General features: G+C 33.1%; 5 protein-coding genes and 2 long non-coding RNA genes across 18 annotated transcripts; 1 reads left to right on the forward strand and 6 right to left on the reverse strand.

Annotated features, from left to right (window-relative positions):
• Positions 1–3,260: 3,260 nt before the first annotated feature.
• On the reverse strand, positions 3,261–37,905 carry LOC143244930 (uncharacterized). Of its 4 annotated transcripts, none has more exons than XR_013025385.1 (3): positions 37,705–37,905; positions 30,108–30,193; positions 3,261–3,596 (listed from the first exon to the last, which is right to left on the reverse strand). It is a non-coding gene; the product is annotated as an uncharacterized LOC143244930 (long non-coding RNA). The 4 variants fall into 4 exon arrangements; XR_013025387.1 differs by lacking the exon at positions 37,705–37,905 and adding an exon at positions 30,364–30,660; XR_013025386.1 differs by lacking the exons at positions 3,261–3,596; positions 30,108–30,193 and adding an exon at positions 33,355–33,593.
• A 2,566-nt stretch (positions 37,906–40,471) lies between these two features.
• Positions 40,472–87,207, reverse strand: Cox10 (Cytochrome c oxidase assembly factor 10). 3 transcript variants are annotated; one of them, XR_013025389.1, is made up of 8 exons: positions 87,082–87,207; positions 77,773–77,896; positions 75,844–76,495; positions 74,301–74,425; positions 67,249–67,319; positions 53,251–53,483; positions 43,413–45,152; positions 40,472–43,380 (listed from the first exon to the last, which is right to left on the reverse strand). XR_013025389.1 is itself a non-coding variant. In XM_076490501.1 (7 exons), the coding sequence occupies exons 2-7, from the start codon at positions 77,872–77,874 to the stop codon at positions 44,734–44,736; spliced, it is 1,602 nt and encodes a 533-aa protein (XP_076346616.1). In that variant the 5' UTR covers positions 77,875–77,896; positions 87,082–87,207; the 3' UTR covers positions 40,472–44,733. The 3 variants fall into 3 exon arrangements, 2 of the variants coding, with proteins under 2 accessions (XP_076346616.1, XP_076346618.1); XM_076490501.1 differs by having other exon boundaries at positions 40,472–45,152; XM_076490503.1 differs by having other exon boundaries at positions 40,472–45,152; positions 77,773–77,936; positions 87,082–87,171.
• A 10,377-nt stretch (positions 87,208–97,584) lies between these two features.
• On the reverse strand, positions 97,585–191,108 carry E(bx) (nucleosome-remodeling factor subunit NURF301 E(bx)). Of its 5 annotated transcripts, XM_076490505.1 has the most exons (26): positions 191,044–191,108; positions 189,455–189,522; positions 186,869–188,396; positions 163,709–163,830; positions 162,838–163,043; positions 159,410–159,528; positions 158,581–158,788; positions 157,900–158,109; positions 155,007–155,600; positions 152,877–153,016; positions 142,036–144,595; positions 140,332–140,470; positions 135,836–136,130; positions 135,251–135,392; positions 134,665–134,852; positions 134,378–134,504; positions 133,609–133,913; positions 130,237–130,399; positions 126,984–127,217; positions 125,452–125,653; positions 121,375–121,600; positions 120,066–120,352; positions 117,393–117,557; positions 115,361–115,556; positions 104,439–104,523; positions 97,585–101,376 (listed from the first exon to the last, which is right to left on the reverse strand). In XM_076490505.1, the coding sequence occupies exons 3-26, from the start codon at positions 187,961–187,963 to the stop codon at positions 101,183–101,185; spliced, it is 8,202 nt and encodes a 2,733-aa protein (XP_076346620.1). In that variant the 5' UTR covers positions 187,964–188,396; positions 189,455–189,522; positions 191,044–191,108; the 3' UTR covers positions 97,585–101,182. The 5 variants fall into 5 exon arrangements, 4 of the variants coding, with proteins under 4 accessions (XP_076346620.1, XP_076346621.1, XP_076346619.1 ...); XM_076490506.1 differs by lacking the exons at positions 189,455–189,522; positions 191,044–191,108 and having other exon boundaries at positions 121,375–121,549; positions 186,869–188,590; XM_076490504.1 differs by lacking the exons at positions 189,455–189,522; positions 191,044–191,108 and having other exon boundaries at positions 186,869–188,590.
• Positions 191,109–196,984: 5,876 nt separating this feature from the next.
• LOC143244933 (glutathione S-transferase kappa 1-like) lies at positions 196,985–204,093 on the forward strand. Of its 3 annotated transcripts, XM_076490508.1 has the most exons (8): positions 196,992–197,174; positions 197,827–197,908; positions 198,554–198,654; positions 199,255–199,383; positions 201,246–201,281; positions 201,406–201,522; positions 203,398–203,491; positions 203,817–204,093. In XM_076490508.1, exons 1-8 carry the CDS (start codon positions 197,106–197,108, stop codon positions 203,864–203,866), a joined length of 678 nt encoding a protein of 225 aa, XP_076346623.1. In that variant the 5' UTR covers positions 196,992–197,105; the 3' UTR covers positions 203,867–204,093. The 3 variants fall into 3 exon arrangements, with proteins under 3 accessions (XP_076346624.1, XP_076346625.1, XP_076346623.1); XM_076490509.1 differs by lacking the exon at positions 201,246–201,281 and having other exon boundaries at positions 196,985–197,174; XM_076490510.1 differs by lacking the exon at positions 203,398–203,491 and having other exon boundaries at positions 196,986–197,174.
• Positions 204,094–204,309: 216 nt separating this feature from the next.
• LOC143245588 (uncharacterized) lies at positions 204,310–207,895 on the reverse strand. The gene is made up of 7 exons (XM_076491945.1): positions 207,883–207,895; positions 207,452–207,682; positions 207,099–207,268; positions 206,133–206,220; positions 205,393–205,451; positions 204,818–205,028; positions 204,310–204,730 (listed from the first exon to the last, which is right to left on the reverse strand). The coding sequence occupies exons 1-7, from the start codon at positions 207,893–207,895 to the stop codon at positions 204,354–204,356; spliced, it is 1,149 nt and encodes a 382-aa protein (XP_076348060.1). The 3' UTR covers positions 204,310–204,353.
• Positions 207,896–211,236: 3,341 nt separating this feature from the next.
• On the reverse strand, positions 211,237–211,862 carry LOC143244934 (uncharacterized). The gene is made up of 2 exons (XR_013025391.1): positions 211,602–211,862; positions 211,237–211,362 (listed from the first exon to the last, which is right to left on the reverse strand). It is a non-coding gene; the product is annotated as an uncharacterized LOC143244934 (long non-coding RNA).
• A 3,115-nt stretch (positions 211,863–214,977) lies between these two features.
• Positions 214,978–215,949, reverse strand: LOC143236456 (uncharacterized). The gene is made up of 2 exons (XM_076474738.1): positions 215,599–215,949; positions 214,978–215,424 (listed from the first exon to the last, which is right to left on the reverse strand). Exons 1-2 carry the CDS (start codon positions 215,828–215,830, stop codon positions 215,171–215,173), a joined length of 486 nt encoding a protein of 161 aa, XP_076330853.1. The 5' UTR covers positions 215,831–215,949; the 3' UTR covers positions 214,978–215,170.
• Positions 215,950–288,358: the final 72,409 nt, after the last annotated feature.

Here is a 288,358-nt window from a genome sequence, read left to right on the forward strand (position 1 = left end):
ATTTTCTATCATCCAGAAAGTTGGATAATCAACGAATAATATCGCGTAGTGGTTTTAATTTTGACATTCTGAACCTAAAATCATTATGCCATACAGCGTCGGATGATTTATCGATAACAAGAGAGCATGCGACAGTGCATTCTTCTTTGTTTGGGCTGTCTTGTATGGATTCAGTTAAACTAACGAGGTAATCTGTTGTTTGTATGAATTTCTAATCCGTTCTGGATTTCCAGTAATTTTATTGTGACTTGTAATTATTTAGTGTATTAGCTGGTCAGGACGATCGGACGGTAACTATTTGGTTCATCAGCTGCCTTTCCCTCTTTGAGGAACATTAATACATTTGCTTGCTTTCAAAAAAACTCGAATGTATCTAGAATTTAATGATAAGTTAGAAAGAGCCGTTTGGTGGTCAAACAATCTCTTTATCAAACAATAAAATTTACGCATCGTTTTTTAGATCTTGAAGATATCAGAGGGTCAGGCACTAGTTATGCCTCTTCCTCTGTCTCATACTGGTGTTGTTAGATGTTTTATTCTTGGATTCAGTAAGCTGGGTTGGATGAATGTCGATTAACTTCAAACTGGAATATTACTTTTCGTGTGCAGGGTCTTTAATGCTACCTGGTAATGTCTGTTTATGAGATTATATTTACTGTGTGGATATGTTTTATGGTGTTGGTCAGATAACGATTGTGTTATCTGAGGCAGAAAAGATGTAAGGCGTTGACTGGCTATCTTCATTATTAGTGTAATGCTCTTTTGTTTATTTCTGAGGTTTCTGTGTTACGATAAAAATTTTGTTTTGGCTTGTTTTGAATTTCGCGCAAAGCTACACGAGGGCTCTCTGCGCTAGCCGTCCATAATTTAGCAGTGTAAGACTAGAGGGAAGACAGCTAATCATCACCACTCACCGATGACATTTGAGCTACTTTTACCAACGAATAGTGGAATTGATCGTCACATTATAACGCCACTATAGCTAAAAGGGAGTGCATGTTTGGTGTGACGGGGATTCGAACTCGGAAGCCTCGGATAACGAGTCAGGCGCCTTAACCATCTGACCATGCCGGACCGTTAGAAATTTAAATAAAATATTTTTGCTGCCTCTGTTATTTTAGTGATGCTTTCATTTTGTTGTGAGTCTGAGTTTGTGTTGTGTGTTCTTTTTGTTTAGGTTTACCGTGAATTTGAGTGAGAATTTTTGTTGCTTCTGATATGTATGTGCTATTAGTCGTTAATTTGATGGCTAGATAAAATGCTGAACATCCAACGCAACTCAAAATTTGTTTTATAGTCAAGTGAGAATAGAGAAGTGGTAGTAAATGCTGAGTTACAAGCTTACACAGAACTCTAGTCATCAGGAAAGCGTATAACTGTATATTGTTTGTTTGTTTTTAATTCTGAGCCACCTTCCCTGTGGTTATTTTTCGCTTAATTAAACATTTGAATGCAATGAGTGCGCTACATAACAGCATAGTGTCGTTGTCATCTGGTGATGTCTGGCTTCATTTCAACTTTAGTGGGTTTTTTTGTTTGCAGAGTATTTCGCATAAACAACACTTATCCGCGTGTAATTTCCTGAAAAACAGGCATTACACTAAATATAATTACTATAGGCTTTCTCGACTTATTTAGATCTAACACACGCATGTGCAGTTCGTTAAAAACTAAATGCTTATAATTTTATGAACATGAATTCAAACGTTTCTGTACATCAGCTAAGCTTACCCTTATTACAACTTTACTGTACAATAATTTAACTTTGGATCGTTTCGTAGACTGCTGCTATAAATGCCTTTTAGCTGCTCTTTTTTTTATTACCTGGTTTTCTTCATTTATATAAGTTTCTTTGTTTCAACTCGTAAAAACTGTCATACACTGAAAGCTCATAACTTTTTATACTCTATGTTATTATAAATACCATTACTTTATTATATATTTTTGTTCTTGGTCGCAAGGTAACGCAGACATGATTAACATATTATTACATATTCTTATTTTTTCACTCATAAAGTTTTACAGTAGCATCTGAGCTGTCCATTGCTCTCGACATACGATATTGTCTAAGATGAGAAGTGGTTTCTGTTTAACCACGCTGTTCCTCCAAGTTATGGTCGTATTTTACGCATGTAATAGTTTCTGCTTTTAGAACTGCTAAAATTATTCATTAAAACTTACAGTTGGTAATAATTAACCATGATTATGGATAAAGAGCAAACCAAAAAATAACTTATGACCATTATACCTTACGTCATCATTTGCATATCTTCACTGTCAAAGGTGTTTTCGCCCTTTATGTTCCCGACAAATTTAGGCCTGCTTAGCAAATTTCAAAGCGGAATTTTCACATGCAAAGGCTGCAGGTACCATGCCTATCACATCTAGCCAAAGCAATTAATATCACTTAAAAAATTATGTATTAAATAAATAACTAAAATAGACATTGAAACAATTAGATTAAATGCTCTAAATTACTTTATTTACATGTTGTCATGGAGATGGTAGATTTGTTTTCTTAGGATGTGTGTTTGTTTATTCATAGGCAATATTAGAATATTAGATCGTTAAAATGAACAAAATATTGTGTTTGTAAATGCTGAGCTAGAAAAGAACAGATAGTAATAAAGCTTGTTCTCATTTAATAATGTAGCTTGTAAAGCCCAATGTCGGATGTTCCTGGTTGTTTGTTTTTTCAAAGAAACTAAGAACGAATTTGAAAAACCAAGCCCCTACCCACATGGATACGAACCTATTATATACATGTAGTTTTACATCATGAAATTGTAACATGCTGAAACTAGATTAGCTAAAAAAAAACGGGGATTAAATAAATTAGTAATTAAACACATGTAATTTGCTAAATAAAGTTCCTTGACAAAAGTCACAAGTTAGTATGGCATGGTGGTTAGGACATACGCGACACTTAGTATGAGGGTCGTAGGTTCGACTACTCACGTAAAAGTTGCTATAATACGAAATTATATTTAGCTATTTTGAGATTCTATATGTTAGGGTTAGTTGATATGACAAAGACTTTACCCCAAGTAATTATCTCGTAGTTTGATGATGACCACAGAAAACGGCAAATACATAAAATTCGGAAAGTTATTCTGTTAAATGTTAAAAGTATTAGGAGAAATAAAAAAATTCTGAAATTACGATAAAAATTATGGTTATTCTAGAAAATACAAATGTACGGATAATTTCCACTTACTCAACATGCTTCATGTACTGATAATTTCCACTTACTTAACATGCTTCCTGCGAAGCGCAGCTGCTAGTGAGCAATACACTGCATTTAGCCCGGTATGGCCAGGTGGTTAAGGTGCTGGACTCGTATACTGAGGGTCGCGGGTTCGAATCCCTGTCGCACCAAACATGCTCGTCCTTTCAGCCGTTGGGGCATTATAATATAACGGTCAATTCCACTATTCGTTGGTAAAAAAGTTGCCCAAGAGTTGGTGGTAGGTGGTGATGACTAGCTGCCTTCCCTCTAGTCTTACACTGCTAAATTAGGGACTGGTAGCACAGATAGCCCTCATGTAGCTTTGCGCGAAATTCGAAACAAACCAGTCTACTGATGGCAGGTAAACCTGGTGGAACGTTGTGAACAAAGTATGTAAAAGTTTTACTGTGTGCAACCAATAAAAAAATTGTGTGAATTTCAAAACCTAAACTAAATCTAAAGTGTATTCCTACGGAAAAGCAAAATCTACAATTATGAACTAGTGTTTAACATGCTATTATTGGAAGAATATTATTTAACAAATATAAATATACTTTTAGAAAGTATACGAACGATAAAGATAGCGAACACCGTGAAGACCGTAACTGTTTCAGAGAAGAACGCAAGAATTCAATCATTACATTGGCAGGAAGTCTCGAGCACCGTTGGAAACAAAATACTTCCGAAACAGGAAGACAAACTTAGACCACAAAGTTAGAGTTACATCTATATTGTCGAGTGTATGATGCTCGTTATTTCTTACTCCCAGTCTTGTGGGCTGTATGACGTTCAGATATTTCTTATTTTAACTCTTATCGACAGTATGACGTTCAGGTATTTCTTATTTTAACTCTTATCGACAGTATGACGTTCAGATATTTCTCATTTTAACTCTTATCGACAGTATGACGTTCAGACATTTCTTATTTTAACTCTTATCAACAGTATGACGTTCAGGTATTTCTTATTTTAACTCTTATCAACAGTATGACGTTCAGGTATTTCTTATTTAAACTCTTATCGACACTATGACGTTCAGGTATTTCTTATTTTAACTCTTATCGACAGTATGACGTTCAGATATTTCTCATTTTAACTCTTATCGACAGTATGACGTTCAGACATTTCTTATTTTAACTCTTATCGACAGTATGACGTTCAGGTATTTCTTATTTTAACTCTTATCGACAGTATGACGTTCAGATATTTCTCATTTTAACTCTTATCGACAGTATGACGTTCAGACATTTCTTATTTTAACTCTTATCAACAGTATGACGTTCAGGTATTTCTTATTTTAACTCTTATCGACACTATAACGTTCAGGTATTTCTTATTTTAACTCTTATCGACAGTATGACGTTCAGATATTTCTTATTTTAAGTCTTATCGACAGTATGACGTTCAGATATTTCTTATTTTAACTCTTATCGACAGTATGACATTTAGATATTTCTTATTTTAACTCTTGTCGGCAAACGTTCAATTATTTCTTATTTTAACTCTTATCGACAATATGACGTTTAGATATTTCTTACTTTCAATAGTATATGAGACTATATTAGCTCTCTGTTATCGAATACGTTCATTGATTGTAATTTATTACTATTGAGCTCAGTAACTGAGTATTGACAGTGTTACCTGTCTTTGTCAGGATAAGCAATAAATAAATATTTAACAGAAAAGCTTACGTTAAGTATCATGGAGAATGAGGTATATCATGATACGTTTTGAGACAACTCATTATTTCGGAGTGCTGAAAGTGCTTATTTGGTCATCAGCTTGTACCAGTAAGTTCTATAAACATAGCGCTGTTTACTTTCCTGCTAAACTATTTTAAGCTTCTAATTGAATAGCAAATAAACCTTTACTGATAAATGAAAGAATGTGCAATGGATGTGGAAATCAAGGAGTAAGAACACCTGCATGCAAACATGTTTACATTCAAGCAAGTTTACCCAGGCAAGGAATATCTATTAATCCTTACAGTGTGTTAACACTGAAGGAATGGAACTCTTGGATGTGTAGTGGTTGTGATATTACACTAAGTTATAACGAAGCACATTTACTTGAAATAAAAACAAAATCTATTTCCTCTTTCAGAATTCCAATATTGATCCAAAAGCGAGTTTACCTATTATATAGATATCAACTATTTGAGTAACTATTTAAGTAGAGTACGGTGTTATAAATTAATCTTGTCAAACTAAAAGGTCATAAAAGTTGTTTAACATACGAAATTATCGTTGCGAGATAGTTGAAGACGTAAAGTGTTTATTTCTAAATGCTCTTGGAAAAAGAACAAAGATAAGTGACTTAAGACTAACAATTTACGAATTTTTTTACAAATCATCTGGTTATCTGTAAGTACTATGGGTTACAAAAGTAAACCACACCGAAACTCAAAAAATGAGCCATCTAGAAAAGTGTCTACAAGGAAGAACCAGGTGACTATCGTTTTAAAACACATCACAAATTCCCTCTTTCCTGTAGTAAGCTTGTTTCTTCATGAAACGGTTTATTATGTTTAATAAATTGTAAAATTTGAAAGAAACAAGAAAGAAAGACATGAAAAATCGCTCAATGCCATATATTTTGATACGCTTTCATATTTAAAGAAGAAATTATGTAAACCAGCCATTGAGTACTCATAGCATCTTTTCATCACTCATTCTCTCTCACACACATACTCACTCACACAAATTATTACAGTTCAGAGTTTTTAGGCACTTTGTGGTTTTCCATTTGGAACATTTCTGATCTAATCCATTATTCATTGTTCCTATAAATAACAACACTTCAATGATTTGTAAGCCGTGCAAGTGCCTTTTTTTATGTTTTTTGCTTTGTGACTATATTTAAATAACATTCTTTACGCTCCTCTGTGATATGCAGGTATTTTAAGTGTTTTGTATCTTCTCATATTCATGTAGTTACGTTTTGTTTTTTTTCTGTTTATTCTCATTTTCTGCAGGTTTCCTTATACTGATCAAGTTCTAATGGAACTTTCATTTTAGGGGTGTAAGGGTTGATCACGAATCTTACTTTGTGGACTGTCTGCGCTCCGTCCATTCCAAAAAATCGAGCCCCTGATTTTAGGGTCGTAAGTTCAAAGACTCACAGCTGACCCACTGCATTCAAAGAAGTGTAAATAATTTCACTTCCACGACATAGTATTAATTCTATTCGTGTTTCATAACTCATTACAATCATAATTATTTACCAAGAAGAAACGCTTTTGTTATCAAACACTTTAATTAACAAGACCGACTGATAATTATGTATCTACACTAGAATACTGTATTATAATTCTCGTCATATATAAGACCAGAGTTAAACATACTCCAGCGAAACAATATTTCTTATTATAAGTAATTCATTATAGGAATAACGTGACGATGATTTCCGTTAAACATTATTCTCATATGATTTATTAAATTTAATATTTTACTTGCACTAATTACACTCACAGTTAATTTCTCATCAGTTTTCAAAGGAAACTTCAAAGCCTAAGTTTCCGTAATTTTTTTTTCTTTTGCTACTAACCCTAATGAATCTATTAGGTGAAAGATAATTTCAGATTAATCTTGTAAAGTGCAATGGCTCGGCAACACGTCTGAAGGCTCACACCGTTAAATAACAGGTTTTGATATGCGTGGTGGTGATAGATACCCCATTTTTTAGTTTTGCGCTTAACAATAGTCAATCAAAACTAACCTTTTACAGCTTGCCTCTGAAAAAGAAAGGTCCACTTTTCGAAAGCGCTCGAGTTACAGAGATTTTGTTTCATATTAGACATTCAATAACGTTCATATAATATATATTTTGTTTGTATAGCACAAAACTACACAATGAGCTATGTGTGTTCCGCTCACCACGGATATCGAAACCCGATTTCTAGCGTTGGGTGTCCCGAAAGAGGTTGCTATTGCCTTCTAATATTGCGTATTTGTTTCTAATTGTTAAATTTATATCCAACTACTTCTATGGACTCTGTAAAAAAGAATATTAAAGCCCTCTAACTGATCAAAAAGTATTGATTGTGCTTAAAACAGACATTACAGTGGAAATAAACCTAATGTATCACTTGTGAAGCAAAATGTAGTGTAGATATACAAATATCCCATCATTATTACACAGATCAATATCACAGTGTACGTCGATTACTCAAATCAACAAACACGTGATCAATATTTAGTTCACTATACATAATATTTAGTTTAACCTTATTTAGTTATTTTTTTCTAATTTGTATTCAAATTCAAGGGTTTTATACCGATTCGAAAACCACATTTTCATCTACTCGACTGTTTACAGTTTATGTTAAAGTATAAATAAATTTTAATAAAATACTTTATAATACCATTTAAATTAATTAACGCTACCTGAACAGATAAGCATTTCTCGATAAACTATTAGAACACATAAGTTTTAAATTAGTGTTTAAGAAATAGATAATGCAAATCAAGGAAATGCAAACAATTTGAGACAAAAATAACTGGCGTTTTACAGTATACGTTGTGTTTAATAAAGCTGTACGTTTGTCAACCTTAATTGTGAATGTCGGCTTGTTATATTTCGCGTGAGTTATACATATAGAAACAATGTATTGTCATTTGTTGCAGGTGGTCATTACAATTTAACATCTGGAGCTGCTTTGTCTGTAGCATAAATCCACTAAAGCCTACACACAAAAACTGGCATAAAACGCTTTTTATATTTAAAACAAAAAGTGCCTTAAACTCAACGAAATGCCGAACGTAGATATATCTATTCACTGAGTGTTATTATTTCTAAAAGATAGCTTTGTACGAAACAGAGTTACCTTCAGCTTCCTATGAAATCGGAGAAATGCACAGCTAAAAATTGATACATTAAGCTTTACTTGCTACTGTATATAACCAGTATCTTAGTTTGGTTTGTTTTGAGTTACGCGCAAAGCTACTCGAGGGCTGTCTGCGCTAACCGTCTCTAATTTAGCAGTGTAAGACTAAAGGGAAGGCAGCTAGCTAATCATCATCACCCAACTCCAACTTTTAGGATACTTATTTACCAACGAATAGTGAGATTGATCGTAACATTATAACGCCCTCACGGCTGAAAACGCAAGCATGTTTGGTGTGACAGGAATTCAAACCCGCGACCCTCAGATTACAGGTCGAGTACCTTACTCACCTGGCCATGTCGAGCCAATGAGTATTTAACTAGAAATTTAAATGCGTTTTCATGTGTTAAGTTAGACTTATGTTTAAAGAACCAGTCTTCCATTTTCAAAAGTAAGTTGATAAATGCTTCCCCGGAAACTAGAGTACGATTGGAACAAATATACCGCATTTAAAGTACTTGGCAGTAGTACTGCATGGCTAAATGTGTTGGACTGAAATATGTCTCGAGAGCTAACCTGCTGTTTTCAAAACAATGTACTATACAATTTACTGTACTATACAATTATACATGAGCAGTCCCGTCACAAAAAAAAAAACGTGTTTAATTATAGAAGTAATTGTCTTATGAATATTTCTTCAAGTTTTGTGTGTGAGAGAGAGAGAGAAGAGAAAGAAACAGCTAAATGACACTACAACTTCTGACTGTTTTAATTACTGAGAGTTCAAACTGATCAAAAACTTTGAAGGCTGTCTAAGAGAAATAAACTACCACAAAAAGTAAATCTTAAAAAGAGCGAATGAACATTTTAAAACTTACATATAAAACTTTCCATCATCACAGTTTTAAAACGAAAAGTTCAGTTTTTCTTTTAGTATCACCTTAATTGTTTCAGTATCCCAACAATTTATCGGAAATGAGTGTAATATTTTGAGTTTTATAACAATTCAGTTAAACATTAAGAATTCATTAAAAGTCTTGAATGCATTTTGCTGGATGTTTTTAACCATTGGTCGTTTGACTTGTTAACCCATATTCTAATTTTATTAATTCCGCGATTTCTCTTCAAAAATGTTGCAACTATAAATGTTCACGTCTCTAATTTTACTATAATTTTTCTCCACATGTATAGCAACGTAATTTGTTTTGTTTCTATAGAACTGCTATAGATGCCTTCTAATTGTGTATTAACCTCATGAATTTACCGAATTTACCAACTGTCTAATTGTCCAATTTCTCGTGGCTGCTGCCCAAATATGTAATAGTCTCATAACGTTTTGAGTGATATCTAGAATTAATATAGTTATTTCACAAGTACTCAGTAACTTCATTATTTTTGAGAATCTAACATTCCACAAATTACTCACCCAAAGTATTATAAGTTCATATTTTTGATGGTTCTTCGTAACTCTAAGTAAATCATTCTACATGAGCAATATTTCAGATCTGGTGCAACTTTTAAAATCACCATTTCGACCATATTCAATCTGGATTTATTGTACGCTTATTTTAGTTTCCAGGATAACTTTCAAATCAGCCAATACCATTGCAAATGCCAGTGGGGGGGGGGGGGAGTTTGTAAACTTTCATCAGCTTCAAATCCTTGTTTGTTATATTGTTAACAATGCCAGAAGACACGCCTACATCCAGTGCAATGATTATTAAAACATTAACTAACCAAGACCTTCACTTTCAAAGAAAAAACTTGAAAACTTGACTTTCTTATTCGACGAAATGTTGCATCTTTTGGTTCTCTGTCATTCTTATTATATGAATAACCTCCCTCGGAGAGACTTTGAAATGTTCTCCCAGCCAAAAAATGTCATAGTAGCATTGCACTTTTAAATAGTCTGAATTTCCCAATAAATCAGATATATGTATGTGTGTGTGCACGCGCGCTAGTGAATGCGGGTTAAACATGCCCTCTATAGCACCATAGCTTGCACCTCGGGTTATGTGAAAGTTCATCAACATGTACGTATCGCTCACATAAAGTGTGATTAACTTTCTATACTGCTATGCTTGCTCTTCAAATATGTTTTCAATAATTTTTAGTACGAGATATCAATGTTGGTATAACTATGGACTACTGTTTCAGTTGGTATAACTGTGGACTATTGTTTCAGTTGGTATAACTGTGGACTACTGTTTCAGTTGGTATAACTGTGGACTACTGTTTCAGTTGGTATAACTGTGGACTATTGTTTCAGTTGGTATAACTGTGGACTATTGTTTCAGTTGGTATAACTATGGACTACTGTTTCAGTTGGTATAACTATGGACTACTGTTTCAGTTGGTATAACTATGGACTACTGTTTCAGTTGGTATAACTGTGGACTACTGTTTCAGTTGGTATAGCTGTGGACTATTGTTTCAGTTGGTATAACTGTGGACTACTGTTTCAGTTGGTATAACTATGGACTACTGTTTCAGTTGGTATAACTATGGACTACTGTTTCAGTTGGTATAACTGTGGACTACTGTTTCAGTTGGTATAACTGTGGACTACTGTTTCAGTTGGTAAAACTGTGGACTACTGTTTCAGTTGGTATAACTGTGGACTACTGTTTCAGTTCTTCTTTAAACATTTACTGATTCCATTATTTCTAGAGTGCCTACATTTTTTCTTGATTTTTATATACAAATGGTTTTATCTCTTTTTAACTATTACTACTTTGCTCCACAAACATGTAATTGCTGGATCAATCTTATTCATCCAGTGCAAGTAAGCTTACATCAGCTTCACTGAGAGAAATAAAAGAAGAGTGAATTTTCTTCTGTCCGAGTTACACCGCTGAGAATAATTCCAGTTTATTAATTTTATATGAAAACAACGAGATAAACCTTATTAGAAGAATGTGGTATTATGAAAGTTAAATTAGGTTGCTCTATCCTAAATTTTGTAGTCATTACATAAGATATATAAGAAACGTACTTTTTCTCCATTTAGTATTTTGGTGATTGCAGCTTAAGGATTACTGAAGATGCCATTTAACGACTTAACAAAAGTTTACAAGACTACCCCTGCTGACACAGCAGCAAGCTCCAGGTATTGTGACGTTTCTGGGTGCGATCCGTACTGTGAGCACAGTTTGAATAATTCGCTGTGTAGCTTCACATTTAACCGATGAACAATCAAATGACCGGGAAATAAGTACCTGGATATTTTCTGGAATGATAATTGTTTTCTTAATTCTGCAAGTTATGACTTTTTATTTTCCAACTTTTCCAGAAGTAGATGGCGCTGCATTACTTGCACCATTATCTAACATCTTAATTTTGTTTTCGTAGCAGCTTTCATTGATCTCGAGTTCTTCCTCCATTTTAAATCACGTTTTTCTTGATGTTTTGAAGATGCTACTATTAGAGCCCTAACATTAAATAAATGCACATACATTAAACTTGTCTGACAGTATAAGTTTGTAAAGAATTGCTTTAGTTAAATTAGTTGCCACGTGACTGATTGCAGTGAATTCCGTTTTTCTACTGACTAAGCGCACTTGACAGAAACGGAACCATTACACAACAAAAGAATCAAAAAAAAAATTGAATCTTGGACAGCAAGCAACTGCGTATTTTGTGTTTAGTATATCGACGAGACATTAATAACACATTGAACAGAATGTGCTCACGAAGGAAGAAAAGAATGGTGGTCAGTTCATTAATTCTTAATTACATTTCTTTATCCCTTGTGATAATACTTGCAGAATTTTGCACATAATACTTGACCAGAACATTTCTGTTTATCGGGTTTATATTCCAGTTTGTTTATTTTTTTCTGAAAGAAGTTAGTGATTTGACTCTAACTTAAAGAAACGTGTAAAGATGTTTTTCTGTAACTGCGGGGAAAACATTGTTAAAAATTTATATCTCGCTTTTCTTCGATGCAAACGTGTTTTTACGATACATTAACTTTAACATTGAATTTTCTAACCCATGAATGAGCATGTATACAAAAACATACTAGTAAAACACCATCTTTATTTAATTACAGTGATCTGAGCAGATACCGTAAGTAAAGAGTGAGAAGAAACTGTATTATATATCCAATTTATTTATGTAATCCTATCCACCCTCTTCTCTATTACGAAATGTAATCAAAGATAATGCTCTTTTACCCTGAAGCCAACATGTACTGTGTAATTCTGCTGACCCTGTAAAAGTAAAAGAGGTAACATAAGTCTAACTGTTTTACGTAATTCCTCTGCTGATTCAAAGTGAATAAACAAGATTTAGGTTGGGGTTATTTTCTGACCACAACAGTTTAGCGTTCATTAAGTGTTACATACCAATTTGTCTGGTGAGGCTCGGGCATTTCTTCTTCCGTTGCAAATGAATTCTCTAAAATTCCCTAGGATCCGGCACCTGTGATTTGTCTAAGATTCCCAGGTATTCTTTAGTGGTCAAATTGTCTTTGATAAAAATCGTTACCGAGTTCACACCCGTATATCCAAATCATTGTCAAACTGTCTTTTTTTTTTTACCATTCCTCTGGAAGCCAACAAACCCATACATATCACATTACTGAAATAATAACAAGATCCAGGATTAGATACTGTATTGGACTGATTTTCACGTGTCTAAGGCATTGGATATTCGTTTCTTACATCAAACTTACCTCTAGTCTAGGTTGGTTGACATATCCATGGAAATCCAGACTGTCTACTTTCCTATGTATTGTGTTTGTTCACACCAAAACACATCCTATCAGACAAAACTCTTGAGACATTGTTGAAATTTTATGTGTATACTGCTTATGACCAGCCTTTATTACCTTTTCCGCGTAGACATATTTGGGGAAGATTACTACCACCGTGAACTGCCAGCGTGCAGTCACATCGTAAACAGTACACCACTTTAGGAACGTTGTAATTGCATATATATCTGTTTACCAGAGTTCCCGCTAAATGATACGCGCTCACCTTTCTTCTTTTGAGCTAACTCATCTCTCGTTGTATTGACATTGTTCTATGAAATTAAGTCCCTACATGTTTAAAATTTCTCTTATGTCTTATCTCAATTTAAAATACATTTTTTAATGTTGTAGATATTGCCACATTCCCTTTTCTTCGTTTACATGAGTGAACACTTATATTTGTCTACGCAAGGTTTACTATAATACACAAAGTAAACTCTTTTGACAGAATTAACTAAACCTAACCTATGCAGCTGACACTGCAAGAAAACTGGTTATTAAGAATACAGAAATACATGAATGCCAAAGAAGTCGTGATTAAATACAATCAGGAAAAGACGAGATCACGCTTCTGAAGTTGTGGAAAATTGATTTATAACTTGTAACTTAGTCACCACGATCTATTTATCTATACAATATAATCGTAATTTGGTAGCATAGCATTTAAGAAAAACATTAAAGTTAGCACATGATGATGTCAAAGAGAGAGAGAATTTCAGTTTATTAGTATTGTGAACTAGTTCCTGAAATCGTTTTTACAACTATTTTACAGTGACTATACTGTATCCATTACAGCCATGTATTCATAAAACATTATCTGAGAGGTGTCTTCGTACTGTGAAAAGATAGAAAGTTGAATTACAGAAACAATATTTTATTTCCATGAATGTTTAGCATCATTTTGTACAGTAATCTGAACGAGTAGGTAAAAACCTATGTAGTGATGGGCATCAGTACATCCACGTTTAAAGTAATGACTAAACATTGGTCTAAAGAATCGGATAGGCAATTCCATCGTCATTGTGTTTTGCACTAACTGTAGGCAATAATGAGGACAGACAGCATTCTGTAGACTGGCTATGGGACGTATTTGTGAAGTGTCTGTACCTTTTAACTCCCATGAATATTAAGAAATCATAAATGAACACATTACAACGGCCAATATACTTACCAGAAGGATGCTGATTTCTATGTTAAAGCACATGCAATACATGTCTAGTTTTACAATGACAGGATAAACTCACAAAATCGCACATCTTTAATCCTATAGTACATTTTTAAAACATCTGGGTGATTAATACGAAAGGTTAGGTCACAATTTTCCACTTGTCATTAATCGTTTAAACGTTTGAACAACATAATAGAGCCAACAAATACCTGTAAGATGAAAGTTGAAAGCATACTACACAGAATAGCAGCAGTAATGAAAGTGCAGTTTATCTGTATAAATATAATAGTACTGTTTGTTGTCTCTCCCTGTAACTACTTCTCAGGATGTGGAAAAATCTTTACCAAAATTGGTATGGAGGTTTATTAGGTCCATATTGGGGCAAATACAAATTTTCAGTTTTGCATTCTGCAGTTTGTATTAACATTTATACGTTTTATACTGCTACTTCGTTCCCTCTTGATGGATCTTCACCTAATTTGGCAAGAATGTTTGTTGGGTCCATGCGGAGAAATAGGTAAACATGCGGTGTCATATTTTGTGCTTTGCAGTTTTTATGAGTGTTTTTGCGTCTTTTTTTGCAATTACATATAAGAAAAGCAACTTTTCACGTCCTAAAATAATTCTTCCTTAATTATGAATTTACATAACTTTCATCCAAGTGACAGGTACTCTAGTTAGTTTACAATAAAACAGCTAAGGTTCTTGTCTGTTTAACATTATAAAAAAAATATATGACCCACCTTTACAACCTAAACTACAATACAATCATAATAATAAATTTACTACCTATACAAGTAACGTCAAGATAATAATCATAGCGAAATTTCTGTTTGGTATAAATGTATTGGTATCAAAATTGTAGAAAAATTCGTTACTTCAGTAAATTGTATAATATTAACAATAAAGAAATATTTGTAATGTATTTTCAATGTAAATGACAATTCGGCTCATTTGGCAAATTAAACAATAATGAACTCCCAATAATGAGATGACTGTCTATCTGTACAACAAACCCTCATATAATTCCAATAATAAAATAACCCCTATCTTATCCAAAGAGTACATAAAGCTTTCAATATATTGTCTTGGTAATACAACTTGAGTTGTATAGAAACTGTATAAACTGTATAAAAAGTTGTATAAACTGCTTTCCTCAAGTTGTTTTACAATGATGACATAAAAATATCTGCCTCCATAATCATAATGCAAGCTGTATTACAATAACATGTCTGCCTTCGTCGTTCAGACTGTGCTATAGTTACATTAATGTCTGCCTTCACTTTTCAAGCTGTACTATAGTGACAATAATAATATGTCTACTTTTATAGGTTTACTCGACAATAATAAAATGTCTGCCTCCATAATTCAACCTGTGCTGTAGTGACAGTAATGTCTGGCTTCTCAGTGGAAGTTGTACCATAACGACAATAATAATATGTCTGCCCTCCTAATACAAACTGCACTGAAGTGACAAAAACGTGTGTACAACTGAAGCCGTACTAAAATCCAAAACTTATTGGTCTGCTTGTATAAACACAAATATGTTAACACTTAATTAAAGGAATGTCTGTCTGTACTTTATTATAGTGGTACTAATAAAATATGTATGCGTAAAACGCAAACTGTGTCATGACCTAAATAAAACGTTTTTTAAGACTGATTAACTCTTCGTGTACATGTCAGATCCTGTTTGTTTTTATGAGAGAAGTTCGTTAAAAGTAACACATCTATTTCAAGTACTTTCAGATAATATAAATTACTGTAATTAAACAATTTAATGGATATGAACGAAGAAAAATGGCCGGCATGGCCAGGTGGCTAGAGCACTCGACTCGTAACATTAGAGTCACGGGTTCGAATCCCCTCATACCAAACATACTCACCCCTTCAGCCGAGAGGGCGTTATAATGTGACGGTCAACCCAACTATCCATTGGTAAAAAGTAACCCAAGAGTTTGATGGCTAACTGCGTTCCCTCTAGTCTTACACTGCTAAATGCAGAACTGCTAGAGCAGATAGCTCTCGTGTAGCTTTCTGTGACATTCAGAAACATACATTGAAGAAAATTATTTTATGATTAGTTATGTATAAATATCTTCAAAGTATCATAACTGTTTAGAAAAAAAAATTGTTTTGTTTTTGAAGTGTGAGTGACCGTCTTTTCACCCATTCCTACTTCATGTGCTTTTTGTAACTTGATAGTTATTAAGTTAAATTAAATGTGCATATAGTTAAATTTCTCTATTTAAATTTCTTTCAGCAATCAAATACAGATACACGTATGTAATGAAATTATGTGGCCCTGACGAAATGTACGACATCATATGGTGATGTTTAATGCCGGAAGTGAGACATCAAGCTGCAGTAATCGTACTTTGCTTATGAGAAACGTTACAGATATTTGATAAGGGCAGAGCCAAAAAATAGTATCAAAACTGATTATTTTTGAAATTATTAAATTGGCCGAGTATTTGGAAAGAATTATCTACTGATAAAAGTAAAATTAAGTCTGCAAAATAAAACACGGAGCAGGAATGTGCGGAACGATGGCCACACTCACTTTGAGGTTGCACCTTGTCAAAAACAAACTAAGTGATCCTGTCTATTCCTAGCTTATTTCCTTATTTCTTGATGCTCCAATTGTACTACTTTAAAATTTGTTTACACTTGTCTCGCCGACAATTTATATGTACTAAGTCTCAAGAGTCATAGGAGTTATCTCTCGATATTTCCTGTATTTTACTAGTTAGTTAGTTATAACTTTAGATTCCATCTAAGAACATAGGGCCGCAATCGCTTGCGGATTCTTCAACAAGTATTTAAGTGAGTAGGTTGTTAGCCCACTGCGCCGAGCCGTCCCTAATTTAGCAGTGTAAGACTAGAGGGAAGACAGCTAGTCATCACCACCCACCGCCAACTCTTGGGCTACTCTTTTACCAACGAATAGTGGGATTGAACGCAACATTATAACGCCCCCACGGCTGGGAGGGCGAGCATGTTTGGCGCGACGCGGGCGTGAACCCGTGACCCTCTGGTTACAAGTCGCACGCCTTACGCGCTAGACCATGCCAGGCCCGTATTTTATTGACATATTTGTTATAGTTTTTCTTCCATCTAGCCAAGGAGGCAGCCTTTTCTTTGGCTGGATTAATGGCCAAGGCTTGTTTCATCATTAATATTCTGATCTTATTTATATTTCTGCAGTAATGCTTTATTTACTAGGACAAATATTTTTCAGGGTTAACAGAAAAATCGCACTGTTTCAAGTATAAATCTTGGATTTCAATAGACCACATTAAGTTTGAAAACAATGTAATGGTAAATTACACAACTTATTGTTCTTGTTTTCAGCCCAGAGCACTCAAGAAAAGTATTGTTAGTTACTTTGGCAGTGGTACCGTTCGTCCTTACGTCTTAGACCCTGACTGCTATAATAGAATTGCTTTGTCCAACATGTTGAATCAGAGGTATTGAACTGAAAACTTTGCTATCAAAGGTTAAATCACAGTTGAAAGCTAAATCTAGAGGATCTGCCTAGTCAATATTCTCTTTTTAATTTAATGATACAATTGTAGGCTGATCATGTAACGCGTGCGCCAAAGCAAACGTGCACTGGCACATGATATGAGAGTGGGTTGTTATTTGGCAACTCGCAGACCGTACTCGTAATCGTAAGATAAGGATAGTGGTGTATTATTAGCTCGTTATTAGTGTTGCATAAAATAAAACTAAAATAAATTACTTTAGCCAAGGTAGCGTAATCCAGTCATGTGTTTTTAGGCTTTTATAAGGTGAAGGCCGGAAAGAACTTTTTCTCTCCGAAAACGATAGTCAGTCAGTCAGATAGTAATGTTGATAAATCCTGTAGTTTTGTAAAAGTTTTACTCTACTGATTTTTTCAAATGCTTCTGTGGCTTGTTACTTTGTAGTTGCTTTGCTTACTATTCAACAGTGTGTTTAAAGTGCTTATGTAGTTTTCTTTGTATGCTGTTTTCAGTGTATTTGAGATTTTAATTTCTGTTGCACATCTGGTCCATTCTTACTGTAAGTACTACCGTACTTATAAATAAACGCTTTCGCATTATCAGTAGTACGTATCTATGGATAAAAAGTTCAAAAAATGTTCAAAATTAAAAAAAAAACAACAGAAAATCCACCTACCTGTTATGCCGAGAGTTACTTTACAAAATAAATGCTATATCAGTTAATTGCGTCGGCAACAAATATTTTACCTAGATACTTCATTCAAGACAATCATCCTTTATTATTTCAAGTTTTAAACTCACAGCACAAGATGAAATGATAAAAAAGTATGTCGTGATCAACATTTAAATAAAAGTGTGAACAAAACTAGTAAAGCCAGCTTTGAAATGCCCTCTGTACTGACGAACCAAAAGTCGCACAAAACTGACTTGTCCAGTGTCTCTGGAATCATATATAACAATACTGAAGCTAATTCTGAGATTCTACTTAGAAACTAGTAATACAGCTATGACTACTACTCATTTATTTCAATTCATCTTTTCGTCGACAGGATGATAACCAAGATGATGTCTTCCAAAATTTCACAAGTCGAATATACGTCTGTTAGTCAGAAAATTAACACCTGAATAACAGATCCTGTTTCACATATTACAAACAATGTTTATGTTATTGGCGCCCATGCTACCTTGTTACGTCTCTTTCTTATCCGAGTTTCTTTCCTTTTGTTGTACTCATTAATGACAGTAGATTCTGACGGCACTTGTTCTGTCTTGAATCTGAAGCTTCAGATCCTGTTGTAGCATACCATTGAATCTGAGTTTCTGACTGCCATGGCTAAGTGTCCCGCTCTTTAATTGGTTATACTGAGTTCCTAGTTTCTTTCCTTTTCTTACGTTCGTTAATGTCAGTAGGTCTGATGTTGAAAGGTCTAATGGCAAGTCAAAAAGTGCCAACTTGATTCTGAAAACTTCAGATTCTGTTATAGCGTATTTGTGAATCTGAGTTTCTGGCCGCCATGATTCTAGTTGTATTGAGTATACATTAAAACATGAATAGTAGTGAAAGATTTCAACTTATTGAAGGTATTTTAACACTTGCCGAATGCGAGCAAAATGATAAAGATCCGACTTCAGCAGTAATAAGAAGGGTGTTATGTTTTTGTCAATAATGATAAGTATAATTATGTTTACAAGGCGCAATAGTAAGTCACCAACATACACATAAAGTTCAATTTGTACCAAAAGTGGCATATATAATTACTCATTTTAACGTAAAGACTTGTCAACTTGTTATCAAGTAAGTGCTAAAGATTGTGCCAACAGTCACAATGACTGAAATACGTTTTCAGGCTTACAGATTGTAAGAAAAAAACAAAATTATTTTTGACATACGTGGCACGAGACACAATTAACTCATCTATTCCTATATCTTCGCATTCTGGATGGGTGAAACAAAGTCCAAGTGGATTAAAATATTTAGCAAATTAGCCTTAAGTTGGCGATATTGTGTTGCAATTATTTGTTACATGAAAAGAGAAATGAAACCTAATGTACTGTACGAATTTAACCTGTATAAATAAGCTTACTATTATAGGTGCACTGCAATCAACACATTTGAATTATATCCGATCAGATATAAGAAATCAAAAATCGTATGTTTCATTTATCAGCCAACTTTAAACTTATATGCTATTACTTTCGTTTTATATTAGTTTTGTAAAACAGAATGCGTAAACTTGTGTTTTCTGTTTGTTTATTTCATATTTATAAGTAAATGATCATGATGAAACGGTAAATTACAAGAAGGCCAAGCGAGAAATGTTTTAATTCCAATGAATGCTTTTAAAAAGGTGACAATCCTAAAAGACAACCAAATCAGATTACAGAGCAACACATACAGGTACAGATGGATAGACGGACAATACATATATATATAGAGAAAGTGTGAAAAAAAGAGTATACGGATAAGCATAACCAGAAAAATAAAAAATGAAATTCAGTTATAAATATAAAATAAGCAAACGTGTAAACAACCAGGCGTGTATAGAGACTAAATATTATTTACACAAACGTTTGGAATACTCATTATTAAGTTACAATATATCAGTTTGTAAAATATACATTGCTGGTCAAAATCTTAAGACCAATGAACATAAAGAAAAAATTATGCATTTTGCGTTGTTAGACTCAACCACGTATTTGAGTATAGCTTCGAAAAAAGAAAATAAGAAAAGGGAAAATAAAAAAAACTTTTAGCATTTAATAGGGAAAATGTGAACGCTATGAAATTAGCCTAAATACTAGCTGGTCAAAAATTTAAGACCATACCAAAAGAAGTCCTAAACAGGGTAGAAAATGCCCAACAAGAAGTCTCAGTAGTGAGTTGCAAGGCTGTCATTGCGAATAACTATAAACATTCGCTTTGGCATGGTCGATATAAGCGTTTGCAGAAGGCTGGCTGGAATGTTATTCCAAGTGGTGAAGATCACGAAGATCATGCACTGTTTGGAATTGATGTCCATTTCTATAGACTTCCCTTGCCATCTCCCCAAAACATTTTCAATGGGGTTCAGTTCGGGCGAACACGCTGGATGGTCCAAAAGAATCACGTTATTCGCCATGAAAAAGTTCTTTGTCCTGCGGGCATTGTGGATTGCAGCTTTATCCTGCTAAAAGATCTAGTCATTTCCACACAAGAGAGGGCCTTTAGTCAATGAGGATGCTCTCTCCAACATGCCAGTGTAGCCAGCTGCTGTTTGACGCCCCTATATAACCTAAAGCTCCATTGTTCCATGGAAGGAAAAAGCACCCCAGATTATGATGGAACCTCCTCCACTGTGTCGTGTAGAAAATGTTTCCGGTAAGATATCCTTATCGTGCCAGTAATGCTGGAAGCCATCTGGGCCATCCAGGTTAAATTTCTTCTCATCAGAGAATAAAATCTTCGTCCACTTTTCTACATCCCATGTTTGGTGCTTCTCAGCAAAGTTTAACCGAGCTATTCGTGGTGTAGAAGGAGGCGTGGCCTTTGAATAAGTTTACAGTTTTAAAGCCTTTCTCTCGTAGATGCCGTCTTATTATTCTTGAGCTTTATTCTGTGTCCGCAAGGGCCTTAATCTGGTTCGACTATCGGCTGGTGTCTTGCCCGACAACCCGTCGAATTCTCCTGCTTAACGCCGGCGAAATTTTCTTGGACCGACCACTTGAAATTCTCGTTCCGTATCCCTCAGGGTCTTTTAAGAAATTTGTAACAGCAGTTTCACTACGCCCAGTCTCACCAGCGATGGCACGTTGAGAGAAACCTTGCTTTTGCAGCTCGACAATTTTGCACGTTCAAACTCTGTCAATACTTTAGCCTTTGATATGTTTTTACCCAATGTAATACAGGAGATGTCACTGGGAGATGTTGACAATGCTAATGCTTGAACACAAATTACTAAATTTCGTTACGTGTTTATCAATTATTGCTTCGTTTCAGTGTGGTCTTAAACTTTTGACCAGCTAGTATTTAGGCTAATTTCATAGTGTTCACATTTTCCCTATTAAATGCTAAAAAGGTTTTTATTTTTATTTTCCCTTTTCTTATTTCCATCTTTCGAAACTCTACTCAAATAAGTGGTTGAGTCTAACAACGCAAAATGCTTATTTTTCTTTATGTTCATTGGCCAGCAGTGTATATAGAAAGAAAATATTAAAAGCTATGCTCACATTTCATCTAGCCCAACCTATCATTCGATTTTCCAAAGATTTCCAGTAGTAAAAGACAACTGAAACCACCATGCACTGAATAACTTGGAATAAATCTAGTTCAAGCAAAATAGATATAGAAGTAAAATCCTGTGTTGTATTTGGTATTTACTTAAATTTTAATTTTATTATTTATTTTTAGGGCTAAAGATTATAAGCAACGTAACAAACTAATGAAAGTTTAATGATACGTGTAGAGAAAAATATTATTGCACAGAATAAATTATTTTTAGGTTTAAAGGTATTCGATTAAAATGAAACATACACTAAAATGTATTATACGTGAATTTTATGTATTGTTTTCAGTCTTATGTATTTTGTTAAGAATCAAACATATGATATGGAATTGTTTCTCTCAAAACTGAATATCGTAGTGACACACTTAGACAATATAAATAATATTAGAAATAATCTGTATTTAAATGTCTAATATTGCACACATTGCTTGAGAAAATATCAGAAAACACTTTGAAAGAAAACATTTACCGAAATATTAAACTTTATAGTATTGTTTTATTTCTCGGATTTCATTGTTATGTTAAATTTCGCACAAAGTCCCTCAAGATCTAATTGCACTAACCGTTTGTAATTTGGAAGTGGTAGACTAAAGAAAACGCAGACTATCCTTTACCAATAAATAGTAACCTTGGCCCTCACATTACAGCACCCCCACGGTTGAAACTGCAAACGTGTTCGGTTATGGGATTCGATCCCGTGAATCTAATGCCTTAATCATAAAGCCATGATAGTACTACTGGTTATTACGTACAAGGATATAAAGGTAATAAGCGATGAAAAGAGAGAAAAAAAACGAGACAGAAAATAAAGAATACCAAGCCTAATCCGACACAATAAAGAAATAATTACAGTTCAAGATCTTTAAATTCACACACAGAAATGTATATGTATGTATATATATATATATAAGATGTAGATAAGCATATTTAGTTACGTGACATAAACACAAAAACAGGCAAATCTATAGAAAAAGAAAAACAAACATGTACATAAATTATAGAAGACAAAGGTACCTAAATAAACACATACATTTACTTATATAAATAAATGTTCAGAAAAATAAATAAACAGACATGTGCTTAAACAAAAGGATGGATATTTAATTAAACGAAAAGAATTTGGGTTATTCATATAAACAGGGGCATAGAAACGTTCACAGGTTAACAGGTTCGCATATAGTTTAGCAGCCACATATATAGATAAGTAAACATGTGTACACAGTCAGCAAAAAGGACCTGTATCTCACAAAGATAATCTTATTATATACATAACAGAAGTAAAGAAATAAAAAGCACACAGCCATCACTTGCTTGTAATTAATGTACTATAGATTTCTGAATAGCTGTTTATCTGTCTCTACCTATCTTTATGTATTGTCCAATATAAGTATAAAAAAAAGATGTCAAGTTTCGAGTAGTGCTCTTTCAACACAAGTGTCATTTGATATGTAATACCCTCTAACGATTGTCCTCCAAATTTCAGTAGAACAGTACGCGGTACATCGATTACCATTTTTCTTATGTGTGTTTTGTTTTGTTTTTGCGCGTGGAAGAAAAAGCTCAATTTTCCAAGAGAAGTGATGTACGAGACAAAATTTTCGATTTACTATATAGACAAACTCTTTTTTTCACAGCTCAGTGCTTTGGAAACCGTTAATATTTAACAAAAACATGAAGTGGATTACACCATATGGGTTCAGTCTTCTCTCATATTTGTACTTCTTATATTAATATTCTATTACTTTTTATATTTATCTTTTTTTTCTAAGTATTGTTAGTTCACTTTTTTCTTCATTTCTATTATATTATTTCCTTTCCTTAAATGTACTACTATTCTATTAAATTACATTTTTCTTCCTTTACATCTAATAATATTTTGACGTATGTAATGTTGGCTCGACATGGCCAAGCGTCTTAAGGCGTTCGACTCGTCATCCGAAGGGCGCGGGTTCGAATCCCGCTCGCAACAAACATGCTTGCCCTTTCAGCCGTGCGAGCGATATAATGTTACAGTCCATCCCCCTATTCGTGGCTAAAAGAGCAGCCCAAGAGTTGGCGGTGGGTAGCGATGACTACCTACCTTCTCTCTAGTCTTACACTGCTAAATTAGGGACGGCTAGCGCAGATAGCCCTCGAGTAGCTTTACGCGAAATTCAAAACAGAACAAGCCTATGTGATGTCCTTTATGTTTCTTTATCTACAGGTTTTCTCTACTTTTCTCTTTATTTTTCTGTATTTTTTTCTCTGATTAATTTCCTACGGTTAATTAACCTTCGGATATTTCGTTCTCATTACTTTTCTTTTTTGATCTTTAACCTCTTTTTGTCTTGTCAGTCCAGTTATTTTTTATCTTTCTTCGTCTCGTGACCTGCTTTTGAAAGTAAATTTATTTTTCTTCTTTTTACCCATACATAACTCTCATACCATGCATGGCTACCTACTCTTTTCATGTTTTTTAATGAGCTATATCTCTGTATGTATATATAATTTACAATTTACTTATTTATTTATCTTTTCGTCTTGCGATTCTATTTTTCGATATTTTTCTTATTTATTACTACCAGTTATAAAACGCCTAGTCTTCATTTCTCTCCGGTTATTTCTCTTTTGAATATTTGCTTTCTCATTCTCCGATTACCGTTCTGTTTCTTTACTAGTCGAGTACACATTTACGTTTTATCGCCTTCCCCTACACACAACCCCTATGGAGAAAGTTCTTGGAATTACATTGCCCGCCCATCCTTCAGTACACCTTTACTTCCCACATTATAACTACAATTTTAGCAAGCAAATTTGAATCCAGTTTCACAGACCATTTTTATTGGGGCTGAGAAAGAACCTTGTTGGTTTTAAGATTAAAAGATCAACGATAAAGGTCAAAATTCCAAGAATTAGAAATTAGGTTTCAGTGCAATAAAAAAAAACAATATATCAACTCACCTCATAAGTAATGTCCGAAAATTTAATACAGAAAGTGTGTCATCATTTCTTTCTTTGTAGAAGGCTTTAATGACTAAAATATGTAGTAGAACATGTATAAAAATATTCAGACAAATAAACGAAACTAACCCAACTCCACTTTCTCAGATCATTAATCAAATAAACTTTCATGAAGATAAATGTGTCTGATGAGCACATTAGACATATAATGCTTTATGAGTTCAAAAAACACAGTAGTGCAGCAAAAACTACAAGAAACATTCAAGGAGTTTATGGTGCTGAGTCTCTCAATGAAAGGAAATGTCGAACGTTGTTTCAGAAGTTCAGATCAGGTGACTACAGCTTGAGCGATGTACCACGTTCAGGTCGTCTTATTGAGTTTAATGATGACTTGCTGCTGGTTGCACTTGATAAAAATTGTGCTGTAACAGTTGAAAAACTAGCAAAGAAGCTGAATTCAACCCATTCAACAGTTCACCGTCACCTGTAACAGCTTGGAAAGGTGTCAAAACTAAGAAAATGTGTCCCCTAAGAATAAGTGTGAACATTTGCACTTCTCTGCACTCTCGTGAATATAACTCACCTTTTATGTACAGGTTAGTGACTGGAGATGAAAAATGAATATATTATAAAAATGTCAAGCGCCGCATACAATGGCTTAGTGCAGATAAACCGGCTGAAGCACAGCCCAAAATGAACCTCCACTCTAGGAAAGTCTTGTTAAGCGTTTGGTGGGATATTGTTGGTGTGATCCACTTTGAGTTACTGCCGCTCAATGTAACGATTACATCAGACTTCTGTTGTCAACAGTTAGAGCACTTGAATGTTGGACTGAAAGAAAAGAGGCCTACTTTGATCAATCGTAAATAAAGGTGGTGTTTCACACCAAGATAATGCACAGTCCAATACAGCAAGGATCACATCTGCAAAGATTGAAGAACTATACTGGGAAAAACCCCACATCCTCCTTATTCTCCAGACCTTGTCCCATCAACTATGTTGATGGAAAAGAGCTTAGATCACATAAAGGTGTCAAAACTACCCTCTCTACATTCTTTTCCTCCAAACCACAAGAACTGTATAGAAGTGGCATTCAGAAGCTTGTGAATCGTTGGCAGGAAGTAATTAATAATAATGGAACCTACATTATTGATTAAATAACATTAAAAACATTTTAAATCCTTTCTCTTTTTCTGAGCCTAAAATCGGACATTACTTATGCCATGACCTGATATATATACAGGTAACTGGTGTAGTGTAAAATTTTATAGAGCCACAGCTCTACCAAAATATATCATATATGTGACGTTACCATCAGAATAAAAATCTTATTCAAAAACCTAATTTCCATGAGTTCATTTTAAATAAGAAAAATATATGCAGCATTAATTATTTCAGGCTAATTCCTCTACTACTAAATTGAATATGCATATATTACCCACAGAAAACGCGCAAACTCACTTCCTTTAAATTAAATAGCAAGGAATAAAAACAAAACAAAAAACTGGATACGAAGTACAAAACATTAACATCAAAAGAAAATTTAAAAACACACATCTTATTATGTTACTTATTTTAACAGATAGCTTTGCCATTTATAATGCTTTGCGCACATCTTGTCCTGCTAACACAAATAACTAAAAAATCCAACTTCGTTGCATATTATGTAAGTAATAAGCTTCTTGAAAATGTGTATGTTTCAAACACACTGCATAATAATAAAATGTAAAATTAAGTATTTTAGTTCCATATTCTTGTGTATAATAACCATACGTTATATAAAAAAGAACATTTTGCCATTTTAATGTTCTGACACCTACTCTTGGATTGAATTGGTCGTGTAGGGTCTGATGCCTAGTCCTGAAGGAGAGTGACAGTCTGTGTGCTGGCTGGTGTGAAAGAACTCTATCAGAATACATAAGGAATTACACACACACATAGTTTGTTAAAGATAACTAATTTTCAATGGATACTAAACAACATGTATATGTATATTACATTTGTTTCTGAAGTTATGGGACTCAACTCCAATTTTAGCTGTCGTAGCAATGTTCCAGGATGATGTTACACGGTTGGCTTTCCTAGTTCTCTTTAAATACTTATTTCTTTCTCATTACATCTCTGCTTTTGTTCTTGTCTGAGATCACATTTGTTTCCTTTTGTGTTTTCTCAGTAAATATATTTTATAATTTCAGGAATATTTTATTTTGATCTTTCTTTCTTTCTTCAGTCAGTTTTATATTTCTATTCACTTTTTCTGATTATCACACTTGTGTTCTTATTAAGCCCTAATTACCTTTATTTTTCTTTTAATTTGATACATTTGTTTATTTGTTTTGAATTTAGCGCAAAGCTACAAGAGGGCTGTATGTGCTAGTCGTCCCCAATTTAGCAGTGTAAGACTAGAGGGAGGGCAACTAGTCATCATCACCCACCGCTTGGGCTACTCTACCAACGAATAGTGGGATTGACTGTAGCTTATAACGCCCCAACAGCTGAAAGAGCGAGCATATTTGATGCGCCGAGAAATCGACCCCTCGATCGTCAGATTACGAGTTGAGTGCCTTAATCACCTGGCCATGCCGGGCCCACTTTGATAAAATTGTTTTACTTATTTTCTGCTACTTTCCACTTACTATTTCACTACTGTTTTCACTGTACATCTTTTTCCACCTCTCTCATTCATTATGGCCCGTCATGGCCACGTGGGTTAAGGCGTTCGGCTTGTAATCTGAGGGTCGTGGCTCCGAATCCCCGTAGCACCTAACATGTTTGCTCTTTTAGCCGTGGGGGCGTCATAATGTTACGGTCAATCCCACTATTCTTTGGTAAAAGAGTAGCCCAAGAGTTGGTGGTGGGTGTTGATGACTAGCTGTCTTCCCTCTAGTCTTACACTGCTAAATTAGGGACGACTAGCACAGATAGCCCTCATGTAGCTTTCATAGCGCCACCTCCATGCTAATATTAGACCTACGTTAAAAGCAGTTTGGTTTGGTTTTTGAATTTCGCGTAAAGCTAACATAAGGGCTACCTGTGCCATCAGTAACACAATGTACAAAACGTAGTAGTGAACACCACCTATCGCCAACTCTTGAGTAATTTATTTTTCAAAGAATAGTGCGATCGACCATCACATTTCAACGTTCCCATGGCTGAAAGAGTGAACATACTCAATACCAGGAATTCGAGCTTTCGACTCGCAGATTGCTAGTCAGGTGCGTTAACCACCAGACTAGGTCAGTCCTACTGAAAACATGTCTAAAGGTTTCACTGTTATATTCTATCTGTCCCACATTAAACCCCCAACCTGATACCAGAGGTGATAATGAATGGTATTAGAATTACATTTTTATGTTTTTTAATGTTCGTGCACTCATAGTATAAAAATGTGTTAGGACATGAGATTTATGATTTCCAATACTAGGATATCCCTCGTACTTCACGTAGTTGGTAAACAAAAGAATATAGATCAGCTTGGGATACCAGTATTGCCCAAAGAGAAGCCTACAAGTTATACCCTAGGCACGGTAACCAAAGCGCAGCGTCCCGCAACGAATACGAATCCACTTTATTTGGAAAGCGATGCAATTCATGTGTGCGCAAGTTTCTTCCAAAACATAGCATTTCAAATGTCTCATACATCAAGCAGCTGGGGAATAAAGCTATTCATGTTATTCCACACAAACTGCTGATGCAGCGATTACAGATTTCTGTTTGATCGATATATTGTAACGGGGATGTGGAAGCCGTTGTCCTCGTATGATACATGGATTATTGCAAGCATATAGGGAGGAGTGATGTGATTTATATTCTTGCAACGAAGCATTTTACAGTGAGAACGAAGTTGCAAAACTATTATCAGATAAAGGGATGAGGCCAAGTGGTCTGTAACGACAATGTAAGGTTCTAAATGTTATACGAGGTCTGTTAAAAAATACGCGAACTGTTTGAATTGCGCGACTCCAGTTGGTTCCAGGGGAATTCGCTTGGTGTCGCTAGGTATGCACAGATCAGCTGATTACGACGCCATTTCCCGATTGCAGATATCTTCATTTGTGTATTAGCTACGCGGTTTTAAGTGAATTGCGTTTTTTTCGTTTGGCGGATTTCAGAATGAATGACCTGAAGGAGCAACGACTTGCTGTGAAATTTTGTGCTAAACTTGGAAAATCTACGACTGAAACTTTTGCTATGCTTAACACCGCTTATGGTGATGTTGCTATGAAGCATACGGCATGTTTCAAGTGGCATGAACGTTTTAAGGATGGTCGACAGTCCATTGAAGATGATGAGCGTCCTGGACGTCCTTCCACGTCAACTGACGACCCACACGTCGACAAAATCAACACCCTGGTGCGGGCAAATTGACGTCTGACTGTCAGGGAGCTTGCTGAAGAGTGTGGGATATCAGTTGGATCTTGTTACGAGATTTTGACCGAAAAATTGAAGATGCACTGCGTTGCTGCGAAATTTGTGCCTCAGAACTCGTGAGTTTTTGGCCAAACACTCGATCACTGTTCTTTCCCCCCCCTACTCACCTGACCTTGCTTCTTGCGATTTTTTCTTGTTCCCCAAACTCAAAAGACCCTTGAAAGGAAGAAGATTTGAGATGATTCCCGAGATTAAGGCAAATGCGACGAAGGAGCTGGAGAACATTACAAAAGAAGCGTACCAGGACTGTTTCAACAAGTGGAAAAACCGTTGGGATAAGTGTGTGCGTTGGGGAGGAGAGTACTTTGATGGGGTCCCAGACCTGTAACTTCTAAATAAAGTACATTTTGTTTTATGACGTCAGTCCGCGTATTTTTTGAACAGCCATCGTAAATAACGCTCTCCACTTCCATATTACAGTCCTGATCATTTGTATTCCATATCAGTAGCGATTCGGTTTAAGAGATTTAAAGATTATAAAATAAATAGCAATTTATTTTCAGTGTATTTTACTGCTACTGAATGATCAATCTCAGTGTATAAATAAGTTAACTATTTGCGACAATATTGTGGTACATTTTCTATATATACACAACAAATATGAGAATTTAACAAAAATCTTTGTACTTTATCAATGTATGAGTCATGTGAAAAGTGAGATATTTAGCGTGGTTAACTTCGACTAAAACAAAAACCCACACAGTTCCTAAAATAGGTCATCCAGCTTCTCACCACTACACTAATTGAGAGCGAACTTTCAAAGCATTTTGGTGCTCAGTACATAAATACTTGAGCCAATTACACTAACAGTAGTATAGGGAGAGTTTTCCCGTGCACCGAGTTATTTTTATCTAACCCGATTCTCTTACCCTGTAGTCATACACTCCACGATAGTATACAAAATGTTCACTTGAAGGAGTTCCGTTAGAGCGAAACCTTAGCTATAAAATTGATTTACTGTATTTTAGTCTGAACAGTTTGGTAATCTACGAAATAATTCACACTCACCTGTGGCATGAATGGAAGACCAAATATCTCGAGGTTCTGGCGACCAACAAGTCTGGCAGGAAGCATGATGATTGTTTGTTTATTCGCTGATCAATTAAAATATCAGATAATAAGTATAACAACTCTGAAGCTAAACCTAAAAACCAGAGCGTGTTCTTTTAACAGTAAATAATGCTAGAGTTCTAAATTATGGACTTTACGCACACGAACTTAATTTAGTCAATTTATAAATTATCGTTCAATAAGAAGATCAAACCTGTGTCGCGGAATCTCACGTGTTGAATCTTTGGTAAAATACCGTCAAACCAATTTCGGTAAACCACCTAAACCAGAAGTTAACACAGAAATTTCAACCAGGATGAGGGAGAAACAAACAGTATAATAATCACTTTGAGCTGCTGTTTCTAACTTTATGCTTAAAAGATAACCTAAGAACCTTTCTTTATGCTTTCATAATTTTCAATCATGTTCGTCAAAACATATTTAATTTACACTCTGAAAACTGTGGTTAACAGTTATGAAGAAGATGTTTTATAAAAGTCAGCACTCGGCAAAAACGAGGATGGATCTTAAGCCATGGAAAATAACACAACACAGCTGACGAAAATAGATTCGCTGGTTGTTCCAACCAATCCGAACCTCGTGTAAACATTACAGCCTTGCTAAGGTAGGTACATGTTCCTGCACTGTATATAAAAAAATCATATTCAGTTTCAGTTAAGGCTCCGACGTTTCTCCACTAAATTTTCTTTTCAAGTATTCTGTACAAAATTCAGTCAAACGTACACACAAACAGTCATGTTGTTGACCACGTTACAATCAGTTGGAACAACACAGTCAGTTATGTTGTTGATCAAGCTACAGTCCTGCACAGTAGAAACAACACAATCAGTCCTGTTGTTCAATAAGCAACGAACGAGAAACGCCTAGTACGTTTACGTTTATTTCTTTGTCTTCGTTCGATTTTTAAAGTCTATTATTTATAAAGAAGAATCATCAGACTGGCCAAAAATAATTAATTTACGACATACAACACTGTGCAAACGTCGTTTAATTACTTAAGTCTTTATCAATTGTCCATTGTTATTTAGAAGTTTATCTTGAAATCAGTCATCGTTGCCTGTTTTCCAATACAACAGTATTGACCAACAATACGAATAAACAATTAAGTACTTGAAATCAAGTTAAAATAATACGTACTAATGTAAAGGAGACGTTAACATATCTTTTAAAGTTATCAAACATTTTAATTGATTATTATACATTATATGTTTGTACAGGATATGTTTATAACGAAAAAATGTTTGTCTATTTGTGAATTTTGCGCAAAGCTACACGAGTGCTATCTGCGCTAGCAGTCCCTAATTTAGCAGTGTAAGACTTGAGGGAATTCAGCTAGTCATCACCACTCACCGCCAACTCTTGGGCTACGCTTTTATCAACGAATAGTGGAATTGATCGTCATATTATAACGCCCCCATGGCTAAAAGGGCGAGCATGTTTGGTGCAACGGGGATTCGAACCCGCGACTTTCAGATTACGAGTCGAACACCTTAACCCACCTGGCCTATGTAATAGATAATACATTCCCTTCAAAAGTTTCAACTTTCTTTAATTTTCCTCATGTGCACTAAGACATGCCATCAAGCTCCAGCACCAATTATTGAACGGTATAGAAAGGTTCTTGACCAATATCTGGTGAAAGAAGGGGTGTTAAAACGATTGATTGTCCACTTGAATTCCTTTGTTTGTTTGTTTTAAATTTCGCGAAAAGTTACACAAGGACTTCTCTAGCCTTCCCTAATTTAGTAGTATAAGACTGGAGTGAAGGAAGCTAGTTATCATCACCCACCGCCAACTTTTAGACTACTCTTTTACCAACGAATAATTGGATTTACCGTTACATTATAACGCTCCCACGGCTGATAAGAGCGAGCATGTTCGGTGTGACGAGGATTCGAACCCGCGACCCTCAGATTACAAGTCAGGCACTCAAACCACCTAGCCATGTCAGGTCATCTTTCTTTGTTGCAAAGTAGTTTATGATGATAGTCTCTTATTCTAATATATAGATATATATAATTAAATTAATAATGTAGAAAAAAGGATCATAATGGACTCAATGCAAATAATCTGAAGAGTAGCAACTTACTTTTAATGGCACAGGAAGTCCGTAAATTTCAAGGGGCATAAAAGAAGGAAAGCCGAACAACTACCCCAATGTTTTAAAAATTCTACAACATCCAATTTTTTAACACATACTGGATTTTCATAAACGCTTTGTGTTAAAAAAAGTGCACATCATTTGGGAGAAAAATACTTACACGTGTAGTTCTGGCTACGCTCCTTACTATTGTATTTCACATGGAATGTAATCTAATTTATCGTGTTGGAACTTCCTTACCAATATTTTCTTTCTAAAGCCAACATAATTATAAGAATATCGATCAAGTTGTGTTTGTTCTTGTAGAATCGATTTTGTAGGGTTACGCGTGTCATCGCACACTGTTATTACAAATCATGTTATAAGAGCAGTCAGAGACGTGTCTAATACTATACTGTTTTCTGATACAAATATAAAGTTACTTATGAATCATCTGCGTTTGCCATCTCTAATTTTGAACTGAGATACTAGAAGGAATGCAACTAGTCAACTGTTCCCAGTAACCCACCAACAACTCTTAGGTTAAGTTACCCTTGTCTGACCCAGTAGTGGAAGTTAATCGTCATTCATATAATGTACCCAAAGTACGAACGTGATTTTGTGTGTGAGGGTGTGGTAATGTGTGTGTTTTCTTATACCACAGCCACATCGGTCTATCTGCTAAGTCCACCGAGGGGAATTGAACCCCTGATTTTAGCGTTGCAACACCGTAGACTTACCGCTGTACCAGCGTGGGGCATGTGTGGTGATGAAATGTGAACACTGGTCCCGCAGATTGTTAACCAATGATACTGAATATTTTACCTATGATACTGAATTTGAAAGAAAAGTTATTTTATGCATCGAACAGATTGGGAATTGTAGAGCCAGTAAAGAGAAAACAGTGAGTGAGATAAACTTACATCATGAGCGTGATATGAAAACCAAATTGCTTTCCTGCAAGAAAAGTACATAGTAATTTTCTAGTCCAAGAAAAGAAAGACATCTTAAAATTGATGCCATCGTTTTAACGTATTCAAGAGAGTTTTGAAATAAAGGAATGTCTGTAACGAAGGAAGTCTTAATGTTAACAGCGAAAGAATGTTCATGAAATATTGGCATTTATTTCAAGGATAGTTGTGGCTGGTGTGAGAAATTTATGAAAAGAAAAGATTTATCATTACGGCGAAGGATAACAATTAGTCAAAAACTTCCATCAGATTTTGAAGATGCCAAAGATGGAACGCAAGATGACATTCTTTGGGACAATAGTGAATCAAGCGATGAAGATGCTTCAGCTTCAGAATATAACAGTGAGTCAGAAGAAACATCAGAGTAACATTCTGATTAAATAAAGAAATCAGGAAGAAACATTACTGTGATGAAATGTTTAAATTTCTTGTATATTTTATTATATTTCATTTTAAACACATTATTAACATTTATGATTCATTAATAAACTCTTTTAAAACGTATTTATTCTTTTCTAAAAATCATCAATTTTTTTCCTGAAAATCACTTTTTGAAAGTGGTATACGTCTTAAATTCGAAGTAATAGAGTAGTAATAAAATAAACTCTTAAGAAATAATTAGTTTGGTATTTAATTGTTTTGGAATTTCGCACAAAGCTACTCAAGGGCTATCTGTGCTAGCCGTCCCTAATTTAGCAGTGTAAGACTAGAGGGAAGGCAGCTAGTCATCACCACCCACCGCCAACTCTTGGGCTACTCTTTTACCAACGAACAGTGGGATTGACCGTCACGTTATAACGCCCCCACGGCTGGGAGGGCGAACATGTTTTGGCGCGACTCGGGCGCGAACCCGCGACCCTCAGATTACGAAGTGCACGCCTGAACGCGCTAGGCCATGCCAGGTCCCTTTTTAAGAGGTCAAAGACTTGCCACATTTTTTTTGAGTCCTTGAATGGTGGACAAGTACCAATCTAACTAACTAGTAAATGCATCTAACTAGTAAAAAGAAAAGTTTATTTTACGATTCCTGCCTTCACGAAACTGCCACAGAGAGCATCTATTTCATTATTTATCCCCCCTCCAGTGGCACAGCGATATGTCTGGGCACTTAAACCGCTAGAAACCAGGTTTCGATACCCGTGATAACCACAGCACAGCTAGCCCTTTGTGCTTAGTACCAAACAACAACAACATTATTTATTGTATAACTCATTATTTATATTATTCTAAGAACCACGTGTCTGTAAACTTTACAAGTCTCCTGGAGTCGTAACTATCATAATTGGGTTATCACTTTTATGCTATAATGTTCTTATAAATGTTTGGTCATTATTTCTTGGCAACTAGTTTTCCAAAGATAGCTTGTTTTAGCAATAGACTAGAAATTAATTTTCTCTCGAGCATGATTAACGATAACTTAATCAACAATGTTATAAAAGTACATTTTTAGACTTAAAATAGTGCATGTTAAAATAGCTGACGTCGTTGAAGGCAACAATTCAAACTTCAAAATAAATTTGATTGAATAGTCGGAATGTTTTCTACATGGAAAAAATCTCCTTCCAGTTGATATCTGACAGGAAGGACTTACGTTGACTTGGAAAGTGGCAGCGTTCTTATGTGAATTGTGTGACAGAATACTCATTCAAGATCAAGAACAGACTTGGAAAATGTGAAGAAATACAGAAATAGAATGAAAATCACGAAAAGAAGAAGCAACAAAGTTTTTGTCAGTGAACTAAAGTATATAAAATAAAATGTGTCTGGCGGTTTGTTTACAGGTAATTGTGTGACAGCTGTGAAAAACTTGAATCAGTCGAACATTCTTCCTGCAAAGAGTTCTGTCCTCGATCCTATCGAACACATTTGAGATGAATTGGAACGCCAATATCACTAATGCTCTTGTGGCTGAATAGGAGCGAATTCCTGAAGCTATGCTCCAAAATCTAATGAAAGCCTTCCCAGAAGAGTGGAAGCTGTTATAGCAGCAATGGGGACCAACTCCATATTAATGCGCATTATTTTGGAATAAGATATTCAACAAGCACATATGGGTGTGATGGTCGGGTATCCACATACTTTTGGCCATGTAGTATAGCACCCTACCTAGATACTGCACTTTCTGGTGTAGCCGCTGCAACTATTGTTTTTTCCAACAACTTGGTCAAAGTTATTATCCTTATACCTCATTACCATGGATACGGCTTTAGTTATAGAAACATAATGTCCCTAACGTCTAAACAGTATCACGAAGAATGGCTGAGGACTGACTCCATAATACGTTCAATCAGTATATCTTCTCAATTGGCTGCTACCATGCTGGAGATATGCTTTACAATGTAAAAGTCGCAGCTCAGTCAGCTTATGTACCAAAATTTTCAAAGTCCATATATTTACAAACTTTAGATTTTGTCTGCTAGGTTACTCGATTTTCTATCAGATCGAATCAATTCTATGACGACGGCTTCCCAGCTGCATAGTTAGGCAGACTTCAAATATTCTGTGACATCTGATGTCTCATATTCAAATTACAGCATCAGATTTTGTTTCAATTGTTCTAGGGTTCTGTGATGTAAATTTTTTCTGTACTGGACCTCTGGAGGATGATGATGGCATAATTTATTTCAGCTTACTAGTTCTCGATGGTTGTAGCATAAAGAGTCTATAATCACACATGTCATTGTGTAAAAATTATAACATAGGCAAGATCAACAGTGTCTCTGTGAAAAGGCTTAAGTTTTCATATTGTACCACACGTTTAATTCCCAATCTTATTTGCTTGAGGACCTTGAACATTAAGTGATGGTAAGGTACACTAACTTATCATAATTAGTACGCTTTTGACTTGTCCAGCGTTCATCATCAACTAACCATGACAGAGACTACACTGTTAGGAAGCGGATAGATTCATGTCAGCGAAAATTATCCGCCTACCACAGTTTGTTTGTGGATACATCTGAAAAAAACTACCTAAAATAGACGTTTCCATCATTGTTCTTCAGTTCGGTTAATCTTAAGATCAACTAACATTATAAGTAGTACTCCACTCGATAGATCACATTGGGGTTCAATGTTATGAGAAAAAGAGTAAAGTTCCGGAATGCCTGGTGAAGTGCGAGAAAGCACTCAGCATGTAAAAGCACAGGTTTCTCTGAGTTTCATGATGACGAGAAAATCACTTGAAGTAAAAATTTATTCTCAGGTTAACAAACAAGGTCGAAATGTTATGTAATTTATTTTAATTAAAGTTTTAAAACCCACACCAGCCGTCTTGAGAATACTTCTTTAAGTTTGTTTTCACCCCATATCACTGACTCTTCTCTTTGCGAAAGTTCTTTGCAGCACTTAGAAACGTCTCCTGGATATTTTCTTGTTAAAAAAGCAAACGAGAGAAAGAGCAACTTAGGGAAGTTTAGGACGCAAAACAGCTATAATTTCTATAAGTTATGATATAAACGGCAATACAGTTTATTCAATCGAAAAAGACTTTGTTACCTCAGTATAAGACCAAACACAAAGCTGCTTGATTTTCGCAGCAACTATAGATTTCAAGACCTAGTGAATGAAAGAACGTATGTAGTGATTTGTAATGGCAGAATGAAAAAGACAAAAAATTGTAATTAAGTCATAATAAAACACCTTATTTGATGAAGAAAAGAAACTGAAGGGTAAAGATGATTGTCAAAGTGGTAATATTATTGCCAATGAGAAGTTAAAATATGATTGCACGATTAGCAAAAGCAAAAGTTTAAAGACACGAAAGAGATTTCTTCAATTAGCTTTAGTTTTGTCAGACTTTCCCCAAGGATTGCAAAAAGAATGTCTATGAATGCCAAAACTCCATTCACAAAGCGCTTTCTCTCAGTAACCGACTAAATTAGAGTCTTGAAGTATATTCTTCATGTGACAGTCATAAACAAATCTTCTGTATACAATGTATAAATTGGGATACAAGATAACTATTTCATGTTAACAGCAGACACGTTCTTTGACATACATGTTACAATAAGTAACACTTCCGGTTAAATTTGGCACATGACCTCAACCAGATTTAGTATGTGAAAAAGGGTTAAAAGGAAGAAAAGGGAAAAAAAAACGGACTAATGTTTCACAATTCAAGGATAGACAGAAAGTTTTCTTTTTGTTTCGATGACTATCCCGGGATTGTGAAAGCAAGATTAATATATTCTTCTTCTAGTTATCATTAAAATTATAGGGTGATAACTGGATATCAATAAATATTTGCGTCTCCCGCTGATAAATGAACTGATAAATGATAGTAAAGAAATGTTCAGAATTTTCTTCATATGTTCATTTACTGTAAAAATGTCAGAATTGTCATTCATAATTACCAAATGCTAACAATTTATTATGAACCAGCATTACTCTGAGTATTAGCCATGAAAACAAACCCTACCGGTAAGATAAAAACATCAAAAGTTCCTTTTACAAAACTTGTAGCAAAAAATAATGAAAATATTACCTGTAAAGAAGGGAATGACGAATATAAAAGACCACCTCGATCTAACAGCACACACACACGATTCATTACACAAGTAGCCACTAATTAAAAGACCACTTAGAATTGTATTAGTTCCACAAGCTGTTGCTTGGCCAGTAGCTGACTGAATGAATACTTAGCATGGTTATATAGAACGTCACACGTTACTTTTCCTACTTTATCGCAGACGTTCTTCACTGGCTTTCGCTGTTGAACATGATTGATGAAATACATCAAACAGCGCCATCTACTAGTATTTAAATAAGTTGAGTTAGACAAAAATTGCTAAGGGTGAAATTATATACACCATTCTGAAAACCATAAAATTAGTTTAAAAGCCATGAAAAAGCTGTTTCCATAAATTCTTAATAATGATTCTTTGCAAAGACTATTCAAACGCTAAATAAGTGGGTCGAATCAAGTTGAACATAGATAATGAGTGCCAATAGTTCGGTTTGAATTTCGCGCAAAGTTACACGAGGGCTATCTGCGTAAGCCGTCCCTAACGGAGCAGAGTAAGACTCCAGAGAAGGAGTCATCACCATCCACCAGTAACCCTGGGGCTACTTTTTTTACTAACGAATAGTACGATTGACCGTCACATTATAACGCCCCAACGGCTGAAAGGGCGAACACGTTTGGTATTCCAGGGATTCGAACCCGCGATCCTGGGATGACGAGATCCTTAACCATCTGACCATGCCCCGGCCACTCGTGTAGTTATTTAAATGATTTATAACTCTTGATGTTAAAGCTAAAAAGTGTCTTTTTAAAATAAACATCTTTAAAAATTGTATATCAGTTTAAAACTTGCTAAAAATGTAATAAAGGGTTCATCATCAATATGAACGAAACAAAATATATACGTAATAATAAAGCACCAATTTAACACGAAAACGTAAAGCTTCAAACACATTTATGAAAGCAACTAAACATAAGTAGACTAATTTCACAATGCTCGTTTTTGTTTGAAGTTATACACAAAGCTACACAATAGTCTATCTATGCTCCGCACACCATGAATATCGAAACTGGTTTATAGCCTTGCAAGTTCGCAGACATTCCGCTGTGTCACTGAGGGAGGGCCATCTCACAGTTCAATGTCAGAATGAAAAATAAAACGCAATAAGCAAACAAATATTTAGTTAGGAAAATTTGCTACTTTGTAAGTATAGTAACAATTTTCTCTCTAAATGTCATTGCAAATACCCTTTTTTAAAGACAGGTGACTTTAACAAACAGAAGTAAACCAATGTTGATTATCAATTATTGGTTTTTTTGTGTCTGTAATCTGATGACTTTCGTTTTCACAATTTAGTTTGTTGGCATATCATCACTTACACAAGTGTCAGTAGCACTTCACTGTAGCTTTATACGATGTTAATTCATATTTAATCTCACTTGAGTTATAAGGAATGTTTCTCACCCTTATTCCCACTCTGAGTGACTGAATCGTCCATTAGTTTTGATTTACTCACTGAATTGTTCCAGCCTTGTCCTTCTTTATTGACTACTGGATTTTCTTGACAACTGAATTTTTCTCTTGTTTCTCCGGTAGTGGCTACAGTACTGCTTTATAGTCTTTTCTGTCCTGTCGCCATTGCTATCTTCTTTTTTTCTTTATTATTGACTACTCAAATATTTCGTTTTTTTTATCCATTACTGTCTACTCTGTTTCTTTAAGCCCCTTTCCTCTCCCAGTATTTTTGTTTCGGATTACTGTGTTATTGGCTCTTCTCTTTTCTTTTCTCCATTCTTGTTGTAGACTATTATTTTTTTCTCTAACTTGCAGTTCCATTTGAATGTTTTTCATTTATTCATTTTTTTTAATATTCCTATTTCTTTGGTGAATACTCTTGCTGTTCATGCTCCCTTACTAATAAATGAATTTTTGTATTTCTTCTCCACTCTTAATCTTAATTTTACTGTTAATCCCTTTATTCTCTTTCAATTAGTAATTCTTAATTAATCCAAAACTCTTCTACTATCTTATTTTTCTTCTTGATCGATAGACTGTCTTGTAGTTCTTTTGCTATTTCTTTCCATTCTAGTCTAGATGATTAATTTTTTTCTCTCCATTCAAGCTACAGTATATGCAATCATGTAAACTGGTAAAAACATCTCTTACAATCCAACACTAAAACTACAGACAAGAAGGTAGAGAGAAATAATGTATGTTTTGTATCTAATATATAATGTAACTTCAACTGGAGCCCCCATGAAGTAACCCTTTCATTTCCTCTCATATCCATTGTTCTTCCTCTCCAAATACCACTTCAAGAAAAACTGTCATCTGTCATAACTTAATGTACTATTTTACTTTACATGTATATTGGAGTAATAGAAAAATTTGTAGTTAAACAGGTGGATTAGTTCACAGTGTTTTGTAAATGAAAAAGCAGAGAAAGGGTACAATTCATGTACTTGCCCTGGGCACAAAAATGATTGGCTACAGTTCTGAATATACCATGTTGTCATCCAACACATCAGGCATTAGAAGAAAAGAACAAGATCACATGATGTCATAACATTGTTTTGGAAAAGTCTATTACTTGAAATTAGATGTTACAACTATGAAATATGCTACATTGCTAAGAATAGTTGTGAATAGTCTAATGTATTTACAGTAAATATTTGGTGTTTGGAAAATGTTTCACTAGCTTGGAAGTGTGTAAAAGCTTCCATCATAAGATAAAACAGGAATGTTATCACCATATTTAGAAATTACAATCATTCATTGCATTGCTAATCACAGCTAGAGAAATATTTATTGTCATAATTAAGTACAAGAACAAATTAATATTTTTCAGCTTTCATGGTTTCAAAATGTTTTTTTTTTCATTACTGTTTTCAAAGATTTAGAAATCTTTTAATTTGTTACAGGAAACTGTATAATAAAATAATACCTACAAAAATATACTGAATGTTTCATTGAATAGTAAATTTCAGACAGATGATAAAAATAAGTATTTACAACAAATTAAATAAGCAAGTGTCCAAAAGATAAACACATTAAGAAGTTTGGGATCTAGCCATACTAAGATATATTTTACATGTAACTGAGCAAACTCAAAGTTTTCTGTACATATCCTCTAGTAGGTATAGTAAATAAAATAGCTGTCTAAACAATTTACGATTTTTAAACAAAAACTAACATTTTCTACATTACAGTTCCAAATAAATATATGCAATACACTGAATACTCATACTACTTATGAGGACAATGTGAAAGTTTGAAGAAAAATGTTGAAAACCTTATTATGTTATTCATCCATCAGTCTATATAAGCCCAGTATTCAAACTTTTAGGAACAAATTATTGAAGTAGTCCTAATTTCATGAACATTTTAGCTATAAATCTGCAAGAATCCAAAATCTGTTCTTGTGATTTAGATTACATAAATTTGCTGTAGTTGTGCCATAAGAACCCTTTCCTTTTTGTTTTAAAATATGGATTTATGTGAACAGTAAAACCAGTTCCATCACATATACACGTACTTATTTTAAGTTATCAATGACAAACCCAATAACCACCACATTTGACTTGAACAAATAGTGTACTTCACCTACACAAATATTTAGGTTTAATTCATTTTTCCTCTACTATCATAAGATAAATAAAAAAAAAAAAATAATGGATTAGAAACAAGGACAGGAAGTGCTTAGAGTTATACATCATCTGGTTTCTTTCACCATGTCGTGGCAGCATATGTTATGCTTTCATATTTCATACATACTTCTAAAGTATACATACAAGCTCTTTGTCATAATGAATTTGCATGTGCTTTAATACATGATCTAAATACATAGATTACATATCTTCTGTTAAAAGATATCTATTTAAAATTACACTAAATAATTATGAGGTATAACAAACAAACTGAGCCATAAATCAAGTTAAGAATATATCATGTTAGAAAGTGAGGTCAGGATTCTAGTTAACCTGAACTGCCAGGTACAGTGCACAAGAATTTGTCAGAACACTAGACATGATCCCTCAGATACCAATCAGGACAGCAAAATATCCCATATGCAAGACAAGCACAAGTTCTTTGCTTCATAACAAACTAAACAGCATACAGACTGCATACATCTGTCCATAATCAACTTCTAACAGGCTTCACCAACGACAGTTGCAATAAAATAAACCCATATAATTAATCCTTTCACCTCAGGTAGGTCAAAGTACATGTCACAACCTTTCACAGAGTTATATTCAAAATTTAATTAAGCTACTTTATTATCAATGTATATGAATATATTCAACATCAAAATATACATAATAAGTTTGGTATTAAGTTCTTAAGAACTTTTTTTAATTCTCAATTTCCTCTCATTTGAGAACTGTGATGTTTATTATCTAAATCTTCCTTCTTTTAATTACCACCCTTTAAAGAAGTAAAAATCTAAAGTAAATTACTCATTATAACAATTCCATCAGTTCTCTCTCACATTTAGAATAATATTTATAACTACTAGTGTGTTTTTGTGTGTATGTTTTTCTTATAGCAAAGCCATGAGGCTATCTGCTGAGTTCACCAAGGGGAATTGAACCCCTGATTTTATAACCAATAGAAAATTATGTATTATATCATACTGCTGTCTTTACAGAGAACTATTTTCCATCCAGTTCTAACTTTATTCACACAGGAAACACATGGACAACCTTAGCTGAATTTTATCTGTTTCTGTAACACAGAAAGTTAAGACCATTTTGACAAATATTGAACATTCTTATTTGTATGTTCCTGTTTTATGTTCTTTGGTGCATTATTCAATGCAGTATTACAATTATTATAAAAAAGAAAGGTTATGTTTGAAAGTAGAAAGCAAAACAAAGAAGACTCAGGTAAGCACTAAATTTCTTGTTTCTAATATGTATTCTTTATCTATTATTATAAAAGTAAGTAAAATGAACACAATAAAGACCAAACACTACTTTTAACAATGCAGATACAGTTCAGTCAGTGCAAAACATTATGATACTCTCATTGTAAACTCTATGGTTAAAAGTAATTCTGATAATTTTTTCCTAATCATAGTTCTTTGTCCAACAAACTACATACAAGGTTACATTAGTTCAGCTTCTTAACATATTTATAAACACTATTGGGTGTATACATCTATACTGATTACAGGCACTTTGAGTTAAAACACCATAAGTCCACAAGTATTGTTTGTTTGTTTTTGAATTTCGCACAAAGCTACTCGAAGGCTATCTGTGCTAGCCGTCCCTAATTTAACAGTGTAAGACTAGAGGGAAGGCAGCTAGTCATCACCACCCACCACCAACTCTTGGGCTACTCTTTTACCAACGAATAGTGGGATTGATTGTCACATTATAACGCCCCCACAGCTGGGAGGGCGAGCATGTTTTGAAGCGACAGAGATGCAGACCCACGACCCTCAGATTACGAGTCGCATGCCTTAACACGCTTGGCCATTCCGAGCCTAAGTCCACAAGTAATGGACACATGATAACCAAATAGTTTTGACAGTAAGAATATTTTTTGTCCATAAGCAAGACCAGTACCATCTTTGTATAATTTAGTCACAAACTTTAAAACCTACAATACTTTAACTATTTAACTTTTCTTTTAGTTACTACTATATATATTTATCCTTTTAGAATTAAAAATCATCCTGTTGTTTTGATTACCTATCATGTTCACCATTGTTGTTTTTAGTTACCTATCATGTTCACCATTGTTGTTTTTAGCTATCTGTCAGGTTTCCCATTTGGTTGTTCTTAGTTAACTATCACATTCATTACCCACACTGTTACTCTAAGTTATTTATGATGTTTGCCACTGTTGTTCTTAGTTATTTACCATGTTCACAGCTCTGTTGTTCTCAGTTACTTACCATGTTCACAGCTCTGTCCTTCTTAGTTACTTACCATGTTCACAACTCTGTCGTTCTTAGTTATTTATCATGTTCACAGCTCTGTTGTTCTTAATTATTTACCATGTTCACAGCTCTGTTGTTCTTAATTATTTACCATGTTCACAGCTCTGTTGTTCTTAATTATTTACCATGTTCACAGCTCTGTTGTTCTTAATTATTTACCATGTTCACAGCTCTGTTGTTCTTAATTATTTACCATGTTCACAGCTCTGTTCTCCTTAGTTATTTACAATGTTCACAACTCTGTCCTTCTTAGTAATTTACCGTGTTCACAATTCTGTCGTTCTTAGTTATTTACCATGTTCACAGCTCTGTTGTTCTTAGTTATTTACCATGTTCACAGCTCTGTCTTTCTTAGTTACTTACCATGTTCACAACTCTGTCCTTCTTAGTTATTTGCCATGTTCACAATTCTGTCATTCTTAGTTATTTACCATGTTCACAGCTCTGTTGTTCTTAGTCATTTACCATGTTCACCAATCTGCCATTCTTAGTTTCGTATCATTATTACCTACTATAACCACTTCTCACACTATCTGATTAGCATCAATAGACAGATGAAAGAGTAGTTAAATAAGAATGTTCTTCAGTATTTGTTTCATGATACTGCATAAATGTATTTGCATACACTGTCTTTGTAATGAGGTAATATCTTTGAGACAAAATACAATACAAAAATGGCCATATTTTATCCAAGTAGAAAATGAATTTCCACAAAGAAACTATATAATATAACATTATTACTAACTATACTATTTCTGAGATAAAACAAAACTTCCTATTCTGAATCATTTCTGTCTCAAACTATTGACTAGAATAATTACAATAAATGTCACAAGTTTGTGGCATGCCATAAATAACACAAAAAATATCTTCCCCACAACCTAGCACTTGCTGTGCAACAAATATTCTATATTTAAAAACAACTTAGACATTTCTTTTCATTTTATATTCAAAGTTTTGTTAAAACAAAAAAATTCTATTCTTCAATGTACACAAACTGTATTTAAAGCCATCATGTAACTGTTCATGACATAAATTCCTACTTTTCAAGGAACTAGAATTAATTTAAAATAATTCTGATCTAGTAATTTATTGCATTTTACTATATATCTGTAAGTGAACTTCCTTCTTTATGAAGAGTTCTATCTGATGTATGTTTCTTGCTAATTAGCATCAACATCATTAACAAAGGTAAATGAACAAGGCTGAGACGGAAGAGTTTTCGTGATGAGGCACTGTCTGATTCTGTATAAAACTTCCAAGCACAATACACTACATAGATATTCAGAGGTAAAGAATCCACCACAAAAGTCCATGTGGTTAGATCAAATAGAGGGGCTGTGCTGCAGAGGAAAACAATACCTATGCTGTATCTCAAAGCAGTTCGTTGACAGAGTCCAGGATTGGTTACTGACATCATACAATACCCTGCACGGGAATAATCAGATCGCAGGTTCCAAGAGAGTGCATTGAAGTGAGGAAATTGCCAGGAGTAAAGTATAGCACCCAGCAACCAAGCTCCTGTAATAAAAAGAAAGAAAGAGAATGTTAGTAAATGAAAAATGTACACTTGTTATTTACACATTTTTACTTTGATAATGTCAACAAAAAAAATGTTCATACTGATCATTAATTCCAATTAGAAAAAGCAAGAAACATGATAGGTTTACTATTAGAAAATGTTTATGATTATATCAACAAATTTTTAATTATCACTAATTTTTTGCAGCCAAGCAATCATCTCCTGTATCTGTAGAGTGCAACATGTAGATAAAAAATCAAGGCATTCTTTAGGTGTGTAATACAGTGTAACAGAAATAGTAAAAAATGAGTGTCTACTAACATTATAAAATATACAGCCTGAAAAAATGCTTTCATAATATTAAGTTCTGACAGAAATAAAAACTTTTTTAAAATAGATACAGTACTTTCTCATCATAACACTGCTTATAATGTTTTCTAGAATATAATGTTGTAGTCCCTCAGCAACTCCCAAGTGATAAGTATCATCTGTTGCTTAGTTTTTTGCCACATAACTTTAGAAGATAGTCATTTTACTATGTCATAAGGATGGTTAGTTGGTTGGTTTGGCATTTTATGGAGCAAGGCAGCCAAATCTGTGCCAAACATTGGGTAAAAAGTTAAAATTAAAGTAAAATTATTAAAATGTGTAAAAAGTAATCAAGGTAAAACAAAATAAACTTTAATTTTTGGATTAAAAACAAACAGAGTTAAGCCCAATTTTTATATCTAGTTTACAGCAGTAAGAGGAAAATTACAGTAACACAAGTTGTAACGGACTTTCTGTAGCATAATTTTAATTATTATAACTCACCAGGATGACTAACAGATAAGTTCAAACATCAGTGTTAGACACCTAAAGTTGACCTTTCTAGTCTTGGTTTCAAATTATTTGATGCTATGAACATTTCTAACTTAAAATCAAACTCATTGTACTTTAATTCTTAAAAAGGAATCATATTAAAAAAAGGTTTAATTTATAAACTAAAAACTTAAATAGCCTTTAAAAAACTAAAAACATTTGTAAGGTGAACAGTGTCACCATCGCCAATGACACTAGAGTATCAGCAAAGATCCAGCTCATCAGTTACTTCTGTCATTTCTGTACAAAGAAAACCGCCAAAAGGTGACTCTATCAACATGTTTCAGAAATGTTTCCTCTAAGAAACGACATACAGGATGGAAGGCAGCAATCAGTGCTTTGATGTCATCAAGCTTAGAACATAAACCTCGACAGTTCCATTATATCAAAGTGTCCATTTTTATTTATGTGTAAGCGAATTGGATGGAGAGCCCTTCTATTTTCAACCACATCTTTTTTTCTTTATTGTCTTTGTTCGAGGGAGGTCTGTTAACTTCCATGGATTGATTGATTTAGTGTTTTATGGCACAAAGCAGCTAGGCTATCTGCACCAAACATCCAGTAAAAAGGTAAAAATAAATTAAATGTAGCAAAATACATAAAAGGAAATGAAGGTAAAACAAAACATCATTGAAAAACAGAAAAAGTATAAAGTCAATGTTGACACCTAGTCTACAATGTTAAGAGAGAAAACAGAGTAAGAGAAGTAATAAAGGACTTTCTATACTATAATGGTAATTATCATAACCCGCCAGGAAGACTAACAGGTAAGTACAAGAACCACTGTCAGTCACCTGAAGTTGGCCTTTCCAGTTCTGGTTCTGGGTTATGTCATCATAACAGCCATTATCAAAATGTAAAATAAGAAAAGTGTTAAAAGACATATAGCAAAATCGTAATAAAAATTAGCTAAATGTCCTGTAAAAAGGTAAAAGTAAAGTAAATGTTGTAAAATTCATAAAAGGAAACAAAGGTATAAACAAAACAGCAATTCAAACAGAAAATGGCATAAAACCGATGTTGACATCCAGTCTACAAAGTTGTAAAGGACTTCCTGTAGCAAAATGGTAATGATCATAACCCGCCAGGAAGACTAACAGGTAAGTACAAGAATCACTGTCAGTCACCTGAAGCTGGTCTTTCCAGTCATGGTTCTGGATTATGTGTCATTATGGCCAGTACTAAAAGGTAAAGCAATAAAAGTGTAAAATAACATGCAGGAAAAATGCAATAACAACTCGCCAGGACGACTAACAGGTAAGTACAAGAATCACTGTCAGTCACCTGAAGCTGGTCTTTCCAGTCCTGGTTCTGGATTATGTGTCATTATGGCCAGTACTAAAAGGTAAAGCAATAAAAGTGTAAAATAACATGCAGGAAAAATGCAATAACAACTCGCCAGGACGACTAACAGGTAGTTCAAACAGCAGCATTAGTCACCTGAAGTTGGCCTTTCCAGTCCTGGTGTCGAGTTATTTAATGTTCTGGCCATTTTACAATGTCAAATTGAACTAGAGAGATTGAGATTCTGAAAAGGGAACCACAATTAAAAATGTGTAATGAATAAATATCAAACACTTAAATGGCATTAAAAAGATTAATAGATTTAAAAAAACTAAAAACATTACCAAGGTGGACAGTGTCACCATCACTAATAACACTGTCCAATGTTACAGACAAACCCTGGGACAGAACATGTTTAAAATAGTACCATCGTTAAGAGTCGTAACGACAGCAGGAAAGTAAAATATGGCTTACAGTGATTTGAGTGTTACACAAACTACACACTGATGCATCAGTTCCAGATAAAAGAAAACGATGAGTTAAAAAACTGTGACCAATGCATAGTCTAGTTAGAACAACTTCCTCCTTCCGAACCTTACGGAAGCTAGATGGCCAAAGCCCAATATAGGGTTTTATTTGAAAAAGCTTGTTGTCATGTTGCTCACTCCAAGTGGACTGCCAGCTGGCACGGAACCGAGCCCTGAATACAGGACCATAGGCACAGTGGTGATAGTGCCAGAGCAGATAGATTTAGCTGCCATGTCTGCAAGCGCATTCCTGCAAATACCAACGTGGCCTGGCATCCAGAAAAAATGGATAAAAGTAGATGTTATTGAGAAATTGGCCAATCGGTTTTGAATATCAGCAAGAATACGATGTGAGCCAACGTGAAGTGAGTCCAAGGCCAGCAGAGAACTAAGGAAGTCAGTATAAATAGTGTAGTCAGAGTACTGCTCAGCTTCAATATGATCCAGAGCAAGAGATATGGTGTACAGTTCAGCAGTCAACACAGAAGCTGTAGAGGGGATTCTGCGCACAACCACCGAACCGCAACAAACCATGGCAGAACCCACAGAGTCACCTGATTTTGAACCATCCGTAGAAATTGGGATAGAAAGGTTGTTCGAAAGATGTTCCGTAAATAAAAGACAGTACTTCCAATCGAGAGTATCTGCCTTTTTCAGATGACTTAAAGAAAGGTCACATTTGGGGGCTGTAATAAGCCATGGGGGGATGGGCTGACAAGTGGATTCTGCAATGTTTTCCAAGGACAGACCCAATTCATCCGATTGCGCCTGGATGCAAAGGCCAAAAGGAGCAATGGCAGATCGTCTGTTTTGAAAAATTAAGGCCCACTGAGGAAGGAAAGCACTTCCCCAAGTGCAAAGGAGCAAAGTTTCGAAGAATACAGTAAAGACAGTTGCAAATGGCTAAGGTGCAGAGAAGGTTCGTGAGATTCCACATATAAGTTCTGAACTAGGGAGGTGCAGAAAGCCTCAGTGCAAAGTCGAAGTCCTTGATGATGAATGGGGTCCAGCATCTTTAAGGCCAAGGGTCTGGCAGAGCCATAGTCGAGTTTTGATCGAATAAGAGCACAACATATCTTTAACATAGAACATCGATCTGCTCCCCAACTGGCAGTAGAAAGGACATGGAGGATGTTCACTGCTCTTGCGCATTTGACCCGTAGTTGCTTTAAGTGTTGTATAAAGGTCAGCTTATGGTCAAAGATAAGCCCCAAAAACTTGGTCTCAGGGACCACTGACAGCGAAACTTCACCAATACGGAGTTCAGAATCAGGGTGGATGCCCCATTGGCGCCAAAAGTGCATGCAAACAGTTTTGGAGAGAGAGAAATTAAAGCCGTTCGCCAGAGTCCACTTCCGTACACAATTGAGGGCGGTTTGTAGTTGCCGCTCAATATATCTCATGTTCAACGACTGACAGGAGATGTGAAAGTCGTCAACATACAGCCCGTTTGCAAGAGTAAAAGGGAGTTGTTCAGTGATGGCATTTATCTTTATACTGAAAAGTGTGACACTCAAAACACAGCCCTGAGGGACTCCAACTTCCTGTACGGGAAAGTGTCGAACCCACACAAACTTAGAACCTCCTGTCCATTAAAAAATTTTTAATAAACATGGGTAAATGGTCACATAACCCATATATATGGACGTCTCACAAAATGCCATACCTCCATGTTGTGTCATAAGCTATCTCAATCTCAAAGAATATTGAAACAAGATGTTGGCATTTGAGAAAGGCTTCTCTGATTGATGTTTCAAGTCAAAACCCACACTACATGGGCAAGAGGAGGATGTTTGATTCGAGGAACCAAACAAGATGAGCATTAACCATTCTCTCTAAGGCCTTACAGAGACAGCTCGTCAAAGCAATTGGACGGTAGTGTGAAGGAATCTTGGGATCTTTCCCAGGTTTAGAGAAAGGTAAGATAATAGCCTTGTGCCAGGCATCAGGAAAAATATTCTCCTGCCAGATCCCATTAAAAAACAATTAGAAGAATATCAAAAGAAGCAGGAGAGAGATAGCGCAGCATGTCATCATGTGCATCATCAGGTCTAACAGATGTACTGCCAGACCAATGAAGGACCATTTTCAGTTCCACCTGTGTAAAGGAAGATAATAGTCACAGAAACAATCAGCTCAAAAGGAAAGAGGTGATTGCTCTGCCAAAGTCTTGATGGCTAAAAAGATGGAGGAAGATGAAGAAGTCCTAGATACCTGGCAAAAGGTTTCACCTCGAGTATTGGCAATGCTCCGGCTATCAGCTACTTCCTCCCCATCAGAAAGCAAGATCGAGAGGGGGATAAAGCTATATTGCCCACTGACCTTTCAAATCTTGTCCCATATTACATTGGAACAGGTGGTAGAAGATATGCTGGTTGTGAACTTAATCCAAGTTTCATTTTGGCTTTGATGTCTTACCCACCAAGCATTTACATGGGCCTGCTGGAAAGTGATGTGCTACAAGAGTGTGGAATACCTACATAAAGTATCCAAGGCCCGTTTTTGAGCCTTCCGTGCCAAGTGGCAAGCAGGATTCCACCACAGACGAGGATATCATGGAAAATGTGTAGAGGTTTTAGGAATACACTGAGCAGCTGCTTGTATAATACAGTCAGTTTCCACTGCCACACAGTCGTCTATTGATGGCTGATTCATGATGGCAGGATCACGTTCTGCAAGAGCAGTGAAAATAGACCAGTCTGCCTGATCCAGCTTCCACCGGGGCACGCATACAGGAATCCACACCGAGGGGACCTCCATGGATCCTGCCCTGGATCAGTTAGACAGGTTTCTGTCATTGGAGGAGAATTCCAGTGACTGAGGTTTGAACAAATGATTGTTTTGCATCTTGGAGTGGGAGAAGAAGATGTGCCCAAGGAAATGCCCATACCTGGGATCTTGGGACTTGCTGGAATGAATATTAGGGACAGAGATGGGTGATGATGTTGAGTCATCAATCTTTTTAACCATGGAGGTCAAAACACTTTTCATATGGTTTGAGAGTGATTCTTTTGGAAGCACAGAGAGATCCATCTGCACTCCCACTGTAGTAGTGGAACAAGGTGCAGCAACAAATGTCCAAGATGAAGTGGTGGACAGTAACTTTCAAGCCTCAGGATAAGTAATGTTTTGAATCATCTACAAATGCTGCACCTCATTTTCTTCCAACCACTTAGGGCAAGAATGGGTGACAGCCATTGCAATTAATACATTGAGGGTCTGTTTTACACTCATAGGCATTGTGATCCTTGCCACTGCATGAGCACATGTCAAGGAACCACAACATGATGTCTTTAAGTGACTGAACCGCTGACACTGGAAACATCTGAGAGGGTTTGGAACATATGGCCACACCTTGCAATTAAGATAACCTGCCTTGATAGTGGCAGGTGAATGTAGTGATGTAAATGTTAGAATGATGACACTGGTCAGCATCATAATTCCATCTTTGTGAGTGGAGATACACCTCACTGCAGAAATTCCTTGGGTGGAGAAAACAGCAAGAATCTCCAGCTCAGCAATGTTCTCCAAATCCCTCTCAACAATAACTCCTTGTGATGAATTCAAAGTAGCATGGAGCATAACCTCAATGGGTATATCCCCAATCACCTTGTAATGTAAGAGGAGTTCACTGTGTTTAGATGTGGATGTTTCCACCAATATGTCTCCAGAGCAAAGCTTTTTAACTGACTTTGGAGACCAAGCAAGTCCTCTAATCCCTTCTGAATAAAAAAGGGAGACATCTGCCCAAAAGGTTTGTCTGAAAGAAAATTTAATATAAGAAAATGAGGTACAGGTGTTACAGATGTTAAAGATTGCTGCTCAGAACCTTCAAGATGTGTTCATTTAACTATGGACTGTTTTTCACTATTTTACTTAAATTTTTCTTTGGGGAATCCATGATAAAAAAAAAAAGAATGCTTTGGAGCCCACTGACCCCACCCACCGTGGAGCCCTACGAGAGGATGCACTACAATACCAAACAAGTGCACTGCAGGATTTTGTGAGCACTATACCCAAACACCAGCACCCCAAGGCCAACAATCTACAGGAATTCAAGGCCAAAGTGGTGTGTTAAGGTTGGACCCCTCAACCACCAGGATCCTCCACTCCCCTTCCCTGGTCACCACACACGATAAACGTGGGTGATGTTTAGGTGATCCCAGAAGAGGTAAGCTGAAAAAACAGAGCCTTCCCTGGGAGGTCCCCTTACCACATACAGGAATCCACACAGAGAAGCTCTGTCATAAGTTAAAAGAAAAAAACAGCATGAAGTACTTAATGGGAAGCCCAGGGATAATATCAAGTTCAGGTGCAAACTGAATACTGAGATACTGGGAAACAAGGTAAGAAATGAATTTCGAAATGTGGATTAATTGTCAAAATAGCAAGAAGTTTCACTGACATAGTATTTGTAAAGAACAGTTTCAAATCCATATGGGTAGTTTCCTACCCATTTGCATTCATGGTAGCATAGAAAACTATTAGTTACAATTGAGCCCAGCAGGAATTCCATCTATCTAGTTATAAATGATATCATTATAGAAAAAAGGGTTTAACTTTGTAGAGAGGACAAGAAGTTCCAAGAATTGTTTACAGGTGAAACCAAGATACTGCTCGATGTCAGAATATAATAGAGAACTCATTTTCACTTAAATAATTGTGACAGGTTTAGAATAGCCTTAAGCATGCTCACATTTGGTGTGATTTTTAATTATCCAATGAAAATGACAATTGTTTTTAAATAACCTTAAAGAAAGTTTATACAAGTTACAGCAACAACTAACAGCTATTCCAGAAATTGTGATGCATAAGTGAAGTGTTCTACACTATATTCTGAAAGATGATCAAAATCAAATGAAGCAGACTAAAGTATCAGACATTTTTAGTAAATAACTGAACCCAAGTGTGCTTTGTTTCTGAAATATCAGAAGGTTTGTATTCATATTTTATCTTATTTTACCTTCTCAATGTTCTATTTAATATCTATTTTCCCTATGTAAATAACAGTTATTTAACAGATTAGTTTAGTAGTCTGTTGAACACGTACTTATTCGGCGTGAGTGCCTTCTTGGCTAGTTGGTTATAACACTCCCCCAACTATATTGCTCAGAGGTAGCAATATAATAAGTTAGCACTGTATATCTAAATATCATACTGATATGTTCTCTTGCTTTTTATAGAAATCTAAAAGAAGAAACTACTTGATATTATTAATATATTTTGTAACTAAATATTAGTTTGTGAAATAGTACAGTAAAACTAGCACATTTTACTTAAATAACTACTTAAATAGCTGATTATTAGAAGTGAAATTTAAAGTTTTTTAATCTTGATAACCTTGTAATAACAAACTTAATGAATTATAGCAGATTACATGTAAAAATGCTGTATAAATCTAGTGATTACAGCTATAGATATGTACCTGGATCTAAAGCACCAGAACATGCAGCCCAACCCATCATGGGAGGTATAGCACCAACCACTGATCCAACCCATGTGTTTGCAATACTGAACCGTTTCATTGGTGTATATATTGATGTGTAGAGCACTAAGTTGACTGCACCAAGTCCTGCTGTAAGGCTATTGACTCCAATGAACAGAAGAGACAATCCTGCCGTGGCACTTACTATAGCAAAACCTACAGCATGTAGGGGGCTACAAAAAATATAGCACCATCAACAAGAATCATTTTATATAGTTCTTAATTGTAAACAATTTTTACAACATAGAATTTTCTACAATTACATGTCAAAAGGTTTTGAAAACTTAATATATAATTAATCCCAACAGTTTACACACAAGGAATGAGAAATTTCCATCAATATGTATCTATATAATACAAATAAATGTGATTAATCACACTGATTTTATAAATAACATAAATTCAACTTCTTATTTCATTATATTTCAGTATCTCTTATTAACTAAAGCATGAACTGAACCAATAAGATCAAACAGGTACTATTAAAAGTGACTACTAAATGTATCAAAGAAATCTCAAGGTCCATATACCAGTATCTTCAATAAATCAAACCACACAGCCACATTATCTCATTGAATATGTTTCATATATATTAACACAAAATTTACAGTTTTAGATCACTAAAAAACTCATTTTCATGTTTTCTTACATTTATGTTATATTGCAATTTTATTGTGCTAAATGTAGCTAAAACAATAACTCAAGAACAAAACAGAAATAAGAAATTTACAGATATCATTTTTAAATTGGAAAGAATACAAAATATGATGTAAAGTAACGTGAAAATTCTTTGTATACACTGTAATCTGTTACCAATACCCCAACCTTGTATTATATGAAAACATGAAATACTAAAAATAGCATTATATGCATAGAAATTTCAATATCGACATACACTCTTTATATCTCAAAACAATGTGAATAGATAATTCTTATTACGCTGCATAAGTTTTTTGTCTACTACCTTATGCAAAACAATTATAATCTGAGGAATAAGATAAAAGGAATTCTTAAAATATTATTAACTTCAATCACTGTATACACGAAGTACAAAAGCAAATTATACTTGAATTATCTGCTTTATGCAGAAGTGTCAAATTCAAAGTAGTTAAACAATAAAAGCTAAATGTCTTTACAGAATTTCTGAATAATTTCCCCAAATACACTCATTAATTCAACAGTGAGTTTTCTTTTAGGAAACCATGGGATCTTATCCTTTATATATAAAGTCAATAAAGGGTTCACAAAGCAGAGAATTAATATTTTTATTGCTACTATTAATGATTCCTAAAGAAAGAATAGAGAAATTGTTTTATTCTTAGGATTAGCAAGAACTTTAAAGAGGTACTTACCTCTCAAGCACTAAGTCTTTCCTTGCCAAGCTGCTTTCATGTTGTCTATAACCATGTGACTGAATATTTTTCATATAATGTAGAAGATTACATATCAATTTACACATAATTCTCCCCTCTCCCACCTTCCACGTAACTTATTGCTCTACTTTCTCATCCTAATTCAGACTTCCAAGATGCTGTTCTGATGGAAAACTACATATCATTTAGTTATGGAAAGATGGATAGGAATGCATTTCAGGAATAAATTACATAGTTGAAATTCATTTTAATCCCAAAAATTTAAAATTTAAGTAAGTTACACTTACTTTTGAAATACTAAAGCCCAGAATACCCACACTGAAAAGACAGTATGAATCAGTAAAAGTCAAAATTATGCTATAGATATAGGTTACAAGATGAAAAAGTAAAAATATAGACCACACCAAAAATATACTCAGAAAATAATCAAAAACCAGAAGCATTTGAAAAACTGGATTCAATGAAGAATGAGCATAATGCACAAACCTTACATAAAACCTGGGCATAAGTACAAATAAAAGAAAGCAATCTTCTCAGATGGATACATCTTTGCTCTGCATGCCTTTTATGTGTGAAAGATGGACATATGAGACTGCCATAAAAATGTTTACAAAGACATAGAGGAATAAGATCCCCTTGAAATAGACAATGTAGTAGTAGAAACCATAGTTGAACTTCCCAGTGTGAAGCAATAAGTAGAACTCAACCATTAAACCAATATCTGAGAAAGAAGAAAAAATGACATATAGAAAAAAATTCTCCTAAGACTGTCAAAAAACATACATCACCAGAGTAGCTGGATTTGGACTGGTTGATTGGTTTGGTGTTTCATGGCATAATGCAGCTAGACTATCTGTGCTAAACATCTGGTTAAAATTAAAGTAAATTTAGTAAAATTCATAAAAGGCAATTAAAGTGAAACAAAGTTAAAAAACAAACAAACATAGCATTAAAACCAATGTTTACATCTAGTCTACAGCAGTAAGAAAATACAGTAATGCAAGTTGTAAGGGCTTTCTGTATCATAATGGTAATTGTCATATCTCCCCAAAAAGACTAACAGGTAAATTCAAAAACCACCTTCAGTCACATGTTAAAAAACAGTTAAAAAACAAACAAACATAGCATTAAAACCAATGTTTACATCTAGTCTACAGCAGTAAGAAAATACAGTAATGCAAGTTGTAAGGGCTTTCTGTATCATAATGGTAATTGTCATATCTCCCCAAAAAGACTAACAGGTAAATTCAAAAACCACCTTCAGTCACATGAACTTGGCCTTTCCAGTCCTGGTTCCAAGTTATTTGACATTATGACCATTTTCAAAAAGTAATAAAAGTTTTGAATGACTTCTAGCAAAAATGTAATAATAGCTCACCAGGATGACTAACAGGTAGTTCAAACAGCAGTGTTAGTCACCTGAAGTTGGCCTTTTCAGTCCTGGTTTCAAGTTATTTGACATTACACCCATTGTGTAATTTCAAATCAAACTAGATGGACTGTGATTCTTAAAAGGAAATCACATAATAAAAGGTCTAATATATAAATTAAAAAACTTAAATAGCATTAAAAACATTAATGGCCTTTAAAAAACTAAAAACATTCCAAGGTGGACAGTGTCACCATCACCAATAACACTGTCTAATGTTATAGATAAACCTTGGGACAGAACATGTTTAAAATGGTGCTGTTGTTGAGAGTCATAACGAGAGCAAGAAAGTAAAATGTAGCTTATTGTGACCTGAGTGTTACACAAACAACACATTGGTGCGTCAGTCTCAGATAAAAGAAAATGATGAGTTAAAAATCTGTGACCAATGCGTAGTCTAGTTAGAACAACTTCCTCTTTCCAATCCTTATGGAAGGCAAGATGACCAAAGTCCAATATAGGGTTTTATTTGGAAAAGCTTGTTTTCAGGTGCTCACTCCAAGTTCATTGCCAACTGGCATGGAGCCAAGCCTTGAATACAAGACCGTATTCCATGTATGGAACATGCACAGCAGTGATAGTACCAGAGCAGATAGATTTAGCCACGGTGTCGGCAAGCTTGTTCCCACGAATACCAATGTGGCCCGGTATCCAAAAAACTGGATAGAAGTAGATGTTAAACAGAAATGGCCCAGTCGGTTTTGAATAGCGAGAACAGATGTGAACTAATGTGAAGCGATTCTAGGGCCAGTAGAGAACTGAGTCAGTATAAATAATGTAGTTTGAGTACTGCTTAGCTTCTATGTGATCCAGAACAAGTGAAATGGCATACAGTTCAGCAGTGAACACAGAAGCTGTAGAGGGGATTCAGAGCACAACCACTGAACTACAACAAACCATAGCAGAGCCAACACAGTCACATGATTTCAAACAATCTGTATAAACAGGAAGGGAAGGATGGTTCAAAAGATGTTCAGCAAATAACAAACAGTACTTCCAATGAGGAGTGTCTGCTTTTCTCAGATGACTTAAAGATAGGTCACACTTAGAGACTATAAGAAGCCATGGTGGAATGGGCTGACTAGTGAATACAGCAATGTTATCCAAGGACAGACCCAATTCATCCAACTGCAACTGGATATGAAGGCCAAAAGGGGCAATGGCAGATAGTCTGTTCTGAAAAAGTATGGCCCACTGAGGAAGGAAAACACAACCCCAAATGGGATGCTTTGGTAAGGAACGAAGTTTTGAAACATACAGTAAAGACAGTTGCAAATGGCAGAGATGCAAAGAAGGTTTGTGAGATTCTATGGATAAGCTCTGAACTGAAGAAGTGCAGAAAGCCCCAGTGAAGAGTCAAAGTCCTTGATGATGAATGGGGTCCAGCATTTTTAAGGCCGAGGTTCTGGCAGAGCCATACACCAGTAATCCATAGTTGAGTTTTGATTGGATAAGAGCACGATATATCTTTAGCACAGAACAACGCTCCGCTCCCCCAAGTGCTGGAATACAGGACACAAAGGATGTTCAGTGCTCACATACAATTGACCCATAGCTGCTTTTTGTGTAGTATCAGGGTCAACTTACAGTCAAAGATAAGCCCCAAGAACTTTGTCTCAGGTACCACAGGCAGTACAAATTCACCGATACAGAGTTTAGGTTCAGGGTGAATAACCTGTTGGCAGCAAAAGTGCATGCAAACAGTTTTAGGGAGAGAGAAGTTAAAGCCATTTCTTATGGTCCACTTTAGTAAACAATTGAGGAAAGCTCGAAGCTGTTGCTCAATATACCTCATGTTTGACAACTGATACAACTGTGAAAGTTGTCGACATAGAGCCCGTTTGCAACCGTAAGAGAGAGTTGTTCAGTGATGTCATTAATTTTTACACTGAAAAGTGTGATACTCAAAACACAGCCCTGAGGGGCTCCAACTTCCTGTAGAAAAGAATGGGAAAGTGTTGACCCCACACAAACTTGGAATCTCCTGTCCATTAAAAATTTTTTAATAAATATGGGCAAATGGCCATGTAACCCATATATATGGAGGTCTCACAAAATGCCATACCTCCATGTTCTATCATAAGCCTTCTCAACGTCAAAGAATATTCATACAAGATGTTGCCATTTGAGAAAGGCTTCTCTGATTGACGTTTCAAGTCAAATCAGGTGGATCATGGTGAAACACTGTTGTCAGAACTCACAATGGGTGGCCAAGAGGAGGTTCTTTGATTCGAGGAACCAAACAAGACGAGCATTAACTATCCTCTCTAAAATCTTACAGAGACAGTTCATCAAAGCAATTGGATGGTAGTTTAAAGGAATCTTGGGATCCATCCCAGGCTAAGAGAAAGGTAGGACAATAGCCTGGCACCAAGGCATCAGGAAAAACATTCTCCTGCCAAATCCTGTTGAAACAATCAGAAGAATAGCAAGAGAAGCAGAAGATAGATGGTGCAGCATTTCAGAGTGTACATCATCAAGTCCGATTAATGTACTGCCAGACCGATGAAGGGCCAGTTTGAGATCCACCAGTGTAAAGGAAGATAATAATCATAGAGACAATCAGCTCAAAAGGAAAGAGGTGATTGCTCTGCCCAAGTCTTGATGGCTAAGAAGATGGAGGAATATGAAGAAGTCCTAGATACCTGGCAAAAGGTTTCACCTCGAGTATTGGCAATGCTCCGGGTATCAGCTACTTCCTTCCCATCAGAAAGCAAGATCGAGAGGGGGATAAAGCTATATTGCCCACTGACCTTTCAAACCTTGTCCCATATGACTTTGAAACAGGTGGTAGAAGATATGCTGGTTGTGAACTTAATCCAAGTTTCATTTTGGCTTTGATGTCTTACCCACAAAGCATCTGCATGGGCCTGCTGGAAAGTGATGTGCTGCAAGAGTGTGGAATACCTACAAAAAGTATCCCAAGCCCATTTTTGAGCCTTCTGTTCCACATGGCAAGCAGGATTCCACCAATGATGAGGATATCATGGAAAACATGTAGAGGTTTTAGGAATACATTGATCAGCTGCTTGTATAATACAGTCAGTTACTGCTGCCACAGAGTCGTCTGTTGATAGCTTACAGATGATGGCAGGATCAAGTTCTGCAAGAGCAGTGAAAGAGGACCAGTTTGCTTGATCCAGGTTCTACCGGGGTATGTGGGTCAGGTGGCATCAACCACAGCCAGTCTCTCAAAATTACAGGAAAATGATCACTGCCCTGTAGGTCACTGTCACCAATCCAAGACAAATGAGAGATAGGTGAAGAGGAGCACATGGAGAGACTGATAGCTGTAAAAAATTGACTAGGTGCATGAAAATAGTTATAAGAACCAGTATTGAAGAGAGAAAGATGGTGATCTGAGAGCATGCACTCTATGGAACAACCTCTCCCATCAATATTAGCACCACCCAAGAGAAGAATTATGTCCATTAAAATCACCCATGATTAAAAAGGGAAAATACAATTGTTCAATGAGAGCATTAAGGTCTGATTGATCATAGGTCTCTCCAGGCAACAGTTAGAGAGAACAAACAGTGATGGTACAACCCAAGAACACACAGATGGCTACAGCCTCCAAAGGTGTGTCCAGTGGCAAAGACAGGGTGGGCACATTCTGATCAACCAACAGTGCCACCCTTCCATGCACACTCATCCATCATACAGCCTCTCATTTCCATACAAAGAAAACTGCCAAAAGTTGACTTGGCAGGTTTCAGAAATGTTTCCTGTAAGGAAAAGCATACAGGATGATAGGAAGCAATCAGTGTTTTGATGTCATCTACATTAGAATGCAAACCTTGACCGTTCCATTGTATCAAGGTGGCCATTTTTATTTATGTGAAGGGGAAGTTGGCAGAGAACCCTTCTGTTTATGGCCACCTCTTTTTTCTTTACTATCTACATTCGATGGAAGTCTATCAACCTCCATGGATTCTGTCCTGGGTCGATTGGGCATGTATTACTATTGGAAGAGGATTCCAGTGATTGAGAACATAAACAAATGATCATTTTGCATCTTGAAGTGAGAGATGTAGCAGAGGAAATGCTCATACCCAGAACCAAAGGAAGTAAATCTTAGGGTCAGAGATGGGCATTGAAGTTGATTCATCAACTTTTTTAACCATGGAGGTCATTTGGTTTGAGAACAATTCTTTTTGAGACACAGAGAGATCTGTCTGCACTCACACTGTAGTAGTGGAAAGAAGTGCAGTAGCATACATCTGAGATGAAGTGGTGGGCAGCAACTTTTGAGCCTCAGGGTAAGTAATGTTTTGAATCATCTTCAAATACTGCACCTCTTTTTCTTCTAACCATTTAAGGCAAAAACGAAAGTAGGATGGGCGAGAGCCATTGCAATTAATGCAATGAGGGTCTGTTTCACACTCATAGGCATAATTGTCCTTGCCACCGCAACAAGCACACATCAAGGAACCACATCTTCGAGTGACCAAACCGCTGACACTGGAAACATCTGAGAGGGTTTGAAATGTATGGCCATACCATGCAATTAAGATAGCATGCCTTGATGGTGGAAGGTGGATGTGATGATGTAAATGTTAGAATGAGGATATTGGTCAGCATCATAATTCCATCTTTGCGAGTGGAGATACGTCTCACTACAGAAACTCCTTGAATGGAGAGAAACCAGCAAGAATCTCTAAATCGAGGATGTTCCTCAAATCTCTCTCAACAATAACTCTTCATGATGAATTCAAAGTAGTATGAGGTGTAACCTCAATAGGTATATCCCCAATTGCCTTTGAATATAAGAGGAGTTCACTGTGTTGAGATGTGGATGTTTCCACCAATATGTCACCAGATCGCATGCTCTTTACTGACTTTGGAGTGCCAGCAAATCCCTCTCATCCCTTTTGAATGAAAAAGGGTGACATTTGCCCTAAAGATTTGTTTGAAAGAGAATGTAGTGTAAGAAAATGAGGTGCAACAGGTGTGGCAGATGTTGAAGATTACTGCTCAAAATCTTCAAGACATGGTAGTTTACCTATGGACTATTCTTTCACTATTTTATTTAAGATTTTATTTGGAGGATCCATAATAAAAAGAAACGAATATTTCGGTGCCCACTGACCCCACCCCACCATGGAGCTCTACGAGGGGATGCACTACAATACCAAACAAGGACACTGCACTATATTATAACTTGCCAGGTTGACTAACAGGTAAGTTCAAACATCAGCGTTAGTCACCTGAAGTTGGCCTTTCCAGTCCTGGTTTTGAGTTAATTGATGCTATAGCCATTCTCTGAAATTCAAATCGAATTAGTTGTACTTTAATTCTTAAAAATGAATCATATTGAAAAAAAGATATAATTTATAAATTAAAAACTTTAATAGTGTTAAAAAGGTCAATAGCCTTTAAAACACTAAAAACATTTGTAAGGTGGACAGTGTCACAATCACCAATGACACTGTCCAACATTATGAGTAAGCCTTGGGACAAAACATGTCTAAAATGGTGTTATCACCGAGAGTCATAAAACAATGGCAAGACAGTAAAATGTGGCTTATTGTGACCTGAGTGTCACACAGACAATACTTTGGTTCATCAATCCTAGATAAAAGAAAATGAGTTAAAAAACTGTGACCAATTTGTAATCTAATGAAAACAACTTCCTCTTTCCGATTCTTATAGAAACAAGACACCCAAAGTCCAATAAAGGGTTTTATTTTGAAGAGCTCATTTTCAGGTTGCTCACTCTAAGTCAGCTGCCAACTGGCATGGAGCTGAGCCTTTAATACAGAACCATAGTCCATGTATGGAACAGACACAGCAGTGATAGGGCCAGAGCAGACAGACTTAGCTGCAGTGTGGGCTAGCTCATTCCTACAAATACCAACGTGGCCTGGTATCCAGAAGAACTGGATAGAAGTAGATGTTAAAAAAACTGGGCCAATTGGTTTTGAAAATCAGTGAGAACAGGGTGAGAACTGATGTAAAGCGATTCTAGAGCTAAGAGAAAGCTAAGTGAATCACTATAAATAGTACAGTTCTTGTATTGCATAGCTTCTATGTGATCCAGAGCAAGAGAAATGGCACACAATTCAGCAGTGAACACAAAAACTGGAGAGGATTCTGTGTGCAACAACCGAATCACGGTGAATAAAGGTCAGCTTACGGTCAAATATAAGCCCCAAGATCTTTGCCTCAAGGACCACGGGAAGCACAGCTTCACCAATATGGAGTTCAGGATCATTGACGGCAAATGTGCATGCAAAAAGATTTTGAAAAAGAAAGGCTGAAACTGTTTGCTGTGGCCCACATCAGTAAATGATTGAGTGCAGTCTGTAGCTGCCGCTCAGCATACCTCATATTTGACGAATGACACAAAATGTGGAAGTCACCGACAAAAAGGCTGTTTGCAACTGTAGGGAATAGTTGTCCAATGATGCCATTAATTTTTATAACAAAAAGTGTGACACTCAAGACACAGCCCTGAGGGGCTCAAAGTTCCTGTGGGAAAGAACTTTCCCACACAGACCTGGAATTACTGATTCATTAAAAAATGTTTAATAAAAATGGGTAAATTGCCTGCCACTCAGTCCATATGAATGGAGGTCTTGCAAGATACTATACCTCCACATTCTTTCATAAACTTTCTCAAGATAAAAATACAGGAACAAGATGTCATTTGAGAAAGGATTTCCTAGTTAATGTTTCAAATCGAATCAGATAGTCCATGGTAGAGCGCTATCTTCGGAACCCACACTGAGTGGGTTAGAGGAGGTTATTTGATTCGAGGAACCAAACAAGACATGCATTAACCACCTTCTCCAAGATCTTACAGAGACAGCTTGTCAAAGCAATTGCATGGTAGTTCAAAGAAATCTTGGGATCCTTCCCAGAGTTAGGAAAAGGGAGTACAATAGCATGGTGCCAAGCATTGCGAAAAACATTCTCCTGCCAGATCCGGTTAAAAACAATCAGAAGAAAAGCAAGACAGGCAGGAGAGAGATGGCTTACCATCTCATAATGAATACCATCACATTCGACTGATGTACTGCCAGACCGATAAAGAGCAAGTTTAAATTCCAGCAGAGAAAATCAGCCTGAAATGAAATAAATTATTGTTCCGCCCATGTTTTGATGGCTAAGAAGATGAGAGATGAAGCAGAAGTTCTAGATGTATGACAAAAGCTTTTGCCAAGAGTACTAGCACTGCTCTGGGTATCAGCAACTTCCTGGCCAACAGAGAACAAGATTGAAAGGGGGCAGAAGGATACTGGCCACTAACCTTTCAAATTTTGTCCCATATGGCTTTGGAACTGGTGGTAGAAGAAATGCTAGAGGTGTATTTAATCCAAGATTCCTTCTGGCTTTAATGTCTGACCTGCTGAGCATGTGCACAGGCCTGTTGAAATGCTATGCAATTTAGAAGTGTGGAATATCTACAAAAGGTATCCCAAGCCTTTTTTTGAGCTTTTCTTGTCATGTGGCAGACAGGATTCCACCAAGGATGAGGATATTGTGGGAAACATACTAAGGTTTTAGAACTACACTGAATAGCTGCCTGGACAATACACTCAGTTACTGCTGCTACACAGTCATTTATTGCTGGCTTACATATGATGACAGGATCAAGTTCTGAGAGAGTGGTGAAAGAAGGCCAGTTAGCCTGGTCCAACTTCCATCGAGGGACATGGGTCGAATGGTATCGACCACAGCCTGTCTCTCTCAAAATGAAAGGAAAAATATCACAGCCCTGTGGATTATCATCAACTCTCCAAGTGAAAAGTGAAGGGGAAGAGATAGAAAGATTTATAGCAGTAAACGACAGTTGTGCTCCAAGAGCACATGCTCTATAGCACAACCCCTCCTATCAATACCAGCACCAACCCAAAAGGGATTACATCCATTAAAATACCCCAGTAGTAAAAAGAGGGATGGTAACTGCTCAGTGAGGGCTTCAAGGTCTGACTGATTCTTCAGGAGGCCAGTAGAGAAAACAAACAGTGATGGTAGGACCCAAGGAAACACGGATGGCTGCAGCCTCCAAGGGTGTATCAAGTGACAAGAAAGGGTATAAGCACACACTGATCAACCAGGAATACCACCCCTCCATGCACTCATTCATCACATGACCTGTTGTTTCTATACAAGGAAAATTGCTGAAGGGTGACTGTATCAGCAGATTACAGAAATGTCTCCTGTAAGGAGGCACAAGGATGGTAAGAATCAATCAAATCCTTCATGACATCTAAATTTGATTGAAAACCTCAACAGTTCCACTGGATCAGAGTGCCCATTGTTATTTATGTGGAAGATAATCTGGTGGTGAGATCGTCTGTTTGTGACCACATTTCTCTTTATTTATTGGACAAAGACCTATCAACCCTCATGGATCCTGCCTTGAATCAGGTAGAAAGATCTCTGTCTGTGGGCAAAGATTCCAATGACTGAGGGCATAAATGAATGGTTGATTTACTTTTGGGGCCTGCAGAAAAAAATGGACCTGAAGGAAGTGAAAACAAGCAGTCACTGGAAGGAGTGGTAGGGACAGAGATGGAAGTAGACATAGATGCAAATTTTTTTTAATTATGGAGGGCACAAGATTCTTAAGATGTTTTGCAAATGACTGTTGGAGGCACAGAAAGACCTGTCTGCATTCTCACTGTGGTAGTGGAACAGAGTGCAGCAGCACATGTCCAAGAAGAGTTGGGGACAATAAATTCTGAGACTCTGAGTAGGTGATGTTATTAACAGTCTTTATGCATTGCACCTCTTTCTCTTCTACCAATTTAGGGCAAGAAATAGAGTAAGAGGGGTGTGGGCCACTACAGTTAACACAATATGGTTTCAGGTTGCACTTGCAAGCTTCATGGCCTTTACCACCATTATGAACACATACCAAAGAAACATGATACAATGTTTTTGAGTGACCAAACCACTGACACTGGAAACATCTGAGAAGGTTAGAAATGTAAGACTGTACCTTGCAGTTCAGGTAACCTGCACTGATTGTGGCAAGAAAACAAGCTGATGTAAACATTAGTATCAAAACATTAGTAGGGTCCATAATTCCATCTTTACAAGTGAACATTCGGCATACCGTAGTAACTACTTGGCTGGAGAAACCAATGAGGATTTCTGACTCGAGAATGTTCTTTAAATTTCTCTCAACTGTAACTCCTCTGGAAAAATTCAAAGTTGTATGGGGAACAACCTCAATGAGTATATTGCCAATGGATTTTGATTTCAAGAAGAGTTTGGTATGCTGTGGTCTCCAGAGTGCAACTTATTTACTGACTTTGCAGATCCGGCAAGTCCCACTAATCCCTTCTAATTGAAAAATGGAGACATCTGCCTCAAGGATTTCTCAGATGAGAAATGGAGAATCTGGTTCTAATGTTGACTGTACAACAGAGTCGTCCATGCATGGTCATTTTCCAATGATTTGTTTTTTTAAGTTATTTCATTTTTATTTGTTTTGTTAGAAAGAAGGGTTTCCATAACAAAGAAGCTACATTTCGGTGCACACTGTCCCCACCCACCACAAAGCCACTCTAAGGCCACCCATCTACAGGAATTCAAGCCAAAGTGATGTGTTAGGGTTGGACCCTCAACCACCAGGATCCTCTCCTCTCATTCACAGGTCACAACACACAGCAAACACATGGTTGGATGTTTAGATCTCAGAGGAGGTAAAACTGAAAGAATAGAACCTTCTCTGAGGGTCCCCTCACAATGTACAGGAATCCACATAGAGGGAGGCCACAGAATGACCAATCCAATGATACTATCACTGACAAACTGAAGGTTGTAGGTTTCACTCTAGGCAGAGAACACACAGTAGGTTCAAAAATCTTTGGCTTCTATACTGAAACATTATTCAGTATACTTTTATTGATAAGGAGAGAACAACGTTTCAACCTTCCTAGGTTACCTTCAGGTTAAGATAACCTAGGAAAGTAAAAATGTTGTTCTCTCCTTATCAATAAAAGTGTTAGTGCTCATACCAGCCATTCTCAGATACAACTCTGACTTACAACCTCAACCTAATCAAGATTTCAAAATTTGTAGAAATACCAAAAAAACAAAATATTGCAAAAAAAGACACTTTTAAGGTAAGCAAAAATATCTGGAAAGGAAAGCAAATTCTGACAACTGAGAATTAGTAGTGAGAGCTATGGAAAGAAAAAATGTAAAGCAGCCACTTGCTCCTGGGAAACAGAACCAAGAAAGTGAGAGCAGCTAATATGTTGCTGATGAAGAAAGTCTTATAATAAGCATAATTATAAAGCATAGATAAAAATACTAATGAAAAAACAGAGTGAAAGGACCACATGGAAGATCCAATAACCCAAAAAGCCCAATGCCTTAACCCACCTAGCCATAATGGGCCCCCATAAATAGACCAAATATGATGGTCAGCAAAGAGTGACAAAGCAACAATGAGAATATCCTGCATACCAAATGGATACTGTGAGAATAAAGCAGCAAAGGAGAAGGATTTTTATCACTTATAGAAACATGAGAAAAACCATTAACTGATGTATTAACCTTAGGATTGACATAAACATCAGGATTTAAAACCAGAAAGAAAGCATGGAATGCTAACAGGATGAATGCCAACAAGAAAATCTGAATAATGATAGTAAATACCTCCTGATACATATGCAATAAGCCATATGGAAGTTAGGAAACTGGAGAAAAATAAGTCAGATGACATATGCTCTGCTTTGTGAAAAGGACATTCAGAACTTTGAATCACTTCGTTTTCGATAGTAAGAAAGTAACTCCACAAGGAAAAGCTTTCAATATTTCACAAGTTTATTTACATTGAAACTTTGTAGAATGGACGGCAACTTGAAGAGGAAAGGCGGAAGACTTTTGAAACATTGCCCTCTACACTTGTCTCTCCACAACAGGCAGTTGCCATCCATTCTACAAAGTTTCATCATGAATACTCTGCCTAAACAATCTATTAAAGAATGCACTTACATTAGCTAAAGTTTCAGATGTCATATAAAAAATATATATAAAAAATTATTGTAAGTTTGGAACAAACTGCATATTTTCAAAATGTGTAAAAATTTATTGAATATATAAAACAATGTACAAAATGCTATTTAAATTACACTCTGTAATTATTTCAAAAACTGTAGAATGTCTTACGTGAGAATCCCCTTTACCAAGACACGATTCTTTGTTCGGATCATTTGAGAATCATAGGGCACTTCTAGAAACTAGAGAAGCATCTAACCATAAATATACATATATATCTATATAACTACAACTACAGAATAACTTAAAACCAGCAAGAGTACATGAATCAAACAATTAGTTTAACACATCTCATGTGTCTACATGTATATATTTTGCATTCATGAGAGTTATTTTGCATTACTAATTTAGTATATGGGTTTAGAACTAATTCAAGTACCTAAGCATGCCATCGTTTGTGAGACTTTGAAAGGTGTATTCTGACATTTTTTATTAATTATTTTCTTTCTATTTCATATACTCTTTAACTGAACTGTCTCTTCAATTTGTATTTTCTGCCAGCTCACACCCTGTTATATTTAATTGTAATGATACTCTAACAATGATCCAAAATGACTGAAAAAGAGAGCATTGAGGTCTTTGTCACAGTAACTCTGGTCATATGTTAACCAGCATGTTAAGCAAATTTTTTTTTAATATTAAATTTAAGTATTTTTGTCAGGTAGAAATTCAAGAACTAAAGACTGAGAAGCCAGATGCTTAAGATTGTGGAGTTTGAGACTAAATATTGCTTCAAGATGTTACTAGTTACAACTAATGAGGGTGTGAAAGTGTTATAATATCAAGTAGATTTTGCAATAATTTATGATCTTAGGATTCTTTTTTTTCTCTCTTTATAAATTCATCTCTTGTACCAAGATTATGTTAAATTAGCAGTCTGAGGTTGCTGAAGCACGAGTTTAAAGAGTACAAAGAACTATTTTTGAAAAATATATAATTTCTGAAATGATAACAGTGGTAAGTTTTATAAATATGATATACTATGATAAATCTATTTACATGAAAATTAATTAATAAATAAGGGATAGATATTTTACTGCAAAATTACTTTCAACACAGTGAACAAAAGCACACTTCATTAACTCTGACTGTTTGTCAAGTTGTTAGAATGAAATAGATATAAAAAAATAACATGGCTGTGCAAAAAAATTGTCAAAATTATTAATACAAACTTCTATTTATAGGACAATTATTGCAAAATATCACAGTTTAAAACTATGTCATTTGGCGATTCTTGTTTATTATAATTTTTTTTTATTTATTCTTGGGTTCACTAACATTCAATGATTATTATGCTCGAGATGTTTATGTGACTTTTGCAAATTACTAATTTTTCTAAACACAAAACTGCAATATACAGCCTCTGGCCTGGGAAGTATTAAATATAAAACTATGATGATTTATGTACAAAATACAAATTGAACACAAAGTACAAAACCAAAGAAAACTTGTATGTATTACATTTTTTGTTTGAAATAAAACTTAGTGTGTCAATGAATTACCTATGAGTGAGCAGCAGTTGCATCAATTCTTGTCAAATAAAATAATTTATTAATTAAAATTATGATTATATTACTTAATTCTATGAATAGTGCTGGGCAATTAATGGCAATTGCTAATCGTTACGTATTATAATTTATCTCAGACGAGTCTCAATTTACTATGTTATTTATGTTAACGTATTATGATTTCAAATAGTCAGAAATCTTAATTTTAATTTAGAAGTTAATTCAATGTTGATATGTATCACATTTATGATATTTGCCAACAAGTTTGATAATATTTTCTTTCTTAACAGATATATTTTAATATATAAACAATACAATTTAAAATAACTGTTATTACAAAAAATGGTTCATATAAAAGAATTTTATAAACTATACTGATTCTTCTATCTGATCTAGAACCAAATATTTTATCGATGGTCCATGTCCACAATGAGCAAAATAATCCTGAGTTGATATTGTTGCACCTTGCTTAAGATTAAGTCTTTTATTGGCTTGCCTCACACCACTTACAAGCTGTTTATCACAGAATATATTTAATATCCTTGTAAAAATACTAACATCCAAAGCTAATTCACAGAAATTGAACAATTCATAATATACAAAATCTATAAACATTTCTAATTAAATTTTGTATATCTTCTGATTAATTACAAATATAGCTAGCTTCCAAGACTTACAGTATACTGACTGTAACTGACCAACAATATTCTAATACTGCCTCTTTTGGTGTCTTGTGATGTTTTACTTTTATATACTCATCAGATAAGATTCTTGAAAGTTCAACAATGTGAAGTAATACACTAATGTTTTCATAAAACCTATATTGTTGATTCTTACTCTCAAAAATCTTCTACAAATTCAGAGTGGGACTTATGCATCCAACAATATACATGACATGCATCAACTGAAATAACTGCACATATTAAAATAAATGTATTACAGTAAATTCATTACATAATCAATTAACAGCCCCTTTAAGTGACTAAACCTGACAAATTGATCAACATAATTCATGTAGCTTTCAATAATGCATTTGAAAACAAAATAATTTAGACAGCATAACAGATTCCTCCAAAACTTCCATAATTTATCTGGCTTTCTAACAAGAGCACACAATTTTTTATTACTTGACAGAGCACTGACTTCAGTCTAAACAAATCTGCTTGCAAAATAGTGACTGTGGTCACTAAATAAACATAATCGTATAGCTAACAAAATGGCCTTTCTACTGATTATAAACATGTATTATTGGCAAGTAAGAATGAATAAATAAGTAATTACAAAAGCATGAAAAATTGTGAGGAGTTCCTGTGGTTGATAAAATAACTTTATTGATATCTCAAAAATAAGAATAATACATTTAGAACTATAAATATCTACAATTGCTGTATCTAATTCATGGATATTCTGAAACCCATATAAAAGAAGAAAGTAAAACTAAAATAAAAACATTCACAGTAAAGAGGCATAATATAAGACAGAAGAGTAAATATTACAAACTTATTTCATTTTTCTTCATTAAGAAATTAAAATTTGAATTATAAGCTAGATTTTGATATCAAGTGTTTTGACTTTAGTTAATAATAAAGTTGTTTAATTAAAATTTTAAAGTAATTATGTAGTAGTTTGTGACTTTGATCCCTAACTGCTGGAATAATTTTTAAAAAAATATTAATTTCAGTTTAAACATTTAACCATAAGATTGATTAATACCATACATGATGTTAATTGACACAACCACTTCTCACACAATTGATTATATTAATTAAATTGTCAGCTCTAGATATGAAAATAATCAAACAATTAAAATTAGGATTAAATCAACTGCCATGAAAACAACAAACTAAACAAAATTAGCTACTCTGTTTTCAATCATTCCAACTATCCCATATTTGAAATATTACCATAATGATTTTTCATTATTATTTTTATTTAATTCAAGTTTGCTGTAAGAAATGGCTATCATAAAAGTGTTCTAACCACTATTGTCTTAGTTGTGTCTCAACTAGCCTGAAGAGGTTTGAATTGAGGGAAACAGTGTGGTTGAAATACTATTATTATATACTCTTCTAATTACTGACACTTTCTAAGGGAATAGATTAAAAAATCAGTATTAAAAAAATATAACAAGTCTAATACTATCTCATGAAAATAAATAATTAATTATAGTTATGCTTCACCAGCAGAAAAAAAGATGTTCACAGAATAACAATTATTGTTATAGCAGATGGCTTGTATAACATATCAATAATTATGGGGTCAGTTGTGCTCCAATCAGCCTGATGAAAGCTGTGACGTTAGAATACTATTATTATACACTCTTATAATTCTCGAAAATCCCTAAAGAATGTGATAAAGAATGTACCTTTAAAAAAATAACAGGTCTAATACTAACAAATTTTTAAACAACTAGTAGAATCACTACTAGCTGTTATATTAAGTATCTTTTACAATTTATAATTCAGTATTTTGGGTCAAAATTTATATTTATTTCTGCATGTTTTGAAAAATGCAATTATTGCAACTATCTGTTCTCTAAATATTTTATTTGAGAGGTATTTTTATGGTAATAAAATTTATTAGCTTAATATATAAACTTGTTTGAAAATGTCTCAAATATGTTTACTTTTATCATTAAAATTTCCATAATCTTAGTGCAGTAGTCTTGTGGAAATGTGTAAAGAGAAACACACAATGCTATTAACTATAATATTTTCAGCTTGTTACAAATTTTGTAACAATTTGCACACATGGTAGATTTTTCATTTATAACAATTTAGGACTAACAAAATTCCTAAGGATTTCCACTATCGTTTCATATTTTTAGTGAATATACACTAATTATTAATGCATACTATTTCAACTGTTTAACTCCAAAATGTTTTTAAACTGATATTTTCTCATTTTAACATCTATTTAGTACAATCCATAAAATTAATTTTTGAAATGTTTAGATTTTAATTTCTCAACAACTCTAAGGAGTTTTACTTCAAAACAAAGCATTTAAGAATTTTCAAAATTTTTCAGCACATCCAAAATAAACTACTTTTGCAAAGAACCTTGAGATTATATTATCCATTTCTTAATTCTTAAATACTTCCATTGTCTTCTTCTGCTTAACCCTTTTATGATATCTCATAAAGTGGTTTGATTATTTTTATTAACAAAACATACATCTGAAAACAGAAATAAAGAATGTTCAAATATTATTATATAAAGCAAGAATTTGATTATCTCATAAATGGTTTCAATTATGAATTAGGAGTGTTTGTTTATTATATATCAGGATATCCCTTAAGTAATGTCCGAAAATTTAATACAGAAAGTGCATCATCTTTTCTGTCTTTGTAGAAGGCTTTAATGACTAAAATATGTTGTAGGACATGTATAAAAATGCTCAGACAAATAAAAGAAACTGACCTAACTAGACTTTTTCAGATCATTAATCAAATAAACCCTCATGACGATGGATGTGTCTGAGGAGTACATTAGTCATATAATGCTTTATGTGTTTAAAAAAGGCAATAGTGCAGCAGAAACTACATGAAACATTCAAGGAATTTATGGTGCTGAGACTCTCAATGAAAGGAGATGTCAAAAGTTGTTTCAGAAGTTCAGATCAGGTGACTACAGCTTAAGCAATGCGCCACATTCAAGTCGTCCTATTGAGTTTAATGATGACTTGCTGCTGGCTGCACTTGATGAAGATTGTGTTGTAACAGTTGAAGAACTAGCACAGAAGCTTAATACAACCCATTCAACAGTTCACCGTCATCTACAACAGCTTACAAAAGTTGACAAAACTTAGTAAATGTATCCACCATGATTTGACAGTAGCTAACCTAAGAGCAACAGTGGACATTTGCACTTCTATGCACTCTCGTGAACATAACTCACCTTTTTTGGACAGGATAGTACTAGAGATGAAAAATGGATATCTTATAAAAATGTTAAGCACTGCAGACAATGGTTCAGTGCAGGTAAACTGGCTAAAGCACAAGCCAAAATAAGCCTCCACTCTAGGAAAGTCTTGTTAAGCATTTGGTGGGATATTGTTGGAGTGATCCACTTTGAGTTGCTGCCGCTCAGTGTAACGATTACATCAGTCTTCTATTATCAACAGTTAGAGTGCTTGAATGTTGCACTGAAAGAAAAGAGGTCTACTTTGATTAATCGTAAAGGTGGTGTTTTACACCAGGATAATGCACAGTCCAATACAGCAAGGATCACATCTGCAAAGACTGAAGAACTATAGTGAGAAAAAATCCACATCCTCCTTATTCTTCAGACCTTGCTCCATCTGATTATCATCTATTTCAAAGTTTGCAGAACTATCTTGATGGAAAAGAGCTTGGATCACATGAATATGTCAAACTACCCTCTCTACATTCTTTACCTCCAAACCCCATGAATTTTATAGAAGTGGCATTCAGAAGATTGTGAATTGTTGGCAGGAAGTAATTAATAATAATGGAACACACATTATTGATTAAGTAACATTAAAAGCATATGAAATCGTTTCTCTTTTTATGAACCTAAAAATGGACATTACTTAAGGAATGATCTCATATATACATACACGTATGAGAGCTAAAGAAATATTCTTCAAAAGGGAAAATATTATATAACTTAAGATGAAGTAAGCTTACAATTTTAGACAAGTTGAAAGAACATAAGAAAACTTCATTATAAGTTTAATTCAGTAACAAATTTGCAATGTTTTGTTAACTACAAGTAGTTCACCTACACAATATATAGATACATATATACATATACAGAATAAAACAAAGAAGTCACACGACTAAAGACTGCCTAATGCTTTAGTTAAGGGTATCTTGTCACCTCAGAGTGATGGTTTCTTTTAAATTACTATGGTTTTAAACAAGAGGGTTTATTTTTATTAAATTTTAACAAATCATCATTAAACCAGATAAGCTTGGTGAGTACAATAAGTTTTAATTAAAGTTTTAACACCAATAACAGCCATCTATAGAATACATTTTTACTTCAAGTGGATTTCTTGTCATTGTGGACTGAGATCCTTATAACTATTTTCATCTTTCACTTATTCAGTCATACATAAGCAAACTGATTAATTATCACTAATTCCAATTATTATACGTTTCATATAAAAACATTATCACCATTATCAATGATAATAAACATGTTTCATTAATTTGATATACACATAATTAAAGAGGAATTTCTGTATATCTTAAAAACAAAAAAATGGTGATTATGTAATCATTTCATCCCTAGACAACATTGTTAATTGATCATAAAGGAAATATCCACATTATCTCTCTAAAATATCATGCCAAGTGTTTTAAACAATGTAATTTCTTTATTCCAAATATGTTTTTTCCAAAATGTGTAAATATCAACTACGAGAAGATATCCAACATATTAAATGATAGGTTATTAAAAAAACCTAAAACTATTGGAAAATAGGAATATTAATATAATATTAGTATAGCAAACTCCTGAAGTTGGTATAATTTTTTTTAACTATTACCTCCTCATAAGAACATTGTTATTATAGATTAATTGTATGTTACTATTTTATGTGCCCATTAATTACTCCATTAACAAATACCATAAATTGCCCAGCTCCACCTTGAGAGAAAAATGTTGTACATGAAAGGTTTGAAATACCTGATTGATGGCATGTGCAGCACATGATGTCAGCCCTGTTCCCAAAGTTGCAAACACAAAGGCTGTCGGGTCAAAAGGAGCAGGGGCCATGGCATATCCAACCATAGTTGTCACTACGACTAGAGCTGTTTATTGGTTTGTCACACATGTAGAATAGGATAAAAGAGACTTAAAATACACTCGCCATTCACAAAAGTAGTTTATAATTTTACAATCCTTTCAGTTTTCAAGAAAAACAGAAAATGTTAGTGCAAATACCTAATTCATGGGTGCAATAAAATAATTTACAATAAAAGAATTTTTCCAAGTAATTTTCTTTAGTTACAGGATTTATAACTTGATTTTTATACATTTTTGACAAGCAAAGCAGATTTGTTAAGATTATAAAATTAATATTCTGAAATAATAATAAATTTACTGGTGATCCTAGAATAAAAAAACAAACAAATTAATATGATACCTTGTAAGCTAAGTTAGCATAAGAACATGTGAATATTTGTTTATTGAAAAATAACACACATTTTATTTACTTCACAATTACACTTTATATGTTCCTATTTTTTTTAAATCCAATATTGTAATTTAAGGGATGTATTTTATGTATGATTATTTCAGTATTACTGTACATCTAAGCAGAACATAGCAATAACCTCCCAAAAAAGCAAGATGAAGACACTGTGTAGTGTAACAATGTTAGATTTTCATTTATGCATACTAAAAACTCCCATCCTTTATCCATTTAAAAAAAGAAATTTCTTCTCATGAAAATACATTTCTGTAGTAATATAAAATTTTGAATTTCTTTCTTGCTAATTTATTATCTAATTATCTAGCATTACTAGATTAATTTTTTAATTGTTTAAATAACTTTTATTTTCTTCTCTAAAATAGATATATGTAGTCTGTTTTCAATGAACATTTTAAAGAATCTTTCACATAAATAAATTAAATCTCAGCTTAAAAAAAAACTAAAAAGATGCTAGAAGGACATAGGTTGCTTTTTTATATAATAAGACAATTATCATATTGAATTTTAATGCTATTTGATTATTAGATTTGGACTTACAAATTCTTTAATGATCATGAACTAATAAACAAATATTTTAGCCACAACACAATGGCTCACAGAACAGCTCTAACCCTTTTTTTTTTTCTCAAGTACAAACGTTTAGCTCATAATTCCATCAGCTCTTGATCAATATGAGATCGAATTACAGTTTTGGATTAAGGAGGTCAAACCCTCTGACTGGTGTATTTGACCATACCCAAAAGTCTCAAATTAATTAACTCTATTCCTGCCTAAAAGAATTCCAAGTTGAGGGTAAGCAAGAAAAATCCTGATGAGTAATAAAACTAAATCAGGTATATGCACACACCATGCTTGGTATTGCTAGTGCATAAAAATATAGCTAATAATAATGAAAAAAAAAGTTTTCAAAAATAAATTTAATCCCATGCAAAGGAATTTCAAATGCCATGGCCCTTGAGGATTCCCTCTTGTTTGCCAATATAAACCAGTTCAAATACAATTACTTCTACTTACCAGTTAAGCGAATTTTGCTCAACATCATGTAATGTCTTGGTAGGAGACAAACTTGAAGAACTTGTTCATGCCACTGAAGTTGGGTAGGACTCACAGCATTGACCAAATGAATGTCATTTTCTCCTTCTGTTTTAGTTTTTGATGATTCAATCTCTTCATCATTTTTTGGTAATAAACCATCTATAACTCCATGTTTTTGTTGTGGTTTACCATTAAATTCTTCAGGAGTATTTTTATTTGCAACACTAATTAGTGTTTCACAATGTTTTAAGTGCAAGTAGTAGTAATGGCTCTTTTGCTTGTATATCTCATTTTGTAAGTCAATTATTTTTTTGGCATAAGGCACAAAAAGTACAGGAGCCTCAATCACGTCAACAGATTTTTCATATGAAGATATTTCATTGTGCTCAATATCATAATCTGTACTGCAGTCACCTGGCAAAAGCTTTTCTTCATCAGAAGTTTCTAGTGTAAAAATTGATGGATTGTGAATCTCCAGTTGAGACTTTCTTGATAGTGATGATTTGTGTATCTGCCTTGGAACCAAGCTTTTATCTCTTAGATTCACTGAACGATGATGGCTAGCAGCAGTAACAGAAATTCCCAATATTTTGGGGCCATTCACCTCATTGAAAGGAAATTTTATTGCATGCTGTAAACAAATCACCTTAGTAACATAACAGCATACAACTTTTATATACAGCTCTACAATTACGACAGGAAAAAATAATCACAATAGATTTCACTAAAAATTGCTTTTACACCAATAGTTATATGTTATACTGAATTCCTGCAAATAGCTACTACTAATATGTATACTGTTTCAATAAGCAATTTCTTTTCTGTAATTCAATTTAATTTAATAAGAACAATTTTTCTTATTGTTCCTTAGAAGAGAATATAAAGAAAAACTTTAAATCTTTCAGAATGAAAGTAGAATAAGAAAGTTCCATATTTCCCAGCATCGAGAATGCACCCCCATTTTGATTACCTAATTTTGAAAAAAAAAAAGATAAACATAAAAATGAGGTTGCAGCACTTCCTCCATTATTACCAAGATCTTTTGTGGATTATTTAGTGACTTACAGTAAATAACTCCTCTTGGCCATCTCTCTCTCTCTCTTTTTTTTTTTTTCCATCTACATGATTATCATATCTACCATTGAAAGTGTGAACCTTATATTACCACTGGAATATCTGTATTATTATCAGTAATTATATTATTCTAAGCCAAAGGAGTTAAAAAGAATGCTTGTTTATTTGTTATTTAATACTAAGTAACATATGTACTTCATTCTGTTTCATACTGAAGGTACTTGGAATACTATCTGGTATCAAAACGCTTTCTCCAGATTTAGGTTTAGGCCTATGAGCAATGTAACCTGCGGACTGGAAGACAAAGGGTATATTTTTAAGACTTATTCTGGGGAAAAAATAGCATCTTCAATGCTGGGAAATACAATAGATATCCTGATTCTATAAGAACATCACCTAAAGTAGATATTGTTTAAGTTATTAGTACAGTACTTGATTTTCACATACATAAATCACTAGATGATGGTTTTTACCCATTCTGATAGACATAGTAAAACATTTGAAATCATAAACACTTTAAACAATAAGATAGTTATGTACAAAACATATCCTGAGGTTTAAAATTACCCTGAACTTAAATGCAAACATCAAGCAGCAATATCAATTGATAATTCTTGTAAAATACAGATTTTAGTTGTCTAATGAAACTGCAGATATACACAACATTTCCCCTTTTTCTTTTTTGCTTAAATCTAATAAAACACACTTTGGAAACATGGTTTCGTTTATCAATCATTAAAAGTTCAGGAATGCAAATTACATCTACTTTCATTGAAAATCAAAAGTTTAAAATGTTCTTACTTGACAAAATACAATGCATTTATGAACCCATACCTGCTTAAACCCTGCAACTCTAATAAACTTGTAATATTGTACACATCCACGAGTTTTGACAATGTATGGTCGGATACGAGCGGTTGTCATGAAATGTATCATCTTCTTCTCAACTTCCTACTGACTGAAATAAAATAGTTTCATTCTACTGCTCTCAACATGCTCTGAATATAAATAAAAAGAAAATTCCATTATAGTGAATGGTCATAGAGTTTATGGTGGTAAGTCCTAATCTGTTTGTTTTTTTTTCTAACATTAATAAATCTTCAAATTCATTCACATATTTATTTGTTTCTCAATAAAAAAGGAAAAGCTTCACTGGCAAAATAATGGGAGAAGCAAAAATGTTTTTCTTTCATTATGGCACATCTGTTGAGTACAAATTTCCTACATTTCAGTTAAGTATGTAATAATGTTATTTTTCTTTTTTCTTGACAGATATTCTCACTCAAAATATTTTCAATATCAAAATAACCAGATGAGTAAAGTTGTTGCTTAACCTCCTTGCATTGTTTTTCTCATGGAAATTTTATAATGATTGCACTGAATATAAAAAGCATAACAGTCAATGTTGCTTGAGCACCAGGTGAACTGATGTTTCATAGCAGGGTTACTGATATCAGACTAGGCCTAGGAAAAGTGGATTTCACAAGTTTATATGGAAAAAGAAGTCACACTATCCTTATACACACAAACAGTGTTCCATAGTTTATTAAAGTCTAGCATGTTTATGCTGTATAACATTGTTACAAAGCCCACACAAGAAATAGCCATCTATCCAAAGAAGCAGTTATCAGTTTGACAGGATGCATAGGAAAAGGCCCATTGATTTAATTTGTTAAACCTGGCATCAGGATTCTGACAATTCAAACTTATTGATGATAGCAGATCTAAGGCTACTTTTAGCAAAAGTTTGTTGTGACATTCAGCCCGTGTAACATGTTTGTTCTTATGAAAGACTAACAGAGAATACACTAAAGAGGATACAACTGGTAAGTGCTTCATCTATATTGATGATGTTTTAGTATTCAGTCACACATTTGAATCTCCAACTAAATAACCTGTAAATGGTATTCCAGTGGATAAAAGTTTTCAAACTTAAGCCAAGACTACTTGCATTCATGCACACAAAGTGGAATGTGTCAGTCATAGTGTGGGTAAAGATGAAATGTCCATGGATTCTGCTAAAACAGCTACACTGTAAGATTGGTCACAACCTGTGACAAAGAACAAAGCCCACAATTTTCTAAGTTTACCACTATACTATCAATAGTGGATGGCCATCTTCTCTAAGACTGCCACAACATTATTGGTTCTCACTGAAGTTGAGATGCACTTCAGTTGGAGTGAAAAATGTAAGTACTGCTTATACAACAATCAGGCAACAGATATTGAATGGTTCTAGGCAGAGAAGGTCACTGAAGAGTGGATAATAACATGCACCATTTAGATTAGTACACTTTTCTAAATATTTCCTCAACACATTTTAAGTGCAAAATGCATGAAAATTTAGTCTCCAAACACATTGGAGCTAACATGTATGTAGTGAAACTTTGAAAATTGCAACTAGATAATACTAAATTCATATCTGGAAAAAAGTCTCAATGCAAAAACAATGGTAGATTCTATTGATCAGAAGTATAGACCAGTATCTGTTAACTTCAGTAAGCCCAGGAATGTAGCAATCAATCTTACAATCTCAACATCCTTCCATAATGGAACCAGTATTGCTTGAATAACAACCAGACAACAGCATATGTAATGGTTCTTGGTAGAGGAGGAATATAAAGAGTGGATAATGGCAGGCAACATTTAGATTATACAGTGTGTTACAGCTCTATTATCTGGCATGGCCAGACCTAGAAAGACCAGTCAATATATCAGACTTTAGCTGACCAAACATTCTAATGTCTTACCAAATTAGCTGAAAGAATATATTCTTTCCAAAATATTGCATTCAAATATAGAACTTTTTCAAAAATTAAACTGTTAATAAATAAAAAAATCATGCTTTAAAAAAAAAGATTACTGCTGAAGCTTTCATAACTAACATTTAAAGAAGTCAGTAAACTGTTGCTTATAGTTTAGAACTTTAATAGGAGACAAGAGTTTAAATGCTAAGAAACATTTTGTTTACTAGTGGATGAAGCTCATAATTCTAATTAATTTTATCTTGAAACTTTAAAGTGAGAAGAAAAAAAACAGGAGCTTCCATCAATATCTTTTGAAAGTTACTAAATAAAAACAATGGAAAAAGTCAACCCCATTTTTAAAAGAAAAGTCAAAATAATATTTGGAAAATAACTATTTTTTAGAAGTTGTTTTAAAGCTATCAAGAAACTTTTAATAAGGTAAATCACAGAACTCTATTTTTAAAGTTAAACTCTATTGACATGTAGCATAATAACAGTTAAAAATGAATATGAAATCAGCCTTATGGTGAAAACAAAAGCAAAATATGCCTTGAAAGTTTGTCTGAATATGCATATAACATTGTTTGGTGAAGGTGAAAAAAAACTTCAGAATGTTTCACTGATTCATAAAAACTTATAGAATCTTATTGGCTTGGCAAGAAAATCAGCATCAAAATTGAGAAGTAGTGATGCAATTTTGTAAATTTTCAAATAACTTTTCTGTAAGAAACTTTGTTGTTGTTGATACCATCACTGATAATGGTTCAAAATATTAAATGTATAGATGTTTTAAATTTAAAAGAACTTAGTTCTTGCCTTTTTTTTATTAAAACATAAATTCAAAATAAACATTCATATATTTTATTTAGTTATCAACATTTATCCAAAATACTGACTTCAAGAAAACCTCTGCATATAGCATGTTTTTGAGTTTCTGCATATGCCATGTTCTTGAGTTTCGAGTGAAGAAATGTATCTGAGTACCATGTTATATAATTTTCTATCTACTTCAACAGAATCAGTTACTAGTACTTTTCCAAATGAAAAGAACTATCAATGTGTTTATCTAATACAAATAAAAGCCACTTGTGTTTTGATAATGCTCCATTTACCTGTGCCACTTGACAACAAACCTATGACTTGGCTTGAATTACAAAACTAACGTGGCAGGGGGTTTAGTTTAGAGAGAGAGAAATCGTAAGAATTCTCTCTCCAACTGGGGTGTTCAGGAACGTTGTGGTTCCTCTTCGTCCCCTTTCGTGAAAGGTTATTAGGTTTAGTTTTATTTATTAATTTATTAAATAATTTTTTACTCTTTTTTTGGGTGAAGGAGGTCATTCTTAATGTTATCCTAGACCGAGGCAAAGGCAGCACCGGAGAGAACGGCCAGGTCCTGTCCCGAAAGGCAGAAGTCAAAGTAAATAAGAACATGAACTCAAACGACCCGACTCAGGGTCTGGCAATAAAGTTGCCTGTGCTGGGATCTAAAAATCCAATGCCTAAGTTTTTGCTGTGGGGGGAAACGGGAGTGCCCCGAGAAAACCCACTTTCACAGGACAGGTGCCGAAAGTTTAGCCTGTCCTGTGCCCGATATCTGAAAAAGAGAATACATATTATTAACATGAGTTTAATTCTTTAGATACTTTGTTGTGTAATTTGCGATTCTTGAAATATGTTGGCTTGAATTCCTCTTTTATAAACCTTTTATATGTCACTTTTCCAAAAAACTTAGCTTGATACAGACATTTCAAAGTTACTCATCAATTTTTAAAAACATATAAGTTAGAAGTCAGTGACCATAATTCATATTTTTTTATTGGGTTCCTGTGAAGTGTTTCAGATGTATTACCTTTTTAGATAAATGTCTTTTTTCTTCCTCCTAAATATAATACCATTTGTTTTATCTAAAGATATCACTTGAAAATAATTTACAGGTTTCAATTTTATGATAGAATTTTTATCATAAATCTTAGGTCTACTGAATTTGGCTATTTCATCTTTTAAGCATTTAACCAATAATTTTTTAGGCTATATGATGTAATTAGCAAAATACATTTTGGTAGCTGTCAAATCTTTCACTTACCAAAGAGCCACTTCAAAAGAAGAATTTCATGAACTAGATAAATTGGGTATACTTCAGCTATTTCTAATGGGACATTATGGCTAAGGTTTGGTTGATACAATAGGATAGTGAGATTCTGAACTCTTACTCTCTAGAACAGTTTATAAATTTCCCAGATTACTAGGGCTACCTGTAGCCTAGGAATAAGAATATAATTTAAACATATAAATTAAAATATATATATATATATATATATACAGTACTGTGCAAAAATATTGGAACAAGGTCAAAAATGAGATTTCAGGTTACTTTCAAAAACACAATGGAAAGCAAATCACATGTGAAACATCAAATTTTACTAATATTTATATTTAGTACAATACAAACTCAGTGGAAGTGTTTGGGTTCAGCAAACAATTAATATTTTGTGTATCCCTTTTGTTTTAATAATTACAGACTGACTATATTTTGATTAAAAATCTCTAGTTATGAAGAATGATGTCATTAAAATACTTGGGGTGTCAAACAAGGCAATGCACAATTAGTGTCACATTCATTGTAGCTTTGGAATTTTTCTAAATATTAATTATTGATTTTTTATGAAGGAAAAGTTTAGTAAACAAAACTTACTATAGGAAGAGAGGTTACTGTTTTTTTTATAAAACTCCAACCCACCATATTTTGATGAGAGTCAGACAGAGCTAACATATTATATATCTTATGTTAGTCTCAAACATTTTAACACCAACATGCATCCATGAAAACATAATTTAAATTTGCAATAACTGGCAATTAGTTAGTACTGACAAGGATACCAACCACTTTTTTTATATATGTTAACATTCAAAAACAATTATAAATATATAAAATAATAAGATGTTTATATTATTATTATTACAAACTTTAAAATCAAAGAAATTCATCTGGTGTATCAGTTAAGATTTAAATTTCTAACCAAGTCATTCAAAGGCATTTGTGTATGTGTATATAGAGTTGTAAAATCAAATACATACATCATTATTTTAGTTGACTAAACCAGTATATTGTAAAACTATTTAATTATTATTATTAACAAACCTCTTGAAGTTGTTTAATATTGTCTTTAATTTTTTAAAAACAAATACAAATTTTGACTTACAATCATTTATGAAGCAATTTTTTTTATATTTGTAATTTTTTCTGATTAAAAACATCACACAGAAAGAATTGAGCTAAGTATAACATGACTAGTAAGATATCCTGTCAACTGTCGAAGCTAATACAACATTAAAACTAGCATAATGTTAGTCTGCCAGTCACTCTTCAGATATCTATACTAATTGGCCATATAGTTTAACTACATGATGGTAAAGAAGTTTTGATACGACTACACAAAACAACTAAAATGAAATCCTATCAACTAAGCAGAATATTTAATACACAATATTCAAAACTGCCACAATTCTGTCTACCCATCACTCTTCTGACATCAATACTGATGAGGAAAACAGTTTAACCAATTACATGGCACTTTTTATGATTTGGATGACCAGTCATAATAAAAATAAGACAACTGAAGTGCTATAAACAGAAGAAGATGCAATAGTGTTTAATACAGCAATTATGCTGAACAAAACAAAAAACAGTATTTTAAACTATATTTAACAAACTTTTAATAAAATAAGCCTAGAAAACTGGTTTCACACAGACAATTTTTCAAAGTTGAAAATAAAGAAATAGTTCACTGTATTTCATCATTTACTAGCAATCATTCAATAGAATTAAAAAGATTAAATCCATTTTGAATAACATTTACCTTCAAAATACATTTGGAACTGCAATTAAACAGTTGCTTCATTTAAGTAATTATTTTAAATACAGGATCCCAATTATGCATCACTTTCACATCATATATAAATTTACATGTCCAAAAAGTAACTTTAGCTATCCAGGTTCTGTAACGTTTTTTGAGCTTACATATTAAAGAGCACGCACAGAATACTGTATATAATCAGTCATCCATTCTTCACCACTACTAACATGACTGACATAAATGTAATTTCTAAACACTTCAAAATCTTAGGGAGTGCATGCAAAAAGGCAAGTTTGTGAACTCACAAGATACATCCCGAGTTATATGTTAATAAAATATCTTCACCTTTGACCTGATTATTACTCAAGGATGTTTTCCTACCAAAAGTGAAAGCTAAAATATACACTATCAAGAATTAATTTTAATACTATGAAATAATGAATAAACAGATTTTCTTTCCACCCTAAAATCTGTGGAATGTACCTATTTTTTTGTTTTAGTCTTCACATTCAGTGTCTATATAAATATGAAACTCAAGGTATGATTTTAACACTACATGGTAACATCTAAAAATATTACACAATAAACTTTCACCTTTAAATAATTATACAAATTTTACAAACATTTGGTGATAATTATGTGGCATTGTGTTTACTGCTTCTCTGCAAAAGTTTATTATAAATCTTTTCCTAAATAATAAAAAAATGTAACCATTATAATAAACAGACAGATATCCAGGCATTTAAATACTTACACTTTTTAACTTTCATAACAGTACAAGTATTAACCCTAATCTTTAACAGCAGATAATACATAATAATGAACTGGATAATATTTTTGTTACTAGTGTAAACTTACTAACAGCACTAATATTCTGCTGATATATTTTAAATAACTTTATGTCATATACACTGTTCATTTTATTACCATTTTCTAAACACAATGTTTTCAAACATCATTCTGATTTTCTCTCATCTATTGCTGCAACAAATTATGTTTGCACATCGTTTTCAAAACTTTGTCAATGAAGTTTTTAAAAAAATATTTCACATAACGTGACCACCTGATTGTGTAACATGTTGAATAAATCATCTACAATAACCTTAGTTTGCATTAAAAATGTACAGCAACTTATTGGGAACTGTTTATTAACACAAACACAAGTTATAAAGGACAATTCATGAAAACTAAACAAATGGCATTCATATTATGAGCAGCTAACACAACCAAGTTACTTGGCACATATGTGCTACCTATGTTTAATCATGAAACTTGGGGACTGGTAGCCTGAAACCTACATGACAATGCTTACACACAAACAACCAAAAATATTAACTAAAGTTCATTACTTAATTCAAATGTATTTGCATACTACAGCTCAGCACATGTGGACATCACATTCACAGTAACTTACATAACTCTATGTCACAAACCAATCAACTATAAACACACACATTCAATGCCTCATGAGAGTTACATCACAGTTTAGGCTCAGACAAAATGATTGCACAAATGTAAGTGGTAAGCATGTAAGTTATTATTACACAAGTTATTTAGGTGTAATGTAATGTGTTTTTAATGAAATAAGGTATGTCATGTAATGACTGTTTCCCAAAAGTATCTGACATCTAAAGGAAGAAATAATTGTAACTTAATTCCTCAAAATAACAAAAATGTTTTTCTCTTCATTTTAACTCTTGTTTCCATATTAGTAGCATGCTTTGCTTTCCATCATAAGTTACTTTATACCTTCTTCCAATTTATTTCCTTTCAATTCTTACACTGCTGAACATTCAGTGATAAGCTGACAATATTTTGTACACTATTGTATGATCCATCACTCATTTTTTTATTCTACTGATAATCCAGATCTTGTTTCATGACTTCATGACTAAACAAATGCTGTATGCAAATTACAGACTGCTCAGTAAATGTTAAACAACCCCTTAATTATGAAATGAAATAAACACAAGTTATGGAAAACCATGTCTAGGCTGGTTATAACACACAATGTTTTTCCTGTTAAAGCAATTAATTTGTGAAATGGTTTGTCAAAAGATGAGCTGTGTTTGAATTTCTTTATATTTCTGCTCAACAAATCTATAGATGTGAGGGGTTATATATAATTAACTTAGGTTTTTTTCTATGTCAGATGATGATAGTGAGCCAAATGGCCTAAATATCATTCTTTTTTTTATTTTATTTTTATATTCTTCAGCTATTTTACATGGATCAGACAAAGATGGAGTATCAATTAAAAATCCTAGATTTTTTTCTATACAAACTCTCACTTTAGGGTACTCTCAAGTTTTCACATGCACTGCTTCCACCTTCCTTACTAACACACTGCATAATCATTTTTATAAAAGATGTCTTCAAAGGTACCTCTCACTCTCATGGTAGTTAGATACGTTTCAAAACTGTTTTAACTTTTAGACAACTTTACCTCAATCATGTGCACCATCATCAACTATTGTTTGTTTTAAATTTTACGCAAAGCTGCACAAGAGCTCTTTGTGCTAGCCGTCCCTAATTTAGCAGTGTAAAACTAGAGGGAAGGTAGCTTGTCATCACCACCTACCACCAATTCTTGAGCTACTCTTTTATCAACAAATAGTGGGATTGTCACATTATAATGCCTACATGGCTGAAAGTGCAAACATGTTTGGTGTGATGGTGATTCAAACCCATGACCCTCAGATTATGAGTCGAGTGCCTTAACCACCTGGCCATCAACTATAATTAATGACTCTCAGTCACAATGATTGTAATTAGATAGGTCTCAAAAACGTTTTGACTTTTAGACAACTTTACCTCCATCATGCACACCATCATCAACTATTATTAATGGCTCTCAGCCCTGCCTCTGCTCTGGTTTAAGAGTATCTTAAACAAGTTAATTTAAGTAAAAATATAAATTGTACCAACCACACATCACTTGATCAAATAACTGTTGGACCATCAATACTCCTAACAAACAAATTATTTACTTCACAAATACTTTCTAAGAAAAGCCATTGATCTAACTTAGCTGTTAACTTGAACTTTAAGGAAAATTACCATTATAAACTAAACGATTAAATTAACTTAGCTGACACAATGTAAACTCATATCTGAAAATATTGGTTTTCAAGTACTTTTTCTCCACCATAACGATCTTAATTGATTAATCCAAACTGGTTTGGGGTCGGCCAGTAAGTTTGTAAACCAAGAAATTTTTCTACACAGGTAGCCGACCCAAATGGTAGCCTATAGAACAAACATGTTCGGCAACAGAGATTCGAACTCCTGATTCTCACACTGCTAGTCGTACGCCCAAACCGCCAGCCTCGAGTTACCACTACCCTAAGACATATTATAGTACAATGCAACTTCTTAGTGTAACGGCAAGACACATCTCGAGGTTTCACGTTATTTGTGATATATTATAAACATATTATATACCTAGTACAATTAATTCTAGCGACATACGTACAACAGCAATTGTTCCTTCTAAAAAAAAAAAAAATCATGTTCAAAATGCAAACCAAACATTAACTTACCTATTTTCTTTCCTCATGGCATTGACTAACATTTTCTTAACCACCTTCTTTCCGATTAAAGATGCGCACGTACTGCGCCCTCTATTCGAGCCACACACACACATACTTTTAATTTCTATCCAAACTACAAAAAATTATATCAGTCTAAGCTGATTGTCTCCTACGCCCCCAAAACAAAAACGGAAGGAGGTATTTTGTATTTCCAACTTAAACCATAATCGAACTTGGGCTTGTTTTGAATTTCGAGCAAAGCTACACGAGGGCTATCTGCGCTAGCCATCCCTAAGTTAGCAGTGAAAGACTAGAGGGAAGGCAGCTAGTCATCACCGCCCACCGCTAACTCTAGGGCTATTGTTTTACCAAGGAATAGTAAGATTGATCGTCACATTATAACTCCACCACAGCATGTTTGGTGTGACGGGGATTCGAGCCCGCGACCCTCAAATTACAAGTCGAACGCCTTAACCCACCCAGCCATGCCCAACCTACAGATATGAATTAATAATAGTCAATTTGGTGTTGCACGTATCCATAGAATAAGAGCATTGTTATTTTGTACATATAATGATTTATTTTCCCATTCTTAAACATACTTCCAGAAATATGAAGAGAGATCTCCCTCTAACAGAGGTGCCATCTTTCGTATGTACTCTCGTCTAATTGTTTTTGTGAGCTGAATACACTTTGTTTTTCATTTTGTTGTACATTTTTCATTTCTTCAAGCTCAGTTAAATGTCACAGAATTCATTTTGGCTCTGCAATACATTTTCTATTGGACTTCCTATTACTCTCCAAAACTATCCTGATCACTCTCAGAAGTTAATGCAGCAGACTACACTACTTAATTGGAACATAAGTAAACGCATCAGAATGACGTTGTAGTTCATAACGCATGGGAAAGTACTACTAATGTATTGCGCTAAAATCAGGGGTTCGATTCCCATCGGTGGGCTGAGCAGATAGCCTTTGTGGCTTTGCTAAAAGAAAAACAAACAAACTAATGTATTGATTGCTTTTAACTTTCATAAGTCAAAAGACAGTTCTTTTTATTATTATCACTACGAAACCACTAGAATACTAGATCTGTAACAGATAGACTTCCAAATTATCAGTAGCCTGATGGTTATAGTGTTCAACTTGTAACTTCACGTTCATGGGTTCAAATCCTTTTCACTAAATGTGCTTGCTCTTTCAGCCATAGGTGCGTTAAAATGTGAGGATCAATTCCATTACTTTTTTCATAAAAGATTAGCCCTCTAATCTAATACTGCTAAATTAGGGACACCTAACAGAGGTAGCTCTCGTGTAACTTTGTGCAAAATTCAAAACAACCAAACTCAAAGTATCAGCTAGATCAACATTGTTTGTAAAGACTAATGTGTATGAAGGTGTGTGTTTTTATAGCAAAGCCACGTCAAGCTATCTATTGTGTCCATCGAAGGGAATCGAACCCCTCATTTTAACATTGTGAATCCGAAGACTTACTGCTGTCTCACGATTGGGGTTGAAAAGGCTAATGATAAAAATGTTCCATGATTTTTTAGGACCAAACTGTAAAGTTAAACAAGACAACTGCATAAATTCTGACCTTGTTGAAATAAAATTGGAAAGGTTAAGGAATTATAACACTCCTAGACGGCCCGGCATGGCCAAGCATGTTAAGGCGTGCGATTCGTAATCCGAGGGTCACGGGTTCGCATCCCCGTCGCGCCAAACATGCTCGCCCTTTCAGCCGTGGGGGCGTTATAATGTTACGGTCAATCCCACTATTCGTTGGTAAAAGAGTAGCCCAAGAATTGGCGGTGGGTGGTGATGACTAGCTGCCTTCCCTCTAGTCTTACACTGCTAAATTAGGAACGGCTAGCACAGATAGCCCTCGAGTAGCCTTGTGCGAAATTCAAAAAACAAACACTCATAGGCCAGATAATATTTTCTTGAGGGTTTTAAGAGGTTTGGTTTTTGGAATTTCACACAAAGCTACTCTAGGGCTATCTGTGCTAGCCGTCCCTAATTTAGCAGTGTAAGACTAGAGGGAAGGCAGCTAGTCATCACCACCCACCGCCAACTCTTGGGCTACTCTTTTACCAACGAATAGTGGGATTGACCGTCACATTATAACGACCCCACGGCTGGGAGGGTGAGCATGTTTGGCGCGACTCGGGCGCGAACCCGCGACCCTCAGATTACGAAGCGCACGCCTTAACGCGCTAGGCCATGCCAGGTCCCTTTTTAAGAGGTCAAAGACTTGCCACATTTTTTTTGAGTCCTTGAATGGTGGACAAGTACCAATAGATTAGAAATTAGCTATTGTTACTCCTGTCTTCAAGGGAGGTAAAAGAAGTTGCCTTAGTAATTTTAGGACTTTTAGTCTTACATCAGTTGTGAGAAACGTTTGGAAAGTCATTTAATAAAATCTAGAATTTTATTGAATGATCAACATAGTTTCACTAAGAAAAAACTTCGCCTTACAAATACTTTGAAATAATTTTAAAACGTTACTGCATGTGTAGACAATCATAAAGACGTAGATTTGATGTAGCTGGATTTTCAGAAACCGTTTAACATGCCACATAAAAGATTTGTGAAGAAACTTGTCGGTGTAGGTGTGGGAGATAAGTTAAATAATTGGATAGAAGAAAGCAGGGAGTCGTTATAAATGAAATTCACTAAATCCTGGATTAATGTTGCAAGTAGCATACTTCGGGGCTCAGTCTTAGAACCATTGTTTGTTTGTTTTTTGTTTACATTAATCACATAGGTGAACGAATGATCAATAAATTACTTAAATTTGAGGATGATATTAAGATCTTCGGTGCTGCTGGCTGTGAAGAAGATGCCGCTGCTTTACAAAACAGATTTAGATCATTTATTGAGTTTGGGCGCATAAATAGCAGATTGGATTTAGTTATGATAAATGCAAGATATTGCATGTGGGTTATCATAATTTGGATTGGAATAACCTTAAGAGTGTCATGAAAGAAAAGGATCCAAGCCATCCAAGTAGTGTGCTGTTGCTAGTAGTAGGACAAATAGAATTTTAGTTTGTGTATACAAAAATATTGATTACAAATCTAAAGAGGTTATAGTTTCATTCTGTAGATCAGGGTTAGACCACATTTGGAGTACCGTCTTCAGTCTTTGGCCCCTTACCTTAGGAAAAACATCGAATTATTGAAAAGGGTTCAGAGGAGGGTTACAAAAATGGTACTTGGGATAGAGGGGTTATCATATGACGAAATATTAGGGTTCTTAAAATAGTTTTATATTGAAAAAATAAACGTTAGAGGGGATCTTATATGAGTGTTTAAGACTGGAATAGGAATTCATAATGTTGATGCACCTACTTCGCATCCAAGTCGCGCTAAACATGCTCGCCATCCCAGCCGTGGGGGCGTTATTATGTGACGGTCAATCCCACTTTTCGGTAGTAAAAGAGTAGCCTAAGAGTTGGCGGTGGGTGGTGATGACTAGCTGCCTTCCCTCTAGTCTTACACTACTAAATTAGGGACGGCTAGCACAGATAGCCCTCGAGTAGCTTTGTGCGAAAATTTAAAACAAACAAACAAACAAACGATGCACCTACATTTTTCATACTTAACAGGGATTATTATAAAACTACACAATTAATGATTTAGGCAAGGCATAGACCGTTTTCATCTAAGACAATTCCATTTCTTAAATAGGATAGTTAGCCTATGAAATGGACTGCCTTCAGATGGTGTGAAGGCAGTAAATCTGAGTACATTTAAAGGAAAGCTTGATAAGTATATGAATGATAAAGGCTGGCTTTAAATTCTTTTTTAATAGTTTTAGTTTGGCTTAGAGGATAGTAGAGCTAAAATGGACCAGCATCTTCCTTCTTGTCTCTAAACATTATGTTATGTTATTTTTAAGGACTTATTTAATTATTTTAACATCACTTGAATTCACTAAATTAAACCAACTGATGTTTCAGTATATAGTATTAAAATTGTAGTAACATGAGTTTGAAATGCACTAGCCATCGAAAACAAGCACTTACTTAAGCAAAATATAAGAAACAACAAAAACACTGTGTAACATAGTGTTGAAGGAAATTTAATTCACCGACGTATCTGAACAAGGCATGAACAAATGTTTCGTCATTTATAGTCCCCTGTACTTAAACTTTTCCAATTTGAGTTCAATAAGTAAACTCATACTCAATGATAGTAAAAACGGTAGGGCGTTTTGAAGAAATCATATCCGAGATTTAATGTTTTCATGGAAATATAATTCAAAGAATGATCATACTTAACTTAAATATATTTATACAATAGATCTCACCATATGTTGACATCATATTTACAATAACTTAAATAAATCTATGTCACAAACCAATCAACTATAAACACCTTATGCATTCAATATCATATGGCACAATCGTAGTACATTATCTGGGAATACTCACTTTTCTCGCACTTCTTGTGAAACTTGTGTCGATCTGCTAAGACAACGAGCCAGAATAAGTATTTATATTTGTCTAGATGGAAACGAGGTCTGATTCAAAACTAACTTGCAATGTAAAGTAGCAAAATACCTGAGATGTTACAAGTCTAACAGATGTAGATGCCATTATTATGGCACACCAATTGTTAAAAATTAAACTTAAAAGAGATAAGAGAACCTTTTGTGCAGAAGATATTGTCAAATGCTAAAAGAGAAGTGTACCTGCAAATAGGATCTGTAAACTTTCGGATGTGTTCAACCAAATACATTCAAATGGGGATAAGCACAAAGATGATATGATGAGGATCTCAGCGGCGCAAAGGAGAATGATTCAAGAATAGAGAATGCATATACTTTGTTTGGAGAAAAGTGCTAAAATATTATATGGATAAAAGAAGATAGAATACTAAAATAATGGTGAAATAGCAAGATCTGTTTGGTAGAGTAGGAACACAGTAATGGTTAGTCGGATCAAAGCAAATAACATGGAAAAATAATCTTTAGATCATGCTCTACAAGCCATGTATCTTATTTTTACGCCTCTAGATCTGATGGAATACCCCACAATCTACCAAAATAATCGTATTTTCAGATGTTGAGTTAGATATTGTTTTGTTAACAATAAATGATAAAGCATAGTGTCTTTCTCTTGAATACCGTGCTTTAAAATCAATCTCTCAATATGAACAGCATAACTAAAACCAAAGTATGTTTTAGTGGCGACGTCGAGGGAACTGGGGGGCCTTGAGCCCCTCAAATGAGCCAAGCCCCCCAATATTGTTACCTACATATATTCATAAAATATGGAAAACACAATCGTCGTTGTTGCTTAACAATTAACAAAGAGACATAGATCTGTAGAACTCAACGTTTTCATTAAGACGAAAGTATGTGTCATGCGTCCCATAGCAACGTACTGAATACACTAAAACTCATGCACTGTATTGCCGCTCCCTGTGTAATGCCATTCTATCTTTAGCTTTGATAAAGGTTAGACAACCACGTTGATTTCAAGTTACAACAGAACAGGCGCATTGTTTTGAAGTAATATTTACTATAAACACAACATGATGAAAAATAGTTAGCCTGATAGTGACCTTACTTTTCCTCAGAGTGTATTAACTTCACATGGGATAATTCGTTTCTGCTATGTAAACTATGTCTTTATGTTATATTTTTTTTTATTTGTAGCTTTACTCTTAATGGCATTTTAAATATTCAATCTAAGCTAATATTGATTTTCTGTATTATTATGTATTACCTTGGGTGGAATTTAAGTGAGCTTCCTCTTTTACATATACGCATATTTTCATAAATAGATTATTTTTAATTTGTAATAATAAATTATTAACCAGAGTATGAGTTTCCAATGAAAACTGCATCGAAAACGTAGTTCAAAATAGCACACTTTTCTGAAATGTACCTTGGTATTTACATTATTATAATTTACCATCTATACTTCATATTGATGGCATTTTGGGAAGCCCCTCCACAGTTTACCTAAGCTCCCCCCAACAAAAATATCCTGGCGCCGCCATTGGTATGTTTATATAAGATACTGTCTCAACCTGGCAGCATTAAAAAGTCACCTTGAACAGGATTGGATGCTGAGCCTGAATCCCATGTAGCCACGAGGATACCAAGGCCATATTATGTTTGTCTTGAGGGCTTTCTTGATTCTCTCTCTCTTGCACACATATATAACTGAAAATTATAATTTGAAACTCATGTTTTACCTTGGTAAAACATTAGCTTCGATTTCAGTAATGTGCCGAACACGTCATCATGCCAACAAGCTAATAAATCAAACTTATACTGTTACTAAGAACACTCTCAATTCTAGTTACAAAGAAATGTAAACCTTATGGGTCAATAAAACTTATTTCATAATATTTCTATATTTCAATGCGGTGTTTAACAGACAAGTTTTATTGTATGATTGTACATGGTATTTTTCAGCATCATGGTGGATTAGCCAGAAGGTTCTTTTAATACCATGTTGTGGAGTATGTGTTCCTTACTTTCAGAACTCTTACTGAATTCGTCAACAAGAAACAGTCCACGGGCAAAATGCACAAAAGCAGAATCTTTAACGACAGAAGGAGAATTAAATTACAAACATAATAAAACAAAACATGATAAATATTTGTAATAAATACGTGTTAATGGGAAAATAGTAAGAATGTGAAATATTTATTGGTTTTCTCCAAAAACCTCAATGTGGTCCCGCCTGTAAGCCACTTAAAGAAGAGTTAAAGTCTAAATTAAAATGTAAATGTAAAGCAAGTGAGGTTTGCAAAGTTTCATAAGTCTTACAAAAGCAAAAATCAAGTTGTAGGTCTGCAAAGTCCACATCGAAATCTATCTAACATGGTAGAGTTTGGTTTTTAAATACCAAAGTAAAACAATATAAGTAAAATCAGGCTGCTCATGACACGCACCTCTCACGTCTAACTTGAAACCACACAGGATCTAGCATTAGGACACATTAAATACTTCGCCAACAGAAAAGGTAGCTATTTCAGGACTTCACAAGTGAAGTCACAGCTAAATTTTCAAGTAAAAAAAACACACCAAATGACCAGCTAATGAGCTGGTCATATGTGCAGTGATGAGGTTAGGAGATGTCGTTAACCTGAATACAAAGGAAAAACTTACAAGAAATAAATTAATAACGTACACCAAAGTGTTGTATTTACAGTCTTTATTGTCACCAAAATATTTAAAAGTGAGACCAAAAACACCACTGAAAATATCCCAGCTTAGGATGACTGTAAAACAATATCTACATTTTTACACTCAATTACACAACCGCCTTCAAACATGTGGTCAGCTATCAATCAATATATAATAAAAGTAAATAAAAGGTGACACTATTTCAGCAAAATTTTAAGGGAGGGGATAAATTTAACCTAATATTTTTACGGAAATGCATGAATCGTTGATGACTTAACGTTTTCCATAGCTCATACATCAATTGTAATAACTAAGATACAGGAGGATGTTGAGGAACAAAAAAAGAACTCAACTTTGTACATATTAATGAATTTCCATAAACGAGGCCGTTTACAAAACATTTCTCAAAAGAAAAAGTGCTTGGGTAAGACGATTGCCATCCACCAACTGGCGCCACACTGAGTTGTCTTAATGGCAAATATTTGACTATTTCATACACAGCCTTTGTGTTTATCATAAGCATCCTATTATATTTTTATTGTTTGGATTAGCACCTCTTTTAGTTTTCAGTAACAAACTTTGAGGAATACTAAAAACGATCTTAAGTTTCAAATGTTAATTGTTTTCGAATGGTATATGCTTAAGAACATTCCGAAAGATTAATGTTCTTTATCCTATCAAAAATTTCACGATTGTAGATTTCTGTCAAACGAAATCCTGAGCTTAATTTACACTAATAACATTATTCTTAAGAACAGTCATGTGACATCTATTCACTCACAGATAATTCAAATTACGACTGTAACGATAATTCATATAACCAGGGTATTAGAAAAACAGCCTGGGGAGTACCCCATGCTGTTTACTGTTGAAATCAGATCCTAGAAATGTCAGTTGCACCGACCACCAGGTGGATGAACTCCAGCGGATAACTGAATTCGATTTGATTTCCCACAAAATAATCTTAAAATTGGTAATATTTTCTATTCGTAGTAAAAGTATTTTTGTTTGAATACGAAATTTTATCCCTGAACACACAAACCTTTTAAAAATGATCGTATTAAGTAATTACACAAGTTTATACATGTCACGTAACTTAAAATGCAAGTTATAAGTTATTCACGAAATATAACACAAACATATTTGTTAAATCAGGAACAAATACATGTAATTTTTAGAAAAGGGTACAATATATCAGGCCATCCATTTAGTAATGTTCGATTTTAGGTTCAGAAAAGGATTTCAAACGCTTTTAGTATTATTTAATCAATAATGTATACTCCATTATTATTAATTACTTCCTGCTAACAATTCACAAGCTTCTGAATGCCACTTCTATAAATATCTTGAGGTTTAGAGGAAAAGAATGCAGAGAGGGTAGTTTTAACATCTTCATGTCATCCAAGCTCTTTTCCATCAAGGTAGTTATGCAAACTTTGTAATAGATGATAATTAGATGGAGCAAGGTCTGGACAATATAGAGAATGTGAAGGTTTTTCCAATCTAATTCTTCAATCTATGCAGATGTGATTCTTGCTGTATCAGACCGTGCATTATCCTGGTGTAAAACACCACCTTTACGATTGATCAAAGTAGACCTCTTTTCTTTCAGTGCAACATTCAAGCACTCTAACTGTTGATAATAGAAGACTGATGTAATCGTTACACTGAGTGGCAGCAACTCAAAGTGGATCACTCCAACAATATCCCACCAAATACTTAACATGACTTTCCTGGAATGGAGACCCATATTAGCCTGCACTTTAGCCAGTTTACCTGCACTGAACCATTGTCTGCAGTGCTTAACATTTTTATAATATATCCATTTTTCATCTCCAGTCACTATCCTGTCCACTCTTGTGCAAATGTCCACTCTTGCTCTTAGGTTAGCTTCTGTCAAATCATGGTGGATACATTTTCTAAGTTTTGTCAACTTTTGTAAGCTGTTGTAGATGACGGTGAACTGTTGAATGGGTTGTATTAAGCTTCTGTGCTAGTTCTTCAACTGTTACAACACAACTTCATCAAGTGCAGCCAGCAGCAAGTCATCATTAAACTCAATAGGACGACTTGGACGTGGCACATCACTTAAGCTGTAGTCACTTGATCTGAACTTCTGAAACAACTTTTGACATCTCCTTTCATTGAGAAACTCGGCACCATAAACTCCTTGAAAGTTTCATGTAGTTTCTGCTGCACTATTGCTTTTTTTAAAATTCATAGAACATTATCACCTGATGTGTTCCTCAGACACATCCGTCTTCATGAAGGCTTATTTGATTAATGAGCTGAAAAAGTGGAGTTGGGTTAGTTTCTTTTATTTGTCTGAGCATTTTTATACATGCCCTACAATATATTTGCCATTAAAGCCTTCTACAAAAACAGAAATGATTATGCACTTTCTGTATTAAAATTTCGGACATTACTTATGGGATGACCTGATATTTACTACAAACTCTACTTCGTAGTTTTCATTATTTATGTACCTTCAGATTTTCTAACGTTTGATTCAAAATTTCCGAAGATTATTTGATTTGATGAATATAATTTCAAAATCGTTGCAGCGTTATATCAAAAGACTGTTACTAATTGATGTTGTCAAGTCCCTGTACTTTTTATTTTACGAGTCACATTTTGGAGATTGCTTTCGCCAAACTGGGATAAACACAATGGTACAGCTTATCCCCAATAAACACGTGGTTGTGATAAATTAGACATTCAACTCTGCCAGAACTTTCTGGTAGACCGGTACACTTATTTTTTTTTTTTAAACAAAATCCCATCACTCTTGTACAAATCCAGTAAATATGTAATCCAAAACCAACAACATATGTCACTTGCATTTAAGATAAAAGGTTAAACTAACAGAATAATTATGTTGTACTTCACATTTGCTCAAACACGAATAATTTGTGGGTCACTTCTCTATAATCTTCAACGTTTTCATTTTCATAACCTTTGACCCTTTCATAAAGTTTGAGGTGTAGTTTTATTTTCTTACATATATGGGCTCATTTACGATTTTATAATTTAATGTATTTATGAAAGATATAACTGTTAAGATAAGAATTTACTTTGTCAGGCATCAAGTAAAGTACTACCACTGGCAACTACAAAAATAATTTTATAAGACCATAAAATGATAAATCATTTTGAAATATTTTTGAAGATCTTTCGATGAAAATGCTGAGGCTTTTTCTAAGCCACAAGGAAGATAATCTGTTACTTCTGTGTTTTGTAAATTAAAATAAAAACGACAAGACTGCAATTTCATTTCCTTTTTAAGCTTACTACAAATTATTAATATTGAATAAACGCCATTTCAGGAAGACAGCAACTAATTGATAACACCAACTCAACTTATTACCTGACTTTATGATAATTTATTAAAGATACAAACGACGATATACAGAGTCCTAGAAAGTTGGCATCGACATCAAAGAAACATTCTAGCCAAAACTAGTCTTACGACATGGATAGATGTATGTATATACACATGAAAATACAGAGGAGAGTACATTTTTTTAATTTCAATGAAATTAAACACTTTATCAATAAATAAACATTACGTGAAATATACTGGAATACATTGTCAACTTCTGAATACAGCTATCTAAAACCTTATTTAGATGTTCAAATTTGACATCCCAGACAATTACGTTAATGTTTCTTTTTACAAAAATAAGCGATCTCTGTCATTTTGCTTCAAATTATAAATGTTTTCTGCATACTATTATCACAAACGTTAGGATTTCCTTTTTTTTTTAGTAGTACACAGGGAAAACAATGGCAAAAGATTGCTTTGAAATGTCATGTAAATTAATACAAGTATAGAGACATTTCGCTTGACTTTAAGTTATAAATTTCAAATACTCTTTCTAAATAAACTACAGCCTTAAAACATCAATTTTTAAGTATTACGAATTACTATTTATATGTATATTATCAAGAAAGAACAAAATATAAACATCAAAATAAACAAGCAAGGAAATAATTCATTGGAATTACCGGAAATGAACTGGTGATTTTTTTCACAAGTCTTATTGGAACTCCAGCTTGACGTGGTACCAAATATAATTCCATTTTATTGCTTGAAGAAACTAACATCTGTATGATTTGTATGAGCTTCTAGTCAACACCTAGTAAACCTCGTAAATTTATGGTATAACAAAAGCTAGCCGAACATTGTTTTAGAACAAAAATTAGAAAATGTTTATTCGTGGACAAGTTGGATGACAGAAACCTCCCGATTTAAATAATTAGGCTAAAATATAATCAAACTTTTATAAGAGGTCAGACAAAAATCATATACCAATAATAATGATTGCAAACATATCTCCAGTAATGGTAAAATTTGTATATGCTTGTTTTAACTTCGGGGATGTATAATCTTCTAGTGTATGTAAAATGCAAAAGTACAAATTTATGTCGAAAGTTATTGGTTTATCTCTATGTTATAATGTGTTATTACAAACGTATGAGATACAATGAATAATTAATTTTTGTCACTAAACACACAAAAAAGTGACTATTTAGCTTTTCACCCTGTTACAACTTATTTGATTGACAAGAATAAAACTGTAAACAAATATTAAATTAGAATGAAGTTAACAAAAATTTACAATATGAACATAGAAAAAAAAAAAGATACTAGAGAGATACATGGAACAGCATAAAGATGTACAAAAATTGTAAACAAAGCCTACATACCAGTCAAGGGAGATACTGCTGATATTAAAAACTAATGCTCTAAAACTCATGGTTTGGTTTGGGTTTAAAAAATTATACTGTTTCAAATTTTTTAGCTATATTTGTATCATTTTTGTTAAAATAAGCACGCAAATCTATTGAAACCATTATAATGTGTTGTTTATGTGAGGATTGAACCTGTGTGATGCGTTACAAATATCTTTGAATCAATACAAAATAACTATCACATATTAGCGACAAGGCCTAATGCTTGAATAACAAATAATGTGTTGTTATTGAACAACACTGATTTATTACATTACCACCTTTCAATTCATAAGGGAGAAGAACTATGTAAATTATTAAAATTCAGTTGTCTCTAAAATTTAATTTTTACTTCGAGCTTTTCTTCAATATGAACCCTGCTTGCAAGTTTGAAACAAGTGATTAAACATGCAATCCACAACAGTCTTAAGAGTACAGTATTATACTGATAATGAAAGGATTTCTGCACAAAATGTCATCTTGTAGAATACAAGAGACTGTAGTGTAATTTTAAAAATGAACAACAGGATAACTTTGCAAGGGAATAAAAACTTTCCATTTCAATACAAAAAGTTTCTAATAACAACTGTATTATTCTTTTAGCATCATCATTTTGTAAAGTTCTTTTCTATACATGGATAAATTTTCAAATCATGAAATACATAATGATACACAAACACAACTGACAAAGTCATTTATAACTGAAAAGTTATTGCATTCATAGTCCTTTTTGAGAGGGATATTTTATATATCATGCACATGTTCAAATGCAACTGAAATTTAATAATAGGATCTCAGTTTTATCTTACAATCAATAATAATTATTTTACTTTTCATAAACCTGAAGTTACTGGTGCTGTGAAACAGCATATTATACAAATGAATTAAATTACCAAAATCACTCAAGACAGAGGCAGTGTAATTACAATTAAGGATACGACAACTGCTTTTAAGAAAAACGTATGCTGTTACCAAAATATTCAGAAAAAAAAAAGTTTTCTACCCATTGTTGTAACAAGTTGAAATTTGATCTATGAAACAGGATATTATTTGTGTTATTCCATCTTCTTACACTATTAACATTGTCCAGAAATAGGAAAAAAAGTGTACAGTTCTTCTTTATTATCATTTAAACTTTTGTTGAAAATGTATTTTATAATTAATTATATCATTACTGACAACTTTGTAACAAAATAACCTTTAAAGGAAAAATAAAGCTGATGGATTTGGTTTTAAAAAGTATATACATGTGATAGTGCCTTATTCAGAAAGGTGGTACCCTGAGTTCCTTTTAAAACATATCCCTTTCTATTTCATTGATTTTAAAGAATTGTTTTAATATAATAAAATATTCAATGGTTTTACATTTTTCACACTATATAAACCAATCACGCTTAATTATCTGCTTTGTTTGCAAAAATATTCCCCATTAAAGAAAGACAAAATGAAATAAGATTTCCAGAAAGAGTTTCAGACTGGCCATACCTGACACTGTTTCACATGTCTGTATTTAAATTAGTTATTTGAAACAAAAGAAAATACAACTGAAGGGATAATGCTAATTAAAATCATATGCATTAATATTAACTTTGTACCAAAATAGAAAAGGTTAAAAAAAAATTGCATCAATATTGTAATGAGTATGCAGGTATTTTCCAATTTCAACACTTCTGAAACAAACCTACCTTGATATTGTGCACTGATGAGAATATGAGACAATTAGGTACATTTGCTAAATAAGAGACAAACAAGTATCCCTTTTATTATTGTTCGTACAAAAAAAACTTAACCTAAGAAACACAAGTAAATTTTTCATTTGTCAAAAATACTTACTGACTACTGTAATGTATATGTACAGAAAAACTTATTTCAAATATGTACATCCCATTACATAAACTGCAAATTTTTTTATCTTCACATCCATAACTTGTGTCATAACTTTGAGCCAAAGATCTCATCTGCATACTTTAAAAGGAGGAAATTATATTCCTATTGGAATGACATTCTTGCATCTTCTTTATGGTGCATATGCTTCATCTAGTTTGATACTTACAATTTTTCAGTTACACACACACACACACACGCGCGCGCATGTGTGTGTGTGTGTGTGTATATACATACATTTTATTTTTTTTTATATTTACAGATGGTCTCTTCAAAGGTTCTCAACCACAAGGGTGGCAGCATCACACTAACATATAAAGCACACAAAAGAATTAGCTCATCATCTGATCATTTCTCTGAATACTTTAATTCTTTGCACAAAATAAGATTCCAGTATTTCAGCACAATGGTAAAATGGAGAGTTTCGTGGATTATAGTAGCGACAGTTGTCAAATATTTTGGTCATGTCGCCAATAAAGTCTGCTAGCTTTTCATATTGATGATCTTGTATTCGTTTTTCAATTGTCTTCAAATCTAAAATGAAGTAATGTAATAGCATTACTAGAAGAAAAAAAAATTAAATAAAAAAACATTTTGTTATATATATATATATATATATATAATAGGTCATAAAAGCAACATACAAGGTTTTATGTAATGACATATGGCACAGTATCAGAGTGGGCTACAAGGAAAGATTTGTATTGTTCTTTAAACACTGACATAACTCTAATAAACCAGTAGTTGGACGGGGTCATAAAACATTATTGCACACAATTCCCCTCCCTCAAAGATTCATAGTATTACGAGTAAACAAACTATTCTTCAATACTATAATAAAAGTTGTGTGTGTTTATAATATACTACCAAACTGTATTACATTGGTTCTCTCTCACAATATAAAATGAATTTACATGATGTGCTCATTCCAATTCTGAAAGAAAATAGCATAAAGATTAGTATCAAACAGATTAATTAACCCTTCTCAGATTGGGGGATTCACAATGAGATCCTTCAATTTTCTTTCTTGCAGTGGAAATGTGTTAAATGTAAAGAGCTTATTAAATATATATAGTTTTAGAATAAAATCACACAAATTAATTTTCTTTTTCTATCATTTTTTACACTGAAATTTCAAAAATTTTGTTGATACATTTTTGAAAAATAACATTACATATACCTTCACTTTATGATCTGAATCACAAGCCAATCACCAATAATGTGACTGTAAATGTTGAATAATGTTTCTTCAGAAAATTATATTTAAATAAAAGTTTTATGGACATATTTTCTAAACATTATTTATATTACAGTAACAATACATCTATGAAAAATGTTTATCCTTTTTCTGGTATTTCATGGTAGCAACATATTTGTGTACATTTTATTATCTTTTGTAAATGGTACTTCATTATAATTTTGACTTGTGTATATACTTCTATTTTTCCTACAAGTCTACTTCTTGATAAAGTCTTAGATATTGAATCATGCCAAAAACCAGTTCTCCATAAAACATATTTATATAGTTAAATGTTGGACCCTGTGATTTATTAACTTTGGTAAAGAGCAAGCACAGAAAGGTAAAACTTTTAACAAAAATTAAAAAATAATTTTTTGACTAAATTTTAAAAAAATCTTTTACTAAAGACAAGAAACACCAATAATAATAATAACAATAATAATAATGTATTATTGTGGTCTCACCTACTGGTTGGAAAAACTAGTTATTGACATACAGTCACTGGTGTTTAATATATGGTATTGTCCCCAACATAATCTGTAACTGCATTTGTATTTTTCTGTAGGTTCAGAGCTTGTGGTAAATACAATACTAAAAATAATTAACATAAAATTCCAATCTAACAGGGATTTTAATGTAAGACTTCACATGGTAATTGAGCATTACAGCTACTGTGACATCTAGTCTTTGTAACTGAATGTTAACAAATAATTTAAATCTCTAATTTAAACTATCATGTTATTTTAGTTTTATTGATATTGTGATATCTTTCTCTAAACAAGATGAGTTGGTAATTAAAAACTTGAGAGATCCCCACTCAAATGGGATTTTAACTCAAACCTTTCACTTAAGATCAGTAGACCAATCTGAATGTTACCAACAAAGGGTTGAGTGTTACAAATAGAGTGGCTCTTATATACATACTTGTATATATCATAACCATAATTTTGTAAGCCAAAACAAAACACGTTAAAATTAAACAAAATATGCTGCAATTTTTTAAAAAAGAACATAGCATACAGGCTACAACAGGGGATTATAAAATGTATCCCAGGTTTTGGAGGTGACTACGGAAGTAGAACCCACATTTTGGTAGGGATACACCATCTACATACACATTACACTTCACCTCTACAATAACTTCAAATTGTAACATGAAATACATTTGTTTCTCCTACATAGCTTAAGTTTATAATGGTAAACATCAATTTATAATTAAATTTTATTGTTTTATTGCCCTTTGAATAGTATCTAACTGCAGCACCAATACAGGTTGTTAATCACTTAGGGAATGTACAGTTTATGTGACATTTCTGTTACATTATTATTTATTTTACTTAATCTAATCTTAGATAACCTAAAAAGAGCCCTATTTTGACATCTTAGTTACTTTTATAATAATAAATAAAGAATAAACATGAAAAACAAAAAAATACTAACCCAATCTTCTAATCTCTTGTTCTCAATTGTTAATGACACTTAATCCTACTTTTTTTTTTGTAATAATGGCAGCAATGCATTAAGTAATTTATATTTAATTGAATAATGAACCAAAACACGTAGATTAATAACAAGCACAAATAAGACAATTTCTCCTAACTCTCAAAACCTTCCTGGTTTTCTAACTATGCAACCAGAGCCATTACAAACTCAAAACTAGTTATTAGCTTTTCCATGGGAAAGAAGCTTATACTCTAAATTAATTTGACAATTATCTATTCAGAATAAAACGTTATGCAACACACCATTTAATAAATGAAAATCTTGGTTTTCTACTGGTTATAGGTAATTAATAAACCTTGAAAGAGAAAATGTGACAGGTCAGTGTTCCAGGAGGCTTCCAATTTTCTATTTGGTAGCTTTGTAGCCAAACAAAATTAAAAACTATACAAAATTATGGTTTGTCTGAGCTATGAAGATTTTATGGTGAGTAATTTGTGCTTAATTTTATACTTTTTGGAGAGGTGATGAATTAAAGATGCCTAAATAAAATGTCACTTCCATTGCACTAGGGGAAACTCAGGGTTTTTAAAAATAGTTCTTTATAGTTATGAACTTGTATACTATTAAAATAGAGATTATTAGCTAAGATTTTACACTGCACTAATCAGTATAACAAATAAAAAGCAGTTAAATAAAATTTTGAATGCAAGACACTAAAACCTTGCATCATGCAGAGTAAAGGATACTTGTGGTAATAAGGTAAAAAACAAACAAACTTATTCTACATTTTCTAAACATTTTGGCATACTTTTATACTTCATCTTACATTTTCTAAACATTTTGGGATAGTCATAAAACCAGAAATGTCATCTTGCCTTTAAGTATTATTCGTATTTTATAGAAACATATTTACCCATTGGTTCTTTTATGACCTTGTAGTAATCTGGAACATCTTTGGGATTCACTGGTTCTCGGAAAGGCCATGCATTTTTGTGATTCTAGTATTTAAAAAAAGCATTAATATTTCTTTAAATTCTAAAATAAAATAAGATTCAGAGTATAGCAAGTGTAAGAACCAAAAGAATTAAAAAGTGAAAGGATAAAACGAAAAAATTCTTACACTCAGAATTAATAACTTGTAAGAAATGTAAAGTTTAGAGTATGGTTAAAATTACTTGCTATACATAAGAACCACACAGTGACACTGTTTTAACCATTTCAGCAAAGGCTTGGTCTCTGGGACTGACTTCATATCCATTTTGTTCTAGTTTTCATGCTACACCCATTGTCTAATTTCAAATCAAACTAGATGGACTGTGATTCTTAAAAGGAAAACACATTATAAAAGGTCTAATATATAAATTAAAAACTTAAATAGCATTAAAAAGATTAATAGATTTAAAAAAACTAAAAACATTACCAAGGTGGACAGTGCCACCATCACCAATAACACTGTCTAATGTAATGGACAAACCTTGGACAGAACATGTTTAAAATGGTGCCATCGTTGAGAGTTGTAACGACGGCAAGAAAGTAAAATTTGGCTTATTGTGACCTGAGTGTTACACAGACTACACATTGGTTCATCAGTTCCAGATAAAAGAAAATGATGAGTTGATAAGCTGTGACCAATTCGTAGTCGAGTTAAAACAACTTCCTCTTTCCGATCCTTATAGAAGCAAGACGGCCAAAGTCTAATACAGGATTTTATTTGGAAAAGCTTGTTTTCAGGTGCTCACTCCAAGTTGACTGCCAACTGGCATTGAGCCGATACTTGAATACAAGACCATAGTCCATGTATGGAACAGGCACAGCACTGATGGTGCCAGAGCAGATAGATTTAGTTGCTGTGTCTGGTGAGCTCGTTCCTGCAAATACCAACATGGCCCGTTATCCAGAAAAACTGGATAGAAGTGGATGTTAAAGAGAAATGGACCAGGCAGTTTTGAATATTAGCAAAAACAGGGTATGAACTAATGTGAAGCAATTCCAGGGCCAGTAAAGAACTAAGTGAGTCAATATGAATGGTGCAGTTTGAGTACTGCTTAGCTTCTACGTCATCCAGGGCAAGATAAAAGGTGTACAGTTCAGCAGTTAACACAGAAGCTGTAGAGGGGGATTCTGCAAGCAACCATCGAACCCCAATAAACCATCTTAATGATGGTTGACCCCACACAGTCACCTTATTTTGAACCATCTGTTTAAACAGGAATGGAAGGATGGCTCAAAAGATGTTCAGGAAATAGCAAAGAGTATTTCTAATCAGTTGTTTGCTTCTCCCAGATCACATTTGGAGACTGTAAGAAGACATGATGGGATGGACTGCCCAGTGAATACAGCAATGTTATGGATAACAGGCATGCCAATGACATTTATGAAAAAAGAGGAAAAGGTATATAGCCCGGCGCCAGATGCGCCACAGCGCGGCATAGCCGCGCCTGACTAAGGGGATCTGGGGGCATGCCAGGAAATTTAAAAAAAATGGATGCTATTTGGTGTGATTTGGTGCAATCTGGGACATAATTTCTTTATGTTTTTTGACATTGCAATGTTGGAAAAGTACACAATATATATCATATAAAATAACAAAAGGAAATTAAAAGACTAAATCAAACTAATAAAAACTATAACTTTCATTTACAGTTTTTAGCAGATTGATTTATTCTTTTAAGTTGCATTCATTTTTTAGAAGATATATCAAAATATCTAAAATTAACAAATAAAATAAAAAGTAAATAAATGAAATTTAAGATTGTTTATTTGCTATTTATTCAGTTTAATTTTTTTCTAAATCAAAATATATTAGTAATATGAGTTAATAAAGCCAAAATAACTCAGTAAATATTTCAAATACAAATCATTTCATTATTATCCTTTTTTGTCATCAATAACATCATCATCATCAACTACTGGTATGCTGCCAATTAAATGTTTTACAGTCATTGCCAATAACTACTTCTCTGCTGCATATATTCCATACAATTTTCAAATCACATAAAATTACTCTTTTGACTAATCATGACTACCTACAGTTCAAATTGTTCATCTATGCAATCTTGTCATTATACTGCTGGTACCTTAATGTCAGTGAATTTTCCATTCTTTCACAAATTTATAATACAAACTAAAACAGCATATGAAGGAAAGCTATGACACTGTTTAAAACATTCAACTACTGATATGGTTCAATATTAAACTACTGATATCAGTGATATGCCTCAGAAATTAAATTTTGTACAGTCACTGACATCAACAACTACTGCTCTGCTGCATGTATTCCATTAAAATTTCAAATTACTTAAAATTACTCTACATGACTACCTACAGTAAAACTTGTTCATCTATACAATATTGTCAGTAAATTACTGGTACCTCAATATCAATATATTTTTCATTCTTTCACAATACAAACTGAAACAGCAAATCAAGAAAAGCTTTGACATTGCTTCAAAATAAAATTAATGATATGCTTTAAAATAAACCACTGGCACTATATGCTGCAGATAATAATAAAATGTTTTTCAGTCACTGATATTAACTTCTGCTCTGCTGCATAAATTACAGTCAAATTTCAAATCACTTAATTTCCTTTAATCAATCTTGGCTACTTTCCTCTTTTTCGAGACAAGGGTTTCCAGTGCTCTCTTCCGAGCTTTTTTTCTCTCCTTCTCTGAATGGGCAGCTCTCTGTGCCTCTGTGGCTTTCTAGACTTTTTCTTTAACCAAGGTGACTGGGCCAGATTTCACAGAACTATAGGCCTCAAGCCTTTCTGCCCTTTTCTTCTGATTCTCCCTCAGCTTTGAGGTATACTTTAAAGCTGCTGATCTAATGTCCTTACACATTCTCTTGTCTACAGGATCAAAATGAACATCTTTCCTTTTAAACATTTCAATTGCTGTTGTTTCTTTGGAGCATAGAGAATATTTTATCATCTGGTATGCACACGATACCAGACCACGAGACTGCCTCCAAGATGGCGGTCAGATTTTTTTTTTTCTGCAATAAACATTGAAAAAATACGATTTCTCCTCAAAACCACCTACCCTGCCCCCAAATCGCTCATATTTTCTCCTCGAATTTACACGAATCTCGTGGGTGATCGTTGGCCTTTTGAAAACCTCGGAAATCCGCGTTTCAGCGGAAAAATGGCACGCATGTATCCAAGGACAGACCCAATTCATCCGACTGCTTCTGGATACGAAGGCCATAAGGAACAATGGCAGATCCTCTGTTCTGAAAAAGTATGGCCCACAAAGAAAGGAAAACAAAACCCCAGGTTGGATGCTTTGGTATGAAACAAAGTTTTGAAGCACACAGTAAAGAAAGTTGCTAACAGCAGAGGTGCAAAGAAGGTTCATCAGACTCTATGAATAACTTCTGAACTGGGGAAGTGAGGAAAGTCCCAGTGAAAAGTCGGAAGTCTTTGATGATGAATGGGATCCAGCATCTTTAAGGCCAAGGTTCTGGCAGAGCCATAGTTGAGTTTCGATTAAATAAGAGCATGATATATCTTTAGCATAGTACATCGATCCTCTCCCCCAAGTGCTGGAAGAAAGGACACGGAGAATGTTCAGTGCTCTTATAGATTTGACCTGTAGCTGTTTGATGTGTGGTATAAATGTCAGCTTACAGTCAAAAATAAGCCCCAAGAACTTTGTCTAAGGGACCACAGGCAGCACAAATTCACCTATACGGACAGAGCCTGTTTGCAACACTGATGGCATTAATTTTTCTACTGAAAAGTGTGATTCTCAAAACACACCTCAGGGGGACTCCAAGTTCCTGTAGAAAAGAATGGGAAAGTGTTGAACACTTGGAATCTCCTGTCCATTAAAATTTTTTAATAAAAATGAGCTAATGGCCACGTAACCAACATATATGGAGGTCTCACAAAATGACATACCTCCATGTTGTATCATAAGCCTATCATAAGTTATGTCATAAGTTGTATCATAACTTATGCCAAAGAATATTGATATAAGATGTTGCCATTTGAGAAAGGCTTCTCTGATCGACATTTTATGTTGAATCAAGTGGTCCACGGCAGAGTACTCTCGTTGGAACCCACACTGCGTGGGCAAGAGGAAGCTGTGTGATTCGAAGAACTAAACAAGATAAGCAATGACCATCCTCTCTAAGGTCTTACAGAGACAGCTCATCAAAGCAACTGGACGGTAGTTTGAAGGAATTTTGGGATCCTTCCCAGAATTAGAGAAAGTTAGGACAACAGCCTGGCACCAGGCATCAAGGAAATCATTCTCCTGCCAGATCTGGCTAAAAAGAATCAGAAAAATAGCAAGAGAAGCAAGTGATAGATGGTGCAGGATTTCAGAGTGTACATCATCAGGTCTGACTGATGTACTGTCAGACCGATGAAGGGTCGGTTTGAGTTCCACCAGTGTCAAGGGACAATTACATAGTCATAGAGACAATCAGCTATTAAGGAGAGATGTGATCACTTTGCCTGAGTCTTGATGGCTAAGAAGGTTGAGGAAGAAGGAGAAGTGCTAGATACCTGGCTAAAGATTTTAACCTAGAGTATCGACAATGCTCTGAGCATCAGCTACTTCCTGGCCATCAGAGAGCAAGATTGAGAGGGGGACAGAATTATATTGCCTACTGACCTTTCGAGTCTTGTCCCATATGACTTTGGAACTGGTGGTGGAAGATATGCTGGTTGTGAATGTAATCCAAGATTCCTTCTAGCTTTGACATCTTACCCACTGAGCATGTACATGGGCCTGCTGGAAAGCAACGAGGTTCAAGAGTGTGGGATATCTACAGAAAATATCCCAGGCCCGTTTTTGAGCCTTCTGTATTATGTGGCAGGCAGGATTCCACTACGGACAAGTATATAGTGGAAAACATGTACAGGTTTTAGGTATACATTATATAATACAGTCAGTTACTGCTGCCACACAGTTGTCTATTGATAACTTACAGACGATAGCAGGATCAAGTTCTGTGAGAGCAGTAAAAGAGGGCCAGCTTGCATGATCCAGCTTCCACTGAGGCACATGGGTCAGGTAGCATCTACCATGGCCAGTCGCTTTCAAAATTACATCAAAATGATCACTGCCTTGTGGATTATTGTCAAACCTACACGAAAAATGGAAGAAGAATGAAGGGGAGCAAACTGAGAAATCAATAGCAGTAAAGAACTGACTAGGTGCATGAAAATAAGTAGAAGAACCAGAAGTGAAAAGAAAAAGGTTGTGATCAGAGAGCATACGCTCTACAGAGCAACCTCTCCTATCAATATCAGCACTTCCACAGAGGGGATGATGTCCATTAGTCTTCCAGGATTAAAAAGAGAGACGGCAACTGTTCAATGAGATAATCAATGGCTGATTGATCACAAGTCTCTCCAGGTGACCGGTAGAGAGAACAGTGATGGTACGACCCAAGGAAACAAGGATGGCTGCAGCCTCCAAGGGTGTGTCGAATGGTAAAGACAGGGTGGGCACATGCTGATCAACCAACAGTGCCACCCCTCTATACAGTTGTGTCCATCACACAGTCTGTCATTTCTGTACAAAGAAAACCACCGAGAGGTGACTGTATCAGCAGGTTTCAGAAATGTTTCCTGTAAGGGAACACACAGAGGATGGTAGTAAACCACAACAGTTCCATTGTATCAAGGTGGCCATATTTATTTACATATAGGCAAATTAGGCAGAGAACCCTTCTGTTTACAGCCACATCTTTTTTCTTACTGTCCTCATTTGAGGGAGGTCTATCAACCTCCATGGATCCTGCCCTGGATTGATTGGGCAGGTCTTTGCTCTTGGAAGGGGATTCCAGTGACTGATGATGTAAATGAATGATTGTTTAGCATGTTGGGGTTGGAGAAGAAGAAAAAAACGAAAAATTCTGTGGCAGGTATTTTGTTTCAATGGAAGATGAACTTCCCAACTGGGGTGTTCAGGGATATTTATATACCCCTTTGTCCCACTCATGATAGAATTTTGATGTATGCATTGAAAATGTAGATTAAATTCTCCTAGTTTTTGTTTAATATCAGATGATCATGAAGATTGAAATAGTGAAGGTAGTTTCAGAGAAAAGCAACAGATAAAGTACGATCAGGAGAAGAAGGTGTATCCAAGGAGATGCCTATACCCGGAACCAAAAGGAAGTGTATCTTGGGATTTGTTGGAATATATGTAAGGAACAGAGATGGGTGTTGAAGTGATTCATCAACTTTTTTGTAACCATGGAGGTAAAAAGACTTGTTCTGAGAATGATTCTTTTGAAAGCACAGAGAGATCTGTCTGCACTCCCACTGTAGTTGTGGAACAAAGTGCAGCAGCACACATCTGATATGAAGTGGTGGACAGCAATTTTCGTGTCTCAGGGTAAGTAATGTCTTGAACCATTTTCAAACACTGTACCTCTTTTACATCCAAACATTTACAGTAAGAACAAAAGTAGGACAAGTGAGAGCCATTGCAATTGACACAATGAGGGTCATAGGCATAACTGTCATCGCCACCGCAACAAGCACACGTCAAGGAACCACATCTTCCGAGTGACCTAACCGATGACACTGGAAACATCGAAGGGGGGGGGGGTTGGAATGTATGGCCATACCCAGCAATTAAGATAACCTACCTTGATGGTGGCAGGTTAATGTGGTGATGTAAATGTCACAATGAGGATACTGGTTGGCATTGTAATTCCATTTTTGTGAGTGGAGATATGTCTCACTGCAGAAACTACTTGGGTGGAGAAACTGGAGAGACTCCCTTACTTGGGGATGTTCTTCAACTCCCTCTCAACAATAACTCCTCATGATGAATTAAAAGTAGCATGAGTTGTAACCTCAATAGGTATATCCCCAATTGTCTTTAAATGCAAGAGGAGTTCACTGTGTTGAGATGTGGATGTTTCCACCAATTTGTCACTAGATCGAAGCTTCTTTACTGTCTCTGGGGAGCCAGCAGGTCTCTCTAGTCCCTTCTAAATGAAAAAGGGAGACATTTGCTCTAAAGGTTTGTCTGAAGGAGAATGTAGTATAAGAAAATGAGGTACAACAGGTATTACAGATGTTAAAGATTGCTGCTCAGAATCTTCAAGTTGTGGTCCTTTACCTATAGACTGTTTTTTCACTATTTAAGTTTTTATTTGGAGAATCCATGATAATAAAAGGAAAATTTTTATGCTCACTGACCCCACCCACCATGGAGTCCTACAAAGGAATGTACTACAACGTCAAACAAGGACACTACAGCAATGCCAGGGTTTCGTGAGCACTATACCCAAACACCAGCATCAAATACAATGTCCACAACACCTGTTGAGAACATCCAACACTGGTACTTGGTTGACCCTAGCCCAAGTAGACTGATTCAAGGAGAACACACCCCTAGGCCACCCATCTTCAGGAATTCAATGCCAAAGTGGTGTGTTAAGGTTGGACCTCTCAACCACCAAAATCCTCTCCTCCCCTTCAAGGGTTGCCACACATGGGAAACATGTTCATAAAAAGGAGAATTATTTAAAGCTCTGGATACAACACTGATAATCAAGTTATAATTACAGGTTTAAAGTGAGTTTCACATCTTGTATTGTAACAAGAGACGGAAAATAATGTCAGTTGGCTTCTAACGTAACTAAATCAACTGAGAAAGAGAATTATTTAAAGTTTTATATTACAACTTTGATAAACAATAATGAAATAAATATTGGTACATAATTTGTTCTGAATATATTATTTTGAAAGAAGTGGATTCTGTACTGTGCATTTATTGCCAAGAAAGTATGGACACCTACTGTAAAAAAAAACAACAAATAAATAAATAAAAAAAATCCCAAGCCCATACTAAAAACCTGACCATTTAGCAAGACAGTTAGGATTATACAATGATAAATTGTGGTAGGAAATGCAAATGATAGAAGTACACCTATACATGTACAATTACAGTGGTGATGAAAGTAGTTTAGAGATTACAATCATGTTATATAACCTTGCCAAAAATTGTGATGAGTGGATTAAAAGAAGTGAGCATCTTGAGTTAAAAGATAGTAATATAATAAAGTTTGTTAAACAAAAAGCTCTAAAGAGACAGAGAGGAAATACTGCAAACATAGTATTAGAGCACAAAATGAGATTGTCCAGGTCGCCCATCAACAACAACAAAAAAAATAAAAGAAAAGAGCGAAGAATAGCATTATTGTCAAGGCCGGCCAACCCTAGCTATCAAATTTCACGAATAGAAAGATGACGTGGATGCTTTCCAACAGAGATATGAAAAATTTGCCCAAAGTCAGAAGTAGAATGAAGGTGGCTAGTCAATCTGTCTTGGACAACTTCTCAGAGGAAAAGGCTCCAAGTCTATGCAGGCATGGCATCAGAAGATGCCATGGACTATAACAAATTAAACACAGACTTCCTGCAATGGAAAGAACTTACTGAAAAAATGAAGTGACACGGCCAAGTGTGAAAATAGTTTTGAGGGACTGGTAGATCTATTAATACATGGATAATTCACGATCATGTGCTAAAATTACATGTCACTGTTCCTAAAGGAAAGAACCCCAAAAGATGTTATGCACACAAAACGATCAAGTTGACAGAATGACCTATGGAAGCCCAAGGAGGAGGTATAACTGAAAAGTCTAAGAATAACCACTTAAAGTTCAACCAATGATGGCTGACCAGAATGGAGTCCACCAAAGGTAACAAGAGTTGAACAAACAAATGAGAGAAGATTTACTATCTTTGTTATTCAACAGGGCACATTACAAAGGACTGCAAGTCCAAGACCAACAAGCAATACCATAAATCTCAATATAAAGAAGCTGGAACTACTTACAAAAATGGTGCTGGTAAGAAACAAGAAATGGGTGACTGTTATCATGGTTGCTGCTGCTAGAAAAAACAGGATGGAGACAACCTATCAGATTCACCACAAGAAGGAAGTGCAATTTCCATTATTAATCACTGTGCAACTAATGGTCAGCTCAAGTTATAAAATGGATCAGCACTGTCAGTAGTGATTGGAGCATCATGCCAGTAGGTGAAAACTATGTTGGGGAAAAGAAAGTAAAGGTCCTACAAGACACTAAGTGCAGTAATGCATCAGTGAAAAGCAGTCTAGTATCTGATGACAGGCAAGGTAAATTTGTATGTGCTAATTGATGGAACAGTAACAAAATTTCCAACGGTAAGAATAAAGGTGGATACTCAATACTATGTGACAAACCCTGAAGCCATGTGTATGATGGCACTTATCTATGATTTAGTGACAAGAAACATACCAGACAGAAATACTGATGAAGCATCTGCAGTCACCAAGAAAGTTAAAAAAAGGCAAGCAAAACATCAAGCCTCTACAAGTCCAAAAGGTGAACTTTCAAATGTCAGTCTAGGGAAACTGAAAGAAGCACAGAAGAAAGACCCTTCATTGCAGAAACTTTGGAACAGTGCCTGAGAAAAAGTAGAGCACAAGACAAAAGGGAAAGGGATTTACAGAATAGAGGATCAGAAGGGAGTGCTGTACTAGATCTATCAACAGAATACTAGACTCAAAGAAATTGGATTATAAGTTAATTGTAGAGATGCCAACTATTTCAAATAACTGAGCATGATGATTGCAGACAGAGCCCTTTGTCATTTGCAGCTGACATTGGCCTGACCAATGTCTCTAAGCTGTTTATTATTATATTATTATTATAACTATTGTTATTTATTACTGCTATAGATTGCTCATTTATGACTGTGTTTTGTGTATTTAACAAATAAATTAAAAAAAATTCTTTTGAAAGTATACAAAAAATATCGTACAACCACTGGATACAGTTTTAAGTCATCCATGCCCGTGGATCCATCTGTGGCTAAACTGTAAACACTGTTAGTAAATATGCTTTAAATCATTTTGTCATTTTCACAACCCAACACTTGTACAATGGTTGTAGTTTTGGTTCTAGCACAGCCATTTTTTTTTCGCTATATCAGAGTCTTTGAACATTTTTCTGAAAAGATGTCCTGCATGATCGGCTACAGCCAGGGATAAATTATGAGCAATGACGTATTGCGTGAACATCACTTCTGCATTTATGATTTCATATTCTGAATTCTTACTCATAAATGTCATTATCTGCATCGTTTTTGTCTTCGCCTCAGCCTTTTGTTGGTGAGATGCCGATTTTGTATTTACATAACTGGATGAAAGTTTTAAATTGTTGTAAGTTGATGTTACATTACTTTAATATCTGCATTTTTCTTATTGCTCTAAGTGAACATTATTACATCATAACATCTTGTAGTTAGTAAAAGGTTCTAGGCCCCAGTTGGAGAATGTACATATATAGGCAATCGAGTGAGCACAAATTAAGTCAGGAAACAAATTAATGAAAGTTAAGCACACTGCATGATTTTCAGTTTAGCATATAAAAAAGTGATTTATAAAGTGCAATTTTCACAATTCGTACTGCAACAACAGAGACACAAAAAGAGTAATTTGTCTTGTCAAAGGATGTTTGTTGTACAGTAATTGAACCCACCAGGATGGACTTTGGTTAAAAGGTGGCAATTATTTAAAACTCTGGAAACAAATGCAGTAATCAAGTTATAGTAGTGATTTTGAAGTATTTATATATTGTACAGAAAAATTTGTTAAATTTCTTAAGAAAATAAAAAATGCTTTATCATTTAGTGTAAATAATAAGTAGCAATATCAATAGGCATAAAAACACAACAATTTTTAATTTTAAAAAATAATATTCAAAAGTCAAAATTTACCAATTTGAAAATTAAAGCAAAACGAACATAATTGTTCAACAGGTCCTAAAAAGTGACAAAATACTACAATGATTTACTCATTTTTGTACCTGTAAACTTTTAAATAGTTTTTGAAGATGTTCATAATCCTTTGACTCAAGTTGTTTCATATTGGCCTGATTGATGTCGGTGTTACCTTGGCAAGTTGGACAAATATACTCATCAATAGTGTCTGCCTCACTTTGCAATACTCCCACACATCTGCCGTGGTACCAGTTTTGGCATCTATCACAGCAGATGTAAAACCTATCAAATTGAATTGAGAGGTTAGAAATGGGGAAAGCCACATACATCATCATATATCATAGTAATAATGTTAATGATAATTCTTGAAACCTTACGATCTTACAACTGGATATTATTCTATTATGCATGTTATGCCCAGGATGTGTACAGCAATTTGTAACAGTATCCACAAAATACAGACTCAAGAACAAAGTTATGCACAGAATAAATTGAACTTTAATCAGCAAGAATAAAACAACAAAAAAACGTGTATTATTTAAACAGAAAATGTTTTTACAACACAGTTTTTAAAATACTGGAGCTTTACCAAACTCACTATACCTAATCCTTGAGAGCCTCTTGTTTGATAACTGCACTTCTGAACTTCCACAGCCAGCTTTTAGTTACCAAAATATAAGACTTGCACCACCATTTTACATTTCTGTGCTTTGAACTAGTCTCCCAAGCAACTTTCATACAAATGAAAACTGAATTGGTGCAGCAGATGAATACCCCATACAGTGTTTACTGTTTTGGATAGTTCCACCAATTCCTAAATAGTGAAAGCATGGCCTTCATTTATTTTAAATGCTAGTATTTTATATGGTAAAAATGCATAGTGAACAGATTCACTACATACAGTACTCTTATTTATACTGCAATACTTTGCATTAATTAGTCATAAAATTTATACTTTTGAATTGTTTTAAAGTAAATAATACTGTTGTGTAAAAGCACATTAGTGAATACTTTGGTACAAATAAAGCTAAAAAAATAGCATCAAAGTGTAAATGTAATGAAGATTAAAAAAATCACTGATAAAAAGGCAAGAAAATACATGCCTTCAAGAGTAAAAACTGAAATACTCTAAGTGTTGACTTTTTTTTTTTTTCTTAACTAATACTTGCATATTTTTACAGATGTGGATATTTGGTGATTATACTTCATTATTAACTTAAAAACTCTTTGGTCACTTTATTACTTTCAGAATATATCCCCCGTTTTCCACTAAACTAATATTTTGAGAATATTGGCTTTTCTAGGAATGCATCCCTGCAGATTTTGTGGTATGGTTACAATTTTATGCTTGGTACTGAAAGATTTTTACTGGCTGTTAGAGTGGTATTTCCAGACATATCTATACAAGGCACAAACAGGAGGAAGAAAAATGATGTTTTAAACTGCTATGCCAGAAGAAAAGTTTCCAATACAATATTCCATTACTTTTGATTACCTACATCGATAATCATTCCCATTGTACATTCTCATGGGAGCTAAATCTCAAATTACATGACAATTACAAATTTCTGCACATTTCTCAATTTAAGTAATGACCCACACTTCAGGAGTTATGACACACAAATGGGATCAAGCACAAGCAAGCCTTACTAGGCAATACTGTTGTAACCTTCGTGTGAACAAAAGTTTAAGACCTTGAATAGCTTCCCTACAAAAACAACATACATAAAGAGGCTTAAACATGTGTTATTTTCTAGTTACAGAAGAGTAGAATACAGCATTTTGTAACTGAAAATGTTACAGTATCTAAAGTTTTAAATCATGTATGAGACAGTTACATTGATCTAGATAATAAAACTGATACCATGGACAACATTCTTTTGTAATGCTAAAATATTTAATTTGTATGAATAGTTTTATATTTCTCATCATCATTTGTAAAATACAAGAAATATACACCCAACAAGCAGTTTTACACTTTTCACATTTTCAGTACAGAAGTAATAATAAGCATACAGTTTAGACTTATAATAATAATAATAATAAAGCAGATGCCTATGTTTCAAATACACAATCCTACAAGACATGAAAATAATAGAATTACAGCAAGTTACATACTGTGACTCATCATATGGCTTTTGACAAAAGCAATAGAGCTCTTCATCATCACCACGTTCGCATTCAACACACACAAACTTCTTTCTAGTTTTTAACCCCTCCTCAGTCCGGCCAACACAATCAACATGGAACCAGTTGCAACATACATCACAGGAAGCCATAAATCTAGATGAAGTTTATTGAGACAAATAAGTGTCATAATCCATTTTGCATGTTATGAAATGGTAAAGGCAGCATATTATGATGGTACATTAAATCTTTTTTACAATTTCCTGGAAAATGACCATTTTATCTACTGCTTACTGAAAACATAATAAATTTATTTGTTACTAGTATTACAAAAATATCTCTTTCAGTCTTTATATTTTGTTTTAGTTCTGCTGTAAACAAATATTTTAACAACAATCAAATAATACTTCACACAACATATAGAGATAAATATTGTGCAAAGAAACAAGTGTGGTCATAATAGCAGCATGAACACATTTTATGATACATTTGGATCTTCATTTAAACAAAGTGTACATAAACTACAGTCCCAAAAGTTGAAAACTATCAAGTGTGAGTCAGTGTAAACAAGCCTTAAAAACTATCAATTTGCATATATATATAAAATCAGCCTATACAAAATTACCAACAAATATATCTATATAAAATCAGCCTATACAAAATTACCAACAAATATATCTGATATGATCCAGCCTGAAAAAAAACTACCAACAAATATATCCAATATGACCCAGTCCACACAAAACTATCAAAAAATATCTCTTGTGACTCAACTTATGAAAAAAAAACAACAAAAAACCAGTAAATCTGTGTTGTCATTCACCCTATACAAACTAACAAGTACATTTTTATACGTTAACAAGTCAATATATAACAATATTTCCTACCCCTTCTTTTGTTGAATCTAACATGCTAACTTCAACTAGACATATCTAAAAGAAAGATTATTGAACAACTGTACATCAGTCTATAAATGGAAAAACTCCAAATTATAGTGAAATACTCTGTTGAAAATTAAGAGCTTAACACGTTATAAATACCTTAATGTAAATGCTCTCTCTCTTTATACATGGCAGCATTTACCTGTAATTCTTAAGCCATAATTGTCACCTTAAGCCTGTTTAATAATTATGAACCAAAGATAAACCAATTAAATGGTTTCTTAAGTGATAAGTTACTGTCAGCATACCTTTCCATTTAACTGAACAAGATATATTTTTTTGTTTTGTAAAAGCTATACAAACTGCATACAATTAACTAACTACACTTTCTAACTTGTCTATCACTTTAAAAAAAATACAATACTGAGTTTCATTAGTAAGAGGTTGATTATGGCACTGTTAAGAATGATTCTGATGAAATAAAACACTGTTTACTTCATATAAAAATGACTAAATACTAAAAATATGATAAAATTAGTCTCATTTACTACTGTTAGGTACACTAGCTTTCAACTAATACTGTTATAAATCCCTAACAACATATACTTAGAACATTAGCTAGTTATCAACCACTAAAAACTCAACTGTTTAATCATACATAATAAATTATTCTTTGAGCCTGCTAGCAGTACTAATTCATAGCAATTATAACAAGAAACAGTTACTCAAACAATTTCATATACTTTAAAGCAGAGTTTCTCAACCTTCTGTGCCTCAAAGTTCACTTAATTATTTGAAACAATACTAAAAGGTCATATATGTAGTTGATGATTTGTTTGATTAGGTAGTTACATGTTGTCCTTGGTTTGCAGCAGGCCATAACTGTATCTCACGGGTTACCAGTTGAGAATCACTGCTCTAAAATGCTTAACAGACATATTGTTAAAATCATCATTGCAGGATTATGGCCAGTTTTTAGTTAAATAAAAATATATAGTTGTCAAATGACATAATACACATCTTATTATTTCCATATAAGCATAACATAAGCTAGTGAATAAGTTTCATCTTATTTATGAAATTAAATTCCAGGCCTTCTTTAAGGATCTAAACTCAAATTTTCATGACTCTTAAATCCTGTCATGCAAGATTAACTTACATTTTGCAGACATTTTCTTTCATGAAAGTTGTCTATCAGTGGAAACTGACACAATTCAAGATCTTGCAAAGTACAAGATTTACACTTCGCAATACAAAATATCAAAAATCCAACTGCTATAACCAAACTTTTCTTTTTTGTGTGATTAAAAAAAAAATTAATGGTGACAATTTCTTAGTGAAAACTGAAAATTAAGAACTTTTCCAGATCCATGGCTTAAGTAGGAATAACATTGTCCTGAATTTCCATTATAAAAATTTTTTATAGCTCATTTTCCATGACTTTCCAGAATTTCAGGGACAGAAGTATTTGTGTATCATAGTACAAATTTCTATTGGTTAAAGAATTAATAAAACACTTAAAACATAACATTCAAAATTGGCAATACATACTAATGTCATTTCATACTACAAAAATATAAACAAAAAACATCAAGTAGATCTTCAAAATTTCACAACAGAAAAGACAATAATTGTTGTTAAATAAATTTTTATAATGTAAACTTTTAAACTTTTTCCCATCACATTTTAAAGGCATTCAAAGATACTTATAAAACTTTGAATTACACTATTTTAAATTTTGGTTGACTTTTGAATTTCAGCAAAATATGAATTATCACCCTACCTGGAAGGTTCGTTAGGCTTCCGACAAAGATGACATAACTTGTGACTTCGAATTTTTAAAGAGATTTTGGATTTTTTGGGTTTTGGTACATCTGAAATTATTTGCTCAGACTTGTTGTTATCCACATAGTCATTACTTTCAGTAGAATAAGTCATCTTTCGTTTCTTAGGTGGTTTTGGAACTGGTTCTTTCACTGACTTTTGAGTAAGTAAAGCAGTTTTAGGTTTAACTGGTGAAGTAGGTGAGACAGTCTTGCTTTCAAGATTTGACTCGTATTCCTCTTCAGACTATGAATTAAATCACAGTTTAAAATTTAAAGTTTATAAAAATAAAATAATAACAAATTTAGAAACAAATTGGGTTTTAGAGAGGCTATAAGTGTCTTTGACACTGTTATTCCTTAGGTTGAAAATGTAATTCAATTAATCCTTATACATTGGTCTCCTGCAGTTAGCAGGAACCTGAAAGGAGAATGATACATATGGTAACCATGAGATTCCTTAATATATCCATTCAAAAACTGATAAGATTCTGTTAAAGATTATAAGTATCCTGTACACAAAAAATGACATTATAATAATAGTGAGAGAATTAAAATCAAATTACATTTTCATTTAATTCATAGCTGCAGATATAACAAAGCTACATTATATCAATGAAACAATCACTGAAACACCAACTTGTCTGAGACTAACTGTCCAAAAACTGATAAGAAAACAGTTACTTATGTTACAATTTAAATGGGCTTCCCTAATTCAAATTTTATAATTGATGACAATGTTTATGCACATATTTCTTCAGGTGCTTATCTGCAAAAATTTTTATCAAAAATAAAAACTCAACAACAGAATATTATTTCCTATCAGAGGAATATCTGCCATGATATATTGAAGAGCTCTACAAAAAGCTGTTTAACAAAACAATAACTTCCAAAGTGCTAGTGACAGATATCTCATATATCAAACATAAAACATAGATGGAAAAATAGGGCCTAAATTTTGGATGATATAGCCCACAGTTTCAAAACCTACCATTGCTCAAATTTCCATAATTGAGTGTAGGAATAGTTACACCTAAAAAAACCATCAAAATAATACTACATTTAGAAATTGTTAGTAAAATTACCCTTACTTCTACAGTTATGAAACAACCAACCTTTACCTTTCGACTCTTATTACAGGATAACAAAAACTATAAATTCCCTAACTATACATAAATAAATACACATCTGAATTACTGTCTAAATCTTATTACAATACACTAACATTTGACTAACTACAGTATATGACTATAAAATACTTCAACCAACCTTGACCTGTTGCCTTAATTCTTTTTCCAGTAACTGTCTCTTTCTCATTATTTCTTTGCGCAAGGCCTCCGTGTGTTTAAAAAGGGCAGAGTAGAGCTTATTGGTATTAATTCTTATCTTCTTCTCTTCAGCTGATTCCTTCTGTTTCTGCTTCTTCTGCTGACTTTTCTCTTCCCTTTCAATTTTATCGAGAATGCTTTTCATCACTTGTTGACATACATTCATCCTTAAACATGTAACAGTTAAAATATATGGATATACTGTAAGAAGTATTACAGATCCAAATAAAGCTGAAATTATAATGGTAAAGGAAATATGAACACAAAGGGTGTCTTACAAATGTTTTAGTTATTTTTTGATACATAGCATATTTCTGTTGCAGTTGATAGAATGATGTATTTTTCATCCGTATGAAATTTATTTGTTCTACAATTAAGTCACTATAAAAGACAACTACTGAATTTTATCTTTTCAGTTAACCCTTTTGGAGACCAGAAGTGTGATAATGATATTTCTACTATTTATCCTCCATATAAGGAATAATTAATCAAATCACATAACATTTAATACTGGTTTACTGAACAACATACAGTTTCTACTGACAGAAATGACAGTCATAATAACTTAGTTTATCATTTTTTTCATGCTGTGAAATGTCACAAAATTTTGTTGCAAGGTAGTTTTGGAAAAAAACATTGAAATTACTTAGAATTTCATAGTTTTTCCCTGTTGGTCAGATATATCCACTAAGTTTCAACATGACTGATATTGATCAATATATTTTATTTTGCCAAATCACAGCAAAGACTGAGAAAAAATTACCACTCATCACTTTATTCACTGTATGTTGATGTAAACAGTTCACAATTTAATCTATTAAATCATATTTAAACGTGTTTTGTAGCTATATTAAAGTTTTCTAAATTAGTAATTGTTCAGACCACATCTTGTGACATTATAAAAAGTGGGAACACTAAATGTTACAAGGTGACAAAATTATCATATTGACTGATAGTTCAAAATTTGATATTCAGATATTCACACAATATCTGTAGGATTCTCTGTATTCTGAATATGATGAAATAATACGAATACTAACTGTACTATAACTTGTATTTTACAAATTCCACAGTGATAATGCAAATATGAACGTGATTATAGGAAGCATTTATCAAATATTTCAAAATCATCATAATTCCATCATCACTAATATACCAGTATAAAACAAACAATATTTGTAATTATAACAAACACACACAAGAATTAAATAGTTCGAATATACAATTATAACACGAGAAAATAAAAATTGTGGCCTAGATGAAATAGGTAAAATAGATTTAAATGAAGACTATGAACTATTTAGGAATGGAAGGAAAGTTTTCACATGTAATGTTTCTTTTCTAAGAAGTTCAGTATTGTGCTTGGCTGTTGAAAGAATTTTAAAGTTGGAGAGAGAAACAGGACATCCGGTTTCTGTATTGTGCTAAAAGACAGAGTTTGATGGGTTTGTAACTATTCTTCTAGTTTTAATAGATATTCCAACCTGTTTATTTGTTTGTAATTTAAGGTGACATTTGGTTTCACTAATACAGGTCTTGTAGACTTCAGGTGTGTATAAGTAGAAATGTGAACAATGGTCAGTTGGCAAATAATCTTTGTAGCAAAAAAAATTTTTTGTGTGAAACTGGATTTCATAGTGACATTCAGGTCAATCTGGGGATAGTAGATGGTATATAAGTTTTTAATCTGTTCCGTGATAAGAGAGCTCTGTCTCCCAAGATATGGTAGTAGGTGTATGAAGGATGTCTGGGTACAAACAAATTAGTTAAGAATAAGGATGTTATTTGCTCCAAGAAATGCACAGGGTAACTATTCTCATCCATCCTCCATATGTGAAAATTATTTCTTTACTCATTTCAACAGACTTCTGCTCCCACTACTGGAATCAAATGATTCTGATATATTTTTCATGCAAACAAACAATCATGTGTCACTTCACCACCAACAGGAATGAGACATATGATTCCCTCTATATGCCTCTACTGAACTATCATTGAAGTTTGGCAAAAGTAAGCACCAGAGGAAAGCAGGGAGGATGGGAAGCATGAATGTAGGTATGTATGTATTGTAAATACATTTTCAGGGAAGGAAAATTATAACCTCCAATACTGTACTCACTTTCTTCCACAATATTAGCTAGAATCCCCAATGAATAGGAGATAGGACCAGTGCAAGGGAATATAACAGGAACCCCTGAAAGCATTTGAAAGATAACCCTGGAAATGAGAAAAAGAGTCAGAACCAAACATCTGCTGAGGTGAATCACACCACTTCTGAGCCACGTATATTCTCTGAACATCTGCAAAATGTGCAAGAGATATGAGTGATAAAAGAAAGAGAAGTGGAAGAGAACCGTGGCAGTCAAAATTGCATTGAAGCCACACATCAAAGACAAAAATACAATGAAGAAGAAACTATGATACAGTGTAAATAATTGGAGATGAACATTAGGTGTAGTCCACATGCTTGAGTGTAAAATTTCCTCCAATGGCCAACAAAGATGAGGCAAATGAGAAGACACAGTGAACAACTTCCAGTGAAAAGAACACAAAGAAGAATATGCAAACAGAATTAACACTGAATCCAACTGGTGAAGGTAGAAGGGAAAAGATCACAAAAAGAAGTAAATTGGTCAGTATGTACATGAATATCTGAAAAAAGGGGAAAACCAAACAGAGATGTGATATAATAAGGAAAGACACAGTACATAGGAAAGAGAAGCAAAGGATAAAACATGAAATACCTGAGAAATGGAATCCAAAGCGAAAGGAGCGGAATAGGAAGTCTGGCAAATTCAGTAGGTGGAAACAGGCAGTTCAAGTTCTCATCAGCTTAAATAGGATTAGCAGGTTTAGGAGGAAGTGCAGAAATGTTCAGAGGTGGAGGTTGACTGATGTAACATTAACTCTCCCTCCAAATAAATACTGATAAATATCCTACAGGGTTGCCCACACCTAAGGTTTGTGACATAATGCTACTGGCAGGTATGATCCATGAAGTGGTAAAATCAACTTTGGAATTTATAATCAAGGTCAATCTAAATCCAAATTTTATATAATACAATTGTAATAAACTGGGATTAAGTTAAAGTAGGAAAGAAATAGTCTGAATAAACATGGATATAATTTAAATGAAAACGGTGTCATGAGTGTAAAATAACTGAATGTGACACTTGAAACAAAGGAATGAATTTGAGGACAAGGGCAGCCAAATGAAAAGTGATAGTTTAGTAAAAGTATAAAGGAGTAACAAGCATTACATTTCTATTGGTGAAGAAGTAACACATCACAATTTTCATGACCGACATATTGGAATCATTTGATTCTAACAGGGAAGGGAGGGAGAGAAGGCTTGTAGCGTACATAAAGAAAAATGTTTGCCTACAGAGAGCAGACTGTACAAGAATAGATAATCTTGTGAAAAATACAAATACCATATCAGAAGAAAAATAAATTTCTGCAACAAAAATCATTTGCCAACCGTCCATCGTTCACATCTCATCCACTTATGTGAGAAGACTATAAGCCCTCTTTTACCAAACATGATACTGAACTTCTTGCAAAATAAAAATTTATAAAAAGCCTCCTTTGGTCCTTAAATGATGCAATCTTAAAACAAACATTATACATAAAAACTTTCCTTCCATCTTTACTTGATTTAAATATATTTTAATTATTTCACCTGTACCACATTCATTTTTTGTTACAATTATATTTTAAATTGTTTATTCCTGTTAAAATTGTAAGTATTGCTTGTTTTCAACCTCTAGATTATTAAATAAAATAAGTCAATTACTACACCATACACTGAAAAAATACACTGAATTATTTTCTATGCATCATACACAAAACCTATCTGAAAAAATAAAAAGATTTTGTTATGAAGTTTGAGTGCTATTTTTGTATGATGCTACTATAATGTCTATAAAGTCCCTATATCCAGTTCCAAAGAAGCTAAGAACATCAAGGAATTTCACGATATCCAATAATGTTTTGAATACAAAGAATTAAATCTTACCTGAAACTGCTGATTTTCTGTTCTGGAGAAAGAATTATTTTGGCCTTGTTTTTATCAGATGTTACTACAGTGCTTGTTTGGGTCGTAACACCTTCCTCTTTCTGTTGTTTCTGCAACTGTTGTTGATGGTGTCTTTGTAAAGCTATAAGTTTCTGCTGAACTTCAGGAGACGTTTGAGGGTTCAACAAAGCTTGGCGAACAACTATAAAAATGAATAAAGATATTCCTAGGATTAAACCTCTTCTTATTAATGCATCGATGAATAGAAAATACTATTAGCCAAAGAATATTCCAATATCTTTATTGAAAAATTAATAATTTAAATGAAACCAAATAAAAAATATCTCCCCTTCTCCATACTTGTTACCTATGAAACTAGCCAACAAGATAGAATGTAAGGATTTTTGAGAAACTAAGTCTTTTGATTAAAAATATATAACAGTTAAAAATATAAGTTCATTAGGCCACCCATGTTCTGATTCACAAATAGCATTAACTAATTATAAACTACACGTAAAAAAATAAAACAATTGTTTTTCATTATATCAAAAAAAGGAAAATAACCAGAAAATATATTTATCTATGGGCTTATAGGTATAAACAAGTAACATTAAAATTAGAAAGCACTGTCTGACACAGCTCATAACTTCATTCTCAACCAAACATTTAGAAATTTTACACATTCACAAGTATACAAGTATGTTTTTAAAATAAAATTTCCAATGAACAAATTACTCTGCTAGTTGTTTCCACAAAGGAAAGAAAAACAAAAACAAGGAAAAAAAAAAAAGACTTCATTTCAAAAACAAAATTAAATTACAGTTCAAAGTAATTTTAATTAAAACTAAAAATGTTTGAATCTCTTGTAGCTGATTTATTGCAACAATCTGTTACTTCCTGTAAAAAACTGGGCAGTAATTAAACATCAGAACACCATTTCTGTTTTTATAACTCCATAATTTATATATGCTCACAGTTCTTAATTACTTAGGCAGAATGTTACCAAAATTCAATTACTTGTTCCTTTTTCGACACATAGGTTAATTCACATTTGGATATGGCACCAGTAGAACATTAACACAAGTTCTCAGTTGTAAAATATTGTTTCATTAATCAGAAGGTGCTCTTAAATCAAAGTCAGCAATAAAAAAAAAAAAAAAAAAAACACCATTGGATACTTGACAATTCTTTTGTGTGTGTGTGTGTGTGTATGCACAGTTCACTTGATAAAGTTTTAATTTAACTTTTCAATGGTACAATACCAGATCACACGTGACAAAGTAAACATGACTGAGCTACTCACTCTGCTGAGTAATAGCAGGCGTTAAGACAAACTGCTTTGGAGAACAAGGAGGTGAACCACTGCCACCTACAGAACTTGTGGGAGATGCTGGGGTTTTGGATCCAATAGTTATTTGGGGAGCTATTGAAGTTTTTTGATGTTGAAAGGGACAGTTGTAATGGTGCTGCCATAAGCTTCTTGGTGTCTATTTTTACTGAAGATGATGATGTCAGCAATTTAGTTGCTGTACCTGTTGTTCTGAGAATGGAGACAGTTGAAGGAATGGATGATGTGGTTCCTTGCACAGTCAACTGGCCTGGAGCAATACTCAAAACTTGACCTTCTGTTGAACTATTTTTGCTCACAGCTATTGGTGATGCACTTGACACAACAGGTGTGGTTATTACAGTACCAATACCAGGGATATTAACAGTAGCATTTTGTAGGCGAAGTTGCTGGACACCATGTTGGACAGCTGGACGAACTGCAATCAGCAGAAAAGAGTTATAGCAAATTATAAAATAAAACACAGACTTCACATTAGAAGCAAAATACTGATTAATGCAAATAAATAGCTATTTTAACTATAGTTAGTTATTAATTTGTATAGAAAAAGCTTTATCTAACTCTTGAAATAAATGGTTACTAAAATATCAAAGTAAAGAATTCAAACAGAGATCACATAGAATTTTGGAAAAGTTTAAATTGTGAAAATCATAGGCTTAAATTTAAATTAATGGACAGAGATTAAAAGGAATAATAATTAAAATTGATTTCCTTTAGAAAAACAAAACTGAATTACATTTGAATTTTTTAATTTAAAATATAAAACAATTTATTACATAAAAGTTTAATTGAAAAATTATTAAAAGTTTATGGAGACACTTTTCACAAATTCAGATTTGGATTAGTAAATTTAGATATTAAAATGCTATGAAATTGCTTCAATAAAATTATCTGTTACTGAAGATAAAGGTGCTAAGTGCCTCAATAACATTAGAATTTAGAGCAATAGTATACATAAATATATGATGCAACAGTGCAAAAAGTGTAAACAGAACATATTAAAAAGTCATCACTTGAAGTTAGTAATTCAGAGTTACTACCATGTTCACACAATAAAACCCTTTTTAATTGTAATTAAGCTACTCAATATTAATAAGTGCAAGCCCAACCGAAAAGTAAAAATGCCGTATGTTCCATCACAGAACAAGGTCTCATATATGTGAAATAAAGGTGCAAGAAGTAACATATCTCAGACATTCAACTGTTCCAACAGAATAACTGATACTCTTTCAATGTAAAAAAAGCCATTGGTTTAAAATATTATTGATTTTTCTTCTCTTTGTGAAGGATTACACTATTTTTTTTGACATTCAGTTAAAGTCACATCCAATACCTAATGCAAGAGAGTTCAAGTTTTTTGAATTCTTCCTCTCACCCAAGGTATCCTTTACTGTGCATAACACAAAGTTTTAGTGTCTCATATTCAAACTGTTATTGAACCACTTTTTGTTTATCTTATACTGCGTAGTATACATTAAAATACTAACTAATAATCCACATTTTAATAGTATGTAAATGTGAAATTCTTAATTCTACAAACAAATATTTAAATAAATCCTGAATTTCCCCTAGTGTCACGTACATGACATTTTCTCTAGGCATCTTCATTTTTATGTACTATCCCTTCAAAAAATATGACATTAAACGTAAATTATTCACTATAAAATCTTCATTCCTCAAAAAAAAAATTTTATAGCCTTCAATTCTGTTTGGTTACACAGCTATCAAATAAAAATCAAAGTCCACCTGTAACATCTTCTCTTTCAGGATTTCTTAATGGTTTTCTCTCATGTTTAATTATACATTACCTATAACTAATAGAAAGTCAAGATTTTTATCTATCAAATTATGCATTGTATAATTTGTGTTCTGAACAGATAACTGTCAGTTTCACGTAAGTACAAACTTTGTTTCCATCAGAAAGTTCACAACTAGCTGGGAAAAATTTATAGTGACTCATTGCACAGTTAAAAAGCCAGAAATATATTTAGAGTTAAGAGAAATTGTCTACTTTCTGCATGTTACTTATGTTCTTTGGGGCATTACCACCATTAGAATAAAAAAAATTAAGGTGAAATGTCGTCAATAATCAATACCAAGAAAAACAGAAAACTGGGTAATTACTTTATCTAATGTTTTTCACATTTATTCTTTATTTAATATTATAAAAGTAACTAAAATGTAAAAATAAGAATATTTTTAGGTTAGTTAAGATTAGAGAATAGCTGGTGGGTAATGTAATTCAATAGTGTAACATGAACTACTCACCCCCACCCCAAGTGATTTACAACTTAAAGTTGCATAGATAGTAGTTAGACACTGTTCAAAGGGCTGTAAAACAAAATTAATTATGAATAGATGTATAATGTTATCAGTTTAAAGCTACTTAGAATAAACGAATGTAGTTTCATGTTACAATATTAAGTCATTCCAGAAAGAAAAAAGGGGTAATTTAAATTTTTCACTTTTTGGGTAAAATATAAAGATAAAAATTAAAGTCTTATTAAAAAAGAAATGTTTGAAATGTATTTAGTGTGTTTTAGGGATTACAGGAAGGAAATTTAAGAATTTTGAGATGCGGAAAATTATTTTTAATCTTAACCTGAAAATCACTTTGCACATGGATGATTCAAAATGAATACTCAATGCATTCATGAACAAATCTTTATTTTATTATAAAGTATTTTTTTGTTTGTTAAAAACTCATAATATTAACTGAAATACTGCCAAATTTTGTGAAGATATACACACTCTATTGAAAGTAAGAAGTATTAAATCTAAAAAAAAAGACTTTAAACAAATACAATAAGGTCATGTGGTTGGTCAGACTGACCAAGCCTGTGATGAGTTAAATATCTAATGACACCCTCTATTCATGTTAATAAAGTGGTTACATATCTTTAGATGCACTGTTATAATTTCCAAAACTGAATGAATAGTATGCTATTGTGTTTCAAAATAATAAAAGCAGAAGTGATGTATCAGTAGATACATTTACAGATTTCTATAATAAGTTTAAAGCTCCATATCAAAACAAAGTCACAGGTATCTAAAACGTGTAAAACCAAGTAAAATGTCTTATTTATTAAACTAAAATTATATCATGAAATTTTATTTTAACAGCATTTAAGCAGTTTTATACCACAAAAAATGTATAAATCACTTTTACTGTTGTTTACCAATTCCCACACTAACTTAGCACTTCCTCAGGTTTTTCACAGGCAAAAGTAAATTCTTATTCAAAACTACTTTAAAATAAAGCACATACTAACAATTGCATAAACAAAACATGGATGGAATGGCACACATACACACCACACACACACACACAGGCAAAATGGTCAAGCTTTCAAATAAATACTGTTATAATGATAAATTAAAAATTTGTATAATTCTTAATGGTGTTACTGCTAATTCCAGAAATCTTCAACATTTACCTGGAGATTGGGTCTGTATAATTGTTTGTTGTTGACCAGATGCTTGAACCTGTGGCCGGATATGAACTACTTTTGGAGTCATCTGTATTCCTGCAACTGTGACAGTTCCAGCAGTTGTTGTTACACCAGTAGCAACAGTTCCTGTTACAGTTGTAGCTTGAACCTGAAATAAAACAGCCAATGTCATTCTTTAATAACAACAATAAATGCTAATTAAATCAAAGCTCTTTTTTGGGGCAAAAATGTTTAAAATACTCAATATACCTGAAGAATTCATTGATTTCTATTATGTTCACAATTTTCTCTGCAGTTCCTTCAGCTGTTCACATTATTTTATGAATGCTAACACTGACAATATACTGATATTACATCAAATGTGACTTTTTTCTATCAAATGAATATATAATGAAAAATGTACTTTAAAAATATACCAACCAATGAAGAAAAATAAATAAATAGAATAATATTTCACAGGAAAATTATACTTCTTTACAAACACCTGTTACATAATGACTATCCTACTCAATTTTTAAGTATTATGAGCAATTTCTTAAGCAACAAATTCTGACAGCCAATGTGCACACCATTCCCATATTTACCCTCATTATTTCCCTTTTATGGGTTCACAGTCCTTACAAATGAAAAACAACTCTCCTCTTTAACCAAAAAACTACTCTAAAATTCACTCAGCCCCCATGTTAAATTTATTTCAATATAAAGATCAACTATCTAAGCTTCTACGTTCCTGTAGTGACTGTAAGGTCATATACAAAGGTATTTCAAAATACTACTTGAAAACTAGTCTTTGAACATTTAGAAATATTTAACAGAAATATCCATTCCTAACTTAATTCATTCCACTGATCCATTTGTTCATCTGTTGAAACCAAGGGTCAAAATATTTCATTTAACAATTTCTCTATTATTCAAACCTTGAACTTTATATTAAAAAAAGCTAATTCATAACTAAAGACATACTCTACTAAGAAACAGGCTGTTCTGAACAAGTAGTGATGCAACTGCATAACCACTCCTACCAAGTTTCGACTTAATATCTACACCTCTATTCTGATCCAGTTCCAGTCTTAAGAGATTTTGTTCAAAATTAGAAAATTTGTATGTATTTTTCATATTTTAAAACATATAAAATTGACTGCAAAAAAGTAAGACATTTAAAGTGCATTACAAAAGTTTCAAAAAGAAAGCTCATTATGGAGTTCACTTTTACTTGTAGACCTTTAAGGGAACTTTTAGATTTTAATAAGTTGACACTCAAAAAATTTTTTTATACTGCACATCTACTTGACTAGTATTTATTATTGCAATGGAAATGCCATTTAATGTGTCCACTCAGAGAAATGTTGCAATTTAATGGTTATAACCTACCATTATAGAAATTAGTATTCATGTTGTTTAAGAGTAAATTAGTCTAACCATTACAACATTTGTGCATTATGGTTATGCAATTGTCTTTTATGATTATACACTGTCTATATACATAGACAATTTTACTGTTTCAAATATTTAAGTATCTTCAAACTATTAGTGAATTTTCAGTTTAAACCCTAAAGGTTTGTAAAGATGCAACAGCATAACACTAAATAGATAATGCATACCCTTCAAAAGTTTAACTTCCTTAAAATTTCCTTATGTGCACTAAGACATGTCAACAAGCTCTAGCACCAATTACTGAATGATAAAGAAGGGTTCTTGATCAATATCTTAGTGAAAGAAGAGGTGTTAAAACAATTGATTGCCCACTTAAATTTCTTTGTTTGTTTGCTTTGAATTTCATGTAAAGCTACACAAGGGCTATCTGTGCTACCCTTCCCTAATTTAGCAGTGTACGACTAGAAGGAAGATAGCTAGTCATCACTACCTAAAGTGCCAATTCTTAGGCTACTCTTTTACCAATTAATAATGGGATTGATCAATACATTATAACACCCCCATGGCTGAAAGGGCAAGCATGTTAGGTGTGACATGGATTCAAACCCACAACCCTCAGATTACAAGTCAAGCGCCTTAACCACCTGCCCATGTTGGGCCAGTTATAGTTGATGGTAATAAACAATTGGTAATGTAATAGTCCTGACAGTAGGCTAAAAACTGATATACAAGCAACTGTTTTCAAAGCCAAAAAATTGTCTATTTCAGTTTTCTTTTACTGAACATACTGGTGGTCTTCCAAAAACACTACATCTATAAAAAATTATGCCTAAAGACCATATGATCTACATTCTTTCCTTTTATTTATTAAAATACAATATTAAATTGGAGTTCCTTTTGAATGAGTGAAACGATAAAAGTGATGTACATCTGTAACCAACAGATATATGACTTACAATATCACTCATTTTTATATCTTTAGCATGGGGCTGAAAAAAGGTTAATAGAAAGTGATCTTGTCTCACCCAAGTCTTGACACAGAACTAAATTCCTTTTATTCAAGCCAGTACTATAGTAAAGCATGAAATGACTCTGGCAACTTCTTACTCAAATAAGACATACAAACTTAATACTTATAATACTTATGATCACTGCTAACAACCAAAATGAAACTTGGAAATAACAAAATATTTATGTAGAATATATAAAGTTTAAATATATTTAAAAGTATATTGATTTAAGAACGTTGTTCAGTTACAGTCAGTGACATGTATTGGATCTGATGACTAAAGTTTCCAGAAAGATTAGATTAAGTACAGGGTGTTCGGAAAGTGACTGTGTAGTTTTGTAATCATATTTTATTCAGTCTATTTCAAGCCAGCAACTGATAGCAGTGTTTAGAAACAAAATAAAAAGAATCCAGGCCTGTATTGATGCCAACGGGAGTCACTTTCAACATTGTTTATAATTGTCATTCATATTTACCTCCTGTATTCTATATTGAAACATGTCTGTTAATAAATATACAAGTGCACTGTGACTTTCCGAACACCCTATATGTACAGCAATAGAAAAACCATGACAAAAACAAAAGGGTAACCATACCTAAAAACACACTTTATTGTTTGCATAAATAGACAGTAGGAAATAAAATACTAGTATGAAAATCATGCTGCTTTTATTTACTTTAATACAAAATCAAAACCCATAATATATTCAAGCTTAATAAAAAGATGATCTCTGTGTGATCTTGACTTTTCAGCTTTATTCTAACAATAAATTCTGGTCAACTGCAATTTGGAAATAAATTACCAATTTACTTTTTCTTCTTCTGACAGTGGAAGGAATTTTGACCTTTAACAAACAGAACTCTAAGACTTCAGGCTTTATAACATTTGAGAGAAATGAAAAACCAAACCTACTTTCAAAAATTACTGTGATTTTCTGAGATAATCTAGCTGCACATTGGCACAATAACATTACCTTGGCTTGTGTGGTTTGGCCTTGGGTCACAAGCTGAACTGTACCTCCTGAAGCTGCAGTGGCTGTTGCTGCAATTGTACCAATGCCAGGCAAAGATATGGCAACAGACGTGCCAGTGCTTGATGAACAAACTACCCCTGTAGAACTAGTTACAACAGCAGTGGACACTGCAGAAGTTAAAGCAACTGAAGGACGGATTGTACTCAGTTGTGTTTTTGACCCAGTTTGCTGAACTGTGCTTGTCTGCACAGTTGGTAACGTCAGCAACTGGAGACGTCCATCTGCCATGCGAATCAGCTGCTGGCCTGAAATTAAAAGATATGCAAGATTTAACCAAAAGCAAAGTTTCCCAGCATTAATTTGACAATAAATATTTCTAAATCTCATGCCTTATAGCCAAGCATCTGAGACAGTCCACTGTGTATTTGAATCCACTGAAGGAACAAAAAACAACCGTAATTGAGTTATATAATATAATGTGAAAGCCTTTTTATATGGAGACAAAATTAGTATAAAATACATAAAACTAGTTCACATAACACACAAATATTTTTAGAATAAACGCAACTTCTTCAAACTTGATATAGCAATTTATCTTGCAGGAATTATCTGCTACCTAAAATACAACATACAGTTGACACATCATATTATTAACCACAGAAAAATATCTTTCAACAGAATTTATTTTATACATTATATATTCTCATGTTATTAGTTTATCACCACATTGTATCAATTACTGCTCTTAATAATCTGAAACACAACATACCAGGCAAAAGTCCACGAACTTGGAGTTGACCATTTGTACCTTGAAAGATGTGAATTTGAGCTCTCACAGGGGATCCTTGTGTTGTCTGAGTTTGAATAATTCCTGTCTTGGGACTCTGTGTAATGACCTTGAAGTTAATAAAAATAAAAACTTGAAAAATACATAATCTACAGGTTTGCAAATGTATTTATAAAATATGTGTATTTAATTTATAGTTTAAAAACTATTCAGTTCAATTAGCACAGATTAAAAAAGGCTTTACATATTTATCTGCTATCTAAGCTTACCTGTCCACCCCCAGCAACTGCTAGAACTGTTGGTTTAGTGGCCAAACCAGAAGCTGTTCCACTGGAGGTCGAAGCAGTAGAAGCTCGCACTATGATTTGAGGAGATTTAGGAAGTATAGCTGCTCCAATTGGAAGTTTTAATGTCGTACTCCCACCTGAAGATGAAGCTACTGCTGTGACCACTTGTCCTAAGTATAACAAAAATACACAAAAAATATAGCAATCCACAATGTTGTTACTTAACAATAACAGTACTGTGGTTACAAATGACATACTTATGCTGTAATTTAAAAAAAAAAAAAGGTATTTAAGCAACAACTTACTCTTAAAGATCAAACTAACTACATTACACAGATTAAAGAGCATCTTTCTAAAAGGATCTTTTAATAGTGCACACTATTGTTGACTAAAAAACGTTTTTGATCATTTTTTTTGTTTGTTTGGGCAGACATATTTTTAAAAATAGATGCAGAAGTTTTAATAACACTAACATAACCATTTCTTTATTTTCTTTAGAAATGATAACAATATAAATAGCAACCATATAATGTTTTATTTAACTTCTCAATCACATCATTAAACTTACCTCCTGGTTTATCAGGTCTTGGTCCCCGTGTTGTAAATATCCTTCGAATACCTTTGTAGGGCTGTCCAGTTGGTGTGCTTGCAGTTGCAACTAGACTAGCAATTCCTGCTTTACCAGGTGTGGTGGCAGTAATAACCTGAACCTAACTCACAAGAAAAATATTCATAAAGCAGAAGCAAAGTTACTCAGAAACTAAATAGTCAAATTAAAACTTTAAAGCAGTACTTATAAAACTGTAAGGTAGGTAAATTTCAAATTTTACATAACAAAACCTTACTTTATATACAAGATTCAAAACAACAATGTAATAGTTTCTTTTTCCATTTCTTTATCTCATAATAAAGAATATTCAATATTGTTGTAGTCCAAAACATATTTCAATTATCTCTTTAAAATAAGCAGTGCTTTTATGAAATTTAAGAATATTTTATCAAAAAAACATAATTTAAGAATTAATTATTTTGATTTAGCCAAATTTAATTTCATTACTTCAAAAAAGCTTTGACTCACCAAGAATCCCATTTTAAACATCTGGTCCAATTAGAAAGAACCATCATAGCCATGTTTTTTAAAAAAATATCTTACCTTTCCAGCTGATGAATTCAATGAAGAAAGAGGTGTGAGGGTGGTTACTCCTGAAGAACCAGGTGTCAGAGCTACAGTGATGGTTTTGGCTGTTACAATTTTAGGTTGAGTTTGTGATGTTGAATTTTTCAGTTGCTGTGGAGTCTGTTTAGATGAGTCCAGCAACCTTTTCTGCTGCATAGCCTGTCGTTGTTGCTGAAGTTGTGCTTCCATCTGTGCTCGAATCTTGTCAGCACTTTGCTGTGCTTGATGATGAGCTATTTTCTCTCTGGCTTGTTGTTGCTGCTTCTCCAACCTAACAGTGAAACAAACTTGTTTATCAGAATCAAATGTTCATTATTTCTTGGTTTGTAACAGTAACCATGTAATATGACTGAAAACTGTTTTAGATTTATCAAAGGAAACAATTTTCTAATACAGGCATTTTCCTACACCAAAAATGTATTTCCAACAGATACCACTTCTCACATTTTAGCTTTTCCCAATTCTGTGCTGCCCTCTAAATGCATAATTATTTTGCAAGGCTATACTTACATGTTTTCTCATGCTATTGTTGCACCTAGGCCATCAAGGAACTTGACATCCAGGAAGCAGTAGGATGGGGAAAAAAAACACACATGATATGACAACTTCAGTCCAAAAATAAGCAGAGTCTGAGTTCCACAGCAGAAGGAAAGTTCAAACTATCTACATCATTAGAAAATCACTGCCATACTCTCTACCAAGTGGAATTGGTGACACTCATGAGGAAGTCTCCATGATTCACCATTCCAGTGGCTACAAACTAGTAAGTGGCAAAGACTCCTTGTATTCCACTTGAAGAAAAGGAAGTGAAAGCACACAGGGGAACTCGGAGGAATGCAACACCTTCAAATAGTGGAATAGTTAACTAAGAAACTATTTTTAAAAGCAGGCCAGTCCCAGTTTATTCAACTAGGAATAGCATGACAAGCAGCCATTCTGACACTGCTTTACTCAAGGTGTAGTCCACAAGTAGGTACAGTTTGAATCAGGCTTTTATAGCAAATAATATACTGCAAGAAAAGCTCTAATAATATCATAGAAAACCCCATCTTATCAGTGAACATTACAGACCAAACTGGACATAGTGTGCAAATCTAAATACAGGTATACCATGGCAGACCGAGCAGGAAAATCCCGAGATATAGAACAAGACCACTGTCAAGGTGAGAGAGAAAATAAAAATAACTGGTAGAGCCAATAAGATGCAAGTGGAATGGCAACAGAAGGAAGTCCATATCCAAAAAAAAAAAGCCAAATAATGAATCTAATATGTGACAAACATATGTTGAGCTGTTCACACTTCTAGGCTGCATAATATCCTCTAATGAATAATGAAAGTAAGCAGTCAGTGAGGGAGAGAAAGAGAGAGGTGACAAAAGTTGGAGAGAGGTTAACTGAAAGAGCTGATGTGAATCTACACCAAATGAAGTGTAGACAAGACGAACGAGCTGTCATAGCCATCCCATGGGTAATGGGTATATTAATGAGATGAGTAATTCCAAGAAATAGACAGGAACATTAACAGTGAAAAGAGCAGTGCATGTCAACTCTCTCAACATGAACGTGGTCAATATGACCAACCAAATAACCTCTTTGTACTCATATGAAGTCTTTATGAATTAAAGTTTTTCAAATACAAAAAATCATTTTTCAGTTAACTATGTGTGCTGTATGTGCTCTGAATGATTTACAACTTATAATGGTATGGATAGTAGTTAAACACTATTCAAAGGGTAATAAGTCAATAAAATGTAATTATAAATTGATGTATACTGTTAACTATTATGAGATTAAATCTGGTTAGGTTAAACAAATGTAGTTTCATGTTACAATTAGAAAAAATTATACAAAAAAAAATTTTTTTGTGATTATGAAAAAAACCTTTTTTGTGGTTATGAGGTTGGTCAAATTGACCAATTACAATTTGAGAAAGTAACAGATAAAATATAAAGTTTTACTGAGGAAAGAAAATGTTTGAAATGTATTTGGTTAGTTTTACACATAAAAAGATGAAATTTTTGAGATAAAGTATTTTTAATTTTAAGAAAAAAATTATTTTGCACATGGACTTATTCAAAACAAATATTCAATATATTCATAGCCAAGTGTTTATTTTAGTTTATTAAAAACACATTACTCTATCGAATTACATTATCCACAAGCAACTACAAGCTGCTCATATGCATGCCTTGTGAAACATTATTATAATTATTATTATCTTACCTAATCTAATAATTAACCTAAAAATATCCATATTCTTGTATTTTAGTTACTTTTATAATGATAAAGAATAAATATGAAAAACAATATATAAAGACATAAAGTACTTGCAAGAACTTTTCTCTTGCTGTGGATTGTTGGTGAAACTTGAGCCTTTTTTTTTTCTTAAATACTAATAGCAGTAGTGTGCCAATGAACATAGACTAATAACATGCAATAGGCAGACAATTTCCTTTTACAATCATAATTGTTTTGGCTTTTCAACTATGTGACAGGAGCCATTACAAATTCATCCAAGCTAGCAATTGTGATTCCCAATGGCACTAAAGTTTCATTATAAGTGAGAGGGTTAACAACAAACTTCATGGATGGCACAGAGAAGATGATCTAAATCATAATGAGAATAGATGTGAGTAATGAAAAGAAAGGAAATAGAAGAAAACATGCTGTCCTCTCCATGGCACACAAACGTTTTACAAAGAAAATCACAATCTGGATAATGAAGAATAGAATATACGAAGCATCAATAGTATGTTAGCTCTCTCACACCCAGAGGCAGAAAAAAGTAAGAAATATGACTTAAGCAAATTATGGTATACAGAAAAAGAAACTACTGGCTGAAAGTGAGAGAGAGAAAGGATAAGGACATGGAGAAGAACATTAAGGTACCAATCCAGAAAAACTCCAGTAAGAGGAGGACAACTATGGAAAAAGGAATGAAAGAGCACAGAAATGACAGGAGAATACATGACAATAATGGAAAAACATACAAAGATGAAGTAGAGTTGCACTGTAGCCAGTAATGGTTGAATGTAATATGCTTTGTTCAAACAACCATGTTAAAATTCAGAAAAACATAAATAGAGAAATGGCAAAGGGAGAAAGCATGATACAGAATATGTGTCATTTTTGCTGATTCATGAAGTGAGAAAGACAGCACTTCTGGATTGGAGGAGTGAAAGTGAAGGAGCAGGTAGTATGATGGAGGAAGAGAACTGGAGAAGGTGCAGTAGAGGAAACCATGACTGAATCTGCTGGTATGGAGTTTTCAGGAGAACTCAACACAATATTTTGAGGAAAGAAGCCAGATGATGGCCTGTGAAATAAACAAGAGGGTAAAGCACTTGAGAAGCAAGGCATCATATCCCTACCAACAGATCTCAATTATGTATGAAGTGATAAGTCTGAGAAAGATAAAAATACCATTGTATGACAAACAAGAAAAAGCAAACATCATTTACAAATCCTTCAGGGAATTGATGGATGACCAAGGAAATAAGGAAACTGAATGAAAAATTACAAAAAAAGGGAGAAGGTACAAGACAAATGTGGGAAAACTTAAGCCTAAAAAAGATTCATAAAATACAGGAGATCTGATGCACACAAATCTACGTCAAATCATAAAAGGTAACAGAAGGAGGAAGAGGAGGTGTATACTCAAGAAAACTGTGGTAGAAATAATTAAATATGGACTTGCATAACTGGAAAACAAATACAAAAGGAAGAAGCAGGAAATGAATTACATATTGAAGGAAAGAAACATATCTGAGGAACCCACTCTCAAAATTACCACACACAAAAAAAAAGGCATAGGTAGATTCAAAACAGCATGAGCATAAGATTAGGGATAGGTAGATGATGGGGGAAAAAAACTGGTAAAATCACTTCCATCAGGAACCAGAAACACAGGCAAAGTTACAAAAGAAGATCTAGGCTGCATGAAAGAATGGATCACTTATTGCAAAATATTTAGATTTTGATAATTAAGGCCATTAAGATATGAATCTAGAATCCAATATCTCTTCTCATTTTACAAATAGTTACATTAACTTATTTTATCAGTTTAGCGATGATAACTTAGATGTAGTCACCAAGAGTTCAGAGCAGAAATAAAAATGTCCAGAGCTTGACCAAAGCTACTAGTGATAAACACTAATTATGTTTACTTAATCCTTATGTTTGTACAAAGTTAGGTGGAACTGAAGACTTATGTAACTCATGTGTGGAATGTATATAAAATTATAATGCATGGTACTCTAAAAGTTATTCATTATAATACCTTTCTGCACTTAGTACTTTTTTTTTTTTTATTCTCTGATTAAAAGAAATCATTGGAATAAGTTTTATTAATAATATAAATTTCCTAATAATCCTTTGATCTCTCAGATTGTCATAAAACGTGTTGATTTTATTCTGGCACACTTTCTCACTGAATAAAATTATTGAAAGATTTGTTACAATAAAATTCTTACTTTTCTCCAAACTGCTTTATTTCCCATAACTCTAATTCTTCTTCTGGAACCCACAGTTCTTGAAGAAAAGGTTCTTTGTTCACAGGTGACTCAGCTCTCCTTCTTTCTCTGAGCCCACTACGCTGAGGGGTTGCCTTTTCTGGATTATCATAGAATAAAGTATTTTATTTCAGAGTTACATATTTTGACTCCAAATGTGATCAGTGCTTCATGGCACAGATGCTATTTGTGTTATAAAATTCCAAATGCAGTTAAATAAAAAACATTTTGGTGCTAAAGTAAGAGAAGGATCTTTATATTTTCATTAAAACAATGACAAAAAGTTCAAAATGTCAGTGACCCTCTTATGGGCTACAGTACATGCACCTTTGTAAAATACTGACAGCTGTAAACTGGAAAGTTTGTCAGGTTATCATTATTTTAATCTTTTATGTATATTTGTGAGAATTTAATTTGCCAGTAATATTACTTTTTCCATTATAATGCCTTAATTTGTTGTAATTACAATGAGGTGACTTCCAAGGAGAAACATCACATTATCATGTACCTTTTCAACACAAGATGGATTTATCCTTTCATTTGGAGGAGTATGTGACTAGAAAATGTACTACTCTAGTAATAAATTACTGTAAAGCAGTTCATGTAGTATATATTAATACATTATAGTCTATCAAAACTTCATATTATAATTTACTAATCCATTTCTGAGCAGAATAAGCTTTATTTAAGGCAATCTCCAGGCATCACATCTGCATAACAAAAGTGTGACCTCTAAAGTGTTATACTTCATATTGTAATAATGCAATATACATATATATTTGATAAAAACTCTTCTCTGCCACATATATAGCAGAGAAGTGTTATCTGCACAGACTATCATGTTTCATGGCATGTAAATTAAGTTTTAACCTCTCTAAAGGTCAGGTATAACCCAAATTTTGTATCTAGGTCTAATCACAGCACAAATGTACATTACATTTTACAGTTAATAAAAATTAAAAGTAACAATTACAACTAAACTGTGGCTAAATGGAAAAAAAATGTGAACCACAATTGAATATCAATAATTCAGTGACATAATTTACAATTAACTTTCTATTTAATATTTTACAGTCTATATATGCGAGATAAGAAACTTCAAAAAACAACAAAACTTATGGTGAAGAGGTCAAAGTAATAATCAAAATTACAAAGGATTTTTGCCAATACATGTGTATACAGCTAAGTAACGGCTCACTGAGTATTTCTACAAAGCCATCCCTAATTTCGAGCTAACAGACTAGAAAGAAAAGCAGCTAGTCAAAACAACTCACCACTAACTCTTGTCAAACTAAATGGAGGAATTTGATCATTATGCTTATAATGCACCCAAAACCCCAAAGCACTTTTTTTTTTCCTTTTTATTTGGCACTAATTAAATGCAACAGCTCTCCAGACCATCACATTAACCACTAAGCCAGGGTAAGATAAAAATGAGTAAGAGTCAAAATTCATATTTAGTGTACATTTCATGTACAGTAAATAAATGTGCATCACAAATTGCAGATATAGGTTATCAGATTTATAGCCCACAACGTACAAACCTAAAAAAAAATCAAAACAAAACAAAGGAAAATGTGGCATGTGTAGTATAGGTTTCAGAGATATCAAACAGAACAGTACAAAATTAATAATACACGCATGGTAAAAAACCAGAATACCCACCACGAGGTCTGGAAGGAAGATCTATTGGAACAATGATTCTCCGAACCAAGTATTCTGATCGCTGGTTGAACAGTCCCACACTGCGAGATTTCAACAATTCTGTTGTTGTTACCTCATTTTCTGTGGAAATTGTATTAACACCTCCTGGTGGTGGCTTAGCTTGGATGTCATCCCAGCGCAGACAACACCATAAAACACGTAGCTGTAGTGCAGCAGTATGGATGGAATTAATGATTTTTGTACGATATCTCCAGCAGATTTTGAATATGGGTCGAGGGCAAATACCATATGGCCAAATGTATTGGTTTGTTTTTGCTACATAATTAAACCCACTAACTTCTTTCATGCCAGCATGTCTACTAAGTTTTCTTAGTTCATGTGGTGGAATCACCAGAATACTATGTCTTTTCCCAACTGTTGTTTTAAATTTGTAGCATGATGGAAGTGAACTCTTTACCATTTTTCTAGTCTTTTTGGTACTTTTAGATAATTTGCTCAAATATACTTTTCCTGCAGTGGTTCCATTGCTGTTAACAGTTGCATTCAAACCTGTCTTTTGACTGATTCTACGAGACTCTGTTGTAGTTCTGGCAGAAGTTCTTATCCTGCCTCCACCACTCATTACTGTCAAAGTTTTCTTATCAGCTGCTTGTTGTGACACAGCTAATGCTGAAACACTTATTTTCCCATCACTATCTGTAGAAATCATAGATGATTGGCTGGTTTCAGTACTGGAGTGATATGCCACAATTTCTTTCATGCTACTATGGTTTTTCAAATTATCTTCCACTTTTACAGGAAAGCTTGTAGTTGATGATACTGTTGATTGAGTGACAACTACCGTTTTAACTTCTGTCACAGTTGTTGTTTTAACCACAGTGGACTTCACAAAATTTTTCATTTTTCCATTTCTAGTGGGAGAGTTTGTAATTAATGGAATGTGTTTCGATACAATTGGCTGTAGTGGAGGTGGAGAAGATGGCGATTTGAAAACTGGTGGTTCAGTTCTTTTTAATATTTCTTTTTCATTTACTGAAGAATTTTTATTAATAAATGCATTTTTTATGGACTCGGTGGTGGAAACCTTTGGAACTATCTTAACTTTATGTAATAACTTAGTTGAACAAAGTGGTGCATAGCATGTTCTGGGCTTTTCTTTATTTCGATTACTTCTACAAAGTGTAGAGTAACAAACAGCAGTTAGTGGTTTCAATAGTACTCTCTCTTTAACTGAAACCAACTCAGTGTCAGATTCAAAACCTACCTCTCCATTAGGTAAGCTATTTAATGCTTTCTCATTACCTGATTTAATATTTAACTCCACATGTGGTTTTGTTTCTTCTTTGTGTAACTTCAAGAGTTTATTATCAGTTTCTTTTTTTGGTGTGACACATAGAGTAACATCCTGTACAACAGAGTTAATTTTGTTAACAGGCTGTTTTGGTTTAATACTGACAGCATTAGAATCTTTTTCTTCTTTCACAGCAGCTTTATCTGTATTTGTGTTTTCTTTACCATTCTGCTTTTCAGGCAGATCCATTTCATCCATTTTTAATCTTCGTTCTAAAAAAAAATCTAGTTTAGAAGCCTTGGCTATTTTTGGAAAAACTGTACGAACAGTTGCCTTAAGTGATTCAGAAATATTTATAAGGTCCATATTTAGGTCTTGACTCACTGTAAGATAATTAAGTTTACCCATGATACTACTTTTCATCACTCTCTTTTGATCGTCTGATAATTCAATTCTCTTGGCTTTATTCCCATTGTTTGGTTTGTCTGAAATAAACAAATCATGCATTCTCTGTTTATCTACACATGAATCATCAGCAACATGACCTTTTTCTGAACTTTGACATTCTCCAAAGTCTTTCTCTTGACCATGTGGAGGATCAATGGAATGTGACTTTTCAACTTTATCAGCATCCACATTACAGGAAATGTCTGTTTTTGATTCTTCTAAAAATGTTTGTGTACTCTCAGCTTCTAACAAATCTGGTATTGCAGATTCATCATGTATTTTCTGTGCATGTTTCTCAGCAGAAATTTCAGAGTTTTCATCAATATTCATTTTTTCTTCACCCACTTCATTTTTCACTAGAGAAACAGACTGTTCTTGGACAATTTCACTTGTCTCTGTTGATTTCTCTTTCACTTTATAATCTTCTTCATCTATTTCCATGTCTTTTTGTTCTTCTTTCACACTGTTAAAACAAGTTTGGTTACCAAAGTTAGTGGCCTCTTTATGATCACCACTATCTTCATTATTTGTCTCTGATACCAGACACTGTACGGTTTCAAATTTAGACTTTTCAGAAGAACTACTGAAATTTTCAGAGACATTTTTTATAGGCAACGGTACATCTTTATACTTTAAGCCTCCCCAAGCATCTATTATTTTTGCTCCACTTTGACCTCCTCGTAATGCTAACACCACTTTCGCTGGTCCACCTCGAAGACCCAGGTTGTGGGAGGGCAAATGTCTCGCCATACGAGTGCTACTAATCCACATCCAACCACCTTGGCCATTGATTCGGTACTCTTCCCCCTTTTGCTTCCACACCTAGTATAGAGGAAAACAAAACCTGATATAACATATATTCATTACAAAACAAAAAACGCAGACTATTATGTTTAATATTTTTAATGTAGACACAAACAAACTGGTAACTATACATCTTTTATCTAAAGAAAAGCTTGAATTTCATACATAGCTTCAGTTTCAATTGAGGCAATGAAGATGTTTTATATAAGATAGTATAAATCAAGTGATCTTTACAAAAGAATTTAATTCTTTTACAATTACAGTTAAGATCTTGTGCTTTAGCTGGTTTTACAAAGGAAAGCCTTGCACTCCAATTTGGAATCCTACAACTATATTACACACATTTCTGTTGTTTTGACAAACAAAACATATGCAAATTCTACACACAGATGTAACCATACATGCATTTTAATATTGTCATATGCTTATTAGTTATACTTCTTATGTATACAATAACAATAATTTTAATTTTAAAAGTTTTGTAGTTTTCAAGTAATCAAAGTAGAAATGTAATTACTTCCAAATAACTTGAACAATATTTACTTTTTGCATAAAAGTCAAAACAAAATATCCAATAATTAGCTATATTCCATGAAAATTAGCTTCTTCATAAAAATGATTAATAATAATAATAAAAACCCTCAAAGTTTTGGCAACTGATTGCCAATTTTACACTATATCCTAATTAAATATTAACTAGCATTTGTCATTATTCAGAATTACTGCATAATAGAAAACTTAGTTTTATATCTTGATATAACTAAGTTATCTTGATAAGCCAGAATACTTAACATGCAAAGTGGTTCTACAGAAAACTCCCATATTTATTTTTTTAAATAACTAGTTCAAAAGAAACAAAATTGCATCAACAAACTCAGAATAAGTTGTACTTTGAAAAGTTTTAATATCATATCACAATGCTTTTATTACTTTTAATTGTCTTCACAAGATACTGGTAATATTAATGTGTAGGATAACATGGCTGGTTGTTGACTGTAGTCTTAAAACACATCAGTTTTACTTTATAAGACAATTTCAATCAGAAAATGACTGCTCATTTTCTTAAAAGTTGCTTAGGACGTTCAATATAAAGAAGGGATATAATTTTTGAAGAAGTAAATGGAAGAACATTGCTGAAAAACTTTATTTACCATAAGCTACAGTTTAAAAGTACTACAGCCCAAAGTTTATCATTTTACACACCTCCATAACGTTAAGAAAGATAATAAAACATTTTTTTTAATAGTGAACTGACTTTGCACACTGGGTTTTGGTTAGGTTGATGATTTATGAAACCCACAACCACATCTCTAGGAACATACGATAATTATGTCACTATATCACATTTACAACTGTTAGTTGATTGTTAATTGTTTGAAGTTTGTAATGCCCAAATTGTTCCAATAAACAGTCTGTCATGAAATAAGTTGGAAAACCATGATATTTCATGCCTAAAGGTGCCTATTTTGGCAAAAACTGACACTGCTTCAGTAGGCTTTTTGTCTATGGGATTTCTTCAAAATTAGAATAGACAATGAAATTTAGAAAATCTGAGCATAGCCATTAAAAATAAAATAGTAGGTAATGATAAACACTGTCCACAGTATACAAGGCTTCAAGTATCTTCATTTAGTGATAGGCTTAATTTATTGACTGAGCGAGAAACATATTCAACAGCTTCTGAATCTCTATGCAATGAAAAACCTTCTAAAAAGAACTTGTAATTCTGACTGTGCTCTTGTGAAATTTAATTCCCCCTTGTAAAGTAGCTTTTAAAATATCATTTTACAATATTTTCTCTCTTACAACTCAGTATGTGTTGCATAATGCAACTGATTGGGTTCTGGCAATTAGTTAAATATTTAACAACTATAAAACTTTGCCTATCAAATGTTAAATCTGAATTGGAGGCTTGGATTTAAGTAAAAACTTTGGTCATTGTATAAATTAAGTTCAAGTCTTAAAATATTAATAATAGAAAAAATAGTAGTATAAATTATGCTTATCCTTCAACTAAAGGATTGAAAGTGAGTTCTTTACATGTATAAATGAAATATTCATTAAATTTGGTAGTGGTTAGGACAGGTACTTAACCTTTTGAAATACTTTAGCTCTACATGTTTTTTAACATTACATTTTCATGAAAATATTTAGTACCAAAACTGCTCTGATTTGAGCCATTAATGAACTTCATGAATGCTGATATTGCTTCTGTTTAAAGTCAAAATATAATGAAAATTTTGAAGAAATAAATTTATTTAACGTATCACAATTAATCTTCAGTTGTACACACACAAGAAAAGACCATATTGCTTTTTATTGAAAGAGGTTTTTGTTGTAAAAGACATTACTTTTATGTACTTAATACAAGGTGTTCCCAAAAAATGTATACACACTTTGAATGATTATAACTCACTCAAACTTTCTTTTCTCACAGGTGCAACTGATTTGAAGTAATGCCAGAAGCAAGACTAAGCTTTGACAAAAGAAATTTATCTTAAAGTGCCACTGGAAGTGTGAGAACATAGCTGAAGTGCAAAGACAGTTTAGAAGGAAGTTTCAAACAGATCCACTAATGCGATTCACCATTACTCGCATCAGAGATAAGTCTGAAACAAATGGAACTGTTCAAGACGTCTATAAAGGGCGTTCTGGAAGACCACGGTCGTCCACCAGTCCTACAAAAGAAGCAGAGCTGTTGGAAAGTCTCCACTGATCTCCAAGAAAATCTGTTTAGCAAACAGACCATGAGACAGGAATCACAAAATTGAGCATCCACTGCATATTGAAGAGCTTTCATTAGAAAAGTTTTATTCTGGCATCAGTCCACGCCCTCAATGAAGATGATCCTGACCGGAGAGTTCAATTTTGTGAGTGGTACCTGGCAAAATCTGCAGAGGATGCACAGTTTACAAACAAGACTGTCTGGAGCGATAACGCCACATTTACGTTAAATGGCTCAGTTAATTACCACAATTGCACTCACTGGGCACCTCAGAACCTGCATGTTACGGTTGAACACCACATAAACTTGCCAAAGGTTACAGTGCGGTGTGGATTATTACCATTGGGCATAATTAAACCATTCTTTTTCCAAAACACAGTCACTGATCTCATTTATCTGAACTTGCTGCAAGAATCTGTCATGCCACACATTCAAGAGCAATTTGGAGATAAGGTGTTTCATTTCCAGCAAGATGGAGCACCTCCCCACTACCATCGTAATGTGAGGGCCTATCTTGATAAACATTTGCCAAACATTGAATTTCCCCCACATTCACCAGACCTCACACCTCTGGACTTTTTTTTCTTTTTTTTATGGGAATACATCAAATATATAGTACAAAACCTGCAACAATGAATGAGTTGAGAGCAGCAATTGAAAGAGAATGCACCCAAATACCAAATGAAATGATTCATGAAGTTTGCAATTCCATCTGTATGCATTATCAGCAGTGTCTGGATCAGAATGGTCATCAGTTCAAACACCTGCGATAACTCAAAAGATTCTACACTAGTCTTCTTAAACTTGGATTATAAAACCTAGATATATATATATATATTATAATAAATGTTGTATTTATAATCATTCAAAGTGTGTATACATTTTTTGAGACATTCTGTATTATTCAAGCATTTTTATTTATTTCTCCAAAACAAATTTTGTTGGTATTATGATTCATCATATTTGAATACAAAATCTACTTTACAAGCATTTCATTTTGAAATTAATATGCACTATTAATGTATTACACAGAAAGAGCTTCCTTGGGAAAGCAGGGTAATAAACTTACCTCACAAAAATTTACATTTCCAATCAAGAGCTTTAAAGTGACTAAGTTTCCAATAATTGTATCTTTACTTTTCCCTGAATATGCATGACAGGCAAGCTGTCAGTTTGAAAAAAATAAATATTTTACACTTGGTTGGAAGAAGGTTTTGACAAGTGAGAGTATACTTCGAAGGTATATTTGGCAGATTATTGTATTTGTTAAGTTTTTGTAAGTCTTCATTAAATCCATTAATGGCTAGCATCTCAAAATATCATAAAAAATTTCTTTGACAGATGCAGTTCATTAACAAAAAGTATATTTTTATATTTCTTAACCATCATTTGTTTATTAAAGTTAAAACAAAGCTGTTCCTAAATACAAGTTCATATAATTCTACCTGTCATATGTTTATAGGCTTGCTTGATGGTCAGAACCAGCTTCACAGCTCAAATTTCAAAATTTACACTGAAATGATATTACTTAGCAATAAAATGTGATATATGGAAAAGATCATATGATGGAAAATAATAATAATTAGCTCACAAATGTAGAACCCTGATATATTAGGCAGCATTTGCTAAAACTATATTAGGCTTTTGTGTTCTTAATAAATATAACAAACACAAGGATATTGCCTCAAAAATAGAAAAATGTTCACAAAAGAATGAGAGCAAACATGAATTAAGCAATACCTGATACTTACATTAAAACACAAAGGGCTTTTAAACGTGGGAATCTTTTTAGATTTAAAAGGAAAATTAAGAAAGGAAAAATTAAGTGCTTTTTTCTTTTAAATAAAAACGTACAAGTTCATGACAACTTGAGATGTCAAGAACTATTTATACAATATTATCAATGATGGCTAAGAAGTTGGAAACTTTATTCAGACTGTTTTCATGCATTTCAAAATTTCTAATACATCTAAAATTACATGACTTGCAAACAACAGGAAGCATCAACTTTAGTGACTTACAAATAATAAATATGAATAAGTGATTTACTGATAATATACTGTTTAATAGGCATGGCACTTTTTTTTTTTTACAACAAAACACTTATTGTTCTGGTGGCAACAATTTCATAGAAACAGAAAAACAACTCTGGAATTACTTTTTCACATCCAAGAAATAAGATTTAGCAAAACTATGTATGTTCTAGTGTAAACAATTTCAAGGTGCAAAATTTAATAAAGAAGATATGATTACTGTTTTCGGTTCAGGAACTAATACTGGACACATGTCATGAAGATTACAGTTAGAAGCACACAATCCATCTTTTGTAATTAATTTTAAGTAGTTCTTGCTTTTTTAACTACATCAATTTAGATATTAAGTAAATTGAGCAAAAAAATAAAAAAATTCAGGAGTTTGTAAAAGATGGGTACAGACCTCATGTTGTATGTGTCATTAATGTTATAGTTACAGGAATAAAATTCATCTTTAGTTTTCTTGTCAAAACTGCTTTGAAAAATAATACCCAAGTATAAATTATTTGCTCTTCAACAAAGTTAGTAAATTACATGCATTCCAGAACTAGTTTAAAATTCAGAGCCTAATATAGAACGAGACTTCATGATGACAATTAAAAACACACAATTATGTTAGTCGTATCAACAGTTTGATTATGAAATGGATCTTGAAATATGAAGAATTTTAAATTAAGAAAATTAATTTAATAATGCACTGTTGTTGTTTTTTTTGTGAAATGAACAGGCTAAATAGTATTTACAAAAACATATTAAGTTTTGGGTTTTCAGTAATTCACTTAGATAAACACATTCACTTGTCTTAAAACTTTAAGTTAGCAGTCAAGATGTTTTATGTCTACAAAATCCTCAAAAGTTATGACTAGAGATTAGCAAATAATTCCAGAGAAATAAACATTTTTATTTATGTCAGAAAAGTAAACAATTTATCTGCAGATTACCTGTATAACATATGTCCCTCAGTATATAATATAAATAGAATGCAGGGAGAATTTTTTGAACAATGGGTGAAATAATTTTAAGTTAGATTAAAGATTAAAAAAAAATACAAACAAAGTTCAATACTCTGAAACAACGTATTAAATTCCAAATTTATAGTTTATAGTTTAACAGTGTTCTCACAAGCCAGTGAGAGGACATTTTTTTGGAAAAATATATGTATAAGGAGTAATAACAAATTCAAAATTCAAGGAATGTAAAATTTATTTGAATGAGTATGTAACATCCACATCAAAAGGGTTATTACATAAAAAAGAAAAACCTTAACGAGAAAGTCAGGAAACACCAAAATGTGCAAAACAAGGAACGAAAATAATTTAAAGAAAATATTAGAAAGTAAGGGAAAATTAATTTCAGTATATGTACCACATAAAAATACAAAACATTTCAAGTTGTTGAGGTGAAAGATTTTTTTTAATTGCAATGACACAGTCAAATACACTTATTACACATGACTATAAGTATTATGGATAAATTTGAGCAAATGGTATTAATAATGTGGAATGTGGACAATAAAGTAGGTGTTTTAATACCAAATGTGATGTGGTTAAAAAGTAAGAGCAAACTGATGTCAGCTTGATGAATATAAATTGCTTACTAATGTAGACTGTGTAACAGGTCTGCAGGAATATTGGTGCATGGCACCACAGAGGTACATATTTTGATGATACTAAAAGGTTATGCAAGTAAAAGTTCAAAGGTTAGAGTTCAATGATTAAAGTTTAATTCCAAATGTGATGTGGTTAAAAAAGTAAAAGGAAACTGATGAATATAAATTGCTTACTAATGTAGACTGTAACACAGGGGTTCCCAACCGGTGGGTTGTGACCCCCCAAGGGGTCGCGCAGCCTTGGCAGAGGGGTCGCATAGCCTTGTTAGAAGTAGCTTGGGATAACATTTATTTTATTTCATCAATTACATTTTCAAGTCGCAAGTGCCAAAAGGTTGGGAACCCCTGGTGTAACAGGTCTGCAGGAATAATGGTGTATAGCACCACAGAGGTACATATTTTGACAATGCTGAAAGGTTACACAAGTAAAAGTTAAAGTTGTAAGGTTAAAGTTCAAAGTTGAAAGGTTAAAATGTAAATGTTAAAAGTTAACCTGTAAAGTATGTGTGTGTGTGTGTGTGTGTGTGTGTGTGTGTGTGTGTGTGTGTGTCTAAGAAAAAAAGATATATTTATAATAGCTATTTATAGATCATACAACTTTACAATATGTATTTAAATCAATTATTAAATATATTAACACCAATAAGATTAAAACTAATCCATGATGATAAAAATTAACTCATTAAATAAAAAAAATGTTAAGAGCATATAGACTTAATGACTGTTTAGAATGGATCACAACTGCTCTACAGCTATTAAAAGTAAATATTGATATAAAACCATAGAATAACATAAAGAAATAGAGCCCCAAGCCAAACAGGAAGGGGTTGAAATAAAGAAAAAAAAATGGCAATGTAGTTTTTTTCCTGATTTGAACAAAGTTTCTTTGGACATGTTTATTGACTATAAAAGGAGGAATTTACCAGTTCTTTTAGCACTGATGCTGCAAAAAATGATTTGAATTGGTAAAGTGATTGAAATCCCTCAGTGCATCATGAACTTTACAGCTAAGCACAAGTATGGAAGTCTCCAAATGATACACAGGCATTCAGGAACCATTTAGAACCATCTTTGTAGATAATGTGCAGTAAGTTGAATATAATATTATGCCTGTAGCTGCTTTCAAAGTGTTCCTGTCTGCTCATCCTACTCCTGATTATTGTGATGCTTTGAACTTCTCTACTGTATCAAAGGTAAAATTGTTTGCATCTCTGTTGAAAGCTAAACATAAGAAAGTGATAGCAGAAGTATGAAAAGTTGGCAGTTGCATTAATTAATGATGCTGAGAATGTGGCTTTACTGATATATACAGTATTTACTCATGCTAGATAACCTTAGTACTAGCTAGTATGCAGACTGGATGATGTTACATTTCACTTAAACATTTATCAGTTAACAAATTAAAACTTGTCTTAAAAAGGTGTAAGTTCGAAACCATCCTCTTTGAAAGTTTCTAAATTGAACTTATTTTTAATATTTAAAACATATAGTGTAAAGACACAAAATTTTTAACCCATTTCTCAGAAGCCAAGAGGTATCTCAATAGTGTTCATATTATAAAAATTTATAAAATTCCATTTTGTGATGAAAAAAGATGTATAGTAGCTCTTTGTGGGCTAAAAAAACACTAAATTTTAAAATTATGATTTTTTTTAAATGAAGCAAATTCATAAAACTAATTTTGCTGAATCAATCAAATAAAAAATAGTTCAAGAAAAGAAAAAAATTAAGAAAATAAAATGCAACAACAACAACGTTAAATCACATATTTTAAATGAAAGAATATAAACATTTGCTTTTATATGTCCAGTTGGTTTATTCTTTTTAATTAAATACTCAGATACCATTTGTTCTGAGATTATTGTACTTTTTCATTGATTTATTGTTTGATCCCACAATACTGTCTATAGCCTATTAGATACATCTGCTTACCTGATGTTTTAAACCTAAAGTATATTTAATGAACATAATACGTTCATTTTCTTCCTCCAACATTTCCCGTTTTTCTCGTTTTTCCTGCTTTTTACGATCCTCTCGATTGGCCATAGTTGTTCTTTGTAACCGAGTATGACCTGGAAAGTTACATGAAGTTTTAAATACTAAAGTTATAATTTCTCATTTTTTCAAGTTTAATTATACTTTTGTGCATTTTCACTAAAAAGATTTTGTAGTACTCATCTGAATGTCACGTAGTTCACTAGAACAAAGTTGACATACCAGCAGTCTATAACTCTCAACAGATCCAAAACTGTCATATAAAATAAAAATAAAAACTGATAAATTGCAAATATGCTTCTTAACTATCAAGTTAATATATCACATAAAACAATCTGCATATAAACAAATGTATTTTCACAATGCAGCCAGAAAAATTCATAAAACTCATTTGAAAATACTTGCATTGAGTCTAAAAGTTATCATAGACACAAAAATCATAACAAAAAATGAATAAAGTCTAAATATCATTAAAACTTCCTGAAAAAAAATTGGTAAACACTAACTGATTTAAATACACAGTTCAACTTATAATTCCTTTATATGCAATCAAAATATGGTAATGGTTTTAAGATTGGGAAAAATAAAATTACTGTTTGAAATAATCTATTAGAACAAAATATCCTTTTTATACATATATAGACAATTTTTTTTGCAGTTCAATTTTCCCTCAACCAAATGAACAACAGAGAGGTGGAATTTAAAAATTTTAGGAACACTATTTACTAACTGAATACAGTTAATGAACTTTATCATTGATCATATATCACTACAAGGCATGGAACTTCATAACCATTAAATCCAATACAGTTTAACTGAATCAACTTAAGTTGTATGTGACAAAATTAGACACACAATAAAAAGCATGGATTATTCTAGCATTGATAAATTTTGCATTTTCTCAGTCAGCAAACTACATTTTTAGGGATTCTGTCCCATTCTTTAGTTGTTTAACATGATGGGTCAAGACACTGACCTTCACTATGACTATGGATATTGCACAGGTATTTTATAGGATCAAGACAAGAAATTCTTTAAGAATATGACACTTTCTTTAAAACAGTCAATTGCAATCCTGATAAGACATTCTGACAACACAAAATGTTCAACCCGTAGTACACACAGCTAGCTTCAATGTACCACTGACTTGTAAATAAGTCTCTTAAAAGATAAAAAGGTTTGTATATGTCAATAGATACCCACACATTGAACAGAACCACCAATGATTTGGTCATATTCAAAATTTATTAAATCAGTGCTACATCAAAACACAATAATTTACAAGTTCTAAATTTTTAATCTCCTGTAGTATGAGAAATGCAACATTTTTCTTTAGAACTTCTCTTTTGTGTAATTTGTTTAAAATCAATCTAAGAATTATAGAATTTAATGTAAATTACTCATTATAATACATATATAACTAAGGCAAAGATATACTGCTCACATCTTGTTCTCCAAACAAAGGAAAAACATTATCGGTAGGAACATGATGGAAAACAGCCAATGGCACTAATTCCCATTCATTGTGAAAAATTCATTTTTGCTGTAAAGTTTTCTTAGTTACATAAATTGTTTACACAATAGATAAAATTTCATTTTAAATCCTACACAAGATATTGGAACCTAGCTTCTAGCATTCAGTGTTAAGACCAACTTCATTCTCCTGATTTTCTGCATGAACAATGTTTCATTTAATTTTACATAAAGCTACACAAGAGTTATCTGCTCTACTTATCTCTAATTTAGCAGTGTAAAGCCCCCACCTCTGAAAGGGTGAGCATGTTTGGTGTGACAGGAATTTGAACCTGTGACCCTCATATTACAAACTGAGCACAGCATGAGCAATCAAAATTTGTTGGTAATTGCAATGTACCTGACTAAATTTTCAGAATTTGTTTCATTTACATAATTTAATTGTTCAACAATGTTTACCCAATGCAAACCGACATTCTTATCTATCTGTAAAACCCTCTATTACTTACTTTAAAATGCACGTCGTATTACACTAAAACAATTACACTCCAATCTTGGCCAAACTAAAATCAGAAAAAGAAGTTAAAACTTTACCTAATGATTCATTCCATGCAGGATTGAACAAAACAGGCTTCATGGCCATTTCCAAGATGCTTAAAGCAAGAGAAAAGGTTGAAGGGGAGCTACAGGCATTCACTGCTTTGATCCAATTGTTACGATGAATTGGCCAATTAGGATGAAAGAAACAGCTATGAATGTTATTTTCAAGTTGTAAAATTGTTGCTCGTAATGTAGAAACTGCCAAACTCCGACTACCATAGATAGAGCCATTCCACTTAAATTCACTAAGTGTTGTTAAACTGAACTTGTGAGAAAGATGCCGGTTTTTATCTCGATCTTCAGCATGTTGATGTTTATTGAGAGCGAGAGGGTTAGTGGTGTACTCATTTGAATATTTTTTATAATTATCCTCCATTCCCAACTTAAACAATACAGATCCTGTCGTCGAAGAGGCACTGGACTTTGCTCGAGTTATTCTATTCACCTGCCCATCTTTACCAATAACAAGCACAGAATCACCCTCTTCACCTTTACGATTGCGATTGGTAGAGTATTCAAGATTAAACACCCGAGGTGTCAATGATCCAGTCTTAGATCGTGTTATGTATCCAGGCCTTGGAGAATTCCCTACAGAAAAATATATAAACAATTTTAGTTTGATATAAATATTTGAATCTGCTTGACATCAAGTTTTTTTACAAAATAATTGAAAGATGATTTCAATTAATGTGTAACAGAAACATAAGAAACTTTTAGTTACTAATATTTTCAGAAAGAAAAGTTATGAGCATTCATGGGGGGGGGATATACAAAATTATGACCACAGTTATTTATACCACACCTTTTTTTTTTGAGAATCACACAAAAGTATGTTAATCAGGAATATATTTATAACTCACAGTAAATCCTATATTATTGTGTACTTAGTATGCATAAGGTGTTGTTTGTTTTATACCCAACAAATGCAAGCTTTAATTAATGAAACAGAATCTGTATTTCACTCAATAATTCATTGTCCTTTTAATGCAACACATTAACGTGACAATCTAGCTGGCATCTAGCAGAAAACATCCCAGTGGTTACTTAGCATCAAAAGCCAAAGAATTAATATGCGATTTTTTTCAACAATTATTAGCTTATATCTGCTTTTGTTTTGTTTGTTATATGTAACATTAAGACCATAAGATCATTTAAAACCTTATTTCAAATAGTGTAAGTGATAAATGGCTTCCGTAATTCAACAACTTTGCTTTAACACAGGTATACAAAATTATTAACTATATGAAATAAAACTAGTAACTAAAGAATACTCATTTTAACTAACTACACATAAACATCTATACACAGTATACTTGCAAACTCTGTAAACTGGAAATAATAAAACATACAGTGCTGGTTAAGTATTTGTTTCCTTATTACATGTTCGCATTTCATGTGCAACAAATGTCAATAGTTATACACATGACAGTAAATACAAAATGTATAGTAAGTCCTTGTTTATCTAATTTCTGTCTTGCAACGTGAATTTATGATATTTCAATATGGTCAATATATTTATGGCCAACATGGAATCCACCAATATCTTCTACTCACTTGCTCTGTTTTTTTCTAATACTAAACAGAAAATTAATACTTCAGGTTTTGGAAATGTAGTTGAATTTTAAAAAATAGCTCTCATTTTCAATTACACTTTTAAAAGCAACATTACCACACCTTATCTCACTAAGAGATGTGACTTGTAACAAAAGAGTATCCTAAATTTTATTAAGAAATTAACATGCAAACAACTCGCTCATCACTCATCTTTCATTATTTGTTTTCAATCACGAGTGAAAAACAAATCGATGGTACAACCAATATGGCACAGAGAGTCTTAGAGGTGTGAATATTAGAAAAATTTCTGATGCAATTAAAATTTACCACACTTCAGATTTTGCAGTTTTATTTTATGTAAAATCAGAAAACATGCAGGAGTGATAATTTACACTTCACTTTTTAAATGTTGGCAAATTTAATGACTTGGGCTTTTTTTAACCTTTCTCCTGCAAATTCAAAGCATGTTTTAGTCAGCATTCCCTTTCTGTTTCAGTAAAATTTTTGAAAATACAAATTGTCATGAGATAATCTGATTTTGTAAATTTAAAAGCCTGACCAAAATACTTGAGCCACAAACTGCAGAAGTTATCATACTATATTTAAGCTCCAATCATATAGTGGTAAACTGGGGAAACAATATCCCATTCAGGGAAATATATCTTATTTTTTCTTGGCTATTTGGCATAAGGAAATTAAGAAACACTCGTCAAACAATCTATATACATAGCAGTCATATGTCTGTCACATGTATATATTAGTATGCACCTAACAATACACTTAGGATGTTTAACAAAATATTTACATATTTCATGAAAATTTACTTAATAAATCCAATATATTCACACTTCCAAGATGGATCAAACTGACACACTACACGTAGATTTAAGCAGTCACTCACAACCAAGTTTTTAGTGAATTTACATGAATATAGAACACACATCTGTCAAGTAAGAAACATGAATTTCTGGAAACCTGAAGAATTTTTGACTCTATGTTTGACTTATTCACACTTTGAATTTGTTTCCAAAGTGTATTTTATTACTACAATCTTTGTGAACTTGTACGTTGTTTAAAGGAACTGACTCAGTTCCTTTAAAATAAAAGTAATCTATTATACTGGCTTTATAACTAACAAAAACTTGTATAAAATAATATAATATTCAAAATATATTTGTACTATAATAATTGTTTTTTTACACCTACAGAACATATCTGGTTAACAACTGTTAACTACCCCTTTTATATAAATCTAAAGTATAAAATAATTTTCCAATATATTATACAATTCCATTAGCTAATGAAAAGAATCATTCAAAATAACATTTCTTACCATCTCCACTTCCATCTCCTTTGTCACTTATATTTTCAGATTTTTTTGTATCAACCTCTGATTGACTTTCACCTGCAATCTCCACTGTACCATGTTTATCAAACTCTTCCTTTACTTTTGTTAATCGAATTAAAAGGTCACCATTTTCTTTTTTCTTGTCACCCTCTTTTTCAAATTCTTCTTCTTGCTCATCATTCTTTATTTCCGTTTCTGATTCAAAAAAAAGAACTATTAATATTGCTCATCTTCAGTTACAACTAAGTTTTATCTATGTAAATCCAAGTAATGGAGAGCTTTAAACTTTCAAGCTTTAACTTAAAATTAAATTTTCCATTTGTAGATGGAGAAAAAAAATGCTACTTTGTAAAGAAAAATTGAAAGGATTTTGGATACTCTCACACTTAAGGAAAGTGACAGCATTTTCACTTACAAATTAGAGGCACTACTTAATACTGTCTCAAATATAGCATGCAAAAACTAATTTTAAAAAGTGATGTTTAAAAGAAAATGTGGAACAAATGTTTATTTATTTTTTTTGTGCTAAAATTATCATGTATGGCATAACCAAAACAAGTAAACACAAAACATAAATTTCTCAATTTATTTTTAAGGTGTAGAAGTCACTTAATATTTTGATCAGTTACATCAAGGATGTATGCTAACAAACTAAACAGTAGTTACCTGAAAACTTATCAGCATTTAAATTTGTTTCAATATTAGTTGTGGTTGTAGTAGTAGTTGTAGTCATGACAGTGGTTACTGTGTTTACAGTATCCATCTGTTCAATACTTTCCTTTGGGCTATTTACTGACTCTTCAGTTTCAATTTTTTCACTTGTACTAATCACTGTGGCAGTTGTAGAAACAGTGGTAGTGATATCAGATGTTTCCTAAAACAAAATAAAAAATAGCACCAGCCTACAAATCAACAATTTAAAAAAAATGAAAAAAATATGGAAATACATTTCCAAACAACTAAATCAACCACAGAGAAAAGGTAAAAGTATGAAAATCACCAAAACTGCCAGAAAAGAAATACATCAATTTAACAAAAATATTAATACTTTCTCAATACGTTTTGTAATTTCAAATACTCAAGAAAAATTAATAATAAGCATACTGTCACAAATGCCTTTTCACATAAACTGGAGGTAATGGAGTAAGATCATGGCTTCAGAACTTTAAGTCAGGATAATACACACACACACACACATCTTTTCTTTTAAATAACGAAACCTGTTAATAAACCAATAATGAAAGATTTCCTTGAAAGTTTGAGAACACTTTTCCTTATTGTTGCTCTTTCATGAAAGGAAACAATATGAAACTAATGCCATTAAGTTCTGGTAATCTCATTTTTATAACTATGCACAAGACTATAAAGGAAGATTTTTCCATTACACAAAATTATTTTCAACTAACAATTCAAACATTTTTCAGGTGGTGTTTTATGAAATATAATTTTTCACAAAATTTAAAACTCAGAGTAATAATAAGCAAAAACAACTTACAATAGTTTGTTCTTCTACAGTTTGATTTTCCAAAAATTTATTTTCTTCAGGTTGTAACTTTCTTTCCTCATCTTTAATTTTCTGCAGAGCTCTTTCCTCTTGATGTTTGATAAGAGCAGCTGAAAAACATAAAACGTAATACATATAGTGCTTCAGTACAGATCTTATAAATATACATCTCTTCAATATACTCATACACAGTTAACAACACAGAAATACTTTCAATAACAATATATGTTCACAGATTATCCCAGTTTTAAAACTAATGTTAATATACTTAATTTAAGAAACATTATTAAACAAGATGTGTAGTTTTATATGCCAAAACTGCTGTTACACTGCACTAACTTCTTTATAATTAAATAATTTTGAATATTCACAAAGTAGTAGTTTTATGTAAACTACTTTGTGGTTATATAGTTTTATTACTTTTTATAGGTCAGACATATGCTAATTAAAGATATGAAAATGACAAAAAGAAACAAAATAATAAATACAGCTTTTCTTTTACTATAAATAGAAACTCTCAAAACTAACATTTGTTATCTTCTTCAACTTTAATTTGATCTAGCTTAAATTTAGAAAATTTGCATCTTTCAGTCTATCAAAACTGAAAGCATCAAAAACTAACTAAACCAAAGTCATAAACATTAGAAGAAGGTTATTAAAAATACTAACACTCTTAAATTTAATTGCTTTTTTATCATTTTATAAAATCAAATATTTTGCTGGCAATAAACACTTAGCCTTAGAACTACAACATACATACAAAATAAATATAGAAATAAAAATAAAATAATCATGTCAAACACTTGGAAACAAAACTGGAAAGAACTAGCAGTGCTAAAAATCCTAGTCTATACTTAATAATGAATAGAATTTCTCTGGTTCAACATTCATGTCAGTGTGGCTTCTACAGATAAGGGATTATTGAGAAGAAGGTTATGGATGATAACCTTACAAGATGTTATACGGGTTCCTTGATAAGGCATGTCAATAGAATAATGTGTGGGATATATAGAGGGAAAATAATTATGTTACCCAGGGACACAGGTGGAAGATAAACCTGAAAGCAGGAAATATAATAAAGGGAATTACTAGTATTGCAGTTCTTGTTGTGCATGTAGGAGCTAATGATGAAGTGAAAGGTAGATAAGAGAAACCAATTATAAACCAATAGGGTTGATAAACTCTATTGACACAGGTTACTGGTCAAATGTCATAACATTTCTTGACTCACATTTAAAATTTCATGGAACCAGTTTTTTATAAATGTATTCCAATGAGTTCGGTATCAAACTGTGGATTATAAATCAAATTTTAGTATTGTTGATTTATTAATTTAAGAGCAAATACTAAAAACACAACCCCTAAATACAGAATTTTGTTTATCATGTGGTATGTTAAATTAATCATTGGTTTAAATTAGATGTATGCGACATCCAAATATAAAGTATATAGTTTCTTATGAAACAGTTGGAAACAAATCAAGACTGGAAGGAACTGGTAGAGCTACTGATGATAGAGAAATCCTGCAGATCAATAAGCATATACCAGTTCAAAATTCATGTCATATTTGACTGAAGTATGAATTTTGAAATTAAACTGTGATATGATGGTTATATTTTCTTTTTTGTGTGTGCAAATGGTAGATACAGAACCATTTCACAGTCTGGACTCAGTTACGAAAGAGACCCCAATATACATGGGCACATGTATCAAATTCATGTTTCAGTCTTGCAAACGTAATTAGCTGTATATTATCCATGAATATATATGTCATTTGCACACACAGTAAAAAACATATTTCTCTAAATAATTAAAAAATTCTTAACTTAGGCAAGGCTGACATGCAACATTTACTGAGAGAAACCCTCCTAGTGAACAAATACTGGCTATCCTTAACATCATCAGCTCCTTTCAATTAAAATTACCTGTTATCAAACTTTTCATGTGACTATTTTACCTTTATCAAAAATTCTCTAGCTTTCATTTATTTGCTACTTTATAATAACTTATGATGATTTCATAATTGATTGTTTTTGGTTTTCTTTACCTTATTTTCAAAGTGTAATCAATGATTTGAGTGTTTCAGCAATAAAAAGCACTGAAAAGAAAAATCTCAACATCCCAAATAAAATGTTCTTTGATTAAAGCACTGTCTATTGCTCATCTATATTATCAAATGTAAAATGAAATCCAACAAAAACTGAACTTATGTTTCTTCAAAAAAAAAAAAAGGTTAAACGTATCAGTTAAGTAAGAAAACTATAAACATGAAATCAGACAACAAACTAAAATACACTGAAAGGCAAATCCCAAAAGGCATACTATCTTCACACCACAATGTGCTTTCTATAAATTCTTAGAACTCAGACATCTGAAGAATGTCAGAACAACAAGAAATAAAACGTACAAGTTCACCAAATCTGACAAAGATCCCAACAACTGAAGATAAATGGAAACTTATCCATGCAACTTCTGCATCAAATGTGATGTTGGAAGAACATGTAGGTTAAAACAAACTAAAAATAAAAATATGAAACTCTGTAACCCAAACACTTTTAAAAGATGAACCTTTCTTCATCAGGCAAACTATGTAAAACTAGATGTGGGAAAAGGTGGTTTCATAGTAGACCACCATAAGATCCTAGAAGCATTTTACATTAGCTATAAATATAAAATCTCAGGTTAAAAGTTATGACATAATGAAACCTTGAAACAGCACTAAAAAACACAACAATACGAGCACCTTAAATGATATAGTTTGCTAAATGACAGAAATTTCAATAACTAGAAATGAAAATTATAGACCCTATCTATACAAAATATTTCCTATACATATATACTAGCCCATTAAGATGAACTCAAAAAAATATTAATGTCATCTAATAATAGTTATGACAAAATTAAGTCTGACTGTAAAAAGTATTTTGAAACAGAAGTACACAAGCAGTATAAAAATCTAAGGTTAATTTTTACAAAAACAACTGACAACTTTCTATTCAATTCTGGATTACAATAGATGGGCAAGATCTATACATGCAGTAACCAAAATTTAAAAAAATAAAAAATTGTGTTTTGATAAAAACAAGCATGTTACTGCTTATAATATAAGCACACACTCAAACAAGTAGCAGGTTATATTTGAAAAGCAGCATAAACAAAACATGTAATGCCAATGTTATTTCACAATACGAGTCAAGGAATAATGAAAACACTGTAGCAAAACCTATTTGTTCTAAAAACTATTTGTGAATTTTAAGAATGCACTTGAAACATATATCTTATTTAGCCTAAATAAAATGAAAGGTTTAGAAATTACGTGATAAATTTCAGATTTTGTTATGAATTAATATTAAAAACAGGAGCACTTTATTTTAATACAAACAATGAAATTTTCAAAATAATAATAGAATGCCACTAACCATTTTCTACATCAAAGTACGACTTTCTGCTTCCTTTTGCTGCATTTGTAAGTTTTTCCGTCACATCCATTTGTCTGGTGATTTCTTCTTGTAATTCCTTGATGGTTCGGCATAGGTCAGCTTCAAAGTCATTGGGATCAAGAACATTAGTAAGTTCATCAAGTTGAGGTTTTGTTGAATAATAAAAAACTTCTCCATTTCCTTCACTGCAAAACAGAAAACATAATGTGTGTGTAAATATTATAATGTTGTGAATATTAACCAGAAAAAAAACATCATATTATATTTAAGATTCAATTACTGACTGAAGTTCTTTAAAAGATATAAATTATAAAACATTAAAAAGTGTCACAGTAATTACTATTAATCAGAGATGTGAAATGGAAAAGAAAAAAATCTCAGGATATTGTCACACATCACAACCAACAAGCTCAGCAGGGAACAAGTAATGCACCTTTTGATACATATCATCTGGGGGAGAGTCCTCTTCAAGCATGTCATTTTCCAAGAACCTTTTTTTTCTTTTCATTCTCACTACCACATAAGGATTTTAAAAGATGAAAATAAGATTTTCAGATAAAATAAAATTTAATAAAATTAATCAGAAATTTGCCCAACACCAGATTCCAACTGGTCTTAACATATGAATGTGAAATTTTGGTACAATAAAACATTTAGTCCATCAATACAAGATTTTATAATAAAGTAAAATACAAATATTTCAAACTTATTTTTTTTATAAGGTTTTAACCTTCTCCATTTGAATTTTGCTGACTGCACACATCTAGAACATACATGAAAAAATAAGTATAGAAGAAAAACTAAAATATTACTTCATAAAACAATAAAACTGATTGGTTATACTACTTACACAAAAATTCTTCTACATAAAAACCAGTACTTTCTTCCTTCTCTATCCCAGCCGAGAGAGTCCTGCCGACTTAAAAGGCCACTCCTTTCATAATCAGTGATACAATCTGTAACACCAGAAACCTGTAACAGAAAGAAAAATCACTACAGGAGAAATAAACTTTGAACTACATTGATTTTGATACAGCCAACATGTGGTGGATAAGGCATATCAACCCCCCAAAATAACTTGCAAGAACCCCAATATTTAGGCAAGGAGAAAAACTAAACACAAAGATTAGTCCCATAGGATGGCATGGATAGAATATTAAAGGAGAACAGGAGACAAAGACAAAACACATCTGATTAATCAAGTCTACAAATGGAGGAGGAGGTCAGGATAAGAACCCCCAAAACTGACAGGCAACATTAAACATATTCTATGACAAGACACTCACTATGTTATTCAGATTGTTGTCTAAAGTTATACAATTCTCTATTGATTATAGCCATCATGTCAGCAGTCAATATCTGTGGCACTAACCTTATAGGAGCTGTCAGTAAACCTGCTGTAGCAGTAACAGCGATGACCACCCAAAATTGCGAGAGCATAACTCACAAAGTTTAAAACTTGAACAAAAAGCATAAAGGCTAGAGTAGATAATGAGGATAAATTGTCACTTGTCACAATAGAATTAAAAAATAACAACTGAATCAGAAAAATAAAAAAGGAAGGACACACAAACATGATAACTAAATTGTGAGCAAAATCAAACATCTGCATAGTAAGACTACCAACTGAGAAGTGATTAACAAATGCATGATCAGAGGGCACTGCTTACAAGAGGGGTAAGTGTTCCACTCCTGTTGGTGGAGGATTGCTGTATGATCATTTTCAATTTGATATGCAGAATGAGGTCGTAGTTGCAAGACAATTGGCAAAAGAAACATTTATGCCAACAGATGGCAGTACTAGTTAAGAAAGCTTGAGAGAAGATAGATATTGTATCAGAAAAATGACTAATTATTCAAACTGAGAAAAAAAAAAAAAAAACTTTAAAATGTTTTTGGAACTAATATGTTTTATGTTCAAATTTCCAAATCCTCAGTAGTAATAAATTAATCTTAAAGTAAGTTTTCTTTGTAACAGCTAAATAAGTTTTTATAGTTCCAAGATTTTTTCTTAGGATTGTTTTCTTAATAAGCTGTCTTGCCTAAACTTCAACATTAGCCTTCTTATTACACAAATAAACACACTTGGTCAACAAATAATTTCTGTCAATGTTTATTATTCATAAAACTTTTACAAAGAGTAGATAAGTATTAATTCTTATAACAAATTGTAAATCTCTTTTATGGTAATTAAATGGCACACTTACCTCATGGTTCTTCACAAAAATGTTTCATATCAAGTAAGTTTTAACAGCAGTATAAACCTTTTAAATTTAATAAACTATGTTATTTTATTAAATTTGTATACAATTTTATTTTTGTCAGTTATCTGGCCTGTAGGTAATTCTAATAATCTTTCATTTGCTGACACAAATGATACACATGATTATCACTATATAAACGTGATCAGTTATTTGAAGATCTTTGTGAAATTATTTCACGAATAAGAATTTTTTGCATTTGTTTACTAAAATGAATAAATTAAGAATAAAACATTTTTTTCTACAGATATGTTACTTTAAATACTCAAGATCAGAAACCAGAAATCACAAACAAAAATACGGTAAATCCACTTCAGTGGTTTTAGTCACATCATATGGACAATCTACACTGATTTGTGGTTTATTTTTAAGAAAATAACAGAAGAAGTGAATATAGACCTAGCAAAAAATTATTTAACCCTGTTGCAGAGAATATTCTTTACTATGCATGACACAAAGTTTTAGTGTCTTACATTCAAATTTTTATCATAATCCCTTATTATTTATGTTAATTATATATATCCTATATAAACAATAAAAAGTTAAGGTTTTCATCTATCAAATGATGTATCATACAGAACTGTTCTGAACAAAGAATTACCAATTCCACTAAGAGTACAATCTTCATTTCCATGGGAAAGTTAATGGCAAGCTTGAATGTATTTGTAACGATTCTAAACATATAGAGAACCAGAAAAATTTAGAGTTAGGAGATATTGTCTAGATTTTGTGTGTTATCAATCCATGTTCTTTGGTGCATTATTTAATTAAATAGAAATTTAGTGCATTACTGTCATTAGTATAAAAAAAGAAATAGGGGTAACTGTCCTTGACAATCAACAGCAAGGAAAAGAAGACTAGGTAACTACTTTCCAATTTTTCATGCATGTTCTTTATTATTATAAAAGTAATTAAAAGGTAAAAAATAGGAATCTTTTTTAGATCAGTCAAGATTAGATTATGTAAAATAAATATAATAACAATGTTTCATCAAGCAATCATTTTGGTAATGTAATTTGATACCATAACATGATATGAATGTTCCCCAACTGATTTAAAACTTATGGTGGAGGTAGAGGTTAGACATGGTTCAAAGGGCAATCCAAATGATAATAAAACAATAAAATTTAATTGTGAATGTTACCATTTTAAATTTACTTAGGATAAACAATTGTAGTTTTATGTTACAATCTGAAGTTATTCTAGGGAGAAAAAGGGGATAGTTTAGATTTATTTATACTTTCTTTTCTGGTTAAGTGGCGAGTCAAATTGGCCAATCCCATTTAGAGATATAGTAGAGAAAATAAAATATAAAGTTTTACAAAAAAATCTATCAAATGCCTTTATCAAAGTTTGAGTAATTACATAAAGGAAATATGAGATAAAGAAAAGTATTTTTAATCTTAACATGAAAACTGCTTTGTAAATGGTGTGTGTTTATGTGTGTTTTCTTATAGCAAAGCCACATCGGGCTATCTGCTGAGCCCACCGAGAGGAATCGAACCCCTGATTTTAGCGTTATAAATCCGAAGATAATACCGCTGTACTAGCGTGGGGAGCTTTGTAAATGGACTATTCAAAACAAATAATATATTCATGTACAAATCTTTAGTTTATTAAAAAATACTTCAATAAAAAATGATCTTTTTGTGAGTGAAAGACTGACAAATTTGTGAAGATAAACACACTGTATTCAAAATTAGAAGTATTACATCTATAAAGACTTTAAATGAGTACAAAAAGCATGTTGAAAGAGTTAACTTTTTTTTTATATATAATGCACTCATTCTTACATGTTTTGTAGTTTATTTATTCTAATTTTAGGCTACCTTCTTAACCACAAGTTTCATTAAGAAAACATTTTTAGAAAAGACCCTAAATCAGTATTGAAATTTTTCAAATGGATACAAAATTTTTTCTATAAGAGGGTTAATACATTTTACTAAGAAATTCCACCCATAAATTCTCATTTATACAGATATGACAGTCTGTTTTTATCACATTTAAGGGTGAAAAAAATTCCAGCTGCTATTTCAGTTTTACATAACTTACATTCAGGAAAAGATATTTACCAAACATTAAAGTATGATCTGCTAACTCTTGTTCATGTTAGTTGCCCTTCTCTGCCCTTATTTGCAGTTGAACAACAAATGGAAGTATGTCTTGCATCATATTTCAGAAACTAACCAAATATGATTAACAATATTAAGAAATCAACTTATAATTTCTGCTGAAATGAAATGGACATCCTCCCCATATTGTTCGATCACAATGCAAAACAATAAAAAACAATCCAAATATGTAAACAGAGAATGCTAAGTACACTGTTAATATAAATGTACATGTCATAAAACTGCATGAACTAAATGATTTCCACAAGTTACCAGCTTGCAAATACAGTGAGAAACATGAACAAAAACAAAGGTAACGCGTGGCAGCTATTGACCAATTTTAAATTATTACTGTTATTCAAGTTTCCACCATCTAGCAGCCAAAATGACTTAGCCAGATGATGAACAACACTTTTACATTCTGTTTTTGATGTACCCCAGGTTGGCCCTGATGAAGAATGGCACATGTTGCAAAAGCACTCTGGTCATATGGTTCTGTATTTCTGTTTTTACATTCCATTAACTCTCTCAATATGGAGTTAGTTGAATTGACTAACCTCGTAACCACTTAGTACTCATTATAATTTTCATAATACAATTATTAATACTATATGTTTATTTTCACAAAAGTTGGCAGATTTAATAAATGCTACATGTCATTTGTGTACACAAAAAATCAGTTTCATGAAGTATTTTACTAAGGACATGTGCAATATATATCAAGTCTTTTTTGACTAATACAAATGCAAAGTGAACTATTAAGATTATAAATACCTTTCTGTCCTAAAAAATCTAAAATTCATTTGTGTAACCTAAAACATTCTCTAAATAAGTATAAAACCTTTTATATTTTGTCTGTTATTACCTCTATCATAATAATATATTTGATTCTCCATCAGTAGACAAATCAAAGTATTGTGAAAAGATGTAAAATCGAAAATAAATGAAACAGTTGTGCATAAACACAGAAAATAAATGCTTATTATTTCTCATTTACTTTCTATGTTTATTTTGCTGTCAACAACTAAAAGTGAAATTAGGCTATTAGACTGTTTACATGACACTATAATATGATACTTTTGAGAATAATTCATGCATGAAGAAATAAGCTAATTTCACTACTGCTCTGAGAATGTGTGGAATTTCAGTTTATACGCTCTACAGTGTTTACAATGACAATTATCTAGAGTAATTAAATTACACTTTGAAACTGTAAAATGTTTGAGCATTGGTAATCTTTCTGTGATGTTTGGAATCTGGCAGTATATCATATACACATTCAAAGATATTTGTGTAAATGATTATAAAATCCTATTTCCCTTTCAGCAAACTTATTCCTCAACTAATACGTTCAGAGCAATGACCTAGTCACCACACTTCAACAGTTTTAGCAAAATTATGATTTCTTCTTCTTCAAGTTACTTACAAATGACTGTCAGATTTATGTATACAGGAAACTGCTCTTTCTTTTCATAGTAAACAGTCAAAAGAAACAGGAGGAAAAAAACCACTGTCAGACTAGCTAAATAAATTGACATCTCAGCAAATCAGAAGTGAGAGGTTTTTACTTCATATAAAAATTTGTCTATATCTCAGCTCAGAGTTTAATTTGTTAACCACTATACACACATGGTTGGCATAATAAAATATGAAACTGAGTAATAAGAGGTGCCATGTGACAAACAAAAATTTATATTTAGTGTTTTTATCTTTATATTTCCTTTTAGATTAATTAAAACGTACGTCAACATTTGAATTATAAACTGAATTTCTGATTACAATTATTTATGTCAATAGAAGTGACAAGTCATTTAATAAAATTTTGAAAATACCTCTTTAAAAGGTCATGGCATGCACTCTTTAATTTGCCAACAGCAAAAGGGTTAACAATTATCAATTTGAAACTTAATTACAAATGTTTGTATGAAATATCATTCTGAAAGAAATGAGCATTTTAACTAGGTTAGTAAAAAGACTGAACAAAGATTTGTGAATGAAATAAAAACTTTAGTGATTCTAACATATAAAACAAATTCCTCACATTAACCCTTACGCAGCAGCCATCATCAACTGATACTGCTACTTACAACATTCCTACTGTTTAAGGGTTAATAACCACATGCAGTCAGATCAGATCTCTAATATGCCCACAAAACTATGGATTTACTTTCTGGTTAGATTCCTTCTTGGGTGCAGTACACTTTGATATCTCCAAGAAGCAAAGTTTCAACAAACAGAAAAATAACTAATTAGTGATAAAGAAGTAAATCATACTTCTAAAACTTTACATAAATAATTCAGAAGGCAGTGACCAATTTAGCAAAAGTAAGAAACTGTGTTCAATTGCTCTAATGCATAATATTCTGTATTCTAGATACTGAAGTTAAATATTACTATGTACTGTTTATGAAATGATATATACATGTTAACATATAAAATATAGTTTGGACACACAAAATATAGCAATAAAAAGAGAGATCATGAATATCAAAATATAATAATGGTTTTTCATAAATGTCTAAAAAATGATTAGGAGCTTAGTGTGGAATTGGCCATATAAATGCAACTAAAGTAATTCTGAAAAGAAAGCATAACAGAAGGAAATGTAAACATGTTAAAGGCTTCCAAGAGTGTAGCAGGTACAATAAATTTCAGTCCTATACAAAACTTTAAACAAATATTTAATCTTTACATGTACATCATTCAAAAAGGAATGAGTTATCTTATCAGGGTTGGTAAAACAGGTGAGAGAATTGTGAATGAAAAAAAAAGTTCATCAACCCAGCCATTTCCAAATCAACTTCAAAGAAATTTGCTGAGCATTTGTGGTATCTTAGTGAAGTGTTGACAGCCTCAGTGTTTTTTTGTTTTGTTTTTAACCCAAGTATTGTCAAACACAAAGTGAGCCATGATAAAGGCAATGAATGATAATGAATTTCAAAAAGGTATCCAAGATCCATCAAAGCAGATCCAAAGTTCAGACTTCTCTACTACCAATGATGAATGTCAAAAGTAGTATCTACTTCAAGTTGTTCAAGATCACAGGTGTCATTCCCCTGATTCAAACAAAAACTCTAATAACAAAGTAACTGGTAATATGGTACAATTATCATGATTATTAGGTAGCTAAAACATTAACCCTATTATTACTGATCACAAGTCAAAGAACACTTTGTGTTTGTTGATTCAGATTAAAAATGTTATTTAACTACTATTTTATGAATCTATGTCATTAAGCTTGGTACCAATCTGTAGATTATAACTCAAATTTTCCTTCTATACATTACTTAGTTTCTTATTTTTATAATAAATATTTAAAAAATGCACCTCAATTGATTTTTGTGTGGTATGTTGAATGCAGTACCAATTCAGATTAGATGTTTGTGATGTCAAAATACAAAGTCTATAGTTTTGTACAAATTACAAACTCAAATTACTTATGTTTAGAAGCTACAATATATAATATAAACCTTGTATCTTTCCTATTTTATGAGATGTCATTAATACAGTGAATCACACAAAGTACTCCCCCACCCATCTCCTCAGATTTTTTGAAATGGCCCCTTATATATGCTTAATTATATATACATAGCATGTGAATAACAAACTGAAAGTTCAGAATGTCCCATCATGGATTTATATGATATTGACACAATAAATTATTTTTTTTGGTTATAAAAAGCTAAAAAAAAACAATTATATTTCATTTTATATCCTCCATGTGTGAAATTTCTTAATGCTTCACAACTTCCAACAAGCAGCAGCCAAGTGCAAAGGTCATAAAAAGAGAATTGTTTCCTTTACTTCATTTGTGTTCTATGTTTTAAGTAAAATAAGTTAAAAATCCTATTTCTAAATAGTATTAATGTATTTACATATATAATGTATTATAACCAAACTGTGATTGTACTTTACAAAATACTGGTCCACTAAAGCACAGCCAAGATGGGTCATTTTATAAAAACTAAAGTTCAGTTTTATATTCTTGGACACAGTAGCACAAGTGCACGTGCACTGCATCATTGTAACTTCTACCTCAGCTAACAGTAGTTAAAAAGTCTTTATAAAAAATAATAATAATAAATCTTTATAAATGTACAATGTTATGACATTTAAGTTACTTAGATTAAATGTGTTTGAGTTATGATTTACAGTCATTCTAGAAAGACTTCTTACATTTTATGGTTGTTGGTCAAATCTATATAACACTTTCAGAGATTCCAATATGATAGTAAAATAAAAGATAAAATAGAAAGTTTTTTTCTTGAAAAAACATTTGATGGAGTTATAAAGATTTAACATGTGCAATTTCAGAATTCTTTCATGCATAAATGTATTTTTAAAGAAAATTACTCTGAATTTGGGCTAGTCAACATTCTTAAAGAAAAAATTAAAAGAAAAAAACTTAATTAAAATATCTTAATACTCAATTTGAAAACCTGATATTTTGTGTATTAAAGAGTTGTAATATTTACTAATAACCTGCAAAAGCTTGTAAACACATGTACAGATTACCAAAAATCATAGAAGCTGGGTGGATTACTCCAAACACATAATGAAAATGTTAAAGTGATGGACATGGGTTATATTAACATTTTAATGTAACCATAAAAAACTGGTTTAACACTCCTATAAAAAGTGGGGCCTAATAATAGGCCCCACTTTTCGTAGGAGTGTTAAAATTTGTTCTCTTGTAAAGTAGGAATAATTTCAAGAAACCAGTAAAATAATATTTGTTCAGCTTCAATCTTGTTTTATTTTATCATCATCCAATAACAGACCTGAAACAGTTAATGATGTAATATTTAAAAAAATTTTCAAATCTATGAAGAGCCCCTAAATATTTCATAACGTGCTTAATATTTTGCCTGTTAAGTTTTGTTATACAGTCAAAAAATTGAAGTGTAAGTTCACAAATTCCAACTAGAAAAATTTTCCCCCATCTAAGGACCATACTTATATCGCAGCTTTACAGAAGGATTTGGCAAGTTAAGTGTATAAATGGCAGATGGCTTTTACTTGTAACATATTCAAGTTTATGCATTTGGTTATCATAATTTGAACTATACTTGTGACAGAAACAACTTTTAAACTTTTGGAAGAAATAAGTTTTAGTGTTCTAATTGATCATTCTAGCAATCCAAGAAGAGAGCTGTTGATACAGGTAAGGCAAGTGAAGTTCTAGAAATACTGAATATAAGAAACAGGTTATAAATTCATTGTACAGGATACAGGTCACACCACATTTGGAACCATATACTTAGCCTTGGTCTTCTTGCATAAGGAATGACACCAAAGTGTTGAAAAGAATTGAAAAGCAAGCCACTAGGGTAACACCTGGAAAGAAAAAGGTTGTCACATGATGACAATAAAAGATCTCTACTATTTTCTCTTGGAAAAATGATATAATAGTGGATTTGGTTGAAGTGTACAAGACTGTTAAAGGAATTGATACTGCTGATGCAACATCTTTTAATGGTGAAAATGGCAGGATTAGGGGGAAAGAAAATATAAATTTTGGCAGATTTGAACTTATTTTCAGATAAAACAGCTTTATCTTTCTTACAGGATAGAAGGCCTTTGGAATGGGATGTCTTCAGATGTAGTGAATACTATTAATTTAAAGGAGTTTAAATAAATACTTCAATGATAATAGCTGGTTTTGAGGGTTTTTTTAAATGAAACATCTGTTGTTATCCTTAAACTTTATTATTATGAAAGCAGCAATAAACCATGAGCCAAAAGTGCACAAAATACTAGACAGTCAAAGATCAAAACTGCACACTTTCTAGTCTGTGAAAAAAAAATGTGGTCATGTTGATCTCAAATAATAAATTGTAGGTAAGTGACAAACATTTATTCATTATTCTACAATCTATAAAGATTGTCCATCTATTTTGTGTTAGAACTTACTGTACAGAACTGGTAAAACCACTTTCAAAAAAATGAGTTTAAATGGATGAGAAACATGGATGAATGTTTGAATATGGACAGCTATTTCAATTTTATCACCTTAACATCATGAATACAGGCTCAACAAAATGAAGAGGTTGAAAGCAAAATACAGAGAGTCAACATCAAATGAAAGTACTATTTTATGTTAACTTATAGCACAGATATCTTTATGTAACATGAAAGTTACTTTCACGTAGAATGGACAGCAGCTGCCGTACACTCTACAAAGATACTGTCACACAATTTAAAATAATGGAAGGAGATGACCCATGCCCCTCATATTCAATGTAACTCTTTAAAACTTATCATTGCTAGGTAACTCTGTTAGTGAACTGAATATCAAGTGATAACTATTTTTTCAAATATTATGACATTAAACATCATTTATCTAACAACAAAAATCAAGCAAAACATAAAAGTAATGGTGGACATAATACTGTTACACACAATATTCTACTTTCCATCTATCTAGTTAAAAAGTTAAAAAAAACTTTTCCACAGTTTTAGAACAAGTGAGTTACTAACTTTAGCTTTAAATACTAGATGCAGCTCGTAGCTAAAGTCTAAAGATATGATAATTTTCTTGAACTGAAAATATATTTCTGATAGATACTTCCTTCAACTCACAATATCAGAATTCCATTTTTTGCTGCCCTCAGTGTGCAAACCTTTTTACAATGCATGTCACAAGTCTATCGCACTCACTCTATTGAAACCAAAGATTCCAACATTAAATCATCAAGAGTCATCCCTCCATCAGCTGGGCAGCACCACCATCACGTGACACAGTCATTACTGAACCATCACTTTGAAGTCTGGCAGATGTAAGCAACAGGAGATTGTGGGGAAGAGGGTGGGAAATGTTAGAATAAGAAAATACCTATAAGTGCATTTTCAGTTCAGGAAAATTATAACTTCTGATATGGTACTTCCCACTTCTCACAAAAATAACAAGAATCCCAGATTGAAAAGGAGGATGGACCAGCGTATGGGAGGAACAGATGTACTCCACTGAAAGCATCCAAAAGATTGTTCTGTTTGTAAGAGAAACAGATCAAATGATATGAGAAGGGGCACCACACCACTTCTGAACCAGGTATCTTCTCGCCATAAACAGATATGAACAAACATGGTGGAAAATGAAGGAAACATATCGAAGTAGAGGAGAATAAGTAAGAAACATGCTCCCAATCAGAAAAAGAAATTCAATCCCACAGAATTAAAGTCAATAAAAGAGGATGTATCCCATGGTACAGAATGTCTAGGGCATGGCAGACTGTACTAGATAAGTCAACTACATCCAAAACCTCCTTGCTGGGTACTAACATTCATGTGAGGGTAGGATGATGTAGAATAAAATAAGTATATATAAATGTATAATGTTATGAGATTTCTTCTATTTAGTCTAAACATCTACGATTTCATGTTATAATCTGTTGTCATTCTAATACAAAAGAAGTATAATTTCCATTTCTTAATTTTTTTATAATTGGCATGAAATTGGCCAATTCTACTAAACCTGCATAGAGACTCGCATGTGAAAATAACAGACAAAATATAAAGTTTTTTTCTCAAGAAACATCTTTTAACTATCTGGACGTTACAAAGATTTTTGCATGTGAAGTTTGAAAATTACTTTGCATGCTATATTGACATTGTAGCATTTAATGACAATCTCCCAAATTTTGTTAATATTCACTTACTATTTTACGTTATGGCATGAAAGCTATAACAAACAAAATGGTTACAAGATCATTTTGATTTTATGTGTTCCTTTCTGTGTACGTATTCAGCAGAGACCTTTTGATTTTTACCACTTTTCAACAATTTTCATTTCCCTTATACGACTCAAACACAACTTCACCCTTTTTTATGTTTACCTTAAGTAAATGAAGTTCACATCCTTTAATATCAAGCATGAAATATTTTAGAGTGTAGCACCTGCTATACATACAAACTTGGATTTCAAAAAATATACATTAGGTAATGTTTAACTAAACTACACATGCAGGTGGGTCAAAGTGCATGTCATAACCTTTACAAAGTACTATTCAAAATTTAATCAAACTTTATGTCAATGAACTTGGCATCACAGTGTAGTTTATAACTTAAATATTAATATTTAACTTTTCATTTCTAAATTTCAAAAGAAAATATTCTACAAAATTTTGTCTTCTGACACTAATTTCCTCATTCAACTTCAACAATACAGCTTCTATAGTGAATAACCAATTAGTAAACTATACATACTGCCAAAGAATATATTCAATTTGAGCCTCCTAACACCCTGATTTGCTGAGATACCAATAAATTTGTAAATCCTACAAATGCAAGATTATGATATAAATGTCCACGAATCTTAAGTTTGTTTAGCTGTAGCAATCAAAAATGAGAGGTCACAAAAGAATAAAGCTCGACTGTTAAATAACGTTGTTACTTTGAGCAAAAATGGTAGTATTTAACCTATTTATAGCTTACTCAAAAAGTCATAATTATAGTAGTTTTTCAACATTACAGTTCCTGATTATTATTTTTATTCTAAAATGAATACTGAAAGGTACGTTAATTTGTTTCTGAACAATCAACAATGTAAAAAAAAAAAGTAGGGTTAGTGAAACACAGCATCCAAACCCAAATGGCCTGAACACAGTGCTGAAATTTTAAAAATATTTATTATATATTTTTAAGTAAATAAAATGTAATTACCTGAAATCAGTCAATAAGGAAGCTTATCTATAAGCGTTATGCGACGAGATAAACTGATTGTCCATCTACCCTAAACTGTACCGAAAACATGCCACTGTGATTTATTACTTTTCACACATATTGTCCAAAGTATAGAAATAAAATCAAAATTAAGAATGTAGATGTGAAAAAGATAGATGTTCAGACTTGCAGTAAAAATAATTGTAACTGTGTTACACTAAAGTCATTCTATTAAAAAAGAAAGAAAAAAAGAGGTCTTTCTGATTCATTTTTATCTTTTAAAAACTTTTCATTTCACTGTACATTCATGATTTTGTTACAATTGATATTAGGGTAGAGAAAATTAAACTTTTACTGGATAAAAACTTTTGATATCCATTTAGAAAGTGCTAGAAATTAGGAAAATGAAAAATTAATCTAAGATGAAAGAAGTATTTTTATTCTAACCGTTCAAGTTACCTTTCACTCGCACCTACTCAGGCTTCCAATAAGAATATATTTGCATAAAAACAAATTAATGTTTTATGATGTTGTGCATTAATTCCATATGAAATACAAACCAAAAAATATCATTACATGTATCTTGCTACAAAATTAATTGTGAATGAATATTTATTTTGAAGTGTTCTTAAACCATTTTTCTTTAAAGCCCCCATAAAAAGTGAGAAAAGTATCTTTAGTCAGGTAATAACATCATTAAAGATTATTGCTGTTAACACTTTTTAAGCAGTGTGATCAATAAACATCCCTGTACCACTGTTCCCATCATGAGTAACTTAGCTTCTTAGGCCAGTCATGAGGAAAGCAACAAAACTGTCATCATATTCCACAAGGGATAATTACAAATCAGTCAGATCAAAAGAGCTACACTCTCATGCAGCTCACATTTTTTTTTAAATTAACAATTTAAACTATCAAATTTTATTGCACAGAAGTGTATTAAAATGTAATAAGCCAAAAACAGAATACATTATAATCTTTCTGATTACTTAAAAAAATAATGTTATTCAAGCAAATGTATTTAAATTATTTCATAATTAAACTTCATATTAGTCCATACTTCTTCCATATTAATAACAGAAAAGAACTGTCAACTAAAACAGCTGAAGGATACAACTGAATGCATGTACACATGAATGATTAATGAAAAAATATACAACAGAGATGCTGTACTTGTACAAACATGTTGTGCTGTATGCATTCATGAACATCTGCAGCCTGCAAATTTGTACAGTTCTAATGATTTGGCAAATTGCCACACCAAAAATTAACTGTTTTTACTTTTTAACTCTGACACCAAACAATATGCTGCACTGTCAAAAAACAAAACAAAAATGAAGTATGTATATGCTCGAAAACTGAAACCGTGTATAAATTGCCATGAATAAAAGTAGCTTTTTTTTACTATTAATATATATCAACACAAACACAGTAAAATATCCTTCAGTTTGGTACCCTATTTTATTTGATGGAATCCAGCAGTTCTAGTAAATGGTTATGATTTCATAGATAAGTAAACTCTTAACAAGTCTGAAAAACAAAAGCAATCAAAGAGCTGGTACTATGTACCTAACTTTTAGCTATCACCAACAGTCCAACAGAGTTAATCTTCAAGAGCTAACAACATTGTCACAAGTATGGAAGATCTAAAGAAAGGAAATGTATTTTAATTTCTAATTAATTGAAATAAATAAAAGGTGATACACAAAATATTTAATGATATTTCTATATTTATTTGAGATTTAAAATTAATTCTGAATCAAAAATAACTTGTCTGGGAATTGGTAAACCTCTATCATGACATCAAACATCAGTAGTTTAGTCTTAATTTGTACTTGTAATGATTGTAGTGCTGCACAGGGATCCTTGTTTCACCATGTTATGCAAGTTAAAAGTTTTTGTACATAAATAATAAAAAAAAAAGACAATGTATGGTTAAATAACTAAAACACACAAGAAAGTTAAATACTTCATATACTGAAAATATAAAAGTAACAATCAATTTATAATAACCACTTTTATGACAAATTTTAAGTCAATAAACAAAGAAACTCTCGTACAGGTCGCTTTTTTTTAAATTAACAATTTAAACAATCAAATTTTATTGCACAGAATTGTTTGTGTTTGAAGTTTCCACAATTTAATGTAGTAATTGGCTACAAAACAAATGTAGATTTTCAATATACAGTGACCTACAAAACTTAGGTTTACAATATTCTATGTATTACCAGTTACAGATTTTTTATTAATACTTACCCATCTGATTTTGACATATCCTATGAACAAGACTGGGACATAAATGGGAGCAAACCAAAAAAACTTAACTATGCAATGTTTTGCAACATAGCATAACAAAATTACTCCATTCTATCATTTTTTATTGCACAAAGAAAATGTAGTGATTATTTAAATACAACAGAATCAGACACATAAATGTACATAAAATTCAATGCTCAAGTTATTTCACTCCAGTGAACACTTCTATAAGAGCAAAACGATGTTATTTTAAGTAAGCTAAATGATTAAAGAACCATCATTATAATATACTAACTATATGTGTTTGTTGTTTAACAAAATATACTACTGTCAACAGGATTGTTGGTTTTTAAGTTCCATTTTAAATTAAATAACTTTCTTAAAGTCCTTTGTATCTATATGAATAAAATAACATTATGCAATTTTATATTTAACTTAATGAAATTAATTTTATAAATGGATATTATAGCTTACACAACAAACAACCATTAAGAAGCTAACCACTTCAAATTTCATTAACATATGTGAATACTGATATAATGAAAAAAAAATGTACAAGCTCTTCCTCACATGTCATCCATAGTAGACTTTCACAAAAATTTTTTGAGTAGTTTTATCTTTAACCCAATAAAATCATTAAGATTGCCTAAATCAAAGAAATGAAAAATGTGTCCAAGTGTAGTATGTATAACCCTACCAAATTTCAGGTCAATCCATCAAGAAATGAGGAATGGCAATCAACTGAAGTGTTTAGAAGAAACAATTAAAAACAACATGCCTCCATGCAGAAACATAATTAGAAAACAAAGTTTTCAAAATATAATTATGAAGTATGAAAACTGTTGTCTGGAGAATTTGGTGTTTTAAACCACATCATGTCAGTACCTGAATGATGACATATTACACTAGTGAATAAAAACAACTGATTTAGCACTGGATTACTTCCAGGGTGTTTTGTCCTGAAAATATCTAAGTTTTAAGATTTCTTTAGTACCTTTTTCTCATGCCCCATTTTTTTTTTCTTTTCAAAAGTTGACTGTCCAAAATACAAAGTAATTTTGGTTTTAAGATTGAAAAGACTTTTATGCATTAGAAAATTTTCAAATTTCACATACAAAATCTTTATAATCTCCATATCTTTTAATTATCAATTTTTTTTAACTATTGTACAGTTAAGTTCAGTTGAGTTGACTGACCTCATAACCACAATAAATTAGGAAAAATAAAAATTAGTTTTTTTTCCAATCTAAAATGACTACAAATGTTTATTCAAATAACAAAATTACAGACTGTATACACATTTATTATTTTTTATTATATAACCTTTCAGAAGTGCCTGGCTAACATTACAGAAGTTGCAACGATGTCATGTACATGCACTCATTACCATGTGCAAGAATATAAAACTGACCTGTCTTGGCTGTTTTGATGGACGAGTATTTTGTAAAATAGTCACATCTAAGTTATAATATATTATATATGTATATACATTATTACTATTTACAAATATACATTCTTAAACTTATTTTTCTTAAAATAAAGAATGGTAAATAAAGAATTATAGTGAACAACCATCTTTACAAACTTTGTACTTTTTTACTACTTGTCACAGATTTCTAAACCATAAAGTTTTGAACATTGAGGAAGTGAAACAAAGTAACTGTTTATAAGCTTTATATATATATATATATATATATATAAAACCAAAAATCATATATTACTATATCAGTACCACAAAACTCTATTATAATGAATCAAGTTTAATAGTTAAGCTGTATCTGGGTCTAAAAAATAAACTTCACACTTACTAGTGTCTCACCTTACCATTTGGAATAGGGAACATTTTGAGCTTTTAATTGACTACACATAGTCACAGGAATTTTTTAAAAATTACAGACGTAGACAGGGTTACATTGGTTGATTCAATAAACATATTAATATTCCAGAAACTAGAAAAGGTAAAGAGGTTTTTGTTTAACATTGTAGCTTGTCAATATCAACAATGTGAGCATCTAATTCACAATAAACTAAACTTTGTATTTGGACATTATAAACATCTAATTTGAACCAATGATGAATTTCACATATCGGGTGACAGACAAAAATCAATATTTAAATTTTTTTTGGTCTGTTTACTTTTAAATTAATATAAATAAACTAATGTATAACTAAAGATTAAATCATAATCTACAGTTTAATATCCAACTTCCATTTCCAATAAAACTTTATGCAGTTTAATATCTAACTTACAGTTAACTAGAAACATCCATCAATTAAAAATACAGCACTTTAGTATATACAATGAAGCCTGACACATCTGCCATAAGCCATACTTTTGTACAAATTAAAAGTTAAGGCCATCAAGGAAGCTGTTGGTCCACCTTGGCCACCCTATCTACTAAATCAAACAAACTTTAGAAATAAACTTCAAAGCTACCCTTAAACATTCAAATAACTACTGAACCTTCCCTTAGTCTCTACTAAATCCACTGCACTCACCAAATTTGAAGGCAACCCCCTCAATAGAATTCTTTTTTAAGTGTAGTTTAACTTAGAACAAAAGTGAGGCAATCATAAAAATGAATATACTGCATAAAACTTTACACCTTAATTTGTCAATAAATGTAGAGTTTATTAAAAGGATGCCATTTTTTACTTCCAAACCATAAGTTATACATAGGTGATAGGGTTTAATTTTGTGATAATGCCAATGTTCTGTAAACAGGGTATAACTAGCCAACACAAATAATGCATTTGCTTTCAGTCAAAAATGCAATGGCAATAGATTAAGAAAAGCATTTGTTTGTTGATAATGCACCACACATTTTGAAGAATGGTTGGTAGTTCTGTAAAGCATGCTTGAGAAATAGACTATGCCCAATTTACTTTTTAATTCTTTCAATCAGGTAAAGAAACAAGTTCTGATACTATTTAGATTTGTCGACGTTAACTAGAAATTCAACTTTCTTGGAGGAGGGAGGCTTTCATTTCACACATTAAATATCCTCCTATAAAAAATCAAATTAATAAGAAATATCTCTCATTAACTAATCCAACAACAGCTCCATTAAATCTAAACACAACTGTAGAAGAACAATTCCTTCCTTGACCTTGTTTAACTAGAAACATTACTTCCCTTTTTGGAAGCACTATTTCTTAGTAAAGCCAGATATACCTACACTGTGGAATATTCTTTTCAGAATAGTTTTATATTACACCTTTATAGCTTATTATTTTGCATTATTCATTATTGTGTTCAAGCCCTATTTTACTATGTGAACAGTTTTTACAGTGAACATATATAACTAATAGCAGTGAAAAGTTATATTGAATTTATAAGTAGTAATTATCTTTTGTACGACTAAATGGATTAGTATGTAGGAACAGATCGAGAAAGTGTTAACTATGTCATTTTTACATTATGATATTGGTTTTTTTCTTACAACTTCTAGCAACAATCATTAACAGAGGAATGACTTTAATAACATCAACACATAAATGGATTATCCTTGATGCAACAACTGAGTAATTTTCTAAGTAGTAATATGCTCATTAGAAAATTAAGATAGAGAACATCTGCCCAAAATTTTGACAGTAACAATTTAAATCCACAAATCACAATCAACATTTATATTTTTATCAATAAGTTTCTCTATTTGCATATATATTTAAATTTTTACTATTTAAAATTGCATTTCTAAACCACAAAGATATAAAAATGTACACAATTTTTGCGAAACACGTTATAAAATATAGTGTTCTAAATAAATAATTTCCCATTATCTGAGACAACAAAATTACTGCTGAACAACATTTGTTTAACTCTGTGTTAAAATTTAATAGTCAAGACAAACTACACAGTCTTCAAATAGTGATACTAGTTATGAATGAAACAAACAAAAAGCAAAAGAATGGACCAGGGTCCCCTTACAAAATGTCTACATGTAGCTGAAATACAACAAAGAGAAAGGAGTTATGTTCTGCTCAAGAAGTTCCATGATAAAATCAAGATTCTCTATCACTTAATATAGTATTCGATTTAGAACAATGCAACACCACATTTGTAATTTTGTCAAATGAGTTGTTTACTTAAATTTGAACAGCTAAAGTTTACTGCAGATAATCATAATTGGCCTGAAGTTTGTGTGCTAAACAATCCAGCCTGCAAGTTTTATTTCATACTCTGAAATGAGAAATGACTATTTTTGGTCACTTCATCACATTGTACAAAAACATAGGTTTCTTTTTTTTAATTAGGTTTTTAAAAGCATTTGCTACACTGAAAATAGTAAATGTTGATTTGTTTAATAATGTTAATAGTTAAATCTTACTTCATTAAATTCAATCTAACACGTTAAGAGAATACTGGTACAAATGGAACATATCTATGTTGTGGTACCAGTTTGTCAGCTCACACTACCATTTCTAGAATGTTTTGTGAAATATAAAGAATTTAGACTGTCTGTTCCTAATGAAAAAAAAAAAATTATTCAACCTGCTCAAAATTTGTATTTCAGAACAACAGTGTTTGGATAAGTGATTGTAACAATACATTCTAATGAGAGCTGGTATGGGTATTAAAACTTTAATTAAAATAAAGTTTAAAACAATGTTTCTACGTATTCTTTGATTGTTTAGACAGAGAATTCATGATGAAACTTTCTAGAATGGACAGCAACTGCCTATTGTGGAGACGAAAGTGTAGAGGATGATGTTTCAAAAGGCAGAAGACTTTTGAAACATCGTCCTCTATACTTGCATCTCCACAACAGGCAGTTGCCAACCATTCTACAAAGTTTCAATGTTTATATCTTCTTAAGCCATCTTATATAAATTCTAGGTTGTGTTACCATATCCCACAAACAAAGCTAATTCTTACAAAATCATTCACAATCTGTTTCTCATTAAATAACCTCCATGCAAAAAGCTTTACACAAAACACAAGTACCCAACAGATACAATATAACCAGACAGCTTTCTCAGGTCTGACAATGAGATAAGATTCATTATTAAGCATTTATACTCATTATAAAATAGTTTTTGCAAAACACTAAGTCAAGGGTTGACAACATTTTTTGGGGGGCCAAGGCCAGAGAAAGAAGTGCCCCTCGGGTGGCAGGCCACAAGTTTTAAACTTCATAAGAATTTTTGTTTTCCAAAAAAGTATTTATTCAATAGTAAATACTATAAATTTAATGAGCCTCATCATCAGTAATATTTGAATAAAGAAGTGCTCTATTAAGTGATATTAGTAATCAGTTTGATATTTTACCTGAAGTTTTATAGTCATTAACAGTCACTGCAATATTTGATGTTTCTCTTGGGAAATTATTTCTGAATGATTTTCCAGGCTAAAGAAGGCTAAGTGCAGTACATCCTCAAGATGTGAATCAGTGAGTTGGGTGTGCAACTTGTTCCTTGTGAATTTCATTTTTGGAAAAAGTTGCTCACACACACAGGTACTTCCAAAAATACTTGCCATTTTTTTAGCATGGACTACTAAATTTGATTAATTTCCATCTTCAAAAACATATTTATGGTAAAAATCCAACAAGGAGACACCTCCTGTATTATATTTTGATTTCATAAATTCACTGCTCTGGAGTTTAATGAGTTCTATTTGAACTTTTTCAGGAAGTTTATCCACTTCAACATTAAAAGTTGCAGCAAACAGCTTGAAATCAGTCTCGTGTGTATCAAATGTCTGCAAAACATTAAGAGAACTGAATTCTAAGTTCATATATAATGGCAACACATTTTGAAGTGTCAGTGGATTTATTTCTCAACAGTGTAGGAAAGTGCACGAAGTTCTAATATTCAAGCTGGCATCCCGAAAGTTGAAGCTTCATCTCAAATGTTACAATACATTAAAATACGTTTACTAATTGACAGTGTCCTTTCAGCTGCAAATTCAATTTCAGATAGGATGTTATATCCACTAAAAATGCTCTGGACACTGGATATGTTTATGAGATGACAGACAAACACACAAAAACATAATACATATAAAAAGTGATCAACATTAATTCAAATCTTAATACCTCATGCATATGATCTATGCAACTAAAATCACACAATAATATATGAATAAATCTCACCAAATAACCTACTTTCCTTTGAAATTCTAATAATCTTATCACTTTTGAGTACTAATATCAAAATTTAAAATATCATTGATTGCTAATTAGTGGTTTTAAACAAGGGCCAATTTATTTTGATTTGTTGAAGGCAATGGTAGACTGGACAGATTATATTGCCAACTCCTGCTGGAAGTTGCAATAAGACACTAACTTTAAAAAATACATGCGTGGTGACTGACTACATGAAAATATACAAATGAAATATATATACACACACAAGTAAAGCAAATAATTTTTTTGTTATGGTTACCAACAGTTTGAGGAAGTCTGAGGTTGGTGTGATCTACTTCATAGCTATCATTTACACTGTCTTGACATGATGAATCCTACATTATCAACTAACATAGCATTTATCATTCATTAATGTAGTTTATGGTATTTTCATTGTCAAGCAGGGTTTCACAAGAAAAAAACACAAATTACAATTAACCATACATGAACTTTAAAAACAGAGATAGAATAAAAAAAATAAAAAAACTAAGACCATTAGTATTAAAAATGATATTGATGTCAGATTTAACCATTACCAGGCCTAGTACTGGAATTATTAAATTTATAAAAGTTAGTGGTAAGAACATAATTCTCATTAATAAATAATTTTATTGAGAAAAATAAAAAACAAAGGTTACGTTTAGAAATGAATACCATATGTTTAATATTTCTATAATTGCTGATAATATTAAAATGTCATAAAATGGTTACATGATGTACTACTAATGCAAATGCACCCTCATAGTCTGACAAATGGACACAAATTTAGGAAATGAGTTAATAAATAATACAGAGGGTAAAACTGTGTATTTGTAAAGGACTTGTTTTTTATGTGGAAAGAAAAACAAAAGTGTGATTATCGGTAAAACCTTTATGGATGCACAAAGGTGCATTGAAAACATCCATCATTACAGGAATTTCAAACTCAAGAACAAGATTAACATGCATTTTCCCAGACTTATCAGGCCTAACTTGGAGCATTCTCTACAATATTAATATCTTTACTACAAAATAATCAACTTCTGGAAGAGTGCAAAAACACAAACATTTTCATTAGAATCAGTTATTCCCAGTATCCAATTGTCAGCAAATTAGTTATGTTACAATCACTTACTTTGTTTATTAGCTTAATGTTCTTAACTAACGTGTCAACAAATTAAGTATTTTGTTATAGTACAAGATTGTACATTACAATAACTAATGTTTAATATGATCATACATTCTATATTCTACATTATATTTAATTAGTAGCTTATCTGAAAACACCTACATAAAACTACATTTTTATATTAATGATTTTTTTTATTTGTTACTTTTATAACAAGGTTGCAATCAAATGCTACATTAAGCTTCAATGGAGTTTTAGCATGAAATAATTATTTTTGTCCAATGAGTGATTAAAAACACATTCACTCTAAAATATTATTTTTCTTATTTCCCTTAATTAGTCTACAATGGATATTTCAAGTTAAAAATGTGTAAAAATTAAATAAAAAGTTTCATGGTACTACCAGCTCAGACAATCTAGAGTAAAGAATTCATAGAGAATAAATATAATTTACTTTTGTTAAAAATAATGCTTCATATTTGTTGTTAGCTATATCACATTCATATACATAAATTCAAAACACCTGTGAAAGAATATCTGTTTCCTTTAAGAGGGAAACTGATCTACAATGTGGGAGATTTTATATCCAATCCAAGTCCATTACCTGAAAGACTAATGACAATTCAACTCAATCAACAACCATTTTTTTTATCATGTATCTCAGAATTGCATCACCACAAAATTAATATGATAGAAGATCATATAATGAACTAAATACTATTTACTACTATAATTCAATGTCAAACTTTACAAATCCAACTAATTGTTAAGTGGCATATATTACTTATAAAGGTAATAGTACCATTTTATCTGGTACATGATTAAAATGTTTTATTCTTACACTTTTTTTTAGTATTTTAGAATGCACTTTTCAGGCCAGAAATTTCACACATCTTAAACTTATTGAAACTTTTTAAGAGGATATTTTCTAACTTTAACTTTCTGTTCCTAATATTAATGATACTGTATTTGTTACAATCAAAGGTAGGACAATTATTAAGTCACCTCTTCAAACTAACAATACAATGGCATCTTGAAAAGGCTCAACACTTTTGATAACTCTCATTTTGCTATTCAGCATCAATAACTTACAGCCTCCAACAGCTTTGTCAATTATTCAGACTTTTTTCTTTGAAAATATTCCAACACAACCATGTTCCCTTTCCAGCTAAAAATTACTTTTTTTAAATTTATCAGTATCTTGATTATTTAAATTTATTTACTAAGAAATAAACATTTTAATTTGATTTGACAAGAACATGGTAATATTGTTTGAAGAGTTCTCAATTTTAGGTAATAAGACAACATTTTTTAAATTGGTTTCTACAAACAGAGAACTAGGAAATTTAGAACACTTGACATTTAATGGATGAGAATTCTAGAAATGTATTATTAACTTTAATTGTTTAAACACCATGCTGTAAATTACAGAATATATTTTGTTTTTACTTCCATGTCAAATTGCAAAAAAAAACAACTTACCTCATTACTTTTGCAAATGTCACACACCCAATCTTCTGATGGAACTTCTTCTAATGGGGGGTCAATACAGGCAAGATGATATACAGCAGGACAGTTCTCACAACACAAAAGATCACCAAGTTTATGACAAACTCTACAGTGATCATCATGTCTAATCAATCCCTCACTCGTAATTTCTTCTTTTGCTTGATATGTTGTTAGAAACTGGTCACACAAAAACTGCAGAACTCTAAGTTTGTTAGAAACACTGGTAAAAGGATACTCACAATTTTGAAAGATATCAAGCACACATCTATATTCTTCGTCACTTTGGAGATATATTCGAAGAACCTCTGGCCATGTCATACCATCAATTATATAGAAATGAATGTTCATACTATCTCGTTGGTCCTGAGGTCCGAACATTGTGCTTGTTGCTTCTTCTTCACGTAAAATTGCCTTCAAAAGCATGATGTGAATGTCTGATATTAGTGCACTTTGTTCATCTGACATTAAAGCTGCACAAAAGTCTTCAAATCGAAAACCTGTAAGGCGCAAGATATTCCTAAAATGTCGTAAAACTTCATACACACCCAAACCTGACATCAAATATTCATTTGGAAGTAACAAATCTTCAGATGATTTTGGAAGTTCCAGAGGTGGTTTTTCACGTTCTTGAAGAAAAACTGGACTTCGAGGTCTGCGTACCCACTTTCGTTTAACTGGTGTACTAGAAATTGTACTAAAACTACTTTGTGAGAGTACACTTTGATTGTCAGATTCATATGATTCATCTGATTCACAAGCTTCTATTTCATCTTTTTCGTATTCACTTTCACTAGACAACATACCAAAATCTGATTCACCATCATAATCATCATCCATTACAGTCTTCAAAAAGTTATGACTTCTTTCAGCAGCTTTTTCACGTAAACGACTTTTATAACGCACGTGGATTCCAGACGAACTGTTTTCATCCGTTCGGTCTGAAATTGAAAGGCGCGAATTTGGACCGCCTGACCCTGCATATAAATATCTTGGCTTTTTCTGCGTTCGTCTTGAAAGACTAACACTTTTGGGTGGTCTCCCACGTCCTCTTCTTCCTCTTCCAGACATACTTAGTAGTTTAAAAGCTTACAAATTAAAACCTAATTACTTTAATCTGCACGATGTTACGTGATGTTTACTTCTGACACCTGATTTGCTCTAAAACTATCCATCTTGAAAAACTTCAGAAGCCGCCATTTTCGCCATGCTTGATCACGTGACAAAATTGCTGACAACGACGATAAAACATTAACAAGTTCGATTATACGAATTTAATCAGTAATTATTAAGATATTAAACCAAAAGGAAATTTCAAATGAATATGTATCAATCATTAAAATATCTTACCAACAGCATAAACTACAAATTCAACAAAGCTCTATAGAACTCGACTCACGCTAAACTGGAATAAGAAGAGGTAATACCGTCGTCAACATTCGTTTACTAAGGTCCTTGCTGATTGGCCACTTTCTCTCGCCGCCATAACGGTATCCAAATTATTCTGTTGGGAAACATTGTCTTTATCAGTTGATAAATGATATTACATTAATAACATATTAACATTTGTGTCTGACAAAAATCCATGCACCTCATATATAAGTGTCCCTTCTCATTCTTATGTAATGGAATTGAACGTTCTCGACACATAAAGTCAACGATCCTACCAATAAAAATACGTGACTCACAGCTTTTACAAAAATTATTTTGTTATACCATGCGTTTGCGCATAAGTGACGTTCTCTGTGTAATGCGTGTGCGCATAATGGCCGTCAATGGTCCATGTGGCATATATTCGTAAACTAATCAGTCTACGACCATAGATTTTAAAGTATTCACCTTATAAGTCTATTTACAATAATTCCTGAATATGCAGTAAGTCTGAGTATAAACATAAGGAGTCATCTTTATATCAATTCATATTTAATTCTGGTATTTATTTGATGTGTGAAAAATGTACAGAGAGGGAGTCGCCTAAGCTTTTAGATATGTGATTTCATCGGCGATGAAAACGGTAGAAAGAGACATCATGATTATTTTTCATTTGAATGTGCTTATTTTTTTAAATATGTTACGCAGGTATCCTGTATCTATGTGTATGTATATGTTGCTTACATACTTGTTTGATATATTTAAAGTCGTAAAAGATAAAAATATCTGAGGCACCTGAAAAAAACAACAAAAAAAACCTATACGCTTATGGCAAAAGTAAGAGTGAGAAACTCCTGTTTGACCTGATGCTCGACAGTTCGGATTCGGATATGATTACTCGGCCTTAATATTAAGTTCATTACGTACATACCTAAACTTTACTTAATGGCTTGATAGAGCACTTTCAAACAGCAAAAAAATTACAGCTTACCTTTATACACATCATTGGAAGTTATTAATTTTATGGCCACTATATTTCTATTTTGTTTATAAAATTATATAAATAATCAAGTTTATTTTACATTTGTAGTTTCATCTCGATAATTATTAAACTGGAGAGCTGTGATACAAATTTGTATTGTTAACACGTCTCTCTAGTATTGAAATCAAAATAAATAACTTCAATAATACCTGTAAATTTTAACTTTTGTTACTGTTCGTGACTGCTGAAGTGACAGGAGAACGGAGGGCAAAACAACCTGAAAGCAGAAGAGAATATTTCATGTTTTTTTGGCTTTTGTTTTGCTTGATATAATTGTACGGAGAATACTTCTTATGTATAATATAATATTTTAGTAACATTTTATGTTGTAACAAACAAGGTTTTTCACTTTTGTTGTACAATGCTTTTGAGTGATGTGTAATTCATTGGTTGAGTGCAGCGATTACAATGTATTTTATCCCTGAAACCTTAACAGAAAGAAGACCCATATATAACTGCCCCTGAATTTAAATGCATTATATAAATATCACCTGATATATTTTTCGGATTGTTTTTTCGTTGGAATGCTTTTTTTTAATTATCTGATGAAAATTAGGCCGTGTGTATTAACGTAACAACAGAAAAAAGTATTTCTTTCTTAATGTGTACTGCAGGGTGCTTTTATATATTATACACAGTTGTAGCCCTAAATTCAAAGAAACGTTTTCATTTCAACAGAGATTTGCTTACTAATATTACTATGAATAACATACAGATAATATTACTTTTACAGTTTTACTGCTAATCAATGTAGTAAATGAATATATGCAATAATTAACAATGACCATTCACCAAATATTTATGGTAGTTTTTCTTTCGAGGCGTACTGCATACAGATTGAATGACTTGTTGTCGCTTGCTGTCCTAACTGTTAGGGAGATTCTTTCAGACGGATGGTTGAGTGAATCCACTGAAAAAGGTTCCGTCCTTTCTTATCCTTTAGAAGTGATTTTCATAGGAATCCTGTACTCCTCAGTGGGTTGAATTTCCACTGTAATTTTTTTTATTGGATTACCCAGTTGGCTGTTCTCTCACTCAGATACTTCAAAAGATGATGATAGTAGATGGACTTGGATTTTGTTGCTGTCCAACAGAAAAATTCAGCACTGAATATTTCATCTCAAAAGATTTTTGGTTTTGAATTTCGCTCAAAGCTACTCAAAGGCTATTGCATCTTAGAAGAACGGGACTTGTGTTTTTTTTTTTTTTTGTTGTTATTAAGTGTAAATCTACACTATGAGCTATCCACACTGCGCTCACCACTGAAAACTAGTTTTTAGCGTTGTGAGTGTGTGTTTTTCTTATAGCAAAGCCACATAGGGTTATCTGCTCAGCCCAACGAAGGGAATCGACCCCCTGATTTTAGCGTTGTAAATCCGGAGACATACCGCTGTACTAGCGGGGGGCAGCGTTGTTAGACCTCTCAATTACCTATGAGCCTCTTGAAGGGGCTGTTGTGATACGTATTATAATTTATCTCGAACGAATCTCCGATTTATTATTTTATGTATGTTAACATATTATGATTTCAAATAGCCGGTAATTTTAACTTATAATTTAATTACATGTCGATATGTATTAAATTTATAATATTTTCCAACACAACTTGATACACACAATTTTCTTTGTTAATACAAATATATTTTAACATACACACAACAATACAATTTATAATAATAATTATTACAAATAATAATTATAAATGATGATTTCATATACAAAACTTTTACAAACTCACAAACAATATTCAGTCTTCTAACTGATCTGGAACTGAATATTTTATCGACGCTCCAGGTCCACGACTAGCGATTTAATTTCAATGTTGATACACAGATTCACTTTACTTAATTGGAATGCTTGCTAGCTCTATTCTTATGTGGTCTAACGCGGTTTACAGACTTATTTTTCACAGGACTAAGATAGGTATCCAGTGTCGTCGTATTAATACTAATGACCGAAGTTAATTCTCTGAAGTTGAACGATTTGTAATGTTCGAAATCTGTAAACGTTCCTGATAAAATATCTATAGTTTTCCGATTAATAAGCGTTTATCACAAGTATAGCTTCCGAAGTTTATAGTATTCTGATTGTAACAGGCCAAGAGTGTTTTAAAACTATTTCTCCACGTACTTCGGTAGCTATGTTTTATACTTATTAGGCGAGATTCTTGAAAATTTATTTGACAATAATATTGGCAACCACAAGTGTTTTAGATACATTGTATATTGTTGATTTTTATGCTCGATAATAATCTAATCTAGAGAATAGGAGGGACTTTAGCAATACATGCCTAACAATATGCCCCCCAGTGGCACAGTGGTATGTCTGCGCACTTACACTACTATAAATCGGGTTTTGATACCCATGGTGAGCAGAACACAGATATCCCATCGTGTAGCTTAGTGTTTAATTGAGAAACAAACAAACCTAACAATATACGTTACATGCATTTCAAAACATATGTTAAACTGAAACAAAACATAGATATTAAAACAAATATGTAATAGTAAATCAGTTACAGTAGCCATTCATTATATCACATTTGTTTTATTCATTGCTTACACCTTTCGAGCAACATGAAGTTTCCACGAAGCATCGTAATAAAACAAAACAGCTCTGGGATGAAGTATTCTTGAAAATATAGGAGACCGCATAAGTACTTCACGAAAGTATATGTGAAGTGACAATAAAACTTCAATACAATATTCACAGATTTATTAATCGCCTAGCGATTGTATATTTGAATAATAAAAATAGTTGATCCAGGGAAATAACAACGCACCACCGAAAAAAAAGTTTTTAACAGCAAGTTTTTTAAAGGATGGATTTATTTGAGACCGTGAAAAATCGTTACTCATTATGAGTCCAACATATTACATACATTAAATTACAAAACTTATTAAATTCAAACAGTTAGTTGGTAAAGTAAAATAACTTATGATTTTCTTATAACTGACAGATATAGTCTGATTGTTAGTATGCTAGGGTTGTGAATCTGAAGGATCGCTTTCCCCTTTTCACAAAACCTACTCCGTATTTTAGGGTTGTGGGTGCTCTTTAAAACCTGACAGTCCAGTTACAGTAGTATTCGGTCAGATAATAATAACCCAAGAGTTGGCATTTGACTTTGTTGGTAACATTTTCTCTCTTTAGCGATAAGATATATAGTTTTGTGGGATAATTCTAAAAACAAACAAACATAAACGTGTTTTAATGACGTCGGTGAACTCATATTATACAAGAATATAAGCGTTCAGTTTTTCAAAAGAATTTTCAATTTTCGACAAAGCAAACAATAAACTACAATCAAGTAAACTCTTCCTATAAAATATATGCATACTTATTTTTTAATTTTAACTTTACTACATAATAACTTAATTAAGTTTTCAACCTTTGAAAGTAGTTTATTCTCGCAATTAAAATATGATTACATTTAATAATATTTAGCACACTAGTAATATTGTAACGAGATACTCTTTACGGTCCAAGCCATGGCCAAGTGGTTAAGGCACTCCGAGGGTGACAGGTTCTATTCCACGTCATACCAAACATGCTCCAACTTTTCCTGTTTTAATCAAAAGATAACGATATTTTAATTTCACTTAAAATTTTATTTAATGAACACTTGAAACTAAAAGACTTCAGATTATCGATATTTACATCACCTACAACATTCCATTTTTCTAGTTGTTGCGTAACATATATGTATACGTTGACAAGGGTGTCAAATAAAATATTAGTGAATAAATAATATATACATTTAGATATATATCACTCTGAAGTGTTCCATGACTGATTTTGTCTTTTTTTAGGGGGGTATGAAAAGAAGGGAATGAGTTTGTAAATCAAATCACAATTACATTTATGAAAATAAAATTATGCATTACTTTCATTACAATAACAATATATATTTTATAATACCAGTAAATCTAGCTATTTCTGCCCACTGGTAGCTAAAATACTTTTGCAGTGAGTGCTGCACAACTAGTTTATTGTATATTTTTGTGCTTAGAAAATAATAAAAAACAATACTAACACTAAAGAAAATCTGGTATTGCGTGTTTATATTTCGTTTAATTTCGCACGAAGTTACTTGAGGGTTATCTGCACTGGCTATCCGCAATGCCCTCAGAGGCTCAGGGACAAATATATAGATTTACTACGCTAAAAAATGGGTTTCGATACCAAGGTTAGCATTGTGTAGTTTTGCAAATAACAACAACCAAATAACAGTTCCTAATTTTGAAGTGACTGATTCTAAAACTAGCTTTTAGCAACGAAAAGTGGGATTGACTATCAAATTGTCTTAGATCGTTCTAAGCAGCAGGCTATGTCAGCTCTATTTCTTATCTAAACCATGTAGAATCAGTTCATCAGGGAGAACTTACAAAAAGGTTGTGCATGTCTACTAATTTCTTGCACTACACATTCAAATCGTCATTATCACTTATATAATCCAACACAATTTGTATGAAGACCTTGTCAGTGAGGGAAACTCTCAGAAAACGAATCGACTTTGATGTGATGTTAAACAAACCCATACCAGCCGTTCTGAGATATAAACCAAAAGATATGTGGCCCGACCAAAGCTGACGCCGTGACGCTGTAGTGTCCTCCAATAGTTTGAAAACATTTGTTGAAGGGTCTTTTTTGTATCTCACTGGATATTTTCATCAAATAGGTCTTAATAACTTGGTTTTACAAGAACATGATTCATTAGTTAATTTTACTTAGAAATCTGTGAAATTGTTGAATATTTCTGTTTCTTAATAATATAAATAAACAAGCTTATAATACCAAAATGTAGTTTTCATTTAACTAAACATTCAACATTTCGGTATACAGCTTTTTTCAGGTGCGTTCATTAAAACACAAAACCGAAACTGACAGAAGAAAGCTTCATATGGCTTAGATAATAAATTCTATTCGAATTTAAAACGTGCTTTTGTCAAATAAAGTAGTAAAGTTTTTGTTGAAATAATTAATTGCTACTTCTAGTAAACAAAAGTTCTATGGAGGTTACAGAGTGAAAGACTGGATAAAAATTAAATAAAGAAACTAATAATATAGGCACTACGTTAGCCATAAATCTCAAGCTCACAGAGTCTGCGGATTTACAGCGTTAAAATCGGAGATTCGATTCCCCTTGGTGGACTCTGCAAATAGATCGATGTGGCTTTCCTATAAGAAAATATTTTAAAACTCACTAAAACAACAGCTGAAACTGGTTTTCTGATGAAGAGACGTCGCTACAAGATTGTCACTAAAGGTATTCGGAACCATTTAAAATTAGCAGATACTTTAAAGGGAAATAAGAAATAGCAGAAAAAAATTGTTTTGATTTTTTTCTTCCATTTTGAATGCTTAAAAAAACATGCTATTTGTAATGGAAAACAAACACCTAAGAACTAAATAATTTTAAATGTTTCTCAAGAAAAGTTTCCCAGTTACTACGTTTGGCTGGCCTGGCATGGTCAAGCGCGTAAGGCGTGCGACTCGTAATCCGAGGGTCGCGCCAAACATGCTCGCCCTCCCAGCCGTGGGGCCGTTATAATGTGACGGTCAATCCCACTATTCGTTGGTACAAGAGTAGCCCAAGAGTTGGCGGTGGATGGTGATGACTAGCTGTCTTCCCTCTAGACTTACACTGCTAAATTAGGGACGGCTCGGTGCAGTGGGCTAACAACCTACTCACTTAAATACTTGTTGAAGAATCCGCAAGCGATTGCGGCCCGATGTTCCTAGATGGAATCTAATGGTGATAACTAACTAAACTAACTAACGCTTGGCTGATGAACATTCAATCAGACGTAAATAATATCACTAAAGATTTCAGAACAAAATATATTTAAATGAAAATGGCGGGTGTGACAAAGAAGATTAGCCATAGGAAAATTCAAGCGAAGCTTAACTCTTCATAGAAATCATCAAGCTAAGCCAAGGTAACATGCTCGATATAATTAGGCCTTAGAAAAACTAAAACATTATCATGAAAGAATCGGATAAAAGAAAATATTTAGTAGTTATTAGCAAGAAACATTCATGAACAAAAAATATTTGACCATCTTAATTAAAGAAGAAAATAAATTTCAAATACTCAACAACGACCCCACTTAAAACTAAAGAGATTATTTATGAACTTACAAAATAATTAATCTACCATTAGAAGCTTAGCCGCATTACCAGAATTATACGGTTTACCAGTAAGAATTGTGGTCTCAGCATATGGCAGTGCCACTGAAATTCTGTCTTGGTTTATGTATACAATTTTAGTGCCGTTACCGAATTACCTGACAGACCATTTAAATAAAACACAAGACCTTCTATCGCAATTGAAAGATGCGCCTCAATTAGTGGTCAACACAACAATACTTATTTATATTGAATGTCATAACTATTTACTCATCTATGCAAGCGGATAATGGCTTTAATACATTACGTGAAATCACAGCGAATCACAAACATTTTGAGATGTAGAGGTTGACAGAAGACACTGACAGAGAAATCTTACGTTTCACCCTTAACAATGGATATTTTCGTTTTCACAAAAAACTGTATCTCCAACTCAGTGGGTAATAGAGTCTCAAGTGTTCATGCTCTAATATTTATGCATGTTTTTTTGAAACAACGTCACTTAATAGTAACGTTAAGATACCAAAGCGTCCTCGAGCTTCAAAAGGTAGATTAATTATTTTGTAAGTTCATAAATAATCTTTTTAGTTTTTAGTGGGGTAGTTGTTAAGTATTTGAAATTTAATTTCTTCTTTAATTAAGAAGGTCAAATATTTTTTGTTCACAAATGTTTCTTGCTCATAATTACTAAATCTTTACTTTTATCTGATTCTTTCATGATGATGTTTTAGTTTTTCTAAGACCTAGTTGTCTCGGGCATGTAACTTTGACTAATCGTGATTATTTCCATGAAAAGTTAGGCTTCCCTTGAATTCTCCCATGTCTGATCTTCTTCCTCCCACCTGCGATTTTAATTTCAATACCTTTGTCAGCGCGAGTGAATTGTCGCTTCGTGATATCGAAAAGGTGTTTAGTGAGTATGTGAAAGCTACATGAGTTGGCGGATCTGTAGTTGAACAACTGTTAGAAATAGAATTAACGTCCGAATCAGTGTTATCAGTTTCAATGTTGAATGTGGTAGAGGTGAGTTTGTGATATTTTTGCTGGGTTTCAGTAGCTTCTCTGTCTTCAGAAAAATGATTCCATCACATAGAATAAAACATTTGTTCAAGAAGAGACGACGTGTTTAAATACACTTGGTTTGAAAGTCTCGTTGTTACTGTGAAACCACGTCCTTTAACTAGTAGCTTTAAAATTGAGAACATTTTCTACTGTTTTTGTTCCTTTGTTTTGAATTTCGCGCAAAGATACATGAGGACGAACATGTTTGGTGTGATGGGGATTCTAACCAGCGACCTTCAGATTACGAGTCGAGCGCCCTAACCTCCTGACCATGCCGGGCCAAAACTGTTAATAACAATATCAATCGTAATTGTAACACAACATACAGTGTGTGTGTACGTATGTATGTTTTTTTGTTTTTTTTTGGTTAGTGAAGTAAATTTTGTATTTTAAACAATGTCGTAATTTCTTCAATAACAAATCGGTAATTAATTTGAAATATTGTTATTTTACAACAACTTTACTTTTGCCATCGTGGTATAAATATGTACCATAAAACATCTTTCGATACGTGGGTCTATAAATTATGAACATTGTACTGCCGCCACATTTTTGGAATACAGACCTTTGATCCTTCTGAGACCTACATTCGACATTACAGTCACAATGACGAGACCGGTATTAATTGAGCTATTTTATGATGTGATTTCACCATATTCATGGATAGCTTTTGAGGTACACTTTATGCGTACTTTTATCTCTTTTTTTGAACCCAGTCTTTCTTGCAAATATATTACATTCGAGGTGTTACATTTCAACGTGTACTAGTATTACTATTAGAGATGGTACGTTACCAACACAGGAACGATTCAAGGTACCGGTGTATTTATTCCGCTGAAGATCTAAAATAAATAGTATTTAAAACATAATCTTGTAAAAACATTCACACAAACTACATGTAAAACTAACACCCGCAACAGTGGTATAGATATGTTATATATGCAGTTTTGAGCGTCGTTCATCCAACCTTCATCTGATGAGGTGACAGTTGTATACAAACCAAAATTAATAAATTTCCACAAATATTATTTCTATCGTTTTAGCTTTACTAGCTTACATTGGTCAAGTAAAACGAACAAATTGCATAAAAAGGAAAGTTGTTCTTATTTGCATAATTTTTGTTATTTTATGTGTTTCAAGGTTTTCAAATTATTTCTTTCTCAATACCTGTTGCATATTGTTTTTTTTTTGTAATATAATTTTAAGTACAGCTAAGTTAAAGACAAATAGTTCTAAATCTAATGTCATGAGATGAATGAATTAAAACTTAAGTAGATATTTTCATAATTCTTGTTACACTTATAAAAACAATTATATTTTCAATCAGACATTGTGTAGGTACAAGACCAGGTGGAATGTAACCCTTTCATTGAAGCCATTTTTTCTTGGAGGAATTATGAAAGAAACTGGTGGGTCTTGAAGAATTTAAGTTATTTATATGCAAGCTGTTTCTGTATCACAAGCCAGTTTGGTATTTTTAGTTATTTCCTTTAGTACATATGATACTATAAGTGTACTATCAAACCATTTCATCTGAACTTTTAATTTTCCTTTTTTTCTTCAAATTATGATAAAATCTTCATAATATCCCAGAACTGTTTTCAAACGTGTAATAATATTGAAAAGTACATAAACACTAGAGAGAGGAACTAGGAACATAATGTATGTGGCAAAACATTAGTGGACAATAAAAAGGTTTAAGTGCTGTTAGAACTAATGTATATATTGTTAGAAGCTTGAAGGTTGTAAAACAACAACAATCATGATTCTTCAGCAAAATAACATGTGCCAACTGCAAAGAGTCACTACCTGTCACGAAATGATGAGAATGGTTATTTCCCAATAATGTATTCATACATTCAAACAGATGAAGTAAACTGAACCATTCATAAGGAAGTAAATGAAAGTCAACATGAAATAGATGTTTTAACTCTTCCACATGTATTTTGTTAGTTTTTGGAACATTCTAAATGTAAATGTATAGTTATGTATGAAATATATGTGGTTAATACATTTTTCATCATACTTCTTTTTATGCATTATATTTTTATCAGGAAACCATCCCCCTGCAATGGTTCCTAACAAAGCAAGTTACATGATAGCAGATCTTAGCAGACTACGAGAATTCTACAAAGTTCCAATATATCTGCCAGAAGTATGTTTTAGAAATAAAAAGACTTTGATAATTTCCATATTTATATGTAATATCACTTGTTAATGTTACTAATGTTTGGTAATATAAACACTGGTAAGTGTAATAAAGAAATTATTAAAAATAGTTATGTCTTTTAGGATATTATTTTGTGTTTTAACTATTTCTATCATATTCATGTTTTAATATCAACTCTGAGTGGTATATAAGTAATTCTCTTGTGCCTGAAGCTTGTGGATTATATTAATATTCTTTAAGGTACTCTAGAGAAACATTTCAGAAAGTAATTTGTTTTCCAAAGTGCATGAGATCTTATATGACCTTCAGTTCTGGTCATTATTTTTTTAGTTTCTTTTTCATTTTCAAATTCAGATTCTTTCTAGCTAAGTTGATTTATTGTTAACTTTGATGTATTTGTTTTAGAAAGTACATGATAGGATTTACATCAAAGACACATACTTTCCAGCTTACAGTAGCATACAAAAAACTGTTCTTATTAGCAACCAACTATTTTATAACAATATGTATGTAACTTAGCATATATCACTTAACTCTGTGAAACAAACTGTTCTTGCTTACAAATGTAACAATATTACATTTCAGGATATATTTGATGTGATGTTTAAAAAAGGATCACTCTCTGCTCAGCGATTTCTTACAGCTGTGGACATGAAGAATCCAGAGTTTACTGAAAACCTGTCTAGAGTCTTGTGGACAAGAGTATTCCAAATGGTTTGTCAAAAGGGCAATGCATAATAATTGATTATAGTTGAAGATACAGTATGAAATCAAACACTTGAGACAAATAAAATGTGAAAGTAAAAGTACATCCGGCTAATTAAAAAGAACTGGTTTCTGAAAACTACACTTGACCTCCACACAACCATTTGTTTTGTACTCTGTGCTTGCTTTGTTTTAGGCATTTTTTGATGCTGTTGTCAACAGTTTCCAAAATGGTTCTTCCCTCTTTTCCCCCACTGCTACAAAGTTAGTTTTTTGGATCACAGTAACACATTTCTATATTGATCAAAATTCTGTACATCTCAGACATTGTTCCACTTTGTGAAATATTATAAAATCACTTACAAATATGCTGAAAACATTTTTTCACCAGAGATTACACATATTGAATTAGTGTTTTGATTTTTATGAAGCAGAAAGGTTAAGATGATATCAATTATGTGGCAAAATTTAAAATTATACAACCCTTTGAAACAGTACAATTTAAGTTTTAAGACATAACAACAGACACTTGTGAGAGACCATTAACAAGTCCAAATAGCAGGCATCACTTTCTAAGCAACAAGAAGCACAGAATTCAAGAATTATAAACTGGATAATACCTAAATCTGACTTTACTGAACTTCCATACTCATCTTTGTTGATGCAGTTCCATATAAATTAGAGATTCGGACAATGTCTCACTCAAATTGTTTTGTTTTTAAATAATGCCTTTTTATTTGTTATTGCTTTTGTTGAAGGCTTCTTGAAAGTTTGTTTAAAAATGACAATATAATTAGGTAGGTGATTTGGTAATCATAACTTGTATTTTTCAAAATGAGAAATTACATATTGTTGCACGAAATTGATGTCTCATTAGAAAGAAATGGTTCTCTTTGAATAAAACAATCGTCAAACATAAATTTGCAGTAGGATACAAGAGACTAACGATTATTTTTTTGAAACGTGATTGGAAAACACAAGAAGACATTACGATTCAGTTCATGTAAAGAGCAACTGCCCACAATTGAAACATTTTTTCAAAAACGTCTTGAATATTTATAAAACAAGTTTGTTTCGAAGCAAGAGTCAGTAATCATGGATATGACATGTTGTCCTGGATCCTGTAACTTGCATACAATGTTCTGCAGCTGCATGATTGCATTAACTTTGGAGTTCCATATAAATGTATACATAAATGTATGTATGTATGTATGTATAATAGTTATTCCATTAAAATATTGAAATATAAACTTAGTTTTACAGAGCATTTGACATGCATATTTGCATGTGGTCTAATAAAATATTAGTAGCTGGTGGAGGTAACCAGTTAATGTCACATAAATAATTAATTAATCAAAATGTGCATTTTGTTACTCTGTCCAAGTAATCACAATATTACCATTATGATCTCTCATTAAGTAATTCAAGATTGTTCAGCTTAATGAAGTTACATTATATGACTCACAAACTAATTAGCTAACTAAAAGCAGTTTTTCTTATTCAATTATTAGTACTTTGCATATTAAAGTTTCAGTGTGAATAAGCAATTAGTTGACTGTAGTTTATTAAATAGCTTGACAATTAACAAGTTCCTTTAAATTGCCCAGCTTTTAGTAGCTTGTCAAATACATTCCCTTTGCTTATTCACACATTTGGAATTGAACTTTTATTAAACATTCCTCAAATATTTGGATATGCTTACACAGATCTTGCTGTTGAATTCATGAGAGACAAGTATGTATACATTGATCTGTATTAAGCCATTTAATTGTCTTTCATTTCTACCACAAATATTCTTTGTACCCCCACGTAAGCTACAAAAAGTTGTAGATATGCATCAGGTGACTGAATGTTACTGTCTTTCCTTTCAGCATCAAGATATAACTAAACTTGAAAGTTTTGAACAGGTAAGAGGTGAAATTATTATTTTGTTCTCTTTGGTTTCCCTGAAAATTAAGTTCACTGATTACAGATTCTTTGTGCAAAAATGAAATCTGGGTATAACATTTTCATTTTTCACATTTTGTATAGGCTGGCAAAGAAGCAGGACTAACCAATGGCATTCTTCGAGATTCGTTAGCTCGTATTGCTGCACAGGAAACCAAAGACAGGCTTACAGAGTTCACTAAAAAAGCTTTACAACATGGAGTAAGTCTAATGCTTTTGTACATGTAAGCTTTAATAAATAAAATTACCTAAGTTTGTTGAAAAGGAGATATTTAAGCATACTAATTTTGGTTTCTAACATCACATACTTTTTGTTCTACTCAAAAAAGAATTTTTGTTGTAGATACAGCTGCAATGGATGGTTTTTCAGTGGCACTTAATGGAGTTATTCATTACTTAAAAGAAACCATTTCAATTGAAGTGAATGGTTTATCTTTCCTGTCTCCCCATTGGTGTAACAGAAAATTAGAACAGAAAGGTTGGCTGAAAACGTAATAGTTAACAGTAAGGATTTATTTAAGCACGTGAAGGGTAAACAAAATGTTAGAATGGAAGTAGGATGGCAAGCTATTTGATGATGGTGAATACTTCACAAATATAAACAAGATCAAATGCAAATGACTACATTTGTTTTAAATTGGTTGCTGAAAAACTTGGAAAATTTAAAAATAAAGGTTCCTGGGGTAGATGATGTTGCAGACATTTTTGTCTTTTTTAAAGATTGGATATGGGAGCCACTTATTACTCTCTTTGTAGTTAGTCCTTGAATAATTGGCAGGTAGCAGAAACTTAGAAGTTTAATAATGCAACCCTTTAAGAGAAATGATTACAAACTGTCCCACTAATCTCTCTCACACACACACACATACCAGCCTTAGGTCAGTTGTAGGAAAAGTTTTCAAAATTCTCTTAAACAATGCTTTACAAAAGTTTTTTAATAAAGTTTAAGAATTTTATTAGATAGTCCACATGGTTTCACACAGGATAAAATTCATACCTTACACATCTTCCAAAATGTTACACATGGATATGCAGGAAACATTTGATAAGACAGCACAAAGAAGGCTTCTATTGAAACAAAAACTAGATTTGGATGGGGGGGGGGAGAAAGATAAGTCATCACAGAGGTTGGAGGTCAGTCCAGCCTAGATTAAATGTCACAGGTGGGTACATATGCACTCACTTGTAGAACTTTTGCATCAATGACTGAGATGAAGGAATAGTCAACAAGCTATGTAAACTCACAGATGACATGCAGGTCTTGGGTGTTGTTAGCCCTGCAAAGGAGGTTGCCAATTTACAAGAGAGTTTAGATAATTTAGTTGCATTTATTATATGTTGGTTATTATAAGTTGGATGGGAATAACCTTAAAATGGTATGAAAGAAAGGGATCTTAGAGGAAGAGTCACACTAAAGTAACATGCTGTTCCTCGGGATTTTAAAAGGTTGTAATGTAAACAAGGTTATAATTACATTACACAGGCCATTGGTTAAGAAACACTTTGAATATTGTGGCTACTCTTTGGCTCCTTATCACGGGGAAAACGTAGGGTTATTAGAAAGGTTCCTTGGATGGAAGGGTTGAAGACAGATCCCCCCCCTCTCCACTCAAAAGGGAACAGAGTTGGAGAGGGGGGAATCTACCTTAAGTAGTTAGGCTTGTAATGAAATTAATGGGATTGATGAATCATCAATTTTTGTATTTAAAAAGGAAAGAATAATAGGAGAATCATTTCTAAATGGTGGTAGGGTAGGAATCATCTTTAACTAAAGTAGTTCCCTCCTGACAGTGCAGTTAGTTTTTGGTATCAGTTGCCTACCAACGTTGTAGCGGCAATTAAAATTTAAAAAGCTTTATACCCCCCCAAAAAAAAAAAAATGGTAGAGTTTACATTGACAGCAAAAGATAAAATAACGAGATCTCCAACTGATCCCAAAATGTTATCAAAGCACAATGCACAGTTTGATGAAAGATACAGAAGACATTAACAGCACATTCCTACCTCTGTTAAGATGAATTATGTTATGATCCAGTGTGAAAAAACCCACTAATCCAAATATTGGATTTCTCATAGGCTTTTGGAGCTCCAACAATTGTTGCCCACATTAGAGAAAAAACCGAAGTATTTTTTGGTTGTGATCGGATGGAGCCTCTTGCTCATGTCATAGGCAAGTTTTGATACCAATATCGTTGGTCTGTAGTATTAAGAGACTTAGCTTTTAAAAGAAATGGCTTTAATAAAACCATGAGAACTTAAACCTGCATTTACAAGCAGGTTATCAATAGCAGTATTTAGATAAAGTTTAATGTAGTAATAGAGAGGGGGGGGGGCTTTGTTATTACCTTTAAGAAGCTACCATTATCTTTGTTTATGGTCATTCTAACATATGATTCTTTACAAAAGTTCAGATAGTGAAATATATTATTCAAAATCAAGTTTGGTGTACATAGAGTATAATTACAACAGTTCATCTTTCCTCTATCTCTATACAGGAGAGAAGTGGGAAGGTCCTCATCCAAATGTTTCAACTTGCAAGTCGTAACGAGGAAGTAAAACAATGAAGCTTGCTTTTAATGCAATTAAGCAACTACCACTTCAAAGTTAAAGTCAGTTTTGAATAATTGGTAACACAGAGATTGAAAGAGGTTATTTTTGTACACTGATTAAAAATTCCCCACTTACGACTTCAAAGAGAGCTTAAAAAGGTTTATCCCCTCCTTTATAAGGGTGTTTTTGTTCAGATAGTGTGGAATAAAATAAATAGAATGTTTACAACTTTGTTATTAAGTCAGTTAGTAAGTAAATGTAAGCAAGTGACTAATTATTACACCATTTGATTGACAAAAGGAATGAAAATTTAGGCCTCAGTCTAATAAAACTTTAAATAGATCAAGTTTCTAGGAGCTGTTTTGGTCATGGAAGCAAAGTCGCTGTGCATTGTTTGCACAGTGGTATGCACTTGGTGAAATGCTAGGAATTGTTATATAAAAAAGTTTATTCGTAACAGTTATATACATACAAACTCAACATTAGTTGCAAAAGGAGTTGCTTGTGGGAGAATTGTTGTTCGTCTTTTGATCCAAGGTTAGTGCATAATAGGTTAAAGGTTTTAACAAGTAATTATTAAAATATGAAACATTAGTGAAGTACTCTAGGTCCATGTATCTTGGATGGCCTTCTATTGGTGTTACAGCTGTACCACGAATCACTGCCTTCAAAATCTTAGTATGCCCTGTGGAAGATTCAACAGCAACCATCAGGTCCTCATTAGCCGACCAATACACATGTACATGTTCCACCCCAGCTGATGAGATTTCCAGTACTACTTTAAAGCCTGCAAATCCACTCCACTGAAGGAGATATACAAGTTGAAGGTGGTTGCTAGCTGCCATTACATAGGTTTCACCTAAACAGGCAAGGGAAAAGTCAGTAAGTTCTTAACGAGATCTTGAGATCTACAACTTCCAAGAAACAAGCAATTGTTAAATCTTACCTGCTAATCTGACATTAATACTCTGGACCCACTCAAGATTGTGGTAGTGATAAAGATACACATTAACAGGCTCCAGGTACAAGTTATTCCAGTTGTAATTTTGATGGAGCATTGTCTTTTCATTAGCAAATAGTGCAAACAAGTACTCTCCTGTATCAACCCAAAGCACTGAACTTGGGAGGGATGCGAGCACTTCCTTCAGGACCTCAAGCTGAAATTATACAAAGTTGTAAATATATAAACATCTCTCAAAATTAGTTTACTTAAGAGATGCTGTCAGGTTTCCAAAAGCTAGTATTCAAGTTTGTTATGCTGTTATTTCTTCCTTAACAAGATATTTAAGGATGAATACAAGATATGTAGCAGGAGTTTAAGTTAGGGAGAGTTAGTACCATCTGCATTGCAGAATTAAAATTTAAGTAAAACGTTTTAGAAATACACTTTGCTTACAGAAGTGTAGTAGCACATCCCTATAATGATGTTATACCAGCTGCAATTTCATGAGTCTATAATCAACTTTAGATCTATCTCAAACTGTTTAGGTCTTTTTAAACCAAATGGTATTCAAAACTTACCTTCTGCATATTATAACTCCAGGAGTAAACTACAGAACTTCCAGATAATCCTTCTGGTGCTAATTTGTTAGCAACAGCAAGTAAAATAGCTGGTTTTTTCAGAATCTCTTACTGCCACTAAATCCAAGGCCACAGCATAGTAGGTAGGTAGTGTCTGATGTACGGATCACTTATTCAAGGAGAGAGTCATGTTTGTAGATTATAGTATTCCCAGTTGTATCTGCATAGAAAGTAGACATATGAATAATAAGCAGACTGCTGCATTTAAAAGTTTGTTCACAAGCTGCAACAATCCTTAAGCATTCACATGACTAAAAGAAGTGCATTTAAGTTACTTATTAGTAAAAAATTCTTATGGAAACAAGCCACCAGTTCTTACTAATGTTCTTGTCATACAAATATGACACTGCTAGGTATACCAAGTCATCCACTTTGAAGATCTTGACATCAGAAACATAAGACAAATTTCTTATATTGAAGGATCCTTTTTGATCAGGTTGCCAATATTGCCCATGGACAGGTGTAACGAGTTTCTTCAACACCTTTGTGATGACAACTAGTTCAAAGTAAGAGACATTGAGAGAAATGTACTAGTGCTTTATTGTAAAAAGGAAAAAAGTTGGATTTTAGAACAGCACTTGCAAAGTCAATATTCAGTCACAGAAATTTTAGTTTATCAAAGCTACAACCCACCTATTTAGAAACAGGATAAAAGATAAGCATGTAAAATAGAAACTTACCGTTTCCTGCTACTGGTGGTATTTGTCCACAAGGTGTACCCAAGATTGGATACAGGGCTATGGAAGATAAATGGGAAGAGCCTTTTGTCTATTGGACCATTGTATAGTGCAAGTGTTCCATTAGCAGCAACATTAAATATAAGGGTAGAAGAGACTTCACAGCAGTGATCCTCAGAAAAGTCACAGTTGGTTCGCTCTGTTCTCCAAGCAACCAGTAAATTTATAGGAATGACATGATATACATCCCTGGAGAGTAAAAACAGGAAACTTCTGGTTAAAAACAAAACAAAAAACACCTTTGCTTGTGTGAATGTTGCTAAAGTAAAAAGGGAAGATTAGTTTTAAGTTGCATTCTTTCCAAAAACATTTACTTATAGCAATTATACATTGGGATTGAAAAGAACATTGTGGATGCCATATGAATTTCCTGAACGAACTCAAAGTATGCCAACTCGGAGATTTGGTCTGAAACAAGAGGATTTGTATTAATACTTGAAACTAATTGCAGTTAAAAAGATCTTTTAAAGTGCAGCATGATTGAAAAAGGGGAAAGTCAATCAGTGAAGTAGGGTACACAGTACCCCCCATCCTCAAACAATATTCACTTACATTTATGAGCCTCAAACTGGTGGTTTAGTGCTCTACGTTGTTCTGTTGAGAGTCTGTCCAAATAACGTAGTTCTTGGACTAATTCTCATATAAGAAGAATTCTGCCATTTTACTGATATCCAATCCATTAACAGTTTCTACCACCTTAACAGATGTAACCACTTCTAGTGGTGCATGGAAGACTTGCAAGTTAAATAAAATTCACAATGAGTGTACGTGGACAAGAGTAATTATATAGAAGGTTTTGCCATACCTGCTAAAAAGTTACATTTGCATGATAAAAGTAGTAATAGGAAGGTAACGCCATGTGTTGCTTACAGTGAAGTCAGTAATAGTTTCTCTACGGTTGTGTCTTACAACATGTTCATCAAGGTACTGCAAATCTATTCCATTTATTCTCCTAACTTGGAGACTTCCACCAATATTCAGATCTTCTGAAAATGTCTTCAAACCTTCGATTTCATGATTTCCTGTTGTGGTTACAATACTAGACACCAATACGTCATTTATCTTATCCACTTCAAGATCTAAATAGAAGAAACAAAATGGACATGCAAGGTCACAGTTAGTTACCAATCTTAAAGTTGGCTTAAAAAACACTGAAGATATGTTCCTACATTCTAAAAACCTAAAAAAAAAAAACGTTTGTCTAAAACTCTAATCCCTCCTACTTTCCAAAACAAGTCTAAGTGAGGCTATATACTACTTACTGTTCACGTGCATTTCGGTTTTGTAGGTGAAGTCTGCATGAATTTCTTCATTACCCGACAGTGTCACTTGATTCTCAAGCAGAGAGTTTAGATCAGTTTTGTCAAGTTTCCCCCTCACAAAGAGGTTTCCTTCCACATGGACAGGAGCCAGGAAGATTGTTGGACCATAGATTGTTTCCGTTGTGTTCACAGCAATCAGATCTTGTGGGATCGTTATTGTATTTACACATCCTGGAGAAAGAGAGGCATTTAGGAAATCTTGTGTGTATAGAAGTTTCCATACAGAAAACATCATTTAAAAAAAGGAAAGATTCAGCCAGAGCTCCAAGCCCTGCATGAAGAAATCTAAAAGTCAAGATTAGTTGGAGATAAGTACAAAATTAATGAATTCCATTTCTCATGATGAGTGTGGAAAAAAAAAACAAACTTACCTCCCACATACATGTTTTGATGGATGATTATGTTTGAGAGGGTCTTCCTTCCATAAATTTCCTGTTCCCCATATCTCAGGACTGTAATTTTACTCAATTCAGGAGATATCTACATCATTCACTTTTTCAAATACTTTCACATCTTTTACCACCATTAAGTTCTGCTTCACCACTATTCCAACAGCATTTGTAAACTTCTTGGAACTAGTTATTACCTGCAAGATAAGAAGAAACAGGTAACTAAGAGCGAATATGCACATTAGTATTACAAGTCAGCTTTAGAAACTTAGTACATACACTTCCATGTTGTTGTTGCCACACAAAAGAAAATATAGTGCAATTGCAAGAAATTGTCAGTATGGAAGTAGAGTACCATTTTACAAAAACAAGATAACCATGTCAGAATAATGCAAGAAAAAAACGCATTTACTCACTTTTGGAACAGATTTTCTAACAGCATCTTTGAAAATGAAGTTAATGTTCACTCCATTAACAGAGTCTTTCAGTTCAAGCTCCTTCACCTCTAGGCCTTTCTGAAAGTGAACTTTTCCAGTAATTGTTTGCCAATCTGATTTTGTTACCATCTTTTCAGCCAAAAATTGAAATGTCAATGCTATTGATTGTACCAACAACATGCATGCTTCCATTCACAGAAAGGTGATGGAATCTCTTTTGCCCAGTTATAGGTTTGTTGGTTCTGTTCAAGTACAAGGCATGTTCAGCCAGCTATTGAATATAAAAAGGCTTCATTAAAAAAACTATTTATGTGCTTAGTTTAAAAAGGTGACTGTAAATAACATTCTTGTTTAAGTGCAACAATATAGTTCTAAGCAGGTTTAGGATGTACATGACAATTAAGTTTCCACATAAATGTTGCAGCACTCACCCATCGCAAGTTGCATCTATCTACTAGGCCATTAACAGTAATGTCGCCATGGGATTCCACTACTGAAGTAAATTTATTCAAGTCTGTGAAGAGAACATCTTCATCCAAGAAAGCCACCAACTGTAGATCTACTACATCTAGTGTGGCAGGCTCTTTAACTATTAGATGTCCTGTTGGAAAAGGTTAAGCCTTTATTTTGGGTAAGAGGTTTCAAAAGGAGTAGTTATATTTAGAAGAGTGATGTACACAAAAGTCAAAAGGTTTTATTCTAAGTATTACTTACCAATGTTTACACTGTTTACAAAAGCCATTGGAGCACTGATGTTGTTTGGTCTGCTTTTGGACATTGCTTTTCTTTGTAGTTTAGGAAGATCTACATCATTGAGGTAGCCATCAATATTCAAATTCCCTTCTATGTTAACACTCCTGGGGAGGAAGAAATAGCAGGAGTAATGTTGTTAAGAGTTTTAGGAGGTTAGTTAAAAAGAAAATACGATCTCGGACCAAGTTACATGACAAAAGTAAAAGAAAATTTGAAACTCACCCTTTTACAGTTTTTTTGCCACGTACTACCTCATCTCTATTTTTGAATATTACTCTGTCCACATGGTCTTTTAGGTTCAAACCATTGACTGTCTGAGCATGAAGTTGGCCTTTGAACTCAAGATTACCAGTGAAAATTTTAGGATCCCATATTCTTTGAGGAGTGTCTATAGTTACAACTCTTTTCACAAATTCATATGTATTCACCATGTCTTTTGTTCCCTTTGCTTGAATGTTCTTTGCTATATAAGAAAAGCAAATAGTTGTTAAAAAGTAGGAGTTTGCCATTTGAAAATGAAAGAATCTATGCACCTTTTTGATCAAGAACCAAAGTCATAGCATTTACCAAAAAAGCACTTTTGTTTCAAAGAGTGACACCACGTTTCAGTTTCCAAATTAAGAGCAAGCAAGTAGACAAGGTGTTGAAAGATTCCTTAGTATAGTAAATAAAATGGCCCAAAACTTTTAGTTGAAGTCAAGGTGCCCTCAAAAGCATATATTATATTATATATATCAAGAGACATGCCTTACATTACTTAAGTGTCACAAGAAGTCATTGATCACTTTTGCCAAATTAATGAATGAAATAGGAAAATACCTTTAAATCCATTAACAAAAGCCTTGTTCCTTAAAGGTTTCTTGAAGGGCTCATCAGTGAAGACAACATTTGAGGCAAAGTCAAAGATATCCATATTATTCACAGTTTTCTCTACTAAAATTTCTTTAGCAAAGACATTTCCTTTTACTATAACAGATTCAGTCATTTTGAGGTGACCTGTAGAAGGAATTTAAAAAGGCCAGAGAAAGTTTTAGGTTTTGGGTAATAAGGACATTAATAGAAAACAAATTCACTCTTCCAAAGTTCACATATACAGGTCAACCAATACAAATGGGGTCAAGCTTCTGTGGCAGTTACTGAAACTTACCTGTAACAACTTGTTCTTTGTCTGTTAACATCACATCTTCTGACAAGTCAATGGAGTTCACTGTTGTTTTGACTATTATGTCTCCTCTAACTTTCAAGGATTTTAGAGTTTTTCTTCCATGGATGGTATAATCTCCTTTGTTTCGAACAACCTGCAAATACAACAGTGCTTTAAAAGAGAAGACAATTATTTACTGGGTCATTTAAGAAATGAAAGTGAACCAAATTAGAGCCTATTTGCTACCAAAAACAAGCATTTACTTGCAATTTTCTTAAGGTCAGAGATATCTATTCCATTCAAAGTTACTCCATCTTCTAAAGAGATTTCCCCTTCTACAGAGAGGGTCAATGAAAGTCTTTTCTGCTGTAATAACTTCATCACCATACGGTACTCATTGATTGTATCAACTAGAAGTTGATTTTCAAATATAACAGCCCCAGGGAAGGTTACAGGTACAGGGATTGTCTGTTTGAATAATGTGCACGTTTTAGAGCAATATTTAAATTAAAAAGGAGAAATTCTCCTAGTTTAAAACCTCTACATTTAAGAAGAAAAGTTGCTACAATTAATCTATTTATTAAATATGAGAGTTCTAACCCCCTTCACAACTAAAAAGGGGTGCATATATTAGATTCAAACTTACTTGTTCTTCATTTTTTAACCATAAAGCATCTTTCAGATCCCAAATTGGATATCAATTTATTCCTTATCTTGCCCAGAGGTTTCCATTAATAACCAGGTTTTGAAAAACGACAGGTTCAGTTACAGTCAAGTTGTCTGGCAAGATTATTCTCTTCACAAATTCAGAAGGGTCTACATCTATCTTTAGACCATCTTCCATGGTTATATCTTCTTCCACAACTATAGATTCTTTAAATACTTTGAAGCTATTTGCCATTTGATGACCATGCTGCAGTATTACTTCTTCACACAAGTCTATTCCATTCACTTATTCAGTTTCCAAGTTCTCCCCAAAAGAGACCAATTCTTGAAACTTAAAGTTACAATAAATTGTCTGGTAAGTGTTTGTGGTAACAACATCCGTTTCCAATTATATTCCATTGGTTCTTCCCTTTACTTCCACATTACCCCTTACATACACTGGAGCAAGAAATACCTTTTCACCTACAATAGAAAAAAGTTCTGTTAAGTAGCTTATATTAGGACTGAAGTAATGATTAGAGCCTGCTTTAAACAGTTATGTAAGGAAGGAAATTAAGGTGTCAAGTAAAAGGGAAAACAGAAGCTACTTAACAGATGTTCCATTCAACCAGTTTAGAACCTACAAGGACTTAACACTAACCTCCCCTTTCAACTTTTAAAAAAGGAATGAAAAGATTAGCAAGCAAGTTCATGAAACAAACCTTTTATCTCTTGTTCACTTGTTTTGTCTACAGTTCCATGTTGTAGAGCGTGGACATCAATATAGCCATTTATTTTACCATTTATTAACATGTCACCATCCACATGGAGGGGTGCTTCAAATTTTAGTTGACCAGTGATAGTTTGTAATTTATCTAAACGAACTGCTCTTTTAGCAATCTCCGAAAGGTCACGCTGTTACAAATAAATCAGATAAGCATTCAAATAGTTTAAAAAACGTCTTTGAGAACATGCTACAAGCTTATTCTTATCCTTGCATACAAGTTCCAGTTAGTTACTTAGAATGAATGCAGAAAGTAGTAGTACAAGATAATAAATAAACACTACAAAAAAGAACAACACGTTATATGAAACCTTACAAATACCCAATGATAGAGCTTTGAATTAAAATACGTTACTTACCCCATTCGTAGTGGTTCTGACATCCAGGTTTTCATGCACATTTAGAGACTTTAACGTCTTTACACCACCAATAGTCTGTGGATGGTTTGTTATAACCCAGCTTCTAGGGTCCACATTATTTAAAGTATATCCACTTCCAATAAAGAGGTCAGTGTCCAGAATAAATGTTGTGAAACTTCAAATTTACAGTAACTGTTTGATTCCCATGTAGAAGTAGTAGGTCTAAATAGAATATCAATTTAGTTAATAGCATTACAAGGGAAAAAAAGCAGAGTTTTACCACAAATATTTAAAGAGCTAAAAAGAGTCAGTATTGCTCAAAAGTCATAGAAGAGTAATTTAAGAAAAGAATGCATTTATAAAAAAATACATACCACTCATATTGACACCATTTAACAAGTTGTCAACATACAGCTTGTCAACCCATATTTTGTCAAAAACCCAATACCCAGTTATCACCTGAGAACCTTTTGTCTTCAAGGTAAAGTCACGTAGCCTGGTCATTGGAATACCATTTAAAATTATGTCATTGAAGATATGCCTAATCTGGACCCTTTCAGCAGCAACTGGTTTTGTAAACTCAATGTTACCTGAAAATATTGAAATAGTTAAAAACAATGTAAAGCTTTAATTTATAATTACAAGCAAGTTAAGCTAAGCTAAGCATGGGATTCAATAGATTTACAGAAAGTGGACAAAGAATTAAGGTTACACAAAAAATAATGTTCATAGTTTGAGGGTAGGATTATTGTACACGTATACCTATAATTTCCTGGTCTTTTAAATTGAAAACTAAGTTTTCAAAGTCCTCCAATATAGCATGGATCTCATTTTGTTCGTGTTCAATCTGATCTTTAATTTCTCTGAAGGTGTATGGTGGAACATGCTCAAGTTCCATTATAGTTATGGATGCCTCATTAACATTTACAAGTCCTTTTACCATGACATTGCCTGTAAAAAGAAGGCAATACTTCAAAGGCTACCCATGTTAGGCTAGTTACTCTTAGATCAATGGATGTAAAGACTTCAGAACTACCATTTATAAATTGAATATTAAGAAGCTATGAAAAAAAATGAAGACGAGTTTCATTTAGGTAAATTTAATAGTAAAAAGGTTGCTTAAAAGAGAGAGAGAGAGAGAGTTCATTTAGCAGATTACTTAGGTTCATGAAAGTAGTCATTTGATAAACAGATTACAATTCATGGTAGTCGTTTGTACGGTAAACACCATCTTGTAGCAAATACTACACGTGTAAGAGGAACAAATCTATAGTATTGTTTATTTAACAATATTACAAGAAGTATGATTCTACCTTTAACAATCACTTCTGCAGTTATATTTTGGGGTCTGTTATTTACCCACACCTTGTCCAAGTTTTTCGGAACATAGTTCTGCTTCTCTTCTTGTGTTGCAAGCTCATGATTTAAGTTATTCAGACAGTTGATTAGAGGATCAACAACAGGTAGGGATAAACTTTCATATGTCTGCACATCAAGTTTCCACACACTTGGTCCTTTCAGTTGAGCCTCATATACAATGAAAGCCAAGTAGTATTTTCTTGCATTGTAGAAGTAAGTGCTTCTTGCATACACACTTTGTTTAAACTGTATTGTATAATCTTTTGTATACACAGATGATTCATCTTTTATGTAAAATGTTATTTTGTGATGAAAGCAAGAAAGATAAAGCTCTAGTATGAAGGACCAAGTTTCGGATTGCATTTTGAGAAAACTGAACATTCAATATTTCTACAACTTGTACACAACATGGCAGGAGAAAGTTTGCGCCTTTACTGCAAGAGGCTTAGAAGTAAAAGAATTGAAGTTACAAAATACCAGATATTTTAAGAAAATACTTGCACATATTGCTATTACATTCATAGCAAGTTTATATTACAAAGGCAAATTAAAAAGTTGCTTGCAACTCAGGTTTAGTATACAAGTGATTAGACAAAATAAGTCATACCCGAAATACTACAACAATTGCAACCTCTTTGCTTGGAAAAGTCATTATTGAATCATCTATGGCGTCTTCAGAATCTGCCAAGTGTAACCATTCCCAAAACTGGTCTCCTAAAATAAGAACAATGGAGGGAATAGCACGTTTGTTTTGTAGTATCGTGGCAAGAGACAAAAACAATTTGTTTTATCTTTTGTTTTTGGAGGGGGGTTTATAGTGGAGTTTGTTATGCAAAGAAAAAGTAAAAATCATTATGCTCACCAGCCCACCAATATACAATAGTCTTTTGACCCACAAATACAACATAGTGGTTTCTTTCTACAGAAAAATGTCTTGCTGCCTTTGGAAACGAGAATTTAATGATTTGTATGTAGGAGAATTTCTCGTGTCTTAAAAGGAAAAGGACAGATTAGCATGTGTACTGTTGTAGCAAACAAAAATACGAAAAAAAAAAACCAATACAACCATTTTACATATGCAATTATCAAAAAGAAGATTAGGACAAACATACGAGAGTTGTAAATAAATACTAATGATCCCAATATTTCGTCTTCAGTATTACCTCTTTCTTGGGGCACACCAGGTAAAGAGTTCCATCAATGACCCACATAGAAATAGATACAACTCCTTTTGTTGGTTCTGTGGCTACTAGGTCAAACTGGGTATGTCTCCATTCATAAAGTCTGTCATATATTAAAATTTACAACTTGCTTTAGGAGCCTCCTAGCATAGGCACGTACACAATATTGTGAAAAGGAAGATTTATTTAGGTTTCAGAAATAGTTTAGATAACTTTCAAAGTAATTAGCAAACTATTTCACTTACTTCACGTAAGCATGGTAAGTCATCCCATTTGGAGTCTGCCTGTTGTAGGTACTAATGCCCAGGTAAAATATGCCATTGTTTAATATTAAATCAATGGCAGATAAACCCCCAAGGACAATAGTTTGCCTTTTATGAAGATTTCTTTCCAAGCTATAGGTTTGGACAAAATAGCTGCTTTTTCTATACTGCAGGGCTACTAGCCATAGTTGTCCTCTATAGATGAAGTGCTAGAGAAAAGAAGCCATAGGTATGAAATGTTCAGTCATAAGAGGCTAAACGTATTTTTTGCATTATGAATTAACTATCCATTAAGTTACTGATATAAAACAGGCAAAAACAAACAAACAAACTTGTCAGATCTAGTCATAGAACCCCCTCTAAGTTTAATTGCAGTACCTTAACCTTCACAGCGACTTCATTTCCATCCAAGGTAGTCCATACATTGAAGTAATGGTCATCAAATTTCAAGATGATCAAACTTCCACTATACGTTGCTAATATCAGCAAGTCATTTTCAAGATGTCCAACAGACGTTACTGCAGATATATTAAATTTAGACAGGGGTTGGGTCCTTTCAGACTTTGCATCTTTCACCATGTACTGATTTTCCTTGATCACTAAAAAAGATTGAATAATTGTGAAAAGACATTAGACAGGAAAGAGGTTCACAAATATAGAACGTCAACACTACAGATGTATTCACAAGACACGCATTTTAGACTTTCTAAAAGAAGTACCAACCCATTGAACAAACAAACATTCAGAAAAAGCAGTTCACGCAACAGACATACCATCTCTCGCGGTTATTTCATATAAAGCATCAGCACTTCTCTTATTTCTGATCCGGTCTCGTTCAAAAGCCTCGTGTAGACCAAGTTTTAGCTCGTTTACTTTAATTTTCATGTACTCTTCCAATTGCTGTACAAGTTCACCCGTGGCTGGCGTTGTGATGGGCAATAAGCTACCAGAGATCCTCATTGTCAACGTCAGAAACACTAATGGCAAAAGTGAAACTCTCCCCATAGTGAGAAGAGAAGACTGGAAAAGTTAAAGTACCGTATATTACATTTACACATCTATTACGTACAAGACACTAGAAACAGAGTCTAGCCACAATACGATATCCCTTCAACAAATATTGGGTTGAGGAATAATTCGTGAGCGTTTTTTCAAGTTAAACAAATATATTCATAAATGAAACGCTTTCGCAAAATATTTCATGTCATTTGGTAGATAATTTTTTGCTCTAATAGATGGTGTGTTTGATTTTCATATGTCTTTAATTTTTGTTTTCATTTTCAGCTCATTAAATGGAATGTCAAGTGGACAAAATCGAGCATTTTCGACACCATCTGCTTTTCGCATTTAATTTCTTGCAATTTCGTTTAAAACAATGCATGCTATATACCTAGGTATTACATGAAATAAAGTATCATAATAAATGTTTTGGGTGTAATGTGTTCATGCATTGAAGTATTGTATAGTCTTGCATGTAATGCTTGAATGAAATTATTTAAAAACGCTCACGAATTATTCCTCAACGTAATATTTGAAAGCTCATTTTCTTCTTCAATGCATATTCGCAAACTTATATACTAGGTAGATTTGACGAAAATAACACGTATTCAAAATAAAAAAACAGTTAACTCATGAATGAATAGCTACTTCTAGCGATAATTCAGGAAGTGGGGAACAAAAGCTTCTTCGTTACGTGAAGTTAGTTGGGAACTCCCAACCATAGTTTACCTAACACTATTAACGAGAAATTTATTTCCGCCCCCTACGAGACAAATAATAAACATGTCGTGTTAAGACACGATAAATAATTGAATTAGTAATCTTTCTCTACCTGCATCAGCCGTTTTTACATACATAATGCAATTAATAGTTGAGAATCGCAATTTCTAGTTAACGCACGCTTTAAAAAAATCCAACTCTTACCCGTCTGTCGATGAGAAATAACGTTAAAAAACAAAATAAATTAACACAAGCACCTATAATTAGCTATTTAACCTTTTAATCTCTCTGAATTACCATGACGTATTTGTTTCACGTGCGTTATGATCTGCATGCAAATTAGTCCATATTCGTATTTACCGCTGCTATCAGTGCGCCACCTTCGAAACTCAAATGGAAAGGAAAGGTCATGATTCCATTGCTTTGTTCAAGTACAGTGGTACCTCAGTTCTCGAACTTAATCCGTTCCAGAAGGCCGTTTGAAAACCGGTTTTTTCGAAAACCGAATCAGTTTTTCCCATAAGAAATACTGTAAATTAAATTAATCCGTTACAAACCTCCAAAAATTACGCATTATGAAGCATTTTAAGTAAAAATATTACTTATTTATACCTGTATAATAATACTTACATGCATAGAGTCAACCATAAAAACTATAAACACAATAAAAAACAATAAATGAAAATTTAACTGCACTTTACCTGTGCTGAGGAGAGCTGATGGCGTAAGTGAAAGGTGGTAAGGAACGTGGAGAGTAGGGGGGTTATTATTGTTTGGAAGGGGAGTCACCTTCCATAAAAACGTCAGGTAACTCTCCTTCTGGGGTTCTTTTTCTTTTCTGTTTCTCTGAACCGCTACAACCTGCTTGAGACTCACTGGACCTATTTCTCACTAAAAACTTGTCTAATGTGGTTTGTTTCTGCCTGTATTTTAAAATGTTTCTGAAGTAAGACATGGCATTGTCATTGAAAAGGTTTATGATGCGGTTTGCTACAGCTTTGTCAGGGTGAAAATTTTCCACAAAACTTTGTAACTTTCCCCATTTTCTACACATGTCCTTGATTAGTGAACTTGGAACATCTTCCCTTCCCTCTTCCTCATCTGAAGACACTTCTCAGTTGCCTTCTGTTTCTGCTCCTTCTGAATATCTTGGAGTTCTTCCGTGATGAGCTCAGTGTTGTGGTCTTCCACCAACTCCTCCACATCATCACCACTTACATTCAAGCCCATACACTTGCCTAGTGAGACAATATCCTCGACAACAGGCTCAGCCTCAAAGCCTTCAAAGTCTCTATCTGCTACTGAGTCTGGCCACAATTTCTTCAAGTCTGAGTTCATGGTCCTCAAAGACACTTCCCTCTAGGCTTTGTCTATGATCCTCAAGAAATGGAGAATTTTAAAGTGATTTTTCCAGAACTCTCTGAGGGTTAACTCTGTGTCAGAGGTCACTTCAAAGCACCTTTGAAACAGTGCTTTGGTGTGGAATTTCTTAAAGTTCGATATGACCTGCTGGTCCACGGGCTGAATGAGAGGAGTCGTGTTAGGGGCAAGAGCTTCACCATAATGAAACTGTACTCCTCCACCAATCCATCCTCCAAGCCTGGTGGGTGAGCAGATGCATTGCACATCACAAGAAGAGCCTTGAGTTGCAACTGTTTTTCCGTGAGGTAATTCTTTACACTTCATGGATCCACTCCATAAAAAATTGCCTGGTTATCCATGCTTTACTATTAGCCCTCCACATGACATTTAGTTTACTTTTCAGGACATTCTTTTTTGGGTACTCAGAATGATACACAAGCAAAGACTTAAGTTTTAAGTCCTCACTTGCATTACTACATAACAATAGAGTTAGCCTGTCCTTCATTGGCTTGTGTCCTAGCAGTGACTTCTCTTCCTTGGTGATGTAGGTCCCCTTTGTCATTTTCTTCCAAAATAGGCCTGTCTCATCTCAGTTGAACACTTGTTGGGGAATACAACCCTCAGCTTCTACATAATCCTTAAATTCCCTAACAAATTTACCAGCAGCGTCTGTGTTAGAACTGGCACCCTCCCCATGTCTTACCACATTATGTATGCCACTTCTCTTCCTAAATTTTTCAAACCACCCCTACTAGCCTTAAAGGCATCACTTGTATCAGCACTCGTTCCAGGGGTGTTTTTCAGGAGGTAAGCATGCAACTGCTTTGCTTTCTCACAAATGATGGTCTCAGAAATGCTATCACCAGCTAATTGTTTTTCGTTTACCCAAATCAACAACAGTTTTTCTTCCTCTTCCATTGTTTGTTATCTTTGTTTCGTAAGCACTGTCACTGCTTTTGCAACATCAGCTCCTTTGATGACCTCTTTATTTTTCAGTATGGTGCAGACTGTAGACTTCGCCATACCAAACTGTGTAGTTAGGTCAGACACGCGAACACCACTCTCATACTTCGCTATGAGATCTTTTTTCACCTCTATTGTGGCTCTAACAACTTTTTCTTTTTGGTTTGCTGCTTTCATTATTCTTCTTTGACCCCATGCTGGCTTATTTAATCAGAATATTTAGAGAGAAAAAAACAAAAAGAAAAACGAGAACGTTCACAGCAGATTTTAGCGGGGTGTGGACTGAGCGATAGATGCGGGTAAAATGTTTTGGGAGTTTGGCGTGAGCCGAAAATGGTGGAAGAGTCGTTTGGGTTGGTTCGGGAACCGAGACATTTTTCTCTCAAACAATATGTTCGAAAACCGAATTGTTCGAGAAGGGAGTCGTTCGAGAACCGAGGTACCACTGTGTATCGAAAAGATACTGCGTAAATAACCCAGAAATTCAAGAAAAGAAAGAAAAGAAAAGTGAACTAATATGCAAATGACTAAAGAACACCTGTCCAAAGACAGTCAGCAACTGTTAATTCCTGGCTCACGCCAGTATCTCTATATATTTGGTTTTAAAACTTCATATACAGTTTTGCCCTTTCACAAATTTCCATTTAACATTTTTCCACATTTATCGAATATGCTTGTGTTATGCTTAAAACTTAAATTAGACAAATTTTTTCAGTCTGTCTTCACACATGAAGCATACGCACAGAACCATGCTGATCTTTTGACATTGGTGTATATGGAATATTCAGAAGGTATTTGACAAAGTTCCACGTAAAAGGCCTGTCGATTGAATGACTGAGTGCGAGACGAACGTCACCTTATTGGATAAATGAAAGCAGGAAGTTCACCCAAATTGGATTAATGTCATATTTCATCGCTCAATTTTATGAGCGTTACTCTTTGTTAATGTATTTATATCGATAATATTGATGAAGGAATGCTCAGCAAATCGTTCAATTTTCCTAATAACATTAAGGTTTGGGATGTTGCTTTGTTTTATTTTTTTACGAAACCATTTAGAGTATTTGGAATGGTAGATCTCTTTTGATTATATTAAATGCAAGGTCACACATGTGATAACAGCAATTTCCATTGTGTTATTAATGTAATGATTTGTAGGAATAACCTTAATAGAGTTATTGAAGAATATAATATTTTCATTGTTAGTGGACCCGGCATGGCCAGGTGGTTAAGGCACTCGACTCGTAGTCCAAGAGTTTGAATCCCCGTCGCACCAAACATACTCGCCCCTTTAGCCGCGGGGGCGTTTTAGATAGTAATAATTTTGGTAAAAGTATTGTGGATACGCTAAACTTACATGACATTTCTGTCTTAAATATTTGCGAGAAGATGACAGCACTAATAATAATATAAATGGAACGAGTGAAAAGATGCAAGTGAAAATAACTTATCTCCAATTTAAATATCCCAAATCAATCAATTATATTTACTTGACCATCAAATAAACATAGATAAATCCAAATTATCTTACTCCGTCATTAGCATATTACAGGTCATTTAATTTAACCTTACCCTGGTATATTTACTACAAAATTACAAATATATTGTAAACCTCATATATTTTCAGTCTGTCTTCACACATGAAGCATACGCACAGAATCATGCTAATCTTTTGACATTGGTGTATATGGAATATTCAGAAGGTATTTGACAAAGTTCCACGTGAAAGGCCTGTCGATTGAATGACTGAGTGCGAGACGATTCCATTTTTCATTATGATACAGCGGACCACCTTTTTAGTGATAGTGTATGTATATATACGGTTAATTTTAACACTTACATCAACTGCCTACAACTCTCTATTGCTGTTTATTGGTTATAAGATATACACTGCTGGCCAAAATCTTAAGGTCAATGAACATAAAGAAAAAATATGCATTTTGCGTTGTTAGACTCAACCACTTATTTGAGTATAGCTTCGAAAGATGAAAATAAAAAAGGGAAAATAAAAAAAACAAAACTTTTTAGCATTTAATAGGGAAAATGTAAACACTATGAAATTATCCTAAATACTAGCTGGTACCAAAAATAAGTCCTAAACATGATAGGAAATGCCCAACAAGAGGTCTCAGTAGTGAGTTGCACAGCCGTCATTGCGAATAACTGCAAACATTCGCTTTGGCATGGTCGATATAAGCGTTTGCAGAAGACTGGCTGGAATGTTATTCCAAGTGGTGAAGATGGCTTCACGAAGATCATGCACTGTTTGGAAATGATGTCCATTTCTATAGACTTCCCTTGCCATCCACCCCAAACATTTCAATCGGAGTCAGTTCGGGCGAACACGCTGGATGGTCCAAAAGAATCACGTTATTCGCCATGAAAAAGTCCTTCGTCCTGCGGGCATTGTGAATTGCAGCGTTGTCCTGCTGAAAGATCCAGTAATTTCCACACAAGCGAGGGCCTTCAATCAATAAGGATGCTCTCTCCAACATGCCAATGTAGCCTGCTGCTGTTTGAAGTCCCTGTATGACCTAAAGATCCATTATTCCATGGAAGGAGAAAACACCTCAGATCATGAGGAAACCTCCTCCACTGCGTTGTGTAGAAAAGGTCTCCGGTGGGATATCCTTATCGTGACAGTAACGATGAAAGCCACTTGGACCATCCAGGTTATTTTTTTTCTCATCAGAGAACAAAACGTTCTTCCACTTTTTTACATCCCATGTTTGGTGCTTCTCAGCAAAGTTTGACCGAACTGTTTCGTGGTGTGGATGGAGGAGTGGCCTTTGAAGACGTTTACGGTTTTTAAAGCCTTTCTCTCGTAGATGCCGTCTTGTTGTTCTTCAGCTGCATTCTGCATCCGTAAAGGCCTTAATCTGGTTCGACGATCAGCTGGTGTCTTGCCGGAAAACCCGTCGAATCCTCTTGCTTAACACCGGCGAAATTTTCTTGGGCCGACCACTTGAAATTCTCGTTCCGTATCCCTCAGGGTCTTTTAAGAAATTTGCAACAGCAGTTTTACTACGCCCAATCTCACCAGCAATGGCACGTTGAAAGAGACCTTGCTTTTGTAGCTCGACAGTTCTGCCAAGTTCAAACTCTGTCAAGTTTTTAGCCTTTGATATGTTTTTGCCCAATGTAGCACAGGAGATGTCAGTGGGAAATGTTCACAACGCTAATGCTTGAACATAAATGATTAAATTTCGTTACGTGTTTACCGATTAACGCTTCATTTTAGTATGGTCTTAAACTTTTGACCAGCTAGTATTTAGGCTAATTTCATAGTGTTTACATTTTCCCTATTAAATGCTAAAAAGTTTTTTTTTTCCCCCTTTTCTTATTTTCATCTTTCGAAGCTCTACTCAAATAAGTGGTTGAGTCTAACAACGCAAAATGCATATTTTTTCTTTATGTTCATTGACCTTAAGATTTTGGCCAGCAGTGTATATCTTATAACCTATAAACAGTAATAGAGAGTTGTAGGCAGTTGATGTAAGTGTTAAAATTAACCGTATATATACATACACTATCACTAAAAAGGTGACCGCTGTATCATAATGAAAAATGGAATCAACGAAGTATCCTTATATCATTTATATTCTTAAATTAACTGAGGTTACTATATGATGAAGTAAAACGGATTCATATCCCTATAACTATTATTATTGGACAAAAGTAAATACACGGGTTTATTTGAATACTTTCGGAATAATATTAGAAATAATGACATTTACCAAAACAAGTTCATGTGTAAAACTTAAAATCTAATACAGACTGCCTATAGTTGAAACGTGTACCAATATTCCACGTAATTTTTAATTGCGAAGATTGCGAAAAAGGTTTCTTTTACAAGCAGATCTTAATAATATTCTCCTTAAATGCAATTTTATACATTGCCACAGGTTCTCCCCCATATCACTGAAAACGTTCAATGCCCTTTCAGAACTTGCTAAGAAAATTTGACACTTGAGACCAGTATTTGTTTGAATAAAATGATTTTGCTGTTTGGGTGAACGTTGTTTTCTAATCTTTTAACTCTTTTGGACCTCATACGCTAACCTGAAAAAAAGGTTAAATCCTGTAACATATGTATTTGATGCTCTTGTTTGTAATTGTTCTCAGATGTCAACCACACAAATATTTCCACCAGATACACGGAATACTCTAACGCTTCATAGGTCGGAACACTGACAATTTACTTTTCTACATTGTTTCAGAAATAATTTGGTGTGAGAGCCGTCTTATTCAGTTTGTAGATTTAAAAAGAAAAAGCTATCTCGGAAAGCAATGATCATTTGTAACTCTCTCCTCTACCTGAAGGCTCAGCGGTAACTCAGGGTTTTATAACGCTAAAAATTAGATTTAGATAGACGCAGTTGACAGAGAAAATATAGTCTATTTTGTAGCTTTGTGTTTAATAGCAAACGAACGAGTAGCTACGTAATAATGTAAATAACTCATCTAACTAAGAGTTGCTTTTGTTTTCGCTGTATCTACATGAACACATATAATTATTCTCACTTTCGGTTCACTTTTGCAATATTTTCCTACAGATACAATTTATTTGTTTTTCAATTTCGCGCAAAGCTACACGAGGGTATCTCGCTAGCCGTCCCTAATTTAGCAGTGTAAGACTAGAGGGAATGCAGCTAGTCATCACCACCCACCGTCAATTCTTCGGCTACTCTTTTACCAACGAATAGTGGGATTGACCGTCACATTTTAACGCTCCCATGGTTGAAAGGGCGAGCATGTTTGGTGCGACGGGGATTCGAACCCGCGACCCTCATATTACCAGTCGAAAGTCTTAACTCACCTGGCCATGCCGGGCCCCGTACAGGTACAAGTTCAACGTCTTCGTAACTACGGTAAAATTTTTTTATTCATCTGCACTTTGATAACAAGTTTCCTCAAGATTCGAGTTTAGTGTCTGCTACTATCTGCAGATCTACTCGAAATACTCATAATATGTGCATGTGACTCCCTAGCCAATTGCTATAAATGTTTTCTAATGCTTCCACATTCCATGATCGTATGTATAAGATATTCTTATAGAGATCGAAAGTTAATATCTCCTACCTCTCTAAATGTTTGTTAATTTTCTTATACATGAACAAAATACAAGAACGAGATGAGCAAGTATGAATTATCTTGAAGCATGAACTTTTAAATTATAGCTACTTATTTAGCCCTTGACATCTTGCTAGCTTCTAATGTACAGAATAATTCGTTTCTCGCAGGGACCATTATTAGTTCGTTAGAAACAAAATGTTTCTTACTGGACCATAAGATTGGAGAATCTAAACACATGTTGTGCTAAATATCAGGATGATATCTTATACTGGTCTAGAAAACTTGAGAATCTAAACATATGTTGTGCTAAATATCAGGATGATATTTTATAAAGGTATACAAAACTTGAGGATCTAAACATACGCTGTGTTAAACATCAGGATGATATCTTATACATATGTACAAAACTTGAGGATTTAAACTCATGTTCTGCTAGACATCATGATGATGTCTTGTACTGGTCTAGAAGAATGAGGGTATAAACAGATGTCGTGTTACACATCAGGATGATTGCTCTTACAAATCTGTTTTACAGTTATGTAATGCGTTTTTCTAATACTTTCAATTCCGTAAATCTGGAGGGTGTTGTAGGTAGGTTTCTGCCAAGTTATGTATATATATCGAAATATTATCGACATATCCTCCTTATATTCTGTGTATATATATTTTTATGCACAAATTTCTAATTACATAAGTCTGAATTATTTTTAAAAATTGTATTAAACATTTGCAGTAGCTGCTACTTTGTGATTGCAACGTGAAACAGTCACAAGTTAGACTTTCAGAATCCTTACAACCTGAAATGAGATTTTCAGAAACTAAACATATTACAAAATACTTCGTTCCCTTCAAAATATACTAAAGACATGCTTTATTTCTATTTAAAGGTTTCTATTTAAGATAAAAACAGTTAAAACACAGCTAACATTTGTTTACACACACAGCAAGAATTATTGCTCAAAATGAAGTGATGTCAGCAAGTGAAAATACTTTTCTAATAAATACTTCCAGCCAGCACTAATAAATCGTAATTTCAGCTAACAATTATGTCTAGTATATTAACGTAGTAAATGGTGCTAATATATAGTTTCAAGCATTCGATATGTAAATATATATAGGTATGGCAATCAATCGTAGTTCATGCTAATGCATCTGCCCAACTTCTAAACAAGTCTTACTTGTTTGTTTGTAACTAAGCACAAAACTACATATTAGACTACCTGTGATCTTTTCACCACTGGTAACGAAACTGGGTTTTTGGCGTTTTAAGCTCGGATACATACATTGTGCCACTATGGGTCCAAAAAAAGTCAAATATATTATTAAATGAACGTAGTAAATGCTGATAAAACATCGTTTTCATAAGTAATTGTAATTGTATTCTTCTAATACAGTCCTACGATATACTGACAGTATATACCAGTAGGTGGCGTAACTGGTTCCAAGTATTACCTCCAAATACTTACGGCAAATACAAGCGTTAGATCAATCCCCATTATGAAACAAAAACATCAGTAGATGGCGTTACTATACCCTTTAGACATTAAAATAAACATCAATATGTGACACTAGTACATTCATCTAACATCAACATAAGATAAAGTTCATGCATAGCCGAATATTTATCGTGCTGTGGTGAGGATCGAATGGTCCAAGGTTCAAGACTTGATACCACTGAAATGCTGCACATTTTCATATGTTGGCTCGTCAAAACATAAAAGAAGCCGATCCTGTTATTCCATTTAAGATAAGATCAAAGCCCTTGTAACAGCAGATGCTGCTAGCTGTTTGCCCTATTTTTCGTCAGTAGTTCAGTATAATTGCATTTTAAGCCGAATACATTTCGGCTAAATTCGATAAAACTCCGTGTTATGGAACACGGATACATTTTGAAAAATAGTCTTGTCGAAAATGTTTATATAATGTTCTATATTGATATTATTTTCTACATGCATGGAGTAGTTATTTATTAAATGCTCAAGTAGTAACAGAGAAGGTAACTTTCTTTGTTTGAAGCTAAGCACAAAGCTACACAATGACCTATCTGTGCTCTGTTTCAATATACTGTATCCAGAATCCTGAAATGTTGTCGGACTACTGGAAACGTTATTCCATTAAAGTCTACTGGTAGTTGCCAAAAAAAAAAAGTACGTTAAGGTCAAAAGAAGCTTTGCAACACCTTACGACAGGAAACACATTAATTTCAGGGTATCAAAATGAATAGCAAGTAGGAGACTGACGAAACAAAATATTTAGCAAAAAGGGCTATCTGCAAATCGATATTAACCATAATTGACCGCCATCTTTGTAACTTACAGTTAGAACACTGGTGACGTGTTATCTTTCCAGAAGATTCATGTTTCCGGCTTGTTGAGGTTTATGGAAGGATTCGTTTTTGTAGTTTGCTTTGAAAACAGATGAGAGAAAAAAACTTTTTCTTAGAGGAAATAGTGCAGTACATGCTTGGGCAACTATTCGTGGTGGAAAGACTGCTCTTTAGAACCACCAGAGAAACCTCAATTATACATTCTACAGGCATCACATGAAGACAAGATTTCTCCCATATGCTAGAGCTAGGTTTGACATTTACTTTGTGCTTCAGGATGATAATACCAGTACCCGCATCTTTTTAGAGTACAAGGAAGACCAACCAAGCATTGAATGCTTAAATGTTAAAAGTATAACAAATAAGATCTGGAATACTTATAAAGATCATTTTAATGTAATTTGTGAATACAAATATGCAGAAATTTTGGCCAAGAGTGTAATTTGAATGAACATATAAAACATAAACTTCTCTATTGTGTCAGTTTGTTTTCAGCCAAATAATCCAATATATGATTCCTTAAACATTTTTTTCTTACTAAAACCCATAAATCTCCGTGTTTATCGAGATAATGGTGAAACTGTAAGATGGTGCAGATTAAAACCTAATAGCACTGTTGTATTCATAAACCCTGATGATTTCCTGAAACTTGACGAAAAAGACGGAACGAGAGAAAATGGTGTACAGAAACACCGTTAAGTAAAAATGTTATGAAAGACATACAGAGTTAATTAGAAGAATAAAGGAACAATGCAGTTATAAACGAGGGAATGTCTCTAAATTTAAACTACTTTATTAATAGTGGTACTATTAACATTCTTGTTTTTACATGTCTATGTCAACCACGACGTTCTCTGTTATTTAAAGTCGAATTACTTGAAAGAAAAATTACATTTGTTTCATTCTATCTTAACTTCTACTAAATATTTGGAACGGCTTTGAAGTGCTGTTCCCTTGATGTCCCGTTAGACGTTTTGTGCAGGACTGTCGTAAAAGTAACTTTTCCATTATACCACTACAGTTTTACACTTATTCCACCCTCACGTACTTACAAACACACGCCTTCACTCAACGGAATGCTGAATGATTCACTTCATACAGTTATTACAGGTTTCAATTCAGCAGTCATGAAATTACTTCAAATTGGTTGACGCTAGATCTATAATTAAAACATAGGATCTCACGTGTTTGGCTTTTGATTTTGTGCAAAGCTACTCGATCGATATCTGCTCCAGTTCTCCATAACTTAAAAGTGATAGACTAGAGGGAAGACAGAGCTAATTAATCAATATCACATACACTAACCCTTTGGATACTCTTAACAAACGAATAGAGTGTTTAAATATTGTATTAAAAAGCCTCCTAGGCTGAAAGAGAAGCATCTTCGGTGATGAGTTTCGAACCTGATATACTCATGTATAAAGAGAGAAGGGTGAGAATGTTTTAATCTTACGTAATAAGTAAACCTGCTGGAAGTTCTTGTAACAATGTTGTAACAATCCATAACTAAATTTGAGAGATCAAAGCTTACACGATATGCTAATCATTCGATTCTATCAGAAACGAACAAACAAACATAGTTCGAGATGGTATACCAAATTTTACTCACTGGTGGTTCTAACTTCGGTTTTTGAAAGCATACGACCTCTAGTTGGAGAACATGTGAGTTGCTACATATGGCTTACCCAGCCAAACAAGAATTTCTGCATTATAGGGTTAAGATTACATTAAGTTGCACTGTTTAAACCAGGAACAAGGGTATTATTTTGTAATTTATTTGTATAAACATGTTACTTTAAACTTTTTATTTCATACATATCCTTTAGAACATTTAACAAAAGAATATAAGAATTTGTCTTCATTATTTTATTTTTTTACCAAAATTCGCTCTCGTTACATCGTTGTAAGGCATATTTAAAATCGTATAATAACTTGGTTGTTTGCTGTGAAAAGCTACTAATTACGCTGCTACCGATAGGTCTAGAAAGATCGTAAAATTAGTTCTGGGATACGTATAAACTTTATTATAATGTAATACTCTAGAAATTTCATGGAATCTGGAAAAGGAGAGTACTTTATAAATACAAATAACAAGTAAAGAAAAAGGGTGTGAATCCAGTGAAGTATTTAATAACAAGTTAACGAGTATTCGATGGATGCTTCATTTCAGTGTTAGACACTGAGAAATATCGAATGTATGCTGTTATTCTGTTCCTCCGTGAACTACGTATTTGTTAACCGATCAAAGCTAAACAAATGGGGGAAATACTATTAACTATCGCAATTTGTGTGTGTGTGTTTGTTTGTTTTGGAATTTCGCACAAAGCTACTCGAGGGCTATCTGTGCTAACCGTCCCTAATTTAGCAGAGTAAGACTAGAGGAAAGGCAGCTAGTCATCACCACCCACCGCCAACTCTTGGGCTACTCTTTTACCAACGAATAGTGGGATTGACCGTCACATTATAACGCCCCCACTGCTGAAAGGGCGAGCATGTTTGGCGCGACCGGGATGCGAACCCGCGACCCTCAGATTACGAATCGCACGCCTTAACACGCATGAAAACGATGTTTGTGAATTATGTCTACAACTTGTATAAAAAATAAATACAGTCCGTAATAAACGCTATAGACGAAATAAATAAATTCCTTTTTGTAAACTGTACTTCGCGTTATGAAATGAACATGCAGAACGAAGAAATATCTTTATAACAGTATTTATTACAAATATGAGAATTAATACTTATGGGGTTTTAATACTTTTTTTCTACCAATAATAAAATAACCTAAATTATTATAGGTTATTTATTGGTGATTGAAAATTACTTTAAAAACCCCTCATTAATGTTCTATACAAGTCACCGTTACAAGAGGCCTGACTGTATTTTTTTTATTTACCAACCAAACTCTGTTGATGAGCCTTCTATAAGCTAAACTATAGTCCACAGCAGTGAGGAAGGCCAATCGAACAAAACATCAGGCCTCAACGTCACGGATTCTCTTTTTAATTTTACCTTTCTCGAAATTTGAGAAAAAATTCTGTAACATGTATATACTACCACGATGGTTAATAGTTTGTGTATTATTTGTTTGTCTATTTTTTTTACTTATGTGCTGTTTCAATTGTAGTTAATAAAAATTATTTAATTTAAATTTTTTTTGTGAATTTCAGTTCTAAGGGCTCCACACTAAAGTTACCCATTGAATAAAGTGGTTTTAAAATTAAAAAGAAAAAAATGCGAGTACTCACATTTGAAAGCTATGTGGTCTTCTCTCATAATACAGAAAACAATTTTATAAACTGTGTGAGTGTGTGTAATTGAAGTAAATCGAAAGAAGGTTAATTCAGTATAAATATAATGAAAGCCTTTTAAAAGTAGTTTAAAAGTTACACCACCACCAATATGCAATGTTAATCGGTGCGTTCATAGTTTATTTAGCTTTGTGTCAGTTCACCGACAAGCAACCTTGTGCTAGTATCGGAGATTGCGCTAGAATATTTATATAGGGATGGCACAGATGCTCGTGTTTAAGCAATACAAAAGTCATTTGGATTTTCTTTTCTACAAATCCTCATAAAGATGTGAAAGCTATCTGACATAGTCGTTCTATATCCGTTGTATAAGCCGCTTGTCAGATATCCAGAGCGCCCCAAAGTAGAACGCTGTTAAATAGCGAAAACCGAGATTTGTTACTTTTGTTCATCATCATTTTTCTTCAGCAGGCCTAGCGCATAGTTGTAACAGTAAGTATATTTTTATCATCATTTGATAGAGCAAAACACCCTTCACAAGCAACGACTACCTATTTTATTATCATTCATTGCAAAATTTGTAAAGCTTTAGAAAACTTTATAACCTGGTAATCCACGTACACCATCTTACAAAAAAGTAAACAAACATCAGAAACTAAAAATGCTATTATGGCTGACTATTGAGCTTGAAACAATGAGCCAAACAAGGTAGGAATGGAAGTGGGCATATTACTTGATCCGGCTGATAGTCTCATAGGAGATTAAGCTGCCTGAATTTTACATAGAGAATAAAATCTCTAGATTGCTAGTTTCGTCACTGCCAATAAAAAATAAAACCAGAATATCCAGTCATAAAACGTTACTCTATTATAAAATAGTCATAAAAGTAGTATTCTAAACTTAATGAAAAGAAATATATGATGTTGAAAGCTTAGGTTCTATTCAAACATCAAACTTTTGATAAACAAAATGGGAAAGCTAATAATGTGGGATTGATCCTCCTTGTAAAATTGAGACGACTTAGTCTGCTATGTGATTATTAGCCGGATCCACTGCCATGCCATCGTATCTTGTTTGATACCCTTTCTAAATAAAGTTTACTACCAATTCCTACATAGTTTTTTATTTAGCGATAATTTTTCCTAATACTTGTTCTTGTTAAGATGGATATAGAAGCCACTAAGAAACGTATACTGACTGACTGTCTTATAAGACGTATAATACACAAACAAGACATACGTAGAACATTCCGTTTATTTGAAAAATAGACTAATATTGTCACGTGCCAGATGATTGATTGAATTTTATAAATAAGTAGATGTTGGCACGTCACATTTAGTCTAGAAGAATGTGCATAAAAAAGGAACGAATACTATACGTGAAATAATTTATACAGCATACCACCTGAAACAATGTCTGAGTAAAACATAATGCAAGGTTGTTAAACGTAAATAAAATAGGTCACATAGTAAATTAGTGTACCTCAACAACAGCAAAAAACGACATATAATGTTAGGTTTAGAGTGATAAAAAAGACGTATATTTATTTCATTATCGGAGTTCAATATGTTAACATTCTGTCAAGAAACTGTATATACGTATATGTGTAGCACATCATTTAATGGGACATGCAAAATACACCTATTCGGTAATTTACAATACTGTTAAATAAAATGAAATATATTTTGGCAACTCTGTCCAGTTTATGAGAACCATACTTATAAGGGCTTGTTATGACATGTCCTTATTTTCAAAAATAAAACACCTGTTTCTAACAGAATACTCTCATGTACAACCAAGTTACAGAAAGTGCTACCCATATTTTTGAAACCAAAGTTATGCCAGTCAGTATAAAATCTGATATAAAAAACCTGTTAACTGTATTGATCCTTCCAAAATAATACTGTTGTGTACAAAGGTTTTACATTGAACTTTGCACAATAAACATCATTATCAAACCGTCAGTTATGCATTTCATAAAAAATAAAACTATGTCCAATGGTGTGTATATTACTCAAGAACTAACAAAACCGTTAATTCATAATTATAGATGCCTATGTGAAAAATTATAAGTTTAATTAAACAGATTATTTCGTATTTTTGGAACACATTATACAATATCTTGATGACAACCTAATGTACTAAAATATTCTTGTATTGTTAACTTACATTTTTAAAGTCTTAACAGATATTGATTTATTTGTTTGTTGTAGGATCTATTTCCAACTTAACACTCTTTGTTGTATCATTCAAAATATTATTAATTTTAGAATTAATTAAGTATGCTGATTCCTCATTACCATTATGTAATGTGTAGTAAGATTTTAAATTGATACGACTTTATCTTTGTTACGGGTAAAGGATTTATTCTCAGATTTGAATTAAAGAAAGACAAAGTTATCCCACTTATTGGAGTTCTAATAATGTAGTGGACTAAACATAAACAAACAACCGCTACAACCAGGGTTGAAACAGACAAACAACACACAAGAAACGAATTTATTTAATTTTGACATCCATAGGAATCCAAAAACAAAGGAAACCTTTCATACAAGTAGAGTACAAAGTTTATAACTTACCAAAAACAGAGCATATAAAAGTGTGTCTGACCAGGACTTGTTAACAACGCTAATGAACAGCATAAATATCTGTGCTAATAACTGTTTCAATAAATAAGGGAATCAGGAAAAGAATCGGAAAGATGAAAAATATCTAGTTCTAAAACAAACAATATTCAGTATTTAAACAAGTATAAAAATCACCAACAACATCAAGAGTAATTATTTATAATACTTTTAACTATATTTCGTGAATTAACTTGCTGAAGCTCATGACAGGGGCTATATAATACCTGAATAATCAGGTATTAGATCACGAGATTACATCTCACGTAACCGTAAATTTACATAATTTTTAGCAACATTAATAATATGTGTACGTCACCGTAACGAGGAACTGGCATCTGTCTCATATTACATGTATAAAATTAACTTAAAATCAGCGTGATCAACTAGAAGGTGAGTTAACGCTTCATAACTAAACTATAGAAGGAGTATTACATGAAATGTAAACAAAACCATAACAAAATAAAAAATAGAATTCGCTACCTTACAATACTATAAATTATTTACCACTACCCGACCCCAATTTCTGTTTTCAAACTTGTTCAAAAATTAAAAGACAATTTTGAAAATACGTTAGTTATTTTTTAATAATATTTTGAAAGGGAAATATGACAAAGATACCTCAGTGTTAAAAAAATTAGGGGTAACGATGTTATGTTACGTTATAGTTATTAAAAATAATAAAAAATATGCTACTGATTATATATAGCAAGTGTGTTCTATCAGTGCTATTTTTGTATTGGCAAGTGTGTTCAATTAGTTATTTTGGTATTTATGGGAAAGCTACAGCTACCGCCATCTAGAGTATAGTGAAGCTATTTTATGATAACATAAGTATTCGAACTAAGTTCATCAGCTCTTCCACGGAGCTAACCAGTGCTCTTCACCATTTGTCAGTTTCAGTTTTTCTTTATTTCTTGTTGAGCGCAAAGCTACATAATGGATTATTATATACTCCGTAGCAAACATATCACTTTAATCTTTGCATTTCTCACAACTTTCGAAATATTAAGACGTACGACATTCATAGATAAATGAAATATGCCTTCATATCGTTTCGTTTGGGTACAAGTGAAGTACATACATTATGTTCTAGAAACAAAAGTATAAAATAAAATATTTAGATTAAAGCAACAAATTTGAAATTATTTTCTGCGCTATTTAACATTGAGATAAAATGTCTACACTCTGTGCCATCCCTTCTATGTCTTCCTAGCTGTTTCTATACCTACCCCAAGCGGATCTGTGCTCGAAAAAAAAAATCGTTCAAACACTAGCTCGGGGGACCTGAGTGCGTGTGACGAGTTTGGGTCCTCTAACACGCCACTAGAGTAAATACCTAATATCAGAAATGGATCTTTCGGAATCCATGGTAAACCGGGCACACAAAAAACCGATACGCAATTTTTCGATGTGATGCAGTATGTGGGATTTCACAGGCAGTGAGTTGAGGATTAATCCTTTTATTCAGAACTGAGAAAGTATGTTCCGCTGTTTTATTTTTTTAAGCAAAGTCACATTTGGCTATTCACCATGAGAAACTGACTTCCTGATTTTAGCACTGTAAGTCCGTAAACTTGCCGTTGTCTGATTGGTCGCCACAGTACGTTAATTGTATTACAGGTAACGTAGTTCTTCTCTCGTAATACAAAAACGAAGAATGGTTTGTATATTCTATTCGAAGAATTGTTTAGCTTATTAACTTATGATTACTACTGAGCTGTCACAGGGAAAAAAAGAATGTGACATCAGACATTACAAAAATGTATGCATTATACAGAATGTCGAGAGAAGGTTTGACATATTGTCCATAAACATATTACACATAATCGTAGTGAATAACATAAATGAAATTGATCAATAGATGTACAGCACATGAAACTCACAGATGAGAAAAAAAAAGAACCGCATCAGAAACACGAAACTCACCGGTGGGGAAAGAAGATAACTGGATCACTAACATGAAAGTCACAGGTAAAGAAAGAAAAGTACCAGATCAGTAATATGAAACTCACTGGTGAGAAAAGAAGAAAACCGGATCAGTAACTTCATTTCAGCCAAGTAATGTTACTTTATTTTGATCCGGTTTTTTGCTGTAACTCTAACGGGTAACTTGTTGATTATGAGCTATCTCTTTGCCCTAAATGTTTATTATATTGAACAATGATTGCAACTTTCTGCCTTAAAAGTATACTTATTTTAAGAAATAATTCGATAACCAACTACTGTTGATAACTAAAAATAATCATATTTTGGACGTGAAACAAAATAAGGAAGTATTGATCTAATAATTTCTTAATTTCTGAAAGGAACCTGTGTATCGTTTTCTTATCTGATCACGTCTCTTGTGTGATCACAGCTTTGCAAAATGTAGCGATAAGTTGTCAGGATCAATAACACAGATCGTAAAATTGTAAGTTTTATGTATAGTGAAACGTGCACAGTATTAAAAGCCCATAAAATGAAATAAATATAACGTTAATTCTCTTAGAAACAGGCTAAAGATATTGTTTCAGCTATAAAGAAACAAATAATGTTTAATATCAAGAGTTTTCGGCGACAGTTGTGGCCGAAGCCAGTATATAAAGAGTTTAATTCAACAGTTTATTATTTTAGTTTTGAACTATCTTATCATCGAATCATGAAAGTAACATATTTGCCAGTTTAATGTGGAATAAAAGAAAAGAAAGGGCCAACGAAACTCAATTCTCTGCCTCATTTCCGAAAAATATTTCTTTACATGGATATGTTGTCTAAATCATATTTATACAGCAAATAATCTAGTTATATTTATGTCTTTGTTTTGTACTGCAACCTCCATATTTTTTAATTAAATTGTATGTAAGTAAAATAAAGTTTAAACATAAATCTTCATAAATAAAGTTTACTTACTATGAGTTACAATCAAACATTCCAGCTATTCTTTCAAAATAGCTGGAAATTTTAATTATGATTTAGAAGTTAATTGAGTCTTGATATGTATAAAATTTATGATATTTACCAACAAGATTGATACACACAGTTTTCCTTTTTAACACAAATATATTTTAATGTATCAACAAAAACACAATTTATAATAACGGTTATTACAAATAATGATTTACATACAACATTTTAACAAGCTTACAGAGAATGATAAGTCCGGTTTAGAACTGAATTTTTATCTACAATGCAGGTACACGACGAGTAAATTAATTCCGTGTTGATATTATTACACCTCTTACGCTAGCCGTCTTGGCTGGCCTCACCCCATCTAGAAGTTGACTTTTTACCGACGAAGTTATTTAATATTATCACATAAATATTAACGTTCAAAATTAATTCACTGAAATTGAACGGTTTGTAAGATTCGAAATCTGTTAAAGTTCCTGGTCAAATTCAGTAGTTTTCCGATTAATAAGTGTTAATCACAATTTTAGCTTCTGAGGCCTATAGCACACCGACTGTAGCTGACCAACAATAATACTATCTCTTGTCGCGTTGGTTTTTATAGTTTAAGGTGAGATTCTAGAAAGTTCAACAATGTTCGAAAACATGTTAGGGTTTTCGTAAAACAAATATTGTTGATTCTACTCTCAAGAGTCTTCTACAAAGCCAGAAAATAGGCGGGATTTGCGAAATACATTTCCAACAGTATACGTCACAAGCATTAAAAAAACTATACTGAAGTAAACGTAAATATTAAACACAACGTGTAACTGCAAATCGTTCAATAGGAATTAATTGCATGGATTTTATGGTTTGTAAAAGGCTATTACATATCTTTCCAAAAAGCGATAAATTTTCAGTGTCAATCATTACTTACAAAACGCATATCACCAAACAACGTTAGAATGTAGCTCTGATACATGCTATCCAACACGATTTTATATCGGCTGTGGCAGTCACGTGGCTTATTGATTTGCATATTCAAATTTGTTTTAAAACATTGTAACTACTCCTATGTATTGGTTTCACCTGAACTTCATTTTCCAAACGAACCTCGGGCTTCATTACGTTGACTAGATATTTTGTAGTATTTCGGTTGGGCTTCGCCGAGTTTTCTAAGTTGCCAAGATTCGTGAAGATCAAAAATATTATTGAGATAAAATGTGCTGAAGCAGTTTAGAGCTAGCCTAACCTGCTAACTGAATAAATTATTAAAATATCTGTGAAAGACTTTCACAATGTCCACATGAACTGAAAGTGTTTAATAACCCCTCCTTCTTTTGATATGTTTATACGATTGGATTAATTCCACTTCAATCACCTTTCTTGTCTCTTAATTGGTTCCTTGTATTCTGACATATAAGGTGATGATGAAAAGAAAAAGTCTCAATTCCTTCACCACGCGATTACCTTTTGGTAGAGGAAGCAAACATCCAACACACAAATATTAAATAATATTCAGATTAGGGAAAGTTTGAAAAATCAAGATTGATTAACCTCTCTTTCCTATTGTGAAGGAATCTGACGATACTAGTATTGGCTATCAACTACTTCTTATTTAATAGACACTCCCACAAAATCAATACATATCAGCACATATGATATCGCTCTTTATTTATGTTGGCTAATTTAGTATAAAAATGCAACACTTAAACGCTAAAAATTATTTCAAAAGATTTTTCACAAAACTGGTTGTTTTTAACCTTCACAGGAAAATTCAGAAAGCAAAATGTTTTAATTAACGTAAATGTTTGCAAAGTAGTGAAGAAAAGAATATATAATTTAGTTTAGTGTTTTCAAGAAAGCTCACTAGCTCATGCTGAAACTTAAGTGCCCACGTGTGAAAGTTTCCATTGAATTTTCTATTGGTATTTCGATCGCTTAAATACGAAAATCCCACTTTCTAGAACTCATATTGTCTGAGGTTAAGGGAGTTTTAATTACTCTTTCGTTCCTATATAAATACAATAGTACAGTTGTCATGGATACAAACCTAATACCCAGCCATGACTTTCTATAAAATTTAAACAAATTTTTTAAACAATAACGATGCATAAATCAAACTAGCTAATGTTTCCAAATGTCATGCCTGTTTGAAGAAACCGAAACTGTAACTAAAACAAAATGTTTATAAGTGAATACACATATGACATAACTTTAAATTTATCTAAGTATTTACCACAGATGTTAGAACTCTAAAGGTATATAGATCAATAAACAGGTGTTACAACTCTAAGTGTATCTATGGTATTCAACAGATGTTACAATTTTAAATGTATCTATATTAATATACAGATGTTACAACTTTAAATATATCTAAGCTAGTACACAGATGTTACAATTTTAAATGTATCTACATTAATACATAGATGTTACAACTCTAACAGTATCTATGTAATTACAAAGGCGTTACAGCTCTAAATGTATCTATGTTATTACATAGATGTTACAAATCCAAATGTATCTACATTAGTACACAGATGTTACTACTCTAAATGTATCCACGTTAGTACACAACGTTACAACTTTAAATGTATCTAAATTAGTACACATATATTGCAACTCTAAATGTATCTATGTCATTACACAGATGTCACAACTATAAATGCATGTAAAGTAATACACAATTGTTACAACTCAAAATGTATCTATGTTATTACACAGATGTCACAACTATAAATACATCTAAATTAATACATAGATGTTACAATTTTAAATGTATCTAACTTAGTACACAGATGTTACAATTCTAAATGTATCTACATTAATACATAAATGTTACAAATCTAACGGTATTTATGTAATTACAAAGGTGTCTCAACTCTAAATGTATCTATGATATTCAACAGATGTTACAGTTCTAAACGTATATGCGTCAATACACAGATGTTACAACTCTAAACTTGTCTATGTTAGTAGACAGATGCTTTCCTCGCCTTAAGCTCAGAGTAGTCTGTAAGTCCACATTCAAATTAAAAGACTCAATCTCGTTCAAAAACAATAATCTTTACGCTCATTAACCATATAAAGATCTATAGAAACCTAACACTCAGCCATTATCTTCTGTAAAACGTAAATAAATTCCTTAAACACTAAAGATCCATTATTCAAACCGTAAAATGATGAGGTGACGGTATGACTTCTATTTTACTTCTTGTAGTTCAGAATCTCATTGTATTATGCGAGCTTTGTCCACTAAGGGCCATCAAACCATGAATTTTAACGTTGCAAGACCGTAAACATACCATTAACCCGCTGGAAAACTTGTGCTTCTCCTGGTACTAATTTCACTAAGATGTATGTATATATATATATATATGTACCTCTCAAAGGCGTAACAAGTATGTATAAGCCATTTGTCATAATAAACGTTTTCAACATGAAGTTCTCAAGTATAACAAAAGCTATAAACAGATATAAATTATAATTTACTCTTCAAGTTATAGGTAATACCTGGAACTTAAAAAAACGTTATTTTTGAGATTTTGTGCAAACTGTGCTGTTTCCTACTAGAATTTGCGCATACATTTAAGATTATATGTTTATATTTTCAGCATTTAAGGCTAGAATATGGTTAATTAAGAAAACGATAAGTATAATATTCAACAAATTATAACACATGTCTTCTCTTATTATTTCATTTTTATCAAGATATTTAATTTTTTGCAGTTTTGCTAACACAGTATTCGTGTAAATAACCTGATTCGATCACTAAGCGGCACTGCTTGCTATTCTCTTACAAACAACTATAATGAGATTCTCAGTATTTCGACCCTAATCGTTTGTTCACGAAGTTTCACACACGTGCCTGTGTCCAGTTCATTTTGTATCCATCAGCCAAAATGAATTTGACAATAAAAGTTATATGAAAGTACTTCTTATGTATCTTTGAAATATAAATGTTTTTTTATTGTTGTTACTTGTATTTATATTTCCTATAATACGTAGTGTCTTTTAAGTTTTTTCTGTCAACCATGCTTAAACGTACAAGTAAATAAACGTCCGAAATTAGAGAAGGAACCAATGTGATTTATTAGCTGTCTTGATAATTGACTGTTTCCCTCCCCTACTGTGATAGAAGGTAATTTTTCTCAGATAAACTTATGTCAATTTTTTTTTCATTTGATACATTATAATTTCATAATATTTTTGTTTAGAAGAGAATAAATAAATTTACAAGCAGTAGCGCACATTTAAATTTATCCTAGTTGATAAATTTGTGATAAAATAGGGGCCCGGCATGGCCAAGCGTGTTAAGGCGTTCGACTCCCGGTCGCACCAAACATGCTCGCCCATTTCAGCCGTGGGGTCGTTATAATGTTACGGTCAACCCCACTATTCGTTGGTAAAAGAGTAGCCCAAGAGTTGGCGGTGGGTGATGATGACTGGCTTCCTTCCCTCTAGTCTTACACTGCTAAATTAGGGGCGGCTAGCGCAGATAGCCCTCGTGTAGCTTTGCGTGAAATTCAAAAACAAACCTCTGACCATTAAACTATTTTACTCAACATAATAGTCGATAATAGTTTTCCTTTATTTTTCTTAAAATAATGCACTTTTCCCTATTTTCATTTTACAGCAGTAATAAAAGATTCGATTGTTTCAGTTTTACGAGTACAACATATTCGCGTCTTACTTTGGACAACATGAATTTAATACTTTAAGGGATTTCGATACCCGTGGCGGTCAGAGCACAGATAGCCATTTTTGTAACTTAGTGCTTAATTACAAACAAATATAACTATAGAATGAAAATCAGTATTTTTTTTCCAAAGTGTTTAAAGGTATATGTAAACAATAAGGATGAAAACAACAAAATATGGAGATTACCTGCAACAAATATTATTCCATACTTTATTATGCTTTAAATATTGTTTTTACGGTATATGTACCACTGTTACAGGATTCATAATAACATATAAAGCACAAAAATCTAAAGAATTTTCTTAGATTGACGTTTTGTTACAGTATAAATAGTTTAGGAAAAATTATTTCAAAAGCGAATAGACTCTATTGATAATTCGACTTTTGAACTGGTGAAAGTTTCTGACTGTACATACTTTCTTGCGAGATAGTTTTTGATTACGCTTTTTGTCCAAGGTAACAAGAACTTTTTAAATTAAAAACAGAACAGCTGAAAGCCTAAAACATTTTGAAATTAATGAACAAATTACCAATAAGATCTCACATTAGAATGAGTTGAAATGAAATTGAGAAGCAGTTTATGTGCCATAGGGTGGAATTAAAGAATTATCTTTGTAACGTATTTACTGTTATGTATTTAATTTACTCTCGATGTTTGTTTTAGTTAAATATATATTTTGAAATACATGTAAACTTATAGTGTTAAACGAGTGTTGAAAAATTCCCGCCTATTCTTTAAATTTGCAGAAGATTTTCCAGTGTTAGAATCAACAATGTATGATTTGTGGTGTTCCAAAAATAGAAAATAATTATTGTTAAGTAAGACTTACAATTTTAGATATTATTCTAAATCATCATAAAATGGCAAATTTTTTATTTTTTGATTTTTTAGCACCTCTATAAAAATAAACTGACAGTGCTTAGTTATTTGCCAAATTTCACACAAAGCTACTCGAGAACTATTTGCTCTATCTGCCCTAATTTCGAAACAGATAAACTAGAGAGAAGGCATATAGTCAGTATCATCCACTGCTAACTCTTTGGTTACTTTATACCAAAGAATTATGGGCTGTCACAATCTAACGCTACCACGGTTTAAAGGATAAGTAATTTTGGTAACGGGGATTCGAAAATGCGACACAGAGATTAAATATTGAGTGCTCTAACCACCAAGCCATACCAGGCCTAACTTACAGTAAAAGGCAGTAGTGAATTCACAAGTGGTTTGGAATAATTTAAATATAATGAATATGTTTTCTGTTCAAGTTTGAACAGTTTTTTTTTTTTTTATGCTATCGTGTGTATTATTACATCTATGTGTTCTTTTCGAGTTTATTTGACCTCACTGTATACAAGAGAACTCGTGATCAACATGTATTGCCATCTATTGTTTTATATTCTAAACGAATGAAGGAATTTCTGCAACAGGGTATTTTTATATTAAGATCCAACACACTTTACGAGCTACAATAAAACACAACGGTTACGTAAATCACTTAGAAAAAAACCCATTAAAAATTCAAACGTGAAAACAGATGAAAGAAAATGTCTAAATTATATATGGACTTCCTTTATGACCAGTATTATTAGAAAGAGTAAGTGGAAAAAAAAATATTCAGTTATGAGTGCTATCTGTAACGGCGGTGTTAAATACTTACTCGATTGTAAGCGCATGTGAGTACAACAAACTTGAGTCGAAGCATACAGTATGTAGTACGAACCATCCATTATGCAATATTAAAAAGTTTAGCTTTCGTATAAACTTTCAAAAGCGTTTTAAAATATCGTCCAAACTCCTTAAATTTAGAATTATACAGAATCACAGTTTGCTAAGCGTTATAAAAACAAACCTGTGTGCATGTTTTTGAACTACTCTTAACGATAAATTATGGGGGCAAAATATGTACTAAACAGAACAATATCATTCTCTGGTTATATTATTTAGGTTGGACCCTTTTTAAAATCAAATTAAAAGAAGACAAGCCGATGATGATTCAGCAAATAAGTTTAAAGTAAGGCAGAATCATGCACCTGTTTTATTAATTAAAATTACAAATTCTGACTGTTCTATAAACTGCAGTATCAATCATATAAACATTTTGATTATATGTACGCTCGTATATATCATAATAGAGGAGATTTGGAAACAAAATAAATTAATACGATACAAAAACTATTTGCTGTACAGAAGTGCTAAGTAGGCAAATTGAATGTATCACCATCGATTGTTTACTTATAATTCCTGTGTTCGTTTTCATTTATGATTCAACTCTATAATTCTTTCAAGCAATAGTTCAATGAAATTTCTGTAGACAAAGACGCCGAGAAATTCTGACACACATCTTCAGAAACGAAAAAAATCGATTTAGGAGAATCGAAGGGAGACATAGAGCTAGCCAGGTTATAGAACCATATTAACTGTCATGAGGTACCAAATGGTTCGGGATAGCCTTGAATATTTGTAAATATAGACTTCGCATATAACAGTTTTATCCATCTTAAAAATTGTAGTGAACCTGAGGATCTTAAACGTGACATTCGTTTCCTCATATTCTTCGTGTTATTGAAGTTATACTGTTTCATTTCGAGAAAAATATACATATTTAGTAAGATGTTCGTCTGTAATGGGTTTAGCTGTTACGTTTTGCAGAATAAAAAATAATATTGTATTTTGAGTCAACCATGTGATGTGTTTATATGAAAAACGGGGAAAACGTTACACTTTTAAGAGCAACTTTTCTGAGGTTTAGTTAGAGAACTCTCAGAAGTCCATAAATTCGTTAACACTGCGTTCATTTATGGTATTTCTGAAAGGTTGGGGTATCATTACGGGATTTTATTCGAGTTAAAAATAATTAATTTACCGCTCTCTTTTACGACAGAGATTTTTATAACGTAGAAATCGTGTGTTGTTCTCTACACTGCTTTTCTAATTGTCACATTCCACTTTCGTTGCCAAATCGTTCGAGAAAGAACCGAGTATTTTGCAGAATATCGACCGTCCGACTTCGGAAAACACACTCAGCGACTAGGTTTTGAACTCCATTTTCCTTTGAGTTAGAAGCAGCGCGAACATGGAATGGGTGTTGCTTTGATTAATCTATTTCACTCAGTTATTCCATTCCTGACACAAATGACAGTGAGTGGACCGGACTGAATTTGCAAATAAAAACTAGCTTCTGGTATCAATTTAGAGAAGAAAATAAGTGCAGAAAAACAAACAGCAAATTTTCTTTGTATAAAACCGAAAATTTTAAACCTTGCTTGTTGGCTTGTTAAACACAAAAGGCTGGCTATCTGTGATATGCTCACTATGGTTATCGAAACCCGAATTTTAGTAAGTCTGGTGAAGTGTATGTTTTTTTCTATCAAAGCCACATCGGGCTATCTCCTGAGCCCACCGATGGGAATCGAACTCCTGATTATAGCGTTGTAAATCCGTAGACATACTGCTGTACTAGCGGGGGACAAGTCTGGTGAAACACAACTAAAAGGAAAAAACATGACGAAAATTCAGCTCTTGTCAACTTATTTGTCTATTTAAGAACATTAAAGAGTTACAATGGTGGCAGAAAGAGAATTATAAATATATATTATTGGTAGATAGGTATATATATATATATATAACCAATATATTTACGTTATTAATAGAAATATGTACATATGATCAAACTATTTATTTGATTGGTAACTAAGTGTATATATAATTGGTAAATCAATGTATCTATAGTCAAACTATTTATATGATTGGTGTATACAAGTGTACACATAATTAAAATGTTTACCTTATTTGTAGACGACAGTCAGATATGACGAGCTTTTACAACGGGGTTGGTGTAAACTAAAGGTAAATTTTAAATGACGGCCAATTATACAATTGTTTTCAAATATTAATGGGTTTTTTTTAAATAGAAAAATCCAGATCAACCATTCTATCATCATGACATTCCAGAAAAGCGCAGATAAATATTAATATATTATTTAAAGCCATTTCGAAAGTAGCCTATGACTTTGCCAGATACGTCACTTCTTGTAAACTAAACGGTCACATTTTTCTAGTGAATGAATAAAGAAAAGAGGTGATTCCAAAATAAATGCCCTTTAATTATGGCAATTAAAAGTCAAAGATACAAATTTTGTTTCCAAGTACGATTAAAAATCACCAAGTTGGAAAGTTACAAAGATTTACTGAGAACTTTTGAATCAAGCCATTTCTTTCAACTATCAACAAAGTCTAGTAAGATCTACGTTAGTAGTTCTTTCATGAAATATGACTATCCAGGAACAAAATAAGATCAGAGTCCTCTATCATGATCTCAAGTGACATCTGAAAAAATAGCCCTATCTACGATCATTGATTTCACATGCTCTTGTTCTTTCTCAGTTTTTTTTATGTAGTGATAAAAAGCGGCTTGCATACACATTAAATATATTCATTTATATTATTTTTTATTATTTCAGTCATATCTAGCATAAACTACTTTTGCAGACTTGAGTTAAATTATTTAGATGAGTACCTTTATTATACTTCTGAGCTGTAATCCATATCATTCAGGTTTAGTTAATTTTACAGGAGAAAAATCAGTTAACAAAACAGTGTAAAGAATAGCAAGTAAACTAAAGTTCATCACGTTAAAATACAGACAAGAAGATAGTGGCAAGTCCGATAGAAATTTTCATTATAAAGTAACAGTTACGTGTTACAGAAAAGGTTATAGTCCGATAGAGATTTTCGTTATGAAGTAACAGTTACGTGTTACAGAAAAGGTTATACCTTTCCATTATAAAGTAACAGCTGCGCGTTAAAGAAAAGGTTATACGTTGCTCAGCGAGAAACACCTTACTGTTCTTGTAGTTTTTGTTTATGATTTTCTGTCTACTGTTTCTTTTAGCAAACTAGGAAGATGAAGCTATTGTATTGCAGCGTTTACGCATGGAAGTGTGATGGTATGTACCTCCATAGCTCGTTGGATGTCCAGTTGTTCACTCGTTTCTTCTTTATTTTTAATCTCCTTGTCACTGTTGTATCTTTAAGACCAAGTAACGAAAGACACGACAAGTAACACCAGCAACGGTGTGCAGTAAACTTTGATAAACGTCTGTGAAAAAATTAATGACATAAATGAAAAATAATTGATGGCTAGATAGAGCAAGCAAGTATATTATACATTAGTTGAATACTTTAAATCAAACAAATTAAAGAATGTAAAGCTATATGTACCTTAAATTACCCTTGTATTTTGCTCACCACACCTTTAATCAAGCTGATTAATTGTTTTAGAACAAAGCCTTATTGGGCTATCTTCTCTGTTCACCACAGGGAATCGAACGATGGGTTTTAGCGTTGTAAGTCCGTAAACTTTTCAGTGTTTCATCGAGGGACTTCTCAGGTTCACAACGTGTGTAAGTTGTCTTCTTCTTTTTTTTTGTTTTTTAAGTGGTCATAGAAGAAAGTATAGTATGTGGGTTGCTATCACCACTTGAACTGATATATAACCTCTTTCACCTTGTTTATATAACTAGCCAGTATCAAATTTTAAACAATCATTAATAACTTATGACCAACAGATAACGAATTATTTAGATCCAAACTAAAATGTAACCTTTGAGTTAAAAAGGCCGATTGCACACAAAACAGTCTGGCTACGAGTGTATAATGTTACAAATCAGTATATTAAAAAAAAACAAAAAACATTGTACTGATAATGAAGTATTGATTCATGGGTTGGACACTTTCGTTTTTAATCATAAGCTAAGTTACTAAATATTTTACTGTGTGTATATTTATTACTTTTATTTCGGTTTTTAACATAGATGGTGTGAGTTGATTCATACATTGTGATAAGTAAGACAATTCACCATTTGCTTGATAAGGACTAACACTTGATAAGGAGGTTTTACACCGTGTAAAGTTACCGTAGGGAAAATGCTGCTAGGCTGACTGGAGAGGTTCACTGTAACAAACTGTATATTACGTGATCAAGTTACGATAAACTGTGTGGGTAGACGGGTTGAGATGTGTTGGGTTCTCCAAGTAGAAAATGGAGCTTGCATTCCTAAAATGAATCAGTTTCTTGGTTTTCAATTTCACAAAGAAATCGACGTTTTTGAGGAATTTGTGGGTTATGACTGCGGAGAATCATGGTTGCTTAAAGTCGAAACAAAGACTCGATATCAAGTATATGCTGTTAGGGTTAGGGACATATGAGCTACAGTTTAAATGTTTAGATATCCGCGTAGTCATATATATGTTGCATGTTTTTTTATTTCTAAGGTTTCTTTAAGAAAATAAATTAGATACTCTTTTTGTTTTTGAATTTCGCGCTAACTGTCTCTAACTTACCAGTGTAAGAAACCATAGGAAGTCATCACCACACACCGTCAACTCTTGGGACACCATTTTACCAACGAATAGTGGGATTGGCCGTTATTTTACAACGCTCCCACGGCCAAAATGGCGAGCATGTTTGGCTGTCGCAGATTCGACATTCAGATTACGAGCACCCAAACCACCTGGCCATGCTGGACCAAATTAGAGGCAAAAAATTTTCCTTGTAAATTTCAGTGAACGTCAGTTTTTTTTTTTGTCACATGTGAGGTTGAATATGTGTCATGAAAAGTTCAACATCTTTCAGCATTAGAGCAATTTGTTATGTGTATTAACTGGATGTAATAATTTTTGTTTTTGCAAATAAAATACATTATCATTTTTGACAGCTTGACATGTACTCATTATTTAGTCCTACGTGTTGCTTGTTCTCGATGTTATTACCACGCTACGTCTAGCGGCGGAAGCAAGGATTCAGTGGAAAACCACAGTTAATGGAACTGACTGCTACGCACACTATTTTTCTCTCTTTTATTAAGCAAGAATTTGTTACTTTAAGAGAATGAATATTTGTAGATTTTATGTTCTGCATTGTTTCCGAGTTCAATATCGTATATTTTATTAACAGTTAGCTCTAAAAAGAAAAATTCATCGAACTGTAGAACACGGTTTTAAGTATTCTTAACCTTCACACCCATTCTGTTGTAATCCGAAATAACGTTTATAGTAGGCTAATCCTTTACATCTGTTCATCTGTAATCTTGAGTATAGTTTGTAGTATTTATGTCCTTCACACAATTCTTCACTTCTGGTTCTTGTAATTCTAAACACGTTTATTGTACCTATAATCTTCACTCCTAGTCTACTCGTGCTTCTAATCCCTGTTTGTAGTGTTCTAACAACTCCAATCTGTTCTGCTGTAATACTAAGCATGGTTTGTAGTGTTCTAACAACTCCAATCTGTTCTGCTGTAATACTAAGCACGGTTTGTAGTGTTCTAACAACTCAAATCTGTTCTGCTGTAACACTAAGTACGGTTTGCAATATTCTAACAACTCAAATATGTTCTGCTCTAATACTAAGCACGGTTTGTGATTTTCTCACCTTATTGCCGTTTGATGTACTTTTCAGCATTAGATTTTCCAGAAAGATGCAAATTTGAAAAACCATTCTCTAATGCTTTCATGGATTATACAAATTTCATGTCGCTAACCAATTGAAATTTAAATAATGATTTGCAGAACGTATATGTCATGTTATTTTTGACTACCTTAAAACTCCTAAAAAGTTTGTGGGTAACTAATGGTTGATTTTTATTTTAAGGGCTGACACGTAGAGAAATTACTATATGTTGTTTCAAAATACCACTCTGTTACTGCTAGGAAGTTATCAGTGGCTATTTTAAAGATGATTTTCATGTGCACACCTATAATCTGAGAACTAATCGTTGTTGTTCCGTGTCTGGTCACTAATATGCTTCTTTGTTTTAACAAGAGGATATATTTTAACCAGATCTTATGTTTTTTCTTGAATATTGTCTGATCAATACAAGTGACTTATTGATGCATTTCTTGAAAAAGATATCCCAGAAAATGTTACAACTCGTAGTGGAATGTACTGATTTTTGTTCTGTTAACTTGTTTTGTTTATCGTATATAAATTACACTTAGGATAACTGTGCAAAACCTGTATCTGTAGTATTGCATATCGCAAGATCCAAGGCTCAAGCTGCAATACTTTGTTTAACAAACTTCGTTTTCTCCTCTGCGGGATATTTATATCTGTATCTTGTCTGTGCTGAGATTTGAAACAAGATGGTGGTCGATTTGAGAAGATCAGGTGCATAGAAAACTTCTTCCTTCTTCCATGATATAAGACGTGCTCCGGGCTAAGTGGGGATTTTATCATGCAGCCGATGGATTGTACTAACTAGACTACTAAAGTCTGCATGTGATCACTTATTTTTTAGTGTTTTTAATAAAGTTATTGAACTGAAACGTGAAGTTATTTTCATTCAATTTGTTATTAAAATGAAGTTCCCCGCTGGTACAGCGTTAAGTCTACGTATTTACAACGTTAAGATCAGCGGTTCGATTCCCCTCGGTGAACTCAGCAGATAGGTCTATGTAGCTTTACTAAAAAGAAACACACACATTAAAATAATATTATAGCCAGTGCACCAGCCAAGTATATTTCACCATGCAACATATTTCAGCAATTACAAAACACACAACAAAGTACATAAAGGATAAACCTTACGTATATAATGTATTTATTTTTCATGCCTTGAGCACAGGACAGGTAAATCTTTCGGCACCTGTCTTCAAATTCTTCAGATTTCTCTCTCTAAACGAAACCCCTGCCACTTTAGTTTGCGTTTGCATTAAAATAAAAACTGACCAATACAGAAGGATCGTAGAGAGAGCTGCACAAATAATTATAAATTTTGTTCTTGAAGCTCTTAGTATAGGAAATATACTTTTCAGTAATATTTAATTTTGTTACATTAAACTTGGTTTTAATTAACCATGCACGACAAGCATATTTGATGTACATTGTGAATTGACAGCATACTGTTGGCTGAGGAGCTTTTATCAATAGCAGATAAACTTCTGACATGGTTTACTTTTTTCCATTTTCGCTGTTTAACAGAATCGACAAACTTGAACCGTGTGAAACTTCGTCGACATGGTTACTTAGGGCATAGTTTCACAAATATAAGACAGAAGAGAGGATTATTTTAAGATCTTAAAACATATTTTGGGAGTTTTTGAAGGCTTAATTTATTGCAACATTTATTGCATCATTCTCCTGTCAGGTTTAAGAAGAGTTGTAGGGTGTTTGAAGCAAATAATGTGTCGGTTGAACTCCACGTACAGCCACGTCGTCAGAAAATTGAAATGCATTACATTATTGTCAATCAATGGCAGAGGTCTAACGTACATTGAAGATAAAGGTACAAACTACTCAGAGAAGTGCATTTAATATTTATCTTGACTTTCCTGTCATCCAGGAAGTTGGAGAGCTAGCGGATAATTTTCTGTGGCAGACCAATCATAGATAATTGAAACCTAAGGTCCTTGTTCCATACACTATGAAAAGATTTCTGTAAGTCGGAAATATAGGCTACTGTGCAATGTTTTTTTTATTAAAACTATTTTTTTAATGTAATAAAATAATACAAAAAATATGTAAATACCGAACATTTTTTGTATTTGAACAATCTTTAAACAAGCAATATAAAATATGTTTAAATATTTATTATATGTCACAAAAACAAGTTTTTCGAGCTAATTTTCCATCTTGTTTGCCTTTGATTTCTCTGACATTTCCTTTTTTTAAGTTTTTCTACGAGTTGCATTTTCTCACATTCTTCCAACTGTCCTTTGTCAATTTCCCAGCGGCAGTTTGCGTTGTACTTTTTCGTTCCACTCTAAACTAAAACTCTTTCTTCTCCGTCACGCTCCTAATGTCTTTGTGCTTCCTTATTTTACACTTAATAGCTTATTTTTTTATGGCATTATCAACGATTATGCGCCTTGCAGTCATTACTCTGTTGTTTGTTCGTTCTATTTTTTTTCATTCGTCCATATGGTATTGCAGCACTTTGAACACATCCAGACTCGAGTCCAAATTACAGCCTTAATTTTCTTTTGTTTTACTTTATCTTCTTAGTTTAAAACAAGATGGGAATTTTCAATAGCCGCGGCATTTGAAATTATTTCGAGTAGGATTAGAATAAATTAATCAATCGGACCTTCTTTTTCATTGATCATAGTTTTGTGCCAGTGCCAGTGATTCCAAGAACCTCTACCGCCTACCTTTAAATCGAAATTATTTTAGAAATAATTAAAGTGAATTAATTTCTGAGACTTTGTGTATGGTTAAAGAATTCAATCGAAAGAGTTTGACCACCTAAGCCCAAACCTGTAATTAGATCTCAAATTGGTTAAGAGATGACAGAGCTATGAGCTAAGTAAGTTTGTTTGTTTTCTTATAGCAAAGTCACATCAAGCTATCTGCTGAGTCCACAGAGGGAAATCGAACCCCTGATTTTAGCGTTATAAATCCGTAGACTTACTGTTGTACTAGCGGGGGACAAGCTAAGAAAAAGTTTGTATTTGAACAACAACAACAAAGCAGAAATCGCTCTGTAAGCCCTTTTGCCGCGGCTACAGAGGAAAACAATATTGTAAATCATAATTTGTTCTTTATTTAGCCAGGCTTCAGTAGACTTCATTGGAAGTTTGTACAAAATCCTACGTTCTTACAACTAGAAAAGGCCCAGCATGACCAGGTGGGTTAAGGCGTTCGACTCGTATTATGAGGGTCGCGGGTTCGAATCTCCGTATCACCAAACATGATCGCCCTTTCAGCCGTGGGGGCGTTATAATGTGACGGTCATTCCCACTATTCGTTGGTAAAAGAGTAGCCCAAGAGTTATTGGTGGGTGGTGATGACTAGCTGCCTTCCCTCTAGTCTTACATTGCTAAATTAAGGACGGCTAGAACAGATAGCCCTCGAATAGCTTTGCGTGAAATTCAAAAACAAACAAACAAACCAAATAGAAAGTTTGGAAACTGAAATAGGTTTGTGTGATTTATCATAGTTAATTGGAAGAAGAAATAAACTCGCTTCATCTCATAAGCATGGCGATAAGAACTTTATTCCACTCTAGAGACAACATGTTAACATTATTATGGTGCTGACGTTTTTAATTAATAGAAAGTTGCTAGACTTTTTTGAATTCGTTTTTTCTTTCTATCATTCTTGGTGACGTACCTCGAGTCACTGATAAAAAAAAACAACAAACTACCCATTAATTTCGATGTCAACTGCAAAACGGTTTTGAGAATGTCTACGATTTCAAGCGACAAAAGCTCATTAGCAGAAAAAAGGTGAGACACTACTTCAACACGGTTTAGAGAGTTCTTTACTATGGTTGACAGTTTACAGAGGGATAAAAATCAGTTTCATACAATCAGATCACGTGATTTCGTTTAATGGTTCTCAGAGCTTACGTGGAAAGTTTCAATCTGAGTTGCTATAAACTATGGATGTATCACATTACACGTATATTAATTTTCTTAGGATGTGTCAAATTACTTAGTGCGAACGGATTCCTGGCGTACAGTAAATTTAAAGCATTAACTACCAGAGAAAGCGTTTATCCTTCAAGATAACGGCAAGTCGTTATCGAACATTTTTTCTTTTCTCGTCTAGTTAGAACAACAAGTATAATTATTATATACAGTTCCATACTTAAAGAGTATTTAATACTAGCTGGAGTACTCATCTCCTGAACGGAAATTATGTAAGTAATGACTAATGAAAGGTTATCTTAAAACATGAAAAGTTGTTTCCCTTATATGTTAATGTAAAAACTCAAAATGTTCATAAGAATTACATAACACGACATGTGAAGCCGCATCTATCCTTCCATGGACTCAATGAATCTACACACGACATTCGATGAAAATCCGTTTACAATGGGTGAAGTAATGGTAACAAACGTCCATAAGATCGCAGAACGCAAAAATGTAAAATTGAAAAGTTGTATTTACCTCAGTCTAGATCTAATGAACCTCCATACCAATTTTGGTACAGATTCATTCACACTTTGTAACGTGGTCACATGGATATACAATAGACGAAACATAGCACTGTTATATTTATTCAGATATTCATATTATTCGAACACTCTCAATGAAATTGACTGTGTGATATTTCGTTGTTTTCATTGGAACCATCTTCAAAATTCCACGAGATATATACAACAAGAAATAACATTTAACATAGAAAAAACTTTATTCCAGAAAACTAAATAAGTTAAACTACTAAAAGGGTCTGACATGAAAGTCTGAAATTGTATTTTATTGAACATTTGTGCAAACTATACTCTCTATATACTTGAACATAACAATGGTGGCTTGCAAACAGGAAGATTTATATCCTTTCGAAAGGCAAAAACGACATTCAATAAGCTGTGAAAGCCCCGAGTATGTATATTTTGTTATAATGTTAAAAACATGGTATCGTGAGATACTTTGGCGTGAAATAACTTCGATATTTCATATAACACTTTCCAAGAACTATGATACTTTGGTTCTGAAATTTGTTCAGAGTTTACGGGTCTCTCAGGGCCTACTGAAATACTTTCTAAAGAGATAGTGCAAATATCTTTATCCTTAATTCTGTTTTTACGTCTGAAATCGTTAGAGAATTTTAGAGAGACGAAAAGCAAGTGCTCGATAAATGCTATTATTTTATAGTTTCGAGGTTAAATTTCTTCAGTATTATGAAAACACAGGCCGATACAAAGTGTTGGTAAGTTTAATTTAAATTATTTTTAAATTTGAATGAAATAAAGAGCTAACTAAATGCCAGTATCATATAACGACCATTGAGTAACATTTATTTTGATGATGTGCTAAAAACACGTATGTCCAAGAAATATTGATAAAACTGAAATAGAAACCCTTATAACCCTAGCGCTTTCGAAAGATGGACATTTCTTCTTTAGGAGCAACCTAGAAATGCCCAGTATAATTGAACGAGTAATATATAAAGGTTTAGTTTAGTAACCTCATAGAGGTGATCGGACTTTCCGGGAATTGTTTATTTCTCTGTGTAGTGTTGTAAGCGTCTCACTTCCGGGTGCTATGTAGCTGATGGCGATAACACTATGTAACAAAATTTTTACTTTTTCTTGTGTTTGGGCAGAAAGTGTTATTTCCCAATTGCTTATGCCTAAAGTGAATGGAAAAAGACATATTTTTTTCTGCAAACTTTGCTTTTGTGACCTGGGTAATGAAATTTTCAAATTTACCCATTTTCCAGAACATTCCAGGTAGATTCAGTGCTGAGTAGCTGATAGACAATTTTCTCGAACTTACAAGAATTTTCAAGAACTTTCTACAATGTTGTAAAAGCCTCAAAGCTGTGCTGCTCAGTAACGGGAAAAAGTATCCGTCTCTTACCCTGGCTCATTCAGTGTACCTCAAAGAGGAATACAACAGTGCCAAGACCTTGCTAGAAGCCTTGAAGTATGATGAGTATGGCTGGAAGGTTATCGGAGACTTCAAAATGGTGACATTCCTAATGGGTCTTCAAGGAGGCTTTACCAAGTTCCCCTGTTATATTTGCCTTTGGGACAGCAGGGACACCGCAACGCACTACAACAGGAAGCACTGGCCACAACGGACCGAGTTCTCTGTGGGGAGGCACAATGTCAAGTGTGGACCGCTAGTGGACCTCCAGAAGGTGTTTCTCCCACCATTGCACATAAAATTGACAGTTTGTCACAGCTCTTCAAGTACCTTCGAGACTTCTTCCCTAAGCTGTCTGAGGCAAAGATCAAAGCTGGTGTCTTCATTGAACCACAAATACAGAAAATCCTGGAGGGCACAGAATTCCCCAAGAAGCTCAGTAGGAAGGAAAAAAAAGCTTGGGGCAGCTTTGTCGAAGTGGTTCGGGAATTCTAGGACAATCACAAGGCTGAAAATTATGAGGAACTGGTTGAGGTTCTGGTGAAGAACTACGGCAAAATGGGCTGCAGGATGTACCTGAAAGTCCATATCCTTGATGCTCATCTTGATAAATTCAAGGAGAACATGGGAGCATACTCTGAGGAGCAAGGCGAGCGCTTCCACCAAGATATACTGGATTTTGAACGCCGCTACCAAGGAGCATATAAAGAAAGCATGATAGGAAACTATATTTGGGGCCTAATACGTGAAAGTGATTAACATTACAGTCGCAAATCTTGAAAACTACTCACTTCTAAACATTTTTGTATAAATTTAGTACAAATACATGTAAATCTTGATTCATATGTTGTTTTATTCAGACCTTATGTAAATGAAAATTTGCAAATTTGCTCGTTTTTACATAGAAAATAGGTTAATCTCTAAATTTCATTATCCAGGTCACAAAAGCAAAGTTTGAAGGGAATAATGGCCATTTTTTGTACTTTTACAACATAAGCAATTAAGAAATAACACATACTATCCAGGAACAAAATTTGTGTTACATAGTGAAATGTATATGAAAAGGTGTTGGCGGTATTTTAATTTTGGAATGGATAAAATACGTGTGTGTTTTTAAGAACTGTGTTTAAGTAAGAATGAGTAGAGATGACACCTGGAGAGTGATTGAGAAAGATATATTATATAAATCAATTTAAAAACAGGAAAAAAGAATTATTTAATGAAAAAGTAAGTGAAGAGTACAGTTAGTTTTCTGACAGAGATGAAACTAATGACCGGAGATCACTGAACCCTGGATCTAAATTAATTCAAAAACGTTGAACAGTGTTTAGCTTGGCAATCTAATATGCTTCTTTTATTTTTTTGTCTTTTTTAGTTTTGAATCCTGTTTCAATACCAGTGAGAGTAGTATCATTAATAGAATGATTGTGTTTTTTGAAGTGTCAAGCGACAGGGAGATTATTTCTGTCAACTTAAGAAAAAAATTCACTTAATATATATATATATATATATGAACCCTCTCTTTTCACATTTCATTTCACTTTTAACTTTTTTATTTTATTTTTAAATTGTACATTTGTGGGCACAGCATAGATAGATAACCCATTGTACATTATCATCGATAAAAACTTTCTAAATTGACAAAAGGTATATATGAAGTAAACAAGCAGGTAAAGTATGTGTATTTTAGGGTATTTCACTCCTCTTACTTATTATATTAGCTGTTTAATAAACTGTTATTTAACAAAAGTCTGTCTGTACGTGTGTGTGTGTCAGAAATTCTGGGAAGATTAACACTGAACCTGCCATATATTGTTAGGAAAGTAGTACGGGAGGTAGTCTTTGGATACCACTCCCACTGTCACTTTCGTAGGCTGTTATATCTTTCCTTTGCGTTGAACAGTTATATCAGCTAGTATATTCATAAATATATAGCTAGATAACCTCATAAAACTATAATTATTATCTCGGAAACTTAGTTCAGGCACGTCTGTGTGGCAAGGCATTGTATTAAATATTTTCGATGTCTTCTGTATCAAATTAGCATGTGTTAGCGCAAGATAATGCAAACATACTTAAAAAGGAATGTATAAAACTTTCATATTTTTACACACGCCAGTTACGTTCGGTATTTGCATATGTTACTTCATAAACAGCATTTATAGCTCTAAATGTTTACGTGATCAATTGAAGAGTTAACGTCAATAAAAAGTGGTATATTCAATATTCTTATGAAATGGTGTGTATTCAAAAGTTTTGGTGTAATTCCTTTACACAGTATGAAAGTTTTTTATTCTTATACTTTCATCTGCTTTGGACCCAAGAATATTGGTTAATTAAGCCTTTATAAGCTGAGAAAGCTCCAATTTTGTTTATTTTCATTACGGAGCAGAGCACATTTTCTAGAAAAAAATTCATTAAACTTTAACTGAGCTTCTTAGTACTGGGTACGAGATATAATAAACCATGTGTACACTGGTGAATTAAATCCTTTGTAATATGGCCCGGCATGGCCAGGTGGGTTAAGGCGTTCGACTCGAAATCTGAGGGTCGCGGGTTCGAATCCCCGTCGCACCAACTATGCTCCCCCTTTCAGCCGTGGGGTCGTTCTAATGTGACGATCAATCCCACTATTCGTTGGTAAAAAGTAGCCCAAGAGTTGGTGGTGATGACTAGTTGTCTTCCCTCTAGTTTTACACTGCTAAATTAGGGACGGCTAGCGCAGATAGCCCTTGTGTAGATTTGCGCAAAATTCAAAAACAAACAAACAAACAAACCTTCATAATATAGGTAACTTCTTATTTTTGTTCTGATTAGATTGACGGACTAAACACTTTGAAGGGTAGATAATCTCGTTTTCTTTGTCTGTTTTTAGCGTTGTAAGCATTCACACTCATCGCTGTGGAGCATCATTTTTGTTTATCGCACGCCTGGGAACTGATTGAAAGGCTTGTTAGTTTATTTGAATAATCCCCCTGGATTTGATCTTGGTTGTTTAAGTTTATTATAATTTTCTAAGTTCCAAATTTTGATATACAATTTTGAATTTCAAACTCATTGTATAACAAAATTGATACATATATCTCCTTTTTTAACAAATATATTTCAATATAGAAATTTAAAAACAAATATAAATACAATTTATAATAACGATTATTACTAAATGTTGTTACAAATAATGGTTTATATAGAATAGTTTTTCAAACTTACAGAAGGTACTAAGTTTTATATTCGCTCTATAATCTAAATGTTTTATTGACGATCCAGGCCCACAACGAACAAATTAATTCTGACTTGATGTTGTTGCCCCTTGCCTGAACTAACGACGTCTTTCTTGGCTAGTCTTACATCGCTTAGAAGTTCATTTCTTACCGAAGAAAGTATTTACCGTTCTCGTAGAAATTCTAATGGCTGAAGTGATTCACTGAAGTTGAACGGTTTGTAACGTTCGAAATCTATAAACGTTTCTAGTCAAATTCTGTAGTTTTCCGATTAATAGGCGTTAGTCACAATTATAGCTTCCTAGAACTATATATAGCTCACTGACTGTAGCTGATCACTTATATTCTCTTCCTGGCGTATTATTTTTAAACAAATCACGTGGGACTCTAAAATCTTCACCAAAGTTCGCTTGGCAACAATGACCTAACGCCTTTTCGTAAACAAATATTATTGTTTCTCACTTTCAAGAATTCTCTGCAGGTTTCGAGAACAGGCGAGACTTGCACAACACACAGTCACAAATACGTGTCATATGCAAAAACGAAAGCTTTTCAGAAACAAGCGCTGACACTAAAATAAATGTACAACACGAAATCCGTTACAATGCTGATGAACTACGCTTCGTAGTTCTAGTTGGACGATGTTAGTTTTGATGAGTTAAACTTTGTATTTCTAGCTTCATATTGCTAGTTCTGATAAATTAACTTTAACATTTCTTTCTTGAAACTATTAATTCTCATGGTATAAATAGATTTTTAATGAATTATACACAAGTCTTGTTTTTAATTATGCAAGTTTCGTAACTGTCGTAGGATTCTGATGGGAAAACGTAATTCTAGAATTTAAAATAGCAAATTCAGTAACTAAATGCAAATAGTTTGACTGAAATCAATTTTACATTTTCTGAAATATTTAGATGCAGCTTGCTATTCTAGATGTAAAGAACACATCACCAAAAGAAAAAAATATTGATCAAATACTAGGAACTGTAGACGATGAAATAACAACCAATAGGAGATAAAGTTTGCTTTTTGGTAGAATTTACAAAGAAGAATTTTAGTGGAAGCACAGAGAAAATAGTTAGCCGGTGAGATGAAAACCTTCAGGATGAGATTAGTGTGCTAGATGGGCCTGGCAACCGTGCAGTAAAAGGCTGTCACGTGTATATCAAGTTGAAAACAAAATGACAGAGTGAACAGGATATTGAATGGCAGTTGTATAGATGATCGAAGATTAGATAGATACTAAAATGACGTATACTTCGCTGTTCTAACGGAATCTTACATGTGACAATAGCAAGCAATAAATAACAGGATTTACAGATGTGTCCAATATTCACAGCAACAAAATGAGCTATCTTTGTCACATCTCAGAAGATATCTCAGTGACCAGATGAGTAACAGCATAATGTTTCATACCCTACTTCTCTGGATAAACAGTATCTGGAATGTTGTTCTAGTAAAGAAACACTTGAATATTCCAATGACAATTTTTTATTAATACAGCGGTTTTAAATTTGTGGTCAGAGCACCACTGATGATTTTCATAAAAAAGACTGTATACAGACCTCTAGCGGAAGCGCATTTTATAGATTTTTTTTTAGTCCTAGGGATAAAAAAGATAAAACCACTGCTTGACTGTTTGGGAATTACTTCTTTTAAATAATTAGATAAAGAACCATTGCTTGACTATTTGGGAATTACTACTTTTAAATAATTAGATAAAGAACCACTACTTAACTATTTGGGAACCACTTCTTTTAAATAATTAGATAAAGGACTACTGTTTGACTATTTGGGAATCACTTCTTTTTAATAATTAGATAAATTACCCCTGCTTGACTATTTGGGAATCACTTCTTTCAAATAATTACTGTCCTATATGTACGCATTTTACTCCGGAAGCTTTCGTGATTTTAAATACCAGGAACTTTACACAGTAATATGTGTAGATGCTAAGACATTGTGTTTCATTGGTCTTCGCTATTCAAGAGCGTAAACGGTAATTAATTAGATACCATATTATTCAAGGTTATTTTTACAGACCCTGCAGTATAAGACGGTAGAACATTTAGTTTTCATAATTAATAAAGTACTGTATTATTGAAAGTTATTATTTTTGTATGTACTGAACACTACATTTCAATATAAGATGGTAGAACATTTAGTTTTCGTAATTAACAATGTATTATATTATTGAAGGTTGTTATCATTACAGGTACTGTAAACCACACTTCAATATAAGACGATAGAACATTCTGTTTTCGTAATTGAATGTAATGTTTATTATAAAAATCCAATAAATGCGTGCTTGTAGCAATAGTTTAGTATACACATAGTACGACAAGAGTAGTCTATGTAGCATTGCTTCGCGAAATAATTCCAAACATAAAACAGTCGTTGGAGGTTTTGCGATATCGTACATGAAAACGTGTGTTTGGTCACGTAGTTCTACCTTGCTGACACATACCAACATAAGGTTCAAGTCACAAGTTGGTTATCGGTATAGAAAGATTCCAGGAATAGATTCAACAAATGTCAGCCAGAAATCAACTACTTTTGTAAGTCCATTCATGCAATCTATCACTTGTCATACGACTCGTATTGCCTTTGAAGACGTTTGTAGATGCAAAACACAAAATAACAAAGTGGCTGAAGTAAAAATTGACGTGTATAGGAACAGCTGGACAACACATAATTTTGGTTTACAGAAAACTCTTCGAAAACAAATCTTCAGAAACCAGTTCATCGAAATAACAGTTAATTGAATATACCATTTTTAGATCGATTTTACATTATAAATTAATGTATAAAATACGATAAGGAGGTATATAATTTACCTTTCGATGAATTTTCGAAATGAAATGTACCGATATTATTTAACATATAAGGAAAGACATATATATATAAGAAATAAGATATTTAAAGAAAATGGAGAATGCTATTACATCATGATATTAAAATATGCAATTTTAACAGATCATTAAAAATACTGAAAAACTTACCAACATTATTTATTTTAAAAACGTAATAATTAATAACTTATGTTATGTGCAATACCACATAATTAATGATTCAAATTTCTTGCTTGAAACTATCAGTGTTAAAGGGTTAAACTTCAACTTTTTTTGCTTGAAACTATTAGCGCTGATGAGTTTGCTTCATATGTTATATGGAATACCATGCAAATACTTATTAATATTAATTGTTGGTTGAAACGTATTGGCAAGTCTTTAATCTCTTTCTGACCAATAGAAGGTTCCTGGTCACTCAAAAGTTGCTCAATACGTAGCTCGTTTACACTTTGTTCACTCTTTACCACAGAAATGAACCTCTTCATGTTTGAATCATTTGCACGATGTCAACCTTTTATAGATTTGTTAGTTTTAGCATGCCCTGCTGCACACCTTAGTAGCAGTTTCACATTAAGCTCAAATTAAGGTGGTCGACGTTTTTGTCTTCAATTCGAACATTCAAACCAAGTATCCTTAAAATAAACAACTATAGATTGAGCTTCGAGTGGTAAAATGCTTTAATCAATAGAAAAGTCGAACATCTATGCAACGTGGTCGATAGGAATGCAGAGATAATGCGAATCCATAAAGTAAAGTCTGCATCTATGTCATATCTTTCCTTCAGGCCATTTTCATTAACTTTACGATAGGCACATTGACAAAAATGAAAAAAAAAAAAACACCCACAATTAACTGTACTTAAAAATTCAATGCTATTTGCATTTATCATTGCAAGTTCAAAATCTTTTAGTATAGAAGCAGGACTTAAGGCAGGTACTAATTTCGTTATCCCTGTGAGAAGTCTAATGTATGCATGTTTATTTTTATTCAACAACAGTGCATATATTGAAGGGACGACAATGCTTCCTTTCAGCCCATGAATGGTGCATAACTGTTCAAGAATATGATATTAAATTATCCATAAGCTTACACACTCACATGATCACAACTCGCTACTAACTGTAAGTTCTCTCGAGTACAGAAAATCAATATTTGTTCATCTGACGCACCAGAGTCAAACATTAAAAGTTTCTCATTTTCAGTTTTAGTATACTCTTATAATTTTTTTTGTCTATAATTTGGAGTAACTAACTCTAGATTTTGTTTCCCAAGTAAGTTACAAGTAAGTATTTTTATACTGTGTACATACAGATGAGAACCTAAATGCCACGGTTTGATTGAGTCTAGAGGACGCGTGAGAAACAGTTTAATTCTTTGGATCATTTCGTGTGTTGTGCATACGTTCAGTGCCAGCGAGATCGCTAGAATGGTTGAACTCTTAACTGATGTCATCACCAATTGTTATCACACAAACTTTGAATTTTGTTTCAAATTCTTTACGTTTGCAATGAACTTTTTCTTGCATTTGTTTGTCTTTGACGAATTATTATCCGTTCATTCAACTTTAACTTAGGTACGCCTTTCTCACTCTCAACAAAATTTAACATTTTGGCGGAAAGAGTTTACAATAACATAATAACACTTTCCTCGATATGGTACATACATGTAGTTTTTGGCAAGTCCTACTGTACGCCTTCGTACACAGAGACTAATAGCCAATCAAAGGCACTTTTAAACACACCTCTCTGAACATTTCATATTATCCAACAATTCTCAGCAGTGACGGCAGAGATTAACACATCAAAACAATTTCCATTTCAACTTATAATAAAATTGTGCCTTGGCCAGGTTTTCTTCTTGCATTTGAACTGTGCATCAAAGTGTCATACTATGACTAATACATCAAAGGACCCCGCCAATGGATCACTTCTTTACTTGCTCAGTTGTCATGTGACGTCGAGGTCCTTTACATTACGGGATGTTATCACTTGATCCACATTGTGATCTTAATTCTGTGTTTTTCTCTAACGGGAATTAAAGTGAAACAAATATTGTACCAGTGTGTTGTGTGAAAATATGAAGTGCTAATTATATATTGAACACATAATGTTTGTAAAAGTATTTTTCAAAGAATTTACCGTATACGGTTTCCATGACTTTATCGTGTAAGGTCTCGAAGAATTTACCACATATGCATAGTTTTATATCTAAGTTGTGTAGACATAGTGACTTTTACAAGACGCTGTAATGAAATGGTGGTTCGTAATGAACATTGTAAATTCTATAGTGTGAATGGTGAAGATTGCAAAAAAACGTTTGATGGATTTTAAGGATAATGATTAGTATTTATATTTATTTTGTAAGCAGTAAACTATTGCTAGTTTCACTGTTAAGAAGGGATAACCAATCTTTACAAGAGCTATTTTCGTATGCTAACTGTAGTCGCATTATAACGAAATGCTCGCCATTTAACAGCGGCAGTTGCTATGGATAAAATTAGCCTGGTAAAGATATTTCACAGACTTTTATAAAGAAGGGCATAAATGTGGCAAAACAGCTTACAGATGGAAAGTCTGAGCACAAAGGTTTCAATGATGATTCATCTATACAAGAGAGAATTCACCAGCAAAACAAGATTAGCAAAGTTTCGTGAGGATGCAAACCAAATCCTTATTCATGCAAAGCTTTCTCTACCAAGAACATTTCATCCTCATTCAGATGATGGTTAACAAGCAGCACATTTTCCAATCACAAAATGATGCGTAAACATTATGTCCATATAAAAAACAAACAACTACCAGAAAATATAAATATGAATATAAAGCTAATTTCCAGCTACATTGCTTAGCAAGAGCAACAAGCTGCAGAGAACTGTACGTGAAATACCTTGTACGTGAGAAACGAGAGTTTGTTGGAACATTGTTCAAATACGACTGAAATGATAGGTGTTAAAAGTTTTCTAACATGATACATGGTAATAAGAAGATTTTGCGTTTGGCTTTAATAGAAAATTTAAACGTTGTAAAGCAAATAGGGACAGTAGTTAATCAGGGAAGAACGTTCTGATGGCAATAATTATTTGAGATGAATCTTCTGCACAGTACACTATCAAAAGTATACACTGGGTTTGTATAAGCGTTTATGTAATAACCTTTTCTTACATACTTGTGACGTCACATGACTGTGCATATTAGTCGTCTTTTGTTAAGGTGCTTGATTCGCAATCTGAGAATCGCGAGTTCGAACACCCATCCCACCAAACATGCTCGCCCTTTTAGCCTTGGGAATGTTATAATATTATGCTGAATCCTACTAATTGTTGGTAAAAGAGTATCGCAAGAGTTGGCGGTGGGTGGTGATGATTAGCTGCCTTTCCTTTAGTCTTTTATTCCAGAATTAAAAACGGCTAACTCTGAAAGCTCTCGTGTAGCTATGCGCGAAATTTAAAATACACCAAACAAACTAAGCATGTTCGGCTGGTTTCTATTTCCACCGAGAAAGATTGCAATTACATTAACCAAGTGTTATGAGAACAGTAAATGTAATACAGCGTTTTAATACAATGGTAAACATGTTGTTTGTCTCAACCTTTCTCATTTCTGCTAGTTTTGTTTGGTTCTTTGCGAAAAGAGACAGTACAGCTCAGCAAATATCTCCCCAAACAAACAACAACAACAGAGAATTAAATCTCGGATCTTAGTGTTGTATGTTCGTAAACTTATTGCTGCCCACTGGGAGACAAACAAGAGCTAAAATATAAAAAGAATCCATCGTCTATGTAGAGTTGGAAAGTTTTGATATAATTCATGACCTGAGGTTTTCTTACTGTGAAATTATAATGTATGATCTAAGTTTTTCTCACAGTCCAGTTATAAAGTATGATTTAAGTTTCCTCACTTTCCAGTCATGATCTAAGTTTGTCTTACTGTTCAGTTTTAATGTATGTTCTAAGTTTGTCATACTGTCTAGTTATAATATTTTATCGAGGCTTGCCTTACTGTCTTCTCAGAAGCTTTTCACTATGTAAACTATCGTGTTGGGTTATAATGTTTAACTATGTTTATCGTAATGAGCACATCGATATACGAGTAACTAATGTCAATAACAGTACAGTATGGTGTGGTTGGTTTGTTTAGAATTTCTCACAAAGCTACACGAGGCTCATCTCTGCTAGCCGTCCCTAATTTAGCAGTGTAAAAGTAGAGGGAAGGCAACTAGTTATCACTACCCAACGCCAACTCTTAGGCTAACTCTTTCACCACCAAATAGTGAGATTGACCGTCACATTATGACGGCTTAAAGGGCAAGTATGTTTGGTGTGATGAGGATTCGAACCCGCGATCTTCGGATTAGGAGTCGAGTGCCTTTAATACCTGGCTATGCCGGGCCCGGTAGAATATGTGTTATTGGCTACAATATATTAAATACTTTTAACAACTTATCTGAAATTAAAGTTTAAAACAGATCAAGGTTATTTTAGTGTTGATGAAGTTTATAAACCGTATTACTTTGAACTTAAGACGGACTTCACTTTTAAAAAGGGATTTTCAGGAGAAAAAATTCGGTGATAATTAGAAAGGAGTAAATGTTTTAAAAGATTTTATTAACGAATCAAAGTGTTAATAATGTATTTAAAATGAAATATAATGAAAATATACAAAATATACAAGAAATGTAAACTTTTCATCACAGTAATGTTTCTTCTTGATTTCTTTATTTAATCGAATGTTACTCTGATGTTTCTTCTGACTCACTGTTATATTCTGAAGTTGAAGCATCTTCATCGCTTGATTCACTATTGTCCCAAACAATGTCATCTTGCGTTCCATCTTCTGTCCCGGATTAATAACATTTTAAAAACGATTTTCTAATAATATTGTCCGTCACTTCTTTCCAAGCTTTTGAAATTCACTCCACTATTATTGATGTTAATGCCCTTTTCATTTTGCCATTCGGCGTCAAAGCATGATTGTCTTTATTCAGCTAAGTATCAAAATGCTTATGGATACGATCTTTGAATGACTTGTTAATGGGCACATCAAGGAAAATGATGTTTTAAAGACTTTCGAAGACAGAAAACTAATTCTTCGAATTTAAGACGCAATCTTATTTTCAGCTCGGAAAAATGGGAAAAAAGGTGCCTCTTAAATTCAAAGTAATACGGCATACGTATTTTTATATATAAATAAAATTAGATCCTAAACTAGGTGAACCATGTAAGACATTAATGCAATTGCGCAGAAATCATAGGGTTTACTTTTCTAGCATTCTGATTTGATTTATGACTTTAAGTACTGTAATCGCTTTGTTTACAGGATTGGTTTTAGGAATTTTTAAGTTTTTATTAATCTATTCTACATAACAAGTTGATAATAATGCTATAAGGGTTAAAGGAAACAGAGTATTATAAGAATAGACAAAATATTAATTTTGCATAAACCGTTTTTGTAATTACTACTGTTAGTTATTATAATTTATTTCGGACAAGTCTCCGATTTATTATGTTACGTATGCTAACCTATTACTACTTCAAATAACCGGAAATTTCAATTTGAATCTAGAAGTTAATAATATGATAATATGCAAAAATTTATGCCAACAAGATTGATACACGCAAATATATTTTAATACACAAATAAACAAAAAACAATACAATTTATAATAACTGTTATTACTAATACTTATTGCAAATGATGATTTATATACAACAGTTTTATAAACTTACAGGCAATACTGAATCTTATATCCTGTCTGGAACCAAATATTTAACCGATGGTTCAGACGTTCCTAGTCAAATTTTGTAGTTTTCAGATTCATAGAGGATAATCACAGTTATAGCTTCATTGGCTTATAGTGTACTGACTGTAGCTGACCAATAAAAATATTCTTTGCTTCTCGGCGCGTCTGTTTTTATATAAGAATCAAACGAGTTTCTCGATGTTTCAGCAATATTCTAGCGCATTTTCATAAAACAAATATGTGTTTGTGTGTTTTTTTTATAGCAAAGCCACATCGGGCTATCTGCTGAGCCCACCGAGGGAAATCGAACCCCTGATTTTGCGTTGTAAATCCGAAGACATACCGCTGTACTAGCGGGGGGCGAAAATAAATATTGTTGATTCTCACTTTCAATAATTCTCTACGAGTTTCGAGAACAGGAAGGGCTCGCACAATACATAGTCAAGAACATACGAAGGCTGTTCAAAAAATACGCGGACTGTTTGAATTGCGCGGCTCCAGTTGGTTCCAGGGGAATCCGCTTGGTGTCGCTAGGTTCGCACAGATCAGCTGATTACGACGCCATTTCCCGATTGCAGATATCTTCATTTGTGTATTAGCTACGCGATTTTAAGTGAATTGCGATTTTTTTCGTTTGGCGGATTTCAGAATGAATGACCTGAAGGAGCAACGACTTGCTGTAAAATTTTGTGTTAAACTTGGAAAATCTGCGACTGAAACTTTTGCTATGCTTAACACCGCTTACGATGATATTGCTATGAAGCATACGGCATGTTTCAAGTGGCATGAACGTTTTAAGGATGGTCGACAGTCCATTGAAGATGATGAGCGTCCTGGACGTCCTTCCACGTCAACTGACGACCCACACGTCGACAAAATCAACACCCTGGGGTGGGCAAATCGACGTCTGACTGTCAGGGAGCTTGCTGAAGAGTGTGGGATATCAGTTGGATCTTGTTACGAGATTTTGATCGAAAAATTGAAGATGCACCGCGTTGCTGCGAAATTCAGCCCTCAGAACTCGTGAGTTTTTGGCCAAACACTCGATCACTGTTCTTCCCCACCCCACCTACTCACCTGACCTTGCTCCTTGCGATTTTTTCTTCTTCCTCAAACTCAAAAGACCCTTGAAAGGAAGAAGATTTGAGACGATTCCCAAGATTAAGGCAAATGCGACGAAGGAGCTGGAGGACATTACAAAAGAAGCGTACCAGGACTGTTTCAACAAGTGGAAACACCGTTGGCATAAGTGTGTGTTGGGGAGGAGAGTACCTTGAAGGGGTCCCAGACCTGTAACTTCTAAATAAAGTACATTTTGTTTTATGACGTTAGTCCGCGTATTTTTTGAACAGCCTTCGTACGTCACATACAAAAAATAAAAAATTACAGAAACACGTATAGGCACTAAAATAAATGTACAACAGTAAATCTGTTACACTACCTACTTTAAATCCTTTTCAATAGTGTTATCCAATAACTACCTCTTATTCAAGCAAAACAGTATTGTGATTATTGTTTAGCATAAGTTCTTTGATTCTAATGCATTCTTCATTAAAACCTTTGTTACTTAAATAAAGTAGTGAGAATTGAAATTACTTTTGATTATACTATTGTTTTGGTTTTTTTTATAAAACATGTTATATTGAAACTTTAAGCGTTCAATTCAAATAATACCCATAATAACTGCTTTGGTGGTTAGGGTGCTCACATCTCAAAAAATATCATATCCAATGTTGCAAAACAGAAACATTATCCCATATTTGCAAAACTTTTATCAGACATTTAATATAAAACGGCTGTATCACTTCCTGAAATATTAAATAAATCCATTTTTCTAAGTTACAAAAACTCTAAAACCAAATATTTAGACCAGTGTGCAATCTTTCACAATACACACCTTCCAACTACGTTGAGAACTGTTCGGAGATATCCCATATCAGGACTAGGCTATTCAAATGAGCAGAAAAGTACTGTACTAAAGCCATAACTGTAACTCTGTTGTGACGTATTTCCTTTTTTGTCACTTTTCACAGCTATCCGTCTCACCTGAAGAAAATAAATTTCGTCACATAATCTCATACGTGACAACATTCATATAAACTAATTTTTAAATGATCTCTTGAATTAAACCAAATAAGTATATTTCAGTATTTTTCAGGTATAATCACCTCATTACAACTTCATTAATTTCTGTGTGTTCTCCCCCACTGAAATTCCAGGCACTGCATTTATAGATAATAGATTTTTAGTTTTCTAGAAATAGCCGATAGCCGTTACAAAAGTTTTCAGATTAATGAGCATATATCACAATTATAGCTTCCGAGGCTTATAGTATACTGGCTGACTGTAGCGACCAAACAATATTCTATTACTATTTCTCCTCGTCTAGCGATAGCTACCTTTTATATTCATTAGGTGCGATCCTCGAAAATTCACTTGGCACCAAAATATTCGAAGTTACTCTAGTGCTTTCGTAAAACATATATTGCTGATTCTTATATTCGAGAATCTTCTACATATATAGAGAACAGACAAGACTTCCACAATACACATTTGACAATATACGTTACATGAATTAAACTGAAACAAACGTAGATATTAAAATAAATGTATAACATTAAATCCGTTACAATGTACCCATAAAACTTGTCAAAAACTTTGCCTCCTTCACCTCACACCACGTCTATCTTATCCAACCTGCACATTAAATTATTATAGTTATGACGCCCAAAATTACTCCTTCACTATAGTTAATGGATTTAACCTCTAGATAATCAATAACTACTTTTTGCTGGGCGAAGGAAAATAAATATTTCTTTGAGCACTCCAAATATTTACACCTCGACGATCGACATTTTAACTGTCGATCGTCGATTTGATCTCATCTAAATTCTTATCAGGTATTTAGGATCTAGGGTTAGGCTACTTGGCTCGCAGTGTGCGTGTCGCATATTTTAATTCCATCACCGAACATGCAAGCCCTTTCACCCGAGAGACCGTTATAACGTGCTAGTGAGTTTCACAATTCAGCTAGGGTAGACAAAAACCTGACGTTAGTTGAGAAATTAAGAAACAGATAATAATAAAATATTATTGGTTATACATTTTATCCTAATTATAATTTTTGGTTCTTGCTCCAGTTATTTTTGACAGTTCCCTGGATCATCAATTGATGTCCCAAGATATCTGAATAGAAAGTCATGATTGATATACTCCTACGAACCCGAGCCTGAAATATTTAAGTACCCAGAGAAACCTATGGTTTATGTATATACTGTGACGAAGACTTTTCGAAATTCTTGATAAATTTTAAAATTATCTAAATTAGAGATTAGTGGTCATATTTCTTATATTATTATTATGTTTCCGTGAAGTTTCTCACTTCGATCATTAGATTTTTTAAACAGAACATCATTTTACCCCTTAAGTAATGATGGCACTTGAAATCAATTTTTAGGTTTGATCTTTGTAATGGAATTTGTATCATAAATTTTAGGCCTAATAGATTTGGATATTTCAGTTCTTTAAGCGTTTAAACTATAACTTTATGCTATATGACGTAATAAGAAAAAAATACTTTCTGTTACGTGTGAAATATCGATGGATCTATGAAATATTACACTTGCTACAGAGCTACTTGAGTTAGACAACTTCCTGAAACAGGTAAATCGGGTAAGTTTCGACAGTTTCGGCTGATATGTTATGGGCCAAGGTTTGGAGGCGATTATTCAAATGAGGCCTTTCCTGGGACAGTGGTAAGTCTACGGTTTGTTTGTTTGTTTTGGAATTTCGCACAAAGCTACTCGAGAGCTATCTGTGCTAGCCGTCCCTAATTTAGCAGTGTAAGACTAGAGGGAAGGCAGCTAGTCATCACCATCCACCGCCAACTCTTGGGCTACTCTTTTACCAACGAATAATGGGATTGACCGTCACATTATACGCCCCCCGGCTGGGAGGGCGAGCATGTTTAGCGTGACGCGGGCACGAACCCGCGACCCTCGGATTACGAGTTTTTGTTATAAGAAAAACACATGCATACACACAATGAGGCTTTCAACTCCTGGCCTACCAGTGGTACAGTAGTATGTCTTCCGACTAAAACCACTACAACAGGGCTTCGATACCCATGGTAGACAGGGCACAAATAACTCATTGTGTAGCTTTGTGCTTAATTCCAAACAAAGAAACTTAGACATTAGACTCTTACTGGTTGAAGTTGTTTATTACTATTGTGGATAACTGACGTTATAAGGATGACATTGAGATAAAGAGATGATCTTGGCATACAATAAATTTCAATAAATTTAATATGTATAAACCAGTGTCTGTCTTTTGGTAACATATTAACATTTGTTAAAAATTAAAATATCAAATTATAAAGAAATGACGCCATTAAAATATTTGGTTGTGACAATAATGTAATGAGCCATTAATGTCATACCAATAAAACAAAATCAGAGGATGTATATATCCTAATTTACGGGTTTTAATAAAAGTGGTGCAACAACAGCATATCATCAAAACATTTCCAATTACAAGAACAATATTTGTGTGCGTCGTTCATATTAAGAGTCATGTTTAATTTAAGTTACTCCAGTCTTATTGGCTTTTTTAAAAGTGTATTTGTAAACTTTTTTTTGTCACTCAGTGTATGATTGGCTTTCTTTCATGATGAATCCGAGGGTCGCGGGTTCGAATCCCCATCACACCAAACATGCTCGCCCTTTCAGCCGTGGGGGCGTTACACTGTGACGGTCAATCAACTTTTCGTTGGTAAAAGAGTACCTTAAGAGTTGGCGGTAAGTGGTGTTGACTAGCTGCCTTCCCTTTAGTCCTACACTGCTAAATTAGGGACGGCTAGCGCAGACAGCCCTCGTGTAGCTTTGCGCGAAAATGAAAAGAAACTAAACAATATTTTATGATGAAGGAGAATGTTAACGAACAAAATTTGCCGAGGGAAGGGAAGATGTCCCAAGGATCGTTTAAAAAATTACAAAACGTCGTTTTTTGACGGGTCGGGAAAGCTAGTGATAGTTATAGCTAAATTTTTAAATTTTGGTATCAAGAAGAAAAATCAACTGTAGTCATGATCTTTTTTTTTTTGCAAATTTCTTGTGTGTATGTGTGTCTAAATTTTATTTGTATATCAGTTGAAACTTGTAATTATTTTCCTTCGCGCAAATGTGTTAGTTATAGAGCATCGAAAGTGAATGAACTCGTGGTAGTGACTATTAAAGTTAATTACAATAAATTATATAACGAATAAACTCATGTTTTACGTACGAAACATATTTAGACTTTAGGCCTAATTGTAAATTATTCTTCAACTTTTAATAGTAAATATTTCTCCTGGTGATCGACAACGTATCTTTACACTTAACCGTATGGTCATTCTATTATCATACGCTCCGCTGCTTCTATTCGAAATATAATTTTAAATACGCTGTCATCGTTTTTGAGCTACTGTCTGAAATAACGACGCACGTATTATCAGATTAAACTATGGAGAAAGTAGATCATAACATTACATTAAAGTATGGAATACATTGACGTATTTTCGTCTGAGTGGCTTGTATATTTATCGGAAGAGTTATTAAGAGTCTGAGATCCTCGTACTGATACAGTTGTGAAACGATCGCTTTACAATGAGTGTAAAATAGTTCAAAATTATTTTTATGTGGACACAGCAACGTGACAATTGTTAGTGCAACGCACATAATACACCCCTTTATCGCAGGTTCCTATTGTCCTTTTCTATTCATAAGATACCCAAGTTCTCGAGAATTTCCAAATAAAGCCTAAAGGAACTGCAATAAATCACATTTTGTCAAAAGTTACAGCTAAATGCTTTAGGGCTTGCACTGTTTGTATTATCTTCGTTTCGTGACTAATTAATCAGCTACGAAATTGCGTGGGCTTTTAACGTAGGAATTGTCATGGGAACCTTCGTATTATCGCGAAAACTGCAAAAGCTACATTTCCTGAGGACAGATAGGTTGATTGTAAGCATGTGGTATGAATCAATAGCTTAATTAAAAAAAAACTATCTTCAAAGTAAAATAATCACGAAAAAACTGTAAAAGCACGTAGAAATGTAGGAATTATTCCAAGTTTCTTTTAATACTGGGAAATATAAATAATTTTATATCTTCATTATAACAGTTACGACAAAAAAAAAAAAAAGGCCTGGCATGGCCTAGCGCGTTAAGGCGTGCGCTTCGTAATCTGAGGGTCGCGGGTTCGCGCCCAAGTCGCGCTAAACATGCTCGCCCTCCCAGCCGTGGGGGCGTTATAATGTTACGGTCAATCCCACTATTCGTTGGTAAAAGAGTAGCCCAAGAGTTGGCGGTGGGTGGTGATGACTAGCTGCCTTCCCTCTAGTCATACACTGCTAAATTAGGGACGGCTAGCACAGATAGCCCTTGAGTAGCTTTGTGCGAATTTCAAAAAACAAACAAACAAACGACAAAAAATAACTATCGATTTTCCCTAAATGAAAAAAGGACAGGATTTGTAAAAGGAAATATAATTAAAGTCAAACGTATGCGTAGTTTATTTCACATCACTTATGTCTACAGTTGAAGTCAATAGAGTTAGCTATGTTTAGTGAACATCAACACAGTTACCTACCTGCGTTCTGAAAGTCAATACAGTTAGCTAGGTGTGGTGAACATTAGTACAGTTTGCTGAGTCTGCTGAAAATCACTATTATTATTATTATTACTAGCTGTGGTGTTGAATATCATGACAGTTTGCTATGTCTCCAAAAGTCACTATAGTTACTAAATGTCAGTACTGTTAGCTACCGCTCGTAAAGCTTAGAACATCAGACTGTCCCATGAAGATGACCTAAGAAGGCTGAAATGTTGTTATGTTTTTTATTTTAATTAAAGTTTTAATACCCATATCAGCCGTCTTTAGAATAAGATTGTGGTTTTTGGACGAATGTGGTGCTAGATACAGGAGTAAAAGACAGTCCATATAATCTTACTATGGATAAGTTAAAAATATCAAATTTGAAACGTTGTTAATATTGTATTTACACCATTTACAAGAATAATAATATTTACGATTTGTCATTCTTTTTGCGACAAGCATTTGTTGTGTCACAAATATGCCGTCCTATCTTCAGGATATATGTATAGATCAGATTTGTATAACGCCCAGCTTTCAATGTTTAAAGTGTAAAGGATATAATATTATTCTAATATCTATACTTGTTTCAGTTTAATATATATTTAGAAACGTATATGACTTATATTGTTAAACATGTATCGCTCAAGTCCCGTCTGTTATTTACATTTTTAGAAGATTCTCGAGAGTAGAAATCAACAATATAAAGTTTACGAAAGTATTAGCGTATTTTCGAATAATGTTGCAAATAATTTTCGAGAATCTTGCCAAATGAGTATAAAAGCTAGCCATTGCAACACGTGGAGACAGTTTTAGAATGTTGTTGGTCAGTTGCAGTCAGTACACTATAAGCCTCAGATGCTCTAATTGTGATTAACACTTTTTAATCGGAAAACTACAGAATTTGACTAGGAATGTTTATAGATTTCAAACATTACAAACATTCAACTTCGTGAATTAACTTCGGACGTTAGTATTGACACGCGGATATTAAATGTTTTCGTCGGTAAAAAGACAGTTTGTAAGCGTTGTGAGGCCAGACAAAAATAGACAGCTTAAGCCTTAAGCAAAGTGTAACAATATAAACTCATAACTACTTCGCTCATCGTGGACCTGGACCGTCGATCCAGACCAGAGACAAGGTTGAATATTGTTTGTAAGTTTGTAAAACTGTAATATGAAAATCATTATTTTAATAACTATTTGTGATAACTGTTAATATAAATTGCGTTGTTGTTTTTATATTAAAATATATTTGTGTTTAGAAAATTGATATATAGTGGCATTCAATTAACTTCTGAACTAAAATTAAAATTTCCGGTCAGTTGAAATCGTAGAACGTAACATACATAACACTAAATCGGAAACACGTCCAAGATAAATTATAGTAAGCAACAAATATTAGGATACTATTGAGAGAGAAAAGGAATGAACAGGCGACCGAACAGACTCCCTTACATTCAAATAACTTATTACTCAAATTAAGAATAATTTCTGTGTGTCTGCAAAACTTGAAACTGAAATATTTACTTGTTTAGCCATGTTAAACCACAGTAAAAGTCTTTACGTTAGATTGTGTGTACATTATTACACTGAGTGTTCTCATCGTGATAAAACTTTTAGGTTTAACTTTGTGGTATATGTCAATAAAGCACTGTATATCTATAGAAGCAAGTAATCTAGAGAATTAATTTTATGAGTTGGATTTCAATAAAGTTAGCTCTATGTTTTCGAAAGCAGCAGTATATTTTAAAATTGCAAGCAAAAATAAAACATTATTAACTGTTAGATGTGGGGATAAGTATTTTAAAAAGGAGGCAACACAATTAGATGTGTTTAAAGGATGCTAATACAGTTATCTCTGTGATTAAGTACAGCAATTATTCGTTGCTTTTTACTACATTGTTTGTTTGTTTTGAATTTCGAGCAAAGCTACTCTTGGGCTACTCTTATACCAACAAATAGTGGGATTGACTGTCACTTTATAACGCTCCAACGGATGAAAGAGAAAGCATGTTTAGTGCGACTGGAATGGTTTTACCAGCAAATACACTAATCTGGAAGTTTAAACATCAGTACAGTTAGCTATATATTTTAGTTAATAGTATAGTAATCCGTGTGTTTGAGAATAACTACAGTTAGCTGTATATTTTGTCTATTGCTAAAGTAATCTGAATGTTTAATAATCAGTACAGTTAGCTGTATGTTTTGGTTATTAGTATTATAATCTGTGTGTTTAATAATCTTCACAATTAACTGTGTATTTCCCTTATTAGTATTGTAATCTGTGTGTTTAATAATCAACACAGTAGGCTGTGTGTTTATTAATTATTATTATAATATGTGTGTTTAATAATCGGTACACTTAGCTGTATATTTTGGTTATTAGTATAGTAATCTGTGTGTTTAACAATCGGTACAGTTAGCTGTATATTTTGGTTATTATCATAGTAATCTGTGTGTTTAATAATCGCTACAATTAGCCGTATATTTTGGTTATTAGTATAGTAATTTATGTGTTTAATAATCGGTACAGTTAGCTGCATATTTTGGTTATTATCATGGTAATCTGTGTGTTTAATAATCGCTACACTTAGTTGAATATTTTCCTTATCAGTATGGTAATCTGTGTGTTTAATAATCGGTACACTTAGCCGTATATTTTTTGTTATTAGGATAGTAATTTGTTTTTTTTTAATAATCGGTACATTTTGTTGTATGTTTTTGCTATTATTATAGTAATCTGTGTGTTTAATAATCTGTACACTCAGCCTTATATTTTTGTTACAATTATAGTAATCTGTGTGTTTAATAATAGAAACATTATGCTGTATAATTTGGTAATTATTATAGTAATCTGTGTTATTAATAATCGCCACACTTAGCTGTATATTATTGTTATTAGTTATATAATAGTTTGATAGTAGGTACACTTAGCCGAATATTTCTGTTTTTATCACAATAATTTGTGTGTTTAATAATCGGTACACTTAGCCGTATATTTTGGTTATTAGTATAGTAATTTGTGTCTTTGAAAATCGGTACAGTTAGCTGGATATTTGATTATTATTATTATAGTAATCTGCGTGTTAATAATTGGGCACTTAGCTGTACATTTTGGCTATTTGTATAGTAACCTGTGTGATTAACAATCGGTACAGTTAGCTGAATATTTTGGTTATTATTGTAGTTATCTGTGTGTTTACTAATCGGTACAGTTAGCCGTGTATTTTGGTTATTATTATAGTAATCTGTGTGTTTAATAATTTGTACTCCCAGCTTTATATATTTCTTTTTATCATAGTAATCAGTGTTTTTAATAATTGGTACACTTAGTTGTATATTTCAGTTTTTATCGCAGTTATCTGTGTGTTTAATAATGGGTACATTTAGATGTATATTTTGGTTATTATTATAGTAATGTGTGTGTTTAATAGAAGGTACAGTTAGACGTACATTTTTGTTATTATTATACTAATTTGTCTTTTTTTCATAATCGGTACACTTATCTGTATGTTTTGGATATTAGTATAGTAGTTTGCGTGTTTAATAATCGTTACAGTTAGCTTTATATTTTGGTTATTATTATAGTAATATGAATGTTTAATAGAAGGTACAGTTAGCCGAATATTTTTGTGATTATTATAGTAATCTGTGTGTTTAAAAATCGGTACACCTAGCTGTATATTTTCGTTATTAGTATAGTAATCTATGTGTTAAACAATCGGTACAGTTAGCTGAATATTTTGGTTATTATCATAGTAATCTTTGTGTTTAATAATCGCTACACTTAGGCGTATATTTTGTTTATTAGTATAGTAATTTGTGTGTTTAATAGAAGGTACAGTTAGCCGAATATTTTTGTGATTATTATAGTAATCTGTGTGTTTAAGAATCGGTACACTTAGCTGCATATATTGGTTACTATTACAGTTATCTGTGTGTTTAATAATCGGTACACTTAATTGTATGTTTTTGTTATTATTATAGTAATCTGTGTGTTTATTAATCTGTACACTCGGGCGTATATTTTTGGTTTTATCATAGTAATCTGTGTGTTTAATAATTGATACAGTTAGCTGTATATTTTGGTATTATTATAGTAATCTGTGTGTTTAATAATTGGTACTCTTAGCTGTATATTTTGGTTATTATTATATTAATCTGCGTTTTTAATAATCGATACACTTAGCCGTATATTTTGGTTATTATTGTAGTAATTTGTATGTTTATTAAACGATACACTTAACTCTATATTTTAGTTATTAGTGTAACAATTTGTGTATTTACAATTGGTAGAGTTAGCTGTATATTTTGGTTATTGTTATAGTCATCTGTGTGTTAATAGTCGGTACAGTTAGCCATTTGTTTTTGTTATTGTTATAGTAACCTGTGTGTTTAATAATTGGTACACTTAAATGTATATTTTTGTTATTAGTATAGTAGTTCTGTGTGATTAACAATCGGTACAGCTAGCAGTATATATTGGTTATTATTATAGTTATTTGTGTGTTTAATAATCGGTACACGTAGCCGCATATTTTTCTTATTATTATAGTAATCTGTGTGTTCCATAATCGGAACACTTAGCCGTATATTTTGGTTATGATTATCGTAATCTGTGTGTTAATAATTTGTACACTTAGCTGTACATTTTGGTTATTTGTATAGTAATCTGTGTGTTTAATAATCGGTATAGTTAGCTCTATATTTGGTTATTATTATAGTATTCTCTGTGTTTAATAGTCGGTACAGTTAGCCGTATAAATTTTTTATTATTATAGTAATCTTTGTGTTAAATAAGCGGTTCTCTTAGCTGTATGTTTTGGTTATTAGTATAGTAATCTGTATGTTTTACAATAGATACACTTAGCCGTATATATTGGTTATTAGTTTAGTAATTTGTGTGTTGAATAATTGGTACACTTAGCTGTATATTTTGTTTATTTGTCTAGTAGTCTCTGTGATTAATAATTGGTGCAGTTAGATCTATATATTTGTTATTATTATAGTTATCTGTGTATTTAATAATCGGTTCACTTAGCCGTATATTTTGGTTATTTTTGTAGTAATCTGTTTGTTTAATAGAAGTTACAGTTTATCATATATTTTTTGTTATTATTATAGTTATATGTCTTTTTAACAATCAGACACTTATTTGTATATTTTCGTTATTAGTATAGTAATCTGTGTGTTTCATAATCGGTACACTTTGCCGTATATTTTGGTTATTATTATCGTAATATGTGTGTTTAATAATCGGTTCACTTAGCTGTTTGTGTTTGGTTATTAGTATAGTAATCTGTATGCTTTACAATCATTACACTTAGCCGTATATATTGGTTATTAGTATAGTAATCTGTATGTTTTACAATCATTACACTTAGCCGTATCTATGGGTTATTAGTATAGTAATCTGTGTGTTTAATAATCGGTACAGTTAGCCATATATTTTTTATTATTATAGTAATCTGTGTGTTTTGTTAAAGTTTTATAATTGAAACATTATTACCTTTTTTTGCACTACATAAATAATTTCTTTGTTTTAATGTTGTTTGGAGCTACAGTTTATATAAGAACAATTTATGTTCCCCAATCATATTTAACGTAATTATTCGTTGCTGTGGGTTTTGGAACTTAGTTGTAATATGTTGTAAGTTTTATAGCAAGAGCATACGAGTGAGGTACTTTTCTTATATACAAATAATATAACATATACCGATTTAATGCTTATTAAAAATATATTTTGTATCTAATATGGAAACGATCATTGTTTTCTGATTACGGTTCTAGTCATGCATATCAAACGTCATAGCCTGATAACGGTTCACGTACTGGCTACAAATTTTCTTCGATTAACGTTATTTAACGTTTGGGTATCACAGTAAAATGTTGTATTTGAGAAACGTTTCATAGATTCGCGCTTAAAGGATATTCAGCTTTTCTAAGCGACCGAAGTGTTTTAAACTGACCGCCAATGTTAATTTTTTTAGCAAGCAGAAACTCTTGAAACCTTACAGACAAATAATCCCAATTAACTCGTGCTGTATGTAAAATAATTATCTAAATTTATTCATAATTACCAAAGAAACAGTTGAACGACATTTTTCGATTTAGAATTATGCTCATTTTTATTTTTTCAGAAAACGTGTGTGTAATACCATTTGAAAATAATATGGAACATTTTATAAATTAAGTATTTCTTGAATAAAGTAAACAACAGGACATTTAAGACTATTGTTTAACAGGCATATATACAAGGATGTATTTTATAACAATTACTTTATATATGAGAAATAATGAAGCCTGACAAACAATACAAAATGTAGAAGTACTGTAATCCCACAAGTTGCCCATATCTTTCGCATACAAAAACAGCAAATTGTCTACATATCGTTGTACGATACTTTTAGGCCCGGCATGGCCAGGTGGTTAAGGCACTCTACTCGTAATCCGAGGGTCGTGGGCTCGAATCACCATCATACCAAACATGTTCACTCTTTCAGCCGTGGAGGCTTAATGTGACGGTCATCCCTGCTATTCGTTGGTAAAAAAGTAGTCCAAGAGTTGGCGGTGGGTGTTCATGACTAGTTACATTCCTACTAGTCTTACACTGCTAAATTAGGGACGATTAGCGCTAGCACAGGTAGCCCTCGTGTAGTTTTGCGCGAAATTCAAAATAAACCAAACCAAATGATACCAATAAGTCCAACAGTAGATAATCGATATTTACTGTCGAATGGTGAACTAAACTGCTGAAGTAATTTCCTATTAAAATGCGTTTTGGTAAAACGTAGTCGAAAATGTTTGATAAATTTTGATTCAAATATCTCACTAGATGAATTTCTCTTGCTTTGTTCAAAGCATCCTGTTAAATGCTCTGCCATTCAGTGTTAGCCTTAAGCATACAAGTCTCGTATAGAAAAATGACAAACCACGACAATTCCTTTCGCTTAACTGTTCTACTTCACGTATTCGAACTGTGAGAGAAATTTTTGTCTTTACCACATGGCAGAGCTAAGAAGTAGTACCAATTGATCAGCATCTGATTTCGAAACATGAAATTGTCTTCATGCTATCTGCTTAGTGATAAAACCCGTTGGTGTTTGTTGCTCTGCAGTGAATTTGTGTTGACTGTTTTTTTTATGTTATCTAATTAGATGCTTCTATCAAGTGTAGCCAGTCGTTTATTTGTCTCTAAATATTCCGATACCAACCACATGTCAAATATATGCAACGCGTGGAAATTTTGCTTAAATTGTATTTTGAGCCCATATTTTAAGAAAAGCTGGAAATGAGTGTGGTAACTAGGATTCATCTGTTTAAGTAGTTGCTTATATTCAGTACTTATCTGCCCAGTTATATCTGTATTTATAACAATATGATTTGTGCGTTATTACATTTTGAATTACCTTTTTGTAGTGAAAAGCATCTTGTCACTGTATGTCGCAAACCTTTGGTTGGTGTTTTACTGTTAACAGTGGGAGAAATATGTGAGTCTTAACGTTTTGTAGTTGTGAGCATTTCATAAAGAATTATCTGCTCAGACGTCATTTCTTTTGACATCGTAACTGCATCTGATGCTGCCAATACATTTTCATCTAAAAGTATTTTTTGCATTTCTTTTCCTGTTGGGATATTTTTAGACTTTCTCCTTACCTGGAAAAGGTTTATTAGTTTCTATTTTTTGCTGTTGATATCTATTCCTATAGATGGTAGTTTTTATGTAAGAAATAAATTGACATTCTGATTGGCCCAACAGGAGTGACTTCACAGGCTACAGAGTGACTTCATGACTTCAGGTCAGTGATGTAATATTAATAATTGGGCTGTTGTGAAATGCAACAGAACATTTCTTATAGCAATCCCTGAAGTTTTAGGGTGCATTATTTAATTTCAACCTGTTTTGCTCTACGTTCTTGAAATGATTGACCAAGAAATAATAATAACTGTGCTTGAGGATTAAAGAATTAAAAAATATAACTGCAATCCAGGCTATTAGCAACAATAAAAAAATAGTTAATTATTATTTCAGAGAGCATACGAACTTTGAAAATAGAACATGCTTTTTTCAGGTGTTGATAGCGTCTATTATATTGTGTTATTAATTTATATCCCAATTTCCCTTATCTTTGGATATTGCAATCGGATCCATATGTATGTCTGTTTGTATGTTCACGCGCATATCTCGAAAATAATAGACCAGTGTACGTGAACATTTTACACAGGATGGAAAGTCAGTCTAAACGTTTCCTCTTCAAATCTGGTAGGGATATAGTTCCAGATTCTGGATCACTCTCAATAATTTTTTTGTATAATGGAGGAGATAGAACGTTTTGTCGACTTTGGGTTAATAACGTGTAATCGAATTTGTACCACATTTCATGAAGCTCATTGTCACACTACAACATGGGCCCGGCATGGCCTAGCGCGTAAGGCGTGCGACTCGTAATCCGAGGGTCGCGGGTTCGCGCCCGCGTCGCGCTAAACGTGCTCGCCCTCCCAGCCGTGGGGTGTATAATGTGACGGTCAATCCCACTATTCGTTGGTAAAAGAGTAGCTCAAGAGTTGACGGTGGGTGGTGATGACTAGCTGCCTTCCCTCTAGTCTTACACTGCTAAATTAGGGACGGCTAGCACAGATAGCCCTCGAGTAGCTTTGTGCGAAATTCCCAAACAAACACACTACAACAACAAACCTGGATTGTTTATAATTTTGGTTTTAAGAAGTATTTGAAGATGAAATTCGAGGTTACTCAAAATAAATGCATGCGATCTCAAAAAGGAGCGAGGGTATACAATATATCTGATTGCACTTGTTCTTGTTTATAAAATACTTAACTAAAATCAATAATCACACTTCATTTACTAAATCTAGTTCACACCATTACACTGTATTGTTCCTGTAACTTACAATGTTTATGGCATCTAGACCAGTACTTTGTGTGTCATATCCAGCCGGACTCGTGATTCCTGGTTTGACGAAAGTCCTCATCGGCACTGGATGTGGCTGAAATGTTACATATCCTTCTTTGCTTTTACTCATGTTTTATTAGAATTTAACACAATGTGGTGCTTACATCTAGATACGTTTTATAAACAATGAGGTCATTGGGTTGTATTAGTGAAATCGAACTATGCAAGGAGTTTTGGATAATCTGATAATTCTAGATACATGTTTTGCTTCAACAATTAATAAATTTCGAGTATAAAAAGAGGACTTAATATAAATAATCTCGGTTTATTTTTGTGTTTTCGTCTTAACTGAGATAACAATTATTGATCAGTCGTCAGATTTTCCGTTGTTAACTGTTCGTCGATATTTAAAATCTACTAATGAAGAGTACACTAAGTATTAGTTATCTTATAATAATATTTTCTTTCATTTCATTCAACAAATTATTTCTGGGCTTATAGTTTTTTTAGTTTTGAATTAGTAAGATATTTATTACTGGGCTATCATAATTCAATGTATATGTATCTTGTTTTGTCTGAGTAGCATTTATACATTTTAATATTCTTTAACAAATGTTTTTATTGAAAATCCATAACAGACAACGGTTCCGGAAGGGAAGAGCTAATGATAAAAGTTGTTCAATAAACTGGACTCAGACAAGCGTTAATCAAAGGAAATTTTATGTTTATAAAGCTATTTCTTCTAAAAAATATTTAATAAAAACATAAGCTATTTTATAAATACGTAGATTTGTGTGCTTTTAATACTGGTTCACCTTGAAAGCAAATGCTTAAAAAATCAAGACAAACGAAGAATAGTTTACACTAAAAGAACATTTATTACGTAGAATTAGTTATTTTCAAAAGCTGATAGCTTTTTTCAGACCAGAAACATTACTTAGAAAGAAAGAAAACCCATAATATAATTTTACGCAGAAAACATTGTTTTAATATTCATATATTCTTTTGTTAAGTTCGTACTAAAAGCAGGGAAAGCGAGTGTAAATTAGAGCATTTATACTTTAGAGTTTACACACTTAACACATTAACAAGTTCTTTATGTACTGAATCATATTTAACTGTGACATTATAATACAAAGAATGACCAGTTTCTGTATAAATATATTCATTTACAATTACAAGAACGTAAAATTTTACAGTTAATTTTTGGGCAAATAAGATCCAATATTCGATACGGTTTTTGCAATTTCATGCATTGTGTGAATCAAAATGCTACTAATAACAAACCCTTGTAACGTTTACACATGCGAATCATGTTTTTTAGGTCCAAAGCTCCCTATGATATAAATTGCGTTTTTTAACATTGAACCTTGGAAATAAAATAAAAAGGTACTTGCCCATCTTAGTATGGGTGTTGTCGCAAGATGTCTTTTTACCACTTGGTGTCATATGGATGGAGGAAAATATAAGAGAAAATATATAGTTCAAAAGATGTATTTCTTTAATGTTTGACCTTTTTCCCATTAAACAGAAATGGGGTCTTGAGTCAAAATCATGGAAGGAAAGAAGGTTAGGTGTGTTGGATCAAGGTACATTCGTTCGAATTTGAAGAAGATTGGTCCAGAAATAAAGACGTTGGAAAGGTGAAGAAGGAAAGATAGGAAATGCAATGCCTCCCTTCCTAAAGGAGAAACATAAAAAAATCGCTGTGTAACCTCTGCTAGTGGACTTCAATATTATATTATCTCATAAAAACCGGACTGGAAAATTACAAGAAGATGCAAGGATATGGAAGACTTTTAAATGTTTTAAGCTTGGCGACCTGATTAGTTTCCGCTGAAAAGATATTTCTCATAGTAAGAATAATTAGAACGTGAACCTGTACAGAACTATATAAATCAAATATCGTTTGTATATTTAGTATTTAGATATAGATAAGTATTTCGCAAGAGTAAGTTTCAAATTGTTAGCTCCTTAGATGAAATTCGGTAGAGATAAAAAGATAAAATGTCCTTGTCTTTGGTGGTAGTTTGAGTTGTGTGGTAGATTTAGTTATTTGGTAGGTTTAGTTATTTGGTTTGTTTGTTTTTGAATTTCGCTCAAAGCTACACGAGGGTTATCTGCTCTAGCCGTCTTTAATTTTGCAGTGTAAGACTAGAGGGAAGGCAGCTAGTCATCACCACCCACCGCCAACTCTTGGGTTACTCTTTTACAAACGAATAGTGGGATTGACCGTCACATTATAACGCCCCCCACGGCTGAAAAGGTGAGCATGTTTGGTGCGACGAGGATTTGAATTCACAACCCTCAGATTACGAGTCGAACGCCTTAACCTATCTGGCCATGCTAGTTATTTGGTAGGTTTAGTTATGTGGTAAGTTTATTTACTATTATTGTTTATTTGAATATTTTACATTATGTCACTTGAATAACTCACGCTTATAAAGTATTTGGTAACTATGATTAACAGATCAGTTCCATTAAAAAAACAGACTCCATTTATATAAAGGTGTAAATATATACGTTGTTACTATGATATTTTACAGCAGAATATATTTTAAATACTCTTTAGATTTTCGTGCTCTAACCAATTTTTGTATAGATTTGATATTTTTATGAATATTATTTGAGTTAGTGAAAGCAATTTAAAAAATTGTGGCTTTTCGAATTTACTTCTAAGTAGGTTTACAATGTAAGTTTTTTGTCTATAAACATTTATTATTTACGATTTGTTTATTTCATTTTCAGAATGGTGGATAATATTGTGGAGCTATGCTCTTAATTCCAAACAAATAAAATTAAAAATTTAAAATACAGTTAACTTAAACTATCAGATTTAATGATTCATATATTGTTATTGTGTTTAAAAGACATCAGATTGAAATTACTAATAACTTAGGAACTGCAAGAAAAGTTAATATTAATCATAAACATTCTCCCATCTGTTTAAATTTTTCCTCTTCAGTTCCAACCTTCTTCTTCCCGCTCATGAAGTCTTATTACAATTTTTTGTTCACGTTAGGAGTTTAAGACATCTAGTCCCTCAGTAATTTACGGACTTTCAAATCTAAAGTCAGGGAGGGGCTCCGATTTTTTTGCGGAGAACATAGTAGATAGCCCGTGTAACTTTGCTCTAAAATAACCGACAACCTAACTAAGACATTAGTCAAACCTACTTTTGGGGTTCAAATACCATCAGTGTTTTGGAATAGAACATTGAGTATTAAAACAACTTGTGTGGCTGCAAATGGCTGAGTTAACGATGATAGCTCGAGCCAACGGTTTTCTAAAGATAAGTTTGCGGATATGTTAGTGGGAACGATTATTATCGTTCAGGGTTTTTGAGGCCACCACAGTCAATTATGAGTTGTGGCGGTCGTCTTGGAATCATTACAGTTGCTTGTATGTATCATAGGTCATTATAGACGTTCATTGAAGTTATATGAATAGATCGTTCTTGTTGACTGAGTATTATCGAACTAGCAGACTTTGTTCATCTCTGTGTAGCTGTCAGTCCAGTTAAAATTTTGTGTGTGTGTGTTTTCCATATCTGTATGTTGAGCCATTCTAGCCACTTGCACGTGTTGAGAGATAAATATTTACACATCTTTCGGTAGCCACCCTATAATGAACTGAAATAAAGAATATCATTTGTCTTTCATAACATGTAAGTTTGAAGTTTTGACAGTATTATATCATATCTTACTTGGTATTGATTTCCGCTTACAAAGTTTATACGTGTTCCAAGATTTCTCTGGGGTCCTCACCTCGCCTGGAATGCGTTGCAGCACACTTATCACGGGTCGATGCGCTACATCGGAGTTTTAATGGAGGCCTTATGATTGCAACAAGGGAATTGCCTTTTTATATCCCGATGTAGACATGTCGGGCTTCCGCCGCGTCCCAGTACTGGTTCCTTCTAATAAAGTCCAATAATAGTTCACGAAGACAAGAAGTATTCTATAAAACTTACGTGGTACAAAATCAATATTCTAACTGTAACAGTGATAAAGTATTGCGAGGAAACACACAAAAAATCAGGAAAAAAAATAAAAAAGAATAAATTAATTACTTTATTTCAAACATTTGTTATCGGATACGAAATTATAACAGTTTTTCAAAATGATAACTTACGTTATTAGCAGTTCAAAAATTATAGTCTTTAGCCTTAATAATTATAAGTGCTTTATTTTGCGTCACCAGTAAACATGTTGTGAAGAAACAAAGATATGCTAGAATTAATGTTGCACTGTAATATCTAAGGAAGAACGAATGATCGCACTTAAGACAAGAAAACTCAGAACTTCACTCCTGGTACTTCTCTCTTCGAAAACGAGACGTGATAACTTTTTACGCACTGACGGATGAAATCCACATGTGGTCCAGCATAATTTATCCTTTTGTTGACTTTTTCCAAAGAACAGAAATACATTGGTGTCAAACATTTAATATGTTTTTTCAGAGACAAAATAAAATTGTGGTCAGACAGGTAGATTCTGAAGTTAAAACTTGTTGAAATTGCACATAATTTGTTAAAATAGTAATGCACTTGTTTAAGCACTTGTTGGCCAACATGGTCAGATGGTTAGGCTTTTAAAGCCTGAAAGTCACAGGCTCAAATCCTTGTCCTACCAAACATGCGCGTCCTTTCAGCCGTGGGAGCGTTATATGTGACAGTTAATCCCAATATTCGATGGTAAAAGAGGAGTTTGAGAGTGGGTAGTGATGACTACCTTCTAAATTTGGGACGCCTAGTGCAGATAGACCTCGTGCAATTTTGCGTGAAATTCTAACAAACAACAATCACTTGCCTTTTCTTGCTCAAAATCAAGATCTAGTTCTAACAAAACGAAATTTTCTTTATCGTCATAGTTTCAGTTCTTTCCTGGAAGACAGGAAGTATCATTTCATCAAACGTGATTGATTTTAGTTTTAATTTCTTTCTAAGACGCATGCACAGAATATATTCGTAGTTGAAGAGGAATATTTTAAAATTACATTTATGTATACTTGTTTCAAAACTTGAGCTTTCTACACTTAACCTCTCAGAGTTTTTTCAAAAGAAAAAATGTATTTGCAAAGATGATGTGAATTTTTAAGGTAAACGTTTCTACTATTATTTTCAGAGAACTAAACATATTTATAGACAAACACGCATAGTCTTGTGTTAATTCCTTGTTGTTGTTGCCTAATAAACAAGATACATGTGTAAAAAAAGAAGCATACAATTATGTTAATCTTATAGAAAAACAATAAACAAAAGGGATTCCAGTGGCTTAACCGTAAGACTTAGGGCTAATAATATTTGAATAAGGCGTTTGATTCCTGTGGTTGCACAGAATTTTGAGCTTATTGCTTAAAAATAATTCAAGCAAACAAAAGTGATATTCGTGATGACGAGAAACAAATTGAAGTAAAAATATATCTCAGGACAGCTGGTATAGGTATTAACACTTTTACCAAAACAAAGCAGAACAAGAACAAAGAGAGAGTTTGCAACTGACTGTTGCTGAGCACATGTCTTAGATACGAGATTGTAGGGGGCGTTGCAGTTAGATGTTAAGTTATCAATTAATATAGATATAAAGAAACACCTTAACTTAAATTAAACCAACATAAAGGAACACCTTAACTTAGATATATAAAAGTGATATCCATCATTAAACTATACTTTTCTTTCTAAACTACCGTATGTATTTTAAACCAAAGAAAAACATCGTTATGGCTGGTTATTCTTTTCCAGAAGACCCAATGGTTTAACTATTGCTTGCTAAGGACAAAATCTATTTGTATACATTAAAATAAATTATTTGTAAATAAATCATTTTATTAGAGTAAACGAAATTTATTTACAAAGAAACGGAAATGATTGAAAATTAAGCCCGCAGAACACTCGCACGATATGCAGCTATGATTAAACAGAAACATTTTAGTTTATCTGTTTTTGATTTCTTTCAACACTAGAAAAGTTCATAATAAAACTGTAATTTTTTAAAAATAAATCCTCATATATCAAAAATACAATATGTATTAGCTTTATACATACATATAAATTAGATATTAGTTTAAAATTATCTTTTATTAATCGTCAACAGCAACGTTGTTAGGTAAATTCCTTATTTATTAAAAATAAACAAATATATTTTAAGTTAGTTCCTGTAATCATTGCTTACTGTATTCCATTCCAAACAGGAATGCACCTAAACTAACTCTTAGCGGTGGGCTATTGTATTTCGAACTCATAAATTAGCAACAGATAATAAATTTAAATAAATAAACAACTCGCAGAAGAGAAAAAGTAAAGGTATATAGAGGAATAGTTCCAAGGGGGTCAGAGGCAAGTTTACGACGTTAAAATACGGGATTCGGAAGAGAGAGAAGATAGTTTATTGTATAGGTTTTTTGCTAAAAACCGACAAACAAAACAAACTCCGGAAGAGTAAGTAATAAAATAAATATTATATTACTTACTGTGCTTATTATAATGTTATATGTTAAATATTTATGAACATCTTAAAAAAGACTCTTAAGTATAAATGATTGATAACATTCTTATCTTTTCCCTCCCTTGGTCAATAGGTATCATTTTTTTCCACAAATTCTCATTTAGCGAACGGTATTACGTCATTGCATGATCCCTGTAGTACTATATAGCACCGTATTATGGCTATTATCATGAACAGTTCGAGCAAGTAAGTGGCGAAACAAAATAACTTTCTCAACAGGAGGCGCGTGGGACTCTCGCGAAAGTGGTTTGTCTGGAAATATTGTCCAAGTAATCGGCATCCTTATATATCTGGCAGAAGCAAACTTGAAAAAACGGCAGGCGTCGTAAGCATCAGAAAGTGTAATTATCTGATGCAAACTATTGTTACGTTGCCAGTAAAACTGTTTGCATTATACTCACCGTACAATAATTCATGATTTCCGCCTCCATTGCTTATTGTCTGATGATTGAAAATATGATTATTATTTTTCAAGTTAGAGATTACTTGAACTGATGCAAATACAAGTCTTATCGATATTAGTATATGAGATCATAATATCAAATGCAAGTCTTATCGATATTAGTATATGAGATCATAATATCAAATACGAGTCTTATCGATCTTAGTATAAGAGATCATAATATCAGTAACATACAAGAAAGGGGGATTTATAAATAAAAGAGAAATCACAGTGACTTCTACAAATGTAAAATCGCTGGAAATAGAATTTAGAACAGTAGAAAAGTAGCATAAAAATGCTATCACGAAATAATACGATTACAGCTATTGTTTCTGAAGTGCGTTAGAAAATACATTGCTTCAGTACTTAATTGCTTCATCGTTGTTTATGTGTGTACTATTGATTTTTGTGTCTAACTGTCAAGTTGTCTGTCCTTCCCTTAAGCTGAGATTAATGTCTGCATTTTTCTTTCACTGATAATTCCTCTAAATATTAAATTATAGTTTGAAGGTTTCAATTTATTGTTTGAAAATATCAAATTTTCCTATTTCACTTGCATATTAGTGAGAAGATGTAACCTTGTGGTTTGAGCACTAAATAAAAAGTTTTCATTGATCTTGAAAACGAGTTAGTTCACGAGATAAAGTTAGAAAGAAAAAGTGCTTAATATTGAGAGGTGATTAATTTTGGAATTTCAAAATTGCAACAAAGTCAACGTGTTTTGTTTTTTTTAAATGTAAGGAACAAAATATTTATCAAACTTTGAAGGATAAATTTTGTTATGAATCATGTAATTATGAATTATTTACTGACTTTAACAGTGTATTTAGACAAATTATTTTGGCCTAAGTTACGTTAACGTTTGTGGGCCCGGCATGGCCAGGTGTGTTAAGGCGTTCGACTCGCAATCCGAGGGTCGCAGGTTCGAATTCCTGTCGCACCAAACATGCTCGCCCTTTCAGCCGTGGGGGCGTTATAATGTTACGGTCGAAGAGTTGGTAAAAGAGTAGCTCAA

The sequence above is a fragment of the Tachypleus tridentatus genome, chromosome 2 (genome assembly GCF_004210375.1).
Source record: "Tachypleus tridentatus isolate NWPU-2018 chromosome 2, ASM421037v1, whole genome shotgun sequence".
In the NCBI taxonomy this organism is placed as follows: Eukaryota; Metazoa; Arthropoda; class Merostomata; order Xiphosura; family Limulidae; genus Tachypleus; species Tachypleus tridentatus.

Excerpts from the sequence above, each read along its gene's own strand:
- LOC143244933 (XM_076490508.1), top strand. The coding sequence starts at position 197,106 with ATGACGAGACCGGTATTAATTGAGCTATTTTATGATGTGATTTCACCA. Across the intron at positions 199,384-201,245 it reads GGACAAGAGTATTCCAAATG|CATCAAGATATAACTAAACT; the intron begins GTTTGTCAAAAG and ends CTTTCCTTTCAG. Across the intron at positions 201,282-201,405 it reads AACTTGAAAGTTTTGAACAG|GCTGGCAAAGAAGCAGGACT; the intron begins GTAAGAGGTGAA and ends CATTTTGTATAG.
- LOC143245588 (XM_076491945.1), bottom strand. Across the intron at positions 207,269-207,451 it reads AACCGAAATGCACGTGAACA|ATCTTGAAGTGGATAAGATA; the intron begins GTAAGTAGTATA and ends TCTTCTATTTAG. Across the intron at positions 206,221-207,098 it reads AGTACCTTGATGAACATGTT|ACAAAAGGCTCTTCCCATTT; the intron begins GTAAGACACAAC and ends ATGGTCCAATAG.
- LOC143236456 (XM_076474738.1), bottom strand. The coding sequence starts at position 215,830 with ATGGGGAGAGTTTCACTTTTGCCATTAGTGTTTCTGACGTTGACAATG. Across the intron at positions 215,425-215,598 it reads TGAAATAACCGCGAGAGATG|TGATCAAGGAAAATCAGTAC; the intron begins GTATGTCTGTTG and ends AATCTTTTTTAG.
- Cox10 (XM_076490501.1), bottom strand. The coding sequence starts at position 77,874 with ATGATACATTTCATGACAACCGCTCGTATCCGACCATACATTGTCAAA. Across the intron at positions 76,496-77,772 it reads GAGTTGCAGGGTTTAAGCAG|CATGCAATAAAATTTCCTTT; the intron begins GTATGGGTTCAT and ends ATTTGTTTACAG. Across the intron at positions 45,153-53,250 it reads TTCTGGTGCTTTAGATCCAG|GAGCTTGGTTGCTGGGTGCT; the intron begins GTACATATCTAT and ends TTTTTATTACAG.